The sequence below is a fragment of the Xenopus tropicalis genome, chromosome 9 (assembly GCF_000004195.4).
Source record: "Xenopus tropicalis strain Nigerian chromosome 9, UCB_Xtro_10.0, whole genome shotgun sequence".
NCBI classification, from domain to species: Eukaryota; Metazoa; Chordata; class Amphibia; order Anura; family Pipidae; genus Xenopus; species Xenopus tropicalis.
This window is the reverse complement of record NC_030685.2, coordinates 20,457,270-20,745,627: the sequence shown is the minus strand read 5'-3', so window position 1 is coordinate 20,745,627 and position 288,358 is coordinate 20,457,270. Positions and strand designations below refer to the sequence as shown.

General features: G+C 43.8%; 8 protein-coding genes across 12 annotated transcripts in view; 1 reads left to right on the top strand and 7 right to left on the bottom strand.

The window, feature by feature from the left end:
- LOC100487239 (glucagon receptor) overlaps positions 1-10,470 on the bottom strand; it is a 77,530-nt gene extending 67,060 nt beyond the window's left edge. For all 3 annotated transcript variants that reach the window (XR_004220513.1, XM_002932427.5, XM_018097451.2), the window contains exons 1-2: positions 10,367-10,470; positions 5,395-5,486 (exon numbers count right to left, since the gene is read on the bottom strand). Coding sequence is in view for 2 of the 3 variants with exons in the window: in XM_002932427.5 (XP_002932473.2) it covers positions 5,395-5,420 (26 nt within the window). In the remaining variant the exon portion in view is untranslated. The remainder of the gene's footprint in view (positions 1-5,394; positions 5,487-10,366) is intronic.
- A 170-nt stretch (positions 10,471-10,640) lies between these two features.
- Positions 10,641-35,211, top strand: cluap1 (clusterin associated protein 1). Its single transcript, NM_001016969.3, is given in 12 exon segments — positions 10,641-10,662; positions 12,662-12,773; positions 13,660-13,744; positions 15,046-15,225; positions 17,452-17,547; positions 24,299-24,382; positions 27,645-27,778; positions 28,612-28,753; positions 31,800-31,872; positions 33,075-33,188; positions 33,310-33,365; positions 34,015-35,211. Coding segments are annotated over 12 exon segments (1,278 nt in total). The 3' UTR covers positions 34,195-35,211.
- nlrc3 (NLR family, CARD domain containing 3) lies at positions 34,364-49,213 on the bottom strand. The gene is made up of 18 exons (XM_018097257.2): positions 49,111-49,213; positions 48,765-49,025; positions 46,905-48,582; positions 45,726-45,812; positions 45,493-45,576; positions 45,329-45,412; positions 44,753-44,836; positions 43,969-44,052; positions 43,502-43,585; positions 40,867-40,950; positions 40,631-40,714; positions 40,442-40,525; positions 40,160-40,243; positions 39,470-39,553; positions 38,084-38,167; positions 37,600-37,683; positions 37,369-37,452; positions 34,364-37,011 (listed from the first exon to the last, which is right to left on the bottom strand). The coding sequence occupies exons 1-18, from the start codon at positions 49,115-49,117 to the stop codon at positions 36,921-36,923; spliced, it is 3,216 nt and encodes a 1,071-aa protein (XP_017952746.1). The 5' UTR covers positions 49,118-49,213; the 3' UTR covers positions 34,364-36,920.
- A 4,720-nt stretch (positions 49,214-53,933) lies between these two features.
- Positions 53,934-68,248, bottom strand: slx4 (SLX4 structure-specific endonuclease subunit). The gene is made up of 15 exons (XM_002932459.3): positions 68,142-68,248; positions 65,200-65,639; positions 64,954-65,103; positions 64,514-64,676; positions 64,230-64,433; positions 63,568-63,770; positions 63,012-63,334; positions 62,425-62,662; positions 62,256-62,347; positions 61,464-61,610; positions 60,409-60,578; positions 57,899-60,192; positions 57,473-57,575; positions 55,854-56,213; positions 53,934-54,449 (listed from the first exon to the last, which is right to left on the bottom strand). Exons 2-15 carry the CDS (start codon positions 65,510-65,512, stop codon positions 54,122-54,124), a joined length of 5,088 nt encoding a protein of 1,695 aa, XP_002932505.2. The 5' UTR covers positions 65,513-65,639; positions 68,142-68,248; the 3' UTR covers positions 53,934-54,121.
- A 4,924-nt stretch (positions 68,249-73,172) lies between these two features.
- trap1 (TNF receptor-associated protein 1) lies at positions 73,173-89,668 on the bottom strand. Its single transcript, XM_002932460.5, has 18 exons — positions 89,458-89,668; positions 83,831-83,998; positions 83,620-83,702; positions 83,326-83,466; positions 83,069-83,140; positions 79,963-80,123; positions 79,692-79,801; positions 79,330-79,403; positions 79,064-79,219; positions 78,769-78,889; positions 78,020-78,089; positions 77,260-77,407; positions 75,975-76,160; positions 75,747-75,885; positions 75,581-75,666; positions 74,368-74,513; positions 74,194-74,266; positions 73,173-73,646 (listed from the first exon to the last, which is right to left on the bottom strand). The coding sequence occupies exons 1-18, from the start codon at positions 89,549-89,551 to the stop codon at positions 73,545-73,547; spliced, it is 2,130 nt and encodes a 709-aa protein (XP_002932506.1). The 5' UTR covers positions 89,552-89,668; the 3' UTR covers positions 73,173-73,544.
- Positions 89,669-94,529: 4,861 nt separating this feature from the next.
- Positions 94,530-140,278, bottom strand: crebbp (CREB binding protein). Its single transcript, NM_001353371.1, is given in 31 exon segments — positions 94,530-98,206; positions 98,302-98,583; positions 98,806-98,967; positions 99,519-99,686; positions 100,246-100,411; positions 100,636-100,749; positions 100,857-101,003; positions 101,527-101,677; positions 102,238-102,305; positions 102,842-102,919; positions 103,181-103,237; positions 105,384-105,464; positions 105,824-105,912; positions 106,019-106,258; positions 106,427-106,545; positions 106,812-106,995; positions 107,317-107,481; positions 108,989-109,417; positions 109,530-109,709; positions 110,482-110,606; positions 111,101-111,145; positions 111,256-111,448; positions 111,993-112,110; positions 112,417-112,563; positions 113,244-113,343; positions 113,851-114,075; positions 114,251-114,361; positions 114,550-114,799; positions 114,980-115,156; positions 119,787-120,484; positions 139,442-140,278. Coding segments are annotated over 31 exon segments (7,296 nt in total). The 5' UTR covers positions 139,530-140,278; the 3' UTR covers positions 94,530-96,067.
- A 27,332-nt stretch (positions 140,279-167,610) lies between these two features.
- Positions 167,611-231,524, bottom strand: adcy9 (adenylate cyclase 9). Its single transcript, XM_031892851.1, is given in 14 exon segments — positions 167,611-170,232; positions 173,094-173,135; positions 174,235-174,383; positions 174,951-175,110; positions 175,635-175,843; positions 176,164-176,266; positions 177,076-177,239; positions 177,241-177,281; positions 177,284-177,296; positions 178,037-178,141; positions 181,171-181,364; positions 228,879-230,570; positions 230,573-230,686; positions 230,689-231,524. Coding segments are annotated over 14 exon segments (4,101 nt in total). The 5' UTR covers positions 230,729-231,524; the 3' UTR covers positions 167,611-169,157.
- Positions 231,525-244,099: 12,575 nt separating this feature from the next.
- On the bottom strand, positions 244,100-279,758 carry srl (sarcalumenin). Of its 3 annotated transcripts, XM_012971246.3 has the most exons (8): positions 279,657-279,750; positions 256,342-257,886; positions 254,351-254,449; positions 253,264-253,359; positions 251,230-251,265; positions 248,706-248,822; positions 247,590-247,823; positions 244,100-246,696 (listed from the first exon to the last, which is right to left on the bottom strand). In XM_012971246.3, the coding sequence occupies exons 1-8, from the start codon at positions 279,715-279,717 to the stop codon at positions 245,885-245,887; spliced, it is 3,000 nt and encodes a 999-aa protein (XP_012826700.2). In that variant the 5' UTR covers positions 279,718-279,750; the 3' UTR covers positions 244,100-245,884. The 3 variants fall into 3 exon arrangements, with proteins under 3 accessions (XP_012826700.2, XP_004918084.2, XP_002932477.2); XM_004918027.4 differs by lacking the exon at positions 251,230-251,265; XM_002932431.4 differs by lacking the exons at positions 251,230-251,265; positions 256,342-257,886 and having other exon boundaries at positions 279,657-279,758.
- Between the last annotated feature and the right edge of the window lie 8,600 nt (positions 279,759-288,358).

The window sequence follows — 288,358 nt, the reverse complement described above, 5'->3', positions numbered from 1 at the left end:
CCCACTGCTACTATAGGCACCATCTCTCCCTACTATACCTGCTATCCCACAGCCCCAGTCCCTTCCCAGAGGCTATTATCCCCCCACTGCTACTATAGGCACCATCTCTCCCTACTATACCTGCTATCCCACAGCCACAGTCCCTTCCCAGAGCCTATTATCCCACTGCTACTATAGGCACCATCTCTCCCTACTATACCTGCTATCCCACAGCCACAGTCCCTTCCCAGAGGCTATTATCCCCCCCATTGATACTATAGGCACCATCTCTCCCTACTATACCTGCTATCCCACAGCCACAGTCCCTTCCCAGAGGCTATTATCCCACTGCTACTATAGGCACCATCTCTCCCTACTATACCTGCTATCCCACAGCCACAGTCCCTTCCCAGAGGCTATTATCCCACTGCTACTATAGACACCATCTCTCCCTACTATACCTGCTATCCCACAGGCACAGGCCCTTCCCATGCACATGCTATGCTGCTCTGCTTGCCTAGTCAATAGGTACTCTAAACACTTCTTTGCAGAGCCCTGGGCATTCATCCTTTTATGGGCACCAATAGTCAGCCATGCCTTGCCACTATGCTAAGCAGAAAAATACCAGTACAGAGTTGTGCATATACATTACAAAAAACATCTTCTGTTTATGAATCAGTAATATTTAGCTGCCTTATTTTAAACATTTCTATAGACACACTTCAAAGAAAGGTGTGAATTATTTCCTCTATCAAATTATTTTCTTATTTTCTGGATTACTTTACTCTTGTGTAAATTGCAGTTTTCCTCTGCATTGTAGAGAGCCACAAAGGAGCACTTTCATTTCCAAGCTGTGTGTTTATTGCTGTTTACTTATGTATACACACAGGCATTGCTGCCTTTCATTTTTTGTAAGTGTTCATTATGAAGCCGCGGTGTGTGAGGCAGGATTTGTGAAGAGAAAATAAGAGCAGAATATTGCAATAAAATGGAACGCATATTGGATTCATGGACTATACACAGACTATGAGTGGTTTATAGCTGAGGGGGTATTATTTATTGTAAACACACTCAGGTAGGATGATGGAATGCTGCAGGCTACATGATTAATTTGACCAGATTCTCACAAGGTTTAAATTCCAATTGTGAATCATATATGGGATTCCTTATTGCTTTGTAGTTTTGTTATGAAGACAATTTTGTCTCAAAAATCTCTCTCTGTCTTTTTTCACTCTACAATATCTGTTTCAGTTATTATTAGTGTTGAACTGAGGAGCCTTGGGCCCACTGGATTACCCACTGGCACAACCAGTGATAAAATATTGCACCCCTGTGCCATCCCTATGTGTGTACACATGCCCTGGGCAAGCACTACACCAACCTGTGCAGGCAGAGACCAATAGGGCAGGGGCACACCAGGATTTCTCCCAGTATTCCAGGCCAGGCCAACCCTGGTAATTAATATTTTCATTAAATTCATTTCATTTTCATTAATATTATTATTTAGTTATATAGCTCCAACATATTCTGTGGCACTTGACAGAGATTAAACATCATTCACATCAGTCCCTGACCCAGTGGAGCTTTTAACTCCATTGTTCATCTATAACCTGTTTAGTTTTCCCTAATCCTCTCTATGATTTGCTCTCTAATCTGCTGTGTCCTTGTTTTCTGCATTTGTAACTCATTATAATTCTCAATTTTTTTATCTTTGTTGCTTCGCCTGTATTCTCTATTCAGCTAAATTTACGCATTACATAAAACCTACCCATTGCTAACAAAGATTGTCCTATTCTACATATAAAATATAGTTATAGTCCCTATATGTTTAGTTTTGAGAGGGACTGGGGTAGATAACACTCCATGCCTCACCATGTAAGGGATCACCTGAAACACTGTATTCTTGGCATTTTTCAGTTTAGAGAGAGACAAACTGTGATTTACAAATTTGGTCAATGCAGTATACATTAAAGGGGATGTGTCACCCTAAGAAATAATTCTAAATTGTTTTCTATTGTGTTGTGATGGGTTTAAAAAAGTTAAAAGAGGAAAATGTTCCTACTATTATCTGCCAAAAAGTTAGTGTTAAAAGCAAAGCACATAAAATGGGAACAGTTTCCATGTTTCCCATGATGCAGTGTTCCTTCCAATATGCCACACATCTGATGCAAGTAACCACAACATCTTGCAATGCTAGAATTCAAGGGCAAAATTTTTACCTTATAGACATCAAATGGATACAGCATGCCGCTTCAATGTCGTTCAGTTTTCAGGCAAAAACATACAGGTTTTCTGGAGCGATTTGTGGCTGGAACCCTGTGTTTATGTATGATTATTTAGAGATGCACCAAATCACCCACTGTCCTTTGGACCTCAGCTACAAGTAATAGGCACAATAGAAGTATACAGACAGAAGTATATAGAGGGGCTCTCTAGACAGAGGTTAAAAGGAGGATGAAAGCCTTTGAAAATCTGAGGCCTCCAGGGCCTTTTAAACACACCACAGGGGACCGCCAATACAGCCCATGTTGCCATACCTGTAAATAAAATGCAACTTGGTTGGCGGGGGACAACTATGGCTGCTTAATATCTGGATTGGCTTCGGCTTTGGTACATTTTCCACTGGGTATAGAAAAAAAAACATTATGTTCCACCTTACAGCACTACAATTCCTTTGTTCAATTTTGTGGCAGATTAAATATTCAGCTTCAATATTTGAAATTCTGGATTCAGTGCATCCCTAGCAGATGCAGCGCCAACTGGCCTCTAATAAGAGTTGGTTAGTGGGGCAGGTAGAGGTTGGTGATGATTTAGCTACTTGTTGTGACTTTAGCTTCTCTAATATTTCTTAGGGATCATTTAGCATTATATAAGTTGCACCTAGGTATTAGGGTGCCCATAGCAATCAAACAACAATTAGTTTTGATCAGTCTATTACAAGTTAAAAAATGAAAGCAAAGATCTAATTGGTGTCTACGGGCAACTGAATGGTTTATACCCTTCTAGTTGTTTCAGTGTTCATTAAAAATAATAGCAAGAGCAATTTTTTTTTTTAGTTCAGTGCCTCATTAACCAAAATGTTATCGGGTCTTTCATAGCTATACATTTAATTGCCTCCCATGAGATCTTATATATAAATTTACATCTAACTTATCCATGTTAAAAAAAAAAAAGGTGACCTCTTCTGTTCATAATAAAGAACTGGCTTGCTCAGGATGAGAGGCGCAATCTATGACCCCACCACCCCCACAAGTTCAAGAAACAGCTGCAAACAGATCGTGGTAGCATTTTGAAGTCATTAATTGATGCGCGCATGTAAGAAGGTGGCTTATGGAGAACAATAAGCTTTCATTTTTTTTCAACTATAATGGATGTTCATAGTTAAAGTAAGCCATTGGGAGAAAGGCTTTTATCAACTGTTGCCACAGCTGTTCAATATGTCATGAGTTTTATTTGTGTAGTACATATATTAGGATTCTGTCTGTCCTGAGGTAAGCCAATTATTATGCCCAACACAGATATGCTGTAACACCGAATGAGCATAAAAGGAGCATACATTGTCGTATAATAATGATTACAAATCAAAACACAAGGGGGTCTGAGCCAGCAAGATGATCCAATTTAATTTAACGGGCAGGTGACTAAGTCGTGTAGAAAATGTGATCAGTGTACAGAGCAGGCAGATTTTTATAGCCCATGCATTAAAAAATACTTGCTTGTGAGTAAGTGCACGTTCCGACTAATGTAACTTAATGCGGTTACTATGCAGTCAGGTTCAAATGCTTAAGACCTATTGGCTACAGACCCACAGGGAACAACAAAGTGACTGATGTAGTGCCGTGAGGTGGAACACAATTTCAGCATACATGGAGTAGGTACATAGACTAAGGAAGCTATGCAGTTGCATTTAAATGCTCAAGCCTTATATACTACAGACCCACATGGAAGAATTAATTAACTGACTCATGAAGAGCTGTGCAGTGAAGACACTGGAGCACACAGCATGTAGAAACAGTTGTGGTTACATAGCTCTATGGGTGTAGTTGCTATTTTCTAAGACCAATTGGCTACAGGTCCAAATGGAAGAATGGAACCAACTGACACACCTGGAACACTAGAGCACATGCATGCAGAAACACATATGGGTACATACAAGGTCAGAACTCCTTGTGGGCCCAGGCCCTAGTGAACTCCAGTCTGGGAAACTTCCCATAGGCCCTTTCTTATTTCCAATAGAACCTCTTAAGCTATACTATTTGGCACTGTCTTAAATTATTGTGAGAGAGGGTCCTAGATGTCAGAGAGGTCCAGACTGGCCTGGATTTGTAGGCTCTTGCAAAATGCTAAATGGGCCGCTGTAAGATAACATAGACAGTAATTATTTAGTAGGATGGTGGGGTTAGTTTGGGCCTCTGTGTACATGAAATGCCAGGGGGTATTTTAACCGTCTCTGCCAGATTCTCTGGAAGGCACTTGGAGGCAAAGTCTGGCACTGGGTACATTCCCATAGTGTTTATTCTTGATACTCTCAGAACTACAGCATGTAGCATTGCCACCTCACCCCTTTAATACCAACCCCACATTGAATCCACATCCTGAATGGATAATTAGCAATTAATTTAGATGCATGCTGCAGACTGAACTGATTTATGTACAACTATGCTGCATTGGCTGGTATTAAAGAGGTGAGGTGATTGCAGGATACCTGATATGACAGGTAAACTTGTTATAGGCTACGAGAAGCAGAGATTGACCAAATGATGGACAACAAAAGGACACCTGAGACCGATAATTATGAAAAACACTGCAGTAGGGTATGGACAGAAGTTACTGCAATATGATTTCACTGAGATTTTTTTCTTTTTGTATTTCACTGTTTGACATCTGTTTAACCTTCAAGTTTACTTGGTCTTTGATTGTACATCAATCATTAAAGGAACAGTAACACCAAAAAATGAAAGTGTATAAAAGTAAATAAAATATAATGTGCTGCTGCCCTGCACTGGTAAAAGTTGTGTGTTTACTTCAGAAAGTCTACTATAATTTATATAAATAAGCTGCTATGTAGCCATGGAGGCAGCCATTCAAAGGAGAAAAGGCACAGGCACATAGCAGATAACAGATAAAACACTATTGTATTCTACAGAACTTATCTGTTATCTGCTATGTAACCTGTGCCTTTTCTCCTTTTTTCCAGCTTGAATGGCTGCCCCCATGGCTACACAGCAGCTTATTATATACATTATAGTAGTGTTACTGTAGCAAACACACTAGTTTTAACCGTGCATTATATTTTTATTACTTTAAAGCTCTTTCATTTTTTGGTGTTATTGTTCCTTTAAGATCACTCAAGCCCAGTTGTGGAGTTGTGGTGTAGAATGATACTAGCAATTATATTTATACTGCAGTATTTACCTTTCTTCTTTGCTTCTTCCCTCCATGTTGTGTTTCAGTGTTTCTTTGATGTGGAGGACATTGATTGCAGAGAGTTGCACAGCTTCTGAGGACTAAAATTAATATGACGTTAAATAACATAATAACACTGACGTGTTAGAGTAAGTATATTTTTTTGAGACATTGGGGCTCATTTACTAACACAGGTGCTAAATGGCACCAGTGCATTTGTCAAAAGCAAGTAATTATCAGTCATAATAACAAGCTGGACATCAAAGATTTAGTATATGCCCTCATGCTAAAAAAAACAGAATAAATGTAAATAAATTCCTGGTTCTAAACATGTTGTAGTTCCCCTTTAACATGCAGCAGAAGTTCAGAAATAATCATTCTGCAAATCGTATGAGTGTTTTCAGAAACCCCATGGCATGATGATATTTTGTCTTGTATTGATTGCGTTTCCTGATTAAATGTGAACTTTACTGCATTACATCTATACTTGCCATTCTCTGGAAAATAAAGGCACTTGTTTTTGGTTGCTTCCCATTGTCTCTAATCAAAACTAATTGCTTTGTTAGACCAGGAAACAAGTATTAGCTACACTTAATGTGAAATTAGTTCCTATAAATATGAACTCCCTGCTAGCTACAGTAACAGTGATATCAGTGCTCCTATTGTATTTGATTGTTGCCTGGCCTAAAAAATGTCTGGCAAATAGCAATATATACAGTATATATGTATAAACACAAATATTTAATACGCAAGAGCCCTGAATATCCTGGTAATTTTATCCTTATAATTGGTGCTTAGTGATGTCATTAGTCTTTTTGGCCTTTGGCCTTGTGCCTTCGTATTGTCATGGAACCATATATTTATATATATATAAATATTAGGGTTGTCAGGGATAGGCAGACTTCTTGTCAGATTGTCTTGCTGTAATTAGGGCAGGGTTTGGACAGATTGAGGCCAGGTTTGGTTAGATAAGGAGTATGGCCAGGACCATGGCAATCCTCATGTCTTTTGTAAATCAGGTATGGACAGGGAGTCAAAACAGGCCCTGGCTTTAAAAGTACACAGAGGCCCAAACAGCCCCCACCAGCCCAAAAAATAGTGAGTGTCTATGGCATCTTACAGCAGCCCCTCTGGCATTTGCCACAACTCACAGATTGCCAGTCCAACTGTTGTACATACACAAATATCTCATATCTATACTGTAAAAACATTAAAGTTTATGCATTTGCATGACCAAAAGCAATGCAACTTCTCATGGACCAACTATAGGCTGCAGGATTTTACTAGGGTGCAGGGCATGCAGCCGGGCCCCCACCACTCCCCTTTTGGACACATTTTTGAAGCAAACTCACACCGGTGCAATCGTAATTGTATGGTGCGAGCATCTAGTGGGCCCCGAGGGGGTGCGGGCCCAAGTGCGATCGAACCCTCCACACCCCCGGTAGTTCCACTACTGATTGTGCCAATGAGTTGTACTCAACTAAATATAGAAGGAATGTGCTTTAAAAAGTAGTGTTTTGGGCTGATTTATTGAAATTTCTCCAAAAACGCTACTAGTTTCATCCCCACCCCTCATTTGACACAGGGACCTGAGAGGATCTATAGGGAGCTTCAACAAAGGGGTAATTTTTACACTAAGGGGCTGATTTACTTACCCACGAACGGGTCGAAATGAGTCCGATTGCGTTTTTTTCGTAATGATCGTTATTTTGCGATTTTTTCGTATGTTTTGCGATTTTTTCGTATGTTTTGCGATTTATTCGGATTCTTTACGAATTTTTCGTTACCAATACGATTTTTGCGTAAAAACGCGAGTTTTTCGTATCCATTACGAAAGTTGCGTAAAAAGTTGCGCTTTTTTCGTAGCGTTAAAACTTACGCGAAAAGTTGCGCATTTTTCGTAGCGTTAAAACTTACGCGAAACTTTGCACCTTTTAAGTTTTAATGCTACGAAAAATGCGCAACTTTTTGCGTAAGTTTTAACGCTACGAAAAAAGCGCAACTTTTTACGCAACTTTCGTAATGGATACGAAAAACTCGCGTTTTTACGCAAAAATCGTATTGGTAACGAAAAATTCGTAAAGAATCCGAAAAAATCGCAAAACATACGAAAAAATCGCAAAATGTTCGTTTTTAAGTCGGAACTTTTCCAATTCGGGTCGGATTCGTGGGTTAGTAAATCAGCCCCATAGTATTAGTTTTTAGACCAAAGTGAAACCAGAACCATATATTATATATAATTGCTTACAAGATTAGAGGTTTTTAGTTTATCCTATATGTCTACTTTAATGCAATAAACCTCTTCAAGGCCCATCCTCTAAAGCTGGCCATACACGTGGCGATCTGACGATGTTTCGTGCAACCATCGGTCGCACGAAACATCGTCAGATCCGCCACACACAGTGTCAGGGCTGAAACAGCAGATAAGGAGGTAGAAACAATAGGATTTCTACCTCCTTTTGCCGATTCAGCCCTGACGGCAGATTTTGGGTCAGGCGCCTTCTATGGCGCCCGATCAAAATTTTCTAACCTGGCTGATCGGCGAGTCGTCCGATATCAGCAGCTTCCTGCGATATCGGTCGACTCGCCGACATGCCATACATGCACCGAATATCGTACGAAACGAGGTTTCGTACAATAGTATCAGTGCGTGTATGGCCAGCTTTATGCTTGAGGAGGTTGCAAGCATTGTTCTCCGGTCACAATGCTACTCCAGTTTCATTTAGGCACTCCATAGTGTACAACCAAATGCAACAAAATGTTTCAGGGGTTATTCTCTTACACAAGAGGAGTTTAACAACTAGCTTTTGTTGAAACAAAATCAAGGATGCTGCTGCCAGCCGGCAGCACCCCTCAAGATACCAGTGATGGCAAAAAGCCTTTCCTGGAAACTCAAAGAGCCTAAATTTATATTTTTTTCAATTGGAATTTTGACTTTGCTAGTGCAGAGAGCACTATTGCACTCTCTACATTAGCAATGTTGACCCCCTTAGCCCCTTCTGATGCAAAAACCTTAGCATGTAGGGGCAAGCGGGGCGGCATTAGAGGCAGAAACACCTAAATCTGGTGGTGGAGCTGATGGGTAGAGGGGGATCCTGGACCCTGGTGCGCAAATCGCAGGGAGGTGATGCTGAGCTGAGTGTCGTTGTGCATATGGCGGGGTGAAGCCTTGGGCCCTGTAACCAGTTTTATGGTCAAAACTGATATCTTCTCCACATACACTTTTTGGGCTTTGGGGGTGTCCATAAAATCCCCTTGCAGCACCACACAACTCAGCCCACAGTGCTCCACTTGGCCAGCCTTGATTACTTTACCACACTACTACTGCCCCTAGGGCTGCCACCATGGGCGTCCACAGAAGGGGGCAAGAGGGGGCACTTGCCCCCCCCTGGAAAAGTAGCAAAAAAAACCTTACTTTCTGCACTGTCTCCTCAAGCCCGTTTTTGCTGTGCTCCGATTGGATCTTTCTTCTTGTGGATTCTCCAATCAGAGCACAGCTTCCTTGACAGACAGTAAAATTGACCAATCAGAGCACAGATGCACACAGGGATCGGGAGATTTTGCAAACTGGAAACAAATGAAGACTGAAAAGAAGAATCTGCAGCTGTAACTTTACCTGAGAACCAACTCTCAACTTTTGCTGCAGATTTCATCCCACAGGCACTATACACAGGTACTATACACAGGCACTATACACAGGCACTATACACAGGCACTATACCCAGGCACTATACCCAGGCACTATACCCAGGCACTATACCCAGGCACTATACCCAGGCACTATACCCAGGCACTATACGCAGGCACTATACGCAGGCACTATACCCAGGCACTATACCCAGGCACTATACCCAGGCACTATACGCAGGCACTATACCCAGGTACTATACGCAGGCACTATACGCAGGCACTATACCCAGGTACTATACACAGGCACTATACACAGGCACTATACACAGGTACTATACCCAGGCACTATACCCAGGTACTATACACAGGCACTATACACAGGTACTATACCCAGGTACTATACACAGGCACTATAAACAGGTACTATACCCAGGTACTATACACAGGCACTATACACAGGTACTATACCCAGGTACTATACACAGGCACTATAAACAGGTACTATACCCAGGTACTATACACAGGCACTATACACAGGTACTATACCCAGGTACTATACACAGGCCTCTGTTCTGCCTCTATACAGATTTCAAATGGGGGCCAAAAATATTGCTCTGTGAGGCTACAATTTTATTATTATTATAATTTTGTATTACTTATTTTTCCAAGTAGGCCCCTTAACTATTCATATTCCCATCTCTTGTTTAAACCACTACCTGGTTGCTAGGGTAAATAAGACCCTAGCAACCAGATAGCTGCTGAAATACCAAATGGAGAGCTGCTGAACAAAAAGCTAAATAACTGAAAAACCATTAAAAATAAAAGTGAATTTGAATGCAAACTAGCCCTGATCACAAACACAAATGTTTGCAGATCCCCTCACAGAAATGCGCGTATAAATACTTTAACATACTAAACATTTTAGGGTAAAAACAAAAAAGCCCCCCCCGCACTTTTGTACAGTATCCCTGGGAGTCAGTGGGAACGGCAAGAGGTAGTTGGGAGGTTAACTTTTTACGCCAGCAGCGAATCCACTAAGTGTCACATTAGCTGTAGGTCAGTCTGTGTATGGGCCATCTTTAGCCTCCCCTAGTATCATCCTGCAAAAAAAATATATATATTTATATATATATATATATATATATTTGTCTGTTGCAGGATGATACTAGCTTACTTGCCCCCCCTTGGAAAATTTTCTGCGGACGCCCATGGCTGCCACCTGGCTGCCATTTTACTGGCTTGGTCAATAAAAATGCTTTACCCTACATAGGGACTAAAAAAAGATTTATACGCACCTCTGTTATGTTTCTATATATTTATAAAGTAAACCATTATAACTAGCAGTACTTACAGGCACATTTGCACATAGCTCAAGCTACTGCAACCAATGGACTTTGTTTACAAGTTCGGGACTCAGACAGAACGAATAGAAATACTAAAGCGCGCACACCAACCCTCGACTGCGCCTGCGCTAGACTTTCATACGCGCTCTCGCATTTTCGATTTTTTGAGACCTACGAGCCGCCGTAGCAGAAGCGTTCGCTGTTGCCAGGATACCCAATACATCCGCCTAGTGACGGCCTACTGAGATTCTGTACAGCCTCCGGGATATCACCGCTGGTAACATGTCTTACCGAGATCTGAGAAGTAAGTACGGTGTGTTAGCTCTACATGTGTACATATATGCATTGCTTATACAAAGCTAGGCTTGTAGGGCCTTTCAGGGAAATATTCTCCCAGTTTCCAATGGCGAATATATTATTCCCTTTATACATTACCATTAGGCTTAACCTGTCCTTTGCAGCAGGTGATTTTTGTAGCTATAAAGCATGGGTGGTTTCAATTGTGGGGAGTTGTAGTTCACCAAACTGGGGGTGTGGGTGGATATCCCTGCTATAAAGGGCCTTGTAGCTAAAAGAAGGTTGTTGTTGTAATAATTATATATGTGGAAGTGCTGATTGGTTTCTAGGGTCAAAGACCACCCCCAACGGCAACTAGAGAATTTGATTTATTTTGAGACTACATATTTATCATGTTAGTACAGGTATGGGACCTTTTATCCAGAATGCTCGGGACCTGGGGTTTTCCGGATAAAGGGATCTTTCCATAATTTGGATCTCCACAGTTTGTCTGCTAAAAATCATTTATATATTAAATAAACCCAATAGGATTGTTTTGCATCCAATAAGGATTAATTATATCTTAGTTGGGATCAAGTACAGGTACTGTTTTATTATTACAGAGAAAAGGGAATCATTTAACCATTAAATAAACCCAATATCTGTTCTGCCCCCAATAAGGATTAATTATATCTTAGTTGGGATCAAGTACAGGTACTGTTTTATTATTACAGAGAAAAGGGAATCATTTAACCATTAAATAAACCCAATATCTGTTCTGCCCCCAATAAGGGGTAATTATATCTTAGTTGGGATCAAGTACAGGTACTGTTTTATTATTACAGAGAAAAGGGAATCATTTAACCATTAAATAAACCCAATAGGACTGTTCTGCCCCAATAAGGGGTAATTATATCTTAGTTGGGATCAAGTACAGGTACTGTTTTATTATTACAGAGAAAAGGGAATCATTTAACCATTAAATAAACCCAATAGGATTGTTCTGCCCCAATAAGGGGTAATTATATCTTAGTTGGGATCAAGTACAAGTACTGTTTTATTATTACAGAGAAAAGGGAATCATTTAACCATTAAATAAACCCAATAGGGCTGTTCTGCCCCAAAAAGGGGTAATTATATCTTAGTTGGGATCAAGTACAGGTACTGTTTTATTATTACAGAGAAAAGGGAATCATTTAACCATGAAATAAACCCAATAGGGCTGTTCTGCCCCCAATAAGGGGTAATTATATCTTAGTTGGGATCAAGTACAGGTACTGTTTTATTATTACAGAGAAAAATGGAATTGTTTAAAAAAAAAATAGAATTATTTGCTTCTAATGGAGTCTATGGGAGATGGCCTTTCTGTAATTTGGAACTAGATAATGGGTTTCTGGATAAGGGATCCCATTCCTGTAAACGTATTTAAAAAATCTGAGCTGTCAATTATATATTGCCTGCCCTGCCTCTATGCCTTCGGCATAGAGGCGGGGCAGGCAATATATGATTGACAGCTCAGATTTTTAAATACATTTAGGCAGGTATGGGATCCCTTATCCCAGGGCTTCCCAACCTTTTCAGCAGCACGGCCCGGTAGGAGGCAAATTTTTTTTCACACGGACCGATGGGGGCAGGGCGCGCCGCGTAATACATGCAACGCGCTGGGGAGGGGGGGTGCGCTGCGGCCCACTGCCCTGCTGTCCACGGCCCGGAACTGGTCCGCGGCCCGGCGGTTGGGGACCCCTGCCTTATCCCATATGGATGATTCAATTAAAAAAATAGGTTTCATGTTTACTTTCCAAAAGACTTTTATTTTACAGCTTTTTATGTGTGGGGGACAGGTCCCCTTTAAGCTGTAAATTAGTTTTACATTTTTGTTTTACTATCACAATATAAGGGATAAAAATCTGTGTGTATACCTTTAAAAACACAAGTGCATTATCCTATGGAACAGCTTTCACTGCAGTTAAATCAGGTAATAAATTCAGCATTACTCAATGTGTTTTTTTCACCTTCTGTATCCTAAGACTTTACAGAGATGATGCGGGCACTTGGATACCCTCGGCTGATTTCAATGGAGAACTTCAGGAGCCCTAATTTCCCCTTGGTTGCCGAAGTACTTATCTGGCTGGTGAAACGGTAGGGCATCATGCCTTTAGTTATACAGAACTGCTGAAATTGACTTTACTGGGAGACAACATGTTAGAAAAGCTAAGATACAATTATTTATTATGGACACTGGCACAAAGGCCCCAAAGAGAGCATTTTGCTGCCTGCATTTCCTATTGATATTCCCGGTGCCATGTGGAAGGTCCGGATGATTCCATTTCTAGTGGGCTTAAAATTGCAGGGTGCAAAATCTGTGGGTTCTGGCAAATGCCAGAGGGGCTGCTGTAAGATGCCATAGACAGTCACTATTTATTGGGCTGGTGGGGGCTGTTTGGACCTCTGTTTTCTTGAAGTGCCAGGCCCTATTGAATCTTAGTCTGGATCTTCCTGTGGCTATTAGAACATCCAGAACTCTGCATAAAAGTGGGCCAGCAAGAGCAATAACATTACCAAGTTCTAGGGTGTTGCACAAAATGCACGCTTGTTATTTACAGTGTTGGGACAACCATTTGGTCATAAGGAGAGTGTTAGAGCAATAGAGAAATAGTTTTAATGTGGTTTAAAGTTTTTGGCACACACCCATTGGTTCCTAAGGGCCCCCAAATTATTACATCTATGACAACACTGTTGTTTGTTTTCCCATGAAAGCAAATATGAATTTTCCTACAATCCCTAAACAACCTTCAAGTTTGGCATAGTTATTAAGTGCTTTGGGCTAGTCAGAGTGTATGGAAACCTGTGGGCTAGAGGAATAGATGATAGAAAGCGTAAGTGGGGGGAGGTGCATAGCATGGGTTTTCTGTCCTGTATGTATACTTGGTTTATATTACATTAACTCTATCATTTTTTTTTCATCATTTTCAGCTATCATTTGTCTGATTTATAGCATTCTGTATCTCTTTTCTCTGTTAAACAGTTATGAACCACATACAGACATCCCTGTGGATGTAGACACGGAGCAGGACAGAGTGTTCTTCATTAAAGCAGTTGCCCAGTTTATGGTAAGGATAGTAATGTCACGTTTATAACTAAGGGCTATTCAGTTCTTCCATCCCACTCTGAAAGCGCTTGGTCTTTGTAGGATGTTGGGAGTTTCAGTTCACTAACACTAAAACAGTATTTTTAGAGCTATAGCAGACTAAGAATCACTCGGAGGGGGGAAAGTCAGTAATCACTTGGGGGTGCCAAAATTTAGGCAAAGGCCAGTGACTGTATTCACCGGTGCTCCTATCAGTAGAAAACTGCACCAACCTGGGGTTATTTCAGCGAGCACCACAGAGCCATCCATCTGCTTCTTGCTTCTTTGCACAGGTGGACATACACAGTAGAGTGAAAAGCAGAGCTTTAACAAAAAAAAAACTGGCGTTTTTACTCTACTGCGCATTCTTCAGCCCCTGGATTTTTAAGAAAGAAGAAGCAAAAGAACAGGATTGCTCTGTGGTGCTCGCTACAAAGAACCCCAGGCTGGTGCAATTTGTTGCAGAACAGCTCCAGGCTATCAGGTAGATGAATACCATTACTAGGGGTTGGGGAATACCTAACTTCTGGCACCCACATGTGATTGTGACTTTCCTTTTAACTTCTACTTTAAACGTAAAGAAATTACATACATTTTGACAAGTATGAAGGATTCTGCAAATAACACAGCATATCTAGAATTCAAGTCACAGATCAGCAGGGTTGCTATAAGAAATAAGGGAGAGTTATATATCCACATGGCCATGTCATTGCTTCACCAAATCCTGCCCACAATCCACTCAAACTCATCCCTGCTGATACAAAGCAGCTTTACTTCTACATGAATATTTTTATTAAGTTCAGGCCTGGTTTCCTCGTGATTGTGTTTAGAACATGGGAAGACCGTGGTGCTGAACTAAACTGACTGCGCTCATTTAGTTTATGCTGGTGGGAGGGGGCTAATATAAATGTATCTGACACCTCAGCTCCCTGTACATCTACATTTTATTAATAGTCATTACCTGGGGGTGTTTACCTTGGAGCACATATTGTATTTAGTTTTAATGTCATGTTAATTGAACTACCAGTGCTGTACTGGCTCCTTATCTGTAAGCAAAGAAGCCCTTGTACAGGTATTTATTCTTTTCCATAAACAGTTCTTGGGAACATTAAGAAGGTAAAACCCACAGAGTATTGTATAAACAGTACATAAACACTTTTGTTTTAATATATTCACACTGTAATTGTATGATGCTACATTACTAGAGGGTTTTCTTCAAAAGACTATTGGTATGAAAGAAATTGTATATCATACTTACTGTTTTATGTTCTCTCACTGTTTTAGGCCACTAAAGCACACATAAAGTTAAATACAAGGAAGCTGTACCAGGCAGATGGATATTCAGTAAAGGAGCTCCTGAAGATCACCACAGTGTTGTACAATGCCATGAAATCCAAAGGCATGGAAAGTACCCAACTTGAGGACCAGGAAACATCCACCTTTAAATTTAATTTGGGATCTAAGGTGAGTTGTGTTCTTTGACATATTAGCTAACGGTCCCAGCCAGAAGCACAATAGGAGGGGAAGAGCCAATCACAGTCCTGCACTCACATAAGCAAAGACAGGCTTCAGTTCCCTATCAGGTCAGCCTAGCTGCTGATTGGTTCCTGTCCTATAGTGCAGTGTGCTAAGAGCCGCCGGCTCCCCTACACATAGATTTCAGCCAGCAGGAAGTGGAACAGATGGGCGGGACTAGTGGGGTTTTGGTGGAATTTTTCAATAAATCAGTCGAAAACACAACTTTTTTAAGCTAAATCCTTCTATATCTAAAAGAGTATAATTCACTGGTATGATATGTCTCCTTTAAAAATTAGCAAACCATGGAAGCTATTAATTTTTCTAATAGTTTTTTTTACCTAGTTAACCACCTTCAGGGTCTCCATCAAAAATCATGGGGCTCCGAAGAGGCACCTGCCTAGGGTGCAACAGTGGGAGGGGGCGCTGGGCATCTCCCTCTTCTGTGTGCCTTGCATAGTTAGAACCCATCTGTAAGATTTGGTGTCCGAGTCACTTGGTGGTGTAGCTAGGGGAATTCAGCCAGGGAGACAAGTGTGAGTGGAGTTTTGGGAAGAGGGGGTGGGTATGCCTTGGACACTTGTAACCTTTGCCCTGACAGTGGGACCCCATACCATGAAACTAGCATTTCCCTGTCCCTAGTAGACTTCAGTTTTTAGCCCACTGTATGTTTGGGCCTCCAAGACAGTGGGCCTTGCCAGCTATGCAGACTGGGCCCCAATGGAAAAAAAGAAGGAGACACCTAGTCATGCTCCTTATCCATCCCAGCCACGCCCCATTATGCCCAAACCTCCAATCAACAAAAATCTGTGCGGTGCTTCCTGCAAGCCCTACCCCCTTTACAGTCCACAAATCGGACTTTCACACGTCAGGTTCATTTCTGCCATGGGCCTTCTGACTGGCTTCCCCAACGAGTGCCACTTTTTCTCTAACTTTTTGCCCGATGAATACATTGATGGTTGAAACGCGTTGCCCATTTTATACTATGCAACTTTATCACTAATAAAACTCTTTCTACTTTTCTATTTTTGAGTGTGTAATGATTTGGGATCATTCAGTAGGCTGATTCCTGTGGATTAGCACCTCACTTATTTTTGATTAGGGTGTGTGCTTCCCATTTCTAATACAAGCTAATATGACGGCGACATTAAAAAAAAATGCTGTGTGCCATAAGCGTTAAATTAACTGTATTTTCCTATGGCAAACAACTCATTCATGCACGTCATTGCCAGACTGATCTCAAAGATGATAAGAAGAGCAGATTTATGAAATGCTCAGTATAGTGTGGATGCATTTATTAAAGCAATGATGAATGAAAATTTGGAATTCCTAAAATAGCAATTTGACATTTGCTTTATAACAATATCCTAATCCTGTTTTAATTGAGTATTGTAACAGTGAATATCCATCTGCAAAAATGACATGGAAGCATTATAGGTATCTTCCAATACAATGTCACATAGCTGCAGATCTTGTGTGTGAAGATCTGAGTATCCTGCAGTTCTAAGAAGTTAACCCCTTCACCACAGTGGAATAAAGCTTCCATGGAAAATTCTGTTTGCATTAGCAATTAAGAGGTTAATGGCGATATAACACTCCCTACAACTTTGCTGCTTGCAGGCACTACAAGGTGCCGGGGGTACACAGAGGAAGCAGAATTCTTATTAATCTCCAGTATTAAGTGGGCCACTGGCCCAGCTTGAATAATGTTTTGTCGACTACAGCTCCCAGCAACTAATTCTTTATAACATGTTTGAATATGCTGAGATTTCTAGTCCTGAAAAATTTGGATTTACTGGTATTGTTGATATCAACTTCATCAAGGAAAGATAATTATACATGTTACATGCCCTGCAGAGTCCCCAATCCTGAAATGCACCACCCACGACCCCCTACCTTGCCCATTTTGGCCTAAAAAAAGTTCCTATGAAAAAAAGCATAGTAGTGCAGTTTGTGGCTACCGTGCCTCTTAAAGGAAACCTAAACCCTCCGAATGAATATTATATTATGTTTATATTGTGTTTATATTATGTTAAGTGTTCCTCTTCGTATAAAGGACCAAGATTAGTCTTCCTGCCAACAAAAGAAAGTTTTATGAAATTCCAGGAACTGAGGTGGCTGGCAACTTTTTCTTTTGCTCTTTCAATCGTTCTAATTATACGAGTCTCATTTCAGATTTCAGATTTAAAGATGGCCAGACAGCTTGCTTCTGAAATTACCTCTAAAGGTGCAACATTGTACGACCTTCTTGGCAAGGAGGCTGATCTCAGGGTAAGTGTGAACGTCACATTTTTCTCCAGCTGCAGAAATATGAAGTCACAGTTGTTTAGTGGATATTTCAGTTTTGTATAAACACAAACATGCTATACTTTGTATAGTAATCTAAAGTATCCACAACATGTGTTAATTAAAAGGGGAAGATAGCCTAAACATCTTCTGCTGGCTGCCATATGATTTGGAACTTTTTAAATAAAGGATAGTAAAAAGAACAATGCCTGCAGGTCGCTTGAAATTAAGAGAAGATGGAGGATCTTTCAAAAGGCCTTTTGTTCTCAAAGGTTGCCTGGGATCCCATATATAACAGACTGCAGAGATATTAAAGGACAAGTATGCACCTTAGTATAATATTTATGTTGTAGAGCTCTCTAGGCTGATTTTAATTAGGGCTCTGACATTTCTAGTGGATGCTTCATATAAAGCACTACACAACATTTCAGTGCCGAAATCTGCTACATGTGCCTTCACCTTGGTGCAGACAGAGAAAAACACTGATTCAAGTATAGGTGGTGGATACTTGGCCTGTGTTTATCTACAGGCTGAGAATCTACCATGTGTGGCATAAAGCTGGCCACACACGCACCAATATAATGGTACCAGATCAGGTGCTTAGTGAGAAGCGAGCGCAGCATCAGGATGTGCAAGGTAGGAGTAAAAGGGGAGGTTGCCTATGTGCCGTGTTCCATTTAAAGCACAGTTCGTACGTCTCTGCACTCTAAAACTACCCTGTGCAGTGGACAGAAAAATGGCTGATCTGCTGTCGTCCACTGTGCTTCCCTCCAGTGGTCCCATCAGGGAACACTTTTGACTATATATGGGTTAATTTTTCATTCATTGAGGCTACATTTACTAAGTTGCAGCCTGGAGCAGTAGTCAATGACACATGGATTTGTTTAATTTATAGACATAGCTTATGATTGTAAGTCAAGCGGCAGCCAGCGCATAAAGCCTGTCATTGCCCATGATCTTATTACTCATTCTATATAATGAGCTGTACAAGCTCTGTGTGACACATTGCTTTGCTCCAAGTCCTATTCATTTCAGAGCGCTTGAACCAACCAAGAGAGTTTTAAATAATTGCTGCACAAATATAATGAGTTACCAGTAAAAACAGAGACGCGACTATAAGAGTTACAGGTTGGCCTATTATATTGCCTTGAATAAATATACTGGGGATTTTCTCTGCAGAGACTTATACACAGTCAATCTATGAGTTTAAACAAGAATTCTGACTAATGAATAAAGCAGGGTAAAACAAGAGGCACCTGTTCTCACCCCTGTGCATTAATAATCATCATAATTATCCCCATTAATCTGAGTGATGAAAGGGGAGCTGCTGGTGCAAGCTGTGGCCTAGTTATGATTCTGGGTATTATTAGTAGAGGTAGTCGGAACACATCTGACACGGAGATGCTGGAACTGTCACCAGCAGGGGATATTATTCATTTTTTCCACTCAAACGCATGTGGGCAGAGAAACCGGGTACATATTATTTCACCAGTTATTTTATTCTATAGTCGTGGTTAAAGAAGAACTAAAGCTTAGAAAGAAGTAGAGCGAATATAAGTATATGCCAAAGTCCACAATAGTAAAGCGCTCAACAGAGCTTGGTAAGATATAAAATTTATTTAGTGATAACCCAATGGTTCAGTTACTAACCTTGGAACACAGGAGGATGTCAAAAGGGATACTGGGAATTTAACTGCAGCATCACTGAATTTTATACATTGTTTTCCTTGGGGTGAGAAGTTACAGGCTTGACTATAGCTTAAAAAAGGTCTGAGTCAAAAATACTTACTTTATTAGTGAAAAATTAGTGGCCCTAACTCATTTTTTACTAATAAATTGTACCTGCGAACGCAGTGCTATTTTTTTCATATCTTATTTTTCATGTGCACCCAGACAAGTTCATACAAATGGGTAAGGAAGTGCACCTCTTGGTACTTATACCTATATATATATAAGTCGCAATGTGCCAGCACTTTACCCACAGATATCCAGAGGTGCAGGATCATAAAGCCGTATATATATATATATATAGTTAGAAATGGATCAGCACTCTCTGTTCTTAAAGGGGTGGTTCACTTTTAAGTAAATTTTTTATATGTTATAAAATTACCTATTCTAAGCAACTTTTCAGTTGGTCTTCATTACTTATTTGTTATCGTTTTCTAACTCTTTGCTGCTTCAGAAGGCGGAGGAGGTATTTCCAGGGATCCCACAGTGTCATTTTGACAGAGAGCGGCAGAAATGACATAATCCCAACAATAAGATTTTCTTTGCAGTTGCATTTTATTTGTGTCAGAGTGCATTTATTTTAAAGCATCAGCTGCAGTTGCATCAGCCATACCTCCCTCTCATGAACGCAATTAAGCTGTAATTATGGGGAATAACACTCTGGGGCTCATTTACCAATGCAGATACCTATAGGAACCAATCAGGGTTTTGCTTTCACTTTCAAACAGTTAATAGTTCAAAGCTACTTGCCGATTGGTTGCGGTGGGTTCCTTCACTGCTGGAGAATTGCCTGGTGATATATTGCATAAGCCCCGGTGATTGTATGATGGATGCACATAAAGCTTGTTTTGGAAAAAAAATCCTAAATCTGCACTACTTGGTTAATATTCATGTTTGTCTGCTTGAATGCTATTACCAGTGACTTAATGAGCTGTTGACAGTGCAGCCACCAGTCCATTAGCCCCAAGACTTGGGCCCATTAAACACTACAGAGTCTCAAAGCAATCATTTCTCATATAGTATGGAATAAAATGCTCCGTTCTCAGGCAAGCGTCTCGTTTCCAATTGAGACTGAAGTGTTTAATGTCTGCTGCTCCACAGCACTTATCTATCCTCCATTCACTCTGGAAGAGTAATAATGAATGCGGATGCCATAATTACGTGCAGTTACTGGTGTGTCCCTTATTCTTTGTGCATTATTGAGCTAATAGTGCTGGTTCTGTATACTCACATCCGACTGCTGCCGATCTGTGTTATCCACATTACAAAGAATACTAGATATTGACTGGATAGGACAACTAAGTGGCATCTGCATCAATGTAATCACTGCTGAAAGGTGATCATGTATTGATTTGTCAGTGCTACACGACTGTTGTCAGTGCAGGCAGCAAAATGCTTGGCATTGCCTCTCCATTGACATGTATAGTATTGTTCGAAAAACCAGTTATATAGTGATATGAAGTATCACGGATTGGTCCGGATGCTCAAGACCTACAGCTTAGGGAGCCAACCAGAATACATACTGGAACTGCAGGCTGGCACTCCGGATCACCAAAATTTAAACATCTCAAACAGCTCAATTTACATCAAAAGCATTCTTAGTTTATTAAATCCATACACAATATACAAAAAAGCCTTACGCGTTTTGTGCCACAGACAGGGTCGGACTGGGCTGCTGGGACACCGGGAAAAATCCCGGTGGGCCCCGGCGGCCCCGACCCGACCGCTCCTGCCCTGACGTGTTAAATTTACGCACATGGGGGAGGACGTTGGGTGGGGAGCCCTGCGAGGGAAGTTAGGGGGGCCCCTCCGGGGAGGGCTATGGGCGTGGGCCCCTGGGGTGGGAGCCCCGGTGGGCCGTTCACCCCCGAGTCCGACCCTGGCCACAGGGGACTGTTGTCAGTGCAAGCAGCAAAATGCTTGGCATTGTCCCTCCATTGACATGTATAGTAATTGCCTGGACCTCAGCAGTGCACGTATGGGTCAGGCAGATAACACTTTACGGACATGTTTCCAAGTGGTAATTGGCTGACCCATGAGTACAGGGTCCAGGCTATTAATCTTCTGCACCCTTCCCAAACTCGCCCCACTATCCTAATTGGTAGCCTTGGCAATACACAGGTGGCAGTTGCATAATACACATGGCAGGGCGGCCAATGAAAGAGGACAGGTAAGCACAAGAGAAACTGTGCCTGAAGATCACTTTTACTGAGCTGCCATCTATAGGGCACCTGTGTAACAGTACAAAAGGTTTTATTGCCCTTTTATCTTCTTTTTCAGAGCTTAAAGCCCATAGGCCACATGTGGCTCTCCAAGAAATACGGCCCCAGCCTGCCAATAAGTTCCACTGAATTAGACATTGGTGTTTTATTTTAATCCAGCTCTGAACTTGTAGTAAGTGGGGCCGTCGGGATTGTTGTACGAGCCCTTAGGGTGCTAGTCAGTGTAGGTAGCATGGGTGTTCATGGGCTGAACCGCAGGTGACTGGGGCTTTAAAGCCCACGCAGTTTATACTACGGTTTATACACGGCTTTGCGTGGGACAATTATATATTCTTATAAATACCATTAACTAATGCGTAATTTACTCTTGCCTATTCTCTGCGCTTATTTCAGCCTTAACAGTGTTTCTTCCAAGCGGCCTACAGTATAATGCTGATTAGGTACCATTGTGCAAAATCCGGAGGAAATCACTTGCAACTATAGCTTAACTGTAGCGACCTGCTGCTGATTCTTTCCATCAATGAATGCAGTCGTTTTTAGGGATTTTATAAATAATTACCAATGGCAGCAGCTTAAAGTTGACTTTGAGGCGCAGCATAATGTACAATAATGCAGAGAACCCCTGCCTGTGGTTGAATATCTTAACTCCCAATTTCTCCGATGAATCCAAAACAGAACTGGGACTGAAAAGCAGAGATAACTCATTGTACATATGTAGTAGTGGGGGAGTGGTGGAAATCTACTATCATTTTTTTTTATCGCTTCTCTGCCTTTTGGCTAAGATCAAGTGTAGTATCGAAAGAGAAACACTTGGTCCTCTGGCCATTAGGATGGCAAGCGGAAGATTGATGAAAGCGAAGGAGCTGTGTTCCCATGAGTGAGTGCCTGACTTATTTTTAGTCAGGGGCTATGCCCATGTACATTTTGCCTAATCGTGCTTCACTTCCTTTGCCCCAGCCATTAGGCGGCCGGAAGTTTTTCTTTTTTCTTTCTGCCCGCCAACTGGAGCCTTACCAAGGCAATCAATAGCATTGCACCCGCACACTTTTTTTGTGTTTGGTTTGTACACCAATGGATGGGTGTCATAGTCCTTTGAGCTTGACCTCAGGCCAAGACTTACGCCCTGGGGGAAGCTTTGGCAGAACCCAGGGTAGATGAGGACTCACCCTAGCTTCGGCGAAGGTGGACCTACCTTGCTGTCTGTTGGCTGTCCGTGCCTTGGACACATGAGCATTGGGGTCTATGCCTTTGGGTAGGACTCAGTGATTCAATATCATATTTTTATGGGCAGCATGGTGTGGCAATAGTTACTATTACTGCATTGAAACCCTGGGGTTCTATGTTTGATTACAGGGGAGTTTGTATGTTCTCCTAATGCTTGATTGGATACAGATCCAGACTGGCAAAACAAGTACACAGATGCCCAATAAATAGTGACTGTCTATGGCACCTTACAGCAGCCCCTCTGGCATTTGCCAGAACCCACAGATTGCCAGTCCGAGTGGATGCCCCAGTGTCCTCCCATACTCCCATACTAGTGTATTTTGATCTGTTGCTGCCAGGATTGGGCTGAGCCAACGGGGCAGCCCTTGCTCCGGCCCTTGTGGTCTACTCCCTGCCTTGAACTTGTGCTGAAAATAAAAGGAGACACAATGTAGGGGGGCATGCTGGCCACAAGTGTAAGGAACAGGGTGCACTACTACTACAGCCTGACCCTGGGTGCTGCCCTACGCACTTCTGCACCAGTAAAGGAACCCCCTACTCCAGGGGTGGGCAAACTTTTGGCCTCACGGGCTACATTTACTCACCCCCGGGCCAGGGCGGGCAGGGCCAGGCCAGCGTTAAGCCCTCCTTTGTCTCTTTAATTCCGGCACGCCAATGACACCAAGTCTCGCGTGATGAGACTTGGCGTCGTCGGCGGGCCAGATTAAAAAGGCCAAGGGGCCGGATGTGGCCCGCGGGCTGTAGTTTGCCCACCCCTGCCCTACTCCCCACCTCTGCTGCTGGATTTCATAGGAAAGTATCTGGCAGCAGGGAAAGTGGCTACCCCCCCCCCCCCCCCAAGTTTTATTTTCCATATAGGCATCTGGGGGCCATCCCCCTAAAGCTGCCGCCCTAGGCACAGGCCCTCGAGTGCCTATATGGTAAATACCCCTCTGGATAGGGATGTTAGATTGTAAGGTATTATGGGGCAGGGAGTGATGGGAATGATGTATAATCTCTTTAAAGAGTTGCAGAATCTGCCTGAACAATATAATTACAGGATAATAATGGTAGCCTCTTTGTTGGAAGGGCAACTTTGCTAAATATAGTGCCCGTAGAGTTAAAGATTATCCAGAGACTTGGGATAAGTCAAGAACAAACAAAAAAAGGCCCTTGAGGCTCCTTGGCAAGTTTCCTTTATCAGCGGGAGACAGCGGCATCAGATTTGCCACACAGTGACAGTACTTCTGTTCCCATCAGACTCCTCATTGTGCTGTCATCTTCCCTCCTGACAAAGAGCCATGTTGCGCTGTCGCTCCCTTTTGTGCCCGTGCTGAGAAACACTTAATTGCATAGGAACGGGACCTTCAGACGATGACGTCTCGTCGTAGATTTTATTTGTAAAAGGCAAACGTTCATGCTTCATCTGGTAGAATTCCTAATTCCCTTCCGAGTTCCTTGTCTCGCTGGTGTATATCAATCATTTTAATAATGTGTAAAACCGCAAATAAATATTAAGAGGGTTAAGGCAGTGTCAATGTGAATAATATATATATATATATATATGTGTATGTTTTCTGCAGGAGCAAAGAACAGCTGCCATAGCTCGGCCACTGGAGATGAACGATACTGAGAAGGTGCTGAGAACGTCCATCAAAGAAGTCTTGGTTAGTGCCCCCGATATAATTACGTGCTCATTTTATTAACAGTACTTGTTCATGATCTCCTTGGGTGCTGTCGTGCACATCAGCTTGTACTCTTGTACCCCGAGAGAACATACTGGGAACTTCAGAATGCTTGGAACTGCTTTATATTCAAAAGACCTACAGGGGAACACCACCCAAACACAACTTAAGCTTTTTGAAAAATAAACATAGTTTAATTTTAATGTAATAATCTGGTTTGGAACAGTTCCCTAAGCCCCGCCCCCTGTTCCCCTGCTGATCTGGCTGGCTACTTTGAGACTCAAATAAAATGTAACAGTAGTCGACTGTCCTCAGCCTGCCTTCAGCCTGCATCCTCCCAATCCCACAATTCCCTGCACATGTGATGTCAATAAGGAAAGGAACATCACAGTGCAATGCATTGTGGGTTATGTAGTTCCTGCATGCTGTCTGTAAGCTGTGGAGAGGTTGTTACAATTTGTAACATCAATGTTTTACTCCCTCCTCCCCTGATGCAGAAAAACTGTTTTGCAGCTGGATTTCAGTATAAAAAATTGTATTTTTATACATTTTAAAAGAACAGATTACAGCGATAGATATATTTTTGGGTTGTGTGGAGCCCTTGGAGTTCCCTTTTAAATAGACTTAGGCCTTTAAGAGCTGAAAGTGTAAGCACTGTGGGGCACAAGGGAATGCTGACTACTAAAAGCCAGTAATCTCGTGGCACCCCGGCTTCTTGAATCCCCCCCCCTCACCAATTGATCACTAGTGTCTGAATGCCACTCAAGCTCGGGAATGTTCCATTAGAGTCCCTGGTGCTGCTTATTTACTGCCCTCTCAGTATTGTCAAATGCAGGCTCCATTATGGAAGTGCAAAGAGTTGCACCTCCTAGTGCCACCTGTGGTGCAAAGGGCAATAAACAGAGTGTATTCAACCTGTTTAGCACTGTGCACCTCGCTAGAGCAGTCTAAAGCCACAGTTTGCACAGACATATCCCCTTAACCTTTCTAGAGGAGAACTGAAGTGTAACAAAGCAATAGGGGTAGAATGTTACTCATTTGGGCTCATATGAGACCAGCAACCCTGGGGGTGCAAGTGCTCTGTAAGTGCTCCCCTTAGTGCTCCTGCATATGCATCCCAAAGGTAAGGAAATGACCCAAGTTATGTTTTGGGGTACTATACTAACCATAGGCCACCGCAGTATTTTAGCAGGGAAGATCTTTGCCCCCAGTAGCTTCCTGTCTTCCTTTCTGATGATTCACTGTACATGTTCTGCACTCATGTCAGTCACTTAGCTTAGGGACCGACTTACACTATACTGTATATAGAATATTATAAAGGCTAATTAGTAATTCATTCAGATTCTCATTAAATGGAAGAATAAAAACCAGTACATTCTGCATCAGAATTTAATAATCAGCCCTGTAGCATCGACTTTTATGACACAACCCCTAATCTTAGCTTCCCAGCAGCAGCCCGGAGCACACTGAGCATGTGCAGTGCCACTGACATTTAAAAGACAGCAGAACAAAATCCAAAATGGTGAGCTCCTGTGACAACTTTATGGGTCTGGATCATTACCTCTGGGCTATTGCTTTAATCTAGGCATATAAAATATAGCATTTCTAGCTATATTCATTTTTTTAGGGTTCAGTTCTGCCACACGCGCTCAGGCTGGTTGGTTGGAAGAATCTCTGATACATTTGTTTTAAGCTCAGAATTGTCTCTGCATAGCTGAGTGTAAATACAAATTTGAGCTTGTTATAAAGGAAAGGGGTGACTTGCTGATCCGTGTGTGGGAGGAAGCTGACAACCCTCCTGTATTATTATTAACGTTCCCAGAATGGCACAATTCTCCTCAAAAAGCCACTGTTCAGCTTACAGCCCATCTAATTATAACCTTCCCCGTGCATCGATTGGAGGTTTGAATGGAGTTGCAGGGTGCAGCCGCCCCAACAAAGTCCCTTTTCCCCCCAAAACACAATGTTCTGTCTCCTTGGTAATGTTACACCTGTCACCCTTCCTTACACCCCCTTATTGGAGTGTTATTTTCTTCCATTACAGCAATTTAGTCCAATGGACACAAATACTCTGAAGGCAATGTCTTATTTTTATTGATCCTTTGTTTGTTTTGCTCTTTTTAAAACCTCCACATTATTGATCTGCTAAAAAGAACAGAGAGTAAGAATGGAATCTTTTCATCATTTCAGCAAGTAAGAATCTGGAAGGAGAGGAAGGTTGTGGGGAGCAGAACAGAACCCACAATTTCCACCTGTGTAATCAAATATGTTCTTAATAGGTTAATGGTTTGGTTGTAGTTAGGGGGTTACAGGGGTGAGTAGGGCTGCGTGAGTGGTAAGGATTTTTCAGTGGGGCGACCCATGTTTTATCCTGGCATACAAAGTTATTCCATTTACAGGTATGGGATCCCTTATCCAGAAAGCTCTGAATTACTGGATGGCCATCTCCCATAGACTCCATTTAAATCAAATCAATTTTTTAAAATTGCTTTCCTTTCCTCTGTGATAATAAAACAGTACCTTGTATTTGATCCCTACTTATACACAAAACAATCCTATTGGGTTTAATTATGCTTAAATAAATTTTTAGTAGACTTAAAAGTATAGAGATCCAAATTATGTAAAGACCCCTTATCCAGAAGACCCCAGGTCCCGAGCATTCTGGATAACAGGTCCCATACCTGTACCACCTTTTCCTCCATTTTTTAGATCTGCTTAGGATCCGATTCCAACATTTATTCCTGGATTGTTGGTACTGTTGAGCAGTGCTTCTTGGCAGGGGAGGAGGGACTAAAACATTGATGTTACAATTTGTAACAACTTCTCCACAGCTTACAGACAGCATGCAGGAACTACATAACCCACAATGCATTGCATGTGATGTTCCTTTCCTTATTGACATCACGTATACAGGGAATAGTGGTATTTTGAGGATGCAGGATGGGGACAGTCAACTACTGTTTTTAATTATTATTATTATTTTTTTTTTTTTTAAGTCTCAAAGTAGTCAGCCAGATCATCAGGACAACAGGGGGCAGAGCTTTGGTAACTGTTCCAAACCATATTATTACATTAAAAATTTTGAAAAGGCTTTCAGTTTTCATTGATAATGCAAAATTGCTTGAAATTATGTTTATTTTTCAAAAAGCTCAAGTTGTGTTTGGGTGAAGTTCCCCTTTAACAGCTCTCCTGTTCCCTGGCATCTAGCCATAATGACACCTCTCTCTTGCACTATGAACCTCAGGAGCAAGTGCAGAAGATGAAAGACCTACTGAGCAACGTTGCATCCGACGAGCAGAACCTTGAGGCCAAAATTGAGAAGCGCAAACAGGAGCTGGAGAGAAACCGGAAAAGGCTGCAGACACTGCAGACAGTGAGGTGAGAGTCATTGTTTCTGGATTGTACGGCCATCCCCTGGGGAGTATAGAGGCTGTGGCCCTGAAGTCTGTGGTTAGTAAGTTGGTTAAGCACCCTTCCCTTGCATACAGTGTGAGCGGCTTCTGTATTTTCTTTTAGGGCTGTGATAGACGGGGAGATTAGTCGCCACGTGACAAATCTCCCTCGTCGCGGGTGACTAATCTCCCTGAAATGCCATCCCACCGGCTAGAATGTAAATCGCTGGTAGGATGGCATACGCGGCGCCGCGATTTGTCGTGGAAGTTTCCTCTCCAGGTGCTGCGTATGCCATCCTACCGGTGATTTACATTCTAGCAGGTGGGATGGCATTTCGGGGAGATTAGTCACCCGCGACAAGGGAGATTTGTCGCACGGTGACTAATCTCCCCGTCTGTCACAGCCCTTAGGGTATAGACACACAGAGCAACTAGTAGCACCTACTTGTGACAGCTACAAAAATAGACAATGCTGATCATTTACTGATAATTGTCTCTATGTGTGTTTTAGCAGAGGCAATTCTCAGCATTGTCTATGGCAGAGGATTTCCTGGGGTTTAGTAGCCATGACAAGTAGCTGCAACTAAGTAGCTCCCTGTTTCTTCACCTTTAGATAAGGGCTGTGATTTTGCCCCATGTGCTGGCCTGCTCTGGCTATTTGGTAGCCCCAGAAGCTGGCTCTGTGCTTCCAAAACTTGCCTCCAAGCTGGAAATTCAAAAATGGGCCCCTACTTTGAGGCCACTGGGAGCAACATCAAAGGGGGTTGGGAGCAACTTGACCAGTGGTTTTCCTGAGGTAACTAGAACATTTGCCAACAGGCCTGCATTTATGGATGAATATGAGAAGATCGAGGAGGAACTGCAGAAGCACTATGAGACCTATCTGGACAAGTTTCGTAATGTTTGTTACCTGGAACAGCAGCTGGAAGACTATCACCGAGTGGAACAGGAACGTTTTGAGGTAGTTTAATCTTACAAGGAAATACAGGTTCTTGTTTTTTTTTTTTTTTTGTAAACTTTATTTTTATTGTTTTTTTACATGTTTCATTGGTGCATTTATTTCACATGTTACATGTATATCTTTTTGTTTATCATAGAGAAAAAGGAAAAGGTTAGGGGAAATGGAAAGAGGGGGGAAAGGAGAGGGGAAACGGGAAGGGTATAAGAATCAAAAAAAACATTTTAACATTTTGCGCTCTAGGTCTCTAAGCTGGTACTTATTGTCCCTTACTAGCATTTCATTTTCACATTCACTTATTTTTTACTTTTATCCGTTTTATTTAGAGGGGGTCCTACCCATTGCATTGTGCTCGGTAGAGATTGTCCTTATTTAGTATCCAGGTGTCCCATATCTTTAGGTATAGGTCAGTTTCGTTGTCCAATTGATATTTGAGAGCTTCGTTGGCGTGTATATATTCTATTTTGTCCAGGACTTTCTCTATGGATAGTAGATTTGATTTCCATTGGGCTGCGATATGGATTCTAGTTGCCATGCATATATGTTGTGTTAAGCGTTGTGCAGAGTTATTGAGGCCTTGTAGTTTGTGTCCTAGGAGCATTGTCTGGATGTCCGTATGGAACATTTTAGAAAGGATAGTAGCTACTTTTGTCCAGAGTTCTTGCACTGTTGGGCAGGTCCACCATATATGCCACATAGTGCCTCGTGTGGCGCATTTCCTGAAGCAAAGTGGTGACGATGTGGGGTAAATTCGGGAAAGTCGTTTGGGGACATAAAGGGCCCGATTCACTAAAGTCCGAAATAAGGAGTGCTATTTATAGCATGCGTTAAAAATCTTATCACTTCTTATTTTTCGCTCGATTCACTAAAAGGACACTTGTCATAATTAAGAAGCGATGTTCTTGGCGTTATTTATCTTGCGACGACATATTTTAATGAAAAAAAACTATGCGATAAGCGTTATAGGGGCCGATTCACTAAAGGTCAATAACGCTTATCGCATCGTTTTTTTTCATTAAAAAGCATGCGATAATTAAGTACCGATTCATCAAAGTCATTTCGCATTTGTGTTAATCCGCATATCGCATGCACAAAAAAAATGCATTGCGTTAATTAGCAAATAGAAATAGTACAAACGCATGATTCACAAACACATATGAAGCGTTAAACGTGCAAAATATCGTGTTAATCTGTGTGAATATTAACCCTACTTGGGGCAGGCGGTACTTAAAGAAAATTGCAGTTCGTGAGCTATTGGCAACACAACATGGAGTTTGCAGTCGTATTTTTTCAAGTATATGTTGGCCCTAGAGTGATATATCCTCCAGTTTTCAGGGAAATGGTGGTTTTCAGAAAGTAATGGTTACGTGGGTAATATATTGCGCTCTGCGTAAAATATCGCGCGCTGCGTAATATCTTGTGCGCTGCGTAATATATTGCTTGAAAATATGTCGTCGCAAGATAAATAACGCCAAGAACATTGCTTCTTAATTATGACAAGTGTCCTTTTAGTGAATCGAGTGAAAAATAAGAAGTGATAAGATTTTTAACGCATGCTATAAATAGCACTCCTTATTTCGGACTTTAGTGAATCGGGCCCAATATGTCCTATGGAATAGTTTGAGTGAGGTTTCCATTATAGTTACGTTGTAGCTACCTTTGAATATATTTTGGTAGTTTTTGAGCCATGTTTCTTGGGGTATTTCTGTTTTTAGGTCTTGTTCCCAGTCTAGCATATGTTGCAGTTTATTTTTTGTATGTATATGATTTAGGTGGTGGTATAGTAGAGATAGCGTTTTCCGGCCCATTGGTGAGGCCTCGCAGATGGTTTCCATTGCTGTTTTATGCATGTTTGTTTTTCCCCATAGTTGTTGTATAAAATGGGTTATTTGTAGTGCATGGAAATGTTCAGTTGGGGGTACCTTGAATTTTTGCATTATTTGGGTTAGTTGTAAAGGTTTGGATCCGTCTGTGAGTTGGTAAGCAAAGGATATTCCTTGCTCTGTCCACCATTTGAATGAGTCCTTATTATATCCTGGGGTGAAAAGGTTGTTTCTCCATATTGGTGTCAGTCTTGAAGGCTTTGATGCTAGTTCATATTTGTATTTAAGTGTATTCCATAGTTGCAGCATTTGGCGAGTTATTGGTGATATGTCCTTGAGCATTTTAAGATCTTGAGTCGGATTCCAGATTAAGCTCATTAGAGAAGTTGGTTGTATTAGGGCAGATTCAATTTCGACCCAGAGTGGGGCTAGTGTTTCTCCATGAAGTGGGGCAATTTGGGCGCATCTTGCTGCCCTGTAATATTGTTGTAGATTTGGGACTCCGAGTCCTCCTTTTGATTTATGTAGGCACATTGTTCTTTTATTAATCCTTGGTCTTTTATTGTTCCAAATAAACGTCATAACAGTTCTCTGAAAGCTTTGTAGGTCTCGCTGTGAGATTGCTATGGGTAGGACCCTAAAATAGTACAGCAGTTTTGGTAAGGTCATCATTTTAATACAGTTAACCCTCCCCATCCAAGAAATTTGTTTCTTATTCCAGCCCTGCATTTCCTGTGTTAAACTTCTATATAGTTGGGGGTAGTTGCGTGTGTACATAGTGTCTAAGGTTCTTGTTTTTTTATCCCCCATTTATCGTTCATTTCCAAGTAATACTTGCAAATTTAGCTCTTACTAAGCCCATATTTTAAAAATCTTGGGTTTATATGCCTGGAAAAATCTAATGTGAATTGATATTATTTGCCTCTGTCCCATGAACTGACATTGCATATCCAAATACACTTAAATACCTTAAATACACTGACCCAATATCCCTACCCTTGTCCTGTGTTTTGTTTAAAGGGTTTTAATAATCCCTGTAAAATAAAACATGAACATCTCTCCTGCTTTTTTGGAGGCAGACAGGCCCTTGTATGGTTACTGAGCTGTGTATATAGGTGCTTGGGCCGGATATATTTTATATTAGCAGTGATTCCATGAAGTCCTGCTCAGTGTAATAGCTTGTATTCCTGTGTAACACTTCAGGCTGTATGTGCAATATCTTGCAGGAGGCAGAGAACACTCTGCGGCTGATGCAGAGCAAACTGCGGGAAGAAGAGAACAGACTGCACAAAAATGGCAGTAAGTATGTCTATTTGATATTTTCTGCTGCTTTAGGATCTCTGTTACCCCGGTATCCCATGTCTGTCTACTTGTGTCCTGCTGTTCTTCCTGAGCTGCAACCATCAGGCCCGGACTGGCAATCTGTGGATTCTGGCAAATGCCAGAGGGGCTGCTGTAAGGTGCCATAGACAGTCACTATTTATTGGGTTGGTGGGGGGCTGTTTGGGCCTCTGTGTACTTGGAATGCCAGGGCCTATTTTGACTCCCAGTCCAGGCCTGGCAACCATAAATACCAACATGGAATATGCCAACAGTAATTCATTGACCGCTGGGTGGCCACATTTTAAAGGTCCTTGCTAAAGGTATGGCCACATAAGGCTAGTTCTTGGCCTGTGGATGAACACAGGCCAAAATCAGCCATCAGGGCTGTGACACACGGGGAGATAAGCACCGCACAACAAATCTCCCTTGTCACAGGCGACTAATCTCCCCGAAATGCCATCCCACCAGCGAAAATGTAAATCGCTGGTGGGATGGCATACGTGGCGCCGCTATTTGTCGAAGTCGCGGAAGTTTCCTCTCAAGGCAACGTCCATGACTTTTACAAATCCTGGCGATTTACATTCTAGCCAGTGGGATGGCATTTCAGGGAGATTAGTCACCTGCGACAAGGGAGATTTGTTGTGCAGCTACTAATCTCCCCGTGTGTCACAGCCCTTATGCTATGACTAGCCTGCCCATGGGTCCACTGCTTCCAGTCAGGTGCAGGCACACAGAGCAGATTTTGGTACCAAAATGCACTCGATTTGCCTGTGCCTGACACACTGGATCCGAGTACAGTCCAATGGTAGGCTGATCGGAGTGTAGGGGGTGAGCCTGGTGTGGCATTGGCCTTAAGCTGAGGGCACATAAGGCACAGGCTCAGCCTCTCTCTGCCTGCTTTGTCCATACAGGCTGGATTCCCTTTATGTAAGCTCTAAATGATATAACAACAAGGAACAGATGCGTGTAGCCAGGCTGTACTCCCCTGGAGCATTGTGCTAATAGCCTGAAATCTAGTTTGTATATCTGCTTAAATACAACAAACAATCATGGACACTGAGAGAATGGAATAATATAGAATATAGATGCCCTTGTGAGGTAGAGTCCACACTGAATTTGTCCCAGGAGGTATCCATTCATACTCAGCTTGACTTTAACTCTCACCTCTGCTAATACAGACAACAACGATGACTCAGACATTGAATTCCAGGAAGATGAAGGTTCTGATGATATGGACCCCATGGAGAGGAGAACAGTGAAACCTAACAATGGCCGTATGGTAACCATTCAAGGTAAACAAAAATTGGATTCAACTTGCCATATGACAGTAATTAGGATTAAAATGAGGGTTTAGTAATATCAACTACTTATCATTTGCATCATCTGGAACTTATACTTGTTGTTTCCTAACAGGGAGATCCAGTAGCCACATCGTGGGGACGATGAATGGAGGAGAGAGCGAGGATGAAGTAAGTGCCATAGGCCAGATTTTCTATTCCACTATTGCCCATGATGCTGCACTGTGCTTTACTCAACCTGTATCCAGTCCTGTCCATACTCCATTTCCATAGCAGGAATATCCATCTTTGACCCTCAAGCTGTTTTTAGCAATGACTCTCAGCATGAAGGACAAGGAATGCTGGGAGTTTTAATTCTGTAACAGCTGGAGGGCCACAAGTTGGGCCTTGAGAGGTCTTGCAGTTACATGTTTTTCCCTACACATATACCCTGCACTTGTTTATTTTGTCCCACCTGCCATTCTTCTTTTTGGGGTTATTTCTTACGTTTCTCTGCGCTTTCCATGTCTTTTTATTTCCTTGCTTTCATTACGAGGTGGTGGGGCCGAGTCCTACTAAGAGGCATAGCTCAGAGGCTCACAGCAGTCAGAAACAGGTTGGTATGTTCCCTACCAACACCTTATGCGTGTCTCATTGGGTTAGACTGCAAGTAAGAACCTATTGCCAGTGTCTGAATGCAGCTCATACGGTTATTAGACACGCCTTTAGCCACTCCCATAGTAGTTCCTGGTGTCACACAGGAGAACCTTGTGTTGTCCCACCAACAGCAGCTGTAGTTTTAGTAACGGACAGTCTTATAAGCACCATTTTCAACACACAGGATGATTCCGATGACAGTGAGATAGACGTGGATGATGAAGATGATGAGGAGGAGGATGAAGATGACGATGAGGAGGACATCATGAGGGTGAGAGGTCACAACAAAGAAATATCTTTAGGCAAAGCTAGTCGGCGAGCACAGAAAGCAGATTCACTTGTGGAAAGTGACAATGACTTCTAGAACGGACCAAATCTCCAAAGCCTCGGGACTAATGCCTTCAATTAACTTTGTGTTATAAATGCACCTCCTCTAGAGCATGCAACTAGGAAGTACCACCTGGTTGTCAGGGTCACTGACCCCAGTAACCAAAATAATCACATGAATGTCAGGGTTGAGCTTTTTTCTTTTCTTTTTTTTTATTGTTATTTAAGTTACTCATCTTTCAAACTCCTGCATGGTTGCTAGGGCAATTAAGCCCCAAGGCAGAGAGCGGCAGAACAACCATAACTGTAAATAATTACAAAATAGAAAATGGAGACTAATTCAAATACTGTTGTCTGTATCATGTAGAAGGTTACTTTTAAGATAAATTCTTTATATAGACGTCTAGATTCTGTTCAAAGATGTAACAGGCAGCAGCCCCCATGTTGGGGTCCAGGAGAGAAGGGGCCTGGTAAGAAACCTTGCCCCGCCTATGTTTATGTCACATGCCCTGCAGCAGGGGGCCAGCACCGAATCAACATATGATTTTAGGGAATACGTTAAAGAATCAAAGCACTTGATTGGCGAGAAACACAATTTTAATCCTCCTGTGCATTTATACCGTTATACTTCCCAGATACAGAGCTAAAACACTACATTACAGGCTCTCAGGTCTGCACTGAGATTCCAAATAGGCCCTGGCATTTCGAGCCCCAAACAGCCCCAGCCCAATAAATAGTGACTGTCTATGGCATCTTACAGCAGCCCCTCTGGCATTTGCCAACAGATTGCCAGTCTGGGCCTGCTGGCTCTGCATGTCTCTCTCTAATAGAACTGAGGCTTTTAATTGGACAGTAACCCCCAATATAAAAACCAAATGGATCTTTCAAGCTGTTTGGCAGTTCCATTTCCGTAATCAGCATCTTTTATTGTTGCTATTCTTGCAGACGTGACAAAGTTTGACTTTTGAACTCTATAGATTTTTATGTTGCAGGTAGTATATCCAGTTTTGTTAAACTTGCTGTTTATTTCTATTGTTAAATAAATAAATGAATGGATATTGGAACAGAAGCCTTTCACTAAGTGCACTCTTCCTCCATCAGACAGATGATCAGATCTGTTTGCTGTTCTGGAATTGTCCCAAGCCAAAGACACTATACAGGCAAAAGTATCCGGACACTCTGTCTCAGAATTTCTGGAAGCAACATCAGCAGAAGAACTATTTGTAGGAAACATGGGGGGTTTTATAGATGATCAGAGCAAACAAACCAACATTAGCTTACTAACAGGGCTGCCACCAGTAATCATTGGGCCACATTCTTCTAATTCAGCTGGGGCCCCAGTTATTGGTCAGCTTGGCCCTCTAGGTGGTGAGTCCTGCCAGCAAGTAAAATGGTGATTCTGTTTAAAAAAAAATGCCACTTACATTCATGACTACACCCCTGATCTACCCTGGTCTCTAACAAATTACACCAAAGCTCTACAGTCCTCCCAAACTGCCCACTCCCCTGCAAGCCCTGCCTCTGTTGAAGAATGAAAATCACTCTTTTTCCATCCCTGAGCCCTTGACTGCAGTAACCCATGACTTACCCCCGATGGTGGCCCTGGTCACTGCCAGGCACTCCAGAGCAGGGCAAATACATCGGGGAAATCTCTCTTATGTTCCAGCACAATACAGCCCCCAGGCCCCCAGTCAGAGCGATAAAGAGTTGGTCGAAAGAACCTGATTGGCCTGCACTGAGCCCTCAACCCAACTGAACACTTGTGGGATAAACAAAAACACTGACAATGATCACACCCTGACACCCAAAATCAGTTCCCAACCTCGCAGGGGCTGTATGGACCCAAATTTAACCGTCAATTTCCCAACATCTTGTGGAACCTTCCCAGAAAAGTAGAGGATGTTATAGCAGCAATGGGATGTCCAACCCCATGTTGATCATCTTGGTTTGAGAATGAGATGTTGAAGAGGCAGGCGTCCAGATACTTTTGCCCATATACTGTATGATGGGTTCTGATGGCACCTATATGTATGTATGTATATATATATTTACAGTCCTTTATTAATGAAACAGCTTGTGGGATTGTGATAAAGAACATCATCCGTTCCGGTGTCAATAACAATCTCACAGTTGATGCAGCTTGCATTCCAAGTACTTACACTGTTGTACTGACAGGCAAGAGAAGAGCGCAGTGTCACAACTTTGGCCAACTGGTTTTACAAATAAGTTAATTATAGGTCCTGGATGGTTAAAAAAATCATCTGTATTCAGACCACTTCTGTATTTACCCAGTATGTCAGTGTGGGGCCCAACTGGATACTGTAATAATGCTCCAAATTAACTGTATCCACTGGACAGGTATAAAACGTGGCGTTCTTAAGACGTTTGTGTCTTAAGGAGTTTGACTTGACAGTCAGTGACGGCCACAGTTATGTTCTTGTCTGCTCAGGCTCCTCAGCAGCACCGAGCTGGGCACAATCATCATGGTTTCTCTACGCAAGTGGGGGGAATTCCTTCTCCTCCAATCAATGCTCCGTTGAATGTTTTATTTCAAGAAACTGCCATTGGTTGCCTATTTGGACTCATTACAATCTTTATTAGACTCTTCTAGATGGACTCCCCCCTTAATAACATGCAATCCATTGGTCCTTTTCAAACTCCCACCAGCCATGTAGATCACCTCCATTCTGTCATTGAAGGTAACCTTTTGTCCTGTATTACAATGGGGCAGTTTACTTTTGCTCGCCTGTGGATTGCATTGATCTAAATGTCCACCTTGCAGTGCGGAGCGCTATTCTTGATGGTGTCGGAAATCACCTTGGCTCCTGATTGGCCAATATGGTTGCCCTGCAAGCTGAAAGCAACAAATAATATTTTACTAACCAAAATGTCAGAATGTTTAAAGTGTTTTGGAATGTTTGGTCTCTATTGCTATATGCAGTTCAGGCTTCCCAGTTTCAGACTGGGTCTTCTAAGGCCAACTAGAGATGCTGACACCCTGGGCCCAGTCTCACAGCATTTAGAGTGACAAATGGCATATTCTTTAATACAACCCCAAACTGGAAGTAAGGATGGGCTGATAGAAGTTGTGATAGGATGGAGCCACTAGGAGATTATCTGGTACCCTGATAGGCCAGTCGGAATCTGAGGTTGCCTATTATTGATTCCCAAACAGTAAACCCTATGAATTTGATAAACCAGAGCAACCAACCTGAGTGAAGTCAGAGAACTGTTCCCAGACACTGCGTTAGCAAGGCATATGGCTCCGTCCAGAACAATGGAGTTTTCTTGCAGACTGCAATCATAAACAGTTGTTGATTAAAAGGTGCTTAATCCATGGGAATTGCTCACTGTTTATTTTCAGTTATTCCCCCCATATGCCCTGTGTTAATGTTAGGCTATAGACAGTGAATGCCATTCTGAGCAATAGGCCGTAACTTACTTGAGGCTCTGCAAAGTGTTGTTAATCTTTAAAGCTCCAGCCAAAGCTTTGGCTCCCCGCAGGCCGATGTTGTTACCGCGTAGGCTGTGGAAATGCCATAGTTATTACACACATACTTATTACAGTAAGAAGCAGTAAATGTATATATATCTGTGCAGCTATCCCCTCTCCTGTTTGTGCCTGATTTTATATATATATATTATAATAATTAGTTACTTTTAAACAGAGTCAAGCCAACGAGTATGGGCGCCCAAGGCAAGCCCCTGGCATGGGCCGCCCCCTGCTCAGCAATTACATCCCCCATGCCCACAGCCTCTCCCCGTCACCAAGTCTCCCTACTGGCATCTCTTCTCTTTCTTATTGGATAGGTTCTTCCCCCTTATGTGTTAGATAGGAGCAAAATAAAGTGCTATAGGCAACACAATTATGTGCAGTAAGGCACAAACCGTGTATTAATGAATACCATAACCTGCTGGCTACTCACTCGAGTGTCTTCAAGCTTCTATTGACAGCCAGTGCATTGGCAAGGGACTGGGTGCCGCTAGCACCTATCATTGTTCCCTGCAGACTGTAAGACATTAAAATAAAGAAACATTGTCATGGAATTCTATTCAGAGACAATCCTGACTTCTAGACTATTCATTATACTGCATTCAGATGTCATTCTAACATATTCTGTAAAAGCATAGTGTTAGAGCAAGCACATAGTAGGTTCCAATTATAATGTATCATTGCCCCCTAGTGGGAAGTTTAACTATAGGCCCCAATACTGGAATTGTGGATTCTAAAACCTGTTCAACACAGAATAATTCCAGCCTATTCAGTCTATTTTTGCATGAGCAATGCATGCTGGTCCCAATTAGACATGCCTTGTTAGAATGCAGAAGAGCTCCACTAGGGCTAACTAAATCTGCCCATATATGTGAAGATCTGCTCATTTGGTGAGGTTGCCAAACAAGCAAGTGGGCAATATTGGGCTGATCCAATGATCACAATGATAATATGCAGGCCATCAGGGCAAGCAGTGTCTGACTGAGATAGTAGGGGGCCACCAGAAAACCTTGGACCATGGGCCCACTCTAAATAGTTAGAAGCAAGACGGCCCACTGACCCCGGGAGTTTTCCTGGTATCCTAGTTGGCCAGTCCGACACTGAGGGCAAGGACTTCATCAACAACCTGATGCGGTCCCTGCGTCAACTTTTTTTTTTAACCTGTCCAATCAACAAATCAGATAGGCCCCCTCAGTTACACGGGCAGGTAAGCCGCTGACAATAAATGGGCCAAATCGGCAACTTAAATCCCATGTATGGCCACCTTTAGAATGTATCATATCAAAAGCTGGCTATCCATTCAAAGTTGTGCTCATTCAGCGAGATTGTCAGATAAATGGAGTTTTCCCCAATATGCTAAGCTTAAAGTGGGCAATAGGCTGAGCCAATCATTTTGCCCATATCAGAATGTTTGGGATAGAGGCCTTTGGGCGAGAACTGCATCAACAAACTGTATATACTGTATGTGGGCAGGTTCAGTACTGAGCTCTAGAACAATATGAGCCACTGAATTCTTGTGGGCCCTACAAAGTCCCCCTATTACATGGCTTTATGGGTCCAGATTTGATTTTGCTAAGGACGAAGGACCTGTACTGAAATCCTGCAAATAGTGCTGAGATTCTGTCCAATTCCTGAAGCAAATTTCACATGTTATCATTCCACATATAATGGCATTTCTGATGATAAATTCATAGTGGTATTTCTCTCCAAACCTAGCTCTGTAGCAACACTGAGGCCGCACACTGATTGTTTCAACAAGACCACATGACCCTAATTCTGGGCCATGCAATACGCCATGTCTCCTGAGTGGGAAACTTACTAGAGCGCTGAAAGGGTGTTGTTTTCCTTCAGAGCGTCCGAGAGCGCAGCCGCACCTTCATCTCCTAGCGCGTTCTCCTGCAAGCTAACCGGGAAATGTGTTAGTAGGGGGATATTTACTGCTCAGCCAATGAGTTTGTTGTCCAGAAAGTTGGCTAAATTCAAATTTGTAAACCTCTGTCTTGCCACTGGACCATGCTTAACTGTAGGTCTGTGTCCTGTGGGGTATCGTCTGTTGGTTATTTTCTCCTGAGCTGCTCCTGATGGCTGCCTGCCCTGCTCTGTGCCAGTCCGCTGGGCCTGAATTCTTCTAAAACCATATTCTTGAAGTCTGTTTGTTTGGCAACCCTCCAGCACTTAGTTTTTTCCTAAGACTTGGCCCTGACTTGACCTGGCCCTGGTGGCTTTGCGACTTTACAGGTCTGTGCACATAGGCGCCTGGAAGCACATAAGATGCCATAGACAACGGCATATATTGGGTTTACACCAGCTCAGTTTATGCCTACGCTGCTTTTTTGCCCTTATGGGAGTCCATATCCAGTAGTCTTTGGCCAACTGGGAGTATATATATATATATATATATATATATATATACGGTGAGAGCACCAGAAAGAGAAGTGGCTGTGCATGGATGTGTGGATATTACTCTAATAGAGAAACCTGCAGCCCCACGCTGGAAAACAAAACTTACTCTAAGCAGCGAAGAGCCTTGTTCACCCGTAGAGCAGCAGCCAGATACCGGGCAGATGCCACACGTAAGAAATTCCACTGGAGACTGAAAGAGGACAATTAAGACATAATCAGCATGGAGACTGTACTCTAGCATGGCCTGTAGATGGTCATGGAACGCCTTAGTGACTTCTAATAGCCTTAGATTTCACATAAGGGGGTACGTTATTCCCTATATAGCATAGAAAACCAGCATGGTGCCACGGCCAGTTGACCAATATCAGACTGCATTAGAAGGACTTACTGTAATGACTCTAAGCTTTGGTTCTCTCTCAGAGCTCTGGCCAGAGCCTCCATGCCCTCATCGTGCAGCAGATTGGCTGTTAGGCTGTATGGGAGAAATAACATGGGGGAGACCATTGGGAATATTGGCATTTTCCGGCTTATATCATGTCAGCCATATTATGCGTTGTTCTATATCAGGCTTACTCACTCCAAATGCAGTAAAGTGCTGTTTCTCCTGAGAGATTCTGCCAAGGCCTGGGCTCCCTCAATGCCGATGGAATTTTCCCTCAAACTGGAAGGGAATCATGGAAACAGAACGTAAATGGAGCAGCCATGACAGAGATAGTGACGGACTCTCACATCAAACATCTATAGAAGTTGGGTTGCAGCAGTCTAGTAAGTTCTGTTAATAATGATCCAAGACCCAGAAAACTAAGGACTCACTTAAGGTGCTTCAGGCTGCGGTTCTGACTCAGGCCGCTGGTCAGCAAGCTCAGGCCACGGTCACTGATAGAATTACTTTGTAGGCTGAAACAGAAGTGAGAATAAGTATTGTAGATTGTAAGCTCTTTTGGCAGGGCTCTCTTCCCCTCTTGTATCGGTTATTGATTGCTTTATATGTTACTCTGTATGTCCAATGTATGAAACCCACTTATTGTACAGCGCTGCGGAATATGTTGGCGCTTTATAAATAAATGTTAATAATAATAAATCAACAGAACATCGATGGAGAAGCCCAACAAGATGTATGAGCTTTGCCTGTTGGTGGGACACTTGTTTGGAGTATTTACACATCGTAATACATATCTAACAACTGCCTACACAGGCAAATCTTGTATAGTAACTGGCTAATTGGCCCATAGACTTATCGGACCAGTGCCATACACAGTATCACCGTTTTCTTTTGTAACATTTGGAACAATAGGAATTGAAAAGGATGGTAGCTCTTTGCTTTTTCATCTACTAATATTCCATATGCTGCCCAACATGGTAACTTTGAAACCCGCTTGACCAAAAAACGGCCAATATCCATGGTTGATCCATATCAGTTGGGATTGCCCTGACAGGATACATGTACAAAAAGTGCATGAAACTGATTCTATCATTATGTTTATGGCCATGATTACTAATAGGAGGGCTCGTCTGAGCATTTTTGCAACTGATGAACCCAGGCCAGGACCAGGCAGAATGCTTAGTTCTATTGCTCCTACACATTGGGCTTTAGCACTGAGCAGGAAAGTGTCAAGAGATACATTCTGCTTTAGTTAAATAAGCCTTTGCTGTTCTGCCCGGTCCCTCGCCTGGACCGAAGAGCAGGGGCCACTCAGCTTTATGATATCAGCAGTGCAAAAACAACATCTTAAACTCCAAAAAGAAAAATACTGTCAATTGCCCAGAAGAGCAGATTAAGTTTTACGGTCCGGTATAGGTTTCCTATAAACTTTTAATATGGACTCTGGGCTCTAAAGTCAAATAAAAGTTGCATTGATAAAACTTGTGTGAAAATGGAGCTATGCAAAGAGAGGCGATCATGTGACGGAGCCATTCCCTTACAACCACAAACCCTAACAATGAAGGCACAAAAATATACACAAACGCCGGCAGCCAGAAAGAGATGTGCGTTCAGTAACTGTATGACCTTACTGAGCTACCTCCAACCACACACATACATGGGGGAGTAGTCAGTCACGGCCACAGGAAACCTGCATGTAGCCTTCCTCTCACTGCCTACACCCTCCTTTACTTTCCTGCAGCCGGGGTTGTACAGTCAGGGTGCCAGGCCACGGCACAGTCAGCTTCATTCAGAGGGTCGTACGTGGCCATAGCTTATCCCTAAAATATACTCAGGTAACCTGTTGCTACCCTGTTGTATATAGGTTTTCTATTCACTGTTGCACATCACATGTTCCAGATTGAAGACAAAGGGAAAATATACACACAAAATGTAGCTATTAATGTACAGCAATGGTGGCACTTGTCAGTGGTGTAGGGTCCTGGCCTGGACTGTGGCAATCTGTGGGTTCTGCCAAATGCCAAAGGGGCTGCTGTAAGGTGCCATAGACAGTCACTATTTATTGGGCTGCTGGGGGCTGTTTGGGCCTCTGTGTACTTGGAATGCCAGGGCCTATTTTGTACTTGGTAGCAGGTTATGGCTGTGACTGGCCCCCTGGTTTAGGGTGCTTAAGACGCTAGATGTACCAGTGACACTGGGCTACTGTGTACTACAGTGTCAGATTATTCCTCACTTTGTGTTTTCCTCATGCCTCTGCCTTGGAGAATCTTCTTGTATAATAACATTCCACCATCCTGGTTAGTCCCTCCCCAGAGCACTCATTCATAGGCTGTGTGACTGGCTACCAAGGTTCAGAGAGGACTCTTTCTGCAGCCCAGTGCACTGCCCATTCATGAAGTGACTCAACTATAGATTCAGGGGTATGCACAAAGATGGCCGTGACTACACCATCTGATTGGCTTGAGCATGACTCCATCAGTGAGCATGACTCCAACTCCATCAGTGACCATGACTCCATCAATGAGTATTACTCCATCAGTGAGCATGACTCCAACTCCATCAGTGACCATGACTCCATCAATGAGTATTACTCCATCAGTGAGCATGACTCCAACTCCATCAATAAGTATGACTCCATCAATGAGCATTACTCCATCAATAAGTATGATTTGATCAATGAGTATGACTCCATCAGTGTACACTTGATGAAGGGTATTGACCCAAAACATGTTGTGTTACCACTACCCTCAATAAATGTTTTGCAGTAAACCTGCTGAAGCTTTTTTCCTATTTTTTGGATTTCTACAATTGTATTTGGTTGCAGCACAGAGCAACAGCTAGGAGCTAAAGCTTTTTTTTCTCAAGTATTTTATACAAAGTTCACCAACATTTTTTTATTTTTGACTCCATCAGTGAGCATAACTTCATCAATGAGTATGGCTCCATCAGTAAGTATGACTCCATGAGCTCGTGCAAGTACAAAGCTAAGCAGAATGTGGGCCAACAGAAGCCAACTTTGGCCATATTAGTAGACCCCCTTCCTGACAAGCAAATAACTCTACTTACTCCAGGGTGCTCAGTTTAGAGTTTGACTTCAGAGCTTCGGCCAGTGCTGCTGCCCCCCGGTCACCAACACTGTTACCTGATAACCTGAGGCCAAGAAAAAAAAGGGGGGGATTAGAGAAAGGATAAGTCTGATAGTTTCTGTTTGTGAAGGGATATAATGGTGGATAAATGAATGAGAGGCTGAAGTGGGGCCTATGAAAATGAGCAAGGTACGGGTGGGTGCAGCAGAAAGCCAGCATGCTATTGGACGTGTCCTCGGGTCTATACAATGTCTCATTTACACACCTGCAATTGGACTGCAGTTGCCAAACATACTTGTTTAGAAGCAGTCGGAGGTCCATAGGTTGGGTATCTCTGGCATAGTCATTCAGTAATGGGAATGCTTATGCACAGATTCACGGACTCTGCTTGTGGGCAGCTAACATCAGATAAACTTATAGATAACTCTGTGATTCACTTTTTCTCACCATAGCTCCTGCAGAACCTGGTTCTGTTTCAAACTCCCAGAAAGGCTCTCAACACCTTCCGCTCCAATGTTGTTCTTCTGGATGCTGCAAAGCAATAGACACGGGCAACTTGTCAAGCCCTGATCTGTTTCCCAAATCAGTGCTAAATCCCTTGTGATTACTGGATCAGTATTGTACTTCAGCGCAAGATCAGACTGGCCTGTTGGAATACTAAAGGGTCCCCCGTTTGGCCATACCCCTAGTGAACCCAAGTTAAAGGGGTTGTTCACCTTTGCGTTAACTTTTAGTATGATGTAGAGAGTGATATTCTGAGACTGGTGGACCCCACACACCCCAGTCCCCGGACCACGGGCTGTATTACAAATTTATAATAACCTCTTGTTAATGACGCCTAGCACTGTCTACAACTAGTTGTAAGAGTGGGCCTTGGATGTCAGGTCCTTTGGTGGCCCTAGGAGGCCCAGTCCAACGTTGCACAGCACATACCTGACTTTTAACATTTAACCTTGAGTTCAAACCCCGTTGTGGTGCCACCTTTGCTGGGTACCCTACCTTACTTTATCCTACCTTACTTTATCCTACCTTACTTTATCCTACCTTACTTTATCCTACCTTACTTTATCCTACCTTACTTTATCCTACCTTACTTTATCCTACCTTACTTTATCCTACCTTACTTTATCCTACCTTACTTTATCCTACCTTACTTTATCCTACCTTACTTTACAGATCCAAAAATCAGTGTCAGTGAATGTTGTTAGTGGGCTTGAAAGTTGATACTTACTTCAGGGCCCTCAGCTTACGATTGGCTAGCAGTGACTGCGCAAGGAACTGTGCCCCTTCCGATTTGATCTGATTGTTCTGCAGGCTGTTATGGGGTGATAGATAATATGGGGTCAGATCTAGCACTGGGGAGGGGATTTAATCCACCCCACATAAGCCCAGTGTTGCTGCTGGATACACAACAACAACAACAAACATTTGTAAAGCGCTTTTCTCCCGTGGGACCCAAAGAGCATAGTGGGCTTAGTGGGCTTCTACATGTGGCTACGACATTTTCTCTTCAGGCCCTACTTGAAGGTCCAACCTTTGACCAGGCCCTGTTTAGCTCAATAGATGAGTTCAGATAATGGAAAACATTGGTGTATCAAGTCAGTCATAGTTTTAGGTATATCTAGAACACAAAATCAATAGTCACCCTGAATCTCACCCAAACTGATGTTCAAGCTGGGTGTTGAGGTGTATAGAGGAAAGTAAAAGGCCTTAGCAGCTATAGGTAGGCATTTTATACAGCAGATCAGCTGAGTGTAGGGCTACACAGGGGACACAAAGGAAGCAAAGGATGGTTTAATGGACTCACTTCAAGCTGAGTAACACTTGATTGCTGCGCAGAACTTCTGCCAGGGCCATGGCGCCACTGGGTCCAATATTGTTGCTGTGGAGGCTGTATCAAGGCAAACAAGATATATAGCAAATGCCTACCCACCATAAAAAAATTACACAACTGATACAGAAACTACTCACTCGAGCACAGCAAGTGTGCGGTTTACCATCAGCGCTCTCCCCAATGCCTTTACACCACGGTTACTTAAGCGGTTCTCTGCCAAACTGAAATGGGGCCCCAAAAGAAGAGAAGGATTAGGTTTAGGGGACAGGGGAAAGCAATCACTTGAGTTACAAAAGAAATATGGTGTATGATGTGTACGTAAATGCTGACCAATTAGATGTGCATATACATAACTTACAGTACAACTCACCTGATCCTCTGGATGGCACAGTCCTTAGCACGCAGGATACTGGCTAGAAGCTCCATTACCACATCTTGAAAGCCATTGTTCTCCATCCTGAATTACAAACAGGGTGTACAGTCATAGGTACAAGCACTGCAGAAGTTCCACCAGGAGTTTAAGGTGGCACTTCAAGGACCTAAAGAGTCACCCTACCTTTAAGCTAAATGTAAACTATTACACTTCTATATTGAAAGAGGAGGGCATTGGTAGGGTCAGTATTTTACTGACCTAGCCAGTAAAATAGCAGCCATGGCCATGGGTCAGATTGGGTTGGTGGGACACCAGGGAAATAAGCTAGTGGGTCTTGTCGACCCAGACCAGATCCCCGCCTGGAAGCATTGGTGCTCCCCCGGTGACCTCCATCCCTGATCATGCCTAGGTAAGCTATGAGCTATGCACGCTGTGGGGTTGGGGATAGCGGTGGTCAGGTGACAAGGGGACCCCTGGAGGTGTGAGGGCCCCTGGGATACCACCCTGGTGGACCCCACACATCCCAGTTCAACCCTGAACCACAGTCTCTATCAGAAATTTGTAATAACCTCTTGTTCCACCACTGACCTGCCCCAATTCTTTTTCAGTCTTACCTTTTTCATCTTAGATATAATCTGCCCCACAATCTGCCCATTGACATTATGTCTGTCTCCACCCACCCACATCTTTGACCCACCCCTCCAACATCTTTGGCCTGCCCCCTCATCATTGGACAGTTTTCTTGCATACTAAAGATGGCAACCCTAGGCACGAGAATCCAGGGGGGTGAGGTATAACATTGTTGGGGGTTGTGCCCAGACAGGCCACTTAGATTTCTTTCACACCCTGTACAGAGAGATACCATAAATCTATACTAGCATGTGTATTCCCCTGTGTAGTAAGCACAGTTCAGAGGAAAATGGAAGGCAATAGAAGCCCTTATATAGGTCAGGTAAATATATAAGTATAATAACTGTATAAGTTTACCACTATTGTAGAATTATTTAGTTTTAGTTTATGGGTGTGCTGCTCAGCAGGAAGCCTTTAGTTTACTAATATTATATACAGGAATCCAGTAGTTTACATGTCTGTATGGAGATTGTTGCTTATCAACAAGATAGTAGTGTGTGTGTTTTGGGAACCTTGTATTGTACAATGCGCTGCCGAGGAACCTACCTGAGGTTGGTACAATACTGTAACTGTGGTAGAAGTCTTTGCACAAGGTTGAAGCTCAGACATTGAGACAGATTGGCTTCCTGGGCACAGATGTTTGAAGCTCTCAGTAGGTATGCCAGGGCACAACAGCCCAGTGGGTTCAACCTCCCCCCAAGTGTCCCATTCTTTAGTGCCTCCTCGACAACACTTGTAAGTTCAGTGTGGCCCAGCTCCAGCAAACAGCACACTAGGTTTACTGCTCCACAAGACACCGTCCTTTCTGTGCTTAGTTGGTACTGCAAGTAGTCTGCTGCTGGTCCACAGTACCCACCTGGCTCCTCCTTTCCCAGGAGGCAACCTGCCAGCACCCTCTGCACCTGAGGGGACAGTAAACCAGAGAGGAATCGCAGAAAGATGGTAAACAGCACTCCTTCTCCCTGAAGAGTCCGCTGCACGGCACTCTTATAATGGTTGAGGAAGCCCAATTTGGGCCAAGTCATGCCCCCATCAGCAAATAGGTCAAAGATGGCACGCTTAGCAGCAGAGTGGTAGTGAGCGGCGGCCAAGAACTCCTGAAGTGACAGATGGGAGAAAGAAAATCCTGGGCATGTGAGGGAATGTTGGCATGGAAGCAGCCGGGCACAGAGACTGCCTGGGGGGAACGGGGTATCAATCCCACATGATTTCAGGTCCGACTCATAGAAAACTGACCTTTTCCGTAGTAGACCCTGAAAAGCCAACTTTCCCAAATTGGCAACTGTCCTTCTCACACTTCCAGTCTGCTCTGAAGCCTCCTTTTCACCCAGATAGGCTTTTAGAAACCATGAGAATATGGAAGTCAGTGTTCGTGGTAGAGTTGTGTGCGGGGGATCTTGACTGTGTAGCAGAAATCCTAAAGAGACCCCCATTATGTGACACAAAGTGGGCACTGAGCACAGTGCTATAAGGGTATGATGGGCCTGCAGGTGACTCCAAACCCGCTCAGCTATTCCTTTGGGTTCTGGTAGTAACTGTTTCAAAAACACTTTAATTTCACCTGCCCCCAGCCCTGGAATTTCAGTCATACGATCAATAAGACCCCCAGGGATCTTGGCAGCTGCACCGGGCCTTGAGGTCACCCACACCGAACAGTCTGCCAGCAGGTTTCCCCGAAGTATATTAGTGATCAGACATTCAGGTGTGAGCTCCTTCTGGGGGTCAGTGCAAGCCACAGAGTCCGAAAAGTCCAAAGGTGCCCGTAATTCATCCAGTCCATCCAAGATCAGAAGGGCCCCAGGAGGGGACACAAGGTAACGTGGACAGCATAGATGAACCAGTCGCTCTGCAGAAAGTCTGTCGTGGGCATTCAGCTCCCAGAGCCCTAGTGAAAGTACACATGAGATGTTGGAACACAACTCCTTCCGGGCCCACCTCTCAACAAAAAGTCTTACTAGGGTGCTTTTGCCAGCTCCTGCCACTCCCAGTGTCAGGGTGAGCCGAGGAGGCAGGCTGACCCGTGATAGGGGCATCAGTAGTTTCTCCAAAGATAGCTTTTTGAGAGTGCCCCTTCCTCCTTGCCCTAACTCCAGCTGCACAAAGTCATGTTCCTGAACCTGGGCGTCTGTGAGGCCCTCTATCAGCCACAAGTATTCCAGCTGTGTCAGCAATGGGGGCTGGTTTATGCTGCCAACGCTGTCCAAATGCTTCAGAACCAATGGATCTGTGGAAATCAGAAAAGAGGCACCATCAGCCACAGCAATGTAATTACAGTATTTCCAGTTACTACTAGGTTTATAGCTATAGTTCATCACAAATTAGGAGTCACTGCCTTCTTGTATTGCCCTTGGCCTCATACAGTCTAACTCCGGCCCAATGAATATAATGCTGAGGACATTTCCATACCATAGTGACGCATTCGCAGGTACAGGGAGGTGCAGCTGTTCTCTATACAGTTTTGAAGTGCCTGAACCCCACTCTTGCCTTTCCCTTCCAACGCCGCCAGTAGGGCTTCTGCTTGGCTGGGGAGATATGAAATGTCCTGCAGGCGCTGGATCTCCTCTTCATTCAGTACCTTGAGGTCCTTCAGTTCAACCAATATCCCCTGCAAGGAGTCCGGGCAGATACAGTGCACCAGCAGCCTCCTGTATCGGAAGACCCACAGGCCTGTGACAGTGAGGACAAGCAGTTACAATAAGGCAATAATAATGTCTGTTCTGCCAATAGGGCCACATTCCGAACCAACACTTACCTTCCATATCATTATATCACAATACCAATGAGCAGTCTCTGAGCCAGGCTGGGGTCTGTGACATGCCTATGTGGGCACTGGGCAAAAACATCATCTTCCTACCATCACCTACAAGGCAGGACAAGAAGTCACATTTTCGACAGTTGCTTTATCAGTCTCTCCTACTGGCTTAGTGGCCAGTGTGGCCATACATGGGGCACAACATTGGTACAAGCAGATAAAGGCATACAGAGGCAGTTCAGCATTAATATAAAACCAGATCAACCAATTAGCCGCTGTATGATGTCCCATCCAGATTTATTGCACAACTTATTGCATTTCATGCACCAAGGGTATATGACCCCTTTAATATATACCTACATTTATACCTGTAGACAAAATGCAAGATGCCTCTGGTCTTTGACTTTCCCATGTGTCTGCATTAAAGGGTAAGTCTGCTCACCTTACCTGGGGGGGGATAAATGTTGAGTTTTTGCTTCCCTGTAGACAGGGTTGGTTTTAGGAAAGGCCTCAGTAAACCTTTGCCCCGGGTATTGACATGGAAGGGGCCATTACAGCCCGGACGGATAGCCCAGCACCAATGATATCCTATAACACACACCCCATTCTGAATTCTCATTATGGGATTATACAGTATTGGAAGGGCTAGGGGCGGGAGGTTGATAATGAGTTTATATGAAACTATAAAGGTATAGTGGCCCTTTAACAGCAAATTGCACATAGGGAAACCCTCATTGCACCGGATGCAAGCCACTACCCTGCCAGTATGGTGATCTAAATATCAGAAATTCCCTTATCCAGAAAACTCCAGGGCCCAAGTATTCCAGACAATACCCAATACCTGTGTAGGAAAGAAACAGGGGGCAATTATACGAGACAAGGAGGACTGGGGATATAGGGAAGAGGAGAGAGAGGTTCGGGGGCAACTGAACAAGATATAACATTGGGCAGGGCAGTTTTACTAAATGGGCAAAAGGTCCTTTTACCCACTCCCAGGGCTGTTAGTTCAGGGAGCTGCAGGTGGGCCCCAATTGTGCTTGCTAGTACAAACAGGCCATCACTTTATTGCCCTCTAGCTCTCCTGCTTGAGAGTAACACTATTACAAATCGGGAAGGCTCTAGGGGGCCCACCAATGAGATCTTTCCCTGGGCCCACTGGCACTTTACATTGGCCCTAAACATGGGAATGGGGCTGTATGGGAGAGGAGGGAGACAGGGCGGCTATACTGGGCATACACACATGGAGAGCAGATCTAAATAAAAGAAGAAGGTATTTGGCACAGTAAGAACAGATGTGGCTTGAATAGGAACACAAGCAATGGGAAGCTACAGGGAGAAGCGACAGGGAGAAGCGACAGGGAGAAGCTAAAGGGAGAAGCTACAGGAGAAGCTACAGGGAGAAGCTAAAGGGAGAAGCGACAGGGAGAAGCTAAAGGGAGAAGCTACAGGAGAAGCGACAGGGAGAAGCTAAAGGGAGAAGCGACAGGGAGAAGCATAGAGAAGGGAAGGGTGAGTGACAGGGGGAGAGTGCAGGAAGGAATTAGAAGGATATAAATATACGACAATGAGAAACTCACAACAAAATTAAGTTAAAATGAAAACCCACCAGTTTGGTCCAATCTTCTCCCTTTGTGGGTTCCCATGTGATGCCTCTACCACATTCTCTCTCTCTTACTCCATCTCCCCTACTAATCGCTGTACCTCAGCCCCTTGTTCTTCTCTGCTGATCAACAGGGTGCTCCCTTCTACTCCCACAGCACCACGGTGTCTGGGCCCCACCACCCACCACCTCCCCTTTGGTCCAGTGCTCTGAGCATCTCACCTCTTCCTGCTGAGCGCGTCGCCCTGTGTAACTTCCTGCCTCTCTGCGCTCTGTCTGTCTGTGCACTGAGACATGTGGGCTGGGGGGCGGGGGTGACAGACTCTGCTCAACTCTTTCTAGATATAAACCCTTAGATATAGTGCTGGGGACACATCAACTTTTCCCTACACCTGAGATTTGGCATAACCTATATATGACTCTCCATCTTCTTCTTTTTCATGTCCCATCTTGTTTCTTCTAAGCAATCTGCTAGAGATTAAATATTTTCTTTACCTTCCATCCCACAGTCCCTTCCCAGAGGCTATTATCCCCCCACTGCGGCTATATGCACCATCTCTCCCTACTATACCTGCTATCCCACAGCCCCAGTCCCTTCCCAGAGGCTATTATCCCCCCACTGCTACCATAGGCACCATCTCCCCCTACTATACCTGCTATCCCACAGCCACAGTCCCTTCCCAGAGGCTATTATCCCCCCACTGCTACTATAGGCACCATCTCTCCCTACTATACCTGCTATCCCACAGTCACAGTCCCTTCCCAGAGGCTATTATCCCCCCATTGATATTATAGGCACCATCTCTCCCTACTATACCTGCTATCCCACAGCCACAGTCCCTTCCCAGAGGCTATTATCCCCCCACTGCTACTATAGGCACCATCTCTCCCTACTATACCTGCTATCCCACAGTCACAGTCCCTTCCCAGAGGCTATTATCCCCCCACTGCTACTATAGGCACCATCTCTCCCTACTATACCTGCTATCCCACAGTCACAGTCCCTTCCCAGAGGCTATTATCCCCCCATTGATACTATAGGCACCATCTCTCCCTACTATACCTGCTATCCCACAGTCACAGTCCCTTCCCAGAGGCTATTATCCCCCCATTGATACTATAGGCACCATCTCTCCCTACTATACCTACTATACCTGCTATCCCACAGCCACAGTCCCTTCCCAGAGGCTATTATCCCCCCCATTGATACTATAGGCACCATCTCTCCCTACTATACCTGCTATCCCACAGCCACAGTCCCTTCCCAGAGGCTATTATCCCCCCCATTGATACTATAGGCACCATCTCTCCCTACTATACCTGCTATCCCACAGCCACAGTCCCTTCCCAGAGGCTATTATCCCACTGCTACTATAGGCACCATCTCTCCCTACTATACCTGCTATCCCACAGCCCCAGTCCCTTCCCAGAGGCTATTATCCCCCCACTGCTACTATAGGCACCATCTCTCCCTACTATACCTGCTATCCCACAGCCCCAGTCCCTTCCCAGAGGCTATTATCCCCCCACTGCTACTATAGGCACCATCTCTCCCTACTATACCTGCTATCCCACAGCCACAGTCCCTTCCCAGAGGCTATTATCCCACTGCTACTATAGGCACCATCTCTCCCTACTATACCTGCTATCCCACAGCCCCAGTCCCTTCCCAGAGGCTATTATCCCCCCACTGCTACTATAGGCACCATCTCTCCCTACTATACCTGCTATGCCACAGTCCAAGTCCCTCCACACTGCTACTATTGGCACTGCTCTTCCGCTATACAGCTGCTGCTCCGTGAGACCCCCTTAGTGAAGACCACTCAGTGGTTGTAGCACTACATGAACGTGATGGAATTGCTTAATGCCTGTGCTTTGTGGCATTGTTGTATCGCTGTACGAGTGCATAATGTTTGTGTCTGGGTGTTGCAGATGTCGTTACTAGTACTAATCTCATCTACTTCCAAGTCTGTGGGTTTTCTTTGAAGCCCCAGGAAACGTACAGTGTATATACCTGCTAACTGCAGCTCTGCATCTATAAACGGAGAGAAAATGCCTCCAACAAGAGCCACTCGCCTCAAAGCTCCTCAAGTACCTTGAAGGGCAGTTTGGACCTTCTGATTACAGCTGAGCTCTGAGGCCTTGGAGGATCTATAGACCTGGTATTTATAGTTCCGCCATTATCACACATTTAATGCCAGTATCCCCAAACTTTTCACAGTTGGCCACTGGGGGACTAAGGTTAAAGGTTAGAAAAAGTATGCAGAGCCACCAACAGCCAATCAGATTACACCAATTGAATTTCATTGGTTTATACTTAAACTTTGCACAGTGGTTTTTACTTTATAATTGTGATCCAAGGTTAGAAAAACTAGGTGGAGCAACAACAGCCAGATTTCATTCAGCCCCCCACCAGTCCAATAAATAGTGAGTATCTATGGCATCTTACAGCAGCCCCTCTGGCATTTGCCAGAACCCACAGGTTGCCAGTCCGGGTCTGTATTAGTGTATGAAAGGGAATCACGGAGACTCAGTGTAGGTTCCGACCCCATCCCTTCTCTAAAGTGCATTACTGTGGGTCAGAACACTAACAAGCAACCAGCGTTGAATGAAGGATCTGAGCCATATAATTGCTGTACCTATTAGCAGCCATACAATGCAGGTAACCAGCACAGCTGTAGCCTGGCACCTAAATATAGCAGAGAGAAGGCTGACACAGGTCACACTCAGGAAGTTACAAACCACTGTTCTGCAGGGGGGCGGGGGGGACAGGTAGAGCTTGTGGCAGACTTGCTTGGGTTTCCCCTGTATATAACACAAGGTACAGGTTGCAGATTGCTGCAGGCACCCATGCAGGTTCCTGCTGTTGAGAAGCTAAGCCTAGGGGCAGCCAGAAATAAAAAAACTGGTAGAAAGCGAGGGTACAACTGCGATAGAAATTGATGCTACAGGACTGTGCCGACTGCACAGACTTCTATGCTGCCATGTAATATGAATCTGAATTACTGAACTGTGAATTTTATATTTTATGTATGTTGTGCATTGTAAGCTCAGGTAAGTGATGCCCGGAGCATGTACTGGGAATCAGTAGAATAGAGGGGCAGGGTGCTACTGGGACACAGATCTTGCTAAAGGCTTGTGGTGACTGTGGACCAGTGGTTTCTCGAGCTTTAGTTCTCCTTTAAAACCAACCCAGTCGCATGAAACAAGCCAAAGCAGTAGGTTCTAGGTGTAACACAACCAATCTTCCATTTCATTGTTTATTATTAATAAAATACAAACCCGATGCATAGTTTCTCATTTACAAATGTAGCCTTTTCCTTAGCATTTTACATTATATTTACACCATGATACTAAGAACTGTACTTGGCGTATTCTCCTGTTTATGAGCTGCTCGCGGCCAGCGATGAGTTAAAAGCGCTTCCCTGCTTTCCGCCTCCTTTTGCTGGTTTTCTCCTTGCGTGCTGCAGCAGTGGTGAAGGTGATGCAGTGCGTATCCAGGAAGTCCAGCAGTTTCCCTGATGCCACCTTGATGCCAGCCTGCTTGAGCTCTGCGTGCAGTGCCGCCAACTCTAATGGCTGGTACAACAAGATGCGCTTATACAGATCAGGGTGACTCTCGATGAACCTCTTCACTGCTTCAGCTGTGGCTGCTTCTCGTCCAACCTCCTGTGAAGCCGGCACTGGCTCATCCTCCTCTTCATCTGCAAATGCCGTCTCAAACTCATTGGCAGCAGAGCTATGGAGAGCAAAGGGGAGATGGGTTATGGTTTTTGATAAGATGACAAATAGCAAATGCAATGATATAATGATATCCCTATGTCCCTTTGTAGTTCTAATTCATGGCCTTTGTCTAATGCTTGATTTTCATGGCCATTGTTGGCCATAGGTCATTGGGTTCATAAAACTGCACATGTATCAGAGTTTGAGTTTCTGAGCTGATGGAAAAGCCCCATTTCTGCCTAAACCTCATCCATTTTCCCTTAAGCCCCAGCCTGTCATTTGGGACTATTGCAGCTTCCCAGGCACCTATTATTTTTTTTAAAGGTGTATTTTATTAATTTTCATACAAACAAAAACGTAAATAACACATTTAACATTACAATAAAAAATTGTGCTGGTCTTATTTATTCAGGTCTATCTTTAAGGTTTGTTACAGACATTAGAGGAGTAGGTACAACATTACAAAGTGTGAGCGTAAATCTGGCAGCAGTTACAGGATATTGGATTCATCATTCTACTGAACTGAAGTGTTCAAGATGTGATAGAGAAGAGTGGGGAGACACCGGGGGTTTTACAGTGTAAATGGGAGTGGAGTCCTTTAGTTTCCCTCTAGGTCGCACCAAGGGCCCCAAACTCTATCAAATTTATCGGGTGCGCCCCTGTTCTCATATGTGAGTTTATAGAGAGGGGCAACGGCATTCACTAGATTCTTCCAGGCTGTAACAGTGGGGAGGGTAGAGCCCATCCAGTGCATTGCAACAGTTTTTTTTGCATAGAACAGCAGTATTCTGTAGCGTATCCGGGAGCTATTTTGAGCAATTATACTGTCTAAGACTCCTAGCAAGCAGATTTCAGGAGCAGTCACAGTAGGGAAGGCTAAGTTATCCGATAGATATTTAATTACTGCTGACCAGAATTTGGCGATGTGAGGGCATGACCACATCATATGATAGAAGTTAGCTGGGCTTGCTGCACATCTTGGGCAGTGATCAGTTGGGGTACGGCCCATCTGGTGCAACCTTAGTGGTGTGATATATAGGTGATGAAAGGTTTTATACTGTATTAACCTATCTCTGGTAGATAAAAGATAGTTGTACATTGTGTCTGTTGCCTCTTCTCAGGCACCTATTATAACAGTGGCCCTGATCCACCCCCATGATGGCAGCCCTGGGCACTGCACAATGGGTGTTGTAACCATTATGGTGCTCTCAGTGAGGATTTCATCAGTCAAAATATACTTTCCTTCTTGCAGCCATTTCCCATTTCTAGTAACAACACTGCCTGTGCTAAAACACCATTGCCCTTAATGTTTACTATTATTAGTAGTTTCCTAAACCGGCACAGTTACAAAAACAGATTTGGTCACAGCTGAATTGGTTGAGATGCACCAGTCTGAGCTTTAGAATATTTTGCAGCTTACCCTTGAGATAAGGAAGAGGTGTCACTGCCACCAGAGGACGTTGTTGATTCTTGGGACGCGTTCAGTCGCTGTTCCGATCCCATGTTATGCTCCTGTGTAGATGCCTTTGCATTACAGACAGATGCTGCCTTCCTAGGTTTGTGAGCCTGGGAGCTGACAGGACCCTGTGCACTAGCCGACTGTTTGGGTTTATTGGCCACAGGAGGCTTGTGGATGGGCGCTTTATTACCATTGCCTCCTCTGTTCAATTGGGAAGGCACTTCCTCATCAGAATCTGAGCTCATTACTTGGTGTGTGTAACTGAAGATTTCTTTCAGCTTCAGCACCATCTGTTTCTTGGGAAGCGCCCGAACTCCGAATCTGCGTATGGAAAGAGCATGCATTTACAATTAGTGTTTCGATTTGTCTGTTTGGTGTCAGGCTCCGCTACAGCGCTGTTGTTGCTTCTTTTATAAACACCATTAAACTTAGAAAATAAGAGTAAAACAATGACCTACATACAGTATAGTGGAATATTTGTTATCAGGCTCACTTATGTTTTTTTCTATTCCTCTTTATGTCACTATTTCTGCCAGTGTTTTGCAGCCGGCAGAGAAGCATCTAAACCCCACCATGTTTTAATGGAATGCACATTTTTGGGCCATAATCCACCTGGCATTAGCAGTGACAGGAAGTAAAAGCAAAGGACTGTCTCTGATTCGTCTCTACCAGCTGAATGTCGCCAGTGCAGAATATGCCACATGTAACACGGGCAAAGGGGGGACAGCAGTGAATAGCGAGTATGGCATACTCACCCCAGTGCCTCACTCGCTAAACCATCTGCCTGCCATTCAATAGACTAGGGTCAGCTGCTCAACGTAGGGGGCTAACCAGCAAGAGATACAGGCAGCCCTGTTCCCAGTCTCACCCCAGGTGTCAGTGCTAACTTCTGACTGAAGAATATCTCAGTCTGATTAGAGACATGACTATCCAACCTCGTAGAAGCTGGACACTTTAAAAACTGATTGGATTGGGTTCGGTGTAGGGATAAAGCCTGGCACATTCCCTTAATTTGCTATTCAAGTGTCCTGCTTCCTGGAAGGTGGAGCTTAAAGGGGAACCAACATTTTTTTAAAGAGCCCCACACAACACAGAAACTTCTAATATACCCTATCACTGTAATCTGCTCCTTCCTTTTTATGCTGAAATCCAGCTGCAAAACAGCTCTTCTCTTTCTGCATCATTTGAAACCCTGGCAGGGGAGAAGGGACTGAAACACTGATGTTACAAATTATAACTTCTCCACAACTTACAGCCAGCATGCAGGACCTACATAACCCACAATGCATTGCACTGTGATGTTCCTGTCTTTACGGACATCATGTGTGCAGGGAATTGTGGGGTTTGCAAAGTAGCCAGCCAGATCAGCAGGAGAACAGGGGGTGGGGCTTAGCTAATTGTTCCAAACCATATTACTACATTAAAAAATTATGAAAAGGCTGCATATTTTGTAATTGATGTATAGTGCAAAGTGCTTGAAATTATGTGTACTCTTTAAAAAGCTCAAGTTGTGTTTGGGTGGAGTTTCCCTTTTAAACCCTTGAGTTCCCTGTGTTCCCCAGAGAAATTGATGTGCTTACCTGTTTAACTCTTTCTTTAGAATTGGAGTGTCCATGTCAGAATAAGCAGGTAACGGTGTGATAGGGACCTTTGGGGCCAATTCCCTTTTGCGCACAATAGAAACTGTCAGATAGAAGATGCATGATTTGTTATGGGATAGTTACAAGGAGAGTAAACCACATGAGTGTAGGACTGTGCCTCTTTAGCGCTGACACAAGCCTCAGTCACATGATCCAGTGACATTAACTTTGTGCAAAGCACAGGAGGCATTAGGCTCACTACTTTATAACAAGATCTCTGTAGACAAACGGTTTGTTTGTGAAGATGGGTATTTACCACACATAGCAGGGAATTCTGAATATAAAGATACTGTACTAAGGCTACAGAGCCACAATGCATTTATTTACAACTGTAAACTACATTTCTGTCCAAAGATGATAACTCACCTGGTGTTTTTAACTGCTTCTGACTCTCTGGGGCTTTGCTCAGTCGTTCTGATAAGGGCAGTACAGCAGGAAGATCTTCCTCCTCTTCCTCCCATTCTTCCCACGTCTGAGTATTAAGGAAACTCAAGCGGCTGCTGTGTGGAACAGAGCCGTCTTCTCTCAGCGGTGCTGGGCTCCCTCGATGTGGGGTACTGCTGTTCTGGACGACTGCCTCCTTTTTAGGGGTACTCTCTATGCTAGGAGGGGTACAAGTCTTGGGAGAGGGATCAGGTCTTTTTGGTGTCTCCTCTCCATGAAACCACAGGTCATCTTCCACAGGAATAGGGGGCTCATAGTCAATATAAAAGCTGTAGCCACTGGTGCCCAGGCGAACCTCTGTTTGTGGGCTACCATCCTGAATATTTTCAATCTCAATCACACTGCTACTAGCAGGGGATGCTAGGAGTGAGTGGGCAGGAGAGGTCTTAGTATCTACATTGTCACAAGGTTCTAGGAGTGGTACAGGATCCTGAGTGGGCCTTGTGGTTGGGGAGAGCTGGGGGATCATAGGTTCATTACTGGACTCTGAAAGATTATTAGACAAAGTCTTGAAATGGAAAGGTGATTGATGGGAGGCACTAGCGGCCGGACTTCCAAGCTGACCCTTCGGTATTGGACATTCATCCTCACTGTCTCCAACCTCAACAACACTGCTGCTGGTAGGGGAAGCGGGCAGTGAAGAAGGGGCAAAGGATGCCTTGCTACCTGAACTTCTGCAAACCTCTGGAAGTTGTGCAGATCCTTGAGTGAGCTGCAAGTCTGGAGACACAGGAGGGCTTAGAGGTTTGGCTGGGGACTTGGCTGGAGACAAGAGAGGAGGTGACAAAGAGTTGTAATGGAAAGCGGACTGGATAGTGGAGATTTGAGGCACCTCAGGTAGGCAGGAAGTCTGAAGGCGGGATACAACTGACAATACTGTTTGTGGTAAAGGTGTAGCAGGTACTAACCATGAGGTCTCCATGCTGCTGCTCATTTCAAGATTAGAAGAACCCTCGCTTCTTCTCTTTATACTGAAGCTGACAGGAGACTCTTTGATGCCATTTAAGATGCAATCCTTGCCCTCATGTACACTACCGGGTGATAATAAGCCTTCCATGTTGGGCTCAGTTTCTTCATCTGAAGAGAGAATCAGGATGACATCTGGTTCCTGAGATTTAGCAAAGGAAGATGAAGTTGTATGGTTGGTGGGATTGTGAAATGAGTCTGAATCATGAGAATTCCTGGAACTGTTTAGACTACAAAGTGGGAAAGATCTTGGCTCTGCAGCAGTCACACCTTTTATCTTGCAAGGAGAATTGTCAGAGTTTAAAGGTGAGTGCTGGAGGTTAGGGGAGGATCCAAGTTCAGGGAGAACAGGCAGCACAGTAGTGGTAGGAGGGCTAGTAAGCGTGTGTTCTTGATTCTGTACAGGTATCACTGTGTCAGATAGCTCTACATATTCTCCACAAGTCTCAGAAAACATGCGGTCATAACTGTCATCCAAGGGAAGGGGGTTGCGCTGGATAAACAAATCCTGCTCGGCTTCATTCACTCTGCTTGGAGAAATGGAAGCAACAACCCCGGCAGTTGGGCCAGCAGATTCTGCAGAAGTTGGGGAAAGATGCTCTGAAAGGACAGAATTTGCAAACAGATTCCCAGCAGGAGATGCATGGCAGCCAGATGTTGAAAGTAAACGCTGGCTACAAGACGGCTTTAAGGAGGAATGAGAAACTGAAGGGGAAAAAGAAGGATGAGATTTAGGGGTGCCAGTGGGGCTACTGACAGGTGAAACCTTAGCAAGACAAGGCTGCTGTGTTGCAGGTATGGTAACATTCGGTACAGAAGCACGGGTGTGTGTTTGTTTGTTATACTCTGTGCTTGGGCCACTTGGCACCAATCTTTCAGGCTCATTTCTTTCTCCAAGTGCACTGTCTTCTGACTCTTGGTTCTGCATATCAAGTTCACTGCTGCTTCCATCCTGTGTGTCCTGCTTTCCTGTAACCCTGCGCTGTGTGGCCGCAAACTCATAGATCTCTTCCAGATCACATTCACCCACAGCTTCAGCCTCCAATTTATCTTCCCCTTGCCCTTCTGTCTCCAGCTCTGCAACACCCTCATCTTCATCCACCCACATGGACTTTAACAGCTCCTGGAATGTTTCTGCACGCATGCCACCATCATCATCCTCTTCTTCCGCAGCAGCATCTAGGGTTTCAGAGTTTTCAGGCTCAGAAACAAGATGCTCGCAGACTTCTATTAAACTGCTGACCCCAAACCTGCAGCACAGACACAAGCTGTCATATAAAACACAGTGGCAAACTAAACATAATATTAGAATACAAGTTAGACTGGGGAAACAATGAGCCCCTTTAAGCATACAACAACGGTATCGTTTAACTTAAATAGAAGGCGATAGCTTGCATATTCCATACCCAATATTCTGCTCTAGAAGCTGAGCACACAGGCCAGAAACGCTTCTATGGAGACCCTACCTGCGTGCCAGCTCACAAACATGAGTGAGGCAGTGAATGGGAATAGTAGAGGACGCAGAGTAGAGGAAGCGCAGGAAGCAAAGGGCAGCTTCGGCAGATACATCATTTAAGAGAAGTCGTCGCACACGCCCTGTGCCGGCCTCATCTACCCAAAACCCTTCAGAGTGCACCTAATGGGACAGAGGAAAAAGCAAAAGATGCTAAAGAACAACTTTGTGTTGAATCGTAATCAATGCTTAAAGAATAGCTCACCTTTAAATCAACTTTATTATAGAATGTTCTACTTTTTGCAACTTTTCAATTGACCGTCTTTCAGATTTTTAACCCATTGCCTTCCAATTCTTCAATTTCAGCATGCAGTTTAAAATATCTGATTTTTTTGTGTCATTAACCCCAGATGCCAAACAACTATTGTTCCATGAGGCTATAATGTTATTGTTGCCTTTTACTATTTATCTACTTACTATTCTATTCAGACCCTCTTATATCTAGCAATCTCGCATTAAAATCACCACCTAGTTGCTAGGGTAAATTGGACCCTAGCAACTGGAGTGACCAGATCACTGATTGCATTTAAAATACACTGCAATCAGTTCAGCCCTGTTAGCTGGATTTTTTAGAAGTGTCCCTGAATTTTCAAGTGAGCTGGTCACCCTAAATTAGATAGCTACTGGAATTTTAAATTGGAAAGCTGTGGAATAAAAAGCAAAATAATTCAAAAACATTCAAATACAATCAAAAGTTAAAGGTAATATTCATTTATAAATCCAAATTTGTGCATTGCAAAAGAAGGCATGAGAACAAGGAAACCCATAAAGCCCACAGTGTAGATGTTCTCTTTTATATGATCGGGGACAGGTTAGAAATGGTGAATTTTAGAAACAAGGTATTACTAAAGAGTAAGTAGCAGAGTTGTGTTGAATGCATAAAGACCTTAGATTGCAAGCTCCACTTTGGCAGGGATTTGATATATGAATGATGTCTAATTCTAGTAAATGCAGAATGTCAGATATATATTAAGTAGAATAACAATCTGTTTAATGATTAACACTTACAGCCTCCACCAGAAGGGGGCAGCGTGCATACAACACAAACATATGCACACTCAGAACTTCGCCACAGTCTGTCTGCAACTGAGCATCACTCAAATGTGGATTATTCACCATCTCCATAAAATCTGCAGCAAGTGAAACAAGAGGAGCCTGCAGGGAAAGAAAAATAAATTCGTAGAAAATGGCTAGCAAATTAAAATTTCAACAGCCTATTTCATCTGCTGAATACTTTACAGAGATATATAATTACTGTAAACAGACTGAGGTACAGTACTTAGTAACCCACTGTTCTATGATTTTATGGTCATACAATTCATATAAATAACCCCAGAGTTCATATGCAGGTAACGAAGGTTCTTGGGTGCAGCCGATAGTACCCCAAGAGTCACAGAAACTGAGGAGCCTTATCTGAGTGTTTCATATCAAATCGTAGTATATTACACGGTATAAATGTTGACCACAGGCCAAGATTTCTGACCTAGGAAGCAGGTCTAGGCTGAAAGTCAAAATAGGCCCTGGCCCAATAAACAATGACTGTCTATGGCATCTTACAGCAGCCCCTCTGGCATTTGCCAGAATCCACAGATTGCCAGTCTGGGCCTACTAGGAAGGCTTTTCAAAAACCATTATGTGCACTTTTTCACTCTGTTGAGCTTTTCTGTTTATTTTCTATTTATGCTCTAACTCCCAGCAACGAGTGCTATGCCCCAGTTCACCACCTCCTATTTTTACCAGTTCTTTATTGCAACCATTCTTTCCAGAACCATAAAGGCAGGAGAGCCAATGAATGCTTACGGAGAGCTGTGGGTGGTCACTCTGCTTACAGGTCTCTTCCTGAAGTGAGGGGACAAATCCACTGGCTGTGACACTGCTCACAGATTCTCTTCCTATGAGAACAAAGCACCAGTAAATGACTGCAAACTACACTTAAGGGTGTGGTCAGATTTTACCTATCAAAGATTACCTCTGTTGTCCACTTCATGGCTGGTACCGAGCTTCCACTGGGTCAGTGTCATGCCCTCTCCTGCTAGCTCTGCAAGATCCAGTAATGCCTGCCTATCCTTCTGACTGTGGGACAGAAGATGCCCATCTTGGCTGCAGGTTTCAGTAGATTGTTGCTTGGCACTTGAGACTGAGCATGGAGGGGTTGCTGCCAGATGCACAGGTGTCACTGTACGTGGCTGTGAATTGTAAAGCTTGTGCTGGGCGAGAGAGCGACAGGGTCTAAGTGTCTTGTTTTACATTCTACACAATTTACCAGTATATGCCATCAAACTATGAACAGCTTTCAGGGTATCATGTTTGCTATAATATTAAATAAAAATATTAAATAAAAATACTGTATAACATAGGTTCCTATTTTGTATCTTTGATGATATAAGTTTCAGTGTTTTGAACACCTGCTGAATTGTGTTGGTTCTTTGATCAGCTGCACTGCGCAGTCCCACCTAAACTATGGCATGGCACAGATCAAAGAGCCAAGCAGGAAAGTATAATAAATAATGCTGTCACTGTGAAGCTTTGGAGCGAGCACTGTAGTATTGCTTCTACCTGTGCTGGAGGCTTCCATGGAGTTATAGGGGGGTTCAGCTCCTGGATGTAATAGCCCAGAAGATCTCTATTGTCCATCATGTTGCTGCCTTCCCACAGAGTACATATCTGCTTGTCCTGCAATGGCCTCCACCAAGCATGCTTTTCTTTCTCCGCTATACTGGATAACCAGCTTTGGGGCAAAGCTGTGTTACTAATAAGCTCAAGCTCTTCACTCAGGAGAATCGCCACTCTTTGCTGCAGTCTCTGGAAGGCAGCCTCAGGGGCTTGAACCAATAACAGAGGAGGAGGAGCGTTCTTTTGTTTTTTGCGACTTTTCTTTTCTGACACAAAAAGCAATAAAAGGGTCAGCATGCTGCAGATTAGGGTCTGGCATCAGAGAGCAAACATGAAATTAACCAACAAATAACTATGGATAACCCGCCCTTATTGCAGTCAACCGCCATCTCAAGTAGCAACACAACTGTGGCATCTAAGAAATCAACAACACATATACATGAACAATAGCAATTTTTTCCTGATATAACAAGGTGGAAGAATCCCCACTACGCTATACCTGGAACAGAGCTCTTAGTAGCAGGCACTGCCTTCTGAGCTATTTCACACATTGGAGTTGTTGGATCCTCCTGCAGGGAGCGTGACAATGCCATGGCAACTAGTAGGTCTTCTACTTCTGAGTTTGGTTGTACCATTTTCTTCTTTTTGGGGGGCTCCTTTTTCTTGGGTCCTGCTTTCCGCTTGGCCTTGGCCGAAACAACACTACAGCAGATGACAATTTGAATTCTTACAGAGAGGGTACAAGTTAGCAAACTGCCATATACTTTTGGTAGCAAAATAAATGGAAGTTTATTCCCTACCAACAGGAAGAAACCATCAATGCTGTAAACCTGGGGTTGTAGACAGATTTCAGCATTTGTCTAAAACCTATATGTAATCCACTCTAGCTGTAAGTGCTTATTACACAGTGTCTGGGTGCAGCAGCTCCAGGCTGGTAGCTTAAAGGGGGCATCCCTATATTAAATAAGTTACCCTGATAACTGAAATAAGTATTATGCACCATTTAAAAGTGTGCATTTCCATGATAATTGATCCTAAGAGCAGTTAGGGAAATTCAAATGAACCGACACAGAAGTAGCTGGCAGTTAGGATGTAATCTAATGTCTATAATAAATAATTATGTGGTGAAAACATTGAACATCAGTGTTGTGCCAAACTCACCAGGTTGCTGCCTCTGTGACTGACTCGGTTGTTTGCCTCTGGACTGCCTGCAGTAAGGTATGTGCAGGTACTTCCAACTGGGCAGCACAACGCTTCAGGTGAGAGGCTCGGCTCTTTTCTGAATTGAACGGCTTTCCGCACAAAGGACAGCTTGGAATGGTGGGCCCGGATGCTTCCCCTAAACTCTCACTCTGATCCAAGCACCTGTAAGGCAAAGGGACTAATGAAGCTACAGAAAATATTCATTAAAACTGTTCTATCTACAGGAAGAGCCACAGACATACCTGTTGACGTGCTGCTCTCTTATTACAGAATTCATAGCGGTCAGGTCTTTTTGGCAGAGTTGGCAGAAGAAGAGTCCTACATCTTCCAGGCTTTTCTGTTGCTCCCTGATGTCCATTTGCAGAGCTGCAGCTAAAGCGCTGTCACTTTGCAGCTGGTCATTCACTGAAGGCAGCAATGATAAATTAGAAGGGAGAGACAGTGAATTGAAGAAAATACTAAGGGGTGTATTTATTATAGTGTGTAATTAAACATCACCAGTAATGTTGCCCATAGCAACCAATCAGATATTTTCTTTTGTTTTCTAACTTGTGGTGACCATTCAAATCTAATTGCTGATTGGCTGCTATTGGCAACATCACCGGTGACGTTGGCTTACACACTATAATAAATATGCTCCTTGGTTTGTGTCTAGGTGACTATGTTTAAGAATGTCACTCACCATTAAGGTCACATGGTTCTGCACTATTTATTTTCATACGGTTAGGACAGGCCCTCTTAAACTGCTGCATCCGTTCCAAGACCAGATCCTTTGTACGGGGCTGTGCCTGGGGTCTAACTGGCTCTGCGTGGGCTGGGGGTTCATTTTCACCTGAACAACAATGAACGGGTCACACATAAAGTAATACTAAAAAATTTAAAAAATGACAGAGTCAATGTTTAAGCTTGCTTTTCTTACATCCCATACCTGTCTGTGATGGTCCAATTGAAACATTAGATAGATGGGTCTTGGGTTTTCTTTTTCTCTCTGTATCACTGCTGTCACATTGGTCTGCCTGTGCCACGGCCTTCTCAAGGTCCCCTTTTGCTGCAATGCTCTCTTCTGCCACCTTAGCACCCTCATTGTCAACCTGCTTCTTGCTGGATGGTTTGCTTCTTTTTAACCTGCTTTTGGCTGTGGTGCTGGTCTTTGGGACACCCTGCTCTGTTGGCTTGTTCTTTTTCACTCTTTTAAGGAGTTTGGAGCAGAGTTCAGTGAATTCATCATCAGACTCAACCATTAGTGCGCCGTTAAAAGAACAAGGTGACAGGCAAGACTGTCAGGGCATCCAGGGTACCAAATTGGGTGCCTGTGGTCTTCATACTCATTTCACCTCTTCATAGTATTTCCCGGGTATCCAGTGAGTGCTAAAAAGATAGATAAGACAATAAAATTATTTTAGATTTATCAACCTCAATACGGATCAAGGCAAGACTTTTTATAGTGGGAGTAACACCAATACATCATGATCCCCTTTAATTTCAGGGAAACAAAGTATAGTATCCCTGGTTTAAAGCATCCCAGAAATCTAGATTATAGCTGCATGTTTCTTGGCTGATCCACTGTTTACTGAATTAATATATTTAACACTGCATATAAACTTGAAGGCTTCTAACTTTCAGAACAACCATAAATAGGTGTAAGAATGTTGTATAAGGCCTGCAGGCTGAGCCATCATTGGAAGGTCAGTTGTACAGTATGGTACACAATAGGAATAATGTCACAATTAAACAACTATTTGCAAAGTTCTGGCACTAGATGGCAGCATTAGGAGAATTACAAATTCTACAAATAAGAGCAGCATTCAGTTATATTTATTCATTCCCTATATTTATATATAGTGCCAACACAGTTCCACAGCGCTTTACAGACATATAGGTCATTCCAATCAGTATATGTAGCTGACAAAACCCACACCAACACTAGCCAATAATTTAGAAGCGACTGCTCCAACATGCACAGTTGTATTGGTGCTATTTTAGTATAAACAATTATGGTTTACCATATACCATACAGGCCTATAAAATGCTGAGGTCAGTTGAGGCTGCAATACTTCTACTCATTAGGGCTAAAGCATGGGGATCGTATGTTTAACGTTCCGTTGGGCCCTGGAGGAGGCTGGGAGCCAACCCACAAGACCCCGGGCAGCATTGTTAGATGGGAAAGCAGGCCCGCTGTGGCCCTCCAACACTGTCCAATAACAACAAAAATCTTTTAGTATAATAAGGCTATATTAGATAGATATAAGAGATATTTGGCCCATTATATGGAAAATGTTTGAAGAATGGCCTGGGTCCTAAAAGGGCTCCACTGGCACAAATAACTGTAACCTTTAAAGGGGAACTGCGGCTTCTGAACCAACATTTTTTTGAAGAGCCCCACACAACACACCTAATATACCTATCATTGTAATCTGTTCCTTTAAAAGGTATGAATAAATACCATTTTATATGCTGAAATCCAGATGCACAACAGTTTATTTTCTTTCTGCATGACTGAAATCCTGGCAGGGGAGGAGGGACTAAAACATCAACGTTACAAATTGGAACAGCATCCCTACAGTTTACAGACAGCAAGCAGGAACTACATAACCCACAATGCATTGCACTCTGATGTTTCTTCCCTTATTAAAGGAGACATATAGGATAAATGAGAAAAACCCTAATTTTGTAGGCAATTATGAATAATATACGGTGCTGGTTTCCCTTTGGGCTAAACATTAATCCTCTCTGTAACAATGGCCCCTTTATTGGAGCTCCCTATAGATCCTCTGGCTTCTCTGTCCAGTGTGAAATGAAGAGTGGGCATGTCCTAACGGTCCCTGCCAGAAGCACAGTAGGAGGGGGAGAGCCAATCACAGCCCTGCACTCCCACAAGCACAGACAGACTTCAGTTCCCTATCAGGTCAGCCTAGCTGCTGATTGGTTCCTATCCTGCAGTGCAGTGTACGGAGGGCCGCCGGTTCCCCAGCTCATCCAGAGAATTCAGCCAGCAGGAAGTGGAACAGATGGGCGGGGCTAGTGGGGTTTTTGTGGAATTTCTCAATAAATCAGTCTGAAACACAACATTTTTAAGCACAATCCTTCTATATCTAGAGGAGTATAATTCACTGGTACATTCTTAATGTTTATAGGATATGTCTCCTTTAATATAATGTGTGCAATTTGGAGGATGCAGGCTCAGGACAGTCTCAATGTAATCAGCCAGCTGAGCAGAACAAGGGGCCCGGCTTAGGTAACTGTTTAAAACCATATTTTCTAATTGATGTATATTGCAAAGTTGCCTAAAATGATGTTTACTATTCGCAAAGTTGTGTTTGGGTGGAGTTCCCCTTTAATGACTAGAAGGGGCCAATTCACTATCCCATAAAGATGGCACGGTGACAAATGGAATGAAGGGATTCAGAAAAATAAGGGATAGGGGTCATAACACAGAGGGCCCTTGCCCTTTAGCTCCTAACTACACATATTCTAACATAATATATAACACTTATCAGCATTTCTGTTCAGTCACTAACTCTGAGCAGAATTCCCAGCAGTGCAGTAAAGTAACCCCCATGCTACCTGTACCATATTGATCAGCTGTTGCTTAGTTACTGCACTGAGGCAATGCTGACCGTACATAGTGAATGAGCCCCAGTCTCTCTGTCTAGTTACAGTGAAAATAATCCTTGTGTACGAACTAACGTGATTACCCAACCATATAACACATGTCAATCATTCTCATGTCAAAAGCCCTACAGGGCCACCTAGCTGGCTACTGAATGTGCCGCTGCAGGTTACTGGGCCCCATTCCTACAGCGGAGCTGCCAGCCCGCACCCTAAGCAGGATTCCATCATTCATTCACTGCAGCCATAGGGCTCACTCACCTCAGTAACACAGCTTCACACAAGCCGCCCCGGAATTGGCGCGTCATGACGTCAACACGCTTCCGCCCAGCTGTGACCGTGGCACGACGTCTCCACAGTAACAGAAGGAACTACCGGAACTCGGCTGACGCATGAGGCGCCACGCCGGAAGTGTTGGGGATTGTAAATAAAGCGCGTCTATAGTAATGTGTAAAGTTTAGGTTTTAGGCAGCTGTTTGTAGCTCAGCTGAAGCAGTGGCATGAAATAAAAAATAAATATAAATGTTTATTGAAAAGTTGCCTAGAATCACGTTTCCTTTCATATGCAAAAAAAACTCAAAAGACTTTGTGCGGAGTCCCCCCTTTAGCACATACACAGGGTTACCATTATTGTTACAACCAGTGTGGGCTGTCACTGTGCCAATAGGTTAATGTCCCTGCGCCCTCCCTACTCATTCCTAAGGGCGGCCTAACCCCCCCTTAACTCCAACACACTCCTACAGCTGGTGTGTTTTTGGTACAGAAACCCTACTATAGTTTATATAAATACCCCGCTGTGTAGCCCCAGGGGCAGCCATTCCTGCACTGGTACAGCTGGGGTGTTTGCTACAGAAACCCTACTATAGTTTGTATAAATACCCCGCTGTGTAGCCCCGGGGGCAGCCATTCCTGCACTGGTACAGCTGGGGTGTTTGCTACAGAAACCCTACTATAGTTTATATAAATACCCCGCTGTGTAGCCCCGGGGGCAGCCATTCCTGCACTGGTACAGCTGGGGTGTTTGCTACAGAAACCCTACTATAGTTTATATAAATACCCCGCTGTGTAGCCCCAGGGGCAGCCATTCCTGCACTGGTACAGCTGGGGTGTTTGCTACAGAAACCCTACTATAGTTTATATAAATATCCCGCTGTGTAGCCCCAGGGGCAGCCATTCCTGCACTGGTACAGCTGGGGTGTTTGCTACAGAAACCCTACTATAGTTTGTATAAATACCCCGCTGTGTAGCCCCGGGGGCAGCCATTCCTGCACTGGTACAGCTGGGGTGTTTGCTACAGAAACCCTACTATAGTTTATATAAATACCCCGCTGTGTAGCCCCGGGGGCAGCCATTCCTGCACTGGTACAGCTGGGGTGTTTGCTACAGAAACCCTACTATAGTTTGTATAAATACCCCGCTGTGTAGCCCCGGGGGCAGCCATTCCTGCACTGGTACAGCTGGGGTGTTTGCTACAGAAACCCTACTATAGTTTATATAAATACCCCGCTGTGTAGCCCTGAGGGCAGCCATTCCTGCACTGGTACAGCTGGGGTGTTTGCTACAGAAACCCTACTATAGTTTGTATAAATACCCCGCTGTGTAGCCCCGGGGGCAGCCATTCCTGCACTGGTACAGCTGGGGTGTTTGCTACAGAAACCCTACTATAGTTTATATAAATACCCCCGCTGTGTAGCCCTGGGGGCAGCCATTCCTGCACTGGTACAGCTGGGGTGTTTGCTACAGAAACCCTACTATAGTTTGTATAAATACCCCGCTGTGTAGCCCCGGGGGCAGCCATTCCTGCACTGGTACAGCTGGGGTGTTTGCTACAGAAACCCTACTATAGTTTGTATAAATACCCCGCTGTGTAGCCCCGGGGGCAGCCATTCCTGCACTGGTACAGCTGGGGTGTTTGCTACAGAAACCCTACTATAGTTTATATAAATACCCCGCTGTGTAGCCCCGGGGGCAGCCATTCCTGCACTGGTACAGCTGGGGTGTTTGCTACAGAAACCCTACTATAGTTTATATAAATACCCCGCTGTGTAGCCCCGGGGGCAGCCATTCCTGCACTGGTACAGCTGGGGTGTTTGCTACAGAAACCCTTCTATAGTTTATATAAATACCCCGCTGTGTAGCCCCGGGGGCAGCCGTTCCTGCACTGATACAGCTGGGGTGTTTGCTACAGAAACCCTACTATAGTTTATATAAATACCCCGCTGTGTAGCCCCGGGGGCAGCCGTTCCTGCACTGGTACAGCTGGGGTGTTTGCTACAGAAACCCTACTATAGTTTATATAAATACCCCGCTGTGTAGCCCCGGGGGCAGCCATTCCTGCACTGGTACAGCTGGGGTGTTTGCTACAGAAACCCTACTATAGTTTATATAAATACCCCGCTGTGTAGCCCCGGGGGCAGCCATTCCTGCACTGGTACAGCTGGGGTGTTTGCTACAGAAACCCTACTATAGTTTGTATAAATACCCCGCTGTGTAGCCCCGGGGGCAGCCATTCCTGCACTGGTACAGCTGGGGTGTTTGCTACAGAAACCCTACTATAGTTTATATAAATACCCCGCTGTGTAGCCCTGAGGGCAGCCATTCCTGCACTGGTACAGCTGGGGTGTTTGCTACAGAAACCCTACTATAGTTTGTATAAATACCCCGCTGTGTAGCCCCGGGGGCAGCCATTCCTGCACTGGTACAGCTGGGGTGTTTGCTACAGAAACCCTACTATAGTTTATATAAATACCCCGCTGTGTAGCCCCGGGGGCAGCCATTCCTGCACTGGTACAGCTGGGGTGTTTGCTACAGAAACCCTACTATAGTTTGTATAAATACCCCGCTGTGTAGCCCCGGGGGCAGCCATTCCTGCACTGGTACAGCTGGGGTGTTTGCTACAGAAACCCTACTATAGTTTGTATAAATACCCCGCTGTGTAGCCCCGGGGGCAGCCATTCCTGCACTGGTACAGCTGGGGTGTTTGCTACAGAAACCCTACTATAGTTTATATAAATACCCCGCTGTGTAGCCCCGGGGGCAGCCATTCCTGCACTGGTACAGCTGGGGTGTTTGCTACAGAAACCCTACTATAGTTTATATAAATACCCCGCTGTGTAGCCCCGGGGGCAGCCATTCCTGCACTGGTACAGCTGGGGTGTTTGCTACAGAAACCCTACTATAGTTTATATAAATACCCCGCTGTGTAGCCCCGGGGGCAGCCGTTCCTGCACTGATACAGCTGGGGTGTTTGCTACAGAAACCCTACTATAGTTTATATAAATACCCCGCTGTGTAGCCCCGGGGGCAGCCGTTCCTGCACTGGTACAGCTGGGGTGTTTGCTACAGAAACCCTACTATAGTTTATATAAATACCCCGCTGTGTAGCCCCGGGGGCAGCCATTCCTGCACTGGTACAGCTGGGGTGTTTGCTACAGAAACCCTACTATAGTTTATATAAATACCCCGCTGTGTAGCCCCGGGGGCAGCCATTCCTGCACTGGTACAGCTGGGGTGTTTGCTACAGAAACCCTACTATAGTTTGTATAAATGCCCCGCTGTGTAGCCCCGGGGGCAGCCATTCCTGCACTGGTACAGCTGGGGTGTTTGCTACAGAAACCCTACTATAGTTTGTATAAATACCCCGCTGTGTAGCCCCGGGGGCAGCCATTCCTGCACTGGTACAGCTGGGGTGTTTGCTACAGAAACCCTACTATAGTTTGTATAAATACCCCGCTGTGTAGCCCCGGGGGCAGCCATTCCTGCACTGGTACAGCTGGGGTGTTTGCTACAGAAACCCTACTATAGTTTATATAAATACCCCGCTGTGTAGCCCCGGGGGCAGCCATTCCTGCACTGGTACAGCTGGGGTGTTTGCTACAGAAACCCTACTATAGTTTGTATAAATACCCCGCTGTGTAGCCCCGGGGGCAGCCATTCCTGCACTGGTACAGCTGGGGTGTTTGCTACAGAAACCCTACTATAGTTTGTATAAATACCCCGCTGTGTAGCCCCGGGGGCAGCCATTCCTGCACTGGTACAGCTGGGGTGTTTGCTACAGAAACCCTACTATAGTTTATATAAATACCCCGCTGTGTAGCCTCAGGGGCAGCCATTCCTGCACTGATACAGCTGGGGTGTTTGCTACAGAAACCCTACTATAGTTTATATAAATACCCTGCTGTGTAGCCCCGGGGGCAGCCGTTCCTGCACTGGTACAGCTGGGGTGTTTGCTACAGAAACCCTACTATAGTTTATATAAATACCCTGCTGTGTAGCCCCGGGGGCAGCCATTCCTGCACTGGTACAGCTGGGGTGTTTGCTACAGAAACCCTACTATAGTTTATTTAAATACCTTGCTGTGTAGCCCCGGGGGCAGCCATTCCTAGTACCACTAGCACCAATTATAACTGATACATACTCCCAGCTGTCCTGATTTTTGCATTACAGTCCCTCCTTTAACAGCAGAGCCTGCAGTCCCAAGCATCCTCCTGCTTCCTCTAGCTCCCCCCCCCCAAGCATCCTCCAGGGCCCCCACAGCATGCTCCAGCTCCCCCCCAGCAATCCTTCTGGCCCCCCCAAGCATCCTCCAGCTCCCTCCAGCGCCCCCCAAGCATCCTCCAGGGCCCCCTCTCCCCCAAGCTTCCTCCAGCTCCCCCCCCAGCATCCTCCTGCTTCCTCCAGCTTACTGTCCTACTGTCCTGTCCTACGCAGGTAGGACAAAAAAACACTAATGACCTCCAGGGGTTATTCCTATTTATGGGTGGGGTATGTATTAACTCTTTTTTGTTCTCTCCACTGGTCCTACATAGTAGCAGGAAAGATAGAATATATCTCATACGTTACTGCCGTATGGGACGTAAGGGAAATAACAAATAGCTCTGAAACAGAAATAAATAATGCTTAAAAAGGCACCTTGAGCAAATTAATGTTTACTTTTCCTTTAAAGGAGCTGCACCTGTAGCCATCAGGAAACTACTCTCTATCATAAACTAACCACTGTGCCTCCCCGAACTAGAATACCTCCTGGGGTACTAACCCCTTTTCCAGACTGCCCTATTCTATTACATTGTTTATACTGACATGTTGCTAATTATTCCTGACACTGCTTCTAACCCAGGCTCCTCATGTCCATCTGGCTAAAGGGAAAGTGAAAAGTACTACTATCCTTATATAACTTCTTGGGCCTGCACTCTTTTAAGGCAAACTGCAGTGGAAATCTCCCTTCTATGATACAACATAGGCATAACACACAGTACCTATTTAGTCATCCTTCACACACACAAACTGTTACAATTTTTTTTGGGATAAATTTTGAATTTAATTTTAACAATTACAACACAAAAATAAGATTAAAAAAACAAACAAAAACGGTTGACAGTTGACTTAAAATTTGCCTTTAGGGTACAACTAAACAAAAATGTTCCACTCCATCTCTCATTTGTTACTGTGGAGAATCCATATTACAGACAAACCCACAGATGGCATACAAGCAGTAGTTATCAGTACAGTTCAGAGTGGCAAGGTGTTTAGTTTGCTTTCCATAGGAAATATGGCAAATCCATAAAGCAATGTGACTGGAGAAATGGACGTCCCTTTATCCTCAGCGCTGCTTTGCTTTGCACAGGGTGAGACAGAAAGGTTTGCGGGGGAGAGTATAGAAAAAGGTTAGTGTTTCTCCAATGCTTTAGCCAGCAGCTCATTAAGACGACCAATCATTGGCCGGGGATCTTCATTCAGTCCAGCTGCTATCATTGCATTTTCATATATCTGCAAACAAATGCAAGGAATTATTCAAGGGCAAGGTATTGGTGATTCCAAACAGATGAAACATTTATGAATCCAACATCCTGCCAGGCCTGGTGCATTTCACACACGTCACTTTTTAAAAAAGATGGCAGTTGCAGCGCTGGATTAGTGTTCCGCGGCAGAGAGCACAAGAGCGCATGCGCATACCATCCATTAAAACTCCCATACGGAGCAGTGGGGAGAGGTCCCCATTGCTCCGTATGGGAGCAAAATTAAAAAATTTGGTTGCGGCAGGGCGGCATGCCACCCCTAAATTTCTGCCGCCCTAGGCCCGGGCCTTTGTGGCCTCTGCACAAATCGGGGCCTGGGCGGTTGGTAGCTCCTGCTTTGAGAACATGGATGATGCACTGAAGCAAACTATGCAAAAAGGTTTAAGTAAGAATTTCTAAATGTACAGTGTTTATTTGCATATATGTGGGAGCATTACTGAGGCAAGCAATGTGGCAGCGCCAGTGCAAGCAAATGCATAAGCCTCAAGGCTCAACCCATGAATGTACGATCCCTTTACCTGATCCAGAAGTAACTTTGCCAGCTCCTGCTCACCATCCTTCAGCTGCCATAGTTTCTTAATAAGAGGGTGTCTGTAAAACAGCACCCAAAACAATGAATTTGTTGATACGACTGATGCGGTTATGAAGAACAGCGACAAAGGCAATAAACCAACGCAATTTACAAAACTCACCCGGTGTTTATTTCCAGTGTGGGCTGAAGGATCTGTGCGCGTTCTTCACTGGTCTTGGCAAGCTGTTGTGTGCGCAGGAAGTGTCGCGCTGCCCCCATCTCCAGCACAGTGATCATAGCTGGGTGAGTATCCAATCGTGGTGTAACCTGCAGGGCAGAAAGCAGTTATAACTAGCTGAAAACCTTTTAATGGGGAGAGATTCTTTTAAAGTACCTCTAGCACTTCCCAGGAATGGCAGCTAGATTCCTAGGCTTGCCAGATCCAGGTCTGGACTAGGCCCTGGTATTTCAAGATACAGAAGCCCAAACAGCCCCCCACCAGCCCAATAAATAGTGACTGAATATGGCATCTTACAGCAGCCCCTCTGGCATTTGCCAAAACCCATAGATTGCCAGTCTGAGCCTGACAAGATCTGTAAGATGCCTTATTCAGACGTTAAGGACAGCTATGGATCTTTCCCTAGCATGCAACATAACAGCTCCACAAGCTACTGCTTTTCTGCATACAGAACTGATGTTTAAATGGCATAACTTTAAAACAAAGGGTTCACTTCTGCTGGGGTATGTGGCATATTAATCTTTTCTTGTCCATAAAATGGCTATATATCCCTAATTTATGAAAGCAAATATATGAGGGTATCCCCGATTCCCAAAGAAAATTTCTTGCTCTTAACATGTAACCTAGTCCTGCCGGCCCTTTGGGAGGAATGTCAATGCCTTTTAGGGGGTGATGTAATAAAAGGCACTAGCCCAGGTGCAGTAACCTGGTACAATCATCCCTTAGCACTGATAAAAGTTAACTGTACAGCTGCTAAGCAGTCGAAGATACAATATTAGAATCGTAAAGGACAAGGAAAGACGAATTTACTTGGGAATACAAAATTGTTGGGAACCCCTGGAGAATCAGTATCTGGGCATTGGACCAGAATTCAGAAGTGCTGTGTTGCCTACCTGTATGTTCCAAAGATCCCTGGCATTACACTAGACTTCGCTATGGGCATGGGCAGTATACTGCACGGGCTAGACTAGCAGGCCAGTGGATTATTCTCCCCCAAGGAGAAGTTCAGCCCAAGTAAAATAAAAATCAGCCAATAGGTGGATAAGTCAGATAGAGAAACAAAATGAAGAGAGAACTATACAGCTAAGTACTGACTTATTCGCTCTTCCAAGACTGAATACAAACAAAATAGTGAGTGCCCGTCCACATCATTTACCTTCACATTGGTAATTCGAGTTCCCAAACCATTCCTCATCCATGCCATAAGATCCTCAGCCTCCTTCTCAGACAGGCGCTCTGATGCTGCAGGTGTGATGAAGACAGGGTGTAAGTTGATGAATGCAATACTTTTCCCATGTAAAAGCCAGGAAGAAACAAGATACCTGGTATACTCTCTTCAAACTTGTCCTCTTTGTAGTGATCCACCACAATGTCCGTCTCCACGGAGATGAGCTTTTTCTTGTCGAACTCTCGCAAGTGCAGCATGGTGAGCTCGTCGAATTGCTCATAACAGAACAGAACCTGGGGGATTGGGAAAGAGGGGTGATCTGTAGCACGGCTCAGTAAGAGAAGCACAAATAATAAGAACTAAATGGTTGCTGCTTTCAAACCTCTGTTTGCTTCTTTTTCATCGCCTCATAATAAGGGCTGTGCTCTGCGAGGTGGCGGTTGGGTGCGCACAAGTAGTAGATATTTCGCGTTCCGGGTTGCATGCGGCTGGCGTATTCAGTCAGACTGGTTTGCTGGCCTTCGGGCAATGATGAAGACTCAAAGCGGAGCAATTTGGCAATATCCTCCTAAAATAGTAGTCAATGTAAGAAGTCAAATTATACGCAGGAATATCATTTTTGTAATTGGGAAATGTTAAAAGTGAGCAAAAGGGTCTTTGACCCTTTAAACCAGGTCCAGTAGGCCCTGGCATTTCAAGTAGACAGAGGCCCAAACAGCCCCCACCAGCCCAATAAATAGTGAATGTCTATGGCATCTTACAGCAGCCCCTCTGGCATTTGCCAGAACCCACAGATTGCCAGTCCAGCCCTGCTCAGAACTTTACCGATGCACACACACATACACAAAGCAACACTCTTTAGGGCACAAGAGGTACTAAATACCGTATGTGGAACCTGACGTAGGACCAGCCTTTCAGCAGACATTGTGTAATGATGACCCATCACATTTTTTTTTTTAACTTAAGGATATGCTTCTGTGTTTAACTTAAGGATATGCTTCTGGTACACTTAGGGTTAAAGAGGTGAAGGGTGTGCACTACTGAAGGGTATTTAAGGAATAGGGGGAAGTGGGACTCCAGTTTTAGCTTCTGATGAAGTGGCTTAGGTCCACGAAACGCGTCAAGCTGGGGAGTTTCAGTTCTGCAATTTTGTAACATGTTTTTAATGGAAGTGTCAAATAAAGGATGATTTTATTTTTACAATCACAGTAGTCCTGGCGTGCTCCGTCCTACTATATCCATTTTTTGTTGTTCCATACCACGCCTGGATCGGGGGCGTTTCTTTGGATGTGCCAGCACGGGACACTGTATGTGCGGGACCTATCCTGGTGAGTGCTCCCTGTTTTTTGTACCTAGCTGACCCATCACATTAAAAGAGCAGATAGTATCAGTATGGGACTTCCTATTGTGGCCACACATGGTTCTGCCATCCCAACCATCCTTATTCCATCATTACAAGCAAACAAACAAATAAATCTATTTCTCTATGTTTCTCAGGGTACCCAAAATGTAAGTCAAGCTTTGTGGGACAAAAACTGGTTTACAATGAGTAATGCGCCTCCTCTTTGCTATTTTCTGTTATAGGAAGAAACGTCACTGCGCAGAAATGACTGTATAGCATGTGCACCCCTTTTTTGGGGTCCTGACCCAGAGGTTAAGAATCACACCTTGACTTCTTGCTCTGCTGTGGTCACTATTCCCTCTCGCATGAAAAGCCCGTAGTCCTCAAAGAATTTGGCATATTTTTCTGGATCCTTCTTGCTCTGATCGATGAAGAATTTAATCAGCCGCCTCTGTAGAACATCACGTAGTTTCCTGGTGGAGAAGGTGCAGAATGAGATGAATGTGTAAAGATGACAACTATCAGATCAAACTCCTGTACAAATCAACCAATCTCTCTATCACTCCTGAATCTCACTAGCTGAAAAAGATCTATAATGGTACATCCACTACGAGCTGACACATTTTTTTCTGCAGATTTTGGACTGAAAACGCACAACTATGCTTTTTACAGAACTGAATCCCATAAGTTTGTGCATTTACAGAAGCCTGTAGGTTCCCCTCAGTGCTCACAGAACGTGGGGAAGATCATTTTCTCTCCACCGGTAGAGAAAACACCACGTGTGACATTGGGCTTAGGCCGGGGTTGTAAAAATAATGGACACTGGCCATAAAACATCACTTTACACCTTCTTGCTTAAAGACATTTAGGGTGAAAGTAATAAAAGATGCAACGTTTTCCCATGGCTAGACTCTCATAGCAACCAATCAAATTGTATTTAAACAAACAGCTGACCAGTAAATGCTATCTGCTGATTGGTTGCTGTTGGTGCCAGTAGCAAACTTTGCACCTTTTATTACATTAGCCCCATTGTGCTCTGTCATAAATGCAATTGGAAATACACCAAGAATAGCTGCTTTTCTCACCGAATTAGGACACTTTCCTGAAGCAGCTCACGGCTCAGATTCAGTGGGATATCTTCACTATCCACAACACCTGGAAGGGAAGAATGGATGGAGGCAATGGGAGAAATCAAGGTGGTGTTAGGGCAGAGTTGGCATTTAGCAATAAACATTGGTAGATAGATATTTAGATTCTCCAGACAGGATTAGGAAAGTTCTTCCATATTCCCCTAAAACATGGATCAGTGTACTTCACTAATACAACCAATCAAAGCGTTGTTTTAGTTTTTAAACTTGTATACTGATTAACACTAATTGCTGATTGGTTTCTATGGGTAAATGCACTGGCACAGTTTAGTACTTATGTTAGTAAAGGGCTCAATTATTTTCATCAACTGACAGACCTTGCACTGACATAGTTTAGCAATTGGCAAGACTTTAATGGGTAAGACATAACATAAGGGGGGGCATTTACCAACATTCAGATTCTTGAGCTTTTAGATATCTTCAAACCACAACTAAACTCATTTCTACAAATGTCAGTCATTTACTAAAAGATCCAAATTGAAAAAGCATACACAAAAAAAGCAACTTTTTCAAACTGTCACTAGTGTAAAAAACCTTTAAAACTTCAAAACAATCAATTTTTTTTTTCTCGTGAAAAATTGGTGTTTTAGTGCAAAAAGACATGAATCAAACGTTAGTACATGCCCCCCTAACTGTATAACAGGCAGGTTATGTTCCCTAAAGCCAGGAGTAGATTTCTTACTTACCTCTCAAGAAGCGCAGCCATTTGGGCAGAATGTCTGCAGCTTTGGTTTGGATCAGAACCTTGCGGCTGTATAGAGCTACACTGGAGCCCATTTCTCTGCTCACATCAAACATGGAAGGTTTCTATAAGGGGGGGAAATAGAGTAGTGGTTTGTAGTGAACGAATAGTGGCCCCACTAGGAAACCAATGGAAAGAGGGGCATATTCCATGGCCAATCAGTGAGCTAATTGGTCCAATGATCCCCCTGCACATAATTCAGGTACTGATCTGTGGTTCCAGTGCAAACACACACTCACCATCTCTGGAACATAGAAAATACTGCGGATATTGAGGGGTGCATCTGCCTTGTAGTGAAGCATGTAACGTGGTTTGTCATACGCCTGAGCGATGAACCGGTAGAACTCTTCATGCTGCCACTCCCCGATCTCCTTGGGATCCATCATCCAGAGAGCCTAAAAACCACACATTAAAGCAAGACAAAAGATTAACCCTGCTGAAAGTGGGGTTTGGAAATTAGGTGACTATTCAGGGATGACAAAGTGGTCCCTGCCACTGCTCCTACCTGCAGGGTGTTCATCCGCTTGCCATTCAGGTACAGGGGAAAACTGACAAAATTGCTGTACTTGGTTACCACCTCTGTAAGTTGAGAAGAGAGAAGAATTATGATCGCTTCACTGTATGTTCAGCAAATATTTCTACTATTATAGAAGCAGAACTATATAAATACACATATATGAACAGGCCCGGACTGGCAATTTGTGAGTTCTGGCAAATGCCAAAGGGGCTACTGTAAGATGCCATAGACAGTCACTATTTATAGGGCTGGTGGGAGGGGCTGTCTGTGTACTTAGAATGCCAGGGCCTATTCTGAATCACAGTCCAGGCCTGTACATGCATACAGTACCCTATATACCAGTCTCTCACCTTTTACTCTGTCCTCATTGGCAAATTCTTTACAGTCGTCCTTGAGATGGATCACAACCTTTGTCCCTGGCCGGACGCCACTGGCCTCTACCAACTCAAAGACACCAGAGCTGCAAAGGAAATAGAGGTATTATAATTTAACATCCCCTTCATGATCTGCAGCCCTTACCCAAGGACCTAGGTGCATGCATTGGTAGCTGGGGTCTGGTGGGTGCAGATGAAAATACAAATGGCAAATCCAGACTGTATATATGTTGTTGTTCTCACGTACCCATCTGAACTCCAGCAGTATCCGGTGCTCCCTTCCTCCGATGACTGAGAGTAAACAACCACTTTGTCTGCCACCATAAAGGCTGAGTAGAAGCCCACACCAAACTGACCAATGATCTTAGAAGAGCTGTCTGCCTGATTCTGTAAAGCTTCCAGGAAGGCCTGCAGGACAAAACAGGGAAAATGTAAGAAAAACAGGGCTATGGGCAGGCCTACAACAATAACATAACATGAATAATGTAAAAAAAATGTAGAATGGAACGGCGGCTCCCTTACTTCCCACGTCCCCCCCGCTGTGTTATAATCTTTTATATTTTCTCCCAACCAATGCAATTTAAATTTAACAGTCAACCACTTTTTGACATTGTACATCAATATCAGAAAAAACATTTGTACAAGGTGAAACAATTAAAATACATTGAGATTTAAGGATACATTTACCTTCAGATATATTGAATAATGCTAATTACTTTAATTAAAAAAAAACCCATAACTTCCCATCAATTAAAGTGTACTGTTGTTTTTGGGGAAGAGGAGGAAGGCTATTTTATGGCTTCAGCGTGTCTTGATGTATCATGGTGGGCACATGTTCAGATTGCGTGTTATAATCTTAGTAGCAAAACTTAGCACAGACTAGAAAAATAGACAGCAACAGGGGTAGTCAACAAGCCAGACAGAATTGAGAACAGAGTTCTCCATAAGTGGGACAACCCCCTAGGTGTTTTATACCCTGTACAGATACCATAACTCTATGCAATGATAGGCTCTCCACAGTTCTAAGCATAAATACAAAGCAAAATACCCACATTAGATGCTGAAACATGGCAGGATATCCTAGACTCCTGCCACGAGGGCATGATATCCAACAGGGATAAGCTACTCCAACTAAAATACCTGCATAGAATATACCTCACCCCACAAAGGTTGCATGCAATGAACTCAGATATCTCACAAACATGTCCAAAATGTCCTGCCCCAGTAGCAGATTACTTCCATATGGTCTGGACTTGTCCAGCGATACAAGATTTCTGGAGACAAGTAACCCAAACTATACAGGACAAGACATCCCTCACAGTACCTCTAAACCCTACAACAATTCTCCTAAACCAGGTGGAAGAGACAACCCCCAGAAGGGCACAGCGCACCCTTCTTTCAATCCTGTTGATGTACGCTAAGAAAGCTATAGCCCTACACTGGAAATCAGACACAGGCCCCTCAATAGCATTCTGGATGAATGTAGTCACCAAGGCATACCCCCTATACAAATTAACATACATGAGAAGGAATTGCCCTGAAAAATTCCAGAAAGTATGGGGTGACTGGCTAAGCACAGATGAATGTGAGTAGATACCACGGGGAAATCAGTTACCTTGTCACCTCCTTTTCCCTATAGGTGCATAGGGCACCCCCCCACCCCCCTCATGGCTCTCTACAAAAACTCTCAAGCATTACGCAGGGCACTCTTCCCACACTCCACCGAGGAATGGATAAGCACAACTCACTTTATAAAACAGGACCATCCGAAATAAATACAGGGTAAACACATTGTAATGCAGAATGTCATGTTTATTGTTTGTCTATTTAGTTTTGTATTAAATCAACCTTGAGAAACCTGTACAAGCATGATGACTGACTAATCTATGTATGTACATTATATGCATTTTTTTTAACAGAATTGTTAAAAAAAAATACAAAGCAAAATGTAGGTGTCTGATAGTACTTAGCGAAGGTACAGAGAATCACTGTGCCTGAAATGCTATGCCTGCCCTAATAAATGCTTCTCATGAACAATACAGGTATGGGACCTGTTATCCAGAATGTTCGGGACCTGGGGTTGTCCAGATAAGGGGTCTTTCCATAATTTGGATCTCCATTAAGTCTACTAAAAAAATCATTTAAATATTCAATAAACCCAATAGGATTGTTCTGCCCCCAATAAGGATTAATTATATCTTAGTTGGGATCAAGCACAGGTACAGTTTTATTATTACAGAGAAAAGGGAATCATTTAACCATTAAATAAACCCAATAGGGCTGTTCTGCCCCCAATAAGGGGTAATTATATCTTAGTTGGGATCAAGTACAGGTACTGTTTTATTATTACAGAGAAAAGGGAATCATTTAACCATTAAATAAACCCAATAGGGCTGTTCTGCCCCAATAAGGGGTAATTATATCTTAGTTGGGATCAAGTACAGGTACTGTTTTATTATTACAGAGAAAAGGGAATCATTTAACCATTAAATAAACCCAATAGGACTGTTCTGCCCCCAATAAGGGGTAATTATATCTTAGTTGGGATCAAGTACAGGTACGGTTTTGTTATTACAGAGAAAAGGGAATCATTTAACCATTAAATAAACCCAATAGGACTGTTCTGCCCCCAATAAGGGGTAATTATATCTTAGTTGGGATCAAGTACAGGTACGGTTTTGTTATTACAGAGAAAAGGGAATCATTTAACCATTAAATAAACCCAATAGGACTGTTCTGCCCCCAATAAGGATTAATTATATCTTAGTTGGGATCAAGTACAGGTACAGTTTTATTATTACAGAGAAAAAGGGAATCATTTCTAAAGATTTGTATTATTTGTTTAAAATGAAGTCTATGGGAGATGGCCTTTGCGTAGTTCGAAGCTTTCTGGATAATGGGTTTCCGGATAATGGATTCCATACCTCTATCACAATGCTGAATTTACAGACATTTTAGGGTCAAGCCTACCTTTGAGACCCAACATTTGGCTGGGGCCCCCCTTATTTCATAACAAGGGTATATGTGTTGATATCACTGTATTAGCAATTCAATTAGGGTTTTGAATAAAATCCAGAACAAGTGGTCGCCCCCTTATCTAAAGAAGAAAATAGGCTTTCCAATAGCCTGGCCCCCCTTTAACAACCCCCTTTGAGTTCCCCCCCAATTTGGTAACTACTGGGTTCATTTATAAGGCATTATTAAGATATTCAGAAGATTTTTACAGTACTGCCAGGTAGTGAGACAAAGATTAGGGACCTCAGATTTGTATAATAGAAAGGTAGACGCATCAAAAATAACATAAGGAGGTAAAGAGCTAGAGCTTATGAACACAGTACAACAGAGTGTGTTACCTTGGATCCTGAGCGTGCAATCGTGCCCAAGTTGGAGATAAGGTCATCCCTCGTCATGCCCACCCCAGTATCCTACAGGGAAAGGGATACAATTACAGTGAAGCAAGGCTGAATTTGAAAGGGACTTTACAACTAGCAAACATCCCTCATGTCAATGCAACATAAGATTGGTCACAGAGTATAGCATACTGGTCCAGCCCAGCAGGACTAAAGAGACTTGAAAAGAGTTGGAATTTGCTTCCTGGCTCTGTGCTCACCTGGATTGTGAGTGTTCCTTTGTCAGCGTCAGTCTGCAGGTGGATTTCCATCTCTGGGAGGGCACTTCCTTGTGCCAGATGATTGTGCCTCAGCTTCTCTAAAGCATCGCTTCCATTTGAGATCAGCTCTCTGATGAAGACCTGAGGTAGCAGAAGCAAGGAAGTCAGTAGGAAAACAAATGAACCATCAATGCTAAATCTGGGAAAGCTTATGTTACCTAATAAGAGGTGACTATACCCCTGCCAACACCTGCTATTAGCATATAAAGTGCCCTTTAGTATGCAAGGACCTACCTCTTTCTCAGAGTACAACGAACGGGCAACAATGTCCAGAAGCTTCTTGGTCTCTGCTTGGAACTCATGCTTGGAGGCAGAACCTAGAATACACTTAACATTAAAGCAGCAGCCTGGCTTGAGGTTTAGGGGTCCAGCATTAAAATACATGGGGAGTACGCAAATGCAGGGGTCCCATACTTTGTTATTATCAGTATCAGTGTGCCCTTACCTTGCACATTCTCAGTATCAGAGATGATTTTATGCAGAATCTCCTCCTCCTTGTTCTCTGCGGCCTGGGTGGTGTATCTTCTCCCAGCTGCAGCACTCAGAGCGGTCGGTCCTGTTCTGGAGAGAGATGCAGGGTGCCAGGTACCAGCTGCACCTCTGGAGATGCACACTGAAGGAGCACGGAATCAGAAAACAGCAGAACCATTGGTACTTGTATTATTTCAACTGAGTGGAACTAAATTTAAGCTTTAAGTGCCACCTGGAGCATAGAAAAAGGCTAATGTTGCCAATGAAGCAGATCTGGCCACCAAGGAGGTTGGCAAAAATAGTGGCCTGTGTAGATCCCTCAAAAAAGGACTGTAACATGGGCCCAATGCAGTCTTCACCTGGCTTGATGTTAAAACCTGCCCGACCCAAGTCCAGATATCAGCAGGTAAGCTGTTCTTTTGGCTTTATACACTAAGGGGTGTATTTACAGGTATAGGACCTGTTATTCAGAATGCTTGGGATCTGGTGTTTCCTGGATAAGGAGTCTTTCTGTAATTTCGATCTATATACTTTAAGTCTACTAAAAAATAATTTAAACATTACGATAGGATTGTTTTCTCCAACAAGGATTCATTATATCTCGGTTGGGATCAAGTATAAGCTACTGTTTTATTACAGAGAAAAGGGAAAATTTAATTTTTATTTATTTATTTATTTTTTAAATTAGAATGATTTGATTAAAACAAAGTCAATGGAAGATGGCCTTCCTGTAATTAAGAGCTTTCTGGATCCCATACCTGTATTAACATTAGAGACAAACATTCCTGGTAATGTGGCCATACACGGGCAGCTTTCAGTTTCCGATTCGGGTCCTTCAGGCTGATTCAGCAGAGTATCTGCCCGTGTATGGACACCACCAATGGGCCTACCCAACCCATATCTGGCCTTAAATTGGCCAGATCTCAATGGGGCAGGTTTGATTTTTCCACCGGATCATAAGGGCACAAGGTGCCATTGTGGTCCCTGATCCGACAGCGCCTATGCCTGCCGCTGAAATCACATGGGGAATAATCTTGGACTTTGCACAGGCTCAGAAACCTGTATGTAAGTGATGCAACATGTACAGAGCTTGCCCTTTACTGGGCAGCAGGACAGTGCTTGTGACACACAGCAAAATAGCCCTTAAACCAGGGGTCCTCTTTCTTTTTAAACATGGGGCCAGTTCACAGTCCCTCAGACTGTTGGGGGGCCGGACTGTAGTCCTCAAACTATCCCCCCCCGCGCGCGTCCTTAAACTACAGCCTGCTCCCTGTTTCCCCGCCGTGCCCTCCAGCTCCCTGCTCCCCACTGCATACCCGCCGGGTAAATTACCTTGGAAGGCCGTATTTTGAGGATCCCAGCCTTAAACAGTAACATAAAAAAAAATAAAGTATTTTAAAGTCATTAAAATATAGTGTACTTTTGCCCTGCACTGGTAACAGTTGTGTATTTGCTACAGAAAGGCTACTATAGTTTATATAAATAAGCTGCTGTGTAGCTACAGGGGTAGCCATTCAAAGAATAAAAGACTCAGGTTACATAGAAGATAAGCTCTGTAGCATTCAATGGAAATCTAAAGAGCTTACCGTATATACTCAAGTATAAGTCGAGTTTTTTCAGCACGAAAAATGTGCTTAAAAACTCGTGCTTGGCTTATACTCGAGTGAATGCAAGTTTTTACAGTCTTCTTAGGTAAAATTAGGTACCTCAGCTTGTATTCGGATCGGCTTATACTCGAGTATATACGGTATCTGTTATCTGCTATGTAACCTGTGCCTTTTCTCCTTTTTCCAAATTGAATGGCTGCCCGTGTGGACACATCAGCTTTGTTTATATAAACTATAGTAGAGTTTCTGTAGCAAACACACAACTTTTACCAGTGCAGGGCAGCAGTACATTATATATTAATTACTTTAATACACTTAAATGTTTTAGTGTTATTGTTCCTTTAATAAATACCCTACTAGTTACAGATTTGCGGCATACATAGATTTCTTAAATGTGGTCAGGGGAGGACTATACTTATTGGTTAAAGGGGTAGTTTACCTTTAAATTAACTTTTAGTATAATAAATACATTAATGTTCTGAGACAATCTGCAATCAGTCTTCATTTTTTGTGGTTTTTGAATTATTTATTTTTTTTGTTCAGCATCCTTCCTATTTGGTATTTCAGTGGCCATCTGATTGTTAGGGTCTTATTTACCCTAGCAACCAGGCAGTGGTATAAAATTGTAGCCTCACAGAGCAATAGGTTTTTGGCTGCGGAGTCAGTGACCCCCATTTGAAAATTAAAAAAAGGAAATAATTAAAATAAACAGAGTTGCAGGAAAAGGACATTCTATAACATACCTAAGGTTAACTACTGTTTTATTTGTATACAAATAAAATGGGCAGGGCAAAGGATGTCAAAATAATAGAGCATTGGTCTACAAATAGTTAACACATTCATTCTAGATTTACCTGCAGGTCGGGCTGGCAATTTACCCCGTGGCAGAAATTCCCCTTTCCCAGCAGTGATAGTATCCCAGACCGCTCCACCAACCTATAACCTGCATGCAGTAGACCCTGACAGCTTGCAGTTGGCCTCTTTTTTAGGCTTGGTTTTAATGTTTGTTCTGCTGCTGCAGTCTTGTTATATGGTTGCTAGGAAAGAACTGACCCTGGAAACCAATCATGCTTGACTGTCACACTGGAATACAAGTCCTGGTGTTTCTAGCAATCAGATTGCATCTTATATATAAGGTTAGAGAAAGGCAGACTTCTAGAGTAGAGATAATGTAATCATTTAAAGCAATAGATTATCTCAGAATATCCAAGTCTACATTAGTTTTAGGGGCACATTTACTAATCCATGAATCCAAATTGGAAAAATTCCGATTGGAAAACAAACATTTTGCGACTTTTTCGTCGCTGTTATGACTTTTCGTAAATTGTCGCGACTTTTTCGTAACCATTACGACTTGTACGAAAAGTCGCGATTTTTTTGTGGCCGTTACGATTTGCTCGTATCTTGTCGCGACTTTTTCGTATTGAGCGCTCGTAAGCGGTGGGCGAAACTTTCAGACTTAGCATGATTTTGGAAGCCTCCCATAGGACTCAATGGCACTCTGCAGCTCCAACCCGGCCCAAGGAAAGTCTCCCATAGGGCTCAATGGCACTCTGCAGCTCCATCCCGGCCCAAGGAAAGTCTCCCATAGGGCTCAATGGCACTCTGCAGCTCCAACCTGGCCCAAGGAAAGTCTCCCATAGGGCTCAGTGGCACTCTGCAGCTCCAACCTGGCCCAAGGAAAGTCTCCCATAGGGCTCAGTGGCACTCTGCAGCTCCAACCCGGCCCAAGGAAAGTCTCCCATAGGGCTCAATGGCACTCTGCAGCTCCAACCTGGCCCAAGGAAAGTCTCCCATAGGGCTCAATGGCACTCTGCAGCTCCAACCTGGCCCAAGGAAAGTCTCCCATAGGGCTCAATGGCACTCTGCAGCTCCAACCTGGCCCAAGGAAAGTCTCCCATAGGGCTCAATGGCACTCTGCAGCTCCAACCTGGCCCAAGGAAAGTCTCCCATAGGGCTCAATGGCACTCTGCAGCTCCAACCCGGCCCAAGGAAAGTCTCCCATAGGGCTCAATGGCACTCTGCAGCTCCAACCTGGCCCAAGGAAAGTCTCCCATAGGGCTCAATGGCACTCTGCAGCTCCAACCCGGCCCAAGGAAAGTCTCCCATAGGGCTCAATGGCACTCTGCAGCTCCAACCCGGCCCAAGGAAAGTCTCCCATAGGGCTCAATGGCACTCTGCAGCTCCAACCTGGCCCAAGGAAAGTCTCCCATAGGGCTCAATGGCACTCTGCAGCTCCAACCCGGCCCAAGGAAAGTCTCCCATAGGGCTCAATGTCACTCTGCAGCTCCAACCTAGCCCAAGGAAAGTCGCCCAAGGAAAGTCTCCCATAGGGCTCAATGGCACTCTGCAGCTCCAACCCAGCCCAAGGAAAGTCTCCCATAGGGCTCAATGGCACTCTGCAGCTCCAACCCGGCCCAAGGAAAGCCTCCCATAGGGCTCAATGGCACTCTGCAGCTCCAACCTGGCCCAAGGAAAGTCTCCCATAGGGCTCAATGGCACTCTGCAGCTCCAACCTGGCCCAAGGAAAGTCTCCCATAGGGCTCAATGGCACTCTGCAGCTCCAACCCGGCCCAAGGAAAGTCTCCCATAGGGCTCAATGGCACTCTGCAGCTCCAACCTGGCCCAAGGAAAGTCTCCCATAGGGCTCAATGGCACTCTGCAGCTCCAACCCGGCCCAAGGAAAGTCTCCCATAGGGCTCAATGGCACTCTGCAGCTCCAACCCAGCCCAAGGAAAGTCTCCCATAGGGCTCAATGGCACTCTGCAGCTCCAACCCGGCCCAAGGAAAGCCTCCCATAGGGCTCAATGGCACTCTGCAGCTCCAACCCGGCCCAAGGAAAGCCTCCCATAGGGCTCAATGGCACTCTGCAGCTCCAACCCGGCCCAAGGAAAGTCTCCCATAGGGCTCAATGGCACTCTGCAGCTCCAACCTGGCCCAAGGAAAGTCTCCCATAGGGCTCAATGGCACTCTGCAGCTCCAACCTGGCCCAAGGAAAGTCTCCCATAGGGCTCAATGGCACTCTGCAGCTCCAACCTGGCCCAAGGAAAGTCTCCCATAGGGCTCAATGGCACTCTGCAGCTCCAACCTGGCCCAAGGAAAGTCACGATACCGAAGCTTGAATGAATCCGCGAAAGCTGCGAAAAAGTCGCGACATTTTGCGAAACATTCGGAATGGCTACGAAAAAGTCGCAACAATTTCCAAAAAAAATCGCAAAATACCGATCATTACGAAAAAAACGCATTCGGACACTTTCGGACCGTTCGTGGATTAGTAAATCAGCCCCTTAGTGTAAACTGTAAGACAGATACATACCAGTACACTAGAGGTTATTCATAAAGGGACAGTGTAGCAGGGTATATGTTAGTGTGTATTAAGTACTTTCATTGTCAGGGTGTTGTGGCGCTTTCAAGCAGTCTTGTCTAACCTATGGCCTTTTGGGGATTAACTCTTACAGCAGCCCCCTTCCTTTTTTTTTTTAATTGGGGGCAGCATGTTGGGGGTAGATGATTTAAAGAACAAAGTAGTGACTATGAATTACTACAACTGCACTACCAGACAACCTGTTTATTAAAGGGCAAGTAAAATGCCCTGGCATTGACAAGGGTGGAGTTAGAGATTAGGGGGCCCAACAGCAATGCAGGAGGAGTGGGGCCCCAATCTGAGGAAGCAGGAAAGTCAAAGCTGATGTTAAGGCACAATTGTGAGCATGTCACCGATAGGGCTGCACAATATAATAGATTTGGTGCCCCCAAAGCGAATGCCATTACTGCCACAGCCTACAGCGGGCACATTTCCTCAGCTGTCACTGATGTAGCAACTTACTGGGGATCAGGGATCACTACTGTACAAGGGCCCCCTGGCGAGGGCAAGAGGATTAAGGTCATACTCAGACAGCGAAACCAGCACCTACAGGGGGTCATGTAACCCAGGGACCTTGCTGAACCATAAACCCCCTCAGACCCGCCACACTCCCCATCTGGGAACACTCACCGCTTACGCTCCTCCCCTGTTTGGGCGCCAGGGGCAGGCAGCGGGCTCTCAATGCCCGACTCAGAGCGCCTCTCACTAGAGCTCCGGTTGCCATGCTTCTCTCTCGCACTTGTGCCGGCTGAGTGACGTCAAAACTGCGCGCCGGGGATACTAACGTTACCGGAAGTGGCCTCCCTGAGAGTGTTTGACCCCCAAATACATCGTTCCAATGTCACAGTTCTTTCTTTACTGGGGATTGGGAACAGGGAGTTGGCCCCTATGTGTCGGGGGGAGAGATATGTGTTTGCTTTGTTCTTGCGGAGCAACACACACGAACCCATAGTGATTATAGAGGTTCTGCAGCAGGATCTGTATGGCGTTGTTGCTGGGACTTGCTTGGGTAGTATAACCCCTAAGAAGGCTATTGTGCCATCATCAGATAGAGCAATAGCCATTGTAACGAGCAACAGAAACAAACCTACCTCTGTTCAGCACTATATAAACGGAATTGGGTTGGCCATACACTATAAAATTGAAATACAACCATGGGAATAGGATTCGCCGGAGTAGATGGAAAAATCAACCCTGCCCAATCGACATTGGGCAAATCTTAAGGTCCCCATATACGCTGAGATCCGCTCGCTTAGCGAGATCGCCAAGCGAGCGGATCTGCACCCAATATCCCCACCTACGGGGGAGCATTTGGTTAAAAAAAAAAAATTTGATGGTTTGGCCCTGGGGCCAAACGATTGAATTTTATTGGTGGCAAGGGGCAGTCGGTTCGGGGACCGCATCAACGAGACGATGCGGTCCCCGATCCGACTGAATTTTTTAACCTGGCTGATCGATATCTGGCCAAATTCAGGCCAGATGTCGGTCGGCCAGGCCCCTCGTTCCTGCCCCTACACGGGCAGATAAGCTGCTTAATCTGTCCAAGGACCGATATCGGCAGCTACAATCTGCCCATTTATGGGGGCCTTTAGGCCAGATATTGGCTAGGTAGGCCCTTTGGGGGTTCCCATACATTGGCGCATTGACAAATTGGTCTGAAGGACCAAAATTGGCTGCTGAAATCTGCCCCTGTACATGGGCTGATATCGACCAGTTATGGTGTGCATGGACTGCCTTTCTTGACTGATTTGTGGCTTAATTTGGGGGAGGTTTGCAAATTCCATCAGCGACCCTATGGCAGGCCTGTCTGTGTATGGATTCTGGAAAATGCCATATACAGTCACTATTTATTGGGCTGGTGGGGGGCTGTTTGTGCCTTTGTGTGCTTGAAATCCCATGGTCTAATGTGAATCCTAGAGCAGACCTGCCCTAAGGGTTCTGTTCTTCAGGGCAAGTCACCAAATGAGAAGATCTTTTTCCCTATATACCTACATTATGACAGGAATAGGAGCTGTCAGGGCGAGCACCGCATCAGTGAACACATGGTCCCCCATCCTAAGCGAAAATCAAATTTGCCTAATTCTAGGCCAGAGAGGCCGTCGGGGGTCCCCATACACAAGCAGATAAGCTGCTAAATCAGTCAAATAGGCAGCTTAAATCTGCCTGTTTATGGCCACCTTCAGACTGGGCCATTCACCTTTCTGTTACTGAGGAACTTGTTATATCCTGGCCTTATGTTTGGGATCATTGCCTTACTGTTCTCCCAAGAACTTTAGCAGTCAGAAGGAAACAGGTTCTCTTGCAGTAGAAGTACTGTATCACTGTCCTTGGTTTATGAAATTTTCAAGCATGCCAGATAGATATCAGTTAGGCAGGCTCATCCGATGGCCACTTACATAGGCTGATATGCTGCCGTCTGTCAGATTTAGCTGTAATTACACCCAAAAGTAGTTCTTTGACTACAAAGTTCTGTACCTTTAAAATTAAATGATTAATTCTAATTTAACCAAGAAGATATGAAAAAGCCCTCACCAAAACCCCTGTACATCTCTGGTTATCAACCAATGTTGTAGCAGGGGGTGACTAAAGCATAAAAGCCCTTTTGATTTGAGCTGTGTAGAAGTGCAAGTTTCTAGGCCTTATGTCCATGAGAGTAATTGGCAGACCTTTCCTCTTGCCTTCATTCCCCTGAGTACTGTCACAGTGAAATGCATTTTGGGTTATGAGGTTCCTGCATGCTCTGTAAGGTGTGGAGAAGTTGTTACATCAATGTTTAGTCCCTTCTCCCCTGCCAGGATATCAGATGATGTAGAAAGAGAAGTTCTTGACAAAGTGTCCCACTCATCTCTTGAAGCATGCAACACCATCAAGGGAATTCTAAACTGCACCTCCCTAGCACTGACAAAGGCCATTAAGTAAGAGAGCTGCTGGGGTGGTGAACTTACCTTATTCCCTTCCAACAGGCACTGCCAGAGTGCCTGTTGAGTCAATTTTCATTGAGTTTCTCCATGCTAGAAGTTGGTAGCCACACATCAGCTGGCAGTAATACACCACCCAGTCAAACACAAACTGAGCAGCAGCGTAATCCATTCACCGACTGGAGTCTACAATTGTACCTATGTCCCACCCAACCCAAGGCACTCAATACACCAGGAAGGGATACCACTAGGATGGGGAGGCCAAAGGGGGAGAGGTGCAAGTAGATCGTAAAGAGAGGGGAGAAAAAAAAAAAAAAAAACAATATGGATCCATGCAGCTTAGTTAGGATCAAGTACAAGGCAGAGTTTTATTACCACAGAGAAAATAGACATGTAAGGAAAAAAAAAAATATTGCTTAAATAGACACTGCGAGGGAAGATCTTCTATAATTCAGAACTTTATGGATAACATGTTTCCAGAATAGGAATCCCATACCTGTTCATATAAGCATACTGCTAAGGAAAGTTCAGGGCATGTCACATAATGTAAGATACCTGACTAATAAATTTGCTTTTAAATTATTGACGATAGGCTATTTCCTGTTTGTTTTTTTTATTAGCAAGTGAAGGGGTATGAAATATCCACAGACGTAACATTCACACAACATTCTCAAAGTGCATCTTGGTTCTGAAATCCGAACTTTGTTTCCTGCCATAAATGTAAATAATTTGTATGATTGGGGGGGGGGGGGGGTAAGAAAAGACAAAAACCCTGAAGTATATTGTTCCGTTACCAGGTATGTTTGTGTGTGTTCTGGCATCAGTTTTATAGATTTAGGAATAACTGAATGGAACATGACTGTTTATACAAAAGCTAAGTGCACCCTTGCAATTACAGCGTTTCACACATTTTCATGGCAGGTCTCAAACTAAGATGGCTGGAAACCAACAGCCATACTAATGGAAGTACTCATGATTATCCCTGAGTTTGCCACAAGTTGTCCCTCTGTATCTTAGAGATCTGACAATCAAGTACTAATGTAGAAGTGAAAGCATTGTTGCATGTGTGATAATATTGCTGAACATTATACATTACAGCAGTGCCATTGTGTAGGACATGTATTCTCTAGCAAAGGAAAGTAAAACCCATTAACCACCTTGGTTATTTTAGTAGGTGTCTATGCTTATGGCTAGGTATTATAGGGAAACTATGGGCACCCCATTCTCTTCTGCAGCTTACCTTACCAAACTAACACTTGAAACCCGTGTAACTAGCTGCCAATTTGGGTGCTTCTCTTCTCTATCTAGGGCTAAAGGCCAGCGTCCAGCATTTGTTACAGCCCCCCTTATTCAGAGTAAACAAGTCTTACAGTAACTGACCTCCTGGGAAGCTATGGCAAATCTGGGTGTTTCAATAAGTAATCATTATTCATCAATAAGTTCCATGGTTTGGCTAAAAGAAATTGAAGATGAGTCCGAGCAGTTCCTTTCTTCAGTACTTGCTGTTCCAGGCAACAAAAGTGGCCATAAATGAGAGTGGCCACTTGTATGATTTTAGTCTGTTCAAAAACTCTGTCATTTCATGCATGCTGCAGTAGTTCCAAGAATATCCAGAAGGCACACAGGTGTCCTCTCACTAGATATTATGGTAACCTTCCAGCAGTATTAGAGGGTTGTTTACCTTTAAATTAACTGTTAATATGACACAGGCTTTGATATTCTGAGACAATTTGCAATTGGTTTTCAATTTTTAGTTTTTAATTTATTTCACTTTATTGTTAACCTTAGTAACTAGGCAGCAGTTTGAATGAGAGAGAGAGAGAGCGCAATATGAATGGGAGGAGAGGCAATGAATAGAAAGATAAGGAATAAAAAGTAACAATAATAATAAAGACTTAAGCACATCGAGCAATAGATATTTTGGCTGCAGGGGCAGTGGCCCCCATTTAAAAACTGGAAAGCGGCAGAGAAAGTCTATTTGTGCAAAGACCAGAAAAAAAAAAAAAAAAAATAATGAAGACCAATTGCAAAATTGCTAGGAATAGGATAATCTATAACATGTTAAAAAGTTAACATGAATATCTCCCTTTAAAGAGTTTGTTCCCATCACTGCTTTGGCCCCCTTATAATATAGCTGCTGAGTGGCCAATCAATATAGCATAACATTTTGCTTCACAGGGAAGCGGTACAGCAAGCCCTATGCACAGAGACCCACTAAATAAATAAAATGTAGCCACAGTAGAAATTCCCCTCCAATGAGTGAAGATTTAGCAGTCACAGGCTTAAGTCCTCCTGAAGCCCTGGCTGAAACCATAGATTAAGTGCCAGTCCACAGAACCCCTGAACCCCTAAACTGACCCGTGTGTGTCACAGATCAAGTGCCAGTCCACTGAACCCCTAAACTGACCTGTGTGTGTCACAGATCAAGTGCCAGCCCACAGAACCCCTAAACTGACCTGTGTGTGTCACAGAGCAAGTGCCAGTCCACAGAACCCCTAAACTGACCTGTGTGTGTCACAGAGCAAGTGCCAGTCCACAGAACCCCTAAATTGACCCGTTTGTGTCTCTTGTTTCTGAAAGGTTCATGCAATATTAGCTACTTTCCGAATCACATGCAAGGATATCCTATGATCTGTATACAGGACCCTGACACCTTCTGGCTGAGTGGCTTTCTGAGAGTTGTCGTTCATCAACCAGATAACCCACTGGGTTTATATTTAGGTGCGGAACTGTCTAACCTGTTGGAAGTGTGGTCTGGGCTGTAAGGAATAGAATACATGGTAAAAATTTCAGTAATTTATATCAATTTTTAAGCAATACTTTATATACAATTAAAAAAAACATGCATAGTCCAGCGTACAATGTTGAAAACAGCATTTTCATAAACAAAACAAAAAAAAAATAAAATAAGAAAGAATGAAAAAAACCCAGAACACTGAAGTTTTAATACCATGTACACTTTTTACTCAGCAAGAAAATAGCTGCTGTCAAGACAGTATTTCCACCCCCCGCTGTCAGAGAGGTCAATGAAGCCTCGCTTGGCCCCTCTGGCAGCCAAAGAGTTAACAATGTCATTGAGTTTTAAGAAATGCTCCCATTGGTTTGTTTTTTTTTTCTCGTCACGCCTTCTACCATTCTGTACAGTGATTCAGAGTCTCTTTCCCAAAGCTCTTCTTATTTATACCGGTAGAACTTGCATGATTTAAACATTGTGATTGCTTGAAATTTGTTTTTTTTTTTTTGTTTGTTGTTTGTTGTTTTTTTTTTAAATACAACCATCCCAAAGGTTTGCAGGAACTGTTCTCTGTCTCATGCCCCAGCCATAAAAACAAAAAAAAAATAATAATAATTATAATAAAATAGAAATAATTAGAGTTTTCGGTTTGAGGCTGAAATCAGATTGCACGACTTTCCCTCTGACTCCTTTTTTTTTTTTTTTTTTTAATGTAAACAGAGGGGAGGGGGGGTTACGCTTGGGAGGATTTGGTGGAAGAGCTTTTCTGTAGTCGTACGTGAGAGCAGAAAAAAATGAAAAACCCACAAAATGTGTTTCTTTACAGCGCACCTGCACCCCCCCACCCCACTTTTTTATTTTAGAAGTCCAATGGAAATGTGAATTTTTCTGCATTTGAAGTATATGATATAGTTACAAGTGGTAAGACAACCCCCCCCCTTTCCCATTTTTTTTGTTTTGTTTTAGGCTCTGCAGCTGCAAGATGAAAAAAAACACCCAAGTAAGACAGTCCTCAAAAAATGAAGAAATATAAACAAATTACACATATATCAGCGTAATTATACTTTGCCCCTTCTCTGCCAGAACAAAGGAGAGTGCCCACAGCTGACAGATAAGAGGCCAGAGTGAGAATAAAACAAGGGCAAGTTAACCACCATTGGTGCCAGACCCACCGCCCCGGCCGTGCAGACAAAAAATCCAAAATGACCCAAGGAACTGGTCATTTTCACTGCTATATTATCCCCAAACACAAATCTGTCCAGTTGTCATAGCAACCACTGCAAGAGAAGGGGCATGGCGATGCTCAGCAGCGCACTATAAAACTTCTCTGGCAGCGCATGGGTTAGGCTGGGGAAGGAGGGGGGCATGGGGCAGCGGTCTCAGTCCAGACTGAGGCCCTGTTTCCCTGATGTGCAGACCAGCAAATGAATAGGCAAACAAAAATTTATTTTAAAATAATGTCCAGAGGGGGTAGATAAGATATTTATATATTTATATTTATATATAACAAAATAGGAGATGTATGGGGTTATAAAACCCCAACCTCCATTAATGCAGTTCCTCCAGTTCGCTGCTGTTCTTGCAGATGCTACAACCCTTCAACAAATTTTTCCAAGGTGTCCCCTGAAGTGTCTCCAACAAGGGACAAGTCATTTGTTAGGGCACTACGATTGGGCGGGTTAAGCTGCGGAAGCATGGCGCTCTGCTCTGGATTTCCCAAATGACCCTGGTCTAGGGAGTTACCCATAGAGGCTGCCAAGCCTGGGTGGGGAGAGCCTGTCTGGGGTGAAACGTGGTGCGGGGAAGGCTGTGGCTGTACACGGGGTGAAGGGCTGGAATGTGGAGGCTGTGACTGAGGCCGAGGTGATTGGACAGGGGCTGGTGACCGCACCTGATTACTTAGAGCAGTTGCAATTTGCTGGCCAGTGGGTAAATGGGCTGAGGGGGGTTGGCCAGTCAGAAGGTGTTGCTGTGGGCTCATGGGATTAGCCTGTCCGGAAGCAATTTGTTGCTTGATCTGCTGCTGGATACGTTGATGCAAAGCTTGCTGAAGGCTTGCCTGTGAACCTTCATTGCCAAGCCCCGGCTGTGCCATCTGTGGGATCTGTCCCATGGTACCACCCTGGATAGACAGATGCTGCTGCATGCGTTGCTGCTGCAAGGCTTGCGGTTGTGGGTATGCTCCCTGCGGTTGCTGGAACTGCCCATGTGCTGGCAATCCCCCGGCCATACCCGCTGCACTCTGCTGCTGCTGTTGTTGTTGTTGCTGCTGCTGCTGTAAAAGTTGTTGTCGTCGATACATCTCTCGGTACTGCGGGTTTATATTTGCGAGGTTAGTATTATGAGCTGTGTTCATCAAGCCAATGCCTTGGCCCTGTGGAGCCATACCTGGCTGCTGCTGGGGAACAGCTGCCCTTGGCACCCCGACCGGCATGGGGCTCATGTTCTGCAGGCCGGCTTGTGGATGCATACCAGGCTGTTGTGGCTGCTGCTGCTGTTGGGGTGCTTGCTGGGGCTGCATTCCAGGCTGGTTGGCCACATACTTAGCAGTCCTTTGCTTAATAAAAGCTGCCATTAGGTGTGGATTGGACTTCAAAATATTAAGCACCTGTTGCTGCTGTTGCGGAGAGCTTGGTGATTTGAGGGTACGCAGCAGATCCTGCAAGGCATTGGGGGCAGGTGCTATATTACGTGCCTGCTGTGGGGGTACGCCTGCCAGACGAGGTCCTGCAACTGCCTGCTGTGCCGTGGCCATTTGCATCACCGGTCGCTGGATGCTCTGCTGCATTTGAGGTTGCTGAGGGAGTTGGGCCGCTGGCCACTGTCCTGGCTGCATTCCTGCCATGATAGGGGGTGCACCAATGGGACCAGGACGTGGCACATTCATAGCCATTTGCTGCATGGGGTTCACAGACCCAACAGATGGGTTGACCATGCCAGGACGTGCACTATTTATCCCTTCTGCAATGCTGGTGACCCTGTAAAGCTGCTGTTGTTGGGCCTCTAGTTCTATTTGCCGGGCAGCTGCAACAGCAGCTGGTGGGGGCTGCACAGTGGGCTGAGAGGGAGGCACGGGTGGAACTGGATTTGTTGGCTTGCCCTGTGATGCTACATTTGGGGGCTGAGTCCTTTGAACACTGGGAAAGCCAGGTGAAGCTATGCTTACTGGAGATGGTTGTGGAGCAGGCTGTGGAGTTTGTGGGGTGCTCGGCTGCTGTGTGGGTGTTCCAGGTGTTGCTGAGGTAGGGGATGGGAGGCTCTGCTGCGGAACTGCTCGGGTATTCATAGTTGCCATCCGTCGTCGCATAAGTTGCGCCTGCTGCAGCCGGTGTTGAATCTGCTGCTGTCTTAACTTTTGCTTAATGTTTAGACAGAAGGGCACTGGGCATTTGTTCTCTTGGCAGTGCTTAGCATGGTAGCAACACAAGGCAATCAACTGCTTGCAAACAGGGCAACCACCATTGGTCTTGCGCTTGCAACCCTTGGTGTGCTGTACCACCCTCTTCATCTTCTGGCACGAGGGAAGTGAACAATTGGCATTGCGACACTGACAGGCATGAACCAAGGACTGGATGCATCTCTGGATGCTAAGCCGGCGAGACTCCTGGGGACTCTTAGACTGTGCCTCACCCTGGCTGTTACTTTCATCATCCAGCCCAAGACCCCATTTCACCATCTTGTGCTCGTGGCTCTTTGCATTGTAGCAGTTCACACACAAATCATAATCCTGGAAGGGGGAAGGAAGAGAAAACGAGTAAACTTAATCTCAAAAAAGTGTAGAAAGTAGACAAAAACGCCTTGCAATATTAAGCCCACACTCACCTCACACACTGTGCAGTGCCAACGTGTCTCCACGTGATGCTTGCATTCATTGCAGGTGTAGACAAAGCGGTCCTGGCCTTGCGTGTGTAGTTCCACCAGCATGCAAAGTGTGGACCACTTGGAACGTCGCAGTGATGAGAACTCCCAATGCTTATCACGGGCTAGAGTCAGGAACGCATCCCTTCCGTCCATTAAGTCACAGCTCAAGAGCGGGTCCGGATCCGCAATGGGTGGGAGGGAATTAATAACTGGCCCCGCATAGAAATGAATCACAAAAAACACCTAAAGAAGAATAAATTCATGAATAATAATAAAAAAAGACTTGCCTGCTAAGCCCTGCTTACAGCTTCTGCAACATAAATAGTTGTATTGGTACAACAGGGATTATAGGGGCTTTAATGAATATGTATTGCCAAAGCCCAATCTGCTCTATTTTAAGACATTTTACAGGAGCCCCATAAGTGCTACTTATCCCCCATATTATGAAAGTGGATAGTACAGTACCTCTTTATGCTTCTCCATGGTGGCATAGAGCTTCTGGCTGAGATCATTACAAACATTAGGCATGCTTGCTTTCTTCTTGTTGGCGCGACTCATACTGCTTTTATTTTTGTTGGTCTTTTTATTATTTTTTTTCTTGGCATTTTTGCTATCTCCTTGGCAGCCCTGTGTGCATAACAGACAGCGAGTTACATCATACCATTTTATATCATACTGTAGACAAAAACATTTAAGGACACCACATATTCTTTGCCTGCATTTTTTTGCAGGGCACAATAAGGCAATTTCATTTACAGACCATATCGATCAAACTCAAAATAAATAGAGAATATAACATCCTAACCTCCTGATAACACAACAAAAACTGACCCTGGCTTCATCTGCGGTGGGGTATAAGCCAGTGGAAGAGGAGCAAAATTTTCTTTTGTTTTCGTGTCCTAGTGGTACCAACTATACACAACTGTTCCTGTGATGGGGCCCTACTAGATGGCCTAAGTAGATGTTCCTGGGTGCCACAGCAAAATCATTTTAGTGCCTCCCACTGGGCCCCCTGTAATTTCTGGACCCTGAAGCAGTGACAAGCCATGGTCCAAGTCATCTATGCCTGCTGTGATGGCAGCCTAGCTACTGCTCAGTGAGTTGCAAAAAATGCCAAAATGGGCATGCACACAATACCAGGAAGAGGTGCAGGCCAGATATCTATGCTAGAGCCTTACCTCAGTGGTTTCACAAGCAGCCGTGTTCTCTTCCTTCTTTCTTTCCTCTTCTTCCTGCTCAAGTTCCTTGATGCTCTCTTCTAATACATTAGGCCAGAAATCTCCTTCAAAGTATGGAAGTTCCTTGGCACTAGTGAGACGATCCTCGGTTGCTTGCTTAAAGATATCCTATAAAAAGGGGTCAAAATGTAAACAGCCAATCCAGCCAAGCTGATCTATTTACTAAACCTTTACAGCAAGAATACATTTGGTGCTTAGAGGTGTTTAGTCGATAAGGGCATTTATAGCCGAAAGCCGTTCTTAGTGTTCAGTCAACCAGCCCTGGATCTATTACTATCTTGGGCTACCAAACACACACACAATTGCTATATGTGCCATTGTTCTTAGATGTAATATTTCAAATTACAGAACTATAATAAAAGTCATTCCTATTTATTAGAAGTTGTGTTTAATATTACTTTGAAATCCATTGGATACTTATACATTTGACAGTGTCTGAGAAGTAATGTGAGTATCACTGAGGAGACATAGCCAACAGCACTCACAAAGGATCCAAGGCTGGCACTCCTGTGCCTCCCTCCACAGAAAACAGTACATAATATAATGACTGAAATACAAGTAGTACCACACCCGTATGAGACTACCGCCAGCAATAAAAGCATGCACTGGTTATTTCCAGTACAGAAACCAGAGAAAGTAAAAAGGTGTCATAAAGGGTCTCCTTTACCTTATAGTCATGAATGATGCGCTCAGCAAAAGCCTTGTCCAGCATCTTTTTATACCACTCCTGCAGACGTTTAGGCTTGGGGATTTTTTGGTCAGGCGGGTGGCAATGAAATATGTAGTCGTCGCCTTCACTTGGTGGGCAAGCCCAGATATGCCCTGTGACATAGCTTGGGAAGGAAATACAAACATAAATGAAATACAAAAGGCATATGGTTGAACCATCCTTTTTATTTAGAACTGCATTTTGCAAGGTCATAGACAGGTAGTAGTGTTGACTTTAATATATATGAAAGAAAGGCAGGTTAAAGTACATGGCCATCCAAAAAAAAAATTATTAAAACTTAACAGATACAAGAAGTTTGTATAAATTGTATTATTCAAGCAAACTCACCCAAGTTTTTTCACATATTCCAAGTAACCAATGAGTATTTCATGGTAGACAGCAGTTCGTAGGCTGCGTGGTCTGAAGAAGTGAATACTGTCCAGATAGGAGATGTATACCCGTCTATAGCAGAGAGATAAATCACTATGAACTATACTGCAGTTTAAGGTGAACACATATGCAGCCAAGTATAACATTAGAATAAGAGTTAGTTGGCTGTTTGACAGTACCTGGTGTTAGGCATAGGGCAGTCAGAGCCATATTCCTGCACGTGCATGCCAAAGAAACACACGTCTACACCATCAATCTCCTCAAATGCGAACAGAGCTTTTGTACGGTATGGGAAGGATTCTGGCATTTCACCTGTGTCCACAAACCTAACCAGAGAGGGGGGGGAATAAAAAATAAAAACTTTCACTCAGTAGCCTGATAATACATACATTTAAAGCCATCTCAACAGCTCCACTTGGAAGCAGGGACTGCAAAACTGTGGGGCAGGCCTAGAGCAGTAATTAGAGGGGACCCCAGTCTGACGGTGTAACACAAAATTTGAGGGTGATTGAAACATAAAATAAAATTAAGATCAACATTAACCCTGAGGGATAAGATAAACAGGGGTAAAAAGCAAGATTAGACACCTATCACATGGGGCCTGTGTCCACCAGAGCAGGCATGAGGATTTCCCAGCCTGACCACAACAATAGGTTGCAGACTCAACAATGCAGGCTACTCATCTAGAGCTATTCCCAGAGTAAAGCACCGCTGAGTTACTGCAAAGCTTTATGGCCCTGCAAAACTGTAGCAACTCAAACAATTAATTTGTCATTGTACTTTTTGATCTTCACTCCTCTTCCCCTTTAAATAGGTTACTTCACCAACTATTGCTCCCCTGAATCTTACTTGGATTTCATTCCAGGTCTCACTTCCACTATTTTATCCGAACTGGCCACAACCCTTACGGACACTTCTCCTGCCTCTGGATGATTCTGTCTCCGCAAGAACTTATTCACTCGATCTTCTAGGTGATTTCCTAAGCGTGTGGTTTGGAGCCCTGAGGAGGGAGAGAACAAATTTAATTTAAGGCTAGGAAGGCTAATTTAGGATGAAGAACCAAATACTGACTAAAGAGAACCTAAAGAAGTAAAGCAATAAAGGTGAAAGTTTGTTGCAGAGGTCTATGATTTAGTCGACTCGCACCCGACCCTAACCCGCCCCCTCCCAACCCAGACCCAACCCCACTTCCTTCCTCTATTTATAGACCCGGGGCCCCCCGATCCCCAATAACGTCACAAAAGGGCCGGGGGCTTCTGGGTGCACGCCTATAAATAGAGAAGCCTAACAGTATAAGGCTGCGGCTGGGGAGGACGAGCGGAAGAACTCAGCCTGAACCCGCCCACAGCCTGCAGGTGATGCGCCGAGGTCGTCCCGAACCCACCCGACTCGCACATCAGCAGTCTATGAGTTAGTACACCTGGGCAAACTTTGCACCTTTTCCTACATTCCTCCATATGTTCAGGCAATCCTTGAACTTAATGTTAAAACATGGTTTCATGCAGGAGCAGTTACTTGCTGTCAGTCTGTTACGTGCATTTAGAAGTTTAAAGTACTTACTCTTTGCGCAAAATTTGTTTTCTTTCCGTGTCCTCCCTGTTTTTTTCAAGCAGTTATCACAGACAAAGCTAAATCGTGAAATACAGAGTTAAATTCACATTGCAAACAAGAAACCAACAAAAGAAATATACAATGATCTCGAAATAACTACAAGTCTTCAAAGTTTCCCTAGAGCAGAAACTACTGTTGCCCTACTTTATAAACTCTTAGTAATCAATCAGCAATTAGATTTTGCTCAGTCAACCCTATTTCAGCAAGGTTGTTCTGATCTTATCTCAGCAAATGGCCTAGGATTATCCACCAGAAACATCCCTACATAGAAGGGTAGAGTAGAGATAAGGAGAGAGTTTTATGTACAGTTATCTGCAAATGCAACTTTCACATGCATTTTCAAATTGCCCCCGAGAGTCATAACCATAACACTGGGCAAATGCTACTGTTGTGTACAGGGAGCAAACAAGTCCACTTGAGTCAGTCCACTGGTGGAGAAAATATTTTGCTATGAGTTCCTGCACTCATGGATGTATTAACATTCAAATTTTTATATATATATATATATATATATATATATATATATATATATATACCGATGTTCCTGACTTACCCAGAAGGCCAAATAATATCAAAATGCAGGACACAGATCTGATGCATCTTCCTCCCACACTCTTTGCAGTCTACAAAACTGTTAGGAGACACAAACCATTAAGATTGTTAAAATTAATGAACCTGTTGCAGCCAAGATAAAGACTACCTAGTGATTCAACAAACTCTGGAAGAACCTTGACATTGCCAGAATATATGCGAGTATGGCGAGGCTTAACTCAAAGCTATGAACAGGTCTTAACAATACAAAAAACAAGGACCCAAACAGTGCAATGTTATTAACCATGCAAGCATAGGGTACAGCTGCACTAAAGTCCAAAAAACAGGGATTGCTACTTACGGCTCTGGATCAAGCATATCATTTTTCTTTTTCTCAAATTGCTCCTTGGATATTGTCCTAGAGAAAGACAAAATATGAAATAAAATCCTTTTACATGTTGCAACCATTGCAGGGCCAAGGAAATGAAAGCTGCAATGACGTTCCACATGACTGACACAATCACACTGAGGGCCACCTTTAGAGGGGAACAGGTTGGCATCCTGTTGGGGTCCATTATTTCTGATGGGCAGTCTCTATAACATATATACATATAATAATCACACCATTAAAGAAGAAAGCATTTGCCGACATGTTATTTGCCCAAACAGTCCGGAATACAAGTTGCGGTGGTTAACATTCCAGTCCCACGTAGGGTTGGAAGGGTAAGGTAACTCAATGTTAAGCAATGTTAATAAAAAACAATAGGACTCAGAGGGCCAGAAAAGTTATGCCGCAAAGCAACACAGAAGACAAGAATTCTGATATAAACAAATTAAGGTAAACATTATGGACACGGACAGCTACTTGTCACGGCTACTAAAATAGACAATGCTGATCATTTACTGATAATTGTCTCTATGTGTGTTTTAGCAGAGGCAATTCTTAGTATTGTCTATGGCAGGGGATTTTCTGGGGTAAGGGCTCTGGCACACGGGGGAGATTAGTCGCCCGCGATTAACTCCCTGTTCGCGGGCGACTAATCTCCCCGAGTTGCCTACCTCTGCCATCCCGATTTCGCGCAAATCGCCCCGCCGCGTCTGCCATCCCGCCGGCGACTTACATGTTCGCCGGTGGGATGGCAGAGGTAGGCAACTCGGGGAGATTAGTCGCCCGCGAACAGGGAGTTAATCGCGGGCGACTAATCTCCCCCGTGTGCCAGAGCCCTAAAGTAGCCATGACAAGAAGCTGCTACTAAGTAGCTCTGTGTGCCTTCGCCCTTAAATGGTCATGGATGTGTTAAAGTTTTAAATGGAACACACTGATTTTCAAGGACCAATAACTCTATAAAGAGATATTTTTTGGATAAAAGTTTGCATATTATTTCAGCACCTACAACGCATCTCCTGACAACTAATTCTCGGGAGAATCCAGGCTAATTCAATCGTTTGGCCCTGGTGCCAAACGATCGAATTATACCAACGGGTATAGGCAAAGTCGGTCTGGGAACCGCGTTAACGAGCCGATGCGGTCCCCGATCCGACTAAATTTTTAAACCTGCCCGATCGAGATCTGGCCGATTTCAGGCCATATATCGGTTGGGCAGACCCGTCTGTAGTGCCCATACACGGGCCCATTAGCGAAATCGGTCTAAGGGACCAATATCAGCAGCTAGAATCGGCCTGTGTATGGGGACCTTAAGGGACAGTGTTCAAATTGTACACCATCAAAAAAAGAGCTTGGTTCCCAATTGTAGCTTAGCAAGCCAGACTGCCAACTTTCTAAACTGTTACAATTTCTATAAGTTGATACACTGCTCAGCAGCAGCCTCAGTATTGCCCGTGCTTCAGTAAAGTCTGTAACAAAGCAACTTTTTCAAGTTGATACATTTCTCTGCTGCATCAGAGGCAGCAACTACTATTTTAATATTGTGTAACATTTGGGGACCTTAGCAGTAAATCTCGGAGAGCATGCTCAGGAGGAACTGGAGCTGCTCCAACTGCTGTGCAATGTAACTAGGCCAGTCAAAATAAAATAGGGAACTCCGGCTTCCAAACCAAAATTTGTTAAAGAGCCCCACACAACACAAAAACCCCTAATATACCCATCACTGTAATCTGTGCCTTCACAAATTATGAATAAATAGAATTTTTATATGCTGCAATCCAGTTACAAAATAGTTCTTCTCTTTCTGCATCATTTCAAATCCTGGCAGGGGAGGAGGGACTAAAACAATGATGTTAGAAAATGTAACAACTTCTCCACAGCTTACAGACAGCATACAGGAACTACATAACCCACAATTGCACTTTGATGGTACTTTCCTTATTGACATCACGTGTGCAGGGGATTGTGGGATTGGGAGGATGCAGGCTGAAGGCAGGCTGAGGACAGTCACCTACTGTTACATTTTATTTGAGCCTAAAAGCAGTCAGCCAGATCAGCAGGGGAACAGGGGGCGGGGCTTAAAAAATGCAAATGGTTTATACACATTGGAACAGAAATAAGGGTACAAATAGCTTGTATTTATAAGGAGTTGTATGAAGGACGTGGAGTATTTACTTACGTTTGAGGTTGGGAAGGATCATCTCCTAAAGTGACATTCTCCCCCTGGATCTCTGTGAAGCACTTTTCACAGAAGTGGTATCTGCAGCAAGAGAAAAGCAAGTTTAGTTTTTTTCAATTTCAAGAACACACAGTCCAATTTCCAACTATACTGTGACCACTATTTCATCAATTGGTTGCCTATATATGAATATTAAACCCAACACTGGGAAATACACCCCTCCCTCATGTAAGCTCATGGTGAAGACAACTGGACTAAATGACCGAAGAAATGTCTGTTCCTGTAGTAGCATGTATGACTAATAGCAGACAGCAAGTAGGACTATAAGCAGAAGGCACAATGGACCCGACTTGTTTGCAGGCACTCCATAGCAAGTAAAACTGAGGAACCTGACGTTCTAATCCTGCAAATAAACTGTTACGATGGCAGCACATGCTCACCTATTCTGATAGCTGAAGTAGGCAGCATCGCGTGGAATGGTACACAGCTGCTTCCCATAGCAGCATAGAGTTTGAGGAGAGAACTCAAACTGCAAAACAGAAGACAAAACTGATTAACCTTACACAATTCTCCCTCGACAAAATCACCTGGATAATTTTTAATGATATATTATAAAAATGTAACTTGTCCCATACCTTGCGCCCACAGCAATAGCCAAGAGACTGCATGACGGGATCAATCTCCTGTTCAAAGACTTCAGCAAGCTTAGTGCAGTATTTGTAGACCCGGGAGGTCTTTCTGTTGTACAGCCAGGCATTATTAAACATTAGCCAGACATCATCCACATACTGCCATGGCTCCTGGTACTGTCCAGTGTCCAGCTTTCGTTTAATGGTGGACAAGTCCATAGGGTTTTTCACAATGTCAAAGTAATCCTACAGCAACGATGGAAGAGATGGTCAGAAATACAGAAAAGGCTTTTAGGAAAGCAGAAAGCATGAGAGTGAAGTAATCTAACCAGACAGGGAATAAAACAAGAGAGGAGACACTAGGTACTAGGACAGGAAAAAGGAAACATAAGTACAAATAAATGTGACACTTACTGGGATTCCCAGCAGTTGAGGATCAACAGGCTGGCGAAAGGGTAAGGATTCTGGATCCTGTCGATATAAGGCTTCAAGTGTGGGCATCAGAGCTTGCCGCAGTTCTTCAGGTTTAAAAACTGAAATGAATAAAACCATGGTTTATGTTTACAGAGGCTGCTACCACAATATATACACACATATTGTGTGCAAATGTAACTGTGTTTATAAAGCTTTTATACATAAAATAAGCTGTTGCACATTTACATAGCTATCAAGTAAAAAAAGAGATAAATCTTTAAGTTCAAATAGGCTCTATAAGCAGATCCAGAGATTGCCTGATGGATAAGTAATTCTATTTATTAATATACCACAATGCTATAAAAGACAGGCTAGAGTTACATACTCTTCTTCCGTGGCTGAGAAGGTGAAGTGGACTGAAGGGAACTGTTGGTGCCACCATTTTCTTCCTCCTCTTTGTTCTCCGTTTTTATTTCAGTTTTCTTCTCCTCCACCTCCATTGGCTCTGATTTGATCTCAGTGCTCTCGCACACAGGCTCCTTCACCTGAGAGGATGCATCTGGTTCCACCTGCAAAGAAGTTGGGGGCAAAAAATGTAACTCCAGGTTATAAATGGCTTCTATCCACTGCATATTTAATGTTTTAGGATGAAAACTCATGGAGCTACTTAGTAGCAACTACTTGTCTTGGCTACTAAATGCCAGAAAATACCCTGCCATAGAGAATACTGAGAAATGCCTCTGCTAAAACACACGTTCACAAGACAATTATCAGTAAATGATCAGCATTGTCTATTTTTGTAACAGTGACAAGTAGCTGCTACTAGTAGCTCTGTGTGTCTTCACCCTTTTGTTGTTTCAAACACTCCAGCTGGTCAAACAAATCATTACCTCTGTTTTGGGCTCTACTTGGTTTTCACACGCCTCTGGTTCATCCGTTTTGCCTTCTACCTTCACTTCCGTCATAGAATGATCAGGCGCAGGCTGGTTGTCAGTGCTGGCAACGGAAGCTGGGGTCCGTACATGATTATCTACACTTGCTGCTGCCTGTGATAGCTAGGGGTGGGGAGAAAACAATATAAAACAAAATATTAAAACGTTATTACTAATTAGGCAAGCGGGACCTTGTGGTCCTCAGACTTTTTAGGCCAAGGTACTCCCCCAAGGCTTACTGAAATGAATTTTGTTTATATGGTAGTGTATTAAAACTGCATAAAAACAATGTAAATCTTTGTACCTTAACAGTCTAACTTTCATGAAAAACATGCTATACATTCAATTGTGATAGTAGTCATAGTGTATAAAAATTATTTTTCTTCAGCTGCAGTGATAAGGATAAAATATACCTAAACCAAAGAAGGAAAATCCCAGCCCCTCCCTACTCATATCCTGGAGGTATCAAACTATTTAGCTTCAGTTTCTGTATGAAAAGCACAGTAGGAAGAGAAAGTGAAATGAAAAGCAAAGCAAACTAAGTCCAAAAATTGCAATGCAGCATGAGGATTAGATGGTCAGCCGTAGTTTGCTACACAATGGCAAGCATTTATATTTATATACTGGATTTATTCCAGGCAGCATGAACATATTATAGGGGGAAAAGCCTTAGTTTTGGACTGATAAACAGCTCCCCCTGTACCGCATTTACACTGTTCTTTGTGCAGAAAATTCTTAGAAAAGTTAGAAATAGTTTTCACAGTTATTTGTGCTACAAGTACAATGAAACCAGGTCATGCTGGCTATAAACAAGCAGCTAGAGTAGTGCACTGGGTCTGGTACCTGCAGAACACCCATAAAGTAGTCGGCTTTCAATTCAAAAAGCCTTGAGTCCCTGGCCACCCTGATCAGGTACACTAGTAAGGCCAGATTCAATCATTTTTTACCTGGTTGACTCGCCTCACGAAGTAACCATCACTGATGGTTGAGTGAGGTCACTTGTGGGGAAACCTGCCCAGCCGGGGACAGAATGTCAAGCTAACCCTAAAAATCCCTAGCAGATTTTGTTATTCCTTTTTTTTTTTTTTCAGTAGCAGATCCAAAGGCTGATGCCACATAGGGCCGATTCTTGGCCAGAGGTAAAACGCAGGCAGAGAATCAGCCCTACACAGGTATCAACTGCCTTTCTTTGCCTCCATCCAGAATCTCTGCCAATATCTGCAGTGTGTCTCTACTCAGGCTGACACAATGGCACATCTATTAGAATTTTGGGGTGCAAGGGATAAGCAAGCCATGTGGCATTAGCAGAATTCTCAAGAATTACACTAGGGCTTTGGATAAGGGAGTTCAGGAGTTAAGGGAGGTCCCATTTAATAGCTAGAAGTAATGTCTTTCTATATTAAGGTAGGATTTCCCTTAACTTTTCTCAAACACTGTCTCCTTCCACTAGCCAGTCCTTTAAAGGCATGCGACTTCAAGGCTTTGATTTTGGATGGGCTGAGCACTGAAGATTCGTGCACAAGGTACTGCCATATTATTGCAAAAGAACACCATGAAACCAATATAGGATATTGTTAGTGGCTGGCTAGTGTTATGTAGAATACGCATGAATTAAAAGTGGAATACTTACCGGAGTGCCAGGAGCTGGTGCATGCACAGACGTAGGTTGCAGCTGGGCAGGTTGCGGCGTGGGTACAGATTGAATGGGCACAGGTGTTGGCGGCTGTGGAGTGAGCTGAGCTTGGGCTGCCGCTTGCACTGTTGGGGTGCTTTGTGACTGCATAGAATTAGGGACGGAGCCAGGAGTTGGAGCAGGTGTCTGCCCAGGAGTAGGCAGCGGAGTGGATGGCTGAGCAGGTGCAGTGGGCTTGGGAGGGGTCAAGCCAGTGGGAGCTTGATGCTGTACTGAAGGCATGACAGCAGCAGAAGCAGTAACAGAAGGTGGGGTTTGATGAAGGGGTGACTGGGAGAGAGCTGGTCGTGGAAGCTGACTCGTCTGTGGGCCCAACATGTTCAAGGAGTTACTGATAGGCAAAGATGCAGTTGGTGCTTGTCCCTGCTGTTAAAGATCATAGGGAAAAAAGGGGGAACATCAGAACCAAAGCACAGAATTTTCATGACCAAGACAAGGCACACCCACCTGTATTTAAAAATGAAAATGTATCAATTACCTGAGAAACTGCAGCTGCTGCTCCAGTCTGCCCCAATCCCACTGATATAGTGCCGGTGCTGGCTGGAAACTGATTCTGTTGCAAGAACTGGTTCTGTGTTTGCGTCGGGCCCATCAAACTGCCTGCATGCGCACCTATTATAGATTGCGGCTGGGACATTCGGGATGGAGACATCGCCATCTACACAAACACACGCACACCATTAAATCCATATTGAGTAACCAAACAGAATAAGCAATTAAAGTGACAAAGTTTAATCAACTGATTATTAGATAAGGAGAACAGGGGAAAGTTGCTTAGAATTCCATTTTCTTTCATTACGGAGATTTTGAGCCCAGTCAGATTGGTAGGAATAAGCACGGCTGAGCTGGGGAAAGCTTAGAAGCAACACAGTGCTGTGTAATTATCATTACTGACATGTTACTAACAGTAATAGGAAAGCATCGGTATCACTTCAGTTTCTTCACCCATACACTTATGCGCACACATAAATATTTATATGGTAACACACAATTCTATTAATTACTGAAGGGATTTAGACATTTCCCCTGATCCTAAATAAAGCCAAGGAGCAAATAAAGGCAATTTATAGATAAATTATAACTAGTGGTATGAATTCTTTTGACTATAATTTATAGGGGATCCTCTACGAAGACTAGCCTGGATTCAATAACAATAATAACCCTGACTGAGTTTTCCAATAACCATTAGCAGTTAGAGAAAAAATTAAAGGAATTGGGAAAATCACCACCAGCCCCATCAAAATATCACTACTGCTTAGACGACAATGGGAGTAGCACTCCGTGTATGCCATCACTGTGGTATATTTTAGACTCTCAAGAGAGTCTACTCCTTATTTTGCCTCTTAACTTAAACAGGTTCCCAATTTTTGTATCTCTCAGAACCGCTAGTAATATTTGTCTATTTAATCTTATAAGTGGGCAATACTTACAGCTGGCACCGATCCCATGTTGTTCATCTGTGTAGGGTGGTTGAGCGGAGATGCTGCACGGGGGCCCATAGGAGCTGTGGGCATCTGAACATTCCCAATAGGCATACTACTGAACTGGTTCATCCCTAGGGACGCACATCAAACAGAAAATATGCAGTATTTAACTTTTACTCATTTAAAAAATCTTGAGGACACATTAAAGGGGTAGTTCACCTTAAAATGAACTAACACGGCGTTCACAGCAAAATTCTAAGATTATTTTTTATTTTTAAATTATATAGCATTCTGCTGAAACACCCTCTAGTTTGGAATTTCAGCCACTACTCAAGTGCCAGTGTCCCATTTAAGCAAGCAACTAGGAAGTAGTTTGAATGACAGACTGGAAAACGTATGAAGAGAGCCTAGATAGAAACCTAGTAACAACAAGTAACATTATTATTGCAACCTTCAGTTGCCAAAGAAAAAAAGGAAGAACAGGAAGGCAAATAATAAACTCAATTAAATGGTTGCTGAGAATAGCATGCTATATATTAACGTAAAGGTGAAATGCCCCTTTAAATGAATGAGTTAGGCAACAACAACAACGATTAAACTAGCTAGAGAAATATCAAGCATTTACCTGAAGCTACCTGCATGCGGTTCATAGACATGGAAATAGGGCCATCTGTACAAGAAAATAAAAAGGAGGGGGAAACATATATGGCATGAATAATGTGTATCGATGGAAACTCCCTCAGTAAGTAGCCCAAATATTATTTCAGTATTTGCACTCACTGGTTGGCCGCACAGGCTGTGTCTGTCCCAGCGCAGCTGCTGTCTGTGTAAGGGTCGGAGGTTGTGTTCCGGGGGCTTGTAAGGGTGGCTGATTGCTCATAATGCCTTGTTTCTGCAAACGTGACCTTCGCTTCTCTTCAAGCTCTTTCTGAATTTTATATATTTTTTCGGCCAGCAAATGATAATACTCGTCCTGTGGAGTAAAAGAAAAACATTGCTCAGTACTTAAGAGCTGGGATTATTATTGCACTCAGCTAAAGCCTGAAACTCAGCCCACCAAGTATATAAGCTATAAAAAACACATCATTATTTTTTTAGACTATACATACTCACTGTTAACAGCAATGTCCATGATATTTGCTACATGGATTTTAAATGACACATACATTCCCCCTAATGCAAGGTTTGCTTCTTTAGAAAAGGAAGAAAACAGACTCCACAACAGCTGATGCACTGAAGGTTGCCTATATTTGTTTGTTCAATTGCCTGGGTACTTTGACTGGAATGAATGAGATAAAATTAAGGACCAGACGTCCTTTAATTCAAATGACACAACAGGAGGGCTATGGGAGCTGATAAGGATGGTTCAGACCAACTGACTTAACTACAGCTTAGGCAATTCTTATATCAGTACCACCATAAAAATGCGTATTTAACAGTCTGTCAGCTACTAAGAAGCAATGGGTGAATATTTTAGCACCATCATCAAAGATTAAGTAAAAAGACCGTATAATTACCCTGCTGTTGGCCGACTCGTACATGTCCCCTTCAACTTTTCTTGCATAAGCCACTAAATTTTCCATGCGCCGATCCTTCAGGGCTGCAGGGTCTGGAGTGGGGAAGATCGCCTGAACTCTGTAAGAAGGATGACATACATTAGTTGCATGTTGGATGGAAGTAAACTCTGACACGTAGCAAAAACCCTATTTCAGAAGCAAATGTTATAACAGTGTATCCTACATTACTGGCTTGAATGTAAGGTGTGATAACAGATCGGCTCAATTTGATACTATAACAAGTGATGCTTGAAAGTATTGGTCAACACAGACAACAATCCTGTACAAATAACCTCAGTGTTATGCATGTGTGTGCCACAGTGGTGATAAAGGACGGATGAAAAAAATAAATATTCCCTAGAACCTACCTCCAAATGATACTTACAGTTTATGTACAAGGTGATTCCGGAGATCCTGTGTTACATGTTCATGCCATGCTTTTCTCACTCCTGTAGTTGAAGGGGGTGCTGCTGTAGGCATAGTGCCCAGGTTGCCAACTGTACTTTGGCTGTTCCCGTCATTTAGTAATGAGCTAAAGTGGTAAGAAACACCACAAAGATCAGCAACCACAAATATCTACACAAAGGATATACATATCTGTAGATTTTCTACTGATCAGCAAACTCTGTTATAAGCTAATAGGTCAAATAAAATAAACATGATCGAGAAAGACATCTAGAAAAGGCCAAGTAACAACAAAGTGAATTCTGAATTCTTATATTGTACAGCCTTTTATTTATCGCTTGCCTAAACAAAGTATTGACCAGTCTATTGTGGTCAACAAGCCTTATGGGTAAGGCCCCACAAAGCGGATTGTCAGTGGACCTGCCATGTAAGGACTGCACCAATGTTTTGATTTGTATAAGGATATGATCACTGGCACAGGGGGCCAAATGTTCAGATCAGCCTGAAATGGCACCCCACATCACCCATTTTCACTCCAGTCCTTTGCTAACAACATTTTCTGCTATACAATCCCATTATGGTACACTGCTATTTTATGTACTAGAGTCTGCATTACCTCTGGCCCAAATGAGGCTTTGTGCTTACACACAGACAAACCACAGGCATGCACTTCTTCCTGCTACAAACAGAATTCTGCCAAATGAGTTAATTCATTTTGCTCATAAACCCCACGGACCCTGGAGAAGAGGGGCATTTCTTTGAACATTACAAACACTAGTGTCCAATAAACTATATACTCTATCTTACTTGGAGCTTGCCAAGGCTGTGGGCAGAGAGGCTTCAGAGATCAGATTTGTTTGCTGTTCAACAGCCATTCCTCCTGCCGTAAGACTTATCTGGTTACCACCTGTAGATCAGGAAAGACCAAATATTGTGCATTATAACATTATATTAATTGTATAAAATTCTCTTGTACCATATTTTAAAATTTGAGCAAACATTTACATCAAAGGACATCATCACAACTGGCAAGGTGGCCATGTTTATGTACAACACAAAAGACATAGGGAAAAACATTTTCTAAATATAGGAATGGAAGAGAAACATATCTTGGATACTAAGAGGGTCAGATATGCCCCCTATAGAATATGTTATTGATACTGCAAGGTTAACATCTCCATTGGTCCTTCTTAAAATATCTTCATATATTGTTTTAAAAAAGGTTCTGTAATATTTTATTGATTAAACCAAAAAAGGAAAGAAGTTTAACACATGATTATGGGATCACTGGGAGCAACATGCTGCTTATGAGCCACTGGCTGGGGATCGCTGCTCTACATCATAATAAAAGTTAACTCAAATGTGAAGATATAGGTTTTACAATAAAAATTCCCAAAACAGATTTACAACTTACCTAGTGAATTCATATTACGAATCTGCTGATGAACCTGAGTCTGCGCTGGCTGCTGCCCGGTGCTTTGAGCCTGATTCCCATAGGGAAGTCCAAGAGCAGCATATGCTCTCTGCATGGAGCTGGGATCTATAGGATTGGGGCTGCTTAATGAAGGAGCCGACTGCTGGCCCGCTCCAGCTGTCCCAATGGGGTTTTGCACTCCACTTGATAAAGAAACTGGGAGATCTGTGGAGAGATAAACAGTACTCAGCTACATGAACTATTCTAACATGTTGTTTAAAACATTATTAAGCAAAGCAGGGGTCTTGAGGATTGTATGTTAATGATATTCTTTGCAGACATGAAAAAGGAAAACCCGTTAATATATATCAGGAAACCTGAAATGAAACTGTATACTCACTCTGGTTTCGCTTATCACTGGCATTCTTTAATGGCAGGCACACAGGACAGTCATGCCGCGTACAGTTTTTCCAGTGAGAGATGATTTGTCTTGAGGAAGCACAGTGGGCAACTGATGTTTAGAGAGAGGAGGAGAATACATTAAACCCTGTACATACACAAGTCCATTTTGATGGAGTTAAGAATGCAGGCTACTTTTTCGCTGTATAAGGAAACACATCTCTCACACATTCACACCCAAGGACTTAGGTCCTATTGGTGACTACATCTCTAGCAACACTCAAAGCTAAGAGTTCTTACCTTGGCAGGCCTTCCCGGCCTGGCAATGGGTCATGTGGTTAAGAACGTTCTTCATGGTGCGACAATGAGGCAGGGAGCAGTCCCTCATTTCGCCATTATTCTGCTCTCGCCGCTGACACTTGTGTGCATGAAGCAGTAGGACAAGTTGTTGCTGTATAAGCTTGCGCTTCTCTGGGTCAGCTGTTGGGCCAGTTCCCATGGACGGCGTTGTGCCAATACCAACTTGCTGCACCTGAGCCTGCAAAGGAGACTGGGCATAAGAAAGCCTTTGTTATAAGAAGGGTTTGGAGCAAAGATCTCTGGCATGCATGACTTCAATAAGCAAACCAATAAGATAAACTGAGGCCTTAACGGTATAAACAGTGTGTTCGAACACCTAAATACTGTGTTAAGCACTAGCAAGTACCTAAGAGACCGACATGACACTTACCATATTGGGTACATTAGCAACAGGGGTATTTTTGATGTCAGAGGGGAAAGGAGGAAGGCTGTTTGCCATGGCAGGCTTTGCAGGCAGCTGAGGGCTGACCCCCTGGGCTCGGATTTGCTGACCTGTAGCTTGGTTAAATGTCTGCCCAAAAGGACTAGTGTTGCCTGGAAGTCCCATCTATAAAACAAACACATACACAACTTGTTAGACACACTGCACAATTAGCAGAGGCTAGAAAAGTCATTCTCTCAAGAAATCCTGTACAATCCTGTATCTCTCAGGAAATCCATCCAAATTTAAACTATATACTAGTTTTAAAGGGGGGCCCTATTGATTATTTTAAATCAAAGAACTGGAAGAAGACATTTACCTCTAACTATAAGTCCACTAAAATACATGTATTTGCCCATAAAAGAAAAAATTAATAAGAAAATACATGCCTTAGGTTATATATTTTAGAGATGGGCAATATCTACTAATTCCAAAAACACTAGTTAAAAAACAGGCTCACAATGACATTTTCCATCAAATTCAGTGAAGACCTAAAGAAAAAGACTGGCGTATGGAGATCTAAATTACAGAAAGTCCCCTTATCTAGAAAACCCCCAGGTATTGAGCATTCAGGATAACAGGTCCCTTACCTGTAATAGGGAGATGTAAAAACAAGGTGTGTTTAGAGAATTAAAGAGGGCCACAATAAATTACTTAAAATTTGGGAAAACATAAAATGTGTTAAGAAAAGTAACATTCACAGAGGGGCAAACACGTGTTTTTAAGGAAAATGGGATACATGTCAGAAGACATCTGAAAAATGCTATAAAATCTCTGGGGAATGTCCCAATTGAATTAAAATAGGAGGCAACTGCAAAAAAAAAATTATAAAAAAAAGTGGGAAAACAAAATCAAGGGGTGACTGTAAATAAGAAAAGGGACAGTTACTGTAAGTGTAACTTCTTGCAGGTAAACAGTCAGCCATAGCCCATTAGCCAGCATAACATATACCCGTGCCTGTTGTAAATAAGGTAGAATGAGCAGGTAGTAGATCTAAGTGAGAGCTGTAAGTTGGGAGGCAGAAAGGGTGGCAGCCTTCAGGTCACATCACTTTTAGTTTTGAATAATGATCAGTATATGTGATGTGAGCCATGCCTGAGGTTATCAGGTTTCAAAGGTGATTAAATCCATACCCGGGTCCTCTTAGTGTTCTGCGGCTGCATTCATTCATATCATTTACAATACAAGCAGTATATACAGTGTACCAAGTGCTCATCTCTAATACTAAATCCAGTATGGAGACGCTCTAAGTAATACAAATAGCCTGTACCCCCCTAGGGCTACTTGTAACAGTCATATATGCGCAATAGGACAGTGGCTCCAAAACCACTTGGAATAATAGCACAGTGCCCCTCGGTGTATAACAATTTGCTCTCTAGGATATTCTTGTTCTTTGAAATGTGCACCCATTGGCAGCAAACCATGGGGCACTACACTTGTACTAATGAACAAATGGTTGCACCAGAATATTAGGGAAATTACTTCACAAGATCTTAATCTGATGCAGGCACATGTTAAAGGAACAGTAACACCAAAAAATGAAAGTGTATAAAAGTAACTAAAATATAATGTGCTCCTGCACTGGTAAAAGTTGTGTGTTTACTTCAGAAAGTCTACTATAATTTATATAAATAAGCTGCTATGTAGCCATGGAGGCAGCCATTCAAGGGAGAAAAGGCACAGGCAAATAGCAGATTACAGATAAAACACTATTGTATTCTACAGAACTTATTTGTTATCTGCTATGTAACCTGTGCCTTTTCTCCTTTTTTCCAGCTTGAATGGCTGCCCCCGTGGCTACACAGCAGCTTATTATATAAATTATAGTAGTGTTACTGTAGCAAACACACCAGTTTTACCAGTGCAGGGCAACAGTGCATTATATTTTTATTACTTTAAAGCTCTTTCATTTTTTGGTGTTACTGTTCCTTTAATGCTGCAGAAACCGTATACTCATCACTTTGAATACAATTCCAATTATTAGCAATGCTCGCTGCCAATCTGACCAGCTTCAACTGTCCATGTTCCTGGTTGGCTATCTCCAACATCAGCCACCAACCCCACTGTGCTACTCTGGGGCACAAATGATATATACGTGGGTTTTCTTATCTTTTAAATAGATTGCATTTCAGTACAAACCAATCCACTATACTATTCTGGTTCACCAAATCTGCAGTCAATTTGGAATCTGTTTGGAATGTGGCTAAATCCCAGCTTGTTCCTTAACAATAATTGCTTTTCAGCCAAACAAAAGCCTTGGCCTTATAACTTATAATGTGCTAGGTAACAAAGACACACTGATCTTGTGTCCACATTTCCATGTGCAGAATGAAGTTTGGATTAACGTCAGTATGTGGCCAATCAGGTGCATCACTCCACGGAGCTCAATACATTCACAACTCTTGCCTGCTCTAAAGTAATTGGGGGCTATGGCTACACTAAATCCATAGTTATTGCATTTGGCAAGATCCTAACTTGCATATGCAAATGTCACAAAAATCAACAAAACATTTAAAAGTTTGTCAAAGTAAGTTGTTCAGAACTCGATATTAATGGAGAACTAGAGAGCTCTTCTCAACAAGTAAATTATATGTTTTGGGCTTCTGTACCAAACATAGAGCTTTAGCAATAAAGACCTGTGCCTCCAAAGATGCCGCCAGTAACCTTTCTGCTAATGCTTGATGATATCCCACGACCCTAAGCTCAGCTTTTCATCAGCAGCCCAGAGCACACTGAGCATGTGCAGTGCCACTGACTAGCTAGATTTAAGATGGCACAATGTTAAAATGCATAGAACATTAGTGTTATTTGTAAATGTAGCACACATTTTTTAGCATTTGGCCAATGCTCTAGTTATTAATTGGGGCTGTGAAATTAAATTTTTAATTATCTATACCTGCTTTAGATGATCTGCCTGTAAAAGCATCTTGCTACTTAAGATAGCTGGACCTTCAGCCATAGCAGGTAGCCGGAGCCATGACAGTGGAGCTTGAGGCATAGCACATAACTACATAAACTAATGGGAGTTTGCTAATGTGCACATGCAAATTCCAGTCACACAATCAGGTATCTCAAGTCATACACTATCAGTGTGCATAACAAACTGGTTGCATTCATAGCAATATTTTTTTTAACACCCACAAAAACTTCTGGCACACAAGCATGCAGATTTGCAACAGGAAGCTGCATTTTTGTCTGTTGAGTTAACCTTTACACCTTTTGTTTTCAACCAATAATACATGAAAACCATCTTGAAATATTTTCACACTTAAAAGTCTTATCCAGCATTCTCACCATTTTTGGATGTGTGTGTCTTAAAAATGGATTCTACCATTCACACTGGGGGGTGTACATGTAACAGCTTTGCACACTACTCAGGCATGATTTTGGGGCCATTCTTCTATGGATGTTTGCTGGTGCACACAATTAGTGTTAACAGATGCACACTTGCATTAAGATCAGGACCTTTAGTGGCCCATTGTAAGACATTGATCTTTTTGTTCTTGAGTCACACCACTGTTACTTGGCCTTGTGTTTGGGATAATTGTTCTGCTGAAAAATGAACTTCGCTAAAGCTTCCGTTTTTGTTTAAGCAGACAAACAGGTTCTACTGCAGTTTTTCTAAGTATTTTGCAGATCTCATCTCTAACAAGATTCTCAGTCTTTTATGTATTATAATGAAGAACGGATGGGGCAAAAAAAAAAAAAAAAAACCTGGTTCAGGCTGCTTAAAAAAATGTTGGGTAAATGTTCACCTTTAAGCAAAAACATGATGCTAAACACAAGGCAAATGTAGTACTGAAAAGCACAAAACAGGTGAATGTCATACAATGGTCCAGTCAAGATTGTCAACTGGTTAGATAAACTGTAAGCTTTGGGCCAACCTAACATTGTCAGCAAAGCTGGCCATATACGGGCTAATAACAGCTGCTCAATTTGGACCCTCCAGACTGAATTAGGCATCTTACTGTTCCCAGCATAGGTCTCTTCAACCAACCTGCCAGATATCTATTGGACACACTTAAAAATCCTATTGGACAAGGGCTGCATTGCCATATCAATGTGGTCCTCTGCTGACTGTTCTGCATCGACTGGAGTTAAATCAGAAACAAACTATCAAGCACAACAATTTCCTAACCATGCTAAGAAATCATTTTTTCATTGATGAAGGTTTCTATTGATATAAATGCAGCCGATTTTGATTTATATCAGTAGTTATTAAAGAAATGCAGGCAGCACCCACTCATATCTAAAAGTAAATATGCAGAGAAGCTTTCAATGCACACAGCATGCTACTACAATTAATGGTATAATAATCTAATATTTACTCCTGATAAGGTCATATTTTTTCTTTATCGATATTTCTCTTTACTCTCACAAAACTCAAATATCAATATCATAAAGGAACAGGACCAATAAGGGGATTACGGGACTCCCAAAGAGTGATAAGTCCCTCACAACAAGCATGCTCCAACTAGGAGAATCACAAACAGCTGCAACTAAATAACACAAAAGAGAGAGAGCAGAACAGCTAAATATCCCTACCAGACTTCCATTTCTCTTGAATGGCATGCACCATGGGGCAGCCAGCACCCACAAATATCATTATATACGTTCATCTTTATGTGCAGATTTAAAGTGCTGGCCAACCCACGGCAGGTCTTGTTTCAGTAAATGAGAAAAAAATATGAAACGAGCAGTGTTGTCTTCACCACTGGCTCAAGTAGTGGCATTCAAACGGTAACAGGTTACTTACCTTAGTCATGGCTCCAGTCTGGGCAGTTGTCATTCCTGCATGTGTTGGCATAGTTGTTGCTCCTTGTGTTAATGTTTCTGCCAGGACACTTCCTGGATTAGTTTGCATGGCAGGTGAGTTGTACTGAAGAGCAGCCCCTCGACCTCTGTTTCCAACGCCTAAAGACCCATTAAGGACCTGTCCCTGTGCTGGCTGGGCCTGGCTCATTAGTGTGTGCCCAGAGTTACTATTTAGCAGTGCCTGATGCCCTTGATTAAAGTTTGAGTTCATGCAGATTCCTGTAGGTGCCTGTGGAGCGGCCGGACTGCCCGCCACCATACTGACTTGCTTTTGTGCTTGAGAGGCAGGAACCGAAGGACCAGGTGTACCAGTTGTTGTCTTGGTAAGTCCCGAGGGTGGAGTAACAGATAGGCCCTGATTGAGTGGGCTCTTGTTGAGACTGCTAAGATTTCCAAGTCCAGGGCTATTTTGCTGCCCCTGAGATCCCATTCCCTGTTGCACTGGACTGCCAGAACCTCCTCTGCCCATAGCTGTTCCAAGCCCTGCATTTCCACCACGTAGGAGATCGGACAGTTGCTTATTTTGGGAAGCTGCATCTTGCCCCAGGTTTCCGCCAGTACCCAAAATGCTTAGTTCTCCTCCATTGGGAATTAGCTCATCAGGAAGATCATTTTCCAAGTCAAAGAAGGATACAAAGTCTGTAAGGAAAAAAAAAAAAGCCTTAGACCTAATCAGGCAATAAAAGGTGATTCCAGTCCCAAACCAGGAAGTACTAACCCAGCTATCTGATAGATGCTAAGCAACAGGCTTGTTACAGAAATCTGCTAATGCCATATCTACTTTCACTTTTCTTTTCTACTTTTGTACTTTCTTCCAGTTCTCATTATACTTTCCAATCTTCTCTATCACACTTTTTTTTCACCATTTTTATGGTTCCTTGCCAAACAAATAAAGCATTGATATACAAATAGTCTCTCTGTATGTTAGAAGAGTATATATACACATAATACCTTCATTCTGTAAACCTTGTTTAAGCAACTGCATGACCCCTGTTATGTAAATCAATTGATAAAGTGCTGTGTAACTTGCTTGAGCTATACAAACAAACAATGACTGTGATTTCTTACATCATATATGTCAAACACAAGGCCCGGGGGCCAAATCCGGCCCACCTGGCTGTTTTACGTGGCCCTTGGTGAGTGTCTGACCATCCAGCCAGATCAATTTCCATTTTCCTCACATAGTAACTAAGACAAGGGGTATATTTATCATGCTGTGTAAAAAGTGGAGTGAAGCATTACCAGTAATGTTGCCCAAGGCATCTAATCAGTAATCAGATTTCAACAGTAGCAAAGCATCTATTGGCTGCTATGAGCAACATCACCAGTAATGTCTTACTCCACTTTTTACACATTGTGATATATATACCCCTTAGTATCTTACTAAGTATATTAATAAAAAATTTGGCCCGTGACTTAGCCTGTGTTTTAGATTTCGGCCCCCTTATGTGATTGAGTTTGACACCCCTGTCTTACATGATAGGTAGATAGATACATATACATACCATCAATGCAAACCATATGTGCCCACCCTACATTTCACACTATCAATAATAATGAGTGCTCAATGACAATGTACAAACGTGCTAGAGGGGAGGAAAGAGTAGGGGGATCACAGGCTGAGCCAATGGAAAAATGCTGGAGGAAGCAGTATCAATCACACTGGGCTGCACATACTCGTTGCTGAGCAGGTAGGGGGATTCCAAGTCCCATAATGCTTCGCTTCCAAGCGAAACAAGGTTTTGGAGGGGTGCAAAGGCTTTGGCAGGCAACTGACAGGGCTTATGTCAAATAGGGCTGTATGTTTACCATGTCCCAAGACATTCTTACAGCTTGGCTCTCAAAGCACACCTAGCAGTTTGCCAAGGGCTGGACTGATCAGTCCCTTGTACAGCAACCGACGAATGCAATTTGAAGAAAAGCCTGCTTCTGTCAGCATGAGCTGTCAATAAAGGCTGTTTAGGGAAAGGTACATGCTCAGATTTCATTGCGGGGGGATGGGAAATGGAGGCAAGCAACAGGCTGCAACTGAGGATTTGTTAAAAATGACTCGGTGTCCAGCATGGCATGCTTGCTAGCAAGGGCTGCCTGTGTAACCTCTTATGAAATATTAAATAAAGCTATGGCATACAGCTATGGCATCCTTTAGCTGCAAACCCTTTATCCAGAAAACTCTGAATTACGGGGTAACCACCTATCACAGACTCCCATTTTAAGCAAGTAATTCAAATCTCTAAAAAAAAAACCAAAAAAAAAAAAAACCAGTTCCTTGTATTGATTCCAACTAAGATATCATGAATCCATATTAGAGCCAAAATAATCCTATTGGCGTTATTTAAATGATTTTTTTTTAGCAGGCTTAAGGTATGGAGATCCAAATTGAGGAAAGACCCCTTATCTGGAATACCCCAGGTCCTAAGCATTCTGCATAACAGGTCCCATACTTGCAATAACATACGTGAGCTGAGCCCTTATCGCTAGTAAGGCCAATGCAACATCACAGCGCTAGGAGAGCAGCATCTTGCAATGGGCAAACACTGCGCATAGGCAAGTAGTAGTAGTAAAAGTACTAAATAACGTCTCCATGAGCTACGTGTGCTTAGCCTAGGGCTTGCTCAGAACCCTTAGTCCCTAACATTCCTACCCAGACTGCTGCACCTCTCTCCCACTGACATTCACAGGCAGCGCTAAGGGTTAAGAAACGAAAGCTTAGAAAGTCGGTAGCATATTTACTTATTTCCGCATTCCGAAACACTCCCCGGCCAGCATAAGGAGCTGCGGATGGGACAAGCGCTGCACTGGGGACGTGACAATGTGAAATAATGCGACTATATTCAGCTTTAAAGGCCAAGAGGTTCAGGAAAGATTGCTTTAGAGAAGGAAAGGAGTTGAATCAGAGACATTTGCCTATGCTCCACTGGCTCGTACACATAGTGTTGCCCCCAGCTTGCATGTGAAGGGGTATTTGGCCACAGGCACCTATGCCCATCCTTAAAACACAGGTACTGGGGGATGAACTAGAAACAAGTTTTGCAAAAAAAATAATCTCCCATATCTGTGGCCTTGCAATAAGCAAGGTAACCTTTGCACAGATATTGTCTTTTGAATTAGTGCCCTGTGGGCAGATGTAGGTGCCAGCACTGTCAGAGTGGAACCACACATGGAAGCCATACTCCATTCCTACAGCTTATTTTACTACTTTCTGCATCTGTCTGCACTACTGCAGTCACTCACTTGCGCCACTCTAAAGCTAGGCTCCACCCACATTTTTAACTGAATGAGTCAGATTATATAATGAAATCAACCAAAACCCCATATGACCTCTTTCTAAGCATCCTATTGACTAGATTGGGAAATGCGTACAAGTGACTTAAAAATGCTTGGGCAGAATACTTGCTTACACTTGAACTTCTACACATTTCCCCTATAAGTCAATGGGAACTACAGGAGCCAGTCACAGAAGCCTTAAGGTGGCCATACATGGGCCGATCCCAGCTGCCAATATCGGTTCTTTAGATCGATTCGGCAGCTTATCTGCCCATGTATAGGCACCAATGAAGGGCCTACCAACATCTGGTGTGAAATTGCCCAGATCTCCATCAGGCAGGTGTGATTTTTCCGTAGGATCAGGGACCACATTGGCTTGCTGATGCAGTCCCCGAATTGACAGCGCCTATGCCTGCAATTTTAATTTGATCGCTTGGGCCCTAGGACAAAGCAATCGAATAAGCCCAATATCGCCCACCCATAGGTGGGCATATCAGGGAAGATCCTACAGTATATGGCCGCCTTAAAGTTAGCAGATTATACCTAAAAAAAAACCTAATACATTTAATCAAAGTTTGGTACAATGTACACAGTGAGAATTTTCACCTGGTATTCATATTTTTATATTCTGTGGATTATTTAGCTTTTTTGGTCAGCAGATTTCCATTGAGAATGTTAGTAGGTATCTGGTTGCTAGGCTCCAATTTACCCTAGCAACCAGTGGTTAGAATGACATACTGGAAGTTGACTAGTAGAATGTACTTCTCTTGCTCTGTATGGAATATGTGTCAAGCATTACCACATGTAATAAACACACTTGTTTTTTCCTTTCCTTCTCCTTCACATGATTTTAGTGATTCGGTTCGGCCAGGAGCATGGATTCAGCAAAATCCTATGAAAAAGGCTGAATCCCGAACAGAATCCTGAATTTGGTGCATCAATAATCACATGCAGCTTTCCATACCTCCCTTTAACCAATAAAAGCAAAAGCAACAGTGGCCCTGGTGGCGGTTTAAAGATCCCAGTGATACCACATTGCAACTTGCTCACCCCATGGAACAGAAAGCAAACAACTGGCAGTGAGTGGATAAGTGGTAACATGACCTCCTGGCTACAGCCGTATTATTAACACACCGGCAACACGAGGAAAACACGGATCCCTTTGCAGCAGCCAATCTCTTCCCTTACTGTTATCCGCCATGAAATGATCAGCAGCAAGAGAATAGGCCGGTACAGATCAGCCTGCTGTATGACCTCAGAAAACTCACAGAGGTGAAGCAAGGATAAAGCTCCCAATCCAACACCTAAACACAGAATATTTCTGCCTGGCAGGAAACCACTGGGAAAAAAAAGACGTATGCCAAATCGCTCATATGTGTTACGAGGCCTGGTACAAGCATTTGGCTCTGGCCATTAGCGCTTTCTCAATGGGGGGAAAAAAATAAAACTAATAACTTGCATGGGGTGCAGTATAAGCTTTGCTCGGCAGATCTAACCAAGTCATGTTTTATGACAGCCGGCCAAGCAGTACATCGCACTCTGGTGTACATATGCTGGAAGAAGTCTGGCAGACGCGCTTGTCACACAGCTGGGGCCCGCACAGAAGAAACAAGCGCTGGCTACATGGTGCGAGCACTCAGGCAGTGTAAAACATAGCAAGGGTCATTTGTGACACCGGCAGCATGTCCCGCAGGGTCGGATCAGTAGCTTCTGCCAATCAATATACACTATGTTAGACACTGGCCAATGCCATGTAAAGAACTATTTATTAGTGGGGATATTCTGTTCCACAGATTCCAACATGAATGTCAGGTAGGTATACACAGCAGCGTGTGCAGCAGCCGCTCTCACATCCATATCAGGGGCAGACAGAGCATACAATAACCACAAACATACTCACACTTCCCAACATTAAAAATCCAACCAACCACAAACTTACACCCATTCAACAAAGATGTGGTTTTTGGCCAACAGTGCTATTTGCTTGAAAGCACCCAAACAGTCTGGCAATAGCAGTTAAGGGGTAGCCCGCCCTTTAGTATGGATTGTCCTATATGTTCATTTTTTAATTACTTTTTTATTTTTTGGCACATGCTCGACTAACCGGAAAAAGTGGGGCGGTAGTATCTAAGTGAACTGCCACACAGGGTAGATTCCTGTCTGCAGGAAGAGAATCTGCCCCTACGTTCCAATAATCTTACTCATGTGCCTCCGGAGCCACTGTGCCAGCCTGGGCGCATGGAGCAAATTTCAGTGTGAAATGGCATATTCAGAAAGTAAAGGTGGCCAAACACGTAGCAATTACGATCTTTCGTGCGACCATCAGTTGCACAAAAGATCGTTCCCACCCTCCACTGATGTTCAGGGCTGAATCGCCAGATATGGAGGTAGAAACAATAGGAATTCTACCTCCTTCTGCCGAGTCAGCCCTGAACATAAATTTTGCTTGGGCGCCTTCAATCAAAATCTTTTAACCTGCAGCCTTTTGCGATATCGGTCGCCTCGTGGAGCCGCCATACACGCACCAATTATCATATATTATCGGTGCGTGTATGGCCGGCTTTACGCACCAAAATCTGCTCCGTTGTGTTGGCCTAGGTGCAGGCACATCAGTAAGATATTTAGAGCATGGGGGGGGGGGGGGGGAATCCTCGGCTTGCATTTATCTGCAGGCCAAGACTCTGCCCTGTGTGGCACCACCCTAGAGCTCAAGAGGTATCCGACAAAGGGCAACTTCCCAACTCCAAGCAACTTAATGCAAGTGAACAGCCCCCTGGGATACACGGCATGTGAGTCGGTATGAAGAACGCACTCATAACACCAGAGTGAACCTTTCAGGTGACATTTGTCTCTGATCCCAAAAATGTATCCTACACTATGGTAATGCTACAGCTTCATTTGTGCTCTAGCCGAGATAGCTCAAGAGGATTCATCTTATGGAAAATGTAATGTAAATCAACCGGGAAAAAATGGTTAATGAAACTAACAAAAAGGTCACAGAACGGACCTGGTATCAGCTCCTTATCTGTATATAATGTATATACAATAGAAGGCTGTCATCTGTCTGTCCCCGATCAAGTGGTAAACATTAACACTTCAAGTGCCAAGACATCAAGCTTATCAGATAATGCTCTGCTAAGCCCTGTGAGCTCTGATGATAAATCAGGGCTGGGAGTGCAGATCTCACCTGCCAGATCAGCTGTGCAAGCTGTGCTCTCGACCAGACCCGGCCAGCACCTGACAGGGAAATGGCAAACACATTCTGTCAGACATCATCCGGCGTTCAAAGCAAGCCATGCGTTGCGCACACACACTGGCCGGGGAGCAAGTTCTCTATGAGACAAACCCCGAGATGGGATTCTGGTACAGGACAGAAATGTACAGTGACAACTGAAAGTTTAATAAATTCTAGTATGATCGATTTGAGCATGGACAGAGTATGGCTGCTTTGTGTATTGTCAGGTAGAGTAGCCCTATGATATAGAAGCTGTAACAGCTTAACAAATAGTATACTCATGCACTGTACCGCCAGGTCATGCCAAGACCATCCAGGGGGCAGGACAACAAGGAGATGCTCCATTGAAAGTCAGATCTTCACTGCTGTTTATGATATAAGTTGTGTATGATGCACACCTTTAAATTAGCTTTTTAGTAAGTTACAGAATACCCAATCCTAAGCAACTTTTCAATTGGTCTTCATTCTTTTAAAAAATAATTTTATTAAGATTTGCATTCTTCTAACGCTTTCCAGCTTTCAAATGGCAGTCACTGACCCTAGAAGCCAAAAACCTATTGCTCTCTGAGGCTAAAATGTTATTGTTACTTTTTATTACTTATCTTTCTATTAGTCTTCCAGTCTCCGGTTCAAACCAATCCCTGGTTGCTTAAGTAATCTGGACCCTATCAACCAGATAGCTGCCAAAATTCCAAACTAGAAAGCTGCTGAACAAATAATACCAACTGAAAAACCAAAAATAACAAAACATGAAGACCAGTTGCAAATTAATTGGAATACCACTCTCTACATAATACAAAGTTATCTTAAAGCCGAACTGTCTCTTTAAGGAGCCATCACTCTTTGCATTGTCAGGGCACGGTTTATAAGAGTAAGTGTGAAGACACACAGAGCTACTTTGTAGCAGCTACTTGTCATGGCTACTAAACCCCAGAAAAACCCCTGCCATAAACAATACTGAGAATTGCCTCTGCTAAAACACACGTAGAGACGATTATCAGTAGATGATCAGCATTGTCTGTTTTAGTAGCTGCTACTAGTAGCTCTGTGTGTGTCCAGCCTAAAGGTCCCCATACACGGGCCGATAGTAGCTGCCGATTCGGCAGCTAATCGGCCCGTGTATGGGCACTCACGACGGGCCTGCCTGACCAATATCTGGCCTGAAATCAGCCAGATCTCGATCGGGCAGGTTAGAAAATCTAGTCAGATCAGGGACCACATCGCCTCTTTGATGCGGTCTCCGGACTGACTTTTCCTATGCACGACGTTATAGAGGTCAAAACGATCGAATTATCCTGGGTTCCGCTCGCTTGGCGATCTGCCCGTATATGGGGGCAGTGACAGACGGGGAGATTAGTAGCCCCGCAACAAATCTTTGTTGCCTCAGGTGACTAATCTTCCCGTAATGCCATCCCACCGGCATGGCATATGCTTCGCTGCGATTTGCCAAAGTCGCCCGAATTTGCCTTGAGAGGAAACTTCAGGCGACTTTGGCAAATCGTAACAACACGTATGCCATACCACCGGCGATTTACATTCTTGCCGGTGGGATGGAATTGTGGGGAGATTAGTCGCCCGCGGCAACAAAGATTTGTCGCGGGCGACTAATCTCTCTGTGGGACACTACCCTAAGGGCGGTGACAGACGGGGAGATTAGTCCCCTGCGACAAATCTCCCTTGTCGTGGGGCGAATTAATCTCCCCGAAATGCCATCCCCACTGGCTAGAATGTAAATCGCCAGTGGGATGGCATCCCACCGGTGATTTAAATTCTAGCCGGTGGGATGGCATATCGGGGAGATTAAGTCTGCCATGGCCCTTGGAGGTCAACTGATAAACCTGCGGATATACAGCATAGTGATGCACCAAATCCAGAATTTAGTTTGGCTGAATCCTGCAAAAAGTGGCAGGTTTTGGTTAAATCTCAAACAGTGACTTTAAAGCGCTGGGCAATTGAATGAGACTTTTATTCACCCTGCCAAAGTAATCACACTATTTGGCTTACATTTTTATATGCAAATTAGAGCTTGGATTAGAATTAGAATTTGGCCAAATCTTTGAATTTTATGGATTCTGTGCGTCATCACTTGGACATTATCATTTTATAAACAATTGTTTAAGCCTAACAGGGTCATTAATCAATATTCGTATTTTATTTTTCTCTGCAATTCAAATATTTTAGAGCTAAAAGTCAAGTATTTGAATTATGGTTTTAAAAACACACATTTTTAATACTAATTAAGCAAAAAGAAAAAAAAAACCATGACTGTGAAACTTCTGAGCATGCAAGGTTATGTAGAAGGCAATATGAGTTGGCCTCATTATATCATTTGGATTTATTCAATGTGTTTTTCAAGTTTGTTTTGAGCTTGTAGACCCATAAAAAATGATGAATAAAAAACAAATTTGAGGTATTAGTGTCAGATTTTTTAAAATAATTGGAGCTAACACGCGTTTATCTCAAGTAGAAAACAAATTAGCAAAATTTTAAAAAATTAATTCAAACTTTTAGAAAATTAGAAATACAGGTATGAGATCCCTTATCCGGAAACCCGTTATCCAGAAAGCTCCGAATTACGGAAAGTCCATCTCCCATAGACTCCATTATAATTCAAATAATTCAGAATTTGATTTTCTTTTTCTCTGTAATAATAAAACAGTACCTTGTAATTGATCCCAACTAAGATATAAATAATCCTTATTTGATGCAAAGCAATCCTATTTGGTTTAATTAATGTTTTATTGATTTTTTTTAGTAGACTTAAGGTATGGAGATCCAAATTACGGAAAGACCCCTTATCCGGAATACCCTTGGTCCCGAGCATTCTGGATAACGGGTCCTGAACCTGTATAGGGAAATGGATTCCTACATGCCGCAGCAAATTCTTAGCATATCTACTGCCTATTTTCCCTAAATCTCCCATTAAAAAAGCCTGCTACCACGACTGGCAAGCTACATGGAAGCCCCAGCTGCTGCAGAAGTGCATTACTCAACTGCTGCAACTCCCAGCCACCAAAGCAAAGACCCTGCACGTCCCTAATGACTGTATAAACCTACATTGAGAAACTGGTACTACTACATGATTTTTTGTGCAATGCTTTAACATAAATTGTATACTTATACTTATACTTATTTTTTATATTTTATGTGGTGTGTATTAGGGAACTGAAAGGGGCTGATAAAGCTGCTTGGCTTTTAGAGAGACTATAAACCACATCACTAAGGCTTGTGGTGAGGGTGAGACTGTCATCAGATGCCTTAGCTACATCACCTGCCCTCAGACTTACTAGAAACCTGCTGGCTTGGGGCTAATGCACAAAGGTTACCCCCCAGTATCTGCCTGTCTGAAGACACACACAGCTACTGATAGTCTACAAAAATAGACAATGCTGATCATTTACTAACTGTCTTTACGTGTGTTTTAGCAGAGGCAATTCTCAGTATTGTCTATGGCCGGGGATTTACTGGCGTTTTGTAGCCGTGACAAGTAGCTGCTACAAAGTAGCTCTGTGTGTTTTCACCCTTAGAGTGTTCCTTAATTTCCCCATACTGACATCTTACATCAAGTGTCACAGTTATTCACGTGTGGACAAAAGCCACCCAAAAAGAAAGGACAAAGCACGTAAAAAACCCTTAAAAAACAAAACTTGAAGTGCTTGTGTGCAGAGCCTACAAGTGACCAGCAGACTGTTGGTGGGGTTCCAGAAGCAGCGCTCCCAGCGAGCAGAGTGTGAGCGAGAGTGCATGCTGCTGGAGCACTATTTGGCAGACAGATATGTACATTACTCTAAACTATTTACAGACTATTACATATAAACATTATTTCATCCGAGACAGGAACAAAAGGCAGAGGCAGCTGCGGCTTTAGGAGCCAGGAGAAAGGAAAATTCTTTTTAATTAAGGGTGCAATTTGAAAGCCACACAGCTTAAAGGAACATCAACACCAAAAAAAAAGAAAGTGTTTTAAAGTAATTAAAATATAATGTACTGATGCCCTGCACTGGTACAACTGGGGTGTTTGCTACAGAAACCCTACTATAGTTTATATAAGTACTCTGCTGTGTAGCCCCGGGGGCAGCCATTCCTGCACTAGTACAACTGGGGTGTTTGCTACAGAAACCCTACTATAGTTTATATAAATACCCCGCTGTGTAGCCCCGGGGGCAGCCATTCCTGCACTGGTACAGCTGGGGTGTTTGCTACAGAAACCCTACTATAGTTTATATAAATACCCCGCTGTGTAGCCCCGGGGGCAGCCATTCCTGCACTGGTACAGCTGGGGTGTTTGCTACAGAAACCCTACTATAGTTTATATAAATACCCCGCTGTGTAGCCCCGGGGGCAGCCATTCCTGCACTGGTACAGCTGGGGTGTTTGCTACAGAAACCCTACTATAGTTTATATAAATACCCCGCTGTGTAGCCCCGGGGGCAGCCATTTAAGCTGGAAAGAAGTAGAAAAGGCACAGGTTACATAGCAGATAACAGATAAGTCTCGTGGAATACAATGGGGTTTTATCTGTTATCTGCTGTGTAACCTGTGACGGTTCTCCTTTTTTCCCAGCTTGAATGGCTGCCCCCATGGCTACACAGCAGGGTATTTATATGAACTATAGCAGAGTTTCCTAGACCAGTTCAGGGCAACAATACATTGTATTTTAATTACTTTGATGCTCATTTCTTGGTCTTACTGTTAATGTAACTTCAAATTACAAAAGTAGCAGCTCATCTTTAGTATACAGTGACATTTGCAGCCTACTTTTTTCATGGTTTTTGAATTTAGCTTTTTGTTCATTAGCCATTTAGTTGTCATGGTCTAATTTACCCTGGCAACCAGGCAGCAATTTTAACAAGAGACTGGAAAATGAATAGCAGAACAAGGACAATAACGTGAGCAATAACTCAAACAAAAGAAGAATAGGACATTCTATAACACCGAAAGTTAATGGATATGTATTAGAACTGCACAGCAATCACAAGATACAGGTATCTCTGAAAGGTACTTTTCGTCCCACACACTGTAGAATATATGGTACCAGCATTCTTAAAGTGCCATTATGCCAACACCACATCTTGGCTCCTCTTTGATCTATGCGTGATCCAAACATTTACTGGCGACCCACAGTGCACATAAAATTCACAAAACTCCACCACACAAAGCATTAAACAAAAATGTCAAAGATTTAATAATGGTAAAACATCAGAGCTGATACAGGTATAGGATCTGTTATCTGGAAACCCATTATCCAGAAAGTTCCTAATTACAGGCCTATAATCAAATTTTACATATGATTTCCTTTTCCTCTGTAATAATAAACCAGTGTCTTGTACTTGATGCCAACTAAGATATATTTAATACTTATCGATGGCAAAACAATCCAGTTGGATTAAAGTAATGTAACATAGTAAGTTAGGTTGAAAAAAAGACGTACGCCCATCATGTTCAACCATAATGCCTATATATAAACTGCCTAACTGCTAGTTGAATGTTTTAAGTGGTTTTTAGTAGATATAAGGTGTGTAAATCCACATTACAGAAACACCCCTTAACCGGAAACCCCCCAGGCCTCAAGCCTTCTGAATAACTGGACCCACAACTGTATCCTTAACTAAAATGGCTTAAACAGCGAGCAGAGGTATTAAGATCAATGCAGAAAAATGCACTAGGGAATTCCCACTTGGAGGTACTAGCAACACCTTAGAAGGGCCCCAAAAATGCCCATTTTAAGGGTTGCCTCACATGAACTTGCCAGAATAACAACGGGCTAACTGCCCTGCCTGTCAAGGTACTACTGGATAGATGATGGCAGACACCAGCTAAAGGCAAGCTAATGGAAGGTAGGGGGTCCATGGACATTTTCTAACACACACTTACATACTATGAGGGCAAGTATTCAAAGGACATAGGCTTTTAAGACCAAGCTAGGGTCCACCTGCGGATCTCACTAAGGATGCCTCACAACATATAGACAAGTGTAAGAATTGTGTACAATGAGAAACCTTGACGTTACACTCACACATATATATTTCACCAAATTTCCTCTTCTCTGTGTCTTCAAATTAAAGGAATATCTGCTAAACAGGCTGTCACATTTGAACCACCAAGATCCTGAACTCATTTATAATAACCGCAAAGAATACTGCAAGGGATCAGAACATGAAAACAAAGGTACTTTTCTACATCTAAAAACATTTTTTCTACTGTGCAGTCAGGAACACAGTTCAGCTACTGTAAAATAAAATCACTGTGGCACAATTTACCAATGAAACCAAAACTAAAACCCTTTTAAAGGCGATGCAATAGTAAAAAAAAAAAGGGAAGGATTTCAGACATATATACATGTATAGTCCACTCACTTGGAGCAGGTCCAAATTCTTTCACTGATTTAAGACTATGGCTGTGCCAACATGGTTCACAACACTGAGGTGCTGCCCCCCCCCCCCCCAGAAGGACCCAACACAAAAGGGGGGTGATTGCCTCTTTTGTCTCCAGGAAGCTGCGCTTGAAAGTTGTTTAGGATGAAATATGGTGTGCTCACTTGCTTGCTGTGGTAGTGGAACCTATGGTGCATGTCAGATACAAAAATCATTTTATATATTTTAATAGGGGCCAAGGGAGGCTTGAACTGTGTAAATCTAGTATGAAGATACAAAACACCTATAGAATAGGAAAGGCAGCAAGAGATTGAGGTCTGAGAGATAGGAAACTGCCTATGCTGCATGGTTATCAATACCAACCTCTCTTCTTATTTTAATTACTATTAATTATATTTTAATTACTTTAGGGTTCTTATTCCCTCTTAATTCATATTATCATCTCCTGTCATAGTAGCTATTCCCTTCTATACTAATGGAAACACTTGCACTACCCATGAGTGAAGCAACCAAAGCAAGGGTTTTTTGTACATTTTGTGCTCCACAGGTCTTATATTCCATTTCAGTTTCCCTGACAATCTGTGCTTAACTAGTCTGCATATGCGGAACATTCTTTATCTGCATATTTTCATTCATTTGAAAACATCTGAAATAGATACAGTTATCAATAATATTTGTAGCAATTTCTGAAAATACTGTCCATGGGAAATGGCTTATAAGCACTTGGAAACGTTCTTCGTGGCAGTTCATAGGAGCTGCAGCAACCCAAGAGATAGCCACTGACTACAAACGGAAGACCAGCAGCCAATTCCTTACTTGATGAGATCAGTAGTCCCTAAGAAAAGCAGTGATCCACTAGCCATTTAGGTCAGTAGTTTTACTGTACTCCCTTGTACAATCTGAGAAAGCCAAAGCATGTATAAGAAACCAGAGTTTTGAAAAAGTATATTATGAAAACTGGCTCTAAAGTTATTGGAAATATAAATTTGCCTATTGAAAAAAAAATCTAATGCCAAAAGACTTCCCAATATATATCAATGGTTGAAAAGTTATTTGTAAATGAAACTGCTATTGAAAGCAGTTTGTCTGATTCTTCTCTCTGCATACTTGGAACAATGCAGCAGAAGGTTTCTGATACACTGTTTCATGTCAGAATGAACAGACACTGATTTCAATGGCAATAAAGTGTAAAAAATTTTTTTGATACCTTTGCAAATTTCTAATGAATGTGTATTGGAAAATTGCTAAGAATTGCAATTTCTATAATTAGGCAAAAATAAAGGCTTTATCTTTAAGATACACACTATAACAGAGCTAGTTCAATGTGCATATGGGATGGATTTTATGGGATGACGGTATCCCCAAAACATGGATTGATTTAAAGGAGAATGAAAGATACAAAAATTGGGGGTGCCAAGTGTTAACCACCTCCTAGTGACTGTAATCACTTACCTGGTAACCCGGGCCAGAGCTCCTGTTAGCAGAAATCTGCACCAACCCAGGTTACCTGTGAGAGAGCGAGCAATGCTCTTCCTTTCTTTGCAATCCCAGGGCAATAGTGTGAAAAAGATGGCTTCTTTGTAAAGTTTGGCTGTTAACTCTATCACGCATTTCTGCTAACAGGAACATCAGCTTGGGGTATCAGGTAAGTGATCACAATCATTGGGGGGGGGGGGTACCTAACATTGGGGCACCCCCAGTGATTGTAACTTTCCTTCTCCTTTAATTATTAATTTAATCAATACAGATACCTTTTTATTACATGTACCTGTAAAAAAATGCAGATTTGTGCAAAACCTCACGTGTCCAGGGGTGGACAACTGAACAATATAAAATGACAGGTTAGCCTATTACAGGCACTGGAGAGGGAAGGTTGTTTGCAGATACTTTATTTAGAGAAGGAAATAAAACTGAATAAGAAATTAGATATATTTTATATCTGGTTAAGGGGACATTTGGATGAGAGTAATAATGTTGCATTCCAGCTTGAAACACAAAACCATTTTTGCAATTTGAGCGCGGTTGGGAAAGTTTATTTTGAAAAGTCACAGTGTTCCATTTACCTAAAGTGCTCAGTCTAAAGGTGGCCATGCACAGGAAGTATCGCTCATTTGGCGAGGTCACCAAACGATTGGATCTTCTCCCGATATGCCCGCCTAAAGGTGGACAATATTGGGCTAATTTGATTGTTTGGCCCTAGGGCATAGGCGCTGTCGGATCGGGGACCACATCAACGAGCCAATGCGGTCCCTGATCCGATGGAAAATCAAACCAATTTCAGGACAGATCTCAGTCGGGTCAGCAGCTAAAACCTGTCTGTGTACGGGCAACACCATCTTAAGGGCTCTGGCACACGGGGAGATTAGTCGCCCGCGGCAAAACTCCCTGTTCGCGGGCGACTAATCTCCCCGAGTTGCCTACCCCTGCCATCCGACCGGCGAACATGTAAGTCGCCGGCGGGATGGCAGACGCGGCGGGGCGATTTCAGGAAATCGCCAAAAAAGACTTGCGAGTCTTTTTCGGCGATTTGCGCGAAATAGCGCCGCCGCGTCTGCCATTCCGCCGGCGACTTACATGTTCACCGGTGGGATGGCAGGGGTAGGCAACTCGGGGAGATTAGTCGCCCGCGAACAGGGAGTTTTGCCGCGGGCGACTAATCTCCCCGTGTGCCAGAGCCCTAAAAGAAGGCAAAAGAGAGAGGTGATACAGCTGGGACTCTATGGTTAGATATCTTCAGTGGTTCACCTATGGGCAAGTTTGAGAAAATAAGCCTATGAGTAGTTAAATAAAAGCTAGGATTCTATGGTTATGTATCATAGGGCTATACTGCTAACAAGTATAACAGTTAGGAGCTGGGTGGTAATTAGGAATCTTGCATACCTGCTGTCAGGCAGCATGGCAGGACCTTACTTTTTAGTGTGGGGAAGCAAGTTGTCTTTGCAGTCCTAATTTCCCTTACTCACAGCCTGAATGGGACAACATACAACATTGTGATGGTAAGCTTCTCCGCTGACATAATAGGAGGACTGGAAACTCAACCATATCATGAAGGAATGGGGCAAGAATATAAAGGATAAAGCCATTGTGTAAAGTAAGAGCCGTCGTGGCTACTTCTGCTGTGGTACTGACAATTGACAATACAGACAAGCTTTAATGTGAACGACCAGCAACTTACAGGGCACAAAAGTGACAAATGTCATTTGCTGTCCTGTGAATCTGTGTAAAGAGCTATGGTATAACCGCACCAACATTGGCATTATGGTTAGATATACTGGCAGTGATTTAGCAACAATTAGTTAGTCCCAATTAGTGGGATGGATTATCTCGTAAAGAGCTTGATCGCCCAGCAACAATTTTAACACTGCAAGAAGCAACAGAAGAACCTCAAGACTTAAAGGGCGAAGACACGCGGGGTGATTAGTCGACGCGATTGTTTAAAACTCCAGTCGCGGCAACGGAAAACACAGTCGCAGATAACTAATCTCCGTACACAGATATAGAAATCACCATGTCCAAAATGTAACGCGTAGGACTAGTCACCCCAACTTTGTGTGTGGCTGGATTTAAAAAAATCATGGAGACTAGATAGTTCCATCTTTCTTCACCCAAATATGACAGAATGGTATTTTTGTAACAGATGTAGTAATATTCCCAATATTCTCACCCAACATGCCCAATCCATGCAAAGAAAGTCTCAATTCTAGCTTCAACATCCTTACTGAGGTGCATTATAGCATCTTTTTAATTCAACCCGACAGTCCTGACTTCGAGCATACACAGAAAGAGAGGAGGTTATTAGGCATTGCTTGCCTTAAAATGATTGGGTCTAAAGTTTGCATGCAATTTACAGAAAACAACCAGAAGCATCTGTATTCAGGGGGCATGCAAAAGAAATGACAAATACAGAATATACTGGAGCAATAATTATGTATAATTCATAAAGGACTGAACTGCACACTTTTGCAAACAAAGGTGGCCATACACGTTAAGATCTGCTTGTTTGACGAAGACGCCATACTAGAGAATCTTCTCCCGATATGCCCTCCTAAGGTGGGCAATGTCAGGCTAATTCAATTGTTTGGCCCTAGGGCCAAATGATCAAAGTAAAACAACAGGTATAGAGGCCATTGGACCGCATCAACAGGCCAATGCAGTTCTCAATCCGAAGGGAAAAATCAAACCTGCCCGATCGACACCTAGCCAATTTTCTGCCAGACATCGATCAGGGAGGCCCATCGGGGGACCCCCATAAGTTGGGAAGAAAAACTTCCGAATTGGTCAAAGGACTCACATTTGCAGTTGAAGACACTTTAGTAACACAAGACACCTGCCAAATTCTGTGACAGCACTCCTTGCTTTAAGCCCCATACAGGTTAAAAGATATGATGACAGTGATCTTAAACTTAAAGTATCTCTATGTCATATAGCAGAAGTGGTGCCATTATTATCCACTGGCACAACAGAGAGACAACAGAGAAGTGCCTTGGCAGCCTATCATTTGGTTAACCAAATGACAGGTTGTATGGACACTTCACCTCTGGTGGAGAATAAGCTTTGCGTGGCATAAATGGATAAGGGTTAATAAACTGGTGCCAATTTACCCAGTATGTGTAACCTCAGACCTTTAGGATAATGGTACACTCTGCACTCTCAGCCTGGGTAAAAAAAGTATGATCTGCTGTCTTCAGTGTGCACTGACAGTATCTGCCTGTTAGGGTACACAAAGCACATTTTCAGTGAAAATGAGTAAGTATGCATTTTTGCACCAAAATAGGATGTGTTTGTGCCCTAACAGGCAGCTGCTATGGATGTCAGAGCACACAGAACACATGGCAGAAAACCATGCAACAGCCATTTCTATGCCGGCTCAGAAAACTCCAAGTGTGCCAATAACCTAGGATACGGTACACAGTTCCTCACTAGAATAGGAAGTTAATTGAAGACAATTATAGCAACCAATTAAAAACCACATACACTATAGACAGATGGATTTCTAGAGTTCTAGTTTAAAACCAGCTGGATTACCAAAGTTTCCCTATCCCTACCTTATTAGAATTTAGTTCATAAAAGTTACAATTAGGTGACACTATTTTTATATTCCATTACCTAGCATCATCCCAGCCTACCATGCACCCCAAAACAAAATATATACCAGCAAAACTGTCCTCATTAACGGCTGGGAAAAACCGTTTCAACCGCAAGGCTTTCATTCGCAAAGCCAATATGTTTTTCCAATAACAGAATACACAGAAATATAGTTACAGAGCAAATATTTGACGTGGGGGGGAAGAACTGATTTCCTTTGAGCTCTTATTTTGTTCAGCGAATGGGGCTGATGTAACGTTTTTAACAGTGTTGTGTTGTTTACATATATACTGACCACTCCCTGTACTTTAGGAATGTACCTATGAACCGCACACAATGATTGTCGATTATAATGTATAAAATGAGACCACCATCTAGATTGATTTGCAGCACTATGGTATAGGAGATGGGGGGGGCTCTCTACCGTAAGATATATTGTTTCATGTCCTGCAAACTGTTAAACCGGTAGCCTTAAATATGTCACATTTATAACAATTAAACTCTATGTAGAATTGCTTAATCTCTCAGCAACAACACCGGAAGTAGGGATACCACCATCACAGCAAAAGAGCATTCCACAAATCAATCAGTTTCATTAAAATCAAACCTATGCACGGTTTTTGCATTAGGATACCCACAGCACGGTGCAATCTCTCCATCGGATCCACCTCTCTCAACATCAAAGGCCATCCTTTCTTGTCAATTTGCTCTGCATCATGCCTTCATCACGTATAGCATGTGCTGCGCTTCCACCACACATCGCTCCTGATAACATTCGCTACCAAATAATGAATGAACACTCATCCATGTCTAATTAAATCCCACCGCCTGTGCTGCAATGACTAAATGACTATATATTCACATTTTGAAAGAAAACATGCATTTCTAGAGTATGTTGACATCTTTATTTCTGTTCTGTCCCTGAAATGACACGATAACAGCCACTGTAAGGCATCAAGGATGGTAAGGTGTTCATTCAGATCTAGCTGCCATGCCCACTAGCTTCAAATATCTCCCTCTGTACATACCATTACCGTAACTAACAACCCACCTCTCTGGATCTTCACTTTCCCACCTAAACATAATCCATCTAACCCATGACAAGACCTCTGGCATACGAGTTGTTCCTTTCCAGCACCCCAATACAATAGCCCTTCAACCTATACCCTCCATAGATTTTCTACTGAAGAAGGACTGCTCCGAGTTAGCAATGTAAACCAAAAAGACACCAGTTTACAATACTGATCCCCCTTTGCACATAAATAAAAGAAGCCTCTACTTACAATTCATTCCATCACATGTATCGAACTTCAAACTGCAATTTTTACAGTTGATCTACTACACCTGACCAATAATCCTTGGCTAGCAGAGGATGCTGGGCCTTCTATTGCAGCAAGATCAGGGTTAAGATCACTATTGCGTATTGTCAGGCATCTTCAACCTATGCCTCTCTAACTACTGCTAAACTCCTGGCATCCCTGTCTTGGGATGCTGGATGCTTGTCGTCCAATAGCATCTAAAGAGCCACAGGTATAAACGGCTTCCTCCCCCCATTCCTCAGCATCCTCTCCACCCATCACTATTTTATGCCTCCTCGGCTCCTCCCCCCCCCCCCAAGCATGGAGCCTTGCTTACCTGTGCTGTCAGTGCTGGCAGAGAAGCCTGGCGAGCTCAGTTTGGGTCTCTTCCTGTTGGGTGGCCCGTCCAGCAGGTTCTCAGCCATCTTATCTTCTTTCTTTATCGGTCACTTGACAGGTAGCCAAAGGTGTCAGCCCAATGAGGAGGAGCAGGTAAACAGGTGCCAGGGAACCCTCACTAGCCCCTTGAGTCCCGCATGCCTTATATTTTTGGGGGGACCCTGCGGACAGAGCCCCCCTATTGCCCCGATGCACCTGTAGGACCCAACCTCTCTCCAAATATAAGGGGGGGCTCTCCCTAATAGAGAGAACAGATTAAAAATCTGTCACCTGCAGGGGGGGGGGTCTAAATAATCCAAATTCCTAAACACCCCCAAAAATACAGGGGACCCCCACCCTATTATATGTATTGTAGTCTATAAAGCTCTTATTCCTCCACAGCAAGCCAAATAACCATTAGAAACTATGCACCCCAAAATCCCCCTTTTGGGCACCCCCCCCAAATTTCCAAATTGCACCCCTATATATATTAACAACCCAATTCCCTTTTGCAAAAGATAGATTATTTACCTAACCCCCACAACAAAATGGGACCCCAAAAAGTAGACTAACAGTGGGCAGCCCCCCAATATTTCATATAGAGAAGAACGCAATTAGGGATGCACCCCCCCTCCCCAATAATTACACGGGGGTGGGGGGAGAAGTGATGGAGTCTAATTAGGGGGTTGCTAATGCTCACCCCAAAAATGAAAATGAACGGAGGGTGAAAACGGTGTAGGCCCGGGGCATCACTCTCTCCCCCGTCCCCGGGGATACGTGCTGGGAGTCAGGCCCGGGGCCCAAGCCGCTGCCGATCCACCTGGCCCACGCAACAACCGCTCGGCCGCTTCCTTCTCCGGGAGGGAAAACAATGAGCCACCGAGCGGGGCCTCCAAGTGGGGAATAAACAGCAGTAGCAGCCCGGTCCGGAGATGGTGGGGGGTGGAGGGAGAAGGAGCCCCCGCCTGTGCCGCAGAGCGCCCCGCTGTGTGCGAACAAGCTTCCTTCTTTCCCCCTTCCCTGTTCTCCTCCTCCTCCACCGCCTGGCAGGGCCCGGAGAGCTCCGGCGCAGACCGAGCCGCGACAAGATGGCGGCTGTTGATTCCTCAATTAAAAAAAAAAAAAAAAAAAAAAAAAAGTTTTTTTTTTTTTTTTTTTTTTTTTTCCTCCTCTCTTGTAAGGGCGGCGAAAGGAGGGAGGCTGGGTTACGCAATACGTAAAACACGCGTACTGAAGAGGAAAAAAAAGGGGCGGGGCAGTAGGGAGGCAGAACGAAGACTGAAGGTAAAAAAGCACGTAGGCTGCTAAAGGACTGTGTAGCTGTGTTTAGGGGGACACGCCCACCAGGGAGGGGGAGACCACGCCCACCGTCAGTGACCGCGCCCGCTTACGTTTAGTTGGCGACGCCCAGAGGCCAGGGCCTAAGGTGGGAGCTCGGCAGGGATGGATAGAGAGGTGGGGTGACATGTCACTGATGGGTTTTGTGGAGGATTTATAACGCATAACATCATTGGGACAAGCGCTTCAATGTAATGCTGGGCACCTTATCAAAGAAAATACATCGCATTTATATAAACCCGAGAACGGGGTTCAGTAAGAGGCAGAGTATGGGGTGCGCCATAGAATTGGGAATAATTAAGGGAAAGTCTGAATTCGCCCCAAAATACCTCAAGGTCCTGTTGTACATGTTCTTAAGCTTTGTGTAGTGGGGAGCAGGTACCAAGTGGGAGCTCCTTGTAGGTGAATTCTGCACAAATAAATGATTCAAAGGAATAATAAGGATATACATAATATCACACAAAAGGTTTAAATACAAAAAAGCCTTGTTCCCTTTTAGGTGCAGTTCATCCAAAAAAATGTTTTACCTGCATTTTCTAGTTTTTGGCCCAGTACCTTGGTATACAGAATTGGCATAGTGGGCAAGGGCACGGTGGGCGCGTGGTGTGCGTTTGTGGCCATTCAGATCCACTGCCATTACAGCAATTTTTGAGTATCATGCTGGCTGTTGAGGAAAATTCTGCGTTAAAGCAAAATGATATGTTTGAAGGGGCTGGCAAAATGCAAAGAGGTAATACAGAGAGAGAAGGGATCAACCCAGGTTCCCACAGTACCCAATTTACTCATGGTGCTACATGGTTCCCTTTTGGTGACACAATATACTCAGTAATAAGGTAAAGGTGGCCATACACGTAGCAATTTCGACCTTTCGTGTGAGCATTGGTCGCAAGAAAGATCATTCCCACCCTCCACTGATGTTCAGGGCTGAAACGGCAGATATGGAGATAGAAACAATAGAAATTCTACCTCCTTCTGCCGATTCAGCCCTGAATGCAGATTTTGCTCGGCCGACTTCAGTAGCACCCGATCAAAATCATTTAACCTGGCTGATCAACAAGTCGACTGATACCTGCAGCCTTTTGCGATAAAGGTCGCCTCGTCGAGCCGCTATATACGCAGAATATCAAGGTTTCATACGATATCATCGGTGCGTGTATGGCCAGCTTAATTGTAATATATTAATATTAAAAAAACTATAATATTTAGTTAGGGCATAGGGCACTCGCTGCTAAAAGCAGTTTAATGTAGGAATGCAGCCAAATCCAAGAACATTTTTGAATGCGACAAATTACAGTTCTTTTCTGCAAATTAGGATTAGTTATTTGTCCAAATCTTTTGTTGAGGATTAGGTATTTAAATCCAAAAATTATATTTTCAGCCCTAGTTACATACACAATGGGGCAGATTTATCAAAACACGAGTTCGAATTCCGAATGGGAAAAATTTGGATTGGAAACGAAAATTTCTGAAGATCGCAAATATCCCGAAAATGCTTACGAAAAAATCGTATTAGTCACGAAAAAATCGCATTAGGCACTAAAAAATCGTATTAGTCACGAAAAAATCGTATTGGCATTCCGAAAGTCACGTAATTTTCATACCAAACAATTGCAAACAGCGGCAGTCTTTCCGAATTTTTCGCGCGGGCGCACGACTTTTCGCACGACTTTTTTGTGCGCCCGCGCGAAAACGCTCGGCGGGTTCGGACCCGTTCGGGTCTTAATAAATCTCCCCCATAGTGTTAAAGTTTCGGTGGGGAGCAATGTTCCCTCTAATTTTTTCTTGGCTGTGGGCGTATAATATTTCTTTTGTGCGCCCGTGTGTATGCACTTTTACAAAATGATGTGAGCGGTACAAAATGATGAATTTTCACAGAAAATTCTTTGTGCGCACTACAATTTATTGTCTGCACAAACAACTGCACATCTTAGAGGGAACAATGGCAGGGGCCCTAATATTATTTTGCTGCAGTGCCCAGTATACTATATATTATATATCACATGTATTTTATTATAGTATATTATGATTATTATTATTGTTATTATTTTCTCCAAGGTTTGCATAACAGAATGTTTTTTTCTGTTTAGAAAACTGTTTTGGAACATCCGTGCCTCCTGATTGTGCCAAGACCAAATATTTATAGTTTTATGAAGCAATATTTATAGTTTTATGAAGCAATAAGCAAAAACCCTTTTGCGATATTGGTCGCCTCGTTGAGCCGCCAGATCGACAAAATGCATGTGACAAGTGGGATGTAGTCATGCAGGGCAAAATATCATGGGACTGATAGAAAAATCTGATGCATAAGCTACATGGAACTTTTGCCATCTCATGTGACACACCTGTTGGATTCGCACGCGGCATGCTGCATCCGCATCTGACACGATAAAGGTGGATTCAGTTGGAGTGATTTTTTTCACGTTAAAATACATTGACTGTCAGATGTAAAGGTACAAGCAAAACCCACCATCCAACTCTATTTGATCCGACTTTTCATTACAGCCCATGGAGATCAGATTTGGTAGAATCTCAGAAAATCTGATCAAAAGCGCTTGTGGTGTTTAGCCTTAAAACTGAGCTTACAAAGCACCACACCAATAATATTCATTTTTAGATTGCGAGAAAAATACCATTAGCAGTAACCTGACCCCAGAAAACCATGTGGTTTATTTACAGTGCAAGAGCACTGAGGATGTGCATGGAGCACTTCTATCTGGGGAAATGGCTGCTATGTGCACCTTGCCACTTAAAAAATTGGCACAGAGTGAAGTGTCAGTAGGTACAGGCCAGCCCAGTACTTTCGACCTGCCATAGGGCCAACAATAGGTTATGGAAGGGGTGAAACAGCATGAAGCGCAAATATGCAGAGGTACCTTATTTCATGTAGTGGGCCAATTATTTCTTGCATAGCACAGTTGGCAGGCCATATCCAATTAAAATAATGATGTCAATGGAACCTTTGAGCAGCCCGAGGGCCATAAAAATTGTAGGGCCATACCGGGCCCACGGGCCTACAGTTGGACAGCCTTGCTTTAATGAATACAACTGCGTTCAACTCTGTGACTGCAACTGTGCTTAGCAGTTGTAAATGAGCCATTATGGCAGGGGTGGCCAGACTTCCTTTGTCCACAATACCGGGAAATGTGGAAGTGTGGCGTGAATGTGTACGTACACGATGCAGCATAGGTATGCATTCACACAGCACTTCGGCATCCCCGGCTTCATCGCGGCCCACCAGAAATCCACGGGGGATTGACTGGTGGACCACGATCGACATATTGGCCACTCCTGCTTTACGGCATTCTGCTCCAATCAATCAAGCTGAAAAGCATTGCTAAATGTTTCAAAATATCGAGTCAAAGATAACATGTTACAGAATCTCCGACATGTACTTATCTACAAAGCTAAGGGCGAGGACAGACGAAGGGTATATCCGCTTCTCTCAGCCCTACGCTTTTCTGCCTGTCTGAAAGAAGTGACCTTCTATCTAATAAATAGTCACCCAAGGGCCACCCCCCAACTTCAACTGGGCATTTTGGAATGTCACCTGGTCACGTCACTTCCAGAAGAATTGCCCATTTGTGCATGATGCCACTTCCAGGTACGAGAAAAAAAATTACATTTCACCCAGATTCACTTGTCTCCAGGTTGACAGCTTTGGGCACAGGCCCTCGGGTGCCTATAAATAAATACGCCCTGCTCCCACCTCAGTTCACCACTATTTGGGCCCCACCCCCCAAACAGTAAGTTTGAATATGTTAGTGCATCTGCAGACAGAAAGTGCTTTAGGTGTGTGCCTATTATTCCCATATCCTTCATTCTAGGATCCCTATAAAGAGTTAATGCTTAGATTCAGTGGGTAGAAATACAAGTAACTAAGGTAAAAGTGGTTCATGTTGGAATAAAAAGGGTGGACTCGCACACTGGACACACATAGTAGTAAAAATATTCTGCATATATACAAGGCATGAAAGAACTACGTTATCTCAGCCTTCAAAGTAACTTTATTCTCACTGCCCATATGGCAACTGTTATCAACGGCGCTTAGGATACTTTTGTCCACATACAGCTTTTTTTTTTTTTTACTGGTGAGTGCAGGCAACTGTATGTTATATTTTAATGAATTTTAAACATTTTTTAGTGTAACTGTTCCTTTAACAGGAATGATTTGGACTACGGAGAAGAACAAAGGCAGATGCTCAGGATGTCTATACTATGGGGCTGATTTACTTACCCTCGAACGGGTCGAATGGAGTCCGATTGCGTTTTTTTCGTAATGATCGGTACTTTGCGATTTTTTCGTATGTTTTGCGATTTTTTCGGATTCTTTACGAATTTTTCGGATCCAATACGATTTTTGCGTAAAAACGCGAGTTTTCCTATCCATTACGAAAGTTGCGTAAAAAGTTGCGCATTTTGCGTAGCGTTAAAACTTACGCGAAAAGTTGCGCATTTTTCGTAGCGTTAAGTTTTAACATAGAACATAATTATTTAATTGAACTATTCCTTACTGGTTTTTAATACCTATATTTTGATATATATCTATTGCTTTCTCATGTTTCCTTTACTCATTCTTTACATGGAGTAGTATCATATTTGCCTTGTTATATATCCTATTGCTTTTCTTTTATTGCCTCTTTGATCTGATAGTATATTTAAAGTTGGTTGCAATTTACATTAAAATTACCTTTTAAAATGATGTAGACCAGTGCTGTCCAACTTCTGTGGTTCCGAAGGCCGGAATGTTTCTGGCCTACATGGTGGAGGGCTGATAAGGGAAGCTAATTTTGACCACTCCCCTTGTTTAAACCACACCCACTTGAAACCACACTGTGTTATCACATGACCATACCCATATTAATGGTGGTAGTACAGCAAAAACCTGCCATACTCTGCCTTCCCTACCCTGCCTGTGTGCGCCATACTCTGCCTGCCCTATGCTGCCTGTGTGCGCCATACTCTGCCTGCCCTATGCTGTCTGTGTGCCATACTTTGCCTGTCCTATGCTGCCTATGTGCCTTACTCTGCCTGCCCTACCCTGCCTGTGTGTGCCATACTCTGCCTGCCCTACTCTGCCTGTGTCTGCCATAATCTGTCTGCCCTATGCTGCCTGTGCATGCCATACTCTGCCTGCCCTATGCTGCCTGTGTGGGCCATACTCTGCCTGCCCTATGCTGCCTGTGTGTGTGCCATACTCTGTCTGCCCTATGCTGCCTGTGTGTGCCATACTCTGCCTGCCCTATGCCGCCTGTGTGTGCCATATTTTGCCTGCTCTATGCTGCCTGTGTGTATGGCACACGCAGGCAGCCTACAGTGATTCAATGCTGGCACTGCTCCTACAGTCTGCACAATAACTATATATAAAAAAAACGATAAACCTATATGTTCTTTTTATGGTGTGTCGAGTTTATTTGTGGGTTTCTACTGCTCCTACAGTCTGTCTGAGGTGTGAACGGGTAAACGATGTGGGCCTTACAGTCTGAGCCTGAGGTGTGAACATAGCAGGGGGTGAACAATGTAGGGATTAAAAGGTGTGAACAACACAGGAGATTACATTTTTAAACAATACAGGGGGTTTACAGCCTGAATCTGAGGTGAGAACCATGCAGGGGGCCAGTTAATCTCAGTACTGATACCATTTAAAGCTTACACAAAAGTAAGCCATCAAAGCAGCCAGACAGGTGGGGGGGGGGCACACAGAGGGGAGTCGTGGGCCGCATGTGGACACTTATGTAGACAAAAAATGTTACGATCACATCTTGGTAACTATAATCCCCCATTTTTTAAAATACATGCACTTATATAGATACTAAATTACTTAAGAAACGGGACCATGGGCATTGATCAGTCCCCCTCTCTTTTGTATCCTCTCCTTTGCAACTTCCAGTCTCTTATTCACACCACTGTAGCAACCAGGCAGTGGTGTGAATAAGAGACTGGAAGTTGAAAAGGAGAGGCCTGAATAGAAAGTAAGTAAAAATAAAATACATTATATGCTTACCGGATTTTTAGATGCTGGAAAGAATTCAAAATCTATAAAAAATGACCAGCTACAGAGTTGCTTAAAATAGGCCATTCTATAACATACTAAAGTTTAAGGGTTAGCTGCCCCATTAGCAACCAATCGTAATATTTCCTCTACAGAGAGAAATGGTTTCCCAAGACTGTAAAGAAAGAAAATTAATTTATTGGTCTGGTTACTTTTGTATTATATAGGGCATATTTACTATTTATAAGTGCAAAATGTCACATTTGCCACAAAGGAGAATCTTCCATTATATATGCAATAAAGATTCAGCAATAAATATACAGCAGTCACTTTAGCATCTCATTAACTATTTAATCTGCATCATCTACTCCATGCTAATATGCCAAGTACGTCATTGCATTATGGCATTAATTTGGCAGGGATTTTACCCATTAAAAATATATAATTATTTTTTCAAGCGAACATGTAAGTCGCCGGTGGGATGGCAGGGGTAGGCAACTCGGGGAGATTAGTCGCCCGCGAACAGGGAGTTTTATCGCGGGCGACTAATCTCCCCCGTGTGCCAGAGCCCTAAAACCACAAGGACACCTGCCAATGCCATCTATGTGATCTCGAAAGGTTTCTTTCGGCCTTTCGGATTTGTCTCAGTTTTGTCACATAAAAAATGGCAAAAAAAATCGTATTCTTGCACACAAAATATGATTTGTGGAAAAAAACATCAAAAACGTAAGTCAATGGGAGTTGTCCTAGGCAAATTGTAACAGTCTTTATTTTATTCAGGGATTTAGGGGTTTTCAGGTGTTTTTTTGTTTGTACTATAAGTCCATGAAGATTCATGGAAAAACTAAAAACCTTGAAAAATGTGAAGTTTTTTTGGTTCTTTTCAGTTTTGTTCCGCATTAAAAAATAAACCTCTAAAACCAACTAAAATGTTAACTGGAAGTAGGGTGACCACATCACTTGAATAGGTACATGTCTAATAAATGCATGTTGCATGTTGCCTTTCATTACAATCAGCGCAGCCCTTCTATATGGATTTTATAGACATGTCCCTGAATTTTCAGGTGATTTGGTCACCCTACTCCATTTTGACACTAAACATTCTCATTTTAGAGGTTTTTTTTTTTTCAAATTAGAGCTCACTACAGAACTACTCACCCGTTTCCTATTCATTCCTGTGGGATTTTTTGAAGCATATTACTTAATGGGTGAAAGTTAGAGTTCACCATTTGATAAATACACTTCTAAAAATAGGAATGAATAGAAATTGGATGAGTTTTTCTGTATTGAACTCTATATTCACACTTAGAGCTGCCCCTAGGTTTCTGGTTCTGTACCTGGTTTAAGCCATAGGCACAAAGGCACAAGGATACCTCAGTACAGAGGTCATATTTTCCTCTTATTCCCTCTTATTGTTCAGGCATAAAGCAATGACCTTAAAACTCCACAATACAGAATGGATCTTCTTTCCTATAACATGGGAAAGTACAAAAGCTTCTAAGTACTGATGGGAAATAATACTCTTCTTACGTTCCCTGCTACACTTCCCCTTAAAGGACATGGAAACCCCACACACAAAAATACCTGCCACTCTGGTTGTCCAGAGGTTAATAGTAAGGCTGCAACATTTCCTTAATCACTTAGATTTCCTTCTCCTCCTGAAACCCACTCGGCCCCCTCCTCAGGAATTTGCTTTGACTTCTGGCTTGTGGGCATGCTCAGTTGTTCTAAACTCAGATTACTAAACACGCCCCCCAATCTAGCAGCCAGTAAAGAGATGGCATTGTTGGTTCCCATAGAAACTCAGCTCTAGCTGTCTGCTTAATTTTTTTCTCCTGAGTTCAGCTTTACCATTACAGTGCTCAAACAAAGCAGAACTTTTATCAAAGACAGTTGTGCCTGTGTGAGCCTGTATTCTTGATGAAATGTTTGCTGAATAAGGGTCTGTGTGTGTGTATGCTGTTTGCAGATTTAAATGTATCTGATTATGTATCAGAGGGAAAATGGCCACTGGGTGAAAGCTGCTATTTGCTTTAGAAAAATGTGATGGTGCTGGCAAATGGAGGGGGTATATGCAGTACAAATGATGCCATTTGGGTGGGGGAGACGTACCCAACTGATATACATTGTAGGCAAATGTAGGCTTTACTTGTCCTTTAATCCGCAGAAACAAAACTTATTTAACTAGATTTTTTTTTTAACTTCTTTTATTGATCAGCACAACATCTTCATCACATTGTTATTATTTTTCTTTTCTAGTTAACATTAGGGTCATATTTTTTCTGTGTTAACATTTCACTATAACAATATTTATTGTCTTTTTCAGGGAAAGGAGAAAGAAGAGAGATTGTCGTAGTTACTTCACTACGGTACCCAAGTGAGGGTGAAGAGTAGAATGTAAAAGGTAAGAACATAAGTATATAGTCAAAAACAATATTATAGAACTTTAGGATTTTTATACAGACACCAGGTCGGTCACTTAGCTATTTTGTATTTAGTACTCTATAGAGGGTTGTTGGCCTGTAGGGCTATATCTTTTAGCCTATTGGTGTGAATCTGCTGTCAGGTGCATTCTGGATTGCTCTTTTGGTCTGGTATTCAAGCCATGGTCCCCATGTCTTTTCAAATTGTTCTTGTTTATTTTCGTTCCTGGCTGCCATTTTTTCCATTTAACTAGATTTTGAGGATCATATACCCAGATAATACCAAAATAACCTGATCTGGACCCTTTTTCTTGGGTAACTTTAGCCAATAATTTAACATGGGAGGTTCCCTACTGATTAATACAAATCTATATGGCAAACTGCACCCCTACTGGAAAATATCAGGACATAAGATAATATGTATTGTATTGTACATATGTAATATGTAATATAAATGTACAAAGTTGCAGGCCTTTCATAAAGGTGATATAACATAGAAACTATAGAGTGTAAGGAGATGCTGCTTGAAGATGTATAGGTAAGAAGAGCAGAGTTCTTGATGTGCATGGAGAGCCACGTGTTAGTGCTCCAGTCAGAGCCGAGTATAATGTCACTGGGCATGTTACATACCTTACTCATTGCCTACATGACATGGCAGCTCACCTGTATTTTTAGGGAGTCACTGACTCACCTGGTCACCCGCAGTAAGAGGTCTGTCAACCAACATCAGTAATATGCACCCAAAAGCTAACTTACCCATTCCATTCATTGTGGTAAGGTGGCGGGACTAAATGTAAAACCTAAACCTAAAATTTTTTAAGTAAAAAACTATTCTACCCTGCACCAATAACTGCCCTATCCTGCAAACCACTTAGTATTTTAAATGCTTTAATAGAAAATACCTGCTAAAACTTGGCTTCCTGTCAATTGAACTATGGTGATACGGCGAAGGAAGGAGCAGCAACCACTATGCAACAATCGATTGATTGAACCTAGCCTTCTTTCTGTATAGGAAGGAGTCAGGCTAGGCTCGATCAATCGATTGTCGCATAGTGGTTGCTGCTCCTTCCTTCGCCGTATTTCAATTGACCGGAAGCCAAGTTTTAGCAGGCATTTTATATTAAAGCATTTAAAATACTAAGTAGTTTGCAGGATAGGGCAGTTATTGGTGCAGGGTAGAATAGTTTTTTTTTACTTAAAAAAATTTAGTGTTACATTTCCTTTAACCCCAGCTGTAGGGTTGCCACCTTACCCCTTGCTGCACAGCTGCACATAAATCAGTTCAGTCTGCAGAATACATACACTCTAATTTGCCATGCACAATGTGGATTTAATATGTGTGCAGTATTAAAGGGGTGAGGTGGCAACCTTAACCATTTGCCAACTTTCATTAATAGACTCCTGCCCACCCCAGCCTCTCTGTTAGTGCCAGAAATGGGTGGGTCAGGCACAGGCATATAAGTGATGGTGGCAAGGCTGGAACTAGGATTAGGAAACATAGGGGCAGATCTAGGGCCCAACAAGGGCGTGAAACCGGAGGGGGGGCAAGTGTGCATGGTACCGGCGGGGGGGAGGTGATGAACAAGCAAGTGACAACACAGGGGTGAGCAGACGTGGGGCATACAAGCTAGGGGCAATACAAAAGGGAAATTTTTATAGTCACCAATTATTATTTCCATTAGACATATAAACAGAAAATAAAAATATAAAACTGCAAGAGGCCAGTCAGGTCTGCTCTGGTAGTACATCTGAGACAAGGGTGTGACTTGGAGTTAAACTAAACAACAGGTGTCACTCAGAATTCTTGATGTTGGGAGCCCCAACATTACTGGGGAGGCACGACACCTGTTAATAATAATTAATAATAATTAATGTTTAAAGTAAAACCTTTGCGATGTTCTACCCCACAGGAGTTGGATAAAGTGTTTGCTTCCCATTTAGTTGGAGAGCCTGAAACTGTGTTGCTCCCAACCCATGCGGCTTTCGGCTTAGCCCAAAAACTAGAGCTCTGGGAGAGATCAGTTAAATGGCTGTGGGGTGAATTATAGCTTGTCATTCCTAGAAAACCCTAATCCTGATCCTTTGCTAAACCTCTATCATGGTTATCAAAACCAATGGCGGAACTGTGTAATCATTTCGTAATGATAGGGGAACGCCATGCCTGGGACTTAGAACCCGCAGGCCCCGGCTAAATCCGGGATCACAGTATTAAGGCAAATGGAATACTTCACAGCATTATTAAGTTCTTACTGGGAAGCCTTTAATGAGGTGTGGAAATTGCGGCTTGGTGGGGAGATGTACTGCACCTCTTGATTTATGATCTTATTGTCTCTTACATGGGGTTTATGTACATGCGCCCGGCCTGATCATCTTACTCAGCAAATCTCTGACACACGCAGCAGCACACAGAACACACTGCTACACATACATGTTGCAATAAACGTACTCAACCCAGTGTCGTTATTATCAGGCTGATAGTAAATACTTAGGACAACATTTAAAAAAAACACATTAAATATTTGTAGAATATCAAAGTCTTTTTTTTATGAAGGGAGGCCCTGCTTTTATCCTGCCATGGCTTCTGGGGTATTATACATGGAATTGCCCTGCTTTTATCCTGCCATAGCTTCTGGGGTATTATACGTGGAATTGCCCTGCTTTTATCCTGCCATAGCTTCTGGGGTATTATACGTGGAATTGCCCTGCTTTTATCCTGCCATAGCTTCTGGGGTATTATACGTGGAATTGCCCTGCTTTTATCCTGCCATAGCTTCTGGGGTATTATACGTGGAATTGCCCTGCTTTTATCCTGCCATGGCTTCTGGGGTATTATACATGGAATTGCCCTGCTTTTATCCTGCCATGACTTCTGGGGTATTATACATGGAATTGTCCTGCTTTTATCTTGCCATGTGTTCTGGGGTATTATACATGGAATTGCCCTGCTTTTATCCTGCCATGGCTTCTGGGGTATTATACATGGAATTGCCCTGCTTTTATCTTGCCATGGCTTCTGGGGTATTATACATGGAATTGCCCTGCTTTTATCCTGCCATGGCTTCTGGGGTATTATACATGGAATTGCCCTGCTTTTATCCTGCCATGGCTTCTGGGGTATTATACATGGAATTGCCCTGCTTTTATCCTGCCATGGCTTCTGGGGTATTATACATGGAATTGCCCTGCTTCTATCTTGCCATAGCTTCTGGGGTATTATACATGGAATTGCCCTGCTTCTATCTTGCCATAGCTTCTGGGGTATTATACATGGAATTGCCCTGCTTTTATCCTGCCATGGCTTCTGGGGTATTATACATGGAATTGCCCTGCTTTTATCCTGCCATGGCTTCTGGGGTATTATACATGGAATTGCCCTGCTTTTATCCTGCCATAGCTTCTGGGGTATTATACGTGGAATTGCCCTGCTTCTATCTTGCCATAGCTTCTGGGGTATTATACATGGAATTGCCCTGCTTTTATCCTGCCATGGCTTCTGGGGTATTATACATGGAATTGCCCTGCTTTTATCCTGCCATGGCTTCTGGGGTATTATACATGGAATTGCCCTGCTTTTATCCTGCCATAGCTTCTGGGGTATTATACGTGGAATTGCCCTGCTTTTATCCTGCCATAGCTTCTGGGGTATTATACGTGGAATTGCCCTGCTTTTATCCTGCCATAGCTTCTGGGGTATTATACGTGGAATTGCCCTGTTTTTATCCTGCCATAGCTTCTGGGGTATTATACATGGAATTGCCCTGCTGTTATCCTAAGGACTGAAAGACAGAGGCGCAGGTTACTCACCTAAAACAGCATGAGCCCAATCATAAAAATCTCTTAGAAATTGAAAAATCTAAAGGGAGTGAGAGAGACCTGCCCCACACCAGAGAGGCCAATCAGAAAGGGCCAGGTAAATAAAGGGTTTCAAGGAGGCCGAAAACAAAACCCGCACCATAAAGATGCCCACCGTGTCGCATACATCCTCTGCCTCTCAAAAGAGCGAATCTTCCCAAGCTCATTCAGTATGAACAGGGGAGAACTTTGTGCCTAATAGGAACCTGACACCATGCAGTCAAAATGTAAAAGCGGACGACAGAACTGATTAAAAAAAGTGTGCTCAAATCAAAACCCTGGTGACGCCTGAATGCCCCGTAGGCCCACTCCTGGTAATCTAAACTAGAGAGGCAGGGAATGCCCAAGGCATTAAGCACTTCTTTGTATACTTCAATGTTAAAGGGACAATGAAGCAGGAAGTGGTCCATGATTTCCACCTTCCCAGAGCATTCCTCCCGTGGACAGTCACAGTCATTGGTGCACCTATGTTTCATGTTCCCACTAACATAAAGCTTCCCATTGCAGGAGCACCAGATGATATCCCTGAACTTGGATGGAACCCTGGGAGAGTCCAACTCTCAACACTTTGTCTGGGCAATCTTTCAGGGTCAGCGGTGCATAAAAGTAAAACCCTCCTGTCCTGTATTTATCTTGCCGTGTGTTCTGGGGTATTATACATGGAATTGGCACTTTATTTATCCTGCCATGTGTATTGTACATTATATTATACGCTGGAAAAATGTGCCCCTATATTAAAATGTAAGGATATCAGAAGTGACAGTATCATGACCACTGAAAACCACAAGGCCAAAGGCTTCGGGCTGTCTAACCCAGACCCTCTTGTACACCCTTTTTTGAGCAGGTGTCAAAGAGAAAGAACTATGGGATCTCTTCTTATAGACTAAGGGCTTCCCATAACACCCCTGGGCCAATGGAAAAACACCCCTTCCAAAGGCCATAGGTTACACTTATACAGAAGAGGGTGACAAACTACAGGGGTAACAAACTCCTTCACATCCTTCCTTCACATCATTCATTTTTTTTGGGGGGGGGGAAGAGAGTTTGTAGTTCTTCACCTTAAAACTTATAGTAGAGTATTAGACCCTAAGAGAATCTAAAAATTTAAAAGAATTAATAATTTCTCCACTTGAAGGAGAAATAAACTCCCCTACATTTCCAAACTATCTCCCCCATGCAGCGTTGATGCGCGCCCCTAAAAGTTCCTGTTACCCATCTCCCCCATCCCATCAGCTCTGTGACTGCAGAGTCTCCCACCAGGGTTGGCGGCTGGAATCCTGGGCTGCATAAGATTGAAACTGGGTAAGATAGATAGACTGCGCAAAATAAAAAAATATTTCAATATAGTTAGTGGGCAGATGTTTACCATAACGACCAGAACACTACTTCCTCCTTTACAGCTCTCTAAGCTGTTACCAGTCAGTAACCAATCAGTGACTTGAGGGGGCCATATGGGACATAACTATTCAGTTAGTTTGTTATTATATCTGACCTGCATGCTCACAAACTAACAGTTATGTCCTATGTGGCCCCCACTAAAATCACTGACTAACTAAGAGCTAAAAGCAGGAAGTCGTGTTCTGGCTATTATGTTAGACATCTCCAGCCATTCCAGCCTTTATAAATGACAACTAACTATATTCCATTTTACCCAGTTTCATTTTTACACTGAACTGTTCCTTTAAGCAGTCAAACACCATCCTGCCTGTGGAGTAATAGTGCTCAGTGCTGCTCAACATCAGCCCTGAGTGTTAGCACCAGTCTGACTCCTTGCTCTCCAGTGCAAAGCTCCTATGGGAAGAAAATATTCCAATAATCAGATAATCAGGATTATGATATGAGTAGACTTTATTTTCGGCACGCCAGACACCCTCTCCACCCATGGAGGACACCTAAAAGTACAAACCCATACAAAACAAACAAGGCGGGGTTGGGGGGGATAAATTCTTTCAGTTCACCTTGCAGGAAGAGCTTAAGAAATTCTAAAATGTCAATAGAATCAATCATTCCGCAGAGAGGGGATTAGTCCGCAATCCCCAGTGCCAATCATAGAACCACTAAAGATTCCATTTCTTTCTAATTATCAGATAAGGGCACCACAAGTTACCCTGCTTCTAGCTGGAGAGACAAAGCTGCTATCTCACCCCTTTAAAACCAGACTCCAATGAGATGCTTGTGCTCCATGGCTAGCTGACAGTTAATATGGCTGTATATACAGTACATGAGAAACAGAGCTGTCAACCCCCCCAGTAGTTACCCAATTTTTTTTGGCTCTCCCCCAGTCTCCGTCCCCCAATAGCATTCTGCCGATTTTAAGCAATCCATCCAAGTCCCACAGTGAATTTTGGCGCGCGTGCACAATAAGCGTTCTGTGACTGTGATCACCTGTGTGAATGGTGCATACACGTGTAGAAGTTTTGGATGGGTAGGGAAGTGGGTAGCCTTGCCACCCGAACAGTAAAATATGTGCCAGGGCTGGTATTACAAATTTACCAACAATGTAGTTGCATGTAAATTTGTAATACCCTTCATGGCTCTGTTCCTTTCGCCATCACCCCTTCTTCCTTGTGACACTGATCCACCCCCTTCACCACCCTCTTTTGTTCCTGCCCCTCACTGGCTGGTAAGTACAATTTAAAAAGGTGGCAACCCTGGGAGTGGGTGGTTTGTGCGCAGGCAAGTGGCCGGGGGGTACGCCACACAGACATCAGCCCCTGGGTCCTACATACGATTCCAGCCAGGGCACAGTTAGCAAGGAGTTTAAATGTTCCCCCCTGATAGGGTGGGTTCCATTCTCTGGGTACCATTTTCTCCCACACTTCCCCGGGTACCCCTGATATCCCCATTATATGCCCTGAAACCCTAGTGCCGAATGCCCTTTTTGTTCAAATTTGTCCCAAGGGCAGACTATGAGATATATACTGGGAATTGCCCACTTTACCATTGCCCTTAGGTTATCTGCAGCAGGGGAATAATGATAGGTCAAGGGAACATGCTGCTCTCGAATGTAGTGCTCCCGTTACTTCTTTCTGTTTAATCCTAAAATATCTACAAGTTGTCAGATTTCATTAACACCCCTTGCAGTTGTTGTGTATATGTATTATTAAGCATTGGTAGTTTCTCTTTAAGAAAGCAGCTGGACAAACAAGGAGTAAAATGCCTTTGTTTCTTTTCCTTTATCAGGTTACGACTTGTTCTCTTCTGTGCTCGGCTCCATTAAAATAGGCACAAAACAGCAAGATTGGGTTTGTAGCTTTAACATAAACCCCTGACAAAAGGTGGAGGAATTTCAGGTTATATTGTGGTCGGAGAGAAAAGTCACATATCAAGTCTCAAGTTTGTTTTAGGAAGGAAAGACGTTCCCTTCCAAAATCATTATGTCCCCAAGGGGGTTTATTCACCCTCTGCATTTTGGGAAGAGGGTCTCTTGCAGTGTCGGACTGAGATGACAGGGGCCCACCAGAAAAACCCTGGGCAATGGGCCCACTCTCAGAACTTTAATTCCTCCTCTCCTCCCTCAAACTCTTTATTATCCTAGTCTCTTTTCTCTACATACTATACTCTACTCTTCCATCTACCAAGCTTCCATGTTCCCATACAGAAAGAGGGAATGACCATGAAATAGGCTACATAGATAAAAGCAAAAGGGCCCACTGACACCTGGGCCCACCGGGAGTTTCCCTGGTACCCTGGTAGGCCAGTCCCACACTGGTCTCTTGTGCCATTTATACTAGAGATTTTTAATCTCAGGACCATGGCTACCATGATAGCCCTGAGTGCAGTCCAATTTCCTTCTACTATAGAAAATAATAATTATAGTAAGTACCATCAAGGCCTCCATCAGTAATCATACTATTAAGTTAGCAAGGAATTCCATCCAGTGAGGCCCAATTATTATCCTACTGATGATCTGGGTGGTGAGTCCTGCCAACAAGTAAAGTGGGATCCCCACTTTTTCCCCCAGAATTCCAGCATTATAAAGAACACTGTGCCATGCACACAATTTACCAGTGCAGCACAAATATGCAACTTCTGGCAAGGTATAAGGAGCAGGTATAGGCACAAGTAACTTTGCTTATAGAGTTTAATTATGCACAAAACTGGGTCTCCTAGGGCCCACCCTGGTATCCAGGGCCCACTCCAACAACCATAAGATATTAAAATGTTTTAAAGGAGAGGTTTATAGGCAGTTGTCCTACTTGGCCCCCTGGCATCCTGACAAGCCAGACCAACCCTTAATGAAGACCAATTGCAAGTTGCCTACAATTTAATCTACACAATCTTTAAAGTTATGCTTAAGATTCACGACCACAGCGGACCCCAGTGAATGAACCTTTCCTTATCCTTTGGTAGAACAATAATTGCTGTGCCACTTCTAAATGCTACAGGAACCCCTTGATGCCAGGGCCTATTCTGAATCCCAGTCTGGTCCTAAATGGAGAGTTTGTTTAAAAATGTGTCCGGAAAGCACTGGCAGTTGTGGAGGAATCTCAGACACCATAGATGCCCTTGCTTGGAAACACTAGATAGTATCCATACCCCCCAACTGTCCCACTTTTCGCTACTGTGTATGGGGGGCACTGTGTATGGAGGCTACTGTGTATGGGGGCTACTGTGTATGGGGCTGTGTATGGGGGGCTACTGTGTATGGGGGCTACTGTGTATGGGGGGGCTACTGTGTATGGGGGGGGCTACTGTGTATGGGGGGCACTGTGTATGCAGGCTACTGTGTATGGGGGCTACTGTGTATGGGGCTGTGTATGGGGGGCTACTGTGTATGGGGGCTACTGTGTATGGGGGGGCTACTGTGTATGGGGGGGGCTACTGTGTATGGGGGCTACTATGGATGGGGGGCACTGTGTATGGGGGGGCTACTGTGTATGGGGGGCTACTGTGTATGGGGGGGCTACTGTGTATGGGGGGCACTGTGTATGGGGGGCTACTGTGTATGGGGGGCACTGTGTATGGGGGCTACTGTGTATGGGGGGGCTACTGTGTATAGGGGGGCTACTGTGTATGGGGGCTACTGTGTATGGGGACACTGTGTTTTGGGGGGCTACTGTGTATGGGGGGCTACTGTGTATGGGGGCCACTGTGTATGGGGGCTACTGTGTATGGGGGGCTACTGTGTATGGGGGGCACTGTGTATGGGGGCTACTGTGTATGGGGGGGTACTGTGTATGGGGGCACTGTGAATGGGGGTACTGTGTATGGGAGGGCAAAACTGGTACATAGTTATAACTCACTTATAACTGACTGCCTTCTCTCTATATTTGTATTTTATATGTAGGAGTTGCTATATTGTTTCCCTTAGGTAGTACAGTATGAGGGTATAGCACATTTGCGTCTGATCCCGCCATTTCATCTATATAAAAGGAGTATTTTTTTTTAATGGGGTGTGGTAATTGGGGCGTGGCCACAAAAGTGGGCGTGGTCAAAAAAAATTTGCCACGCTGCGCACAACAAATCTTTTTGTCCCTCTTTTCATTTTTCAAATGTTGGGAGGTATGAGATAGTAATGCACTTTTTACAGAATATGTAGTTAGTAAATATGAGTAGTATGCAGAACAGAGGGGGCACGGTGGTTTCCCAGGCAGCTGTGCATGAAGCTTTTCCCAATGTTAATAAGATCATGCTCTGAGCCATGCTAAGGGGAAGGCTTTATGGCCATCTGATGAGGAAAGAGGAGCCCCCCCCCCGATTGGTGCGACTTTGGCTCAGTCTGTTAATGAGGGTTAATCCTACACTCTGTGGCAATCGAGGAACAGAATTTACAGCTTTTCTTCGTTTAGATAACAGGGAGAGTTCATCATATCATTGCCTATTATAGCTTATACAGAGCCGCCCAGCACTACAGGAATTATCAGTCACGTTAGTGCCGCTGAAGCTTACAATCTAAGGCTGATGCCACACGTGGCGTTTTTACGCTGCGTATTTTCTAATTCTCTCAGTGGCTGAAAAACGCCCGATATCATCATCCATAGAAATAACTTGAAAAGACTCGAAGCAAACCACACAAAGCGTAAATACGCTAGAAAACGCCTTAGCACGGATTTTTCAAGCGTTGGCTGAAATACGCCAGTATTTGCACAGCAACCTATTCCTATGTATACGCAAAGGCAGCTGCCAGACCTAGCTGAAATACGTTGCATTTTTTAATACTATTTTGCACTATTAGCACCATGGAAACGGGATTTGCTTACGTCACCAGTTCTAGGCTGAAAAACGCCATAGTCAGGGGCTGTGTGGCTTGTGCGGCGTTTTTAGGCTGAGAAAATATGCAGCGTAAAAACACCACGTGTGGCATCAGCCTAAAGCCTTATTTATTTAAATGTGATTTACCTCATCAAATATGAGAGTTACAATAGTAATCAAATCATGGTACACAGTGTCGGACTGGGGTGCCAAGGGCCCACCAGAAAACCTTAAGGTCTCCATACACGGTAAGATCCACTCGCTTGGCGAGATCGCCAAGTGAGCGGATCTTCCCCCGATATCCCCACCTACGGGTGGGCGATATCGGGGAGCTTGAAGTTAAAAAAAAAATAATCCGATCGTTTGGCCCTGGGGCCAAACGACCGGATTATGTAGGCGGCAATGGGGCAGTCGGTTCGGGGACCACATCAACGAGCCAATGCGGCCCCTGATCCGACTGAATCTTTTAACCTAGCCGATCGATATCTGGCCAATTTCAGGCCAGATATCAGTCGGCCAGCCCGCTCGTTTCTGCCCATACACGGGCCAATAAGCTGCTGAATCGATCCAAGGGACCCATATCGGCAGCTTCTATCGGCCCGTGTATGGGGGCCTTTAGACCTTAGGCCCACCCCCACCCCCCTTTCTCTGTTCAATCACTTTTTTTAATCTCTTAATTAATTCTTTTTACATACTATTATTTATCCTTTCCTCCATTTCTCCATTTATTCTCATATAAAATTGAGTAATGACTATGGTATAGGCATACAAGGCAAATGGATGGGTGAGCAGGAGGGCCCACTGACACCTGGGCCCACCGGGAGTTTTCCTGGTACCCTGGTGGGCCAGTCCAACACTGATGGTACAGTCCAAACTATCACTAATATCTAGATATACAGTCGCCCCTCCCTATCTGCATTTCCCATTAATTGTTTGGGAGCAGCTACATAGCAAAAGTAAACTTGGGGGAGACTAGAGAGATGCATTTGGGGAGGGGGCAGATGGGACTGGGCACTGGTTACAAATTTGGGGGGTGAGGTATTCGGGTTTGTAACTTGTGTATTCGCCAGTGGCCTCCACATACGTCAGTGGCTGGTAGGATTTTGGAATTTAATATAATCTTGATGAAACCCTGAGGTGCAGGAGGGACTGCTGGGGGCACAATATGTTTGTTCATGTTGCCCAAGGTGTGGGGCATGGGGGTGAGCGCAATACATCCTACTGTCTGCTCCATTACCTTTGTGCGATGCATCTGGGGAGACACTATTTATAAATACCATCCAATTAGTATTGTTCTCCCATTGTTCTGTATATGTTTATAATCTGCAATAATGTGAGTATGGGCGGCGCAGGACAGGGCCGTGACAGTGGCGACTGCAGATCCTGAGGCTGCCAAGGGGCCAATGGGGAAATCTCAATATCTGTTTAACAACAAGTCATCATTTAGCTGGCAGGGAGGATGAGGCTGCAGGCTGTTTATAAGGCTATCATTTACAGGATATACAGGGCCCTTGTATATGATATATATCATTGTAATTAAGGAAAAAATATCAGGCTGGTAAAATGACCTGGAAAATCTGGGATATCTTATGCAGGGTAAATTCTTTGGCTAAATAACAGTTAGCCCTGTTCTGCCAGACAAACTGAAATCTCATTTTGTTTGTTGTTGGCAAGTGGTTTCATGGGCCCAATTATTAGCAATGAACTAACAGCTTGAGCGCGGTCTGGGACCCGAGTGCAGAAAAACGCAGTTGCTGGAATGGGCTGATAGTGTTTCTCAGTTGCTTCTTTCATTTTAATGGGGCAGCACTGGCACCTAGTGGTTAAAATGAGGCACTACAGCACCCATGCTGGCATTCTATTGTTCATGGGAATTTTTTAGGGGTCATTTAGTACAAAGGCCCTTGAAAAAAAGTGTTACAGCAAAATTGTTGTTTTTGTTGCTTTATGTTAGGTGTAGCACCGACTGGCGCAAAGCAACCCTGTTCCTAACAACTGCCATAGGGATCTTTAGCACCCTGCCTCCCTAGCACTCTGTAAATTGTACAGCTGAATGATATTGAAGTTATTGGGCTGGCAGGAGGTGGGATGAGGATGCCTATGTGCCTGCCCCAGTCTGCCCCCCCCCATGAATACAGCACTGTCAAACATATATGTATAAGGGGAGGAAGATCCTCGTCACTGCCACATACCAAATTCCCCAAGGCCAGCCGCCTTGTAATCCCGACCCCTTCCCCCGACTATCAGATCCTGTACAATAAATGTCACTGCTCCAAAAGGAAGTTGCTCTTCCCTTTGTTACTATAACAGCCCCTATTTTCTGGGAAGGTTCCACTGGATGTTGGGACATTGTTGGTGGGACATCTGGCCAGTCCTACACTCACTTATCTGATTCATTAGGAATTCTACTGCTTCATTATACATTTTACACAGGGGCTTATTTATATGGACACAAACAAAGCACTAGGAAGCATCTAAGGAGTGTACTATATTAAACTGATAAGATAGAACCTTCATGTTACCACCATTTAATTTAATTGGCCCCGTGTTAGGTGTCTGTCACATAGGAGGTGAGCAGGAACCTTGATGCTGGAATGGCAGTTGATGTCATCTACTTAGATTTTGCTAAATCGATTGATACAGTACCTCACAGAAAGTTAATGATAAAATTGAGGAATATTGGCCTAGAACATAATATTTGTAATTGGATAGAAAACTGGCTGAAGGATAGAGTACAAAGAGTGGTGGTAAATGGAACATTTTCTAATTGGGCCAGTGTGGTTAGTAGAGTACCGCAGGGATCAGTCCTTGGTCCTTTGCTTTTTAACTTGTTTATTAATGACCTGGAGGGGGGCATAGACAGTACTGTTTCTGCTGATGACACAAAATTGTGCAAAACTATAAGTTCCATGCAGGATGCTGCCGCTTTGCAGAGCGATTTGATTAAATTAAGTAGATTGGCAATCGGAAAGGGATATCACAACTGGGCACAAAAGGGTGATATAAGAAAAAGTCATCACTGGTGTTAAAAAGCACATGAGAGTGCACCTTGTGAAGTAATAACAGTATTACACTATATTTTTTTTTTCTTTTCTTTCTTTTTTTCTTCTTTTCCTCATAAGACCTCATCGCTAAGTCTAAAGCAGAAAATGGCACTTTGGAGTAATTTATTGAACTGTATTTGACCTGGGACATGAGGTATCTGAAGTGAGGAGCATACACTGAGAATTGCACTTATTTATATTTGTAAAAGTGTCATTATGTGGCTACTAAAGCAAATAAAGTGCTGTCTTGTATAAAAAAGGGCATTGACTCAAGGGATGAAAACATAATTTTGCCCCTTTATAGGTCCCTGGTAAGGCCTCACCTTGAGTATGCAGTGCAGTTTTGGGCTCCAGTCCTTAAGAAGGATATTAATGAGCTGGAGAGAGTGCAGAGACTGCAACTAAACTGGTAAAGGGGACATGATTACTCTGTACAAGTACATTAGAGGGGATTATAGGCAGATGGGGGGGGTTCTCTTTTCCCATTAAAAGGACCAGCGCACCAGAGGCCCCCCCCTTTAGATTAGAGGAACGGAGCTTCCATTTGAAGCAGCGTAGGGGGTTCCTCACGGTGAGGGCAGTGAGGTTGGGGAATGCCCTTCCTAGTGATGCTGTAATGGCAGACTCTGTTAATGCCTATAAGAGGGGCCTGGATGAGTTCTTGAACAAGCATAGTATCCAAGGCTATTGTGATACTAATATCTACAGTTAGTATAGTGTATAGATAGGTCAGTGTGGGTCTGTATGTGAGTGTATAGATAGGTCAGTATGGGTCTGTATGTGAGTGGATAGATAGGTCAGTATGGGTCTGTATGTGAGTGGATAGATGGGTCAGTATGGGTCTGTATGTCAGTGGATAGATGGGTCAGTATGGGTCTGTATGTGAGTGTATAGATGGGTCAGTATGGGTCTGTATGTGAGTGGATAGATAGGTCAGTATGGGTCTGTATGTGAGTGCATAGATAGGTCAGTGTGGGTCTGTATGTGAGTGTATAGATAGGTCAGTATGGGTCTGTATGTGAGTGTATAGATAGGTCAGTATGGGTCTGTATGTGAGTATATAGATAGGTCAGTATGGGTCTGTATGTGAGTGGATAGATAGGTCAGTATGGGTCTGTATGTGAGTGGATAGATGGGTCAGTGTGGGTCTGTATGTGAGTGGATAGATGGGTCAGTATGGGTCTGTATGTGAGTGTATAGATGGGTCAGTGTGGGTCTGTATGTGAGTGGATAGATAGGTCAGTATGGGTCTGTATGTGAGTGCATAGATAGGTCAGTGTGGGTCTGTATGTGAGTGTATAGATAGGTCAGTATGGGTCTGTATGTGAGTGTATAGATAGGTCAGTATGGGTCTGTATGTGAGTGCATAGATAGGTCAGTGTGGGTCTGTATGTGAGTGTATAGATAGGTCAGTATGGGTCTGTATGTGAGTGTATAGATGGGTCAGTATGGGTCTGTATGTGAGTGTATAGATAGGTCAGTGTGGGTCTGTATGTGAGTGCATAGATAGGTCAGTATGAGTCTGTATGTGAGTATATAGATAGGTCAGTATGGGTCTGTATGTGAGTGGATAGGTCAGTATGGGTCTGTATGTGAGTGGATAGATAGGTCAGTATGGGTCTGTATGTGAGTGGATAGGTCAGTATGGGTCTGTATGTGAGTGGATAGGTCAGTATGGGTCTGTATGTGAGTGGATAGGTCAGTATGGGTCTGTATGTGAGTGGATAGATAGGTCAGTATGGGTCTGTATGTGAGTGGATAGATAGGTCAGTATGGGTCTGTATGTGAGTATATAGATAGGTCAGTATGGGTCTGTATGTGAGTGGATAGATAGGTCAGTATGGGTCTGTATGTGAGTGGATAGGTCAGTATGGGTCTGTATGTGAGTGGATAGATAGGTCAGTATGGGTCTGTATGTGAGTGGATAGATAGGTCAGTGTGGGTCTGTATGTGAGTGGATAGATAGGTCAGTGTGGGTCTGTATGTGAGTATATAGATAGGTCAGTATGGGTCTGTATGTGAGTGGATAGATAGGTCAGTATGGGACTGTATGTGAGTATATAGATAGGTCAGTGTGGGTCTGTATGTGAGTGGATAGATGGGTCAGTATGGGTCTGTATGTGAGTGGATAGATGGGTCAGTATGGGTCTGTATGTGAGTGGATAGATGGGTCAGTATGGGTCTGTATGTGAGTGTATAGATAGGTCAGTATGGGTCTGTATGTGAGTGGATAGATAGGTCAGTATGGGTCTGTATGTGAGTGGATAGATAGGTCAGTGTGGGTCTGTATGTGAGTGGATAGATGGGTCAGTATGGGTCTGTATGTGAGTGGATAGATGGGTCAGTATGGGTCTGTATGTGAGTGGATAGATAGGTCAGTGTGGGTCTGTATGTGAGTGTATAGATGGGTCAGTATGGGTCTGTATGTGAGTGGATAGATAGGTCAGTATGGGTCTGTATGTGAGTGGATAGATAGGTCAGTATGGGTCTGTATGTGAGTGGATAGATAGGTCAGTATGGGTCTGTATGTGAGTGGATAGATAGGTCAGTATGGGTCTGTATGTGAGTGTATAGATAGGTCAGTATGGGTCTGTATGTGAGTGGATAGATAGGTCAGTGTGGGTCTGTATGTGAGTGTATAGATGGGTCAGTGTGGGTCTGTATGTGAGTGGATAGATAGGTCAGTGTGGGTCTGTATATGAGTGGATAGATAGGTCAGTATGGGTCTGTATGTGAGTGGATAGATGGGTCAGTATGGGTCTGTATGTGAGTGGATAGATAGGTCAGTATGGGTCTGTATGTGAGGGGATAGATAGGTCAGTATGGGTCTGTATGTGAGTGGATAGATAGGTCAGTATGGGTCTGTATGTGAGTGTATAGATGGGTCAGTATGGGTCTGTATGTGAGTAGATAGATAGGTCAGTATGGGTCTGTATGTGAGTGGATAGATAGGTCAGTATGGGTCTGTATGTGAGTGGATAGGTCAGTATGGGTCTGTATGTGAGTGGATAGATAGGTCAGTATGGGTCTGTATGTGAGTGGATAGATAGGTCAGTATGGGTCTGTATGTGAGTGGATAGATAGGTCAGTATGGGTCTGTATGTGAGTATATAGATGGGTCAGTATGGGTCTGTATGTGAGTGGATAGATAGGTCAGTATGGGTCTGTATGTGAGTGGATAGATGGGTCAGTGTGGGTCTGTATGTGAGTGGATAGATAGGTCAGTGTGGGTCTGTATGTGAGTGGATAGATAGGTCAGTATGGGTCTGTATGTGAGTGTATAGATAGGTCAGTGTGGGTCTGTATGTGAGTGTATAGATAGGTCAGTATGGGTCTGTATGTGAGTGGATAGGTCAGTATGGGTCTGTATGTGAGTGTATAGATGGGTCAGTGTGGGTCTGTATGTGAGTGGATAGATAGGTCAGTGTGGGTCTGTATGTGAGTGTATAGATGGGTCAGTATGGGTCTGTATGTGAGTGGATAGGTCAGTATGGGTCTGTATGTGAGTTGATAGATAGGTCAGTATGGGTCTGTATGTGAGTGGATAGGTCAGTATGGGTCTGTATGTGAGTGTATAGATGGGTCAGTGTGGGTCTGTATGTGAGTGGATAGATAGGTCAGTGTGGGTCTGTATGTGAATGGCAGCACATCAAGTTAAAGTGGCCATACATGGGCAGATTTTAGCCACCATTTTGACTTCTTTAGTCCAAACCTACCTGACAATGGGCCAAATATCGATTGGATATGTAATTAATAATCTCACTGGGGCACTAACTGCATTGACTCATTGATGCAGTCCTTGCCCCCAATGGCCTGTATCTCTGTCCTAGGGGCAAACAATCATCAGCCCAATATCGACAACCTTGCACTTTATTTTTTTCTTCTGAAAGACATTAATCTAGGCCAGTGCTGTCCAAGATTTCCCATGACAACTATCTCTTAGTTTGTAATAAAAAAAAACCTCTAAATTCGGCCCAAGGGCCTCCAGATGGACAGCCCTGATCTAGTCAGGAACAAAGTTATTTTTGTATATCTATTTTATTCCTATAGGCGTTTAGTTCCCCTTTAACACTTGTGTTTAAAACTATCTCTAAGGAGAGGAAGTAGGTTACTTTGTGTATATGGGTGAGGGAGTTGAGGTAAGTGTCCTAGTGTCTGCACAAAAGTATAAGGAGAAAGGTAAGTGCAGAGATGTCAACTGACCCCATGTTAATAGAGTGGTGATGATCAAATTCAACCTGATTTTTCTTCATTCTGGTCTCTCTAGATCAAGTTGGCAGCTTATTAGCCCATGTATGGGGCCTCCAACTGGCTTGCTTAACATAAACTGGCAAACAAAAAAAAAATCATTCATATATCAGTTGGACAGGTTTGAAGATTCAGAAGAGCATATCAACAGCCCTCATCCAACATACCTCCCCAAGCCCCAGTGCATGGGAGTAGCCCCATTTGGCCCAAATCTAGCAGTGTTTGGCCACCTTAAATGGGAACATTGGTCATCAAAGTGTCCAGAGTGGATAATTTTCACTCTATCGATCATTTCATATATCTGTAGGGGCCCTGGTGTCTGTGTATTAGTAGGAGGGGAGAGGTAGGTGCCCTGGTGTCTGTGCATTAGGAGGAGGGGAGAGGTAGGTGCCCTGGTGTCTGTGTATTAGGAGGAGGGGAGAGGTAGTGGCCCAGAATGTCTGTATTAGGAGGGAGAGGTAGTGGCCCAGAATGTCTGTGTATTAGGAGGGAGAGGTAGGGGCCCAGAATGTCTGTATTAGGAGGAGGGGAGAGGTAGTGGCCCAGAATGTCTCTGTATTAGGAGGAGGGGAGAGGTAGGGGCCCAGAATGTCTGTATTAGGAGGGAGAGGTAGGGGCACAGAATGTCTGTATTAGGAGGGAGAGGTAGGGGCACAGAATGTCTGTATTAGGAGGAGGGGAGAGGTAGGGGCCCAGAATGTCTGTATTAGGAGGAGGGGAGAGGTAGGGGCCCAGAATGTCTGTATTAGGAGCAGGGGAGAGGTAGGGGCCCTGATGTTGGTGCATTAGAAGGAAGGGAGAGGTAGAGGCTGTGATGTCTATGTATTAGATGGGGAACAATATGTGTCCTGACATTTATATAATAGAGGAGAGTAGAGGGAAATGTCCTGATGTCTGTCTCTATAGAAAAGGGAATATGTAGCTCCCAGATACTGGTGTATTAGGAAGAAATGTAAGCGTTAAGGGAGAGGTGGGAACGAGAGACTTACCTGACACTGCCGCCTGCTTTTGTTAACAAAGACAACGAGACACCCCAACATCCGAGTACTCAATGTGTTTATTTTGGCATTGCAATTTTCTCTGCTGAACAGAATATATCGCGCAGTGGGAGGAGTCAGTGGGTTGGTCAGGGGGAATCCTTCCAAACAATGAGCCTTTGGCCAATGTGGACCAGTAGCATTCTCAGCCCATAGACCCTACATGACCAATGCCTGGCTATGTCCAATGGGGTAACAGGCTTGTAGGAGAATGAATAGCTGCACCGGGGGGAGGTGCACACACATGTCTATATGTATATGTGTGTGTGCGTGTAGAAGAAATGTGTTTTATTGCAGTTGTGGGATGCCATGGCACGCCCCAGGCTCACACACATATGCATGTATACATGCAGGCTCAAATAATACACTTTTCTTATTCCCATTTTATTTTAGAATTCTTTATACCTTTAAAAAAAAAGAAAAAGAAAAATTCCAGGTCCCGCCCCTCCTCCCCCCACCAACGCCACCAATTACAGGTGATTTTGCATGATTAAAGAACCTTTTCAGCCAGAGATACAGTAATACATTGTTCTGCTATGGCAACAACAAAACATAATATTAAATACAATTTTTTTTTTTTTTTTTAATGGTAATATTTGGACAAACAAAAGATGAACTGGCAATCACTTGACTCTCTGCGTGTTGCTCTAACGTCCCTGCAGGAGGCGACACATCTAACGATACCGAGTCGACGGCTAAAGTGTTAATGAAAACACGTTACAATCGCTTTGTCTTACTGTAATAATGAAAAGGACCTCCGTACCCTGCCCCCTTTTAATACAAACCCCACCCCCAAACAAAATAATAACCCCCTACATGTTCCTCTGTGGTGGGGGGAGGGGGAGCAGCCTAGAGAGCCTCATGCTTTTGGCAAGTGGTAGTGAGAATTGTGGCAAGGTGTCACTGATCTCTCTTCTGGGAGGAGAAACTGTAGAGAGCAGAAGGCACTTGGTTCAATCCTCAGTATGGTGGACGGGGAATGGTGGAGGAAGCTTTCAGCCTATATATATATATATATATATGAAATTAGCCATGGTGGTACATCCCTCTCGGGTGTGAACATTACAGAGAAGCTGGGCACATCATGCCTCTCCCTTGATGCACGTAAAAGCAGTAGTAGCAGGACCCTAGTTGTAGGCCTCCACCGGTTAAGCCCCTACCATTGAAGTAAGGCAGCTGAAGCGCTAACCTACAGAATGAGCCACTTCTGCAGTATAGAAAGCCTCAGCCCAAGTGGGTCTAACCGAAAACATGACCCTTGCCCAACAACGGAGACGTAAAATCCACTTAAGACAAGAGATGTCAAATCCACCAAGAACATAGAAAGGCTGGAGACCCGCCAGAATACAGCCGGGAAGGATGAAGGAAGCCATTGATGTAGGTGACAATCATGGGTCAACTGTATTTTGTGGGTTATGAAACTCTAAAGAGAGGTAGGAGGTCTGCAAGCTGTCTCGGTAAATGGCATTTCCCCTCCCTGGACTGCGAGTCTCTAGCATGAGAGTAGGTGGACTCACACTATCCATGGTCCATGTACACCGTGCCTGCCTCACCGTGCTCCGCCATCGCGGCCCCTCTCCTCTGCCTTCTCTCTTTTGCGTCCTGCTTCCCCGCTTCCCGAGTCTACTGCCCCTTTTCCTGCTGTCACCAAGCTACTTATTTCGTCAGTAGGAGAGCGGCCGATGCTTCCATCGACCTGAACACGGATGTCAGGAGATATGGACAGCTGGTGATGCGGGACCAGGCCACCATTGTCTGTACACTTGGGAAAAAGGTAGGTTTTCATCTGTCCTTTTCCCTTGACATTGACCGTCCCCCTATAATCAAAATCGTAACCCATTTTGACCAGCACTCTGTAGCTTTCCTCGCTAGCCTGGATGCGGCACTCCACACCCGTCGTGTCCATTCTGCTGGCAATGTTCACTGTGTCCCCCCAGATATCATAGAGCAACTTGGTGGTCCCTATCACACCAGCTGTCAGAGGCCCGTGGTTAAAGCCAATGCGTAACTTGAAGTTAAACCATAGCATGTTGTTGTTAAAGTCATCCACCACGCTCATCATTTCCTTGGCAAACTCAAAGAGGGTCTGAAGGTGGCGGTGCGGTTGGCTGCTGTCTTGACATTGGGATGGGTTGAGTCCCGAAGCAGCCATGTATGTAGCTCCAATGGTTTTTATTTTCTCAATACAGGAGTAATGGGGTTTGCTAAGGAGCTCATCAAAGTCCCCAATGAGTTCATTAAGGACACGGTAGCACTCCTTTCCTCCCTCGTAGTTTTCCTCATAGAACTCGCTGAAGTTGACTATGCTGGCGAAGATGACCCCCGCATCATCATGGTTCTTAGAGTAGCTCTGTGAGACCTTCAGTTGCTCGGCCACATGGTAAGGGATTATGTTCCGCAGTAGCCAGTCCGCTTGGTCTCTCATGCTCTGGATTTTGGTGCGGTGGAGATCGGCCTCAACATCTCCATGATAATGCAGCCGATAGCTGACCTCAAACTCACGGTTCAGGAACCAGACCAGGAGAAGGAGGAGAAAGTAGGCCACAGCTATTTCTTGTCCAAGGAGAGTGAATGGGAACTCAGTTCTGGCGTTATCCTCAGCCTCAAAGGATGAATTGGATGTGCTGAAAAAGAATATATATAGCTAAAGTCACTATATATAGCTAAAGTCACTATATGATAGACTAGAGATATATGTAATAATAATTCAGTATGTTATACAGTAAGGACATATCTTATGGTAATCCAGCATGTTATATAGCAGGGATCCCCAACCTTTTTTACCTGTGAGCCACATTCAAATGTAAAAAGAATTGGGGAGCAACACAAGCATGAAAAAAGTTCCTGGGGGTGCCAAATAAGGGCTGTTTGTAGCAATTTAGTAGCCCCTATGTGATCTGGCAGCCTAAAGGAGGCCCTGGTTGGCAGTACACCTGGTTTTTATGCAGCCAAAACTTTCCTTGAAATCAGGAATTCAAAAATAATCACCTGTTTTGAGACCATTGGGAGCAACATCCAAGTGGTTGGTGAGCAACATGCTGCTCACAAGCCACTGTTATATAGAGTAAGAAGAAATCTAGAGTTACAAACGCCTTTATACATGTAAGGGAATGACTTGCAACCAAAATCTAAATGTCATTTATCAGTAGTAACTAGTGCCCCCATATGGTACAGTGCAACCCACTGTCTCGTTTCATGGCAGTTCTGATCCAAACATTAATGGGATACTATCACTATATTATTAAAATTAATTAGGGTTTGCATGTATTTTCTGCCCTAGATATTCATGGAACTTGGTTTGAGTAGCTAGCACAGCAATGTTTTCCTACGCCTGTGTAAGGGAGACATTAGTCACCAGCAACAGACCTCTGGTACCGCAAAGCTTCCTCCTGCAGGCAATGTCATGCCACTTTGCAAAACCGAAGCGGTGCCGGTGGAAACACCTATGCAATTCCCTTTGTTGCCGGTAATCTCTCCGTGGGACATTAGCCTTATGGTCCCTATACACGGGACGTTTCTAGCTGCCGATATCGGTCCCTTAGATCGTTTTGCCAGCTAATTGGCCCGTGTATGGGCACTACCGACTGGCCAGAAATCGGGCAGGTTAAAAAATCTAGTTGGATTGACCGACTTTGCCTATACCCACCTGGATTCTCCCGATATTGCCCACCTGTAGGTGGGGGATATCGGGAGAAGATCTGCTCACTTGGCGATGATCTGGAGGTGTATGGGGACCTTTAGGGTTATGAGCCATAGGGTAAACGTGGCCGAATGATTCACCTCAAACGGGGCACTGCCTTAGGCTAATGCCAGACCAGGTGGTGTTAATCCTGAATATGAGCATTTGAGGGCTAAAAACCTCTTGTTCCAATGGTAACAGGTAGTTTCCTGTCCTCTCCATGGGAAGCTGCTCTGACATTAGCCTTAAGCCTTTAATGTCAGTCTCTGTGTGCTCAAGGGACCACTGGAAGTGAACAGAAGGGAGTCAGCAGTAAATAACTATAAATCAGCACAACAGTCGTGTCCAGATCAATAATCCTCTGTCTGAGGAGGGATCCTACAGTTTGTACCATCACTCACGTACACGTGTTAGAATGAAAGGGAGGTACAACAATAGAGACAAGAGGCAGGGGGGGGGGGGTTATAGAGGGTGGGGGGTAATAGCCCCAAATGATTTACTGTTCTAAGACATTTGCGAAAACCAGACCTGTAACAAATGTAACTAAAGGGGAAATGTAATATAAGATGCAAAGTTTGCTACTGACCCAATCACCTATAGTGACCAATCAGCAGGAAGCATTTGCTGGTCATCTGGAATACACTTCCCAGACCCCTCCAACAGCCTTGGATGCTTTTTGGAATGTTGGGAGTTGTAGTTCAAGGACATCAGCAAAGGCACAGATTTCCTATTCCTTGCACATTTACAGGCAAATTTCCCCAGTTTAAAGAAAGGAAAGGTAGAAATACTAGAGAATGGCTACTTGTTAGGCACACCACCCCAAGTGATCCTAGTTGCTTACCTTTTCTAAGTAAACCCTGGGTCAGTGCATTTGTTTAAAGGAACAGTAACATCTAAAAAAGAATGGCAATATAATTTCCTGTTTCCCTGCACTGGTAAAAGCCGTGTTTGCTTCAGAAACTTTACAATAGTTTATATAAACAAGCTGCTCTGTAGCCATGGGGACAGCCATTCAAGCACAGGATACACAGTAGATAACATATAAGCTGTGTAGAATTCCATTGTATACTACAGAGTTTATCTGCTATCTGCTGTGTAACCTGTGCCTTTTCTACTTTTTCAGCTTTGAATGGCTGCCCCTGTGGCTACACAGCAGCTTATGTATATAAATTATAGTTATATAGTACCAGTGCAGGAAAACAGTACATTATATTTTAATAACTTGAAAACACTTTAATTTTTAAGTGTTAAGGTGCCCACACACGTTAAGATCTTCTCCCGATATCCACACCTATGGGTGGGCGATATCGGGAACATGTAGGCTAAAACGATCGAATTCTAATGGCGCCAAAGGCACAGTCGGTTCAGGGACCACATCAGCAAGCCGATGTGGTCTCCGATGCAACTAAATCTTTTAACCTGCCAAATTTCAGGCCAGATATCAGTCCAGTATGGCCATCATTTCTGCCCCTACACGGCCTGATAAGCTGCCGAATCGGTCCAAGGGACCAATATCAGCAGCTGCAATCGGCCCATGTATGGGCACCTTTACTGTCCCTTTAAGGGCAGGTAAGAAGCCGCAGTCACTGGAGGGTGCCTACCAACTTTTCACCACCAGTTATTCTTCCCCTTCAAGTACATGGGCATCACTGCCTTGCATGCCAGCTGGTATTATGAATGATATACACTGCAGGCCAATATATAGGTATATATGCATTTTCTGAAACTATAAAGCTGTAACTGTAAGACCTGGCCTCCATGTTACCAAGTCTTACCCAGCATTTCCCATGGACCCTTTCCACTTACCTCATATTTCCTTCAATGTCTGTCTCGGGGGCCAGCCGAAGCCTGTAACATAGAAATAATAATAACAATATGTTCTTATAGAATACCCGAATAGTATGTTAATATAACATAAAGGGGAAATATGCCTCCTTCTACATGAGTTAAGTAAATAGTCCTTGTGCTGAACCAACTTTTTGCCTATTGTTATAATTAAAGGACAAGTCATCACAAATAAGTTTTTGCCTAATAAAAGAAAACATAATTCTAAGCAACTTTGCAATATACATTCATTTGTATGTATAATTGCTATTAGAAGTAGTGTTTGGCTGTCCTTTCTATTCCCTGCCCTGGTGGCTCTGGCATATGAAACAATGTAACACAAGGCAGCCGACTGACAGACCTGACTTGCTGGAGGAGACTGACCTTTGCAACATTGTTTAAAAAGTAACAACCAGGAGTTCAGCAAATGCTTCTTCTTTCAATAGCAATTACATTTACAAATAACTTTTAAAGCAATAAAAAGTTTCAATAAATTCACTTTGGAAAGTTGCTTGGAATTATTAATTATAAATTATTTTTGGGGTTGACATGCCCTTTAATATCTATATTTATAATTGTTTCTTCTAAAAAGTACACTGAATACACTCTGATTTTGTAGCTTCCTGGGAGGAAGTGGAAAGTACTTCCATCAGATTAACTAATTTACCCTTCTCAGTTAAACCCCCTCCTTATCTGTAAACCTGATATATAGGAAGCAGCTACTTTTGCTTAATTAAAAATTTGTCAGAATACAATCTCAACACAGCTCCTATTGAACAAAGGCATAGGTTATCCTTTAAAACAATCCTAAGCAGTGATTTTTATACTGATAATCAATCACTTACCCGTGTCCCATTCCAAATATATGACTGGGTGTTGGGTTCCAGAGCACTTAAATGTCCTTTTGCCCAAGTTCCATGGACCCCCCAGGGCAAAGCAATGTATCTATAGGCTGGACCTACCTTTACATTTGTAATTAAGGCTACTGATGCATTGCTCTTGCACTGTGCCCAACACCCACAGGGGTAAGTAGGACGGGGGCCCTGACACAATTTGACTCACACAAGACGTCACTATGGTTTAATACCTAACACATCAAAACCCTTCTCATTCTCTTACTCACTTTTCTGGGCACAAGGGCAGGTAGAGCAGGGTGAGCATTGTGGCGCCTGCTATGGTGGCAAGGGAGGAGCGCAGCCAGGAGCTCAGTTGGCAGAAGTTACAGTACTGAACCATTGGGATGAGGAGGGCTGAACACAGGAACATAGTGTACTGGGGAAAAAGAAGAAGAGTAATTAGGCTGAGCCAACTTATTGCGTTAGTCACAGTGTTGGTATTAATTCGCATTATACATTGTGCACTAGACCAGTACTGATACCAATCAGGTATTAGATATTGATGATAGATAGATGTGAACCTGTCTCCATGGTTCTTCCTGTCTCCCTGGTCCCATTTCAGATTCTGAATGGAAGGCAGGAAGGACTAAGCAGGACTAAGCGCAACTATAGGGAAGCGTGAAGAGCACATTTTGATGCAAATAACTTGAATGGTTCTAGGTGCAACTCACAGCAGAGAAAAGCACACATTTCCCCCATGCGCTTGTGCACGTATATGAGCCCTAGTATTATTAGACAGAGCCACAAGATATTGGACAGTCCAACCTAACCAACCGTTGTCTCTGCCTATTAATTATGACACAATAAATATGTAATCCCAATAAATATTATAAAATCCAGATTATATTATAGATACTCAGCCAGGAACCATGAATACTATTGCTTGGCCGAACACGCAGCGCACATAGCACACGCTACTGCGCCTGGGAAGTCACAGACTTACGTGTATGTTGGTGTAAAAGTCAGAAGAGAGGTACGAGAAGACGACAGCTGCTGGGAGACACACGAGGACAGTGCCGATGAAATGGCGAGGGAGCCATCCGGAGATGATCTCCAGGAGACGCCTGGTACACAGCAGCATGTCTTCCAGGTAAAATGTCATCCTGCGGATAAAAAGCAACAATGCAATATTGTTTCTGGGTTTAAATCAACATCTTTTTTACTGTTTGAATGACTTGCTAAAATGTGTCCTGCGGAGGCCACTTTATCAAACGCTACTGGATTAACACAGGGGGAGTGGTTTGTGATTAGATGGAAGATTTGAAAGTTATATTATAACTGATACGCAGCCTCCACAGCAGATAAGGAAGCCTTTACTGCTCTTGCTGGACCCTTGTTTGTATGTTATTGGGCTCTGGATTTTATTTGGTTGGAGCCAGACCCAGACTGGCAATCTGTGGGTTCTGGCAAATACCAGAGGGGCTGCTGTAAGATGCCATAGTCACTATTTATTGGGCTGGTGGGGGCTGTTTGGGCCTCTGTGGAATGCTTGGAATGCAAGGGCCTATTTTGAATCCCAGTCCAGGCCTGGTTAAAGCCTCACTTTTGGATGAACATTATTCAGTCCACCTCCTCTTAGTTCATAACATTGTTACAGGTAGTCCAGTGTCATTCTTTGTCTGCTCACCTGACAGAGACCAGCAGTGAGAGGAAGCCCAGGAGGCCACAGACAGACAGCAGAACCAGTGCCAGAGTCGGAGGAGACACAGGGTCTGTGCCTGGTTTCAGGAAACAGGCCACAGAGAGGAGTATAAAGATGAAGAAGCAAAGGAGGACGTCCAGCAAGGAGCTGAATTTAGCGCTGGCAAAGGTCTTCACTGGAGCCATCCGCAAAACCTAAATAGGCATGGAGGAAATTGGTAATCATTGGCACCCCCGCGTCATACAGAGGGAAAAGTCAAGAAGTATAACGATATAAGCAATCACGCAAGATAGAGCATGCCAAGTATGACCTAGCCATGAAGATCCACACATGGAGAAGACCCATCAATAAAGTGGGAACCAAGAGCTATCTGCTCTCACTGAACATGGTCAGCCTCCTCTCACTAAACATTGTCAGCCTGCTCTGTCTTGGGCTTGTAGCAGCCACAGGGCATACAATGTGCCTTCTTCCCTGGCTTGGGGCTATTCCCTACATCTAAATAGCCATACAGTACCTCCTCCTGATAGCTGCCTCGGTATGAGGTCTCCAGCTCCTTGTCCAGAAAATTCAGGCTGAGTGGATTGATAGGTGGCTTGAAGAAGTAATCTTTCATCAGGCTGCGATAAGAGAGAAACCCCAGCAGGGGGAGATGTAATCCTCTTGTATCCTCACTCGTCATTTGTTTATAAATATGCGCTCTGCATGTTCTCTATATGCCTTCTACATGGGCCTCTTCCCTGGTGCGTTCTCTTACTCTCTCTTCCCCCCACATTGCCCACTGAGATCTCACATATTCCCTGCCTATTACCCATTACCTCCATACTATTTTTACCATTATAAAGCACTATGTTAAAGGAGACATATAAGATAAACAAAAAAAAACATCTTGTAGGCAATAATAAATAAAATATAGCGCTGGTTTCACTTTGGCTTAAATTAATACTAAATTAATACCCCTTTACTGACTTTATGTCGACCCGCACATCCCTAGCCTATTGATTTCGACCCTATACCATTTATGTCGACCCGCACATCCCTAGCCTATTGATTTCGACCCTATACCATTTATGTCGACCCGCACATCACTAGCCTATTGATTTCGACCCTATACCATTTATGTCGACCCGCACATCACTAGCCTATTGATTTCGACCCTATACCATTTATGTCGACCCGCACATCACTAACCTATTGATTTCGACCCTATACCATTTATGTCGACCCGCACATCACTAGCCTATTGATTTCGACCCTATACCATTTATGTCGACCCACACATCCCTAGCCTATTGATTTCGACCCTATACCATTTATGTCGACCCGCACATCCCTAGCCTATTGATTTCGACCCTATACCATTTATGTCGTCCCGCAATGATTATACAACCAAATTCCCCCCTTGCCTCTGCATCAATTCCCCATTCACCTGTCTTCCTTGATAACCTCCACAAAGTGCGCGTCAGTCTTCTCTCGGATGTTCTTAAAGCGGAGAGGAAGCAGCGCCGACTGGTCCATACTGACCCCACACCAGCGGCCCTTCTCTTGTAGCATGTCATAGAGTGAAGCCTGACTGTTGGTAAGAGTGTCCTCTGGAGGAGGGCTCAGGAGACCGTTCTGGGTCTTTAAGTGATGGGCAATGGAAGGAGGCTGCAAAAAAAAACAAAATATATAATATATATCTCCTGCCACCCCCACCTCCATAATACTGTTACTTTCTTTTTACTCCCTAAATTAAGTAATGTAAACGTGTTCTTATGATGGCACCATTTTAGGGTCTCTATAGGCTATGAGAAACATTAGGGGGTTGGTTTCATTATCAGTTTTTAAAATGTCTCCTCTAGGTCCTGGACCCAGTGGTATATTCCCTGGTACCCTGGCTGGCCAGTCTCTACCTACACACCCAGCCATGGCATCACTGGGCCTTAAACCACAGTAGGAAGATATGGAAGTAATGAGGGTTATGGAATAAAGAAAGCTGTGGCCGGACAGTGGAAGTTTATGCAAGCACGTCAGATCGCTTCTACAGAAACTAGGGATAACAAAGCAAGGGGAAAAGCTCTGGTACATTTAGCTCCTATGGGTGAAGACACACAGAGCTTCTTGTCACAGCTACTAAATGCCAGAAAATCCCCAGCCATAGACAATACTGAGAATTGCCTCTGCTAAAAACACACGTAGAGACAATTATCAGTAAATGATCTGCATTGTCTTTTTTAGTAACAGTGGCAAGTAGCTGCTACTAGTAGCTCTGTGTGTCTTCAACCTAATAGTTCCATTATACAAATGAAGAGGGAACAATCATATTAAACTTTGTTGGCCCTTAAATTAATTGTCCCTAGGCATTTCGTTTCCTCGTACACATATCCCTCAATTCTCATTTCTCTTACCCGTGTGGCTCCTCCTTTCCACTCCTCGCTGCCACCCCCATTGGCAGTAGAAACGCCTTCTTCAGGGCCATCACGGGCGGCGGTTTCTCCACAGGAAGGACAGCTCTGCGCAGCAGGAATAGACAGAAGACAACCATGAATTCACTAACGGGGTATTTACAGAGCAGAAAAATAGCCTCCAGCTGCCCTGCACCATATATTAGCTCGTGGCCAAAGATAAATGGCGTTCCAAAAAGACAAAAATATGTTATGGGGTGGGGGGAAAAGTACGGGATAGTAGTGAAGGAAGAAAGAAAAAGATCATTTCTGTGTCCACTCATTGGCTGTAGTTTCTGTCCTGCTCTCCAAACATATTTTTAGATGTAATATCCCAAGGCCCTTACTGATTATTCTCCTAATATTTCTCTCTGCCCCTGCAATGCTGTGAGCTTCCCCTTAGGTTACGGCCAGCAGCGCTTGTCCCTGCACTTAAGGTGGCCATACACGGCCAATATCAGCTGCCAATATTAGTACTTTAGACCGATCAGGATCAGGGACCGACTGTGCGTATGCCCGCCATTTTAATTCAATCTTACAGTGTATGGCCACCTTAACATTTCCTTGCCCGCATTTTACCTTCTGTAGCCCATCACAATTGTGTTGCCTATTAACTATTCCATGGAAATCAAGCAGCAAGTGGCTCATTTGTATTAGACAGCAGCTCAATGAAATATGGAATGCTGGGGTCACTGACATATATTGCTGGGGCCACTCTCTCATGAAATGCTGGGGTCACTGACATATATTGCTGGGGCCACTCTCTCATGAAATGCTGGGGTCACAGACATATATTGTTGGGGCCACTCTCTCATGAAATGCTGGGGTCACAGACATATATTGCTGGGGCCACTCTCTCATGAAATGCTGGGGTCACAGACATATATTGTTGGGGCCACTCTCTCATGAAATGCTGGGGTCACAGACATATATTGCTGGGGCCACTCTCTCATGAAATGCTGGGGTCACAGACATATATTGCTGGGGCCACTCTCTCATGAAATGCTGGGGTCACTGACATATATTGCTGGGGCCACTCTCTCATGAAATGCTGGGGTCACATACATATATTGCTGGGGCCACTCTCTCATGAAATGCTGGGGTCACAGACATATATTGCTGGGGCCACTCTCTCATGAAATGCTGGGGTCACTGACATATATTGCTGGGGCCACTCTCTCATGAAATGCTGGGGTCACTGACATATATTGCTGGGGCCACTCTCTCATGAAATGCTGGGGTCACTGACATATATTGCTGGGGCCACTCTCTCATGAAATGCTGGGGTCACTGACATATATTGCCGGGGCCACTCTCTCATGAAATGCTGGGGTCACAGACATATATTGTTGGGGCCACTCTCTCATGAAATGCTGGGGTCACAGACATATATTGCTGGGGCCACTCTCTCATGAAATGCTGGGGTCACAGACATATTGCTGGGGCCACTCTGTTAATACAATTCTACAGTCTGAATAATAATGACCCCAAACACACCCAGCTATACAGTAAAATTCACTCTGATTGGTTCAACAAGAGTGAGTGATGGTTCTGCTCCCTTGTAACCTTACACACCACTTAGCACCTCATTACAAGCTGCATTTTACATTAACTTAGCTTCCATTTTAAATTTCTTTCCCCTTACAGGGGCAATAACCAAATAAAATCTAACAGTTATTAAAAAGTCTAATAATGAAAGGACAGGCCAGACTAAAGCTGAAAGGCAAGCCACCATTAACCACCTTCATAGAAACTAAAGGGGAAATAATTATACATTCACCTTCTAATATTTCCATTAAGCAATATGAAATGAGTGAAGGTATCAGTGGCCCTCTGTGAGCAGTAGTGATAGGAGGGGTTAAGAAAGGACGTAGTTAATGAATGCAAGGATCTGATTGGTGGCACTGGCACCACTCAGCAGCACCTAAGTAAGCAGACAAAGTCCATTCCCTTACGGTGACAGAATGAAGTAAGGGATGACGCGCTTTGCACTAGGCTGGGAACATGACGCGTGTCGCTGCCCTTCTCTCTGCCCACGGGAGGCCTTGGCACATTAATGGATTGGGATTCAATGCAAGCCTCATTACTTTTGCTTTCTACTCACTTCCCCATTGGGAGAGGGACCCAGGGGATCTGTAATTAATTGCCGCTAATGAGAACAGAGTGTGGCAGGGGACCCTTCCTGTGGAACACGCTGCACATCCTGCAGAGATCCACCCTTAACCCCTTCCTGCGCAGTGTTCGGCTTTGCAGAAAGCGCCAACCCTTCCTTGTCTGGGATGAGCTCCATTCAGCACATATACATACGGTGCGTTAGGGCTGCTGACTTTCTTCCCTCTTCTTAAAGGGGACATAAGCCCTAAAATACCATGTTGCCTACTGACAGACACTGCAACCCTGAGCAACTTTCCTATATACATAAATGCCACATTTTTTCTGGTTGAAAAAAACAGAATTTATTAGTGATATGTGGGCCGGCCTGGAACCCGTGGGACCTGCATGTCGGGCAGGTTCAAGCCGACCTTTGCACTGCGCTTGTGGGTTGCGGGCAGGTTCCCACCTACTCTCTCTGTCCAGCTTACACCTTTGGCAGGCTGTATTTATATGTGTGCGCCGGGCCACCCCGCCCCCTTTGTGACATCAGAGATGGGGCGTGGCGGCACAGGTCTATGTATACAGCTGGTTGGAAACAGGCAGGTTAGGATTTGGTGCAGGTCGACATTTTAGGCACATCACTAGTGCCTATACCCTGTGCTGGGCCAAGCCGGCAGGGCGCCCAACGCAACCTGGTCAGCATGGCTGGCCCCAACCAGCACCCCCCCCCCCCATGTGTGTGCACACGCGCACATGCGCACACAGGGATGCGGGGTTGCTGGGGCTGCTGCAGTGGGGGGAAAGGGCCCGTAAATAGAGGTAGGTAAAAGAAGTGGTACCGGCCTGGCACCCCCCCACCGTTGCACCCTAGGCAGGTGCCTCTTCTGCCTACTCCTAGGTCCGGCCCTACATATACCTTTCTATTCTCAGCACTGGCAGTTCTGACTTTTGAAACAATGTAGCAGAAGCCAGCTGATTAATAGATCTGTGTAGATTTTGCTTACCTTGAGTATCTCCGGCTGAGTGCAGTTAGGGAGAGGGTCACTGGCCGCGCTGGTCTCGCTGGGTGCCGTTTGCCCGTGGGGGGCTAAGGCAGGGCTGCTGAGGTCGGCCCCCTCTTGTATCGGAAGCAGGGTCTGGGAGCAGCTGCAGCTGGGCACGCGGGGCCGGCGCCCTGAGATCAGGAATGTCTTTAATCCTGCGGCACAGAGAGAAGGTCATTAGCCCAGTGCCCACTGTGACAGGTGTTGCCCCACGGCTCTCACACTGGGTAGCCACGTGGCCCCATTACCTTATCTGTCAGTAAAGGGAAAGCTGCACTCCTGCTAATGTGCCCCCATGCTGCCCGGACGCTTATCAGCCCTGCTCCTAGTACTGTCTATTTTCTATGAGATTCCCATGATAAATATCATTCTCATCCTCACTAACGTGCAGCATTCCTTAAAGGCATCAGACACACACTGCTGGCTGAACTACAACCCTCAGTAACCTGAAAACCTTTCATCCGAGGACCTGTAGCCCTTAGACATGTATAGGGCTAATGTTGTTGGACCCTGCCTGTGGCTGGAGGGATTTAGGGATAGTGTTTACAATATTCCCAAATGAGGGTTGTTCACATTTGATTAAACTGGTAGTATGCCATAGACGGTGATATTCAGAAAGATTTTTGGAACAGTTTGGAATGTCAGCAGCTCTCTTGTCTGCCTTAGCAACCAGGCAGAGGTTTAAATGACAGAGTGGGAAACCAATAGGAGAGGGACTGAATAGAAAGACACAAAATACAAAGTAAAATGTAGATTCACAGTGCAATTTTTTGCTTTCCCCCCTTTTTGTAAGCTGGAAAGATGTAGAGGAGAAAGGTAAATAATTCAACTATAAAAAAATAAATAATATAGACCAACAGTAAATTTGTTAGTAGTAGGACATTATATAACATTAAAACGTTAACTTAAAGATTAGATTTTAGGATTAGTGAGGATTCCCCTACAAGTGGGAAATACCAGCAATATATTATATAACATAAATCCCAGGAATAGAGCTGTATATCCCTCTGTTCCCATCACAGGCTGGAAATGCGGCTGCTTATTGCCCTTTATTCTATAGCGCCGGGGTAATAGGCAATTACCGCTCTCTGCAACATTCCCTAACCAGATTATGTGCCTAACTCACAGCAAATGCATTTAGGGCTCAAATCGCGTGTGCACAAGAGCCTGGGGGGAAGCAATAAACTAGCAAAATGCTGAATATGAAATGAAGCCTCAGTAGCCGCTGGCAAGGCCAAGTCATGCTGTTCCTCCAGCACCACCAGGTGGCAGCATTCACACAAATATAATCAAACAATTGTCTTCAAAAGAAGAAGCATTGATGGGCAGAGCAAAAATGAAGGGGGGGGGGGACAATGTTAAAAATAAATTGAAAATGTTTGAAAGGAAAGTATTAATAATTCCATATAACAATGTATCCAAGTTTAGCTCATTAGGAAGCAGGGCAATGAGTTTGCCCCAAAATGGGGAATCACCTGGTCACATTGAATGGTTCTGTTTAGGGTATAAACCATAACATGTGGCACATCAAATCTTCCTTTGTGTGGCATGCCAAACACAGATTGCTAAGGCTTCTGCACGGGGGGGTGATTGCACTGAATGCAGGTTGCACAGGGGGACTGTACTGAATGCAGGTTGAACGGGGGGGGGTGATTGCACTGAATGCAGGTTGCATGGGGGGACTGTACTGAATGCAGGTTGCACGGGGGGGGTGATTGCACTGAATACAGGGGGACTGTACTGAATGCAGGTTGCACGGGGGACTGCACTGAATTCAGGTTGCACGGGGGATTGCACTGAATGCAGGTTGCACGGGGGGACTGCACTGAATTCAGGTTGCACGGGGGGATTGCACTGAATGCAGGTTGCACGGGGGGATTGCACAGTGTATCTTGTATAAATAAATCTATAGCAACTGGACTTGCTGAGAAATCACTAAAATGATTACTCAGCAAGTCCAGTTGCTTAGATATACCATGACCTGGATGAATGAAAATCTTCGTAGTCATGTTGCACAGGGAGGTTTGCACTGAATGGGGGTTTCCACAAAATGCAGAGGAAAGTTGCACAGAACCTGATTACAGAAAATGTTGACAGAACACTATTTGCACTGACGAGTGAAGCTTGGATAAAAAGGGGTTTCTATAGAAGCCCGGCCAGGCTCGGCACACTTAGCAGGGGCCCTAACTGCACAGAACACACCCGGCAGAGGCAGAGTTTGCATCAGGAAGAGAGGAATTTGCACTACAAACAGATGGATGAGCTCCCTGTGATGTGCCCCTTATCTGCTCTCTCCACTGCCTGCTTTGCATGGCCGCACTTATCTACATGGCCCAGTGCCCTGCACACGCTCTCACTCGCACACACACGCACACACTCACACACGCTCACACACACACACATGCACGTGCAATACACAACCACATACTCCTGTCACTGCGTCTTTCCATTTGTGCCAATAGCACTGTACATACTGTAAATACGCTGTGTATTCAGGGCTCTACTTATAGGTATAGAGCCAGAGCATGGGAGGTTATGTTGCTCTGTTGTCTGTATGGGGCTATAGCAATGAGTGCAGGCTTCCATTTATACCTATTGTTAGGGTCCCAAACCTGGCTCCCCATAATCCCCTTTAATCCAAGGTGCTGCCCCTAGCCACCCAAGTTGGGCCATGATCTGCTCAGGTTGATAAGATCTGATCGTAAGAGCCAAATGATCATAACAAAGGCCTAGGCATCACTGTGCCAATGTAGTCTTTGTCCAATGGGGTTTTCTAAATTCCCTGATAGGTATCAGGGAAAAGAGAAAGATACCATTAAAAGAAGGTTCCACTGCCTGGAAAGTGAGTTCAATGGGGCAGGGGACAATTAGATGCACTGGAAAGTAAACATAATAAAAATAGTTAATCCCAGATATAATCTCTCTGTTACTGACTCTAACAAAGTCATGCTAGTAATAGCTGTAACACACCAAATGCACAGTCCGGTCAGAGGCCTGGCCGAGGCCCCATATGGAGTGAAAATGGTTTCACTTTCTCTGTAGAATCCCAGAGAAACAGCGATTTGGGGGGTTCTACCCTATGTTTCTAAGTTTATTTTCTTTTGTGTTTATATTAGGAATGCAGGATTTGGTTTTGGATTCAGGAGCTTTAGATTTGGCCAAACTGGAGGAGGCCATAGATGGGCTGCAATTCCCAATCATTATTGGTCCGTCTGATGGTGCATCGCTAGTTGGTATAATTCTGTATAGCCGCGGTGGATATGGCAGCGCTTGTCTGGGTCGAGGCGAGGAGATGACAGATGAGAAGCCGAGGCATTGTGCCACTGAGACTTGTTGGTGTGAAGGGGACACTTGTGTCTTCATGTATATTTCACTGAGCATAAGCATTGAGCAGATAAATGAGTAATGAGCAGGGAGTGCCTGGCCGCCATCCAACAAGCACACAGGGAGCGGAAAGGGAGACAGGAAGGAGCGGGGAAACACACGGAGGGAAGGACACGTACGAGAGGGAAATTTAAGGTGGTGAATGAGAGAGGGGGGAAGAGGAAGTGAGGGAAGCAAGAATGGGGTGAATTAGAGGTACTGGGTGATTAATATGGAGAGGGATTAAAAAAAAGTGGGTTTGAAATAAAGGCGAGGTGAGGTGTCTGGAAGGTGGCAGCAGTATAACAAGACAGGGTGGCCCTAGTGTAGAAACAGTGGGCCCCAAATTCTTCTTTGATATAAAATAACATGGCCAACAATATGCCCCCAACAGCAGTGTGTGTTCCATGGTCTTAAAGAGTATGAGCACCAGTTCCACTGCACTACTTGCCCTATGGATAGTGCCTCAGTTGGTAAGTGCAGGAGTGAACAGGGGTGATAGTGAGGGCTGATAAAATAACATTAGATTATTTACAGCCCACCACAACCATGGGCATGGAGAGGGCTGTAAATAAAGGTGGATAGGTGCTGATTGGGAATGGTTGGCTAGAGGTGCTGAATTGACAGTGAGGTACAGGTTGGTGGGCAAGAAAGATTCTGGATAAACTAGAATCATAGTGATGGGTTGGTGAAGGGGAATGTGTTACGAGGGATGAGGATGTGGAATAGAAGGAGCCAACAGCTGGGTTTGGATTCTGAGAAAGTGAACGAGGAGCAGTGCTGAATGGCATCTAAGAGTTGACCCTCTCCCAATGAGACAACTTAGGCCCCAATTATGATCTGAACATTGACCTGAAGACAAAGGATCAGACCATTCCAATCTAGCTCTGTATGATGGTTGCCAAATCGGGCAAAGATCTACTCATCTGGTGAACTCACCAAACAAGCGGCTCTTGTATGCCTAGCTCACGTGAATGGAAAGAAGTGATAGCAGGATGGAAGAGGAAAGATTGGAGGGTGAAGGATGTGGAGAAGAAGGAGTGAGAAAGAGGTGGTAGTGAAGGAATGAGGATTGATCCAGGCAGTAAATGTGAGATGTCTGGGCCAGTCGATGCAGTAAATGAGAAGCAGAGCTAGTGAAGCGCTAAATGAACCAAACACTTATGCATTAGGGAGGTCAGTAAGGGCGTGAATAGGCGGCGAGGAACAGACAACAAAAGCCAGCCATGATCCCTTCACTCTGTGTTTACCCATGTTAGGAGTTCTCCACGGCAGAGCCCACTTGCTTCTGTTTAGTAAGAACTTGCCCAGGGAGTCCTCCTTGCTTTGTGGACCAACTGCCAGCATTGGGCATGGGGCCAAAGCACATAAAAAGCAAAGGCACAGACTTGGGAGTGGAAAAAGCCAATGGTGGAGATGCAGACCAATAGGGATCTGCACTGTTACACAACTGCTACACTTCCCCACACCACTATACAGACACTATCCTACACCATTTTGGTCTCTCTATGCCTTATTATCTATATATATATATGGTCCCCTTAGGCCATCAGATGGGACTTTAGCTTGACAGATCATACAGGGCCACATCTAGAAGTAGGTAGAGTAGGCATGTGCCTAGGGCACTACTAAAAAATGAGCAAGAGGTATTGGCCTTGGGCACCAGTACCTCTTAGCCTGGCCCTGCTGAAAGGCTGATGGCTTTGCCCAATATATAGGTCAGGTTGCAGAAGAGCTACAGTTTCTCTCTTTCCTCCATCTGCAAGTGTCCCATTCATGCAACAAAAAGGGGCATCTGCAGATACTGCCCAGTAACTGCCACCTCTGGTAACTTAACAAGCCAAATTTTGTTTAAACAAATAGATGTTTTGCCACTGCTCCAGCAGGTCATCTGTTTGGCCCCATGCATAGGTCAATAAGCTACTGAGTCCATTTTGAATGAGTTGGGAGCTAATATTGGCTATGTTAAAGAGGAGCTGCCCGTGCCCCATTCATGCACCAACAATGAGTATCAGCAGACATGATTTTGAATTAGTGATGGAGAAATGCTGGTTAAGTCAACAAATTAGCAAATCTTAATGCAATTAAGCGCCAACATGCTGGGGCAAACTGGGGTGACCCTATGGAGACCCAATAGAATAGAACCACTGATGCAGTCCTTACTGAATAGGATTTTCAAACCTGCCTGATATATATATATATATATATGTGGTAAGCACTACCAATGGCCCCATACACGAGGCAATAGGCTCGGTCTGGAAGGCCAAGTAGGCAACTATCAGCCTGTGTATGGCCGCCTTAGCTCTGTGAGTCCGGAGAAGCAATGTGAAATAGCAGGGTGAGAGAGGAATAAGAGACAGTGATGGGGGCAGATAGGAGGGAACAGCAAGGAGACTGCAGAGGGAGTGACATGAGAGAGAGAACAATAGTAATTAGCAGAAAGCAAATGTGTGTGATGGTGGGGGGATACGGTGGGGGGATACAGTGGGGGAGGCAGAAAGGGAGCGCTGATAGGAGAGAGCAGAATGGAAGAGCATGGGGAGAGGGAATAAGAAATAGGGCACAAAGCGACTCCATGGCACATTCTGGCAATGCTGGGGTTAAATTCTTGCCTTTGCAAAGTAAAACTAACAAACCATTTTCCCCTTGGTTCAGTGCCCACATGGCATCCTGCCAACGTAGGGGATACGGGCAGGCGTGTAATTAGCGCAGCCCCCCGGCCTATTGTTCCCTTGGGGGGCAGGCGCACGCTCTCCTCACCCTCCTACAGTCAGTCGTGACACCTTGGCTCACACTAGAGTGCTGGACGTGCAGCCGGCTGTCTCAGCTCCCATGATGCCTCTCACTCCAGCAACCCTAGGCAGCCTCACATGGCCCACGGGTCCAAATTCTATTTTGGGATTTATAACCAGTGGAAAAAAAAAAAACTCTTGCCTCAAAATCCACATTTAAAGGGGAACTCCACCCCCAATTTTTTTTTCTGCATAATAAAAGGAATTTTGTCAAGGAAATTGCTACTGAAAAGCAGTGTCCGTCTGGGTAAACAGCCCTGCTTGCTCTCACTCCGGGAAATAAAGGAGAAACAGCTGGAGGTGTACTGACTTCTACTGCACTGTTTCAAGAGGCAGAACCGGCAGTGCAGAAAGGTCTCTAAGCAGTGATTGTTAATGGTGGCATCACCAGGCACTTACACTACATTTTAAAGAGCTCTTGAGTATTATAAAACAATACAGGGGGCATCCTTGGGTCCGGCCAGCATCCTAATAATGCCCATGGCATTATATTAACAGTGGAAAGTTATTACTGGCTCAGCAGGCAGTCTTGGTCTTGCTTAAGCAGCCACGGCCTCTCTTGCTGGCAGGACACTTGCTTCCCATAGGCCTCCTTTTGTGTTATAATCCCATTATAAGAAGCCAGAAATGGCATGGCCTAGCAGTAATGGGGTATATAACGGGGTATATGGCCTATACAGAAATAAATGTAAGCAAATATAGGCTGTATGTATCTGCATTTATTGATATGAGTGGGAGCATCCATATGGATTGCATTGACTTGTACACATAATATATCATTAATATACTCCAGCATAACCATGCCCCTGCCCCCAGAGGTACAATTCCAATGAGCAAGGAGAATGCTTGCTTGGCTTTATCCAGCAATATCTTAGCCCTGAGAGTCCCCCTGCCATTTTTTTTTAAGCACAAAACGCTATAAACAATATTTATAGCTTCTAAAATCAATAGCCAATCAATATAACATCCCATTAACATTAAGGGAACTAGTAAAGTTCACAAGGAATCTAGTAGGGAATAATATGAATTAACATTTACAAGTCTGGTGTGTTTTATGTTCATGGGATGTCAGTATAATTCACACTTACACACACACATATATATACAGTATATTATATATATATATATATATACACCTTACCTTCCAGACTAAGGCTGATGGAACAATGGCACACCCTATATTCATATCTATATGTGCCACGGGTCAAACAGCTTCAGTCTGGCTGTTACAGTGTTAATATCCGCTCTTGCCCATTGGCTGTCTATCAGAAAGATGGCTGCATGCAGCAGATACTCAGTGCCTTTTATGGCCCAATATGTGAAGGTGAGGGAGGCAGCCCAGGGAATGGGGGGAGAGGGACCACACATGTTTGGTTAAACACCCAGTGATTCCTGTTTGGGTAATGTCTGGCCTGGACCTATCCCTCTGGATATAATGCGCTGCAGCTTTTCTGCACAGCCCTGCTGCAAGGTTAATATTCTACGTACTGCTAGTACTAACATATGGCTCAGTATTGGGGCACCCCAGGGTATGATGCTTAGCAGCTATAGTACCATTAGATGTCTTTTGGGGCACCGGCCACAGATGGAATGGCTGGCAACATGCTCTGCAACAAAGGAATGTTCAGCAGAGTGCTCTGCAGAGATGGAATGGCTCATACTATGCTGGCCTGGGACTTACATTAGACCCTGGTATTCTAAGTACACAGAGACCCAAACAGCCCCCACCAGCCCAATAAATAGTGAATGTCTATGGCATCTTACAGCAGCCCCTCTGGCATTTGCCAGAACCCACAGATTGCCAGTCTGGGCCTGGTACTATGCTCTGTAGGCACTCAATGTCTAATGCACAGCGGCACTGACATGTTCCAAAATGGCCCCTCCCTGGCGCTGCCACTGCTTCTACAGGACGTGTCCCATTCTTTTCAGTGGAAGGTGAGGAGGCATAAGAACATTCTGGCCACCATGGCTCTCCCTGAAATGTGTACTGTGGGCAAATCCCCCAGAGTGCCAATGCATTATTGGGTTATTGAGATGGCATTGTTTAAGGGAAACTCAATAGCTTTGGACACAATGACTGCAGGTCACAGCACTTGTTTGGCGCACTCAGAGAGGAATCCAGCACTGCCAAAGGCACAATTTGCCCCTCTGGTACCTGCTGCTCCTCCATTCCTGCTTGGTCACACAGGAGACTCCTTTAATCTGACAGCATTTGAAGCAGTGATGGCTGACAGGGGCACCCACAGACCCATAAGGGCCCGGTGAGGACCAGTGACCTTGCCAGCCTCAATCCCCTCTCCGGACCCCTGCAGATCCACGCCCTGTATGTTTGAATCACCTATAAAATGCTCTGCAAGCGCCAGTACTCTGCAGCGATGGGACATCAACCAAAAAGCACCCTCAGCCCAGAGACAGACTTGCCAGGCAAGGCTCTGAGGAAGGGCACTTATTCTCCAAAGCTCTGCAGAAATTCAATGATTACCCCCCTTCTCCCAGATATAGATTTTGAATTATCTGCCTTGCTCTTCTGTCTTTTTCTTGCTTTCAACTGGGGGGGTCGTCGACCCCAGCATGTTTCTTTTCAAGCCCCTCGGCTATTCATTTTCCAGTTTTCACAAAAAATAAAGGACCAATTGCAGATTGTCTTATAATATCACCTTCTGCATTATAGTCAATTTTCATTTAAAGCGACCCCTTTAATGGACTTCACATTCACGACGGGCATAAAGCCAGTTGTACACTAGGGGGCACATTTACTAATCCACGAATCGGAATCACGAATGGGAAAAAATCGTATTAGAAACGAAAATTTCGGAAGATCGCAAATATCAGAAAAGGGTGCCCTTTGTTTCTAAAGTCCATAAATGGAGATTCCTTTATTTCCCTGAATGCTATAGAGTGGGATTATCCTGCTTAACCAGTTATTGTTAGGCGTGTGAAGGGGCTTATCTACTAATATTGTTTTGTTTGTATTCGTCAGTAAGATCAGAGTGAGTATCACATGGTTTGCCAGCAAGGGGCCCAGGGATAACCCCCACCCCCCACCCCCAGGGCATCTAATTATCTTCAAAAGATATAGAAGTCCTTTGCTTTATAATGCCAGAGTCGCTATTCTACGCCAGCTTCCCACAATGCCCAAAGACGTCAGTTTGGACCATGTAAATGGGCAGCTCAATGAAAGTAGTGAGCAGCCAATCAGGGGGGGTTTCCATGGTACGCGTCACATCAGCTTAATGCTGGCATCCACACACAAGCTGACTTTCAATAGTTGTTCCATGGTGGCTTGGCCCAGTCCAATTTGCCTAGATGAGAACAATCAGAAAGCCCACCAAGCCTTCAGGAATCCGTTATAGACCTGACAAATAAATGTTAATAATAATAAATGGGCCTTCAGCATACACTATGAGATCAACTTGCTTGGCAACGGTACCGAATAAGTGGACCTTAACTCAATCAAAAATTTTCAACCGGCCCAATCGACAAGACAACCAATATCCAAGGCCAATTTCAGTCACCTCGTCTCCCACCATACACTTAGCGATTATCATACGATATCAGTGCGGGTACGGCCACCTTAAGACAGTGAAAATAGTCCGTGCTCAGTTGTATAAATATATACGTAAATATATATATAAATGTATAAACAATACAGAGGGGTCAGGCTTCAAATGATCTATATACATAATACACAGCACAAAGGCAATAACAGGAGCCAGGCTGAAAATAATCCTAAAACTTCAAATACAGTAGGTGCCGTGCCTTGAGGTGCTACATTCAATATATGCGCTGTACTATGCCAGATCCCCCATAGAAGTTTACAGGGTTAGGCGCTGGGGTATAAATCTAATGCAAGTGTTATGCTTACAAAGAAGCTTTAAACAGTTAAGCACCACCAGTAGCCTAAATGGCTTACATTAGTCAGCAAGTGTCAGCTATAATATAAACCCAAGGTGCTGCTATGTTCCAGAGTCACTCCTTTATAAATAAATCATATTCTGCAGAACATGCCGTAACTGGCGGCACTGGGGGAAGCAGGATGGCACACAGCTCCATCACAGGACAGATCACTTTGCTACTGGCTGATTTCAAAGTATGTACAGGCAGCCAGTTACCCTTAATTATCTGCCCTGTCAGCCCCAAAGTGATAATGGCATATCCGAAGGCGCCACTGTAGCCGTTGCAGAAATTAGTTACCCCGACTGATCGCTCCGTCTGCCTGCAGTAAGAGCTGCCTTCAGAAATCATGGCTCCCTACTAACTAAGAGAAAGGGGCCCCATTTAAAAAATTGGCTAAACTCCCTACCTAGCCACATGCCCAGTCCACCCAAGCTATTGCTCAGTATGTTTAGAATACGCCTTTAATATGGGCAAAACCAGCCCACTCCACCACGTCCCCTCCCTTCCACTAACCGTGAATCAGACCAGCGTGTCAAGGGTTGCCATCTTCTGCCTGTTGCAAGTCTGAATAGATAACATTAGGGGATGGAGCATATGACGTAGGGGGTGAATCATATTTGGGCATGGGAAGGGTTAACACTGGAGGGGCCATGGCATGACAATGAGCAGGGATTGGCCAAAATCCTGTGTCCTACTGGAAGAGTTTTGTCAGTGTTTCAGAACTCTGAAACTAGAAAAGTGTCACCTTTATTCCTGTCTCTCAGGGCCCCCCCTCTGCCACAGAGCCTCGATTGCCCTCCCTGGCCCTCCCAGCAGTACAGGTATCGGACCCCTTATCCGGAAACCCGTTATCCAGAAAGCTCCGAATTACGGAATGCCCGTCCCCCATAGACTCCATTTTAATCAAATAATTCAGAATTTTAAAACTGATTTCCTTTTTCTCTGTAATAATAAAACAGAACCTTGTAATTGGTCCCAACTAAGATATAATGAATCCTTATTGGATGCAAAACAATCCTATTGGGTTTAATTAATGTTTTATTGATTTTTTAGTAGACTTAAGGTATTGAGATCCAAATTACGGAAAGATCCCTTATCCGGAATACCCTTGGTCCCGAGCATTCTGGATAATGGGTCCTATACCTGTACTATGATGTGGAGCTTTGTGTATTCTGTTGGGTGGTGGGCAGCCATCTTACCTGCCTGTATAAGACCGTATACAAGCACTGGACTCAACTAGATGCTTAATTGATGGCCTATTAAATGGGATATGGACCCATGGGTCCCCAGCTGGACATCCCTGATCCACACCACATCTGTGTACAGAGAAGTTAGCAATATAGCAATAAATCTACACAAAACCCCTTGTGATCCGATTGTTGCCTACAGGGCCAAATGATCAGGTTCTCTTCAGCCTGGCCAGGCAGCCAAATCATTCAAATATCTGCCTGCATGGTGCCCTTACCAACCAAACAGCTTTATTTCATTTCAAGCCCCCCACTGCAATACCTGAATGGGAATGGCACTGCCATTCTCTTGCTGAAATGAAACTGCAACTCCCAGCATCCCCGACAAACCCAGGGATAAATATAAATCTATAAACCAGCAGGTGTGAAAAGTGGTTTTTTTTCCCCTTCTCAATCTGTTCAGCAGGCGGCTGGGAAAACTACACCCATAAAGGAGCAGGAATCAGAGGAGATTTGAACCCATGCCAGGATAGAGCGGGCAGGCCTCGGAGGGGTTCTGTTACACTACTATTAACACTGAGTGATCTCCAGCCCGTGGGATGTATGCCTGGGACATACTAATGAGCATATAACAAATATAGAATGGAACCGTAGAGCTGAGCCTCAGGCCCATAGGACCAATAATATTTGGAAATACAGACATGGCTAGTCAGCTTGGGCCTAAGAGAGCCAAGTGTCAAACATATATATATATATATATATATATATACACACACACATACACGTTATAGCCTTAGGACCGTCACTGTGGTACTGTGCTTGTTAAGGATTCTCGTGGGAATGGCTCCAGTCTCAGACTAAACTCCAAGACTCCTTAGAGCCGGTTCCAAGCCTGCGGGGTCCTGTATCCCACGAGAGGACGGACACAGCTTTCTAAATATATTGCTGGACCGCATTCCAGCCCACGGCCGACTGAGGGAAAGGATGGGGGGGGTCACTGTGTTTCTCTACTGAGTCATCACAGCACTTACCCAAATAGCCTGCCTCATACTGTATATGAAGTCGCCCGGCCCAGCCTGATTTTTATTGCCCTTTACATTGCACCAACACTTTTGAAATTATTTTATTATCTGAAATGAGTTATTATTTTGCTCTTAAACTGGTTGATAAGGGCTGCCAACTGGGCCCATCCAGCGGGTAGCTTATCCCAACAGCCTTCAGCCTTCCATAACAATATCTGTCAACAATAGCTGTCTGAAATTGCCCATATATCCATTGGGCAGGTTAGAATATCTGTGTATTGATATGATCCTCCCCATACAGCCCCCCCCCCCCCCATTATAATCTAATTGTTAGACCTGGGCCAAATTATTGCACCTTGGCCCAATGTATTGGTGGTCAGAATGGATAGGGACAGTGGCATCATTTTGCTTCCAAAACTTGCCCCTAGGCCAAAAAAAACTGGCACCTACTTTGAGGCCACTGAGAGCAACATGTTGCCCCGGAGCAACTGGCTGGGGATGACTGGTCTGACCCATAGGCATCAAACATAAAAGGCACAGACGGGGCCAGATATAATCCCACTTTGTTTACAGGGTCCACATTCTCTTGACTTTTCTTTAAACGTACAAATTGCCATACTTCTATTTATTCATATGAATGAGAGTTGCCATACCGCCTGCTCTAATCCTTACAATTTAATCTAGTGACTATAATAGAAAAGAAGCAAATTATCCTGAATAGTAAATTAATTAAATAGAACAAAACCTTCTGAACCAAGCGTCTCTGAAAGAGAGGGAATTTTGGATAGCAAGAAACAACTCCCCCCAAACATTACCTGCCCCCACGCTGGCACACCCCACCCATTGCTTTGGCAGGGCCAGTTTGGAATCCCCAGGCTCACCTTGCTCCCAGTCTGCCTCCCAGCAGCGAGGATATTTTTAGCCTGTTCCTCAGCCAACCAAGCGGCACAATATTGTGTGACATTAGGCAGCTGGGTCGCACAGGAGCCTAATGGAAAAGTAATACAGAATTCCGGGAGGGAATTTTGTATGTAACAAATGCTGCACCTTACATACAGTAATGCCCTATAACGCTTATCATTGATGAAATGGAAACTGCCTGGTGACAGGTGACATAGAAGGGCCTCAAGTCTTTGCCCTGTTAAGGTGGCCGTACACGCTTGGCCAGGTCACCAAGCGATCGGATCTTCTCATGATGCCCCCACCTACGGGTGGGCGATACTGGGCTAATTCAGTCTTTTGGCCCTGGGGCCAAACGATCAAATTAGAACGATCCCCACCTACGGGTGGGCGATATTGGGCTAATTCAGTCTTTTGGCTCTGGGGCCAAACGATCAAATTAGAACGATCCCCACCTACGGGTGGGCGATATTGGGCTAATTCAGTCTTTTGGCTCTGGGGCCAAACGATCAAATTAGAACGATCCCCACCTACAGGTGGGCGATATTGGGCTAATTCAGTCTTTTGACCCGGGGGCCAAAGAATCGAATTAGAATGACAGGTATAGGCACAGTCAGTTCAAGGACCGCATCAACGTGCCAATGCGGTCCCCGATCCGACTAAATTTTTAAACCTGTCCGATCGATATCTGGCCAATTTCAGGCCAGATATCCGTTCGGGCAGGCCCATCATAAGTGCCCATACACGGGCCAACAAGTTGGCAAATCGGTCTAAGTGACCGATATCAGCAGCTAGAATCGACCCGTATATGGGCACCTTTACCCTTAGAGCACCCACAGGCTGCTTGGCACACAGGGAGATCTGCAAAATGCGAAAGAAAGCAATTTTCTTTGATTTAGCCAGATCACTGTTATTTGCAGTGATCCGAAGATAAGCAAAGGCGTTTTTAGTAGATTTGTCTCCCCCCCCCCCTTGTAGTTTTGATTTACTGCAGGGTCACTCTTAAGATGGCCATTCCCAACGGCAGGGCACTCAGTGGTTCTGTCCCCCTCCACAAAAAAACATTGAAGAGGCCCAGCCCACATATCTAAGAAACACAGAAAATGTATATAAATTACAATTGTGCTCAGAAAAGCTGTCCTTGTCGCAATTAGCTATCTGGTTGCTAGGGTCCAGTTTACTCTAGCAACCAGGCAGTGGTTTGCATGAGAAATGGGAATTTGTATTAGAGAGACCTGAATAGAAAGATAAGTAATAAAAATTAACAATAACAGTGCAATTATAGCCTCGTGCAGCAGCAATGACCCCCAACTGAAAGCTGGAAAGAGGCTGAAGAGGCAAATAATTCACTTTAAGAATTAAAAAAGGCCAACTGAAACATTTTTTTTAAGTCCATTCTATAGCATACTACTATAGCATGTCACTGCTTTCTATATAATGATGAAAGCATGATTCCAGAAGAAAGCGGCTGGTACACTGATCCCTGCTTGGCAATATACCCCCAGGGGCAGCAGCGCGCAGGTAGCGCTTAGGCATATGCCGAACAATGAGATGAGTCAGATACACACGGCACTACATGTTCCTGTTTGATCACACAAAAACAATGCACAAAGAAAGGAATTATAAGAAAGAGAAGCTGCTTATTCTTAACCTGCTCCCTGGTTGGAACATTTATGCTTTAAAAACAATAAAATAAGCAGTGTGGGGCTTTAAAGAGCACGTAAGTCCAAAAATAAAAAAAATAATTAAATTGATAAAAGGAAAATTCAGAGCAACTTGCCTACAGGGCCGGAACTACGGGCAGGCAAATGAGGCACCTGCCTTGGGTGCAACAGTGGGGGGGGGCACTAGGCAAGCAGCTCTTCTGCCTGCCCCTAGTCTGGGATGGCTTACCCCCAGTGTTGCTTGTAACCGCGCTACCCTCTACGTCCGTGGCGTCACTGTGGCCAAGGTGGCCAGCCGGATTGCCTAGGGTGCCCTGCTAGCTTGGCCCACCTCTGCTTGCCTATATACATTCATTGCACTATTTCACTGGTTACTTGTAAATGTAAAGGTCCCCATACACGGGCCGATCCTAGTTGCCTATATCGGTCCCTTAGACCGATCGGGCAGGTTAAAAAATCTAGTCAGATCGGGGGCCGCATCGGCTCCTTGATGCGGACCCCGGAGCGACTTTGCCTATACCCGTAGTTATAATTCAATCATTTGGCCCCAGGGCCAAACGCTCGAATTAGCCTGGATTCTCCCAATATCGCCCACCCGTAGGTTGGGGATATCGGGAGAAGATCCACTCGTTTGGCGACATTGCCAAGCGAGCAGATCTTAAGGTGTATGGCCACCTTTACTCCTACTGACACTAGTCTTTGGCAACACTGTTTCAGAGACAGAAACCAGCAGAGAACAAACACTGCTTTCAAAAGAATCTGAAACCAATGACACTTTTTTTCATAGAATCATAGAAGTCATAGAATTTGAACAAAAAATTGTCACTTTCAGTTATCGAGGGCTTTAAAGTCACATGGCATTCAATTGAAGTTGGGCTCAACCTTTATGACTTCTTGTCTCCATGTTCCTCTGTTTCCCATGGAGGATGGTGTGTAGATTCATTGGAACGTAGAGGAGATTCAAGTGCCAGAATCTGTCCCTTCAACATGGAACAAGGTGCGGGAGGGGTCGAATGGCTCTGTGAGCCACAGGTGGGTAGTGAAAAGGTTCCTACACGTGAAGGGAGTCATACACGGTCGTTAAAGCTACCGACTCCTTCTTGGCCCATTGAGCAGGATTAAAAATCCCATTGGAGTGAGGACCACATGATTGAGTCAGTGTAGCCTGCCCCCTGATGTCCTGCGGTGTCGGCATATCAGGGTAAGACCTTGTTTCACAACCTCACCAAACAAGGGTTCTTTAAGTGGTAGACTATCATGGTTTCCTCTCCCTCTCTTTCCTTTCCCCTCTCGGAGAAGTCAGGTATGTCGGTGGGGAAAAAAATAAACATATTTATCTTCCGCAGTTCATAGAGTGTTTATGCACCTTGTCTGCGCAACCCAACTGATCCCAACTGAATGAGCTCACACCAAAGAAAGGGGGTATTTCTTCCCTTTATAAATGTACAAATGTCAAAGAAAGCTCCCGTGTGATGGAATGGAAGTAGCTGTAGGGCTTAGTCCTCTACACAAAAGTGATCTGTTCCCACTCAACGACTTGAAAAGAGCACGTGAATCTGAAATATTTGAAATTCTGTGAAAGGAATGAAAACACATTCACAAATGCCACAAGATACCTATTCACTACCCAGCAGCATGTGAGCGCTGTCGTTTTCTTTAACGCCACACGTTGAAATCTCTGATTTATCGTAATGGCGCCCAAGGTGTTTAGCTTGCTGCCATCTTTCCCCTAACAGAAACACTCCAGGTAATCAATCCCATAGCATTCCTTTGTAATCATCTTTGGCCCTGGCACATCCCCCCTTGTTGTTTGTAAGAGTCAGTCTATGGGTAAATAAACATTAGGCAATGCTTTGGTATGTTGTATGAGTATTTTGTAAATATTTGTCCACCTAATTATGGTGTTGTTACTAAGGAAGACCAGATGGAGAGGATGTTGGGAACTGTAGTTCACACATGGCTGAACAGACAAACATAAATCAGGTTAGTCTTATAGTAGCCAACCAGGTCCTTTCGGTTAACGTGACATCAGATGATTCTCCACCAATTATGAAATGTCAGCCACCTTCACAGACTTCTTTTGAATCCATCTGTCATTGTTTCTTTGGCGCTGGCAATTACATCTTCAGGCTGAAAACTGCCCCCGCCAGAACTGACAGGCAGTTTCCCTAAACTTCTATGCGAGACGGCAGGAGCAGGTTTAACCTTTCTGCCATATACTGGAAGGTTATTGTGACCTGTTGGGAATGGACTGCGTCTGTGGACTGATGAGGTCCTCGCCCTTGGAATATCCTAGCCAGCCCAATCATTATCTGTCTAAGCCACAATGCAGGGCCAGATTGGCCTTCTACTCCCCCCCCCCAACCCCAAAGACATTTCTAAACGCATAAGTGAAATTAAGTGGTGAGAGCAGAACACCAAGGCTGAATCGTGCAGAGCACAAAGAATACGACATATGTGGTTCGGAGAAAAGATAGAAGACTGTCAAGGAAAGGAAACATTAGATGGGGGGGAGGCGAACTGGGGAATGTGAAAGCAAGGAAATGCAAAATAGAAGACTGGAGGAGGGGAAGAAGGATTGAGTGGGAGAGAGGAAAGGATGGAGCTGGAAGATTAGGATAGGAATGTGCTGGAAGAAGTTAAAGTGGGAGAGACATCGAAGGTGGAAAAGGAGAAAGAACAAGAAAAAAGACTGAAGAAACAAATGATATTTATAGAAAGGCACTGCCCTAACTTTGCCAATACCCCCACACACTGGGAATAAAATATATTAGTACAGAGTATAAGTTGTTCAACTGAAGGCCAGCAGGCCATCGTCACGCTCCAAGTCATATTTACTGTACCAGTCTGATGATGGGCTCTATGGACCTCTTCATTACACATCAAAATTGTCCCTGTTTAAGCAGGAACCTTCTAATTTGTAGATTTGAATGTGGATACGGTGTACTCAGGAGTCAGTAGCAATTGGGGGCATGTCCAGATGTAGTAGCTAGGGCCTGGGCAAAGCAGGGATGGGATAAAAAAATATCCTGATTTTTCTAATTGAAAATGCTGGGAAGTATTTTATCCAGGCCACATTCACAGTATGTTTGTCATGGATACTTGGCACGAGGTTAGGTTATTTTATCACCACTAGTGAAGAGGGGGTCTGAAAACCTGCTACTTCTCAATACGCACCCAAACCAGCCCAAAGTTCTCTTCTATTTTACAACCAACGCCCAGCCTGATTCTGATCTAATGGCTCATGTATGGGTGGGATCTGCCTCCACAGGGAAGGGGTCAGCAATATTACATCACAAAAGAACAGGGGCAATGCTTAAAGTTTGGCCTGCCATCCACCCTAACCCATACCAGGGGCTCACTTTCTAGGCCAAAACCCACCCAACCTGCAGCCCTCAATGTGGCCTCAAATACTCCAGGATACAAGAGGCATTTTCCAGTATCGGGGCGGGGGGAAGAGTACTGGGTGTTTATGTGTGGGTCGTAGTCTGACGGTGGAGACAAATTATGTGTATAGTTAGCCTAAGTGCTAAACATCCTGTTTATTTTAATAGGAAACCTGGCTTTTTTAGTATAAAAGTGCTTAGTATTGCTTTCTGTACACTCGCACCCCCACCCTCACCCCACCAGGGTTTGCAGCAGTAGGGAAGGTCCTGTAAAAAAAGAACATTGTAGGGCAGAGTTAAGATATTGCACTACCTATTTACAAGTGTTAGGAAATAAATACCCCATTCTGCTTGCTTAGAAAAAGCCACACTCTATAGGCTGCAGCAAAAGGGCATCCCCTAGAGGCCAGGACTATAATGTGTTGTTCTAGTCTATGGCCTAGAGGTCAAGTAGTCCCTTTGCTGTTTAGGTTTGGTCTCTGTGCTCCACTTTAATATAATAAAAATGTCATACCAATTAAAAAGAGGTCACAATACTGATTCCCAGTCTTAATCTTGACCCCTGAGGCAGCAGCTTGGCAATCGTTGACTCTCCAGTTGTTGCAGCACTACAGCTCCCCCTTGCACCTGCCTCTGGGTGTTGGGAGTTCTAGTTCTCTAACAGCTGCAGTGTCCTGTTGTCCAGATTCTTCTTTCTGTTGAATGTGCAGCCACTTGTGACCGTGTAAATGTGAAATTCCTTGGCAAAGTTCTGTCCGATCCCAGCCCCAAAGCAAATACCTGCATGCTGCAATCAGCAAGGGGCTTACGGGGCAGTACAAAAGCCCAATTCATTGTGCAATGCTGATTCTGTACATGTTTGTTCATTGGAGACAGTTCTAAAATATCATCTCCCCTATAGGACGGAACCACCCCACATGGGCCACTCACTGAAACATCTCAGGCAAAAGCAAAATAACTTGCTCCTTGGTCACTGTGTATCCCTGGGGAGAACCTACTAAATTCAATTGCTTCTTTTTGCCAGCCCAGGCATGATGGATGTTGTTGGCACCACTTTGGCACAAACTCCCTGTAATGATTAGTATGCAGATGTAAAATGTTTACACTAGGCACAAAATTCCTATGTTGAGGATGGGGTAGCAGAGCTCTGTGGCGAGATAAGGGAAAGCGAAGGTGACAGCAAACGAGCAAGACAGCTATGGTGAAAACTACTGATGTACAGGCCTGGAAAATCTCTACCCGGCCCTAAAGGTCCCCATACACGGGCCGATAGTAGCTGTCGATATCGATCCCTTGGGCACTCCCGACGGGCCTGCCCGACCGATATCCGGCCTGAAATCGTCCAGATCTCAATCAGGCAGGTTAGAAAATCTAGTCGGATCGGGGACCGCAATGGCTCGTTGATGCTTTCCCCGGACCGACTTTGACTATGCCCATCATTATAATTCAATCGTTTGGCCCCAGGGCCAAACGATCGAATTTCCCTGGATTCTCCCAATATCACCCACCCACAGCGGATCTGCCAGCGCATGGGGACCTTAACCCGTAAAATGTTGCCATTTGTTGGACCCACACCCAACCCGTACCGACATCTTCCTGCTCTGTATGCTACTCCTCCATATGCCAAGTTCCGAGACAGGGAAACTCTGGGAGCAGAGGAAGAGTGTACCTACCCTGTCTGACCCAGTCCCAACCCAAACCTGCAATGGTCGCCAAATTTTAACCCTAAACCACCTGACCTAAACGTAAACCCATGGTCCTGCGGGTCCACCCACATTGTTTTTTCTGCTGATGGCAGAATGTCAGAACTATTTGCCTTGGAGGCAAAAAATCATCTCTGCAAGTTATTTCACACCTGCCAAATTTTTAATTTTTTAATGAAGGGTGAATTAGACCATGTCTTGTCCCGCCCTGATCACACCCAGGTATGCCTGGACACTTCCCCTGGTTCACCCTAACCCCCACTCACTTCCCGTAAAGCCCTGCCCATTTTGTGGGACCATATGATGAATTCCCCCTGTATTGCAGGCCAGAATAGAGTGGCTCAGCCCTGATTAAAAGTCTAAAAGAAAAAAAGGGAGACACCCAATATAGTTGGCAAACTCTTTCAGTTAAATGAACGTTGAAGACTGTTTGTGTTAGAGAAACACTTGTGCTAATAGTTATTTAACTGGCAGCCCTTAAGCAATCAAAATGTTCCACGCTAAGGCATTACCGTGGCCACACCTGTACTAGTGAGAGCCAGGATAGGCAGCCAAAATCAATCTCCTATATAACCAGCCAACCTTGTGGCCTTACACCCTTTACAATATCTGACCAATCAGATCATTCTCTTCATTCTGGCCTCCAGCTTACATGATGAGATATGTGAGGAGAAGCTGTGATTCCTCTTCAATTCATTTGCCCATGCATCCTCTACCAGCCCATAAGTAGCACCAATATGGACAGGTCCAGGCCCAGACTGGCAATCTGTGGGTTCTGGCAAATGCCAGAGAGGCTGCTGTAAGATGCCACAGACAGTCACTATATATTGGGCTGGTGGGGGGCTGTTTGGGCCTCTGTGTACTGAAATACCAGGGCCCATTTTGAATTTTAGACTAGACCTGGACAGGCCAACAGGACACGTGTGAGCTGATGGTGGCCGAGCCAACAAACACAAGATGCCACTGCTCTGGCTGGAATGTGATCTTCACCTACCTGAGCTGTGCTTTCAAACCCAGTGGGTATGTTAAAATCTCACATAAATGCCACGTGTTTGTGATAATGGAGCACTACCATCACTCCCACGACACACACAGCAGTGACTCCATACTATGAAACTGTGCCTTTGTTACACTTACTCCCTTGGGAGTCATTTGTAAGAACCAGGTTGCTTTTCAGCATATGCCTTGATGGATTCAGCTTGCAATTATCTCTTCCCAGCTCCATTAGCAGCATGTACTTGGAAATAGGGAAAAAATCCCTATTTGAAAGCAAGACTTTACACATTTATGTATACACTGGAACTGCCATATAAGTTGCCGTGGCGGAGATATTCTCAATCAATAGATGGTTCCCACTGGGGATCATAAATTAATTGCACTCATCTGAGAATGCCTCAACTGCAGCATGCAATGTGGTATAAGCATAGGCAAAAGCCATAAAGGTGTCATAGGTGTACCAGCCCCAGACCCTCAACTAGGGGAGCGGACAGGCCTGGACTGGGATTCTCTATTGGCCCTGGCATGTAAAGTACACAAAGGCCCAGTTACATAGGGTTGAAAAAAGACCAGTGTCCATCAAGTTCAACCCTTCCAAGTAAACCCAGCACACACAAACCTATACTGACCTATCTATACACTCACATACATAAACCATATATACCAACATCAATACTAACTGTAGATATTAGTATCACAATAGCCTTGGATACTATGCTTGTTCAAGAACTCATCCAGGCCCCTCTTATAGGCATTAACAGAATCTGCCATTACCACATCACTAGGAAGGGCATTCCCCAACCTCACTGCCCTCACTGTGAGGAACCCCCTACACTGCTTCAAATGGAAGCTCCGTTCCTCTAATCTAAAGGGGTGACCTCTGGTGCGTTGATCGTTTTTATGGGAAAAAAGAACATCCCCCAACTGCCTATAATCCCCTCTAATGTACTTGTACAGAGTAATCATGTCCCCTCGCAAGCGCCTCTTTTCCAGAGAAAACAACCCCAACCTCGACAGTCTCACCTCATAGTTTAAATCTCCCATCCCCTTTACCAGTTTAGTTGCACGTCTCTGCACTCTCTCCAGCTCATTAATATCCTTCTTAAGGACTGGAGCCCAAAACTGCACTGCATACTCAAGGTGAGGCCTTACCAGGGACCTATAAAGGGGCAAAATTATGTTTTCATCCCTTGAGTCAAGCCACAGGCCCAATAAATAGTGACTCTGGGAGCGGATATTTGAAAAATACACAAGAAAGGAGGTGGGCAAAGGGTCAGACTTGCCCACTGGGCAATGACCAGAAGGGTCCTGACACTGTTGGGCGCTGCCACCTACCCACACCCTGCTCCACCCCAGCCACTCTCGCTCTGCTGCTTACTTGCTGTGTACGCGTTTCATGCGACAAGGCACAATTATATTACTTTGCTCTGTCACTTCTTTGAAAGACAGCTAGGGTGGAAACCCCTGTGTCCAACAAAGAAACTGGGCCCCACGCATTCCAGATAACAGATCCCATAACTGTATATCATTTTTTAAATTTTTTGTTTTGTTTCAGTTTTCTGTGTAACAAGACACACATATTATACATAACTTAAAGGACATAAAAAAGGACAACCATGTACCAATCTCCTTAGAAAGTAATTTTGTTTGTATTTCTGCAAGACAATATTCATTTCCTGAGCAGCATTAGTATCTACCAATCTATTATAAGCGTAGCAGTATATGTGCCAAGTGCTATAACTTCCCATAGTAGTGAGTGGAATACGGTTCTATATAGTTCAAGAGAAAATAATATGTGATCCACAAGTAGGCAGTGCTGATATGACAGTATTGCTGTATTACTGTGCCTACAGATGTAAATATGCTTTATTGATTTTTTGATACGACTGCTTTCAACATGTCGCAGCTTTATTACAATAGGATAGGGAATATATGGGTGTACTAGAAAGCGCCAGCTTGGGTGAATTTACCACTTATTTAGATTTGTGGGTATTTTGTATTCAAATGACTGCTTCTGTTAGAAGAGAGGAAGAAGGAGATCTGTTATATGTTGCTCAGTATATAATCCCATTTTCTTTCTATCATATTTTAACAGTTTCTGCCATACGACAGATGGGAGGGTCAGTGACCCCCAGCAGCCAGATAGCAGACTCGTCATGAGTTATTTATTCTTATAGTTATTTATCTTATTATTAGGTCACATAAGGCCATTAGGGTTGCAACCCAGCCGGTATTCGGCAATAAATATGCTAGTAAATCTCTAATGGTGGAAACCCTATCTATAAATCGATCACCCCCTTTTAAGCAGAGGCCCACCTTTGCAACAACAACCCATTCCCCACACCCAAACACTCATTGCCCACCCAGCCAATCCATTTGCCCAGCTTGTTACGTTACCCCCCCGCCCCCAAGTGATATCACTGCACCAACCTGAAGGACGGTATTGTTGGCAAAAAATAGTAGAGACCCTAAAGGATACTGCTACATGTGGCATATACCAGCCTTTTGCGATATCGGTCGCCTCGTTGAGCCGCCATACGTACAACAAATATCAAACGAAACTAGGTTATGATATTATCGGTGCGTGTATGGCCAGCCTAAGGTTAGTGTCCCACGGGGAGATTAGTTTCTCACTATAAATCACTGCTAACGCAGGCGACTAATCTCTCCAAAATGCCTTCCCGCTTGCAATAATGTGAACCGCTGAGGGGAAGGCATATGCATCACTAATTTGCCTGAAGTTTAAACTCCAACCAATATCTGACCAGGTACCAAGATAATCTGAGCCAGTACCAAGAGTTAAGGTCCCCATACACGGGCCGATTATAGCTGCCGATATCGGACCCTTGGACCGATTCGGCAGCTAATCGGCCCGTGTATGGGCTGAACCGAGCGGCCTGGGCGACCGATATCTGGCCTGAAAATGGCCAGATCTCAATCGGCCAGGTTAGAAAATCCAGTCGGATCGGGGACCGCATTGGCTCGTTGATGCGGTCCCCGAACCGACTGCCCCATGGCCGCAAATGTAACGATCGGATTATTTTTTTTTAAAGCTACTTGTTACCCGATATCGCCCACCCGTAGGTGGGGATATCGGGTGAAGATCCGCTCGCTTGGCGATCTTATAGTGTATGGGGACCTTTCAATACTCAGAACCAACTTATGAGGTAAATATTCTTACCCACCAAAGAATAAAATACACATACTTTCACCTTTTACTATAAAGTATCAGCCCTTTCAATAAAAACAAACATACCTTTCTACTTATACGTAGGGTATATTTACCTTTTACTTGAGCAGTCCTATAAAACATGAAAGTGCTTCTCCATAAAGGGGCTACTGTACAGCAAAGCACTCAGGGATAAGTGGCGCTAAGCACGCAGGACAATGTCTTGGAATTTGTGCTACACCTTTGAAAACAAACCCTATTTATCTTAAACACACAAAGGCTGCAGGCAGTAGGATGGGAATTACAATGCTGGTGCAGAAGGTTATCAGCCTGCCTTGATAACGAGATGTAATTAGTGGTGCTCCAATGTATTCAATATTGGTCAACATATTCAATACTTATCTCTATTTTCTGGAAATATTTGTCATACTGTCAATATTTAAGGTCTCATTTGCTTTTAATGGGTGCAAAACCCAGCTTAAGGTGCCCATACACCTTAAGATCCACTCGCTTGGCGATTTCGCCAAGCGAGCGGATCTTGTCCCGATATCCCCCACCTACGGGTGGGCAATATCGGGAGAATCCAGGCTAATTCAATTGTTTGGCCCTGGGGCCAAACGATCTAATTATAACGATGGGTATAGGCAAAGTCGGTCTGGGGACCACATCAACGAGCCGATGCGGTCCCCGATCCGACTAGATTTTCTAACCTGCCCGATCGATATCTGGCCGATTTCAGCTCAGATGTCGGTCGGGCAGGCCCGTCGGTAGTGCCCATACAAGGAGCCGATTAGCTGCCGAATCGGTCTAAGGGACTGATATCGGCAGCTAGAATCGGCCCGTGTATGGGGACCGTTAGCCTCTGATTTCTGGGCTTTTTGTGCCTTGATACTGGATTTCTATCTAGGTTTGCAGGTACAGGTATGGGACCTGTTCTCCAGAATGGTCGGGAACTGGGGTTTTCCAGATAAGGGATCTTTCTGTAATTTCCATAACTTAAGTCTGCTAAAAATCATTTAAATATTAAATAAACTCAATACGATTGTTTTGCCTCCAGTAAGGATCAATTATACCTTAGTAATTAACTATTGCAGAGAAAAAGAAAATCATTTTTAAAAATTAGAATTATTTGCTTATGATGGAGTGTATGGTAGATGGCCTTTCCGTAATTCGGAACTTTCTGGATAACAGGTTTCCGGATAAGGGATCCCATACCTGTACTTCAAAAAGCACCTTTTGAAAAGAAGCATGCTGTGTGTGCAGGTAAGGGGTGTCTAAAGGGACAATTCTGTATGAGGCCAAATCCATGAATTAAAATGGCCAAACACTTGAAGATCTAAAGATCTTTGCCTGTTATGGCTACTTATGGGTTGGGCCAAATTGAGATGATCTGATCATTTGGCCCCTGGGTCAAGGACTGGATCATAACGGAGACCAATGCAGGTCAGCTGGTAGTGGTCCTCATTCCAACAATATCTTTAAACCTACACAATACATATCTGTCTGATTTATTAACAATTATTTGTTGAGAAGGACCCGTGTATGGTCCAGCCAGGGGATTCTGTGTTGACAATGAGGTTTATAGTCAGATCAACCATGGATGCTCCTAGCAGACTAAACTAGACGATATCAGTTGAAATAACTTTTGTTGATAGACAAATCGTTTCATGATAAGCTTGGTCCCATGATAACAAAAAGATCTTTATAACATCTACAGGTGTATGGCCAGCATAAAATTAACAGAACTTTCATAAATAAGATAAATAAGGCTCCCTGTGCAGAATCATTGATACCAGTGTGTTTTAATAATAATTATTACAGTAATCATTAAACTGTATATAGTGTATCTTTCAGTCAAGTGTTCCAAGGCTTTGGCTGGGGGCAGAGGGAACGCGACCAGTTGCTCAAAATACACACAGTTGGTTCCCGGCTCATTGTGAAAACAGCTGTTTCCCTGGATTACTTTCCTTTTTGAAGGCCATAAAGACATATTTCAGCAAGCTAAAATGTATTTCAGGATTTCAGCTTTAAATACTTCAGCCTTCTGTTTTCACTTGTACAGAGAGATCCATTATTAACGAAAGATGTAATGCCTATTACATGGAGCAAATTGTCTTCAGAGTTAAAACTGGCTGGGGATAAAAGAAGTATAGTATGAAAGCCAACAAGCAGCTCTTTCAGGTGCTGGCCAAATATGGGTGATCATAATGGTGATCATAATGGGTGATCATAATGGGTGATCATTAAGAGAGGATCACATCAATGCGCCAATGTGGTCCTTGTCTGACAGGATTTTCTAATCTGCTGAATAGATAAGTAGAGGATTTTGGTCATATATCAGTCAGGCCATTGGGAGGGCCCCAGTTAAACAGGCCAATAAGCTGTTATCTTGGCCCACAGCAATGAGTGTAGCTAAAGGCAAGGGCACGCCAAGCCGTGGATAAGCACAGGCTAAAATTCACCCCTACGCTTAAAAAATCTTCTAGCTGTGCCTGCGCCCGTAAGCACCAAAGCCACCCGAGTGCAGGCACACACAGCCGATGCCCGCCAACAAACACGAGACTTGGCAGATTCAATGCTTCCGGGTGCAGGCACAACTTTAAGCATTGGGGCTGACAATCACCCCATGTGCCCTTGCCCTTAGCCACACTTATTGTTGTGTGATACAGGAATGAGTAATGTGTATTACATGGGCCGAGATAACAGCTAATTGGCCTTTTTGGATTATACTGTAAATCTTAAGAGCATTGGGGTTTATGCTTTTTTTTATATATATATATATATTAGTGCTGGGCGGTATACCGATTTAAACCGAATACCGTTTTTTTTTTTTAAAAAATGATATGAATTTTAAACATACCCCAATACCGGTGTGCGCGCCTCCTGCAAATTTTTTTCCAAGTATATCCGGGTTGCGCCCCATGCGTACGTGACGTCAGCGCGCACGCAACGTCTGCGCGCATGCGACGTCAGCGTTCTACAAAAGCGCCGTCGCTAGGACGCATCGCTGGAGCTGGAGGAACCACAAGTTCGGTAAGTTCCACTGAACACCAATGCGCATAGGGGCGCTGTCTTCAGGGGTGCCTGGCCTCCAGCAATTTCTATTTATGTGGAGGGTGGAGGGGGAAGGGTGACCACCAATTTTTATGTATATGGGGGTGCCTGCAAACTATTTAGGGGCCCTGGCCACCAATATTTATTATTTATTTATATACTGTCAAATACCGTGATACCGATATAATTTTGAAAAATACCGTGATATAAATTTTTGGTCATACCGCCCAGCTCTAATATATATCTTTGCTGGTTACACTCAAAGGTGCTAACTAGAGACAAAGCAAGACATAATGCATAATTATGTCACAGGAAAGCCAGGTTAAGGTCCTGGCAGTTGCAGGTCAATAACAAATGTGTACAGCGCTGCGTACATAAGTAGCGTACATAAGTAGTGCTTTATAAATAAAGATATACATACATACAAATGTTGGTCTGCAGGTTGGGGGTGCCCCATGAACTCTAATATCTCTAGCTGATTGGTTAGAAGCCCTGGGTTCCCATTGTATCCGCAATGAGAATTCTAGGCACTTGAGTTTCAAATAGAGAGTCTATCATGTTCAGGTCAACACAACCTGGACCTACTACTGGTGTTTTTTTCTAATTGGCTCATAGCAGGCTGCTCTGTTCCAGGAAAGAAATAAAGGATCATGGGGAAGACTCCGCCAGTCACAATATGTAGTTTGTAACATTTGACTAGGCCCTAGGGTAAGGGAGTAGGGAATTATCTGAAGAGAGAAAGATTAACCCACACCTGTATATCTCATTATCACACCTGTTATCTGGAAAGCTGTACTGGAATGCTATTGTGACTGAGGCTCTATTGCTAATGGGAGATATTCCATATTATGCAGGGCTGGGTTGCTTGACTAAGCTCATTATGCACAGTGGGTATTTTGTCACTTTGAAACGTAAATGCTTATGTCACAAGGGATGGTTATGACATCGCTATGCAAAAAGTGGTGCCTGAGGCACACGTAGCTCTGACACACCACTTTTAATCTAGAAACACATACCATTGACATAGAAGTGGTTACAGGCAGAGAGAAGTGGTTTGACCTCTGTTGTTTTAAACTTTAGTAATAATGTGCGAAATGAGCCTTAAGGTTGACATAAATGGAAAGATTCATCTGTCTTGTGAAGAACTGGGCCAAATTGTGCTGGTCTGACAGTGTGGCCACCAGAGCCCACTGTTGGGTCAAAATAAAGGCCTACACAGAAAGGATCGCATCAGCATGCCACTGAAGTCCTTGCCCAAAAGGATCTAATGGATTTTTGGCCAGATGTCAAATGGGCAGGCCACTGAAAGGGTCCCACGGGCCAATAAGCTGCTGCCTCTCTATAAGGGCCAAGTCAGGAGTTTTGATCAGTATAAGCACTTTTATTTACTTGCTGACTTCAGAGTTATCTTTAGTAGGGGCTAATCGGGGTGCCTGTGGATCCTTTTAGAGCAACTGATCTTGGTAGAAAAGGTGGAAGACAGCAGTTAAACTAGGCCAAAATGGCAACAATACAGCACGACAGAAACAGTAAAGACAGCCAAACATGGGCAGATTTAAGCCAATTTGACCCCTTCAGACCAAGACAACAGCTTATATGGGTCCTAATGACAGGCCTGCCCAAGTGCCTATTTTTGGAGTAAAATCAGATATCAGCTGGGCAGGTTTGAAAATCCTGTTGGATGAGGAGCACATCTGCACATTGAAGCAGTCCTCATCTGTTAGGTTTCCAGAGGCCCCAATGGATAATTAGTTTTTTGGCCCAAGGGTCAATAATAGTCTGATTAGCTTGATGTGGCCATCCATGTAACCTTGCCAAACAAGTGAATTTAGCAGTATATGAAGAGGGATCCCCCACCTTTTTTACTTGTGAGCCGCATTCAGATGTAAAAAGTGTTGGTGAGCCACACAAGCATGAAAACAATAAGCCAAATAAGGGCTGTGATTGGATATTTGGTTGCCCCATGGGGACTGCTGGCCTGCAGGAGGAACTTCTTGGCGTTAAATTGTCTCCCTGTGCTCCCAAAACTTGTCTCCTAGCCACAAATTTAAAAATGTCCACCTACTTTGAGGACATTGGGAGCAACTTAACCAGTGGCCCATAAGTAGTTATTGAAGTACAATTCCCAGTACCCACAGACAACTGCTTACATTCATTAGGAACGCACAGATTTCATAATTATCGGATTTCCACAAAATAAATACCAAACTGAATCTGAGTCAGGTTGGTCAAGTCAGTCACAGTCAGATGGGACCGTATATCTTGCATTGACTCGCCCGCATAGGCTTAAGGGACACAAAGTGACTGCTATGGGAAAAAGAAGTGTTGTGTCATGCAACCTTAATTAAATCACTAGGCCTGCTCACATCTGAGCACAATTAGCTAGGGACAATCAATGGTGCTGCACAGGCAGGCTAAAGGAAGGACCTGATTGAGCCAAAGGAGTAAATGGCAAATAAGCAGATCTTCTCCTGATATGCCCACCTAAAGGTGGGCAATATTGGACTAATTTGCTTGGCCCTAGGTCGGCGGGCATATGCGCTGTCAGACTGAGGACCACATCAACAAGCCTGTGCAGTCCCCAATCCGGAGGAAGAGCGAATCTGATATTGGTCAGGTAGGCCTGTCGGGGGTGACTATATACGGGCAAGATGAGCTGCCGAATCGGCCTGAAGGACCGGAACATGTATGAGAATGGGCAGCTTTGAGTACAACCTTGAGTTCTTACACCAGTGCAAAAGATGTACACTGCAGTCGCACAAGGCACTATGACATGTCCCACCACATTTTGTGTGGGACAAACTAACACACAGCTTGTGCACAACTGCACACTCGGTCTCTGCAGGTTTCCCCCAACCCTTCCCTTTGGTGTGTACAGGAACAATAGAAATCAGGTCTGAACCGCCTACACTTCCCATAACAGAATTTCACTTACATACCGATCAGATATGTAAGTGGCCCCAAGATCAATTAACACTTTCATCACTAAATATTTATTAGTGATGTGCAGACCAGGCCAATATCTACGGGTTGGCCGGGTTCAGGCTAAAATAATTGGGCATTTATGTCGGCTTTGGGTTATGACTGGCCAACCCTAGCACACGTGACTATTTGCATGCTGCAGCTGGGCTCCAGAGAAATTGGCCGATGTCGTTGGTTGGATAGTGTTTCTGGAAACCAGGACTGGACTTGGGTCCTAAAGTCCCTTCTCAACCTCGGGCCCATCACTACATATATATAGGTGTGTGTATACAGGGCCCAAAATGGGGCTTAAAACTCTATACATCTAACCCTATAGATGGAGTTGCTGCTACTACATAAAGCAGACAGTGGACACACAGAACAAGAGTAGTAATGCAGTGATTCTGGACAGGGCCACGTAGGAGCCTGATAAGTAAAACAAACCCACCACACAAGGCCCAGGATGCTGCTACTACTACTTGTATGCCATCAGAGTCACTGCAGCATCTGTCCTTTGCTATTCCCTGCACTGCTGGTCCTAAATACATGTATCATTGAACCATGGCATGCATGTTTAATTCTTCTTCACCTTCAGTTTCCTCTCTTCCTCTCTCCTTTCCATGTGGCATTTCCACCATTTCTAGAAAAAATACTGGCGTTCCTATATCTAATATACCACTTGCACAAAGTCTGGAAATGCTGTGGGTTGCATGAGTTACAGGGGGTCCCATGGGGCACTGATTCATAAGCAGTTCCAATATATTTGTATGAAAAAAGGTTTTATTGTCAAAATTTAGGAGGTCCCTAAAATTATTTTCCGTAGGATCCAATAAGCATCCATTTTAGCAGCTGAGCCTCTAGGATTCCCATTATAACGTTTTCTTCTGGTCTACTCCCCCTCATTACTCTCAGCCATTAATCTCTTCTGTGCTCTCTGGCATTGATAGAGAAATGTGTCCCAGGGGACCTTGGTGTACAAGGACTGAACAACAACACCATGATAAGAGAAGCACCGATGGGACCAAACACTGAGAATATTTTGAGCATCAGAACAAATGTCAGCTATTTAGTTTCTCTGTGCCTTTGTGGTCCCTATCCAGAAAATGTAGGATCATAAAGATGCCCACATAGAGTCTGTTGTTTATAATAGTGAGGATATGGCCACATATGGGCCACTGGAAGAACTGGTTAACTGCTGAAATTAAGTCCTGTCCTAGTACATTATGTGCACATTACTATGCCTTATAACACTCCCAACAAAAGATTTGGGGACTTTTTAAGAAAGAAATTTTATTAGCCCTGGCCACACCCAGTTCAAACAAGACATGCCTACTCTCCAATAAACTCCACCCCCTTTAGCTCAGCAAAGTGTCCCACTTAAATAAGGAATTGTGAGGTGTATATGTATACATGAGGGCCACAGCATGGGGGATCTAGCAGTGTCTCCATTTTGCTTGATAAAATTACATGTGATCACACCTGACTCTCAGCAGCTTTAAAAGACCAGCTTTGGGCTGACTTTCAATCCCATTACAGTCGTATCTTCTAAAAAATCATTATTCTATGATGGCAATGCTTAGTGATGTAATAATAAATAATGGTACCCCTTATTGTAAAATATGAGGATATTTAAAGAATAAATTTCACTTTTGAGTTCCATGACTTGTATAGAAGCACTCAGCCTTTGGTCTTGTGCTTTCATATGGTCATGGAACGCCTCTATAATTTATAATATCCCTATATTTTACAACAAGGTGTATAATATTCACTATATAAAATATATGTTGAGAATCCTTAGGGATTCCTAAATAGAAAATGATTTTTAAGGGGTAATTTTTATTTCTAAATGACACCGTTTACATAGCAAATAATTCACTCTACCATTTTTTCTTGAACCAACAAATATATTTTTTTAAGCTGTTATATTGGTGCATTAGAACTGCTTTCAGATAACCTTGTGTTTCTCCTACTCCCATGTAACTGGTGGAGTCCCAAGCTGGACTTGGATTTCTTACTATTGAGTGCTATTCTGATACCTACTGGGAGCTGCTATCTTGCTCCCTTCCCATTGTTCTGCTGATCGGCTGCTGGGAGGGGGGGAGGGTATCACTCCAACTTGCAGCGCAGCAGTAAAGTGTGACTGAAGTTTATCAGAGCACAGGTCACATGGCTTTGACACCCTGGGAAATGAAGAATATGGCTAGCCCCATGGGGATTTTTCAAATTAAATATAAAAAAATCTGTTTGCACTTTTGAAAAATGGATTTCAATGCAGGATTCTGCTGGAGAAGCTCTATTAACTGATGGGTTTTGAAACATGTTTTCCCATGACAGTATTCCTTTGTTTATTGTTGGCTAGAGGTTGATTAATTCTCAACCCCAATCTTTGGCTGTTGGTTGGGTGCTGGGAGTTGCAGCTCAACAGACAAAAATACTACAAATATTAAATAGTTGTTTAACTATATAATAATAATGGCATTTTTAGTTTTACAAGTTACATTTTCTGGTCACTCTCAGGGTGTTAATAATGGTCCTTGCTCCTGTGTACTTTGTAGCTTTGTTGTTTGATAAGAGATCTAAAACATGCTGCAATTAGCACATTGCTGCATATAACACTGCTCTATATAAACAAGTATCTACCTTTCCCAAAGTGCTGCCTGTGTCTCAGGCCTACAGATAAAAAAGAGGCGTTTGTTATACCAAGGGTTTACACTTAAAAGGGAAATTTGATGAACTACCATCTGTGGTAGTTCATTAAATACATTGGTGGTGAATATGGCTCCTTTAAGAACTGCTCTTAAATGCTGAGAGGCAAAAAAAAAAAAAAAAAAGTCCATTAGATCAGAGGTCATTTTAGGTAGGTTTGTCTTCACAACAGTCTTTCCCCAAACACCATAAACAAACAGCTCAGGCCAGAGAAATGTGTTATTTGTGTGCGTGCCATAGTTTCTGTTGGCCAGACCATAGCTTTTATGGTCTTGGAAGTCATGTATAAATACGTTATCACCACACCTTCCTTACCAGGACACCAGCGATCCCTTGAGCAACAGTTGCACAATGCACTGGATCTTATCTAACAGATCAACCTACGGTCATATGAAAATGAGAAGTCAGATAGATGCAAAACACGTCCTTTACTTCTTTGTTAGGGCTCTGGTACACGGGGAGATTAGTCGCCCGCGAGCAGGGAGTTTTGCCGCGGGCGACTAATCTCCCCGTGTACCAGAGCCCTTAAGAGTAAACCTGGTAGCAAAGCCCCTTCTTTAGAATAGTGGGAATTAAAGTACAAATGTAGCACAATTAAAGTCTGCCAGAATGTCAAAGCACAGTGATAACGATTTGTTCATACAAGTCAGTCATTTTAGTTTGTATAATCTTCTCAGTGGGCATGGGGTCATCAATGAACACTGTGGTGGCAATCTAGATCTGCACAAGCTGTATATCCTTTGCATTGGTGAAGTTTGGCTATCAACAAGTGTAGATGAAGTGACAAAATCTGAGCAACTAGCCCCTCACTGTCCTAGGAAGAGGTGGCTGCCTAGGGTGCAACAAGGTGGCAGAGGCATTGAGCTAGTGACTGGAGTAAATACGTGAACAAGTGACTGGCAGTGTAAGAATTATGCAGCGGAAGGGTAGGTTGTGAGCTACTAGTGGCAGGATAGCTGGCTGCTGAGCCTTGAGCACCAACTGAACTTGGTCCAGCACTGGTCCATGTTTGCGATACTGAAGTAGAACTGAAGTCTGAGTATTATCTGGACCCCCTCCACAGCCTTTATTGCCCCCTTTCCAAACCTCAGCACTGGGGATCACCTAACTGTAGCAGTTTGCTGTACCTTATTCTAAAACGTAGTGTAGAACAGAGGGGTGGGGGTGCCTTCTTGTGCCTCTTCAGGTCCTCTTTGAGAAGGTTCAGATTGGGTTCAACTGCACATAATCCTGTCAGTTGACTGAAGAAAAGAGAACCCAAAGTGGTATAAGTTGGTGCATGCCAACTGCACTTTGGTACTTAGCTTTCAGGACAAGGCAACAAAATGGCCACATTTAGGGGGGACTTCAGAAAGATGTTTGGGAGTGGGGAGAGTTCTGCATGGCAGCCAATTAGGTCATACACAATAAGGAAAGATGGACATTGTGCCAAGATGACACAACTTTGCCATAAAACTACCCTGAGAAAATTTAATGATCCCCTTGGGTTCAACTGCTGTGAATTGCTCACATCCAGGGAACTTGCTTGAATCTGAATAACCAGCCTCAGATAAGTCAAGAGCAATACTTTCACACCCACAATAATTAAAATAGTAAAAAGATCTCCTTAAATTTACGGCAGGGATGGCCCATTAAGAAATTGCTTCGGCATGACTTCATACAGACAAACAAAGAGCCCCAAAGATCTGCAGACGGTGGACAAGCCAGAAATAGACTTCCAGATAATGGCTATCCACTTGGGGGATTTCTGCATTGCTTCGGGATGCCATATAGTACTCGATTAAGTTAAATTAACATGCTGAGTTCATTTCTTACTTTAGTCAAAGTAATGACTGAGCATGATTAGTGTTTCTCTGTTTAATAGGAAAACATCCCCAGACGGTGACTTCATCGCACACTATATTTACTTTATTGTTTAAAGGGTAACTTTGCCCAATTGTCCCAGTTTGTTAATAATAAAGCATAACAGGTTAGGAAGGGCTAATACGGAGTGGGTGCTGCTATGTTAAACTGCACTGAATAAAGTGGGGAAATGAAGTGTTAAATCTATGATTTAAAGAAAATAGGGGAGTATATGATAAAGAATATACAGGATTCCTCAATAAGGAAGATGCCACCACTTTTGCTTCTAGGACGCATGGGCAATCCAATCGCTACTGCATATAAATATATATAATAATAATAATAATAAATACACAAATATAATTTCTGCAAATATCTGCTAGGTCCCATGGGCACCGAATAGCTGCAGAATGCCATACATGGGTGTTATTTAGCAGAGCTTCCCAGTAATGTTAATGGCAAGTGATCTGTGGAGGGTTGAGGGCACGTTTTACTGCTACTTAACACACTGTGTGTCATAACCCTTAGGCACCAAGTAGTTAATTATGCTTGTAAATATGCCAATGAACCTTAAACAAGCTTCATAAATTGCATCTTATGAAAGAGGAATGTTTTATACAATACAAACATGCTTAGTTGACTGACTTGCTTCCAGTACCAGTAACTCACTTGATGCAACACCAGTAGGGCAGGGTACCCTTAATGTATGCAAAACTTCCCCAGTCTCTTACCCATGAGTCCATAACTTTATTTCTTCCAACCACCACCTTGTGACCCATTCAACTGCAACCATTCCCCACTCTTATTAGCTATCCGATCAAATCCCACTCTCCACCTTCTGCCTGTGTTTGCAACATCAGGATAGTGAGTGGGCCCTACAACTGGATATTTGCCAAAGGCCCACGAATAAGCCCTGGACACCAAGACTCTGTAGATTCTGGGAAATGTCAAAGGGGCTGCAGTAAGATCCATAGACAGTCATTATTTAGTGGTCTGGTTGGGGCCCAGGGTTGTTCAAGCCTCTGTGTACTTGAAATGCCATGGCCTATTTTGAATCCCCATCTCTGTCTGCCTAGACCAGTGATCCCTAACCAGTGGCTCGTGAGCAACATGTTGCTCACCAACCCCTTTGACTTTGACATTGCTGCCAGTGGCCTCAAAGTAGGTCTTCGTTCTTGAATTTCTAACTTGGGGCAAGTTTTGGAGGCATAAAGACCATGGGTACTACCAAACAGAGCCTCCTGTAGTCTGCCAATCCACATAGGGGCTGCAAAATAACCAATTACAGCTTTTTTTGGTCACCCCCAGGAATGTTTTTCATGCTTGTGTTGCTCTCCAACTTTTTTATATTTAAATGTTGCTCATGGGTTAAAAAGGTTGGAGACCCCTGGCCTAGACTCTTAGGCCAATATATACTGCTCCGTGTGTCTATGCAGTTATGTGCAGGTTTACCCTTAGGTCAGACAAGTTAGGGTTGAAATTTGGGCAACCATTGAGAGTTATGGCTGGGCGCGGGTTAGACTTAAGGTGGCCATACACGTAACGATCCGCTCCCCTGGCGAGGTCGCCAAGCAAGCGGATCTTCTCCCGCTTTCCACACCTATGGGTGGGCAATATCAGGGGGAATTTAGGCTAATTTGAATTATAATGACTGTTAAGGGCACAGTAGGTTTGGGGACCGCATCAACGAGCTGATGTGGTCCCCGATCCGACTGAATCTTTTAACCTGCCTGATCGATATCTGGCCAATTTCAGGCCAGATATCGGTCGGGCAGGCAAGTCGTTGCTGCCCCTACACGGGCCGATAAGCTGCCGAATCGGTACAAGGGACTGATATCGGCAGCTACAATATCGGCCCGAGTATGGCCACCTTAAGAAAGTACACTCTACCTCTGCCCCCAACGTTTCCCTATCATTGAAACTAAGGGTCGCACAGAAGTAGTGTACACAGTAAAAAGATGCAGGTACGTGTTAGGTGAGAGTCCTACAATGGCAACATTTTGCAGGTTAGGGTTGGGTGCGGGTTAAGATTTTGAGCGTTAGAGTAAGATGTAGGTTGAGTTTTTCCCAGTGAACACAGCTAGTATCACAATTTTTTATGTAATAGACTGAAATCTGCATTAAAAAAATATCCAAGCTCTCATTTGGAATTCCAAAAACACAAGCAGAGACTCTCAGCCAAATCCGGATTGCCTTGAAATGGGCAAAAAAAGTAATAAATGTGACTTAAACGCTTGCCTAAATGTAAAAAGAAAATATCTACACAACAAATATTTGGAAGTCGTCACATGCAAGAACTAGAAAGCCCCTAGTTTGACCTACATGAAAGACTTATAGTTGAACTACTTGTTCCAGGCTAAAATAGGTCCCATTGTTTCCTAAAGGATAAAGAGAGCTCCAGCTGTAGCCTACACAGTGTGACCATCGGAAACAAAACCTATTTTTAGCCTCTTACAAGGATTTCAGCTTTAACACTTTATTCAGAGTTTTCTTCTCTTTTGCCCCCTATTCCTTTCACGTAATCCAGCTTCACGAATTTACAGAGTACTCCCAATCATGTGCCTTAAACTGGCAGCATCCAGTGTAATGAACTTCACTTACACTGTATAAATTATTTTCATTTTGTTTCCTTCAGTCCTGGAAGTCACAATCACAGCAGGCTTCATTTTGTGGACACTGTTGTTAAGGCAAATTTTGTATAAACCCAGAATCTTGTGACATCTAGGAAGTGCTCAATAGAAAGTGAAAGTAATGGTAATTAAAAATCTGAGCTGTCAATCATATATTGCCTGCTCCGCCTCCGCAATATATGATGGACAGCTCATATTTTTAAATACATTTTATATAGGTATGGATGATTTAACTTTAAAAAAAAAGTTTGGGTTTTATGTTTAATTTTCAAAAGACGTTTATTATATGGCTTTATGTGTGTGGGTGATAGATCCCATTTAAACTTGTTTACACAAAGGGCGAGCAGAAAACAGTGATGGGGATACAAGCTGCTGGGGCGAGGGGCTGCATCAACAAGCCAACGCGGAAGCCAACACTGGAAAATCAAATCTGGTCGATTTTCAGTTACATATTGGTTGGGCAGGCCTGTCAGAGGGCCCCATACATGGGTAGATAAGCTGGCAGGGCCCAGGCAACTTAAATCTGCCCATTTATGGTCACCTTAAGATCTGCTCATTGGCTCACCAACATGCTCGGCTAAATCAGGGTTATCCGACTGTTTGACCTTGAACCAACAATCATTATAACGGGAGACTGTCAGGAGAGAACTAGATCAATGTGCAGATGATGCCCTTCTTGTCTTGATTCTCCAACTAGCCATATATTGGTTGGGCAGGCAGTCAGGAAGGCTATAATGTAATAACTTGGCGATCGATCTGGAGGGGCCAATGTCATTAGAACGTGTATGGCCACCTTAAATGACATGTAAAGCCTACATATTCCTACAATTTACATAAGTTGGGCGCATCTTTCCCATTAAAATTGTATAATTTGTACTAAATATATCCCCTCCGTTTGCCAGTGCCATCAAATTTTCTTAAAACAAATAGCAGCTTTCAGCCGGCACCCATTTTCCCTCTGACACATCATTAGTGAGTGACATTTACATCTGCAAACAGCACGTGTGCTGTAAAGTTAATGCAGTCAAGAATGCAGGCTTACACAGGCAGAACTTACTTTAATAAAAAAGAAAGTGCTGTTTGGGTTAAGCACTAGAATGGTTACTCTGAGCTCGGGAGAGGAGGTTAGGTGGAAAAAAAAAAAGGAGCAGACAGCTAGAGCAGAGTCTCAATGGGAACCAGCAATGCCATCTCTTCACTGGCTGCTAGACTGGAGGGGCTGTGAACTGAGCGTGCTCAGTAGCCAACAGCCAAAGTAAATTTCTGAGGGAGGGGCTGGGTGGGTTTGAGGTGGAGAAGGAATCCTAAGTGATTTAGGAGATGCAGCAGCCTTACCATTTACATTTGAACAACCAGAATGGCAGGTATTTAATGATTTCAAAGAGGCTGTTCACAGATTAAACTTTTGTATGGGGGGTTTGTCCTTTAACATTAATTTCATCTCTGCACCATGGGATTCCCAACTCCTGCCTTAGGCTGTCTAGGGATTGGGGAGTTGTGCTTAACAACAGTAGGAAGACAACAGACTGAACATTCCTGCTACACACTACCAGAGGCACACACTGAAAAAATTATGCTTTTTCCAGGGTTGCCAGACATCAAAGTAATAACAGCTCCAAGCAGAGTTGCATAATAGCAGAACAGCAGTTTATCTATTACAAAGACGGTCTAAATCACAAATTGTTTCCATCTGTTTCCAGCTGCCCCATTCACTATCTTCCGATTGCCCCCTCCAGCCCCAAAGCAGAATTTGGACTCCCAGACCTCCCTGACACACAGACATCAGAACTGAAAGCTGGAGTGGGTCCAGGCACTGAGAAATAATATTAGCTAGGGCTGGACGGAAAAAGGAAAATTACTATTCCAGAGGGAGACGGATGTTTTTTAACCCCTATGCATTCCCCTGCTGAGTGCCTCTATCCCAACCAGGAAATGAGGTGAAGTGACGCAAAGGAATAATATCAGTAATATCAGGAATCATGAGTCCAAGGTAATCAAGGCTCTGGGCTAACCAGGAATGCTGGGAGCTGTACATGATGGAAAGCAAGCCAATGCGGATAAATGTTGTAACAAGGCACAGAGGTCATACAATTAACAATATATATAATATCTATATTATATATGTATTGTGTGTGTTCACTGGCAGGCTGACCATAAAGCTGGCCATACACATGGCGATCTGACGATGTTTCTTGCGACCATCGGTCGCACGAAACATCGTCAGATCAGCCACACACCATTCAGGGCTGAATCGGCAGGTAAGGAGGTAGAAACAATAGGATTTCTACCTCCTTCTGCCGATTCAGCGCTGAAGGGAGATTTTGGTCAGGCGCCATCTATGGCGCCCGATCAAAATTTTCAAACTGGTCCGATCGGCGAGTCGGCCGATATCAGCAGCTTCCTGCGATATCAGTCGACTCGCCGACATACCATACACGCACCGAATATTGTACGAAACGAGGTTTCGTACGATATTATCGATGTGTGTATGGCCACCTTAAGTTTCTCATTATCTTTCACAGGGCTCCTATAGCAAGACTTGTATGTAGTCCATACGTTGTATGGACTATGATGTAAGAGCATCAGGGTCTACCACCGTTCTGTTGCACTTCCTTGGAAAAAGTTATTTAATTGCAACAAGCTGAAAGAAAACAGCATCCATATCTCATGTAATATCTAAATAATGAGGACTACACACAAGGGTGATTCAGTTGAGTGGCCTGTGGCGATCTACTGATAACCAGCTCAAGATTTACTGGTAGATCCTGATTAACCTTCTGTCCTCTAATGTTATAGTCTCATATTAAGAAACCAAAAAGAAGTCTCACCCTAGCACTCTACACCGCATGGTATGATTCTGTTGGTGATAGTACAGGTATGGGAACTATTATCCAGAATGCTCGGGACCTGGGGTTTTCCGGATAAGGGATCTTTCCATAATTTGGATCTCCATAATTCAAGTTTCCTAAAAATCATTCAAACATTGAATAAACCCCAATAGGATTGTTTTGCCCCCAATAAGAATTAAATATATCTTAGTTGGGATGAAGTACAAGGTACTGTTTTATTATAACAGAGAAAAAGGAAATCATTTTTAAAAATTAGAATTATTTGCTTATAATGGAGTCTATGGGAGATGGCCTTTCCATAATTTGGAACTTTCTGGATAATGGGTTTCCGGATAAGGGATCCCATACCTGTACCTATACAATAGATACATAAATTAAATTCTCCATAGCAGGGACAACCCATTTTGTTATTTCACAGCCAATAAACCTAGGTTGTTTCACGGCCTACACTAATACATATGGCAGCTACACTAGCATTGGTACTCCCTTGTAGCAAGCACATTTGTGAAGGAAAACCTAGTGTCACCCTTTCATATATTTTTCATTTTCCTTATACAAATATGTTTTCTTTTTGTTGCATTCGCTTAGTAAACAGCACAGAGTGGTAGTAATGAATTGCTTTGCTGTGTACTAGTATTAGCACTGAGCAGGCAATATTTCTTTTCTGTAATGGTATTAAGTGCTACAAATATATATTAAACATGGCCTACCAATGCAAGTTAAAAGTAATGTCTGTGCTCAAAAGCCCATTATGTTTATTTTATTATGCCTGGGTATAAAAAGGTTTTATTCATATTTTGCTTTATTTCCCCAAGCTTATTTAAAAGAATTAGGCCAATGGCAAACAAGGTCTTCTGACTGCCATGGTACTCGCGGGGAAAGCAACAGAGTCCAAAACATCCTTCTCTGCCTAAAGCTGAATTGTTCAAGGAAAGTTACCCCCCCCCCCAAAGAAAGAGAAAAAAATGGGGCAATGCAATGTATGACCACTCATACGATATCAAGGCCAATCGGTCAAATTCTAAACAGTATAAGCTAGGGCAGTGCTGTCCAACTGGCTGTCTGGCTGCTTTGATGGCTTATCTTTGTGTAAAATTTATATGGTATCAGTACTGTGATTAACTGTCCCCCTGCATGGTTCACACGTCAGGCTGTAATCCCCCTGTATTGTTTAAACATGTAATCCCCTGTGTTGTTCACACCTTTTAATCCCTACATTGTTCACCCTCTGCTGTGTTCACACCTCAGGCTCAGACTGTAATCACCCACATTGTTCACCTGTTCACACCTCAGTAGAAACCCACAAATAAACCCTGTACACTATAAAAAGAAAATATACTGAGGTGGTACTGCAATTAAAAGGTTTTTGAATATATAGTTATTGTGCAGACTGTAGGAGTAGTGCCAGCATTGTGTCACTGTATGCTGCCTGTTTGTGCATACTCTGCCTGCCCTATGCTGCCTGTGTGTGCCTCAGAGTATGGCACACGCAGGCAGAGTATGGCACACACAGGCAATATAGGGCAGGCAGAGTATGGCACAAACAGGCAGGGTAGGGCAGGCAGAGTATGGCACACACAGACAGCATAGGCCAGGCAGAGTATGGTACACACAGGCAGGGTAGGGCAGGTAGAGTATGGCACACACAGGCAGCGTAGGACAGGCAGAGTATGGTACACACAGGCAGGGTAGGGCAGGCAGAGTATGGTACACACAGGCATAGTAGGGCAGGCAGAGTATGGTACACACAGGCAGGGTAGGGCAGGCAGAATATGGCACACACAGGCAGGGTAGGGCAGGCAGAGTATGGCACACACAGGCAGGGTAGGGAAGCCAGAGTATGACAGGTTTTTGCTGTACTACCACCATTAATATGGGTATGGTCATGTGATAACACAGGTGTGGTTTTAAGTGGGTGTGGTTTAAAAAAGGGAGTGGTCAAAACTGGCTTCCATTATCGGCCCTCCACCATGTAGGCCGGAAAAATTCCGGCCCTCGGTGTGACAGAAGTTGGACAGCACTGAGCTTGGCTATGGCACCTTCTAGGGCAATGACAGACAAGGAGATTAGTTGTGATAAAACTCCTCTATCATGGCTAACCAATCTCCTGCAAATGCTTTCCCGTCGGCAATAACGTAAGTCGCTGGTGAAAAAACAAACTCAGTGCTTCGGCTTTGCAAAGCAGATGAAGTTGCCTCTTAAGGAAACTTCAGGCTACTTCAGAAAGTAGCTACAACGTGTATGTTTCCCCACCAGCGATTTGCATTTTAGCCAGTGCGAAGGACACAAAGAACATTTTGTCACCTATGGAAGCCAAGATTTGCAACGGGCAACAAAACATCCCATGTATTATTGCCTTTTATACTGTTGGCTGTTGTTCATGCATAATCCTGTGCATAATCGTGTAGCAGCCCTATGAGGAGAATGTCAAACTGACTGTTCCAGGGTTTTTTTTTTTCAAAATTCCTTTAAGGTTAAATAAACATGTAATATGAATAACACAGACACCAATTAAAACAATTTAAACAAGAACATTCATTTACAATTCTCATATACACGAAAGCCACTACAGCTTCAACAATGAACAGACCGAGTAACAAATGCCCTTTGTCTCTATCCAAAATACCAAACAATAATAAAAAATAAAAAACCACACACCCTGCAACTCTCATTTTCTAGGACTACAAGAACACTGCTAATCCAGTTTATACTGTGATGATCTGAGAGGAAATGATAGCCATTTTCCAGATGATACTAGCATCTGTTACAAGACGGAAAGGCAAGGAAGGGCTAAATTAAATTCTCAATGATTTGGGGATATAAAGGAATAGACAATTTCATTAACTCCAACTGATTTGTAATAGAACAATGGTCAAGTGGGTTCACTGGCTAAACAGTATGGATAAGGAATGGTACTAAGTAGCTGTCAGTTGTTTGCGTGAGCACACCAGAGGAGATAAAATGAAGGATAAGGAATGCAGCAGGTAGGGTGGAAACACCAGAAGACTTTACAATTCCTCTGCAAGGGCAAGGGTGGGCGATATCGGGAGAATCCAGGGTAATTCGATCGATCGAATTATAACGGCAGGTATAGGAAAAGTTGGTCTGGGGACCACATCAACGAGCCGATGCGGTTCCCCGATCCGACTAGATTTTCTAACCCGTCGGGAGTGCCCATACACAGGCCGATTAGCTGCCGAATCGGTCCAAGGGACCGATATCGGCAGCTACTATCGGCCCGTGTATGGGGACCTTTAAGGTGGCCATACACTGTAAGATCTGCTCGTTTTGGTGATGTCAGCTAGGGAGCGGATCTTCTCCAGATATGGCCACCTACGGGTGGGCAATATTGGGCTAAATAGATCATTTGGCCCTAGGGACAAAGGATCTAATTAAAACTGCGGCATAGGCGCCGTCAGCTCGGGGCTAAATCGGTCTAAAGGACCAATATTGGCATCTAAAATCGGCCCATGTATGGCCACCTTTAGACATCAGCTTCCACAATTCTCTTCTAGTTCAACTTGACACTTAGAAGATCTAGACTAGATCCAGTCACAGTGCAACAACTGAACTGTAAAGACTGAATTTTATTTTAGCATGAGGAAATTAAAATGCTCTGCATGCACTAATACAAAAGGAACCTTTAGGCAAACTTTAGGAATACAGAGAAACATGGCACAGGTTGTAGGAAAGAACCCTATATGTACATTTTATACATGTATATAACTAAAAGGGTACAATTTGTACTTCATATTATATAGTACAAAGACACAACTCTAAAAGAATGGGTTACAGGAAATATTCCCAAGGAATAAGCCTAGTTATATGTAGATGATTTATATAGATGTAGTTCAGCAGCAGATTGAAAGCCCATCATTTAATCTCACCAAACAAGTCCAGATACCCATCCACTGCATTAAAGGAGAAGGAAAGGTAAAAACTAAGTAGAAAAGTAAGCTTTATCAGAAAGGTCTATGTAAATACAGCCATAAGCACTCACAGAAACGCTGCACTGACTTCTGTGTCAAAAGAAACAGGATTTGTTGTCTCTTTGTTTTCCTGTGCCAGAGACATGTAGCTCTCTCCTGCTCCCCCCTCCCTCAAGAATGCTTAGAACCCCCCCGCCCTTAGGAATGTGTGATCTGAGCCAATCAGCAGGAACCTTCCTCATAGCCTTACCCATTGCCCATGTACACCGGCCTTGGACTTGGTGCAGGAGTGTGGCATTATGGGAACTTTCTTTACAGAGCTCATTGGTTTTTTTTCCTATAAGGCTTGTGATCATCTGAACGGGAGAAATATGGGGAGATTTAAGGGGACTATTGAGAGAACTGAAGGTATGCCTGCAGCTTGAGATTAACTCTTTATTAGCCTTTCTTCTCCTTTAAGCTATTCATACAAATACTGAAAAAAATCTTTTGTCGCGTCTAACTTGGTGATAATCACGACTGATCCCTTTAAATCATGGATATTGTTCAGTTTGTCGATGTTGGAATATTATCTTCGGGCACAGACAAAGCAATACAGAAGGTAGCCAGACATATACGTACCACTAACATCATATAGAACCTTTAGCATGTAAATGCTTGAGCGATAATTTCGATTGATAAGTATTATACATTTATAAAGTGCCAACATAGTCCATAGCACCAATACACCTACCAATAAAATGGGAAATAAATTAACTTCAGTATCTGCAAGTTTGGATGACAATCTGATCCGATATCTTTGAATCACAGATATTGGTTGGTTTGTCTAAGTTGGAAAATGTAATCTTCTGGCCTGAATGAACAGAGCAATAGAAGGCAACAATATGCAGTTTTCAAACTCTATCGGCCAGTGTTTTCTTTCTAAAGGCTACTGTCTAAAAGGCCTGAGCTCTATATAAAGAAAAAACTATATGTATACACACTCAAAAAAAGACAAAAACAGAAAACTTATTCATGGATTTTGCCATTCATTCATTTGACTTTCTTCTAGAGATGTCCAGTTCATGCCTCGTGGATGATAAAACCCAACAAAAAGAATATTATTTCCTAGAACCAAATTCTGATGATGACACATTACCCCAGGGTGGCCAACAGAAGCCACATTATAGCAACAGACAGACTAGTAGGTGCATTGTGTGCCTGGGATAGTCAAGCTATTCACAAGGAATGTTTGAAGTCTCACTGCATCATTATTTTAATGTACACAACGTTGATCTGTTAACAGTGTAATAACAAGTTGTTGCCCTCGATATACAAACAACAGGGAACAGAATGAGAAAAACCTATTTCATGCCTTTTTTTAATAGGCTTTAACACATAACCTCAGGAATATTTCTGAAGTAATAAAGTTAGAATATATCCTACATCAGCCATTTATAACATGGTCCAATTGGTCCCTGGCCACAAATTCTATTTTAAAAAAGCAAAAAAACAATAACCTAGTCATATTTGAAGATGTAGAATTAAATGAGAGTATAGTAAAGCCTAAGGATTGCATTCATAAATGAGGATGACCGACCTTCTTAACAAGCAGAGAAAATTAGCGTTCCACTTTTCCCACAAAGATCGTGTGTACACAATAACCCTTTTTGTTTTTTCCATTGGAAGCAATATCAAAGAAAACCTTGTAACTTGATATAAAAAAAAAGCATGATCATGACCACCCAGTGATAGGATAGAAGGACATGCTTACCGGAACACAGTTTTAGACTTATGCCACACGTGGCACATTCTCTGTGTTTAAACGCACCTAAATCAGCGCTCTTCTGTGTCTGCACCCAGAGCCATTGTGTCAGCATGGGCGCAGGTACAGGGAGAGGGTTTTGGCTCCAAAATGCGCAAGCATGCATTTTGTGCCAAAATCTGCTCTGTGTGTTGACAGATTGGATATGGTGCAGACACATGGGAGCATTCATTTAAGATTCTTGGATCAGAATCTGTTACATGTGGCATAAGCCTTATGGATGGGCAGTCAGAAATTATGGGTGATCAGTGACTTCATAGGCTAGTGACAAAATGCTCATAACTGCACTCAACTTTTATGATTCCGTACCAGTTCCAATGAACTGGCAAAATTGCCTGGCCAATCAAATGCATCGAATTGCTGAGTGTGCCAGTGCCTTTACATATAAAGTGTTCCAATGGGTGCACGGTTAATAGTAGGCCTGGAGTCTGCTGGATCTCTGTCACAACCTCGTCTATAGTGTATAAGGACCAAATACACCATGAGCATTCCCATAACTTGAGGTTACCAACTGAGCAGATCTGTCCACTAATATGCCCACCTAAGGTAGACGATATCGGAGTAATCTGATCATTTGGCCCTCGGACCAAACAATCAAATTACAATGACAGGAATAGGAACAGTCAGAGCAGGGACCACATCAATGAGCTGATGCAGTCAAGCCAGACTGATCAATATCTGTCCATTTTTACTGTAGATATTGGTAAGGTAGGTCCGTCGGGGGTCCCCATACATGGGCAAATAAGATGCCAAATAGGTCTACAGGACCTGGATTAAGCTTAAATCTGCCTGTGTGTGGCATCCTTTACTACTATGTAGCTTTGTGATGATATTACAGGCTTTTATAAGGAAACCCAATACCCAGAAAGCTCATAATTACATGATGGCCATCTCCCATACAGTCTTTAAGCAAATAAATATCTTTTAACCAGTTCTTTTTAATGTAATATGATAGAACTTTGTATCTGATCCAAACTAAGCTGCATAAATCCATACTGGTGGCAAAAAACTCCTATTGGGTTTATTAAATGTTTTAAGCAGACTTAATGCATGATGATACTAGGTCCCATGCATTCTGGATAACAGATCCCATACCTATACAAATAAATATACACTAATGGCTGCTATAGTGGGAAGCTGTCCATTATACAAGAAAGCTATCGGTTGAAGTTAACGGTCTCAGCTTGATAGCATCATTTTTCAGAAAAGTGTTCATTATTTATATGTCTATTATAAGCTTGTAACATCAGGCCTGGCACGGAACGCCAGTTGATCTCTACACCATATGGAAAATAAGAAGAGATGGTGTATGTGGGATATCACAAAGCATCTATGCATGTAACCTTATACAGATGAGGTTTACATTGTAAGAACCCTATCATACTTTGGTGACCAGGTTGCAAAGTGACATCTTTTTCACATACCTTGGCTACTGCAATTAGTGCAGCCATTTCTACTGTCTCTAAACTCCATGAAAAACATGAAAAAAAAAACATTTTGTTTCTTTACTAGATCCTATCTGGTACTGTAGTCCACCTAAGCAGTCCCACAACACTTTGCTGACAACCCATTGAAAGTGTGTTAATGGACAAGCTTTAACAGTAACCTTCAATCATACATTTTCTTCTAATTAGTAGACCACCTTAGTAATTTATCTGTCTCCACACAATAGAAGTTAAGGTAACACCTTGTTGATGTGCTAGTGAATATGACATAGCTGTGAAAATGCTTTGCTGTTGATATTAAGAAATGACATTACTAAAAAGATAGCATAATCTTCCACCCATTTTGAATAAAAAAACCAAAGGTTTTTACCTTTTAGCTGATCAGCTGCCACAATCTGTCCCAAACGTTCAACCACCATACTGTCCTCCATTAAGTAGCGATCATCCAAGTATCTAGCGGTTTTCTCAGAAATATGCACTTTGCCAGCAACTCCAAGCTGTTCCATCAGGTTAGCCAGGTTGACATCATTTGACCACACGTCGAACTTGAACCTTCTCATTCCAAGGATACCACACAGAACCGTACCAGTGTGTACACCAACACGCATGTTAACCATCTCCTTCTTTTCCTGGCAAAACTGCTCAATTGCCTCAATCATGCCAAGCCCCATCTCAATGCAGCAATAAGCATGGTCTGGCCGTGGCTCAGGGCACCCTGCCACACAATAATAGCAATCGCCTAGAGTGCTAATTTTTTCACATTTTGTCTCCTCACACAGGCGGTCAAAACGACCAAAAAGGTCATTGAGGAGCCCTACTAAGGCATGAGCTGACTTGTTAGCACTCATCTTGGTAAATCCAACAATGTCTGCAAAAAGAATGCTCACCTGTTCAATCCTCTGCATCTTGAAAGGTCTAAAGATTATTGGTGTTTTCTGAATAGAGGACTTCTTTTTGCGGCTTTTAGGGCTAGAGGCTGAGTGGCGCTTCACAGAGTTCTCACTTTCATCATCTCCCTGTTTCATCAAGTCATCTGCAATGATTCTCGGCATAACCGAATGAATCATTCTCTCTTTAAGTGCTTTCTCCACTTCCAAGTCCTTGCCATGCATAATGGACTGGCCGACTTTTAAAAAGGTGCTACGAGATCGGACCTCAGACATTATGAAAAGATGCACACCTATAGCATGAATGCAAATATGCAACAGTGCCTTGCTGAGAAGCTCCCAGTGGGCCATTCTGCCCACTAATGGGCCAAAACACCGTTCATCTCTAAAATGATATCCAAATGTTTCAAAGAGGATCGAGTAAGCAACGCCAAGGCAGGCACTGAGGTATAGAGGCAAGTGCATGACTGTGTAGAGGAGAAGCAGGACCTCCACACATATGGAGAAACTGCCCACCTGAGAGAGGCAAGAAGAGAAATCTGTTGCTGTAGAGGATGTTAGGTTTAAGAGACTGTCACTAACTAATCCAGGGCTTAGCACCTGGAACTGAGAAGCCAAAGTCAGTGCAAATACCAGCAGAGTAACAAGCAAGGAGATTGCTGTGCAATGGCGGGCATAGGACTTTGTAAAAGTGAAGGAAAAAAAGCCTAGGCACACTATAAGGAAGCACAGGGTAGGTGCCAAGTGACTAACAAGCTTGGACTTCATGTGGACACTAAAGTAGATGCTCCATAGCAGCCCAGCCACAGAGAGGTACATGAGAGCATAACGGAATCTGCGCTGGGTCTGAGGGAAGCACCTTTCCACACAGGCCTCCTCTAGATTATTGGAATCAAATTTAGGATTCCACCACCTCGATGTGGACCTCTCAAACAGCTGAGGAAGCTTTTTTTGCCTTCGGGCACCCCCAGAACCTCCGGCCTTTTTAACTCCAGACTCCCCTGAACTGCAGCTGGATGAAATACTGTATTTGCAACGCCTGGATGGCCCTTGGTGGTGCTGCCTATTAATTCTCACTGTCACGCTGCTGCAGTCCCCGCTCCCATCACACCTAACCTCAGTATGATGCAGCAGCTGCTGGTTCACAGGGGAAGCCATGTTGTTGATATAGAGTTGTCTGGGACTTTTCCCCCCTCTAACAACTCCACTCCACCACCTCTACCACCCCCTCCTGCTGTAACCTTCAACTGCAGACAAACGGAAGGGTTTTGACAGCTTCTAGCTTGCCCAAGGCTCCAGTCACTTGTATCTCCATGCAGAGTAGTCCGTGCATTCGCCGTGCCCTGGCAGCTTCATGCAGCAACACGGTACAATCTCCAATTCAGACTGAGGCAGACCTTCCCAGGATAAGGCAGCACAGCGCATACATCTCTGTGTATGTATGTATCTACGCTAAACAGATGAGAGGCATAAGGAGTGCTTGTTAAGCCCACCGGCGATCATTGCGCCCCCCCTCGCCCGTGTAAATATTTAGGATCTGCTCAGTCACCAATGCAAGCCATAAAGGAAACCCTGATACAGACATATATATGCCAGGGGGCTCCATCTGCCTTTGGGGAAAGCATCCAAAATCCACTCCAGAATCATTCAGTCAGGATCCATGGTGGCAGTCAGGATCCATGGTGGCAGTCAGCTTCTGGATTGTGTAGGTGGGGTTCTTTGAAATCCTTTAAAAGTATTGGCTTTTCCAGTAGGGTGGTCTTGTTGGTGTGCTGGGGGCTCTCAGTTGTTGGCTGTCCCTTCCTTGTCCCCCTTCTCGCTGCCTTTTCCTCATTGGGGTACAGGGGGAATGGTGAGGGGGGCACAGCGAAGAATGTGAGGCTCTGCCTCTCCAGCCATGAGGGGCCTCTGGGAAGCACACAGACAGGCCGCTCTCTCTCTCTCTCTGCCTTTCCTGACTGCTTTTCCTATGCCGAAAAGGGAGGGAGGAGTAGGAGGAGAGGAGACGGGAGGGGGCAGGCAGAGACAGAAGGGATGGGAGAAGGGGCTGCACAGCTAAATAGACCGTTACACTTACGTGATTCTAAGAAATAAAAGCAGAGGCAGCTATAAAGTAAAGCTCCCGGTACCCCCCCCCCCCCCCTTTATTTGCACTTGGTGCGCTCCGTGCGTATAAAAGGGTGAGCGGCGGCGGCGGCGCTTTCAATCTATTTTCCAAGTCGCCTGACGTTGTTGCTTTGAGCGGGGAGGGCATTTTCCGACACGCTTCTCTGCCATTTCTCTGACATGTTCGCAAACCCGCGGTGCCCATGGAACACAGTGCAGAGGGTGGGGGTTAACTCTTTGTCGACCAGAAAAAGAAGGGCGGGAGGGTTAGCTTTCTGTGTGAGGTGTAGTTGGGCTGGGGTTACTGGGCTAGCTGGGCTGGGGTTACTGGGCTAGCTGGGCTGGGGTTACTGGGCTAGCTGGGCTGGGGTTATTGGGCTAGCTGGGCTGGGGTTACTGGGCTAGCTGGGCTGGTGTTATTTGGCTAGCTGGGCTGGGGTTATTGGGCTAGCTGGGCTGGGGTTACTGGGCTAGCTGGGCTGGGGTTACTGGGCTAGCTGAGCTAGGGTTGCTGGGCTGGGGTTACTGGGCTAGCTGAGCTAGGGTTGCTGGGCTGGGGTTACTGGGCTAGCTTAGCTAGGGTTGCTGGGCTGGGGTTACTCGGCTAGCTGAGCTAGGGTTGCTGGGCTAGGCTAGGGTTACTGGGCTAGCTTAGCTAGGGTTGCTTGGCTAGCTTAGCTAGGGTTGCTGGGCTGGGGTTACTGGGCTAGCTGGGCTGGGGTTACTGGGCTAGCTGGGCTAGGGTTACTGGGCTAGCTGGGCTGGAGTTACTGGGCTAGCTTAGCTAGGGTTGCTTGGCTAGCTTAGCTAGGGTTGCTGGGCTGGGGTTACTGGGCTAGCTGGGCTGGGGTTACTGGGCTAGCTGGGCTGGAGTTACTGGGCTAGCTTAGCTAGGGTTGCTTGGCTAGCTTAGCTAGGGTTGCTGGGCTGGGGTTACTGGGCTAGCTTAGCTAGGGTTGCTGGGCTGGGGTTACTGGGCTAGCTGAGCTAGGGTTTCTGGGCTAGGCTAGGGTTACTGGGCTAGCTTAGCTAGGGTCGCTTGGCTAGCTTAGCTAGGGTTGCTGGGCTGGGGTTACTGGGCTAGCTGGGCTGGGGTTACTGGGCTAGCTGGGCCAGGGTTACTGGGCTAGCTGGGCTGGAGTTACTGGGCTAGCTTAGCTAGGGTTGCTTTGCTAGCTTAGCTAGGGTTGCTGGGCTGGGGTTACTGGGCTAGCTGGGCTGGGGTTACTGGGCTAGCTGGGCTAGGGTTACTGGGCTAGCTGGGCTGGAGTTACTGGGCTAGCTTAGCTAGGGTTGCTGGGCTGGGGTTACTGGGCTAGCTTAGCTAGGGTTGCTGGGCTAGCTTAGCTAGGGTTGCTGGGCTGGGGTTACTGGGCTAGCTGGGCTGGGGTTACTGGGCTAGCTGGGCTAGGGTTACTGGGCTAGCTGGGCTGGAGTTACTGGGCTAGCTTAGCTAGGGTTGCTTGGCTAGCTTAGCTAGGGTTGCTGGGCTGGGGTTACTGGGCTAGCTGGGCTGCGGTTACTGGGCTAGCTGGGCTGGGGTTACTGGGCTAGCTGGGCTAGGGTTACTGGGCTAGCTGGGCTGGAGTTACTGGGCTAGCTTAGCTAGGGTTGCTTGGCTAGCTTAGCTAGGGTTGCTGGGCTGGGGTTACTGGGCTAGCTGGGCTGGGGTTACTGGGCTAGCTGGGCTAGGGTTACTGGGCTAGCTGGGCTGGAGTTACTGGGCTAGCTTAGCTAGGGTTGCTGGGCTGGGGTTACTGGGCTAGCTTAGCTAGGCTTGCTGGGCTAGCTTAGCTAGGGTTGCTGGGCTGGGGTTACTGGGCTAGCTGAGCTAGGGTTGCTGGGCTAGGCTAGGGTTACTGGGCTAGCTTAGCTAGGGTTGCTTGGCTAGCTTAGCTAGGGTTGCTGGGCTGGGGTTGCTGGGCTAGGGTTACTGGGCTAGCTGGGCTGGGGTTACTGGGCTAGCTGGGCTTGGGTTACTGGGCTAGCTGGGCTGGAGTTACTGGGCTAGCTTAGCTAGGGTTGCTTGGCTAGCTTAGCTAGGGTTGCTGGGCTGGGGTTACTGGGCTAGCTGGGCTAGGGTTACTGGGGTAGCTGGGCTGGAGTTACTGGGCTAGCTTAGCTAGGGTTGCTTGGCTAGCTTAGCTAGGGTTGCTGGGCTGGGGTTACTGGGCTAGCTGGGCTGGGGTTACTGGGCTAGCTGGGCTAGGGTTACTGGGGTAGCTGGGCTGGAGTTACTGGGCTAGCTTAGCTAGGGTTGCTTGGCTAGCTTAGCTAGGGTTGCTGGGCTGGGGTTACTGGGCTAGCTGGAGTTGCTGGGCTGGGGTTACTGGGCTAGCTGAGCTAGGGTTGCTGGGCTGGGGTTACTGGGCTAGCTTAGCTAGGGTTGCTGGGCTGGGGTTACTGGGCTAGCTGAGCTAGGGTTACTGGGCTAGCTGAGCTAGGGTTGCTGGGCTGGGGTTACTGGGCTAGCTGAGCTAGGGTTGCTGGGCTGGGGTTACTGGGCTAGCTGAGCTAGGGTTGCTGGGCTGGGGGTTACTGGGCTAGCTGAGCTAGGGTTGCTGGGCTAGGCTAGGGTTACTGGGCTAGCTTAGCTAGGGTTGCTTGGCTAGCTTAGCTAGGGTTGCTGGGCTGGTGTTACTGGGCTAGCTTAGCTAGGGTTGCTTGGCTAGCTTAGCTAGGGTTGCTGGGCTGGGGTTACTGGGCTAGCTGGAGTTGCTGGGCTGGGGTTACTGGGCTAGCTGAGCTAGGGTTGCTGGGCTGGGGTTACTGGGCTAGCTTAGCTAGGGTTGCTGGGCTGGGGTTACTGGGCTAGCTGAGCTAGGGTTACTGGGCTAGCTGAGCTAGGGTTGCTGGGCTGGGGTTACTGGGCTAGCTGAGCTAGGGTTGCTGGGCTGGGGTTACTGGGCTAGCTGAGCTAGGGTTGCTGGGCTGGGGGTTACTGGGCTAGCTGAGCTAGGGTTGCTGGGCTAGGCTAGGGTTGCTGGGCTAGGCTAGGGTTACTGGGCTAGCTTAGCTAGGGTTGCTTGGCTAGCTTAGCTAGGGTTGCTGGGCTGGTGTTACTGGGCTAGCTTAGCTAGGGTTACTGGGCTAGCTTAGCTAGGGTTGCTGGGCTGGGCTGGAGTTACTGGGCTAGCTTAGCTAGGGTTGCTGGGCTAGCTAGGCTAGGGTTAATTCTTATAGCGGCGCCTCATTTATCGTTGCGTCAGTCAGACAGGGTGGCAACGCAAGGTGCAAAGCAAGCAAAATGTTGACTATAACTAAAACTTTCCAGCCTCTCTAAGAGCTGTGTAAGTAAGTGGGAGAGTTAAAGGGAGGCAGGTTCGCCCTGTTTAAGCAGATTCCCAGCATTTTTTTGCCCTCTGAACTAAAAACAAGGGTGCCAGAACACAAGGGTGCCAGAACACAAGGGTGCCAGAACACTGGTAATCAACATTGGGGTTAGCGGAAACGTAACCTGGTGCTGTGGTAATGTTAGGAATTGACCCTGCATTGACTAAAAGTAATTTGCTTTGGGGCCCAGTAATATCTAGTTACACCACTGCTTTTCTCTTTACGCCAGTTGTACTCCGCCTATTCCGTGCAAGTCAGCCGCTTTTGATTAATTTGGCATCTTGTTGGGATTATTTATGGGGCCAAAACAATGGTCTATGGCAAATATTCATAGGACTTGCAATGAGACCTACTCGTTTGGGGGCCAAATTCACATTCGCACGTATGGCCAGCCTTAATATGCAACCAGAAGATACTTTTTTTAACATGGCTACATGAAGTGGATTTCGGCGCAAAATTGCACGACTAGGCAGTTACCCACTAAAATCTGCTGCCTGCACCCAGGTTATATTATATTTGGGTGCAGGCACAACAATAAGTTTATTGGACCAAAGGGGCGGATCCTTGCGTTAATCCACAGGCCGAAAATCCCCTCTTTGAGGCAGGAGCCTACTTGTTGATTTAATTGTGGGTTAATAGATTATAGCGTTGCTGTCGGGCCATTGTGTACTAGGGAAGTGCTACCTCACCCTTTTAAACCAGACACATATACACATACATTTACACATAAAAGGCTAATTAGCTTGTAATTGAGGCTGCACTGATATCTCACTTGGCAGGTTGGAGTGTGACCTGTTGGTTTGTAGCTGCCTTTTTCATAAACATATAAAAACTGAAAGGGCACCACTGGACCGTCTATAGTTACCCCCCCCCCCCCCCTTCATTGCAGGGTTTTCTGCTATTATACCCCTGTGTTTGAAGTCTCCTTTTTTTAGTAAATGCAGGTTACAGGGTCAGATGCACTGATTTCTGTCTTTAATTCTCGTGTGAATAGCAGGGACATTTCAGAGGACAACAATTTTCAGGTAGATTAAAAACTAGAGATGCACCGGATCCAGAATTTGGTTTGGGATTCGGCAAGATTCTGCCTTTTTCAGCTAGATTCCAATTTGTTCGGTCAAATCTTTTATGAAGGAATCAGGGTTTGGCCGAATCTGAAAATAGTGTATTCAGTGCATCCCTATTAAAAAAAAAACAAGATTGATTTATGGAACTTGGGATAGTTGGCAACTGAATTAAATTCACATCTTGCATGTCATATTAGCTGTAAGATTGCTACAAACTGCATTGCTTTTTTCTGCAGCAAGAAGAATACACTGTAAATGTACATCACTTATTGATTAGCCTTTCAGCAGTTGTATTGTATATATGCTTGTTAAATAGGGGAGACAGCAACTCTATGCATTAGAAGAGTACGGGAGAGCACAATAACATACCACAATTCCCTCTATCATTCGTGAAAGCAACCCCTGTGGTAGCAGTGAGGATAGTAGCTTTGGCTTAGGAACTGTGGCTGTGGGATAGCAGGTATAGTAGGGAGAGATGGTGCCTATAGTAGCAGTGGGGATAATAGCCTCTGGGAAGGGACTGTGGCTGTGGGATAGCAGGTATAGTAGGGAGAGATGGTGCCTATAGTAGCAGTGGGGGGATAATAGCCTCTGGGAAGGGACTGGGGCTGTGGGATAGCAGGTATAGTAGGGAGAGATGGTGCCTATAGTAGCAGTGGGGGGATAATAGCCTCTGGGAAGGGACTGTGGCTGTGGGATAGCAGGTATAGTAGGGAGAGATGGTGCCTATAGTAGCAGTGGGGGGATAATAGCCTCTGGGAAGGGACTGGGGCTGTGGGAATAGCAGGTATACTAGGGAGAGATGGTGCCTATAGTAGTAGTGGGATAATAGCCTCTGGGAAGGGACTGTGGCTGTGGGATAGCAGGTATAGTAGGGAGAGATGGTGCCTATAGTAGCAGTGGGGGGATAATAGCCTCTGGGAAGGGACTGGGGCTGTGGGATAGCAGGTATACTAGGGAGAGATGGTGCCTATAGTAGCAGTGGGATAATAGCCTCTGGGAAGGGACTGTGGCTGTGGGATAGCAGGTATAGTAGGGAGAGATGGTGCCTATAGTAGTAGTGGGGGGGATAATAGCCTCTGGGAAGGGACTGGGGCTGTGGGATAGCAGGTATAGTAGGGAGAGATGGTGCCTATAGTAGTAGTGGGGGGGATAATAGCCTCTGGGAAGGGACTGGGGCTGTGGGATAGTGGGAGAGATGTTGGGATATTACCCTGTGGGACATGTGTTTGGCTGTGGGAGTAGTAGTATGAATAGTATGGGGCCATAAATCAATCTAGCTGGAAATCTGGAAAATGATACGGTGTGAGGATCACATTAAGGCATGTAAGTAGCCCACTCCCAACCTCAGAGAACTCCAGTTTGATCATCTGCAATATTGAGGCACAGGGGACTTTCATGACCACATAAAGGCATAAGGGCGCACGCCAAGTTTTTTCTGTTTACAGAAGAAACATCAGAGGAAACATCTAGTATACAAGTTTCAATTAGTTATGTAACACGAGCTTCTATATTTTATTGCACTTACACACCTTGGCATGTAATAGCCCAGCTTGATATTCGGTATATCCCTGCCACATTCATCAGCAGAGGAGACACTGATTGAGTAATTAATGGAAAAATGTGCGTATAACAGGAGCTTCACTTGTAGTGAGCTGACTGTCCCCTGGATCATGTGTATTGTTTGGCATGGCTGCAACTCTGCTCTGGGTTTTCCACTGACCGTGCCACTTTGGCTCCTAGTTACGACACAGCGGCATTGACTTTAATCTCCATGAGGCAAGAACATCTCTTAATGGAACAGTAAACTTTGTGCAGAGCAGGCAATAGAGAAGATACATGCTGCCCTCTAGTGTTGAAGTAGCTGAACTGCAGTGGTAATGTTTTAAGAGATTTTTATACTGTTCACTAATGGCATTATTTTTTTTTCTGCTTCAGCGGTGGTACCCTTTGATTGGCCTAGAGTGATTTCAGTTTTAAAGGTAATTACTTTGCATGGCAAAAAACGTTACTGTTGAAAAGATTGACTCTAATACTATAGGGGATATCTCACCAAAAACAGCAGAGTGACAAAAAGTAATTTTAATATTCTTTCTAATACATGTATGGGACCTGTTATCCAGAATGCTCGGGACCTGAGGTTTTCCGGATATGGGATCTTTCTGTAATTTTGATCTCCATAACTAAAGTCTGCTAAAATTCATTTAAATATTGAATAAACCCAATAGGGCTGTTCTGCCCCCAATAAGGGGTAATTATATCTTAGTTGGGATCAATTACAGGTACTGTTTTATTATTACAGAGAAAAGGGAATCATTTAATCATTAAATAAACCCAATAGGACTGTTCTGCCCCAATAAGGGGTAATTATATCTTAGTTGGGATCAGGTACAAGGTACTGTTTTCTAATTACAGAGAAAAAGGAAATCATCAAAAATTTAAATTATTTGCTTATAATGGAGTCTATGGGTGATGGCCTTTCCGTAATTTGGAACCTTCTGGATAAGGGGTCCCGTACCTGTATACTGCATTTTTGTATGTACGTGCATATTGCAATTTAAAGCAGTGTAAATAGCAGTAGTGATTTCTGTTCTCTGGCTAGCCTTCTGCAGACGTATACTTCATGATTCATTTGACCAATGGCTTTAAAACCATTGAATATTTACACTCAATTTTGCATTCAATTTACCACTTTGCAGTTGCCCTTGCTTTTGTAAATGAAACTTGCTGATTTAACTCTAGGAACTGATACATGCAGAAAACCTAATTGTTTGAAGTAGGCAGTGCTTCCCATTCATTTCAATGGCACATTGCGGGCAGTTACAAGGCAGGCCTCTGGGCAAATGCCTTCAAAGTGAATGCACCTGGGATCACTGCATGTGCAATGCCCATAGATGGAATTTGGTTAATTTTGTAGCCCCACTAATAGGTAACCCCAGTAGCTAGGGCCAAATGTAATAATTTTGTACCCCTAGGCTGAAAGGCCTGCTCACACCCCTCTCACTCACCCACTGTTTGCAGCTTTCCCCGGCAGCTGCTGCTGCTAATGCTGCATCTTCAGGCACTGGCAATCTGTGGATTCGCTATTTATTGGGCAGGTGGGGGGCTGTTTGGGCCTCTGTGTCCTTGAAATGTCAGGGCCTATTTTGATTCCCAGTCTAGGCTTGTTCTTCTCCTACAGCATGATTGCTTCCACTGGGAGCTGGGCAGTCGGGGGATTCAAATGGCTGTCAAAATCTCCTGTCCAGTCCCCAGTGAGCCATACGGCTAGCAAGCAGCATGACAACCACGGCATGCCATCCTAGGCCTGGGCCTTTGTGATCTGCCCATAGATCTGGGCCTGCCAGTAGCATTGTCTCTGGTATAAACAAGACAGTGTTTTTCTATTTCTGGTAACTGTTGGCAGTTTGTGTGGGCATGTAACAAGGCCGCCATCAGCACATGTAGGCGCTGTAGCTCCCAGTCTCCCACAGGCCTTAAAACAGAGAGGAGTGGAAAGCATTTAGTCTTGTTGGCTCATAATGCCTTTGTTAGATGGGTCTGGAAAAAGATAGAGATTTGTAATAATATCCTGATGATATACACTTTAATCTGTAGGGGTCATACAGGTGGTGTTTATCAGGTCAACACTAGGTAGGTCCAGGGATTCCTGGATCCACAGGATGGAACATCATTTGTATTCAATGCATTCAGATAGGGACTGAAGCCATCACAGCATATTGAACACCTACAACAGTGGCCCCGCAATTCTGATCAGTATCTTTGTACTATTCATATCTGTCTGTACTTTGATAGGGCAGATTTAATTATGTTATCTTCTAATGCACCATGTTGGCCATTATACAGTGCATTCTGGACAAGTGGAACAATAGAAGGGTAGCTAATTGGTCAGATGTGTGGCATTGTTTTTTTTTATATTTCTGCCTATTGTAGTCCAGTAGTCGGCACATTTTCCTGCTGAGTCGGTAGTATTTGAGGGCCACCATTTGGGCAGGCTCGAAACAAGGTTACAAAAACTAACACCGCTCTAACAACCATTCAATCATAGTTCCAAAAATAAGTGTTCTCCTCAAATTTGACCTTCAAGCTGTATTTCCAGGTTTTATGAGATCAAATTGTCCTTTAAGCTCACCTTCAGACTGAGCCCTGCCAACCCAACTTCTCTGGGCCCCCTAGTGGCAGTGAACCCCTGCCTCACACCTTGATTAAAGGGGGTAGTTCAGGTTACGTTTTAGCATGTTATAGAATGGACTATTACTAACTTTTCAACTGGTTTTTATTTTTCATAGTTTTTGAATTATTTGCCTTGTTCTTCAGATTTTTTGCAGCTTTCAGATCTTTATTCATATTGCAAGCCATTGCCTGGTTACTAGGTTAAACTGGGCCCTAGCAACCATATAGCTGCTGAAATACTGACCTGGAGAGCTGCTGAAAAAAAAGCCAAATAGTTCAAAAACCGCAAAAAATAAAACATGCAGACCAGTTGCAAGTTGTCTCAGACTAGCACTCCCTACCTCTATACCTGTAGATGACTTCTTGTGGGGTTTCATTGCTGCTTGATAGTACATGGACTCAGTAGTTATGACTCCAGCTAAAAACCTAGCGTTCCTATCTCTCTACACTCTTTTCCTCTTTCCTAAGAAAATTTGTTATGCCATTTCCCTGATTCTATAGGTATAGAATCCTTGGCATAAAGCAAGACATCGCTGTTTTTCTGCCAGAAAGGGAGTACCAGGTTATGGGCAGTGCCCCATGCTAGAAAAAAGTGACTAAGCTACACTATTCAGGGCTGCCATTAGGGCGGTACAAAGGGGGTACTTAAGTCAGGCCCCCTACAGGGGGGTAGAATGGGGCCCAATGATTACTGGTGGCAGCTCAGAGACTATTTCACATATTATTAGTATTGTATGTACTGTGTTATAGCTAAAAACCCTTTACAGTATCTGTTTAGAAGCCTAACAGGCACGCAGATGATTATTATGATAAACCTATATGCTTAGGGATTACAGCGAAGTCCTGTGGGAAAAAGACCTCTGACCATCCATTGCGCACCCACAATGAGCTTCACTGCATATGGCAGTTTGAGAATGGTGGATCCGCTCCCATCCGCAGTAGCTCCACAGACAGCACTGGGTTGGCTGAGGCTGCAAATAAACTCCGGCCGACCCAGTGCCTCTCTGTGGCACTACAAGGAGCTGCGGATGGAAGCGGACACACTGTTCTCAGTCAGTACACAAAGTGCCAGCTGAGAAAAGCAGATCATCTACATATTTGCCCCTACACTTAAATGCTGTATTTTGTAAGAAGGGAGATTGCTTAAAGGAACAGTAACATCAAAAAATTAAAGTGTTTTAAAGTAATTAAAATATAATGTGCCGTTGCTCTGCAAAAAACTGGTGTTTTTGCTATAGAAAAGCTACTATATAAATAAGCTGCTGTGTAGCCATTGGGGCAGCCATTCAAGCTGGGAAAAAAGGAGAAAAGGCACAGGTTACATAGCAGATAACTAGTAGATAAGCCCCATATAATGGGGGTTTATCTGTTATCTGCTATGTAACCTGTGCCTTTTCTCCTTTGAATGGCTGCCCCCATGGCTACACAGCAGCTTACTTATATAAACTATAGTAGTCTTTCTGAGGCAAACACACCAGTTTTACCAGTGCGGGGCAACAGTACATTATATTGTTATTACTTTTATACACTTTCATTTTTTGGTGTTACTGTTCCTTTAAGGTCCCCCTACACGGGGCGATTATAGCTGCCGATATCGGTCCCTTGGACTAATTAGGCAGCTTATCGGCCCGTGTAGAGGCAGAACCGAGGGGCCTGGCCAACCGATAGCTGGCCTGAAATTTGCCAGATATCGATCAGCCAGGTTAGAAAATCCAGTCGGATCGGGGACCGCATCGGCTTGTTGATGTGGTCCCCAAACCGACTGCCCCATTGCCGCGTGTAGAATTCGATCGTTTGGCCCCAGGGCCAAACGATCAAATTCGCCTACATGCCTCCCCGATATCACCCACCTGTAGGTGGGGATATCGGGTGAAGATCCGCTCGCTTGGCGACATCGCCAAGCGAGCGGATCTGCCCGTGTATGGCCAGCTTTAGGCACAAGTCTAACTATCTATAAACAGAGCTACATGGTTTTACTTGTCTGCCATTGATATATTCAGGCATTATTCTGCAAATATTAAAGAAAAGTGAAACACTTCCACCACAAATTTGCTAAGCATGATTTTTTAAGGTAGTGCATTCGTTTATATATGCCCATTTGTGGCCATTGCCCTCTGCTTGGCATTTTGATCTTATGAAAGAGGAGTGCTAAAGGTCCTCTAGACCAAAGTATCCTGGCTCAACCTGCATTCCGTATATACCTGCACCACCCCTCGCTGCATGGCACCTAAGATGGGCATGTCGGTGCTGGTATATAAAAGATTGCAGCTTTTCCTGTTGTTTCCTGTCCACATTAGTTTTGCACAATCCACATAGGGTTAGTCGTCTAAATACTTTATACTAAGCAGTTGGTAAAGGTGTCAGACCAGGCCGAAAGGCCAGGCAGGTACATTTTCACTCCCTTCTTACTTAGAACTCAGTAGTCCAACATATTGAAGTTGCGTAGCAAGTGTAGTTTCAACGGATTCCCACATGACACCAGGTTAATGATAGAACATTCTGCCTAGTATGACAAGCTATATTTATCTTATTCTAGAGTGTCAGTATGTTCTCATAACTAACAGCAGTATGTGGGACATTCATATGCTACAAGGTTACTAGTAATTTGTCTTTTTGGGAAAGCTGTTTTCATGTATCTCACTATGAGACCCAATCAATAAGCTTAATGTTTTCTCAACCATATCTAGCTAAACTGTTTTTTGTAACAGAGCAGTCGGGGAGCTTACCCCATTTATTGTGACCACCTTGATCAAGGATAGGGGAGAAGTGCCAGTCCTATGGAAGGCTTGCACCACTAGTGCAATGGATGTGAGTTTGTTTCTAAACCATATCTAGGCCAGTACTATCAACTACATTGAGCTGAGCAGTGTTGTCACAGATCCAGACTTTGTTTATTCTAAAGCTGTCACAACCAGGGACCACTGGCATTTTTTTTAAGCAGGACATACATGGGAAGGTCAACTCGTATAGTAAAGTGATCAGACTGATCCATGAATTATACCCATGGGCCAACAGCTGGCTGACCTAAGAGCTCCCTGTTGTGGGAACACAGCGTTGACATCAACATGGTCCATGCACAGCTTTTTTTTTTTCAGTCTTTTCAATCAATATCTGGCTGAATAAGCTACCATCCCATTCAGGAGTTGGCAGCTTAAGGCTAAGGACCCAAGGGGTGGTTCAGTTGACTAACCGCTCCGAAATGCCCTTCCACTGGCAACAACAGGAGTCACCAGTGGAAAGGCCATGGCTTCATTTTTCCAAAGTTGTGTTTAGTTTCCCCCTGCAGGCAACTTTGCGTGAGTTTGGAAAACTGAAGTGATGCAAAGGGCTTTCCCGGCGACTCCTGGTGGAAAGGCATTTCAGAGCAGTTGGCCACCCGCGATAGCATATATCAATCGCACGCGACTGACCTGCTCTGTGGGTCCTTAACCTAAAGGGACATATTATCTGAAAAACAATATTGTGCCAGTGAATTGTAATCATCTAAATATAGAAGTGAGGTGATTTAAAAAGTAGTGTTTCGGGCTGATTTTTAAAAAGTTTTTCCAAAAACCCTACTAGTCCCGCCCACCTGTTCCACTTCCTGCTGCCTCCTTTCCCACGCTGTGCAGGGGGGTGGCGGCACTCAGTACACTGCACTGTAGGATAAGAACCAATCAGCAGCTAGGTTGACCTGATAGGGAACACACTTTGCTTGTGTGACTGCAGGGTTGTGATTGGCTATCCCCCTTCTACTCCATTAGGACAAGCCCACCTCTCATTTGAAACATGGACAGGGACCTGAGAAGATCTATAGGGAGCTCAAATAAAGGGGCCATTTTTACAGATAGGATTAATTTTGAAACCAGTACCATATATTACTCATAATTGGCTACAAGGTTTCTTCAGTTATCCTATATGTCTCCTTAAAGTGATTTTAGATAAAGTTTTCTGGCACAGAAATGAAATTCACATAATGTAACTAAAGGTAATGGGACACAGGTAGATATACTGTATTGTATGGAGGCAAAAAGAGATGACAGTTGTGTTGTAACAAGCTCAAACTATTTTATTGTATTTCAAGAGGAGAATCAGTCCAGAGGCTCATAATAACAAACTGGAAGGACAGTTGATGATAAAAAAAAAAAAAAAGATATTAAATATTTGGACCAAGAAAGTGTCATCTGCTGCTTAATCTATTCATTTGTATCTAACTCTACTTTATATTAATCCAACAAGAGCTGAAGGGGCCTGCAGGACAATAATCCATGCTTCCATGATGGTTTTCAATAACCTGATCAAAATCTTCCAGAAGGAATATCTCAATTATCTCCAGATGCATCTCACTATTGCGATCACCCCTGCAACAGACGCGGGGGCCCTTCAGCACGCAAGCGATTAACTAAACTTACAAAAAAATCACACTGAAGTCAAAACACTTAGACCTTTAACCCTTTTACGCTAACCTTCCAGTCTCCCACTCATATATCTGATGTATAATAATATCCTGATTGATTTCCTACTCACATTTAAAGGGTTAATGAGGCTTTTTTTCTTACTGAAACCCTTTGTATTATATTGTTTAGTGGATATTAGTGAACTATATTATAGCAGCATTACTGTCTGGTGTATATATATATATATACTTCATTTAATTTACACTTAATGACAGTTTCTTAAAAAAAAAAGTAACTTCCGTAATCACATTGTGGTAAATTGTAATCACGCGAACAGAGACCACGCATCTTTATGTGTCTGGCATTTGTGCATACAAAAATCTATTATTGTAACCTCAAGCTGCTGATACTACTGGTGCGTTGTTACATGCATAGATGGCCTTGTAAAGATAAGAAAAAAAGCCATTTCTGCCCATTGCTTCTTCAGCTTCTGTGAGATTAGACGTTGCTAAGGAACAGAACAGCAACTGGTGTAAAACGGTAAAAAAAAATGTGACAAATAAGAAAAACAACAAATTCTGATGCAGCAAGCAGACTTACGGTTTAGCAAGAAACTAAGAAAAAATATGCACACAGACAGTAATGTTGTTTTAAATATAGGCCGTTCAAATGGAGCCATGGCATAGCAACACATACATCAGATAAACTCAGTACAGGTATGGTAAACTGAGCATCGCTTCCCACCCTGATTGGTAATTATATTGTCTAAATAGGTAGTTAACAGTAGATCCATAAAACAGAAGCCCTCATGTCGATATCATAAATAATTAAAACCTACCAGCTCACTGGTTGCTACAGGGAAGACTTTGTGTTCCACAGAACATAGGTTTAGCCATGGAGTTTACATATTTACATTGATGGAGGTACCATCATAACATTAGAAAATGTCATCGTTAAAAAATTCCTCCTATTTGGGTTTTTGCAATGCCAGAAGTATCAGAAGAGACTACAGTAAATTGAGATTTCTCATTTGCCCCCGTCACCGTGGTCTCCAAACAGAACATTATAGAGCTATTTTGTTATTGTTCTTTTTTTTATGGTGGAGTTAGAAACCTAGAATAAAGTGAAATCATAATTGGCTGCAGTCTCTCGGAGTCCCATCAAGAATATCAGACTTCCTTTTAGATACCTCAAGCGCTTTCCTTAATTCTTTTAAGAGTGACCACCAATGCATTGATCTCTTCAGTACTGAAGGGTTTATACAGTATCATCTTTGCAACACACCTTGAGGACACATTGTAAGGAGGGCAGAGTCCTCAGGGTCTTCTGGAGCTGATTAACTCCATCACTGAAAGATCATGGGACCTTGTTATGGTGCTGAAACACATTGAGATTGTTTTTTATGGAAAATGTTGGTATCTATAGGGAACGCAGTTAATGTTTCCTGTAGCGATTTTTTGGAGCCTCTCCGCAGCCGGTCACATCACAGTTGAGTGACCCAGGTTTTTTACCGAGGCCAATGCTGCCAAGAAGATCTGGGAGCTCATGAGTAATGGCTTTCTCAATCTTTTCTAAAAGACAACCTCCCATGTAGGAGCACTGCTGGGAAAGGAGTTTGAAGCTTGAAATTGGGTTCACTCCAAAGAAATCTTTGTAAGCTTCTTTGTTGGGAAGATCAAACTTGCTGACATTGGTCTTAGCGAGGATGGATTTGAAGATGAAATATTTATCAGGATCTTCCACAATGTCCTTAAACACTAGCTCTCCGTCGCTGAAAAATGTCATTTTGTCTTTATAAGTATGAAGATAACGGTCCACCAGAAGAGCATGGATACGAACCCTGATAGCATGCTGACGAATAAAAGCAATCTTGTTTTCCAGCCGATTTTCGATGACCTGGTTGAGATCTTCTAAAAGGGAGATCTCCTCCTTAAGGAAGAGTTCCCTGTGTGTTTCAGCATGGTAGTCATCAGCCCAGAAAGAGCTGACATAGACTCTTGGTGGTTCTGTCACATTGATCAGAGGCGCCAAACTCCAGAACAGTGCACCATAAACCCTCATCAGTTCTTGAGTGGCCAAGCTGTCAGCCTTATTTAAGATAATACGGATTTGGGACTCTCGTCCTTTCAGCTGCCGGAACAGCATTTCCAACTCCAGGCCAACATCTAACTTGGTTGGGTCAAAAACCACAAAGATCAGGTCAGCACGATCAATGAACCACTGGCAAACCTCATTAAATGGGTAACCTATAGAAGATAGTTTAAAGGAGAGGTTAGACATCGGTTATAAACCTGTGACAGTTTAAATCAAATTGATTTTCTATATCATATATTCAAAAGATGAAGCTGTCTGTAGCAAGTTCAAGATTCTTGTACTCACCTTCAAAGCACTCACTGGTAGTGCACCACTCTATTTAACCACCCTAATCCCCAAGTACACCCCCAGACGTAACCTTCGCTCTACACATGACCTCCTCATCTCCTCCTCAATCATCACCTCCTCTCACTCTCGCATCCAGGACTTCTCACGCACTGCACCCATCCTCTGGAAAGCTTTTTCCCATCCCATTAGGCACTGCCAGACTCTCCAAGCCATTGAACGGTCTCTTAAAACTCACCTTTTCACCCCTAATCTTCCCACAAACACTCACTAACCACTGGTTTTCACCTCTCACTTTGCACTTACTGTCACTTTACACACCTACATGAATTCTAACGCCATGCTAGGGCCCTCCCCCTAGTGTCTCCGATCCTCATCCAAATGTAACTGTAAACCATTTTTGTGAATTGTTTATATGTACATGTTAACTGTTCTGTCTTTTGTACCCTTTTATTCTGCATAAATTGATGCCACTATATAAATCATAATAATAATAGCATCATCAAGGAAGGAATGATTAATGCAATTTTTTTAACATGGAAGAGGCAATATACCACTTTTTTAAGATTCACAAAAGAAATGTGTTTAATGTTTTCTGTAATATTTTTTACAATAATTTAGGGCCCTCCCTTCATAGCACTATAGATAGAGTTCTAAAGATAGTTTAGATGAGATAATGAGTAGAGGAAGAGACAATTACTATTAAATTACCATAAATAAAAATGCACCTTCAAGTACTGGGATTCACTACATCACCTACCTCTCTCTTGCTGTTTGCGGTTCTCAATGATTCCAGGGGTATCCACAAAAGAAACTCTCTCCAGCAGCTTATGAGGGATCTCAATCCCAATCAGCTTCTCTAGAAAATTCTGTCCAAACTTCTCAAGTGGGGAAAAAGAACGGGAACTATCCGCAGCCATTACAATGCCCTCGATGGTCTTCATCTTTGGCCCATGCATCAGGACTGTGAATTCAGAAGTGGTGGGCTCAGCACCTATCAAAACAATGAGGAGGACACAGGAGAAACACATTAGAAAATAATGTTAATACATTTTCATAGTAAAAAATATTCTTCAGAGGAAGAATATACACCAATGCCAACGTTGCTTTCCAATATTAAAGGGGTGGTTCACCTTAAAGTTAACACTTAATATGGCTAATTCTAAGCAACTTTTTAATTGGTCTTCATTATTTATCGTTTTTGAATTATTTGCCTTCTTCTTCTAATTCTTTGCAGCTTTCAAATGAATTTCTATTCAGATCCTCTCCTACCACTCCCTGGTTGTTAAGGTAATTTGGACCCTAGCAACCAGATAGTTGTTGATACTTCAAACTAGAGAGCTGCTGACAGCATCTCCAAGATCACCCTATTAACATCAAGATGTTATTTTAAAGGGGAAGTAATGAGAAAGTGCTTATGAGATTTATTTTGTAGTATATTTACAGTTACTGATCTGCATGTAATACAAACATAAAACAACAAACTTGTGTCCTTCTGGGAAGGACATGCATTAGTTCTACTGATTACCATACTTGTGTCCTTCTGGGAAGAACATGCCTTAATTCTACTGAGCAACATACTTGAGAGAACATAATTACATTTATATACAGTATAGTGAACTCCACCAATAGGGAAAAACTTAAAAAGGTGCTCAAATGCCTCTACTTTGATTAAACCACATTTTCTTGGACACTCTCTTTTACTTTCTTTTGTCTCTACCTGGCTTCTTTTCTGCTAGTTTATATAATTAGTTTGCCATCTAATAACTTTGAGTTGTCTCGTTATGAAAATGTTACAGAAATGCTTAGTTGGCTGTAAACATACAAAGAAGGCCAAGCTTGAGGTGGAGAAAAAAAATTGAATTTGTAAAATTACCTGTGTACAACTGATATGGAGTATCATCCAGTCCCAAGAGGTAGTTAATCATAGTGGACTTGCCAACACTCCAGGGACCCAAGAAGAGGACCATTGGTTTGGAAGTGATCTCACCATCTAGTGACGGAGGGAAAAAAAAAAGCAAAGAATCAGTTGTGGACATGGAAAAAGAAAGAAAAGAACCACAGTCATATGTTCAGATCAATGATGTATCTTTAACCAAAGCCGCATCTAATAAATATTAACACTTTTTAACAGATTCTGTTATATCCTTGGAAAATGGCATTGGTTCCCCTCTATATAGGCAACAATACCTTGGAAAACTGGAGCAGATTGACTCCATAGACTTATTAAGGTTGCATCTCGACCTAAAGGAGTGTATGTAGGAGAATGCATATAAGAGGGGCCTTACTGCTGTAATACCACCCTCTTCTAACAAGAAAATACAACCTTTTAATTATCATGGGGGCTTATATGGATAAATACTTTTCGATTTCACGGTTCATTGAATTAGTGAAGGATAAGACATGTGGCCACTATCAAATAAATTAAACTACAAACCCAACTTCCCAATCTGTGGAATTGTATGCCCATTACACCATCTCACTTGCAGCAAGTTGAAGAGCATGAACTCATCTTGTGATGTACTGTTGATCAGCTTTTTAGCCTTTTTAGCACAGGATGAGCCAGAAATGAAACAAGTTGAAAAGTGCACTAATGTTTGTCGTGGGGTGGTCATTACACAACAAACATTTTTACACAGGGCGTTTGTTTGGTCTCTGAGACAAACATGCAAGAATTAAAATTCCCTGCACATTTGCGATGTATAAGTTCAGTTTAATACATAATAGTATTTTGGTCATGTTGGTGTTAAAAGTATACTGTCTTCAATTTACCCCTTTAATTAAAATGCTAAATGCCATTTCTGGAACAGGGGAAAAAGAGTGGCCAGAAATTTATGGAATATCTTTCCACCCCAAAGAGTTGACATTTCTAACATCTAACATGTCCCATTTTGCCCACATGGGGCCTATATCCGCTATCTACAAATACAACCAATGATCAGATTATGGCAAGAAGGGGCTTTTATTATTATGCCAAAAGCTTTGTAAGATTTAACTATGCCTACCCTTCTAGGAGTAGGAAATGTAACTATATTAATGGGGTGATAAAAATCCACCCTCAACAGCATGAGGATCAATGTTTGTGTCCAGAACCCTTGATTTTCCTGCTGCGTAACTGCAGCCACATCAACTTTTATTAAACTGCACACTTATATTATTGCAATGACTCTATGTTTGGCTTTCTCTGATCTATATTAGGGCAGACAGCTGTGCTTCTTGGGTACTTAGAACATCTTAACAAATTTGGTTGGGGGGTAACATTGTTTCTTTTAATACATGAGTGATATATCAGCATTAAGTTAATGTTAACATTTTACATCCACAATATATTTATATTTTTTTACAAGTTGTTATAGCACTTTAAATATAAATCCATGTTATATACAAATATCCTGACCAAGTACAAATGTATATAAATCATTCCCCTGTGTATCATCTGCACAGTAGCTCTCTACAGTCTCCTCCCAAAACAAAACAATTATGATTAAAGGTCCTTCTGCTTTGCCAGTCTAGTTGTATCCCACCTTGGGTGACCATGCTCATTGCAATTATATGTCAGGTCCAGTATATTTATAAGCAATAAAACATGTCAGTCATATAAGGCTGCATGATAAAGCATTGACCACTGAGGTAAGATACACTGGCCATTTACTCTGAAATTATCTCATTTGGAGCCTAGTTAAGCAAAATACACTATCTCTTCTAACTTCAGGCACCACATATTATGTTGTAAGCGCTAAAGCTAATGGGTTGTGCCATGAAAAAGAAGACATCTTCATATGGCTTTGCAAAAAGTTACCAGTGCAGTGGGAGGTCCATGCAGTCATATCACATGAAATTTCTGTGGTTCTGTTCAGGTTCTACATAATTACAGAAATGCCTGAACATTCTACATATTTCTCTGTTGCTTGTATGGTTGGTAAAACTGCTTCCTCTGCTCCATTTCTATGTATAATGCATAATGTCTGCATTTTAAAAGAAGCAGATATTTCTTTGTTTTCCTCTGGTTTCCCTACAGAGCGAAAACAGCGCTTGGCCCATCAAAGACTTCAGAAGCATAATGTGCTAAACATGTTTCATGCACCTTGCAAATGTATTCTCTTCTTCCATAGAAGAATCACTTATTGTGTTGGGTAAGCATTTTGCTCTATAGTTGGAAGCTAATATATTGTTAGTACAGCCCCACACCTATTTTTTGGTTCTTTTGAAAGAAACAAGCGGCCTCAAAGAAGGCAAGTGAAGCGCAGGCAAAAGGGCCATGAGTTAGTAATGAAAGAGCGTGGCCAGCCAGAAGCTATGTAAAATAATAGCCAATGTCCAAAAGGGTAAAAAGTATGTGGCCAGACACACAAGCTGAGAAGGCCAGGCTGGATACGTGCATCTCTGCAAGATATACCCACCTGGGGCCGAGTCAGCAAGGGTACGTCCTTGATAAGCTGTTAGCAAAGGGGAGGGAAATGACATGTCAGCATACAGAAAGGCTAGGAAAGGAAGGTGTGCTATATTGCCACCTAAAACCTGCCAAGATCCCAGTCAAGGCAAAAAAAAAAGTGAATGTGCCGAAAAAGAGAAACCAACAAATTGCAGTTGGTCATGATGTTGCGCCACGAATTGCAGCAAAACCCAAGCTCAAATGTTAATAAATTGACCCCTATGTCATAGTTTGTAAACCACCCATAGGCATCAGTGTGTGTCTGTCCATTAATATGCATGCATGCTCAGCATTTGTACTTGCTACCTACACTATAGCAATGGACATTCAAGATCTCTATAAAAATCTATTCCATAAAACAACCCACATGTACAAGACTTTCACAGAAATAAAAACTTTTTTTGTGCCATTGGATAATGCCAACTAGAAAACTGCCATTTTAGGTACTAAAGTCCGCCCTCTAACTCGTATGAGGCGCTGTGCCCACACACAAACCAAGGCATGCATACATGCTAGGGTACATCCAACAGTGAATGGACATAAATTATGGACAGAAAGTATTCATTGTGGAGGTATAGTTTTCCCTTAAGGTTTGCTTCTTCCATATGTGAGTTAAATTCATGAGAACGTGCTAATTATATAGTGAATACACTGCCCATTTATTATGGGGGAATATAGGGATATTATAAGTCACAGAGGTGTTCCATGAAGTGCCTTTATACAGGTCATGGAATGCCGAGGTGACTTCTAATATCATCATATTTTACAGCAGTGGGTACATTATTTATTATAATATACAAGTTTCAGTGAGTCATGTGACAGAAATTACATCACTAAGCTCCGACTATAACTGATGATATCACTAAGCACTGTTTATACGGATATAATTTACAGTTTGGCCCCATAGGGAAATGCAAAATATAAGGATATTAGACACCAAGGAGTTTGGCTGAGGGCTTTTATACAGGTGATGGAAGTCTAATGCCTTCTAAGATTGTGATATTTTGCAATAGGGGGCACATTATTTTTTACAATACACAAGTTTCAGTGAGTCACATGACACAGATGGCTCTTGTGTATTATAAGTATATATTCCACAGTCTATTTTATTATATGCCAAACTTCTGCACCGAATTCAGTTTTTTGGGTTCAGCCGAATCCTGGATTCGGTGCATCCCTAACAATTTTTATTCATATTAATTGCTTCTGCAGCCATAACCATATAACTTTTCAAGCACTGAAGCTGTATGCCTGGGAGCTGATTCTCTGATTTCTTTGCGTCTGAGGCAGAGGGAGACTGCGTGTTGACTGGTTTTACAATGGAAATGGAACCCAGGGCTCCATGAATGAATGGCTAATTATAAAAAGTAAACATTTTCTAGACTTCAGCAGTGTTGATCTGGGCCACATAGGACCCAGTAGAAAACCTGACTTCCAGGGCCCACTCTCGTAATAATTAGATGCAGATAATACAAAATGGTATAAAGCTTATATAGGCTTTTGGTGGGAAGAAGGAAGGGCTAATGGGAATTTTCCCAGACTGGAGTCCAGTAGGGCACGTGCCCACTCTGAAATCCTGTAACTCTGACAGTCCTGTCTAACCCTAGACTTTTGGAAATGTGTTCTCCATATCATATCATATTACCTCGATTTATCAAGCATGAAAGAATTGGATGGCCTATGGGTGGCCAACAGTCTTGATTCCTTATATTGCACTAGGCCAGTAAAATCTACTGCTTCTGTTTGCTCTGGAATTGGGCATACCTATTGCATGACCCCAGTAGTATCACACAATTCATGTGATTACAAAGGTTCATCAAAGTCTCTGTATTTAACAACCCGACCAAAGTCATTCAAATTGAGACCTTTCTTTAAATGATGGGCATTTTTACTTTTTAAATTCATATTATCCAGTTTATATAAATATTGATCTATCCATAGGCTGCTAAACAGACAAGTTCAGTGACCATAATTGGGCTATGGGCTGGAGAAAGTACTGTACCTGTAATTTCATGCTGTCTCAGCTCGTTGTATTTATAAGACAGTTCCAGAGGTCTGATGGCACTGTGATAAATTTTCCGTAGCCGCTGCAGTGCCGCTGCAAGAAGGAGAGAGATTTGCAATTGTAAAATGAGGTTTGCAATATGGTTTACAAGCATCCATTTTTTACAACGGACTGATCATAATAGTGATGCACTTGGAATCTCTCTTTTTCTACACCCTAAAAGATGTCTCTTCTGCTGTTTGCTGCTGTCACTATATTAAAATCAGTATTCTTGGCAGAGTGTATAGGAGTGCCCCCCACTAAAGTCACTGACTAACTAAGAGCTTAGAGAGCTGAAAGCAGGAAGTAGTGTTCTGGCTATTATGTTTGACATCTGTCCACTCTAGCCTTTATAGATATAAATTTTTTCCTAACTAACTATATAAATACTAAATATATTTTATTTTGCACAGTCTATCCATTTTACCCAATTTCATTTTTATACTGAACTGTTCCTTTAAGTACCAAGGCCAGGAACTCAGGAAGAAGCACAGCCAGTATTTTCTTTTAGGCTGTACTTATTGTGGCACAATCAAGTGCCAAACGCTGGTGGAATTGGATGCGTTCCACCTGCATTCATCCCTTGCCTGCACCACAATAAGCACAACCTCATCGAAAACTAGAGGCTAAAGCTGGCCATACACGCACCGATGATATCATATGAAACCTCGTTTCGTACAATAATTGGTGCGTGTATGGCGGATCGACTAGATATCGAAAAGGCTGCGGATATTGGTCGTCTCGTCGTTTGGCCAGGTAAAAAGATTATGATCGGGCGTCGTTGAAGGCGCCCAACAACATCTGCGTTCAGGGCTGAATCAGCAGGTGGAGGTAGAATTCCTATTGTTTCAACCTCCACATCTGACGATTCAGCCCTGAACGTCAGTGGGGGAAACGAACCATGGTCGCAGGAAAGATCGGAATTGCTACGTGTATGGCCAGTTTTAGCCTATTTCTGCAGGAAGAAATGCCCTTATGTGAGAAGCCTAAGAGTAAGATGTTTTTTTACATCACTAACAAATTGACATAATGTAGTTTCTATTACCTGAGTAATCATCTTTTGGCTTATCCTCTGTGAGTTTAAGAGTGCTGTCTATGTGACTCCGGTCCCTTATGGTTACGTCTTCTACATCCTCCACATCATCTGTATGAAAGAGAAGAGGAGCCATTAGGTTAGACCTTTGTGTAAAGCTCTGGCAATATCATCAGATTAATTACATCTCCATTACATACACCGACATACAAAATTCCTCAATGTAAAAGTCAAATGTGGTGGTTATGGAGATGGGGGCTGTTTTGTATAAGACACAGAAGTTGCCCTGGGTCTAGTAATCCCTAGCAGGGTCAGACTGGGCCACCAGGACATGGGGAAAAAAACCCGGTGGGCCCCGGCAGCCCAGGCACGACCCTTGCCGGCGCTCCCTTGGCCAATCGATCCTCCCCTGATGCGTTAAACTTATGCGCGCTGCGGGGAGGACGCCGGATGGGGAACACTGTGGGGGGTTAGGGAGGCTCAGCGGGGGCAGCTGCAGGGATCCTGGTGGGCCCTGCACCCCCCAGTCAGACCCTGATCCCTAGCAATCATTCAGACATGCTTGTACACATCAGACATAGAAATTCCCAACCATTGGCAGTTTGGAATTACAAGAACTGGGGAAAACCTTTACCCGCCTCCTTCCCTCAACAAATTTTTCCCCTTTGGGAAATACAAATGTTTTGGTCATTCAATAACTTAAACACACTTTGCCAGAGCACGGTATGACTATAGCTGCTAAAGATTAGCCACACTTTGCTACTTAACATCTTTCCCAGTGCTTGTCCCAACCATTGCTCTTCCATAATTTCAAAATGTCCTCTAATTAGGTTTGCCACCTTTCCTCGCTCCTTACTCCGGGCAGGGGTGGGGACAGACTTCACAGGGGGCAGGGAGGGCGGCAGTGATGTCACAGGGGCAGGAAAGGGTGGAGCAGTGACGTCATGGGGCTATGATGTGGCAATTGATCATCAATATCAGAGAGTCCTGACCAGTTTCCTAATTTGGAAATCGGCAGTTTTGACCCAGACAGCCCTTTCTAAAACCAGCCTCTCTGGGTCAAAACAGGACAGCTGGAAACCCTACCGTTAATTAATGGCTCCACTCATCCAATATTCTGCTTGGATAAATTATGCTCAATATAAAATACACAATTATGTCATTAATTATTCTACCAGTACTTTATGAGTACCTAGAACTGAAAATCACTACTTTGCCTGACCCTTACTAGAGTTAGTAATAGAGATTTCTGCGACACTATACCATAACATCATTTTACTGAGGCCCCCCCCCAACTGTACATTTCTTTAGTATACTGTAGCTATATAGGGTGATTCATAAATGATCTAGTGGATATGTCAGAATTAGACACCCAATTTTGAAGCTAGCTTTGCTCATGTGTGAAAATCATGCAAGGATGCAATTTTAATAGAGACTTAATATAGATGTGTAACCACTACCCTCAACTAAAGACGGGAGTGTCAGTATCACAGCCACGGAAATAACATTAGATGCAATATTTTTCATACCATGAGCATATAAATAGGATGAACTAAATAGATTAACCTTAGACTACACTGTAGTATTACAATTAGTATTGTATTAGTATAGTATTAGTATTATCTTAGTATACATTAAGATGATAGTCACTATAGTTTAAATAATTTCATTATGCAACAATATATAACAGAACCTATGCATTTCCCATGATAGTATACAATGAAAGCTCTGTTCCCAGCCATTAGCCTATTAAACTCACAAATTAAGTGATCATTTGCTGAGATTCAATTAACATCGATACATAAGATCCCTAGGCAACAAGATTAATAGTCCAGCTCAAGTCTGCAATTAGTTATTAGTCATCCTGATTAATGTTTTTTCCTCTGGTTACTTCCATTGTTCTGAGAAAAAGAAGAAGACAAATAATATTCTAGACACTTCTTTCTGACCAGTCCTCTCCCATCTATCCATATAATATGCATGAATAATAGTTGGGTTGCTACCTTTTTGAAACTGTAGCCTTGGGTTGTCAGTATTCTTTTGGGTCAAAGGTGACTCTGTTGGTTCACCTTCATAAAATGTCTCATCTTCTTTACTATTCTCTTGGTCATGAGAATTCAGAATTGTGTTCTCCGGCTGTGATGGTGGGTCATTATCCACTGTTGTCTCTGGCTGTGATGGTGGGTCATTATCCACTGTTGTCTCTGGCTGAGATGGTGGGTCGTTATCCACTGTTGTCTCTGGCTGAGATGGTGGGTCGTTATCCACTGTTGTCTCTGGCTGAGATGGTGGGTCATTATCCACTGTTGTCTCTGGCTGAGATGGTGGGTCATTATCCACTGTTGTCTCTGGCTGAGATGGTGGGTCATTATCCACTGTTGTCTCTGGCTGAGATGGTGGGTCATTATCCACTGTTGTCTCTGGCTGAGATGGTGGGTCATTATCTAACTCTGATGTCTCTATAACATTTCCTTTATTTAAATTATTGCTACTATCTGGAACTACCTTCTCGTTTTCTTCTACTGATAAGACATCTATACCATCATTGTTATTTTCTGGTGTAACATTCAAAACTATGTCCTTCTCTTCCACTGAAACATCCACTTCTCTTAGTTTATCCTCACTCTGAACTTTTTGCCCTTCATTTACGTCCTCTTCTGAGGAACCATTATCTTTTGCCTGAAAGCCTTGATCATCACTATCAAGCTCCTTCACATTATTTGCCTCCTCTTCTAAAATTCCTTTGTTTTCTTTATGATATTGTTCATTTACCATTTCCTCCTCTGGACCATCATTCACAGTCTCCAACACCAATTCTTCATTGCCAGAATCAAAGCTGTTGCCATTTAAAATATCTGTATTGCTATCTGACATAGAAGGATCTTTGACTTCTGATGGATGGTCTTGCTCATAATTTAGGTCATTTTCTGAAACAGTTTGCTCCCCACCACTATTTACAACTTCATCTTCTGACACTTGGTGTATACTAATATCAGTGGTACTGGGTGATTCATCTTCCACTAAAATAGTATCTGTTACAGATTTGGTAGAATCATTTTTCTCTTCTCCATTAGACTTGAAATGTTCACTTTGGGCAGTGTCATCTGTCTGCCCACTATGGTACTTTTGGTTCTCATTATGAGCACCTTCTAAATCATCTTCTAATGTGATATCTTTCTCTTCAAGTGGAGGGTTTTCCAAATTAACTTGTTCTTCAACTTTCAAAGCACCATCCTTGTCATCAGTTTTTGAGTCTTCTTTCTCTTTGAAGCCCATACTTGTAACTGGTTCACAAAAAGGTACCCTCTGAGAAGCATTATCCTGTTCTTGCCCTTCAGCTGGTACCTTTATTTTTTCCACACTCTCTGAAGTACAGTCGTGTTTCGCATCATCATCGGAGCCATGTGTAATGGGTAGAAGCAGGGTACTTTCAACTGGCATTTGTTCAGCATAAAGCATCTGGTCATCCAAGCTAGGGTCCACTGAGGCTGCCTTGCTCTCCACAAAGGCTGCATCATCTGAGCCATCAGGTTTTGAGACTTGCAGTTCTAAACAGAAGACCATGAGTCAGTGTCATCTCAGCACCGAGCGCAAGAAACACACTTGGGCAATGGTGCTATTTCTATGTATCCAATAAGTGATAGGTACAAAACTTAGTGTCATTTTTGAAGTAGTTTCAAGATTTTTGAATAAAAAAAATTCTCCACAAAGTCACAAACACTAAGCTTTGACTTACCAGATAAGACTATTGTCCCAAACAGTACACCACCACTGAGGTGATTTCATACCATAAAAACAAGGTAAACGTCTTTATATCATTTTTGTATGATGACCTTGCAACAAGGTGCCGTCGCTGCTGATTTAAAGGAATACTGTCATTTGAAAACATGTTTTTTTTCAAAACCCATCAGTTAATAGAGCTTCTCCAGCAGAATCCTGCATTGTAATCTGTGTCTAAAACACAAACAGATTACTTTATATTTAATTTTGAAATTTCCCATGGGGCTAGCCATATTCTTCATTTCCCAGGGTGCCACAGCCATGTGACCTGTGCTCTGATAAACTTCAGTCACACTTTACTGCTGCACTGCAAGTTGGAGTGATATCCCCCCCCCTCCCAGCAGCCGATCAGCAGAACAATGGGAAGGGAGCAAGATAGCAGCTCCCAGTAGGTATCAGAATAGCACTCAATAGTAAGAAATCCAAGTCCAGCTTGGGACTCCTCCAGTTACATGGGAGTAGGAGAAACAATAGGTTAGCTGAAAGCAGTTCTAATGTGTAGCGCTGGCTGAAAGCTCAGACTCAGGCACAATGCACTGAGATGGCGCCTACACACCAATATTACAGCTAAAAATACATTTGTTGGTTTAAGAATAAAATATAAAATGGCAAAGTGAATTATTTGCTATGTAAACAGTGTCATTTAGAAATAAAAAGTATACCATAAAAATCATGACAGAATCCCTTTAAATTGAAATGGTGCTGCCATTTGAATGTAGGTCACTAGAGGGTACATCCATGCAATTTCTGTCTCTTGGATAAACATAGGTACAGTACTTTCAAGGCAAATATTAATGTCCTGTATACTTAAATTCTGTTTGCAATGAAATCTTATCTTGTATATGGCCTCCTGATTAAAAAATAAAGCAGTGAATGAACCTAGTAAATAACACAACATTCTGAAGACCAGTGGACTTTAAAATAGATCCAAAGGGATGTTATGACTACTATGTTTTAGGAAGGATATACCAAACATATATGAGTAGGTGTAAAACCATTTTTATTAACTCTGGTGAGCAGATGAAGACAATTATTACAGTAAAAGTGAAGTTTACATTTACTTTTTTTGTTCCAAAAATGTTCAGTGGACATATTTGCACAGGCCATTCTAAATATGGCGCTATATTTATCTGTATATTTGTACTGATCCATGTGAGCTGGAGCATTGTAATTGCTCTAACAAATAAACTTAATCCAAAGATAATAATGAATGGGTGTCCCCCAGTGACCAGGTTATTATGATACATAGTAGATTAACGACCTTGCAGTAAGCATCCCTCAGACATAGCCATGTCCCTTGTGTTGCTATGGAAGAAAAACTTAGCAAAACTTGTGTTGCTTTCCAAATCATTAATTGGTCAGTATAATAAACTAATAATTCATGCAATATAACTTGCCTGGGAAGTACACATTTTAGGTTGATTAAAATGTCCATTATCTGTATAGTCCTTGGGGGTATTATCTGGTTTGTAGCGGTAGGGTTCCTGGGCTGGTAGAATAGGCAAGAGGAAAGGTTGTTTCTTGGGTTCTTTTTTGGTTGAATGATGTTGCCAGGCGAGTTTGCACTTGTGTCATTGTGGTTTTAGAAGCAAAAGCATAAGCCGAGGTTGTTAGCAAGAGCAGTAAGGCTTTACCAAGTATTAGGCATTAGTTGGCCTGCAAAGATCACCTAAATTGTAATGGGGATCCTTACATTTAGTGAGCTCTCCCAATGAAGAAGCTTTCCAAGGAACAAAGAGAATTGCTTCTCCTCCAGCTGTTGAGATCTGAGATCTCCTGCTAATGTAACTGTGAGGATGTGGGTTCTGTTACTGTAGCACATATACAGTATTCACCCCCTCTAAAAGAAATTGTTCCTCCTTCCGGAACAGGCAACAGTGGGTAGCAAATGTGGTATACTCTCAAAATCTCCTCTGCATACTGTTAACTCAAGGAGTAGATTGGGCTCAGCAAAAGAAGCGTCCCTGTTAACTTTATTAGTGATAAATTAGTCCGGGTCAGTTAGAGCAGCGACAGAACATTTTAGTGGCAGTCAATGTTCCCCAGGGGAAAACCAGGTTAATAATAAAGCAGACGTGGTTAGATTGGCCACAAATAATGATGGTCTTATCTGTGGTCCATATAAAGCTAGAACCTATTGAATGATCAATGAAAAGAATAAGGCCTAAAAGAAAGATATATAATACAAATGATAAACATGTATCCTAACAACCAGTTTGCATTCTGCATGGTCATTGCTACCAGATCCTATATCATTTACATTCCAAGTTAGAGATATGCAGGCTGGCAATAAAGCTATATTTATGGCTATGCCTGATATGTTTCTGGCCCACTATGCAGTACTGCTGAGATCATGTTTGTCTCCATCATAAAGTTTAATTCTTAGACAGAGCTATCATGGATCCCTATTGGGGTACATTTAAGAGAAAATGTGTAGTGCAAAATGTAATCTCCCAGCTTTTAAATGGAATCACCATTTTGTAGCTGCCATGTCTTTATTGACTGTAGGCTCTGATTTGTCAGTGGTAGCCCCCACTAAACTACTACTCCACTGGGCCAAATGGATCCCTATATACATGGGCAGCAGGCATTTAATCTTCTAGGTCTAGGAGGCCATACATACAATCCCCCCTATTTGGGTGTTCGGCAGCACATTGTTGTAGCATTGCTGGATTTTTTACCAGAACAAAGGTTACATGTAGCTTCTATAGGTGACTAAAGCTACTTCATGTTTGCCATTAGATCACCAGTAAACAAATAATCTTACTCCATAGTTGACGTCTGCTAAAATACAGTTACAACAAAGGGGTGAAGGAAGAGGCAGTTTTATATTGGTAATATAATCTTGCAAGGACCAAACATGGAGGAGCTTCAGTTCCCCTCTGTGCCTTGTTTAGCGCATAAAATAAACTTTATAATCATTGCTGCCCTAAAGGAAAGTATTATGTAAAGTGCCTTCATTGTGGCCTGGTTACTTGCTTCTCCCACAACTGATAGATGCAGTGGAATGATTGCAGTTATATTTGCTTCCTTACTGAGGTGCTTCTGATTGGCTCCTTAGGCAGCCATGTGCACCAGCACATTTGCTACAGGAAACAGCACATGTTATTCTGGGAAAAAAACAGACTATGTCTAAATAATGCTGAAGGCTTTACAGGAGATGGATAAAATGCTGTAAAAATCTGCTTACCCCCCAGTGGTATTAAAGGCTTCCCATTGTATTGCCAGCTGTGATTGTATCCAATAACAGTGACATGGAGGGCACTGATGCCCTGTCATAGCTTCCTTTTGGAAACACACCGCAGCTGTTTAACTCATCATGTACAGACATGCTGCTTTGGGTGGCCACACTGGATATTTAAAGCCACCAAGGTTTTTGAACATTCTGAACCGCTCTGGAAAATATGTTTCAAAGGTTAGAGTTCAACGTTCCATGTTCATTCAGATGGAAATCCTTTCCAGAGTTGCCAAATAAATAGTAATTATATGAAATAGTGTCGATTAAAATAAAGCAGAGGTGGAAAAATGATTCTTAAGCTGGCCATACATGCACCAATAGTATCGTACGAAACCGTTGAAGGCACCCAAGTAAAATCTGCGTTTAGATTGGAATAATCTGGTCGAGAGAGATTCCCTATTATTTCTACCTCCATATCTGATGACTCAGCCCTGAATGTCAATGGAGGGAACCATTCCTGCAACCATTGGATCGTTATTGGTATGTGTATGGCCACCTTTAAATGCCCTGAGAGTGTATTTCCTCATCTTATGAATTGTTGCATGGCAGTAGGGTATTAGCAGGTCAGTGCTCATTGGGCTTCTTCAGTTATAACTATTAATGGGGGTATGGCCAGGGTTTAATGGGATGTGTAACACAGGGCGTTCTAGAGACTTGGCCAAAAACTCCCAGTGGCAGGTTGACTTCTCTGAGGTTTTCCAGATAAGAGGTCTTTCTTTAATTTGGATCTCCATACCTAAAGTCTACTAAAAATCATTTAAACATGAAATAAACCCGATTGGGTTTGCCTCCAATGAAGATCATTTATCTATCTATTATCTTAGTTGAGACCAAGTACAAAGTACTGTTTTATTATTTCAGACAAAAAGAAAAACATCTTTAAAAACCAGAATTATTTGATTAAAATAATTCGGAGCTTTCCGGGTAATGGATTTATATTTCCCTTTAGTTTCAGGAAAAAATGTAAGAACTTAATAAAAAAAATAAAAGGGATTTATGTACATTAAATAGAATGTATTATTCAATTTTTCTTAAAGAATCCTTGAGAATAAAGGTGGCCATACACGGACCGATTTTTTACTTACAAACAACCGATTCCCGAACGATCCGATGGAATCGTTAAGTTATCGTATAGTTGGTGGTGTACGAACGATCGTCGGCCCACTAAACGAGCTGACATTATCGTCCCCAAAATCGATCGGCCAGGTTTAAAAATTTTGGTCGTTTAACGATAAAATCTGCCAGTTGGTGTGAGTGTCAGACATTTGTCTTTCAACGATTGTTCTCTGCGCATGTCACGATTGCCAGCAGCGGAAGTCAACGACATTCGATCGTACGTAGATGTACGATCGTACGTATTTTACGATAATGATGCAACTAAATCTTTCCCGAATTATCGTTGCCCGTGGATGGCATATCGTATGGGAACTCGATCGCCATACGATCGTTTGTCGATATAATCGTTCATCGCACAACGAGCGAAATCGCCTCGTGTATGGCCACCTTAAGGATAGAAATAGGCCTATAAAAGAGTCCTATAGACCCATAGTGAGACTATCTGATCTGCCTTGAGTGGGTTAGGGTTGGGTTAGGCTTTTAGGAGAAAACCTCTTACAGTCATGGAAGAGCAGTGAATATGGGTTTGCAAGACTCCTCAAAGGGGTTTGTCCCAGAGCACAATGCTACAGGCTGGAGGCCTTACATACCCTATTTGTCTAATTCTAGCTGCAAAGATAGATTCAGTTTTCAAATGTTAAGACTGCAATTATTCTCATCTAATACATAGGAGAAGTGCATGATAGTTTTTCTGTCCCCTTTCAGAATGGAATAGTGAAAATACAGACTATAAAGGGTGCAGCCAAGTTGAAGCTCCCAGGTATGCGGATACAACTCAGATTCCTGTGTGCTAATCATAGGAGGAAATGTGCTGCTGTGCAAGTCTAGCGGGCAAGCATCTGCCCTTTGCAAATGTAAAAATATATTTCAAATTTCTAACTGGTGTTCTGCATGTTCCACCGGCTAAAGGGTACAGGGATAATCCTGGGAAAAGAACAGAGCTGAACTAAGCGTTAGGCTATTTTAACAGAGTTCCTAGTGGCCTTGTTAACTATTTTGTTCCCAGTGCTTCTTTCTTTTTACCTGTCACTTTGTGTTGCTGACATCAAAAATGCTAAACACCCAGGAGGAACAGGTATGAGCTAAAAGTTCAAATTTTGTTAAATACGTTAAATTCAAATGTTTTATTCTCTACTACTCTATTACTTACAAGACAAAAATGTAAGATAATATGTCACTACAAATGTTGTAATGCAAACCAATGAGAGCCAAACCATAAATGTGACCCTCTATATTTCAGCTCCTGTGATGGGAAGTCTAGCTAATTCCCGAGGACTTAATTCCGGACGTTTTAGGTTCAAGTAGCCACCATCCTTTGGGTATCACTGGGAACCTTTATCCTGAGGCTGATATTTTATGCACTGCCAGGGCTGTGGGACATTTTCATGTGTAGATGGTTAGATTATTAGGTGGCCCAGACCCAGAGAAGGGTTGATAACCCTATATCTGAATGCTTGTTAGGCTAATGTCACACATTGCATTTTCTGTGCAGGTGTAAAAACTCCAGGTGTGTAAGCTGACCCATCCCACAACTGTCCTGTATGGAAAGGGACAGGAATGAATGCCATCTGCCTATCACTGCACACCCGGAACAGATTTAAGCCAGAAAACATGGGGATTTACATTTTCTTGCAGAAATCTGCCTCATATGCACAATAACAGGCCAATCACATTCATTCTTATCAGGATACATATGGGAAGGATCAGCCCTTTCTTCCCTGGCATTTTCTCACACACCTTTTGTGTGCAGCCCCCATTCTAGCCATGGCCCCCCAAAATTTTACCCCCCTGCCCAAAATCATCTTTCCTGGCCGCTGCTTCCTCCCATTACCTTGCTCAATAAGAGCACCCTTTCCTGGTAGTACCTGATAACTGTATGTGGCTAAGAGGTTCTAGGCTAATGTACCACGGAGCAAGTAGATCTCTGCTTCGGAATGCCTTTCCACCAGCAACAATAGGAGTCACCAGTGGAAAGGCCTTTGCGTTGCTTCAGCTTCCTGAAGTCGCACAAAGTTGCCTGCAGGGGGAAATTTCGCATGACTTCAAAAACCTGAAGCAATGCGTAGGCCTTTCCATCGGCAACTCCTATTGTTGCTGGTGGAAACGCATTTTGAAGTGGTTAGTCGCCCGTGGAAGCAGAGATCTACCGCGGGTGACTAACTCGTTCATGGGACGTTAGCCTAAGTGAGCCACTGAGTACATCAGTACATGAAACCTGAAACTCTAATATGACTACAATAACACAGCTTTATTAAACCAAGTGTAAAAAAGAAATAGATTTGTTAAAAAAGAGTAATTATGTGACAACAGTATCCCTTTAAAGCTGATTCAGCTGTGAGGTGCTCCCCCCACCAGCATAATGTGACAATCCATAGCAGGTGTCCGACACAGGAACAAAAAATAGCCTAGAAGAAACAGCAGGTCTGGTGTCACACAGTCCCCATCCCCTGGCACCATATGGGTAATCCCAAACTGCTGCACCCTGGCTGCCAAAGAGTTAAAATGACCGAATACTTTAACACCTCAAATGCCAGGGGGATTAAACGTGCACCCAGGGTGACACATGCTTTACATTGCAAACCTACTGTATCACTAATTTTTATTAGCCGTATTAGCCACAGTGAATAATGCAGAAAACAAGATCAGCCACACAGATTAATATATATATATATATAATATATATGCAGCATGATAATAATGGGTGCAGGGGTTAAGCTAGCTTTCCACCCTGAGGAGCCACTGTGGCCATGGCGGCCCATTTGACATTACACAGGACATGTATGCCTTGCTGAGATACAAAACTATGCAGAATGATTCAATCCATCTATGATGTGCCATCTTTTCAAGGGGGTCTGGACAAACTAGTAATCTGAGTGTAAGGGACAGATGTGTAGCTAAATGTTATGTTATGCACTTGGGTTTTAAAGATCTGCAGGCTACTTATACCTTTTAATGCAGTGGTTACATTTTCAGTTCAAGCCCCCTTGGAGGTCCTGCATATGGTCAGGCCCCCCCCCCAAAGTTCAGCCCGGATTGGCAAACTTAGATCCTGGCAAATGCCAGAGGGGCTGCTGTAAGATGCCATAGACAGTTACTATTTAGTGTGCCGGCAGGGGGTGAGTATTTGAAATGCCAAGGTCTATTTTGAATCCCAGTTCAGGCCTCATTCATAAGGTTACAGGTAAACAGAGATGTATGAGAAAATTAGCCATAGTTTTGAGAACATCTAGGACAGCAAATGAGTTTTCAGCCAAAACCTCACCCCAGCTGACGTTCATACACGGCTTTCATAGCAAATACTCATTCTCCCTAAATCTTACCCTTATTTCACTTTAGGTTGAGCCCTCCTGCCACTTCTCCTGGCCCTCCAGTATATGTCTACTGCTTTAATGGCACTAAGATAGGTGAGTTCTTGATGAAGAAAAACCCAGGACTCCTTGTGGATAATAAACTTAAAGGAAGCAATGCCAGATAGCAGAAGGAAGGGAAAGTGAGGTATTGTCCCTACAGGAAGAAAAATGGCCAGCATTTGATTCATCAGCAAATCAGGCTCCTGGTTGGCATTTTCCTTTCTAAGTACAAATGCATTAAATACCAAAAAGGACAATTAGCTGGGGGCGCAGACTGCAATTAGTACCCTCAGGCATTCTAATGTAGGCTACTGATACTTCTGTCCTGCTGAAAATACTGCTTTACTTGCAGGTCAGATCCCGTTCACTCAAAATACCTCTGTCACCAGCTCTGCTGGTTTTGTATCAGTGGCATTCAGCAGCTCGACCCAGGAAGATTATGGGAAAAGTATGCCTCAGAGGTCAAGGCTGACATCTTACAGTTACATTCGGTACACACTCAGCATCGGGAGAAAGAATTATCCGCATGCATTAAAATATCCGTCATGCAGATTCAATTTAGCTCCTTCCGTGCCCTTGTGGCACAGCAAGGCTGAAAGGGAGGCAGCAGCTTCATTGCTTGGCTTTCTGATGCTGAGACAACAATGATTAATGAGAATTCTATGAATGATATTTAATGAGTGCACAGTTAATAAGGAAAGCTTTTGTTTTGCTGAGGGTACTATAGGAGGTGCAAAAGGGCCGTGTGGAGAACATCAATAATATTGTTTTTGAGTGATCATAGAAAAACCAGGCTGGGGGTAAAATTTGCTAGGCGAATAAACTCAACTTGATATTGTGACTAGCCCTCATGAGAACCTGATGTCAGAGACTCCAGATAGAGGTGAAGGTGCTAATGGAGCAGGGACAAGGGGGTCCACTTTCCAAAGCAATGTATCTCTCTGGAGACCTAGTGGAATGTTTGGGGACCAGCCTTACAATGTTGTTTTTTTTCCACCTAGGAGAGGGTTATCTGTAGCATATACATGTACACAAAATAGTCTTAGCTCAGAAAGTTGGCATATAAATACTTGGTACTGCTGGGATCATGTATTCTTTGCAGAAACACCATCATGGCATGACATCCACAACCCCACAATAAACTGCTGGGTCACACCTTATGTAAGTTATTATCCTCCTGTTAGTCAGTGGGAATTAACACAAATATTTTTATAAAAATGGCAACTAGTCCCATTAAGACATTTTAATCTTGCATTTTATTATATATTGCATTAGCCCCTTGTCTGAGGAGTTCTTTTTACTTTCCAGTGACCCCATATAGATCAAAAGTAGAATCTACAGTGCCTGCAGTGAAGTCCCTGACATTCGGCGCCATAGAATTTATGAGCTACAGCCAGCAAGCAGTTAAACCAGTCAGGTAAGAGGAACAAGTCTTAGATATGGGCACCCCCCCAGGGGAACTTGTTATAAAGCGTGCCAAGTTGTCTCTTAATAAATCATATCCATAAAATGACCTCCTGCATTAGCAAGGTTTCCCTTTGGCCCCTTGTGCATGTGTATAGGCCGTTAATAGCACAGGCTGATGTTTCACAGTCTTTCAAACAAACATATAAAATATTTACAGGCATTTTATTCGGAACTACAATAAACCAATTTGCTTAGACCTAAAAGCATTTATGACCATCCCACAACGGAGCCTCATCTGTTCCAGTATGGTATACACACACATGGCTGTTCTGAGCTTTAACCCAGAAACCTTTAGCTGTGAATGGATGCTGGGAGTTATAGTAGGCAGCAGTATGAGAGCTGTGGCATTATTGCCGCAAACAATATCTACACTGGCTAGAATGTAAATCGCCGGTGGGATGGCATACACAGCGGTGCAATTTGCCGAAGTTGCAGAAGTGGCTTTGAGAGGAAACTTCAACAACTTCGACTAATTGCGGTACCACGTATGCCATCCCATCTGCAATGTACATTCTAGCCGGTGGGATGGCATTTCGGGGAGATTAGTCGCCCGCGACAAGGAAGATTCTCCCGAAGAATCTCCCGTGTGTCACAGCCCTAAAAGCAGCAACATAGCATACCAAGTTTGCTACATGTGGTGTAGATATATTGGATATTGGGGGATATAACGCAGGCTGTACAGATCTCTTGACACAAAGAGTCTTGGGGGCCCCATTCAACTGAATCGTCATGGCCAATCGTCCACAGACCACTTGTAAGCTACACCAGGGCCTAGATGTTGCGTTTTATGCCCAGGGAATAGGGATGGTATGTGTATATATTGCTGCCTCAAAAGAAGGGGATAAAACATTTCTGTCAAACAGCCCCCTTGGGTGCTGGCCCCTCTACAGTCTTAGTTGTCCCACCCACACTCCCTAATAACTTAGGGCTACTTAATGCCAGCAAACTCCCAGTGAGATACTGATCCACTACCAGTTTTTTCCAGCAGAGGTATAAAAGGATATTTTAAATGCCAGGGCTGGATAATTATCCCACTGATGACACAAAGTTAGTGTTCCATTCTGATGGTTGGATATACTTACCACATCCAACTGCAGCTGTGTATTAGCTAGGGATCATCCACTGCTATCATTTGCCCTGCTCTGAGAACAAATGGCACCTAATACCATAAGGGAATACCCTTGCAAGTCTAATATGCGCCAAGCTGTGGGGACCTCTTGCCATTTCCAAGGGATGTGCCACATATCCTCTTACATAATTACTGTTATTAAAACAGATGCTCATATCCAGAAGGAGGAGGGGGTTCCCACTTCCTCAGGGCTCTACAGTAACTTCTTCCTGCAGTCAGTGCAAGATTTTTGTGGGGGGCTAGAATTTTCCATAGAGAAATGCCAAAGAGGTAATTGCCCTGGGCAAGCAGATTGTTAAAAGATTGGGGTTAGCAGATGTAGTAGGGCAAGATGACAGCAGTAAGGCAAGATCAGTGGTCACTACTAAAAAACAAACCTGGGTAGACCCTGCACTTTGTAGGGCTGATTTTAGCCAAAATTGTACATAGACAAAAGCTATAGAAACCTGGACCCCACAAACATATCTTTATCTTAGGAAGAAGCTTCAACGGTAAGGGTGAAGACACACAGAGCTACTAGTAGCAGCTACTTGTCGTGGCTACTAAAATAGACCATGCTGATCATTTACTGACAATCGTTTCTACATGTGTTTTACAAGAGGCAATTCTCAGTCTATGGCAGGGTATTTTCTGGCATTTAGTAGCTGTCACAAGTAGCTGCTACTAAGTAGCTCAGTGTGTCTTCACCCTAAGACTAATTCTCCAAGTGGCATTTTTACTGCGGACACAGTGAACAACCAGCATGTAATGCCTGTCATTAGACATACACTGGTTGATTTTGGACTAAAAGTAATTGTCTGGATGAGCAATGCCATTGTAGTCAGTTTTTCAGACAATTTTCAGAATCTACCAACAGCCCAAAGGTCAATAACTTGTTGTGTATAACGTATAGGCCAGCTTATTCCAGTCACACTTCTAGAAAACTCCACCATACTCCAGCTTATTATCCAGAAATAAATCATAATGGGAGCTATAGTCTTTAAGAATAGGATTTTTTAAATCAGCACTAAAACTTTCCTATAGTTCACCATAGCCTGTGTCTTACTGTAACTGTGCTCACTATCTGGCATTTTTTCATTTTATAAATATAAAATATACCTAAAGTGGGGCAGGGTAGTCTAATCTAATTACAGTAGGCAAATTCTCCTTGCAGAATTGTTATGCATGTGCTTGGGATGCCAACTTAGGAGAAATACATTAAATAAAGTGGTGGAGTTTTTTCGGAATGTGTATGTCCCCTTTAAGACTGAGTCACTCATAAACACCGAGGCAACCCCTCTCACGACAGGGCAATCCCACTCCCGTCCACTGACAGGGATCTCCACTGATTACAGGAGCTATCTTGGTCACCATCGATGCTCAGTGCAAGACGTCTCACAAACCAGAACAGGTGTCACTCACAAGGTTACAGTAAGACTGGTGGGAAAGTTGCCTCACTGAATGTCCATGTTGTAAATATCTGATTGGGCAGAGGACTGAACACTTCAGCAGATGTGAAAAAAATGGGTAAAAAGCAACCTTATCCCTTTAAAGCAGACACCAATACATAAATATGGTTCTTCTTATATATGTGTCTTTCTGCTCAGCCTGAATGCCAGTTAAGGTGGCACTAGTAACCAGCCAGCCACGATATATCAGCCTAAGGTCCAAATGGATGGATACAATATGAGAAACTAATATGGCTGCCTCTCTGTTGTTTTGTTAATTCAAGCCAACAGAATGTTAAATGAATGGTATATAATCTGTATCCTTATTTAGAACACTGGTCAGATTAATTCTGTATTCATCAATTGTATTTTAAATAGTAAATTAGCACTTTGGGCTTAACAAAGATGAGAATTAGTACATAGTGTAACGTGTCATTTGTACCTTCAGCCCCCCCAAGGGCCACTCTGATGCCTTATACATTACACCGTCTCTTTGGTCTTTCCCACAAACCTACAGTGGACACAAGCCAAGCTCAATGTGTCTGTTAAAATGCATCTGCTGGACTGGAAACACAGACTACAGGCCACCTAAATGTTCAGCATCTCCAGAATAAGCCCCAGCTGGTCACTGCCGATGAACATAAAGGCAGAGAGTGAAATATAACCTTAAAAGGATAGAGTCAGGGGCCACAAGTGTGCAGTGTGACAGTGTGAGAACAGAGCAGCTGTGGGCAAGTGTGACTGTAGAAAGGGGGGGTTGCAGGATAAAGACATGTTGACCATGCAGGGACAGAGGAGGGCAGAACTGAAGCCGGGACTGGAGCATAGGGATGTGGTAGTGCTTAGCGTTAGGTATCTGGTTACAGCAGTGTTTCCATTATTAGCCAGCTCACTAGAATCATTTGCTAGGCATCCTGAGCCCGGGGGAGCAGAGAGCAGCCTAAAATTAACCAAGGGCGAGCAAGGGTATGGCCAAGCCAGCTCATAAGCATGCAGGGAGGGAGATATTGCAGGCTTCCCAATCATCATGTTTTCTTTTGGATGCTCAAAATCATTTACAGTGAAAATGGTGAGCCCAGCACTTCAGTATAAATAGGGGATAGCCCGGCAGCAGCCGCCTTGTATTATTTTACCTATTATGCAATGGGTTAGAGTCCTGCTACACCAGGCAGCCTGGAATCGCTAGAACTGGACCCTCTGATTAATTCAGCTAGTCAAGCCTTGAGAGCAATTATTAGATTATGAAGCATGAAGGACAACTTCTACTTGTGCAGGCTACAGCAGTAAGCATCGGGGCCCCAACTGGGCTCTTTAAACCGGCTACCCTTTAGCCAGCCACAGGGTTTGTTTTGTCTACTGGCTACTGGGAGACATAACAGGGTTCCAGGAAATATAACTGTAAGGCAGGATGGCATCAGTAGGGCGTGAAAACGACACTAACACTCTGTATCAACAGATGCGGCCATAGATGGTTAGGCTTAATAACAATATATATGTATAATATGTAGTACACAGGGAGGAGCACACCCTATACAAGTCCAAATGCCCTTGGTGCAGGTCAAAAACAAAAATATAATAGAAAGAGTGCCGCACACACAGGGACTTGATACAAAAAAAAAAGTGTTTTTATTGAAAAAATTCCAACGTTTCGAGCACAACCATTGTCCCTGAGGAAGAGCACTGGTTGTGCTCGAAACGTTGGAATTTTTTCAATTAAAAACACTTTTTCTTTTGTATCAAGTCCCTGTGTGTGCGGCACTCTTTCTATTATATTATGTATAATATGTAGATAGCCTTAATAATATATATATATTAATATGTGGCTGTGCTGTTCTGCCGTGGGCCCCACCACTAGCTAAGACAGACAGGGTTTTATTGCAATGGAAGCTGAAATTCTCAAACCTACATCTGACGCTTGCTCTTTGCAAAAGGTCAAAAAGCCCCTTTGAAGCCCACCCGGGGAGGACGTTATTGGTTTTCTGTTTCAGGAGGATATATGGGTAGTGTTGTATCCCTACACTATGTGGAAAATATATTCCTTTCTACATACCTCTGTACATTCAGTAATGCCTGCTGTAATAAACCTCTTTTTGATTGGCCAACCGCTTTGGCGGACATGCAGGGTACGGTAGATAAGGAAACCATACCGTCATGGGAAATCCTTGCAGTCTTTCAATTCTATAGTCTCCCGACTTTCCAGTCTCATGACTGACTAAGCTCTAACTCTACATTGCCTGGCATTTATAACAACCCAGAACAAGTTAGCCTACGTTCATAATCACGTGGTTAAGTATGTCTGTCTCCTGCAGGTAATGATAGGTAATAAAAGGTCTAAAATTGGTGGAATCTTGATGTAGAGGAAATTACATAAATAATAAAGAATGACTTCTACTCTACAATATATATATACATTACAGAAAAACAGTAGAGATCAGATCTTCCATAAACCCCCATCCCAAATTTCATTCTGACTACCATGAGTTCATTTTTACTTCTCTGGATCAACTAAAAGATAGATTTAAACTTACACCAGAAGCTGACTGACTGTACATTGGGAGAGAGGCTGAATACAAGTGCTACGCCATGATGCTTGGGGTGGTTACGCCCACTAAAGACTGCTCCGCCTGTTATTGGTTCATCGTGGTTTATAGTTTTTGGAGATCATAAATATGAAACAGGGTTACCACAAACCACAGCCACAAAAAAAAGATGATGAATCAATGATCCTGAAACTTAACCAAATAAAACGCCAGAGCCACAACCTTCAATCAATGAAATCCAATATGCAACCTATAGGCTTAGTCATTCTACTTCACCTAAAGCATGTCAATTTGTCTTAAATCAGTTTAGAGAAACAGTAAGTTTAGTCTTTCTGATAGCCTAAAGGTGGCCATACACGGGAAGATTTGTTTGTTTAGTGAGGTCGTCAAGCGAGCGGTTCTTATCCCGATATGCCTACCTAAAGGGCCCTAGGGCCAAATGTTCGAATTACAATGGTGAGCATAGGCGTCGTTGGGTTGGGGATCAAATCAACGAGCCGATGTGGTCCCCAGTCTGATGGAAAATCAAACCTGCCCGATCGAGATCTGGACAATTTTAGGCTAGATATCAGTTGGGTTGGCCCGTCATGAACAGATAAGCTGCCAAATTGGTCCGAATTGGCAGCTGAAATATGCCCTGTGTATGGCCACCTTGGCTCTATTATTCCCCCACTGCTACTATAGGCACCATCTCTCCCTACTATACCTGCTATCCCACAGCCCCAGTCCCTTCCCAGAGGCTATTATCCCCACTGCTACTATAGGCACCATCTCTCCCTACTATACCTGCTATCCCACAGCCCCAGTCCCTTCCCAGAGGCTATTATCCCCCCACTGCTACTATAGGCACCATCTCTCCCTACTATACCTGCTATCCCACAGCCCCAGTCCCTTCCCAGAGGCTATTATCCCCCCACTGCTACTATAGGCAGGGCCGCCATCAGGGGGGCACAGGGGGTACGATCGTCCCGGGCCCGAGCTTTAAAGGGGGCCCGGCCACGCTAGAGTTTCCTTAGCTCGGGCCCCCTTTCCTCAAGCCCGGGCCCTGTCTTTAGTCTAATCCTCCTCTTTATGTCGCGGCTCGCTGCCGCATCTTTGCTTTTATAAGGTTGCGCCCGTGACGTCACACGCACGGGCCGCAACCTTATAAAAGCACGGAAGTAGCAGAGAGCCGCGGCACATAGAGGAGGACATCGCCGAGCTGGGTGCCAGGAAATGTAAGGTGCTTGGGGCCCTGGGGGTAAGCTGAAGGATACTTGGGGGGCCCTGGGGGTAAGCTGAAGGATACTTGGGGGGCCCTGGGGGTAAGCTGAAGGATACTTGGGGGGGCCCTGGGGGTAAGCTGAAGGATACTGGGGGGGCCCTGGGGGTAAGCTGAAGGATACTTGGGGGGCCCTGGGGGTAAGCTGAAGGATACTGGGGGGGCCCTGGGGGTAAGCTGAAGGATACTTGGGGGGCCCTGGGGGTAAGCTGAAGGATACTTTGGGGCCCTGGGGGTAAGCTGAAGGATGCTGGGAGAAGCCGGAGGATGCTGGGGGGGGCCCTGGGGGAAGCCGGAGGATGCTTTGAGGGGCCCTGGGGGAAGCAGGAGGATGCTGGGGGGAGCCAGAGGATGCTGGGGGTGCCCTGGGGGAAGCCGGAGGATGCTTGGGGGGAGCAGGAGGATGCTTTGAGGGGCCTGGAGGGAAGCAGGAGGATGCTGGGGGGGGGGCAGGAGAATGCTTGGGTGGCCTTGGAAGAAACAGGAGGACGCTGGGGGGGAGCCGGAGGACGCTGGGGGGGAGCCGAAGGATGCGGAAGGAAGCAGCAGAGGGCAGGCCATAGTATGAGTAATTTGGGGGGAGCACCAATGTTTTAGGGGCCCTGGGCTGGCCAGCATTGATTTAGGGGGTACCTGCCCTGGCACCAATGTAAAACGTAACCCCTGGCCACCAATGTTTTAGGGGGGCCCTGGCTACCAATGTCTGTATGTCCTTTGTATTGATGGGAGGGGTCACTGGGGGAGGGGCCATTGGGAGTGTGGGAGGAGGGGGGGCCCAGAAAATCTTGTTGTGAGGGGCGCCGTGATTTCTGATGGCGGCCCTGACTATAGGCACCATCTCTCCCTACTATACCTGCTATCCCACAGCCCCAGTCCCTTCCCAGAGGCTATTATCCCCCCACTGATACTATAGGCACCATCTCTCCCTACTATACCTGCTATCCCACAGCCCCAGTCTCTTCCCAGAGGCTATTATCCCCCCACTGCTACTATAGGCACCATCTCTCCCTACTATACCTGCTATCCCACAGCCACAGTCCCTTCCCAGAGGCTATTATCCCCCCACTGCTACTATAGGCACCATCTCTCCCTACTATACCTGCTATCCCACAGCCCCAGTCCCTTCCCAGAGGCTATTATCCCCCCACTGCTACTATAGGCACCATCTCTCCCTACTATACCTGCTATCCCACAGCCCCAGTCCCTTCCCAGAGGCTATTATCCCCCCACTGCTACTATAGGCACCATCTCTCCCTACTATACCTGCTATCCCACAGCCCCAGTCCCTTCCCAGAGGCTATTATCCCCCCACTGCTACTATAGGCACCATCTCTCCCTACTATACCTGCTATCCCACAGCCCCAGTCCCTTCCCAGAGGCTATTATCCCCCCACTGCTACTATAGGCACCATCTCTCCCTACTATACCTGCTATCCCACAGCCCCAGTCCCTTCCCAGGGGCTATTATCCCCCCACTGCTACTATAGGCACCATCTCTCCCTACTATACCTGCTATCCCACAGCCACAGTCCCTTCCCAGAGGTTATTATCCCCACTGCTACTATAGGCACCATCTCTCCCTACTATACCCGCTATCCCACAGCCACAGTCCCTTCCCAGAGGCTATTATCCCCCCACTGCTACTATAGGCACCATCTCTCCCTACTATACCTGCTATCCCACAGCCCCAGTCCCTTCCCAGAGGCTATTATCCCACTGCTACTATAGGCACCATCTCTCCCTACTATACCTGCTATCCCACAGCCCCAGTCCCTTCCCAGAGGCTATTATCCCACTGCTACTATAGGCACCATCTCTCCCTACTATACCTGCTATCCCACAGCCCCAGTCCCTTCCCAGAGGCTATTATCCCCCCACTGCTACTATAGGCACCATCTCTCCCTACTATACCTGCTATCCCACAGTCCCTTCCCAGAGGCTATTATCCCCCCACTGTTACTATAGGCACCATCTCTCCATACTATACCTGCTATCCCACAGCCCCAGTCCCTTCCCAGAGGCTATTATCCCCCCCACTGCTACTATAGGCACCATCTCTCCCTACTATACCTGCTATCCCACAGCCACAGTCCCTTCCCAGAGGCTATTATCCCCCACTGCTACTATAGGCACAATCTCTCTCTAATATACCTGCTATCCCACAGCCACAGTCCCTTCCCAGAGGCTATTATCCCCCCACTGCTACTATAGGCACCATCTCTCCCTACTATACCTGCTATCCCACAGCCCCAGTCCCTTCCCAGAGGCTATTATCCCCCCACTGCTACTATAGGCACCATCTCTCCCTACTATACCTGCTATCCCACAGCCCCAGTCCCTTCCCAGAGGCTATTATCCCACTGCTACTATAGGCACCATCTCTCCCTACTATACCTGCTATCCCACAGCCACAGTCCCTTCCCAGAGGCTATTATCCCACTGCTACTATAGGCACCATCTCTCCCTACTATCAGGATCAAGAAAATTTTTAAAAAATCTCTAAAAAATTATAAAGGGCCACTACCATGAACAGTAATACTTTTTTTGTATAGAAATGTTGAGCCAATTTAAACATATTAAAAAAGGTTTAATGCTTTTTAGCATAGATGATCAACCAGCGAGCAACCTTTGGATACCCATATTTTATGCCTAGTACCCTATCAGACTGTTTTCCCGACTAGTCAGCAATCTAGTCCATGGCGAGCATTATACATTCGCTAATCCTTTCCAATGAAGACTACAGCAATCAGTAGTATGTTGACTATAAAGCTATCTTCAGCACTGTCCTGCGCTTTCCTTGCGTCTATGTTCTATAGTCATTGGCCAAGTGGTATGTGCAGCCTTCTGTAATCTAAACCGAGAGGGCTCCTGTGAAGTGCATAGTGGGTGACATTGAAAGGGCATGTGACTGGTTGTACTGGGGAAAGGTGGTAGGAACTAAATGGCTCTGCAGTCAGAGATGGATTAATGCAGGGTCAGTTTGAATCGAGCCGGGAGATCTGATTTCCTGAATTATTTGGGGGACATGAGTAGACACAGAAAATATAATACCGTAGTCTGTTGTGTAAAAGGCAATATCGTGAGCCTTTCTAGCTTTTTCCCTTAGATTAAATAGCTACAGTTCAGTGAAACTATAGAGCTTTGTGGTTCATGTAACAAGCTGGTTTGTGATATTCCTGAAGTGGTGTAATCCCAGAAATAGTATCTCAGTATATCAGGGGCCTTCATGCTTTCCAGCTTGCTGACTGATAGCAACTGCACCTTTTGTCAGGGGAGTTTCACATAGACTAGTGGTGGGGTCTGTGCAGAATTTAGTTAGGGCCCTGCTAGTGTTATGACTCCTTTACATTACCAAATGGAAAATCCTAGGCATATGTAATATGTGCAGGCCCTAGTAGAGGTAATTTATATACCTTAACATTACTTGGCTAAAAGAAGCAAATGAATGAATGAGAACATTTTACCATTTGTAGGTCCAACTACCACCACAAGCAGCTTGTTATGATATCCAGAGAAATAGCACAATATGCTTTGTTGAGCACTTTGAGTGACATGCTTTTAAATAATCAAGAAGTGGGCTCAGTGTGCCCCTAACCTTCCCCTTAAGCTTGTATTTCCTGACAAAGGCTTTTCTGCAGCAATAGTTAGGCCAGCGTTTTTCAACCACTGTTCCGCGGCACACTAGTGTGTCGCGAGATGTTGCCTGGTGTGCCGTAGGCAGGGCCGCAATTTTTACTTTCAAAAAAAAAAATCCGGGCCCTGTCATTGGTTGCGCCCCGTGTGTACGGGTGACGTCAGTACGCACGGGGCGCAACGTTATAAAAGGGCCTGTGTGCGGTCGCGTGTAGGCAGAAGTGCAGAGGCGGCGCGCGTGAGGGGAAGATGCTGCTGAAGCCGCCGAAGAGTAAAATGCTGCTGGGCACCAATGTATTAGGGGGGGCCACGGGGCACACTGACTTATGGGGGCACTGCTGCTGGGCACCAATGTACTAGGGGGGCTGGATCTTGGCACCAATGTACTGGGGGGCACTGCTGCTGGGCACCAATGTACTAGGGGGGCACTGCTCTTGGCACCAATGTACTAGGGGGGCACTGCTGCTGGGCACCAATGTACTAGGGGGGCACTGCTCTTGGCACCAATGTACTAGGGGGGCACTGCTCTTGGCACCAATGTACTAGGGGGGCACTGCTGCTGGGCACCAATGTACTAGGGGGGCACTGCTCTTGGCACCAATGTACTAGGGGGGCACTGCTGCTGGGCACCAGTGTACTAGGGGGGCACTGCTGCTGGGCACAGAGTTACATTTTTTAACATTTTCTAATGGTGGTGTGCCTCGTGATTTTTTTTTATGAAACAAGTGTGCCTTTGCCCAAAAAAGGTTGAAAAACACTGAGTTAGGCAACAGATACCTAGAAATAGGTTCATTTTGCAACAATGGCAAATGGTATGACCAGGCAATTTTAGTAGAAGTCAATGGTGGGAGTGGGGGGGCTTCAGTAACTTTGCACCCACTTTTCAAAATTTGTCACTCAATGCACCTCAAACAACACTACATGCCATTATCCTATGGCAAACTGCTCCCACCAAAGAGGCCTGATTTAATATGTACAATGTACCTGTTAACAGAGCACAAAGTGAAGTGATCTATAAATCTTACTAAAATAATCATGGAAGCCATGTAACGAGGGGTGACTCTAAGCAGAGGAAACACAAAATGCTTACACATGTACATACAGTATGTGCCCAGCGTGCTGTGCTAGAATAATATCCCCCACCCCTGTATTTAAATAGAAAGATTCTGCCTTGCAGCTTTATAAAAACCCCATTTGAAAGATAATATATGTATTCCTAATGAATCCCAACATATTTCTATAGAAGTTACTGCTATGAGAAGAGAGGGAAACGCAGTGACCCCTTTGATATTGAAGTGAAAAGCCACAGTCCTGTTGCATAACTGAAAGCAGTCGGTCATTTAACACCTTCTCACAGTTCCATCTGACGAATTTAATTAGCATTCTGCTGAGAAGGTAAAATGCATACTGTTCAGGGTTAGGGAAAAGGACAACTGTAACGCATTTGTACTAGAGAACCCCCCTGAAACTTTATACTGCAGCCCAACCCAGAAACTCCAAGTGTTTTCTACTTTTGCTGGGACAGTCCCTGATTTTTTATTTTCTGTCCCTGGAACTGTCCCTGGTTTTTTTTATAACCAAACAGGAGCTGGTCAGTAAGTTGTATGCTAAGTTATTAGGGATAGGAAGGGCGGTATTTATCATTAGGGAAAATATTGCAACCGCACAATGATGTTTAATCAGAAAATAGTTACCACACGTAGCTTTCACTCTGTAATCTATAGACTCTTAATGATCCAGGAATTGCATCTAGGGATATATAGCTACGTCTTATGATCACATTTGTGGGCAAAAATATTGAAGGTCATAACTCGGCATGGTGCTCTTTACTTAAGTTACATTTATGGAGGTTACATTTATCTAGGGTCAAGCATTTGAAACTTATCTGATATATTTTAGAATTATGTTTAAATAGGGCAGGTTTTAGGGTAAAAAACGATTATCGGATTAAAGAGGGTGCTACAACCACAACTAATTTCTTATATTACACACCAGCTGTTAGATGTTCTCTATTTGTAAGAGGTATCCAGTCTGCAGCCCTCCGCCTATTCAACTCAACATCCCACCCAGACCAGAGGGCTGACTAAGGAAGCTGGGTGTTGTAGTTTAACAACAGCCAGAGAGCCACTGGTTGCCTATATATATCATTTGTAAAGTTATCCACTAGGTACTCACATACACCTTGCCCATTAGGAATCCCCCGCACCCTAAAATACTACGACTTTGGCATGAAAATGCTTTAGCTCAGCAGAAAGCTCCATATTCACCCCTTCTAATCACCCACTCTCTCTGTCTGCTTGACACTTTGGAACCACAGTGCCAAGAAAGGATTTTCCTTCATATGAAAATGAATGAATGATAAAGGGTAAGTTCCTACCTGCACCCCCAAGCAGGAGAAGAGCTGTCAGGCAGCAGCAGAATAACCCTGGTCCTCTCATTGTGGCAGCCAAGAAATATGGGATAGTTGGCTCCTCTATATATACAACAGCTGAGGGGTGCGGTGGTCACACACACACACTGTCACACACGTCACACACTGTCACACAGGTGGCCACAACTCATTGACACAGACGGATCTTACCATTTGTGACCCTAGTCAGGAATTCAGGGCAGCGACAGAGAACTGGAGCCACATAGACAGCATTATAAGCACAAATATAACACAACACAGTTTATATCAAGTGTAGGTTCGCCTAATGCTGTGTTTGTATAAAAATCTGACTCCATTAGATCAGCGCTAACTGCTTGCTATGGGTTTGTGCACTAGATGCGGGTATACTTTGTAGTGATGTGTCACAGGGTAAAACAGGTTCCATTATTAATGTAAAATGGGTGCTCCTACCTATGGTGAATCAGCTGTTGTTTAACTAGAACTCCCAGAATAGCCACTTTTTAGTAAGTTTTGAGAGTTGTACTGAAGGGCTGAACATTGGGCATATTTAAACTGCATGCGAATAAACAGATTTTTGTCTGATTTGCTCATCCATGTAGCAGGCAAACCTTGGATGTGAGCATTGGGGTCCTGGCTGATCACATGGGAGGCTTGCACAGCCACAGTCTAATGTGACCCACTGCCAATTTTCTAGTTGTAGCCCTTTAATTTGGAAAAGCTGATATTTTGCACCATAGATGAACCAGTAACCTGCCATCACAGTCAGAATCTTCTTGTCTTTGACCCGCTTCAGTGGCATAAGTAAATGTGCAAATAGAAACAACAGCACTGGCACTCAGGACCTAGCCCTTTAGGTATCTTTATTACGGAAATGCAACGTTTCGGGGCAAAAGCAACCCCTTTGTCAAGCATACACATCAGTGAAGGTGACGGCAATATATATCCAATTCATTAGCATAATCAACGTCATTAATTAGCACAATTAACTATACAAGCGTGATTCAATCAATAAATACAAGTGTAAAAATGATTACGTTAATTAATGACTTGTATTTATTGATTAAATCAGAGCAGTGGGGGTTGGCAAGCACCATCTATTGCTGCTTCAGGTCCTCTTCTTCCAACCCAGAGCAAACATAGTTTAAACCAGGCCTGAATAGGAGAGAAGACGTCCTAAAGCAGTGCAAAATGGCACCCACCAAACCCGTTGCCAACTCTCCTTTTAGAGCCACCACAGTTTAGGGGGTGGTTTAGGCAGAGTGGGAAAAAGTGGAAGTGTTGGGGAGCTACACAAGCATGAAAAAGTTTCCTGGGGGTGCAAAAAAAGAGCTATGATTGGCTACTTAATAGCCCCTATGTGGACTGGCAGCCTACAAAAGGCTCTATTTGGCAGTATATTTGGTTTGTATGCAACCAAAACTTTCCTCTTTACCAAAAATTCAAAAATGAGCACCTGCTATAAGACCACGGGGAGCAACCTCCAAGGGGTTGGGGAGCAACATGTTACTCACAAGCCACTGATTAGGGACCACTGATATACATTAATTAATTTAAATTTGCCTTTAACCCTTTTGTCCAACCAGGTACACATGGGATAAACCCCTGAACGAGAAGCAGATAATCAAACATATGCTGCCTGTGAGTGAATGTACAGATATAGTGGAGATAACTACGCACATGTGTGTTGTACTGAGTGGGCCACCCAGCCTGAGGCTGCACTAGTACCAGCCCTGTGTCTGAAAATGGTCTACCTGGGCCCACCACTAGCAACATCTTGTTAGGATCCACCGAAACATTGAGAAAATAACTAATTTCACAAATATATATTGCCCAACTGAGCCCTCCAAGCAGCAATATGTACATGTTTGTAGGGGAGCTGCCATATTGCCATGCTAGATGGACAGCTGGGCATTCCACTGAAAGCCCCTGGCCTTACAAATCAGCAGGGGTTGTTCACCATCAATGTTAAACCACCAACAATGCTCTCAGCATGTTAGAAAACCCATTTTCCATTAATAAAAGTAAAAAGGCCACTGTAAAAGCTACTTTTTATACTTGTTAAATCAGTCCTTCTTCAGTCTCTCTGATCAGTTTTCTGAAGGGGTGGGAGTGGCCTATTTTGAACCTGACACATTGAGAATTATATGCTTACATTAGCATGTCCAGGCTTTGACTTTTTATTTCTATTGGACCAATTTGTTGGTTACTTGTGCGCTGTAACCAGTTGCATAAATTGAAAAATGTCTCCCTTGTTATAACATTTATTCATGGGGGAGAGAGAAACTAAGCAGCGCTATTTATAATTAGAGGGTATTTTCCTAAGCGAGGCATTTCCATTAAGAATGCAAATAAAGTCACAGCACATTGGATTCCAGCTGTTACCTGCTTATGGGGTAATTGGTCAGTAACTGTTCAATATGCAGGATATCCGCTAGGTGTCACATGAACACATACCAGTGTCTGTATACGGTTACATGGCCCTGCTCCTCACCCGCAGTTCTGCTGTGGTACTGATCCAAGTGCAACCTGACCCAGTGCTGCTGGGGCACAACACTATTCCCAGTTAAAGGTTTGGTTTTTTTAACGTAGGACTCTTTTTCCTATCACAATGTAGGTTCAGGTTTCATTATTCTTGTATTTTAAAAGTTCACTGGTCTGTTTGTATTCAGGTCTGTTCTGCCTCAAGAAGCAATATGGCTGTATGCAGCAATGCCAACCCGTATCCAAAGTGATCCATGGTCATCTTGGCTATGTCTGTCAAGACCATGGTCCTGCCTGCGCCACTGCTTTGGATGATATTGAAAGAATTCAAGTACAGGTATGGGACCTGTTATCCAGAATGCTCAGGACCTGGGGTTTTCCGGATAAGGGATATTTCAGTAATTTGGATCTCCATAACTTAAGTCTAAAAATCATTTAAATATTGAATTAACCCAATAGGCTTTTTGCCTCCCGTAAGGATTAATTATATCTTAATTGGGATCAAGTACAAGGTTCTGTTTTATTGTTACAGAGAAAAAGGAAATCATTTTTAAAAATTTGAATTGTTTGCTTATAATGGAGTCTATGGGAGATGGCCTTTCATAAATTTGTAACTTTTTGGATAAGGGGTACCATACCTGTAATGATTCCATGCATTTCAATGGAGTGGATAAGTTTTGGGTGCAAATTACTGACAGCTGACAACAAAACTGTCAATTGGTTAAACAGGGTCACCCCAGGGACCCCGCACCCCCCAAGTTGCCCAAGCCAGCAGCGTCCCCCACCACGCCCCTCTAACCCTCCACAGGGACCCCCTCCCAACGTCCTCCCCTGAGCACACGTAAGTGAAACACATCAGGGGAGGACACCAGAGGCCACGGGAGCAGCAACAGGCATCGGGTTTGGGCCGCCGGGACCCACCGGGTTTTGTTCCGGCGCCCAGTCTGACCCTGGGCTTAAAAGTGATTAAAAGGCGATTTAAAACTAATCTGCGCAGTAGAAACAGTACCCTATGGCGGGATAGTCACCATAATTAGTTGCCGCAATCGATTTTTTAAAAAAGTTGCAGCAACTATGTGTTGCAGCAACTATGTGCAGGCCTTCTGCACTTTGTCTTTGTTTCAATGCACATTTAAACGCAAAGTATTTGTAAAATAGACAAAATCTTAATGGAATTGTTGTGCCAATTCGACTCCACTTTGCAGAAGATGGGGCTAATTTATTAACATGGCATCAACAAAAACGCTTTTCAACAGACATAACACTATTAAAAACTATTCAAATAAAAGTGACAGCACATACACGTACTAAAGCCTTGGTGTGGCTCTTAATATAAGAAGCAAATCACAATTTTCTTTTATTATTCTTCTTAACTACCCCACCTTAACTTAAACTGCATGATTATAGAAAGTGAATTATGGTAAAAATGTGACATTTTAGCGTTGTGACTTAATATTATGTTACCATCTCTTGATCAAAGCTAATTGCTGATTGATTGCTATTGGTAGCTGCACTGGTGCAATAATCATTTAGTGAAAATTGTCTTATTTTATACCTAAAGCTGGCCATACACAGGCAGATCACCAACGGGTGGGCGATATCGGGTAGCAAGTACCTTAAAAAAAAAATAATCCGATCGTTTGGCCCTGGGGCCAAACGACCGGATTATGTAGGCAGCAATGGGGCAGTCGGTTCGGGGGCCACATCAACGAGCTGATGCGGTCCCCGATCCGACTGGATTTTCTAACCTGGCCGATCGATATCTGGCCAATTTCAGGCCAGATATCGGTCGGCCAGCCCGCTCGTTTCTACCCCTACACGGGCAGATAAGCTGCTGAGTCGGTCCAAGGGACCAATATCGGCAGCTTCTATCGGCCCGTGTATGGGGGCATTAAATTTCCCCTTTGACTTTTCTTACATGACCCAAACCTGTAGACCTATAAATGATTCACGGATCTTCTTTCTATATTTAGTAATCATTTACGGGATAGTTTAGGAAGTACCCTAGAGATCTGCTATAAAATATTCTAATTCAATTATTCATTGAAAGACACATAGGGCATATGGAAAACCCAAGAGCAGCACCAAACTAAAGTTATGTTGACCCCTTACTCCTGAAGCAGCTGAATTTCTTCTGGGAAACCAGTTCCCATTGCTAATTTCTTAGCTCCATTTAACATCATTCCCATTTAAAGAGAGTAAATCAGAATAGCCGGGGGTACTGTGTCTCCGTGTTTCCTTTCCCATAAGAAAATGCAGCAATGAAATACCCTGAACTGCCTGAAATTGCATTCTTTAATGGGAATAATGGGAATCCTAGAATATCCATGTTTTTAGGCATTATCTTTAATAAGAAGACAATACCTGTCCATTTTCAAGTCATCATTGAGATGTCTTGTCAGGTTATTTGCTGTTGCTTCATACAACAGGGGTCTTTAATTGGAGGCCAGTTGGTGAGATGCAATGAGTGCCAGTTGCCCACTCTCACAGCAATCATATGTAGACAGCGCCAGATATAATAGCTTTTATTTAACGCTATGATAATAAAAAATTGTCTTTGGCTAGGGCCCATTGAGAGATTCTCTGGTACTCTGGCAGCCAGTCCCACCCTGGCGGATAGCCATATGCTTTTAGACTAGATAGGCAAACACTGCATGGTTTCTGACCCTGTCCTGCCAAATAGATAGATACCATACAAGGAAGGATGCGGGCGATTGGTCCACTGAAAATGCTTTCCCACTGGCAGTAATTTAAATCACTGGTGGGAACACATACACGTCTGGTATTTCTGAAGTTTATATGTGAGGCAACTTCATGAATGTTGGTCAGAAAACTGTATATTTAGTACCATAATTTTGGTCATCTTAAGCCTTGTTTTTTTTTTTACTATTATGGGTCAAGCCCCCTTTACATCCAAACATTTGTCCGGGGCCTCTTAGCTAGTAACAATGTTAGAACCTTATGAAAACTTTGCAGTATCAGACATTCAGCTATAGTTTCAAAAATATCTAGAGAAGAAAAGAAATGTTCCTCCCAAATTGTACTCATATTGACCTTCGAGCTGCACTGCCGGGAGCAGGGCCGCCATCAGAAACTTTGGGGCTCAGTACAAGTTACGTAAGTTACGTAAGTTTTTTAAAAGTAATGCAAGTTTTTGCATAAGATGAGCAAATTGCATAAAGGTGCCCATACACTATAAGATCCGCTCGCTTGGCGATGTCGCCAAGCGAGCGGATCTTCACCTGATATCCCCACCTACGGGTGGGCGATATCGGGTAGCAAGTAGCCCTGGGGCCAAACGATCGAATTACATTTGTGGCCATGGGGCAGTCGGTTCGGGGACCGCATCAACGAGCCGATGCGGTCCCCAATCCGACTGGATTTTATAACCTGGCCGATCGAGATCTGGCCAATTTCAGGCCAGATATCGGTCGGCCAGGCTGCTCGGTTCTGCCCATACACTGGCCGATTAGCTGCCGAATTGGTCCAAGGGACTGATATCGGCAGCTACTATCGGCCCGTGTATGGTGACCTTAAGCATGGGGGCCCAATAATGTTGCTGTGGGGCCCAATAACCAGTCACTCCACTGGCCCGCCTGTTTTTATCAAGCTCCAATGCATTGTCCTCAGCTTAATATGCAAGTTTTGTAAGTTTTTAGAAAGTTTTTGTGCCCAGCACAGTTGTACCCCTTCTCCCTCCGATGGCAGCCCTGGCCAGGAGTATCTAAAATAACATTGCCTTCAGGCTGGGCCCTCCTGACCAAGGCTCTGGGTTACCCTAGGAATCCAGACACACAAGTTGGGAACCACTGCCATGAGGGGTAGTCCATCTCCCAAAACAGCCTTCAATAGTCTAATGTCATTGGTCCTGCCGTACTGATGATGTCAGTCGGCGCCCTTGCCAGCGTTTCCTGACAAACATTGCCGACATCTGGGTTTTATAAAGAAATGCCTGAAGACTTTCTTTTCTTAGCCTTCGCCTCAAGAGCTGTAGCAAATGCAATTTCAAGAAATAAAAATAGAATTCCTGTAAGTTAGCCGATTGAAAAAAAATGAGCAAAAAAGAAAAACAGAACTTTAGTTTTGGGTCTATAGGGAACATTCTGCCTGTGTTCTTTATAAAAAGATATTTTCTGTGTGCACATAGCTTTTAATGCAGCATTACAGCTGGGCATTGTAAGCAAGTATTACTGCACCCTGGGATCCAGAAAGATGTCAGATGCCAACAAGATAGTGGCCTTCACACATTTTGTTCTAATCCCCCACTTAACCCATAACAAGATTACAGATGACTGAAACACTGTTGGTAGGTATCCTTGATCTCACACTTATTTGTCTTTATACTGGGGTTCCAAGCATATGAAATGCAACAAATGATCATTCAATCCAAATGGTACTTTTGTGGCCTTCAGGCTACGTTTGCAGGAGGATCTGGAGAACAAAGAAGCATTTAAACAAGAGACTGCCCAGGATTCCCCTTAGACCCCAAGAGGGTTGGCTGCTGTTTACGCCTGAAGGGCATTTAGGTGTCATCTAAATTGAAAGCTTGATATTTGGGTTGAATACTTGCTTGTTATCCATGGAGGTGGTAGGATGGATTACTAATGTGGCCTGTAATACTTCTACCTGGTAGTACTGTCAGTAGCTTTTGGCAGCTGGGCCCCTTTGTTACACCAGTCTGCTAATGGTGCTGTTCTTGGTCCATAACTGGTAAGGAGCATGTTTATTTATAAGTTTGTGTACCCAGCTGTCTCTTCAAGTAGCTTTATATTATGTTTTCTCTGTGTCAGTGAAGGAAAGGGCCCAGGACCAAAGGTTCCCACAGATCCACCCTAAACCAATCATGATCTGCTCTCTACTTACGCCTGTATTTATATGTTTACAAGAGCCACCAGTTGTCAGGACAAGATGGAGGCTGTGTGTTGTTATATCAGTAGAGTATTGCATAGAAACTTACATTTAGAGCACTGCCACACAGAACTGTTTGGCCGTTTTGTTTATAAGAAACCCCATAATATGGCAATATAGCTCCGAAACAGTCCCCCATAGATGAGCAGCCCTTTTAGTCTGGGCAAAAGATGGATGGTTTTTCTTCAGAGCAAGGGGGTAAAAATATACAAGATTTAAGGCCTTTGAAGATGAAGCTTTGATTTTCTTGGCCTGTGTAGGGTCGCTACATTTGCCAATTGTAAAAAATAAAAAGAGCAGGGTGGTGAGGTGAGGAGGGCCGATGACATTGTAAGAGGTGCCATGATTTTAGGGGGCTGACCTGTGACATTTGAGGGCAGAGATGTGATGTCAGGGGCTGCAAATGGCCCAGTTTTGGTCTGGGCTTCACAATGCTGAAACTCAGACAGGCAGTTTTGAACTGGACGGCTCCTAAAAAAACCCGGCTGTCCAGTTCAAAAGCAGACAGGTGCCAACCCTAGGCCTGTGCCTCGTGCCTTAGTATGGTCATGGAACACCTCAGTGCAATGTCCTTTTGCAGTTTTACAGTAGGGTGTAAATTATCCCATGTATATACACTGGTACCAATAGCTTGACTCTTTAAAATGAACCCTGTATCCTCAAGGGAACCAAAACAAAATACCTCATCATATTCTTATTTTACTGTTGGGGATGCATAATGCATTATCTGTTATAATACACAGGGTTATGGTACCTCTATTCACAGGCTATGAAAAACCATTTAAAGGAGACATATAATGTAAAAAAGTGTTAAATCCCCGTAATTGTGTAGGTAATAATGAACAATATATGGTGCTGGTTTTACTTTGGGCTAAAAATTAATATTATCTTTCAAAATGGTGTGTCTTTACTGTCCCTGCCAGAAGCACAGTAGGAGGGGGAGAGCCAATCACAGCCCAGCAGTCACACAAGCAAAGTCAGACTTCAGTTCCCTATCAGGTCAGCCTAGCTGCTGATTGGTTCCTGTCCTACAGTGCAGTGTGGTGAGTGCTGCCAGCTCCCCTGCAAACCCTGGGAAAGGAAGAGGCAGGAAGTGGAACAGATGGGCGGGGCTAGTAGGGTTTTGGGTGCTATTTCTCAATAAATCAGCCTGAAACATGTCTTTTTGTTCTATATTGAGAGGAGTGTAATAGATGAGGGATTATAACAAAATAGGAGGAATATGGCAGCTGCCAGTAGAGCCAGAGCCAACACCATCTTTATAGAATACAAGGAATGAAGCAGAGGAGAATGGTTAT

Bases quoted from the DNA above. Each gene is read 5' to 3' on its own strand.
- slx4 (XM_002932459.3), bottom strand. From the start codon at position 65,512: ATGGTTGAGTCTGATGATGAATTCACTGAACTCTGCTCCAAACTCCTT. The intron at 64,677-64,953 runs GTGAGTGACATT...TGCTGCCTTCAG, and splicing joins AGAACCATGTGACCTTAATG to TGAATGACCAGCTGCAAAGT. The intron at 60,579-61,463 runs GTAAGTGTTAAT...CTGTCCCATTAG, and splicing joins GCCCCCTTCTGGTGGAGGCT to GTGCACTCTGAAGGGTTTTG.
- trap1 (XM_002932460.5), bottom strand. From the start codon at position 89,551: ATGGCAACCGGAGCTCTAGTGAGAGGCGCTCTGAGTCGGGCATTGAGA. The intron at 83,141-83,325 runs GTGAGCACAGAG...CTTTCCCTGTAG, and splicing joins AAGGAACACTCACAATCCAG to GATACTGGGGTGGGCATGAC. The intron at 78,890-79,063 runs GTGAGTGTGTGT...CCCCCCTTATAG, and splicing joins TTTTCTATGTTCCAGAGATG to AAACCTTCCATGTTTGATGT.
- nlrc3 (XM_018097257.2), bottom strand. The intron at 44,837-45,328 runs GTGAGTCCATTA...ACCCCATAACAG, and splicing joins CAAGTGTTACTCAGCTTGAA to CCTGCAGAACAATCAGATCA. The intron at 40,526-40,630 runs GTGAGTAAGCCT...TCTCCCATACAG, and splicing joins AGCACTTTACTGCATTTGGA to CCTAACAGCCAATCTGCTGC.
- srl (XM_012971246.3), bottom strand. From the start codon at position 279,717: ATGAGAGGACCAGGGTTATTCTGCTGCTGCCTGACAGCTCTTCTCCTG. The intron at 248,823-251,229 runs GTGGGTATATCT...CTCCGTCACTAG, and splicing joins CCTTGCTGACTCGGCCCCAG to ATGGTGAGATCACTTCCAAA. The intron at 246,697-247,589 runs GTAGGTGATGTA...TATCTTCTATAG, and splicing joins CCGCAAACAGCAAGAGAGAG to GTTACCCATTTAATGAGGTT.